This window comes from Anastrepha obliqua, chromosome 2 (assembly GCF_027943255.1).
Source record: "Anastrepha obliqua isolate idAnaObli1 chromosome 2, idAnaObli1_1.0, whole genome shotgun sequence".
Taxonomy (NCBI): Eukaryota; Metazoa; Arthropoda; class Insecta; order Diptera; family Tephritidae; genus Anastrepha; species Anastrepha obliqua.
The window spans coordinates 19,466,403-19,754,760 of NC_072893.1; the positions used below are offsets into that span (position 1 = coordinate 19,466,403).

The window sequence follows — 288,358 nt, forward strand, 5'->3', positions numbered from 1 at the left end:
ATTAGATCGCCCCTTAGGAGTTGACTAGTTTAGATCTGCACCATGGTATCGTCAGAGCCCTGATGAGACTTACACCAAAAACTGAAGGAGCAGGTCTAAAGCTTAATAAGGAGTGCTGAGGGCTATTGTAGGAAATTAGATAATATGAGGGGGAGTCAATAACTGGCTACACCTAATGCCTTTGAGCTGAACAATCCAATGACAATAAGCGAAAAATCCAATCACAAAAATATTTTTCAAACGAATTTTGCGGAATCGATTTAATTTCAAAATATGTTCTTGAATAGAAACTTAAGTTCTTCAAAGAGAAGAATGTTAGCTGAAGCCATGTGGAATTAATAGGGTGGTTTTTTTTCATAGGTGTTGCGGTATTGCGTTACCCTCAAGTGGCCTTCTGAAACCAGGCTGAGTCTGTTTCTCTCCATCACCTCTCGACGGGGGCAACCGTCAAGCATTACTTCGCGGGGGGGAAGGCGATTAGTCGCCCTTGCTGTGTCGCAGTCTTTCCAGACGCCTCATCTCTTTCATAATCTCGGCAACTAAGTCGCATGCCGCATTCCACTGTTCCTTCGTGCGCAGCATGTGATGTACGAATCTTTCCAGCGAAAGAGGTTCTCCAACGGTTCTATAGAGTCTTTCTTTTGCAGAACGGAAGCGCGAGCATGAGAAGAATATGTGGTGAACGTCCTCTAAAAAGTCACTCAAAAACTGGGTCACGTAAAAGTCCACTTCTCTATGTGGCCTCTTTAACCAAAGCTTTAGGTTGGGAATGCATCTGTGCGTCCAACGCCCTTTGGCCGAGTTGTTCCACCTAGTTTGCCACTTGCCGATGCAATTATCTCGTAACGCGACCCAAGTAGACGGAGTTATAGGTCGCTGTGCTCTCGCTACGAGGGGTGCCTTTCATATGTCTGGATTTGGCAACCCTGGTGTTGCAATCTGGCAACTGACAGCTGTATCGCAAAGTTTGACATTTTTTGGCTTTTACGTACTCAGAACGTTTTGAAATACCAGCACTATTTGCGTTGTTTACAGTAACTTAAAAGATTCATCTCTGTCCAAAAATGGAATTAAATCGTGAACATTTTCGTGCGATTATGTTTTACAACTTTCGACGTGGATTAACTCAGCAACATTGCATGGATGAACTTAATTCATTTTTTGGCGATGAAGCTCCATCAAGGACCAGTGTTTATCGATGGTATGGTGAATTCAATCGTGGTCGTAGTTCACTCCAAGACGAATTTCGTGAAGGTCGTCCAAAATCAGTTGTTGTTCCGAAAACCATTGATGCTGTGCGCGAACTGATATTGCAAGATCGTCATGTGACCTATCGTGAGATTGAGACAATCTTAGGCATTAGTGGGACCAGCATACATTCAATATTGCATAAACATTTGACTGTCAAAAAAAATTGTTCGCGTTGGATCCCACACAATTTGTCAATCGCTCAAAAAAAGGCTCGTGTCGAATGGTCGAAGGAAATGCTCAAAAAATACGATCGCGGGGCTTCGAAACACGTCTATGACATCGTGACAGAGGATGAATGATGGATTTACGCGTATGAGCCCGAAAGTAAACAGCAGTCGACTGTATGGGTGTTTCAAGATGAGCCAAATCCAACAAAAGTTGTTCGCGCACGAAGCACTTCCAAGCAAATGGTCGCCTGTTTTTTCGAAAAAACTGGACATGTCGCAACCGTACCACTAGAACAACGCAGAACAGTAAATGCTGAGTGGTACACAACCATTTGTTTGCCAGTTGTCTTCCAAGAAATTAGGAAAACCAATCGCCAAAGACGGATTACTCTTCACCAGTACAATGCGAGGTAGGCTGTAGACCTCGAAAGTATGATACATGATCCGTTTTATTCGCCCAGATTGGAGCACCAGACAAAATATGGCTTTTGATGACATTAGCCAGAAGCGGCGGTTTGCTTTGGTCCTCGTACATCAGCCTCGACAGCGCCGTCGTGGTGATGGATGCTTTTTTGTTGGTGTGCTCGTAGTGTGCTTTGAAAGACCCCCCTTTTGTCTATCATTATTCCCAAGTATTTGATTGCGGGAGTGGTCGTTATGTTGAAGTCTCCGATTCTATAAGAGATCTCTTCTGGCTTTTTTCTGCGTTACCACAACGGCAATGTCGTCGGCAAAGCTAATTATCTTGGTTCTTTCTGGAACCCTGACACGGAGAGCACCGTCGTATATTATATTCCAATTAATAGGGTGGTGGCTTCTGATATTTGTTGTGAACTTGGCCAGAAATTCATTCACCATTATAGCTTTGAGAGATGATACGTTAATGTGGTGCAAAATTCATGAACTTTCTCCTACCTGTCTGGCCTTTTTCGATGAATTTGCTCTCTCAAATGCGGCATAGTGCCTAAATAATATTTTCTTGCACCATCTAATATATATTTTTTTAAATTTAATTTTGACATTCTATTTATATACATATGTACACATTAGGCCGGGTCGATTTGTGGGGAGACAAAAAATCGCCCATTGCTCTGTGAAGATCATATTCTAGGGATCAAAATAAGAAACTTTGCTGAAGGAACCATACCCCTGAAACGAATTCTGACGTCCCCCAATTTGGGTCGAACTTTTAATGTCTTTTGTGGGGAGGCAAAAAAATCGCCCATTGCTCTGTGAAAACCATATTCTAAGGATCAAAATAAGAAACTTTGCCGAAGGAACCATACCTCTAAAACGAATTCTGATGTTCCCCAATTTGGGTCGAACTTTTTGGCTTCTTTTCTCATGTAAAGGCCAAAAATGGTGATATTTTGAAATAATTGTATGGGGAAGCCCCCAGGGGAGTTCCAGGGGGTGTGCCACTGGCACGGGTGGATCGGCCGTCCAAAGTTAGTGGGGGTCGGTCATACATTTGGACTCGATTGGAGCACTCTAAATGGGTCAAAGTGGGATTTTTCGTTCGACCCAAATTGGGGGACATCAGAATTCGTTTTAGAGGTATGATTCCTTCGGCAAAGTTTCTTATTTTGATCCCTAGAATACGATTATCACAGAGCAATGAGCGATTTTTAAATCGACCGGCCCTAGTACACATACTTATATTAATATTAATATCTACTATTTTCACATTTTAGTTTAAAGTTTACACATTTTTTCTTTACTTAAACTGTCAAAATCCATACCGCCCTTAGCTACATTCAATCAAGCAAAAATTCTTCTGCAAGCCACACCCACGCAATTTAGTATTGATTCACAAACTCATTTCACACAAATTTATTTCAATGTAGCACTACAGATTTTGATCCATTCCCAATTTTTCTAATACATATTTATATACCAATACTATTACCCAATCCACATTCTCAACTGTCTCACACCGATTTCATTAAATTAGAAGTCAATCAATGTGTCATTTCGGAGCCAAATCAGCCTTAAATCCAGATAAACAATAAAAACAAATGTCTACATTTCATCAGTTTTATGCGCATAAGATGGATATGTAATTGAGCAGCACACGAAATGACAGAGAGAAGCGAGAAAAACATAAGTAAATAAATGAAAAACTAAAGTATACGAAGGCCAGTGTCAAGTGCAGATAAAGTAGCCACAATCACCAGGTTTGTAAAAACGATAATGCAAAAGCAAAAAGACACTAAATAAGGTGTCAAATAAAAGTGACGAGGGCGTCTGATACGGACAGTTTACGCAGGTTCGCCTATGGCTCATAGAAGTAAGCAAATACGATTAAGGGGCAGTGTGGGAAGAAGTTGAATGAAGAATGAAATGTTGACTGAATGTACACTTACACAAGGTGGCGCAAAAATAATCATCCAATTTTGTTAGTAAATAACCTTTTATTAAGTAAACACAATTACTTGGAGTGATTGAAATCTTTTTCGCGCTTCACAGCAGTCTCCTGGTATGTTAAGATTACCGCGCACTTCATCGACAACCCAAAAATGCCTGCCAAGCGGAGACTCACAGTTCAGAAGCAACAGTGCTCTCATTTCTAGTCGAAGAAGGCATAAGTGGTTAGGGTGTCTTTATTTCGATAATATTTTTGGTTCCTTACAATAAAAATTAATTTTTGGAACATTAAGAAAGGTTGCGCTAGCGCAATCTTTTCAAGCAGGCTGGATTGAAAGGAGGAGAGAGTTTGCGTAGGTTTGGCATAGGTAGCTCTGTTTTCACCAATGAATCCAAGATGATATCTGAAGTTGGAGCGTGGGTTTTCTCTAGAGCAGCCCATATTTCAATCTACTTTAAACTGTCAAAAACTAGTAGTGTTTTTCAAGCACAAGTCTTCGCGATCCTGCAGGCATGCAATGCTTAGGGATAGCTTTTGGGAGGGATACACAAATATGTTTTCCGATAATCAATATGCGATCAACGCCTTGTCGTCGCCATGTTGCAGCTCTCTTCTGGTCAACTCCTGTATGGAGGAGATCAAATGTCTCAAATGTGCAGGAAACATTTCTCTTATCTGAGTTCCATGGCATAGAAGAATAGAAGGAAAAGAAACCGCCGATGAGCTTGCCAGGAAAGGGTCGACAGACCCGGTTTCAGTTGCTCGCATCTCAGAAACTACTCGATTGGTTTCTTAAAAAGCACAATTCAGATGGAGTTCTATCTTATCGTGTGTTATCTCAAAACACTTTGACCTCAGTCTGACAGAAGCAGGACGCTAAGTGCTGGGGATCCCCGAAATTCATTTCCAAGCACTGGATGGCAGTATATTGTTTTTCTTCCTTTATGGTTTGTTATTCTCGCAGGAGGTGGTCTAAATTATGGCATTAAAACGGCACTCTAGTGCTACTTGTAGTATACCTCTGGTACGAACGTACCGAATAGCGGCATTCAGTATTGCCTCAGCTTACCGCACTGTTTAAGACGCAGCAATTTTTGAGATCAGCGAGCAGATACCTTTCGCCCTCATGGTCCGGGAATGAAGATGTCAAACCATGCTGCGGTGGCAAAGCCGATGAGACACTGAACCAAGTTGCAGATGGACGGCGGAATTTATTCCAACAATTGACAAATGAGTCCAAAGGAACTTCGGGAAGTGAACTACTTCTTAACTTAGTTCCTCTCGGGCCGCGGATACTTCCGGAGATACCTATACCGCATAGACAAGGCAAAAGATTCCAAGTGCATATGTTGGGAAGCGCTGAGCGATGACGCTGAACGTACGTTTTTTAGTTGTGACAGATGGCTCGCGGAAAGAAATGCTCTGAGGAAGCAGATTGACGACATCGCGCCGAGCAATATAATCAACAAAAAGCTCGAACTCGAGGGCAGCTGGAACGCGTTAAAGAACTACATCGAGAACGTGCTACGAAAAAAAGATTGACCTCGATACAGTGCAACAAAACGAATAGTCCGGGATCCAAAGGTGATTTTGACCTCATCATTTCATGTCGACTGATTTTAATACTGAAGGCAGACGTCATCCAATGGATGACGAAACCAACCGTCAACTGGTCCAGTAGCGGTGGGTACGTGCGTGGGATGCTGCGAAACGTGTCGAAAAAAAATGTTTAACAACTCATTTAATACCGGCTAAATTTTTTTTGGGTATTGTTGACATTTAGTAGAATAAAAAAAAAAAAGTCAGCTGCGCCGTAGAGGAGGGAAAATACGTCAGCTGAACAGGCGAACTTCAGCCGGTATTAAATGAGTTGTTAAAAATTTTTTTTCGACACGTTTCGTACCTTCCCACAATCACGCCCACCGGGGGTGCGCCATCAGCCGTTCACTTTCGTTATTCATGAAAGCTAATTCACAAGTATGGTCAAGAATTTAACGGTGTAAAAACGCAGTCCAAAATCGACCCTGACTCCCGGACTAGCAGCCGCACAGATGGAGGCACAAGAAGGCGAGCCTTTAGCATGAAAGTTGGCTACAAATATAGTGGACCCAGGCGTGGGTGAATAGAATTAGTATTTTATAGATGCCGTTCTGGGCGCTAGCGAAGTAATATAGAAAGCATTCCGGGGGGGAAAAAAACCTCTGGTATTCTTGCCACCTAACCTACTAACCTACCAACCCAACATTAAATGTTGCCATTTAAGAAATCTTGTCATTTATCACCTTGGAAATTGGAATTTTGTGCTTCGGTTGATCAGAACCGGTTTTGGTCACATTTCGTTATTAGGAAAAACGACTAGTTATAGAAATTTCAAACTGCAACTGGTAATTTATCGGCCAGCGAGCCGGCCACCAACCTTTTTTTATAATTTAAAAATTTTTTTTGTAGTTCCATATTTTTTGAGCTCGAAGAGTCATTGGAAAAGAATATTTTTTTTATTTTTTCACACGCCTGACACGCCTGAAGTGGGATGAAGCACATTTCCTGCACAAGCACATACTTTGTCACAGCGCACAGCGCGGTATTTCAACAATCTACGTGAGAAAAATTACTTAACAAATATGTGCCGAATTTTTGAATTATATATTGTAATCTAATGTAAAAATGAAAATAAACAAAAAAAAAAAATTTTTTTAAATTTGGCATAACTTCTGCTCAAATATGAACGAGACGTTATCAATAAAACGGTCCGCGGATGACATATGGCAAAAATAAATTTTTTGTTTTTTGGTAGGACTGTTATAAGCTTACATGGCAAATTTCAGCGTGATATGTCACATAGTTTGTTTTCTGTGCTACTGTAAACAAGTCAAGCTCGAGTGTGTTCTTCGAATTCTCTTTTATGACTTCAATTGTCTCAAAATGTTTTCCACGGAGCGGCAACTTGAGCTTGGGAAACAGGAAAAAGTCACATGGAGCCATATCAGGCGAATACGGTGCTTGCGGAACGATACTAACATTATTTTTGTTCAAATAATCGCGAACAAGACGTGATGTGTGAGCTGGTGCATTATCATGGTGCAAGAACCATGACTTGTTGTCCCACAATTCCTTCCTTTTAAGACGAATGTTCTCGCGCAAACGCTTTAAAACGTCTAAATAATATTCAGCGTTAACCGATCGGCCTTGCGGAAGGAACTCCGAGTGCACCACACCTTCGTAATCGAAAAAAACAGTCAGCATAACCTTAATTTTTGAGCGACTTTGGCGTGGTTTTTTGGGTTGATGTACGGCCCTCTTTGAACGATTTCTACCACTGGAAAACACGTGCACGCGATAGAGCAGAGTCCCCATAGGTTGTCTGCAAAATTTTTAAGGCGTCTGAAGCCGAAATTGCAAACAAATTCTTTGTTCAACTTGAATTTCCATCGTTAAATTCGAAGAACACACTCGAGCTTGACTTGTTTACAGTAGCACAGAAAACAAACTATGTGACATATCACGCTGAAATTTGCCATGTAAGCTTATAACAGTCCTACCAAAAAACAAAAAATTTATTTTTGCCATATGTCATCCGCGGACCGTTTTATTGATAAAGTCTCGTTCATATTTGAGTAGAAGGTATTAACAGATGAAGTACAATACTGAAAATATTATCGTGAAAAAAAAGTATGGGACTGTTTGCGCAATCTGATTCGGTTTTTGTGTATTCCAATTCTGATGCATGCGATTTTTTGTGGAAGCAGCATGATTAGTGACCAAATATCAACAAATGTGCCATGGGAAGTGAGGTATACAGGGCCCGGCACTTGAAGTGTAACCAACTTCAAACCGCCCCCACAACTGATGCACAGGCTGACTGGCTACTTACTTGCGTAATAACTGTTAAGAAGGTAAATATTTACTCCGATAGCCAAGCGGCAATTAGGGCCCTAGGCTCTATTATGGTGCACTCGAAAATGGTCAGGGAATGCCTGGACTCACTTTCGATTGCATCAGAATTCTTCGACGTATGGATTATCTGGATACCTGGTCATAGTGAGATTGTTGGAAAATGCGAAGCGACGAGCTAGCCAAACAAGAGAGCTGTGAGGCTGTGTGCCCGCGAAGGGAGAGGATCGAGATCCCCTTGACAACCTGTGCTCTACTTCTGGAAGGATTGACCTTGCACCAACTCAGCGAGCGCTAGGCAAGAACACGAACATTTAAGGGCGCGAAATCCTTTTGGCCACGCTTGGATCGGAGGCGTTCGAGGGATATTCTGAGGATGACAAAATCTCATCTCTCAAATTTCGTGGGCATCCCCACGAGACACTGCCCGCGGGCTATACATGCCGTGAGACTCGGAATTACTTCGTATCGCTTTTGCGTCAGCTGTATGGAGGGTGAGGTGGAATCATCTTAACACCTGCTCCTTCGTTGCCCTGCTCTCGCGGGACTAAGATTTAAGCATCTTGGTTCTCCCTTTTTTTCTGCACCTGCTGGCATAGCAGGTCTTGATATCAAAAATCTAATGAACTTCATCAGCAGCATAAAGCGGCTAACACAGCCGCAAATTATTCACCCTTCATAGTCCACAAATACTCAACCCCCCACCCCCTCTTTTTCTTCACCTCTCTTTCCCCCTTACAATGGCAGCACAAAGGATGAATCAAACTTCTTTCGTCGAAGTAGTCCCACTCTCTAAGCAACCATTACAACCTAACCTAACCTAACTTAACGAAAAGCAGTAATTATATTTATCATAACAGCCTAAATTTATTAAAGACGAGGCAGGATTATCATTGAAACGAGCCGAAAGATAATTTTTTCAAAAGGAATTTGACATAAACGACTCACTGTACACTACATTGTGTTCTCTTATCCAACCATTTAATGTCAGCGAATGAATGTTTAGCAAATTTAACTGATGACTGAATGTATGGCTTAGCCTGTCTGACTTCTAACCGACGCATTAGCACGTTTCTCGTCCTACAACTATTATTATTGTGATGCAAGTATCACTTTTTCCTTTGTTTGTGCTTTGCGCTGTGTTGATGAATAAGTTTCAGCGGGCACATGAGGCTGAGCCAATTTCTGAGACACAAAATTCATACAGTGGCCCTCCGTCTTGGCAACAGTCAGTGTTTTGTATATCGCATACATAGTTTTTGGTTTAGTTGCTGACTTCGAGAAAGGAATACGCAGCGAAATTGATCTTTTTCGCCACTCCACATTTGTCATCTGCTCTAACGTGTTTACTCGTATATCCTCATGTGCATGCAGACACAACTAACTGTGCGCTCCTCCTTAGGTCGGCCATAATTGTCCCCATTCTCTGCGACATGAAGGTCATAAACAATGCAGCAGCAAACGCCCACAGCCCATTCTCAATACAATATGGCTTGTCCTGGCCTTGTTTTTAATTCCACATATTACTTGGTAGCGAAAGAAGTATCACGAAAGGATGAAATTGAGTGAAAGCGTCTCATTTTTGTGTTGCCTTTTTTCAGCAGACAATAGTTGGTATTTTGATTAATGATGGCCATTGTATGAGGATGATGTTCGTCAGCACAATTTTAGTGGCCCATATACACATGGACTTTTGCCGTGCACTTTTGTTGTTATGAAACCTTTGCAATATTTTGAAACTATACGAGTAGGACAACAGATAAGTTAGGGATGTACAACATGCAGTGACTTTTTTTTTCAAAAACTTTAAATAACTTGCAATATAAAAATCACTCAAAGAATTATAAATTAGCATCTAGAGATGACTACACCAGCCCCAAAAGCTTTAGACCTATCAGCATGATCAGCATCTTTCATACTGGAAAGTCTCGAACGGTTAGTGGAGTTGCATATGTGTCAGAAGTCGCTGATGGTTCACTCACTCTCTCTATTTCAACATGCCTGTCAAAGCGGAAAATCCTGCGCGTCGGCACTGCAAATTCTTATTGCTAGGGTAGAGCAGGCCTTATGCTATGGGCATATTTTTGGATATAAAGAGGGCTTTTGATAATGCCACTTTCGACAGTATGTGCAGCTCTGCCAGTAGACATGGTGTAGACCGAGTGCTGGTGAATTGGATTCGTTCAATGCTAGCTCAAAGAATCGTCACGGTGCGGGCGGAAGAGGATCCGGGGTTAATAAAGGTGGTGTGCTGTCTCCATTGCTCTGGTGCATGGTGATCGATACTCTTCTGACCACCTTAAATTTTGCTGGAGTCTACAAACAAGCATATGCGGGCGACGTTGCCTGTTTGTTAATGGGGCTTTCGCTTATGAACATCTGTAGAAAAGTGAAGAAAACTCAGGATATATTGAGACTTGGTGCTGTGTGAATGGGCTAACGGTAAACCCTACCAAGGCTAATATTGTCCTCTTTTCTAGAAGACTAGTATTGTCAAGCTTTACTAGCTTGATGGATTCGTTCTGGAGTCACAATCCAGCTATTCAAAGAAATAAAATATCTTGGAGTAATCCTTCATAGTAAACTCCTTTGGAAGTGACACGTTGAAACAAAGACATCTAAAGCACTGACAGCTTGCTGGCAATGCAAGGGTGTCTTTGGGAAAACGTGGGTTTTTTCTCCTAGCAAGGTCTTATGGATCTACACGCCTATAATAAGACCTACTATCACCTATGCGTCAGTGGTCTGGATGAGTAGACTCTCTCTCGTGGGAGTCAGGAGCACCTTATCAAGACTACAACGCCCTGTAGCCATCTATTGCACCGGAGCTTACTTCAGGTCGGGCAATAGATGCTCTGATTAGTCTACCACCACTTGATGTTTTCATCCAAGGAGAGGCCTTGAAGGCCATCTGCAGACTGAAACACAGTGGGAACTGGTACGGCCCTTGTCCGACATTGGAACACAGAGAAGGCATGGACATCGATCCAACGATTCTCTCCATGCCCCTTGACTCCATGCCATCAAGAGTCGTACTTGAAAAGAGATACAGTGTTGTGCTACCAGAGGCTCAGTTGTGGGGAGACTCAGAAAATAAGCCCGGCAAACACTGTTTTCGCATCTTTACGGATGGCTCCAGGACCGAGCATGGCTCCGGCTCTGGGGTCTACGTGGAGTCCAGTGGGACAAAACTGCACTTTACTCTTGGAATTCATGCATCTGTGTTTCAAGCGTAGGTGTATGCTGTTCAAGAAGCGATGAACTTTGTGGAAAAGAGATGGAGAGGCAGATCTATATGTATCTGCAGCGTCAGCAAAACTGCACTCATGGCCTTAGACAGCCTCCAAACACATCAGAGGTAGTCGAGTCCTGTTCGTCCAGTCGGTAAACATATAAGTAATATCTTGATGCAAGCATGGGTCCCGGGACACGCGGGTATCGTGGGTAATGAGACCTCTGACTTCTTAGCAAGGATGGGCTCATAGGCCAACTTCTTTGGCCCGGAGACCGTTCTGCCACTCCATCCACGGCCATCAAAACCACGGTTACCAAATGGTTTACTACAACCCACAAGCGAGCTTGGCAGGCTGAGTGAGGCTGCAGATAGAGGAAACTGATGTTACCTGTCATGTCCGATCGACTGTCGCAAGCCCTTCTGTCATTAAGCAGAAGGGACTGCAGACAGCTGGTTGGACTGATGATGGGACACTTTCTATGGGCGAAGCACATGGATAGGGTAGGCATCTCAGACAGTGTACTCTGCCCAGCTTGTGAAGAAGAGGATGAGACGGCGGACCACGCGTCTGCCCTGCCTTCGCTGGAATCAGCTTTGAGGTCTTTGGCACTGATGTATTAAGAAGCGCCCACCTTGGCTTCTTTTCACCATAAGATCTGCTCAGATTTTTTCGGAGATCGGGTAGATTTAAAGAAATCCAAGTGTAGTACAATGGACTTAATTAATGTCTGAGTGCTGCACTTGCTAGTTGTCCCGACCAAAAAAAAAAAAAGTAGTAAGTAAGTTACTGCTGTCAAGAGTGGTGAGCAAATTTATTTGGTGTACTTGGATTTAAGCTATTTCGCGCTCTTCAAGATCTCCCCATTACCCTAAGTTACATGAATTGCTTCATGTTTCAACTTAAAAAATGATTGCAATAAAAAAAAATAAATAAATAAAAAAAAATTGGGTGGATTTTGAGCTTGGGCACTACCGAATGGTAGTCACGCTAACAAAAGACGCTGTAAAAGCTCCATCCCTAATACTACCACAGCCACAACATTCACACTACCTAAGAGGGAACTAACGTTAGTTTGGCACGATTTTTCTGCATTTCTTCCCCCTTCCAAAATCATTACCACTGTCACTTTTTGTGCTTTATTCGCGATAAAAAATTGCTTTAGTTCCGTTCGGTGTTAGTTAAAAACTGGATGCTGTTGTTACATTTATATACTTGCCTTTTATCTCACCACCCTGCCTGCTCGTCTAGCCCGTTTTGGCCCTCACTTATCATTGCTTGACGATAACTATTCCTACACTTGATTTCGGTGCGCTTGTTTTGTCATCAACAAATGTCATCAATGTTTATGGTCAGTCGTAATGACAACAATAAACGAATTGCAACTATCAGCAGCGGACGAGAAGGAGGGCAAGGGTCAAGAAGAATATAAAAAATTGCGAAAAAATTATAATGGCGGTATAGCGCAGCTGTTAGGTTCACTCATATGGAAGATAATCAAAAGGCAAAAGGAATAAAAGAAATAAAAGAAAGCAAAGCAACCGCAACTGCTGAAAATTGCGTTGAAGGTCAAAATATGTTTTTATCATCAGAAAGGCATCAACCAGCATCAACAATGGCATCAACACCACACAAAAAAAAAAACTTTCATTATCAAGTAGCAGCAACGAACTTGATAAAAAAAATGTTTATTTCTCTCTCTCCGCCCGCATTTGTACACAAGTTTGGTAGTGACCCAGATTTATGCATCCTAACGCCATGTCACATCAAACTTGCGTCCACGCACTAGTGGCGAATTTCTATAGAGAAAACGTATAACGTTTCACAGCGGCATAAGTCAAGCAGTTACTTACAGCAAACAGCCTCTCAGGGATGACCAATACTTGTTAGTGAATTTTTTGTGTATACAAATACAAATACAAATAAGTAAAAAAAAGTTCGGCAAAAGGCAAGTCCCACACTTTATTGCGGCGTTGATAGTTGATAAATTAGACAGGCAGGTCAGTTTACCCGCACAAGCGCCCCCACCGCTGCAGCTTAGCAAATATGTACAATCATTTCGCGCGTCCACCCACAGGTCACATCGATATTGGTCATAATCGTCACTGCCATTGTTATCTCTCACTCGAATCTCTCCTCCCCAGTTACGCCTTGACGCCTTGTCACCTCGCTGACCCTGCCACTAACCATTCGCTGGGGTATCAATTTCACGCTACATAGTTGTCCACACGTGTCGCATGAATTGACACCTTGAGGTTGGCCATCAGTCAGTGAATTGAATGTCAGCGGTGAGGTTTCGGGTCAGAGATAACGGTGCGAAATAAATGGGAAAAAGCTAGTGGGAAAAATTAATGAGCCACGTCAAAATAGATAAATGCAATTGCTTTTTTTCTTTCTTTTATTTATTTATTTATTTTTTTTTTTTGGTTGAATTATTCAGATTGGAAATACATTTATATGATATGAGGATAATGTAATTTATTTGTTTGGGGCTCATTTTTATTACTTCATCGGTCGAAAACTTTATGTTCTTATATGTATGTGCATGCGTATGTATATGTGTGTATGGTATGTAGATATAATATGTTTAAAATAATATATAAAATATTTGTAAGCATAAAAACGAAAACCATGTAATAAAACCTTATGTCGAGCTATCATTTTTTTATCTTAATAGTAAATAACAATAAGGTTTCGACTCTTTACCGACATTATAGTAAAGGCTTTTCCAATAATAGGTGTTTTTTGAATTGCCCGCTATTTCGGTAAATGTCACTTTTGAAGTTGTAATTTTTTGATATTTGACAAGTAGAAACTACACCACTAATAAAAATGGAACGATAAACGATTAAACAACGCATTGAAATTATTAAAATTCACTATAAAAGTGGTGAAAATTTGGCAGAGATGGTTCGTAAAACTCAAACATTTTTGGGTTATCGTGAAGCATCTTGTCGGACCTCAATACAGAAATTGGTGAAAAAATTCGAAAACTCGAGCTGCTGGGGCAAGTTAGTGATGCGAAGAATAAAGCCCGTGCACGTCGCTCAAAAACAGCGGAAAATCGAAACTATTGCTGTTGTAGCCTAAAGTGTTGAAGAAAACCCAGGATTGTCCATTTCTCGTCGTTCTTTGGAATTAGGCATTCCACAAACGTTATTACACCGTATTTTGCATAAAGATTTGGGTCTTAAGGCTTATAAAGTCCAGTTAACACAAGAACTCAGGCCGGCCGATCATCAACAACGTCAAGTCTTTGCTGATTGGGTCATTGAAATGCATGAAAATGATCCGGAATTCCATCGACAAATCGTCTTGGGTGATGAGACCCATTTCCACATCGGTGGCTTCGTCAACAAGCAAAATTGTCGGATCTGCGGCTCAGAAAATCCAAGAGTAAAAGCCTCTCTATCCACAACGTGTGACTGTTTGGTTTGGTTTATGGTCCGGCAGAGTCATTCGACCTTACTTTTTCGAAAATAAAGCTGGAGCAACAGTTACGGTGAATGAATTGCGCTATCGAAGGATGATTAACGATTTTTTATGGCCAGAATTGGAATAACACCTTTTATTGGAAAACCCTTTATCTTATATATAAAATAAAGTCAACTTTTTGTGTGTGTTCGCTAACCGACACGGCCGAATTAAACCAAACTTACACACATTGTTAAATAGGTATTGAAGATGGTTTATGTATAGTTTGGATGCCTATTGGTGGATAGGGCTCGAGATATAGGTCAAAACGTGGACCCGGGTAACCTTTGGTTGTGTATGTACAATATGGATATCAGATGGAAGCTGTTGGTGAATGCTTTAGTTCAGAGTATTTTTCATGCCGCTCCGTGACTAGGGTCTCGAGATAGAGACCAACACGTGGAGCCTAGAATGTGTTTGTACAATATGAATGTCAAATTGAAGCTGTTGGTGAATAATGTTATCGAAGCAACTATTTTAATTGGCAAATTCAAGAACGAAGGCGTTCTAATACCGATAATTCCAATGATTCCACCTGAATTGCCATTTGAATTCAAGCGTTTGCAACTGCCCATTCGTTTAGCATTTGCAATAACTATCAATAGAAAATATGCGGGATGAATTTAGAAGAACCAGTATTAACCCATGGTCAACTATACGTTGGCTGTTCACGTGTTGGGAAGCCAACATCATTATATATTTACTCAAAAACAAATAGAAAAACAAAAAATATTGTTTATGCCAAAGCGCTTGAATAAAGAATAAAGAAATAAATAATATGAAAACCATATCTTTTCTGTTCTAAACCATATCTATTCTATTTTAGTGTGCCCAGCGAAGCGGGCGGGGTTTGCTAGTTTAGTATAAACTACTACCAAAAGCTCAGATACCATCCAATTCCATTGGCTCGGTCGCTGTTGCATACCGTCAATTCGTCACGTCACTGAAGAATTAGCCTTCCAACCTTGTGACGCACATTTGAGGCCCCCATAATACCCTTTACCTACAGCTTCTTGAAGAAGGTTAAGGTTGTTATGCGACGTGACGAATTGACCGTATGCAACAGCGACCGAGCCAATGGATTTGGGTGGTGTCTCAGCCTTTGGTAGTAGTTTTGTTGGATTACTGCTATTTCTGTTGCCACTAATGGAACATTTAGGTCTCGATGGATATTTTCATTGGTTATGTATCACGGCGGCCGCCGTAGCCGAATGGGTTGGTGCGTGATCACCATTCGGAATTCACTGAGAGGTCGTTGGTTCGAATCTCGGTGAAAGCAAATAAAAAAACATTTTTCTAATAGCGGTTGCCCCTCGGCAGGCAATGGCAAACCTCCGAGTGTATTTCTGCCATGAAAAAGCTCCTCATAAAAATATCTGCCGTTCGAAGCCGACTTGAAACTGTAGGTCCCTCCATTTGTGGAACGACATAAAGACGCACGCCACAAATAGGAGGAGGAGCTCGGCCAAACACATAACAAAAATGTACGCGCCAATTATTTATATATTTTAATATTTCTATAGAATCTGTGCTATAGTACACATTTTCCGTTTTGACTCATTTCTGACGTTTAAGTGGAATTTTGAGTCTCGGTGTATCAAGACGCTTATAGTAGAATTTTATGAGAAATATTTACTAAATATTTATTTTATGGTATATTTACCCGTTAAGTTTTTCTGTTACGAGTATTTCTAGCCCTTTGGAAAAAAAGACAAAATGCACCCAACTATTCTGGAGTTTGAGGGTTAATATGTAACCCGTTGTTTTTTACTTAACATGTCCTACAGTCTGACTAGTAGAAGCATGACCGACAAAATTCAAAAATTTAACATAAAAAATTTAATGATCCGATGGCGCTAAAAAGTGACAGATGGGTGTCTTACAGTCCTACCAACGTACGAACAAAATATGGTCCGGTTCCCATGTGCACGATTTGTTTAAATTAAACATTTGCGGTACTATTTGATCATAGGCTATAGAGGCTATATCCAGTCAATGCGGTTTGAGAGCCTTATTAGAGTGTTGACGGCTAAGGCAGACAGTTGTTCGAGACTCTTGAAGAATGGTTTGCCCAGTGTTGTCATTATTTTCTGCCATACGCTAGGGCATTCACACAGGAAATGGAAAATCGTTTCTTTTTTCTCTGGTTGCTTACAACTGTGTGAGGAATACCCATTTTGGCTGTGAGTCTTCAGGTGTCGCGTCGTTTCATGTTTATCAATGTTGACATTTGTTTGTCGGTTTAGGTTGGCCATAACGTTTTGCTAATTTTGCATGTCATCTGATCTCTCCATCTACAATCCGCGAATTGGAGCTATTTTAAGGAAATTGTATTCCTGATTGCAGGCAGTGGTTTCCTACAGAATCGGTATTTATATATAGCAGATCTCCCTCTTACCAGTTCATCTGCTTCTTCGTTACCTGCAATGCTCCGATATCCCGCAAACTATGCACATTTGAAACATTTTATTAAAGCAGTAAAGCGCCCTTCAAGGTCTCAGAGGGCCACAGAAGGTGGTAATCAGCAGTAAATAAGAAACGCAAATAGCAGACCAATTCGATGCATGCATTGGTAAATGCACACATACATACATTCGTATACATATATCGACTCATATAAGTAGACCACGAAAGGGTGAAAGGATGAAATAAGCAAAAATGCGGTGGAAAATACAAAAATCAATCGAAATAATAACATGTCGCGGTTATTGACACGAGCAAAACTAAGTGAAAGAAACGATAATCACTTCTCCCAGCAGCTACTAGTAGACCCAGGTATTCCAATACAAGTACAATAAATAATAGATTCTACCCACTTGTCAGTACTCGCATTTGCATGTATTATTCATTTTTTCGATCCACTCTTACATTGGGTTTCCCCATGGCTGGCCATCACAATTGACGCGCTCACGTGAAAAATCGAATGTGTGTTGACGGTAGCCGTTGGCAAATAATGACAAATTAGCTTTCGTTGGGTTGTCAATTGTCAATCAAAATAAGAATTTGTTTTTTTACTTCAACCTTTACGGCATTTATCGGTATAGGAAAAATATGACGAAAACAATTAGGTGCATATATTTTCAGTAATTCAAGGACACGCGTGTTATGTGCGGTGGATGGCATAACGAAATGTCCAAATACGAAAATAAGTAGGAACACTTATTAATAAAAGTTACCGGTTTGTGCTTACATACAGGGTGGTTCACATAATGACAGCTCTTATATATAAAGGGAGATCAATTATAATAAGTATAAGATTTTAAATTGAAATAATACAACGAAAATTTAACTGAATGGGCAATCTTTATTAATTTTGTGTATAACTATTCATGGCATTCATTTTTTTTGTTTTCAAACGTTGATCGCAACGGCACCGTAAATCTGCCATCCGTAAACACCAATTTTGAATGACTCGCTGGGGGACTTCGGTCGGTATCTCGTGAATAACTTTGGTAACATTTATTTGTCTTCCAAAGTCTCAATCGAAGCTGGTTTATCTACAAAGTATTTAAACTTTTCATACCCGCGCAAATAAAAGTCCAAAGATGTGATATCACACGATCTTGGTGGCCAATCCACTGGCCCGAGACGAGCGATAAACTGCTCTCCGAAACGATAACGCAGTAAATCCATTGTTTCACGGGCTTTATGGCAAGTAGCGTCATTTTGTTGGAACCAAATACTATGGAGACCACGAAATTCAATTTCCGGTATCAAAAAGTCAAAAGGTTTATAATGGCCCAACAGAGTTCGCCATTCACTGTTACATCGGCGCCAGCCTCTTCTTTGATTGATGATTCCTCCAGTCCATAGGCCGTACCAAAGGGATTTTTTCAATGGATGTAATGGCGGCCACCGTAGCCGAATGGGTTGATGCGTGAGTACCATTCGGAATTTACAGAGAGAACGTCGGTTCGAATCTGGGTGAAACACCAAAATTAAGAAAAACATTTTTCTATAGCGGTCGCCCCTCGGCAGGCAATGACGAACCTCCGAGTGTATTTCTGCCATGAAAAATCTCCTCATAAAAAATATCTGCGCTTCGGAGTCGGCTTGAAACTGTAGGTCCCTCCATTTGTGGAACAACATCAAGACGCACACCATCTACATTCCCCACAAATAGGAGGAGGAGCTCGGCCGAATACCCAAAAAAAAGGTGTACGCTTCAATTATATATATATAATGGATGTTCTTGAATGGCTTCGGGTTGCTCTTCAGCACAAACACGGCGATTTTGCTTATTGACGTATCCTTGAACAAAATTCGGGTCCTAAAATGCGAATGAACCCATTTCATAAAGCGTCGATTTTCGTAATAGAATTGTACGATTTGTAAACGTTGATGAGACGTAAGTCTTTCCATGACGAAAAATCAATGAATACTGAAAACATGATGTAAATAATTTAGCAGTAGTCACGCGAGATCTCTCAAAAAACAAAACTATTGGAAAAAGTACCTCCAATATGATCAGCCTTTACATGTCTATAACTGGCTGTTAACCCTTTATTGAGGGGCGTACAGTTTTAAGACGACTCCAAGGGCAGATATTTTTTATGATCAGCTTTTTCATGGCAGAAATACACTCGGAGGTTTACCATTGCCTGGCGGGTAGTGACCTCTATCAGAAAAAAGATGCACGAGAGAGATTCGAATCTGTGCACTTCCACAACAGTAGTCACGCAGCAACCCATGACAGCTCTTACTTGCTTGAAATCTTGATAAAAAGTCTGTAGATGCTTCCACAGAACGAAATTAATCGCTTTAGACTTGAAAGACCTTGGGAAATATTACAAACTTATTTCCCAACTCTTCTCTTATTTTTCTTGATTGGCGCGATAGTAATTTCTTTCTCGTACTAAGCGCCGCCAGTTGGACCAACCAAGTGAATCCAAGTCCTTCTCCTTTCCAATGCTGAAAAGGCCTTCCTCTTCCTCTACTCCCACCAACTGATACCGCATCGAATACTTTCAGAGCTGGAGCTTTTGTATTCATTCGGATGGCATGAGCGAGACAACGAGGATGGTTCCATATGTAGAAATCCACACAAGTGGGGAAAGATCCTGTACGCCAATCACTTGAGAGTTCCCAAGACGTTTCTGCTGCATATGGTCTAAGTTTACAACTTACAACTTTCGGACCTCGCCCAAGTATCCTCTGGGTAACTTTTGAACATTCGTTCGAGAGCGAGCTAATGTGAGAAGGCGAAGTAACCCACGTAAAAATTCCACCCCAATAAAAACGAAATGAAAGCCTTGGATGAGAACTGCCTATTTCCAAGGTCAATATTGTCAAAAAGGCCAAAGGTGCATTTAATTAAATTAAAATTATCTTTTCCGGCGAAGGAAAACTGCCGCATCTGGGAATTGGAACACCCGCACGTCGAGCGGTGCAAGAGAGTGAGAATTTGTTGCGATGAAATCACGGGTCCCCTTTTTTTGAAAATGTACTTGGAAAGGCCATTTCCGTCAACGGTGAACGCTAGGGAACTTTATATGTCATGTGATGCTCTGTAACAAAATTAAGCAAAAATCAAATAATTTTACCCTTAAATATCTAGAACGACTCTCCCGTTAATCCTGTATAATAAAATTATTAATTGTAATCCCAAGTCCTTTTGAAGTTACATCAAATTTTAGAAAAACTGCTCAAATATACCTGCGTCTCGGTTCATCTTAAAGGGGTCTCAGCCAATTCCATCTCTGATACTGTCAATCTTTGTGCTAAATGTTTTTCTTCGAACTTTATTGCAGGTAATACTGATTCTAACTTTGCTCATGAAGATATTCTGATTAATTTAGATACTTCCATCAACTTCGGGAAACTAAATTTGTCTGACGAGAATGTCATTGTAGGCATAAATCAGCTTAAGCCATCCACTAATATTATTTTGGATGGCCTATCGGTTATTCTAATTAAAAGTTTTCCTGCTTTGTCTACATATTCAAAACACATTTTCAATATGTCACTTTCTGCTGGAGTTTTCCTTGTTTTCCTATCTTCAAAATAGTCAATAAAAATAATATTGAAAATCATCGGCCGATTTCTACGCTAACTAAAGTTTCTAAATTATTTGAGTGTAAAGCTAAAGACAAAATATACTTTGCTGTTAAACATTTGTTATACCCCAATCAACATGGGTTTGTACCGGTAAGATCTTCATTAACGAATTTAGCTGCCTTTATGGAGAATTCTTTGGACACTTTTCAAATGGTTGCCATCTATATAGATTTCTCTAAGGCTTTTGATAGGGTACCTCACCCAATATTAATAGCTAAACTTGAGGGTTTCGACTTTCATTCTCAATTTCTTAAGTGGTTCATTTACTATGTATCTTAGTAATAGACACTGTGTCGTTCGACTCGATAATGTATCGTTTTAATCTTTTGTTGCTTCGTCTGGTTTCCCCTAAGGTAGTGTACTAGGTTCGTTACTATTTGCCCTCTTCAATAATGATATTATCTCCTTTTTTTCGACGTGTAATTTTCTTCTATACGCGGATGGTCTGAAAACCTATTATGAAATAAAATATCCAGAAGAATCATCCATTCTCCAAAGCGTGAGTTGAATAACTCATGCGTAATCGTTTGATCCTTAATATTAAAAAATGTCACTATACTTCGTATGCGAAAGTTTTTAATATTATTCTCAAAACTTACTACATCTCAAATTCGCCGTTAAAAACAATTAGTGAATTAAAAGACTAGGGTATTTATTTTGTCTCCTATTTCAACTTCACCACCCACAGAAATTATATTGTTTCCAAATTGTCCGCAATGTTGGGGACTTTATTCCTCGAAATAGTTTTTCGTTTTCTGTTCCCTATGCTCTCAAGCTGTTCTTCTCGTCCTTAGTTCGATCTAAGTTAGAAAAGGCGGTATTCGTTTGGAGACCGTTTCATGTGGGCCATATTAATAGATTATAGCCTGTTCAGAGAACTTTTGTACGCTTTGCTTTGCGCTCGACGAAATTCGCTGATCCATTCCATACTATCGCTCTTGTTTCTTATTAATAAATCCAATGTTCTTAGAGTTTAGGCGTGTTCTGTTGTCGATGTGTTTTGCCTTTGATATTTGTGCGGGCTCAATAAAATGTCTGTATCTGCTCAATAAAATTTAATTTCAATGTTCCCTCACACATTTTCTGTTGCAATGAATTATTTTTTATGGGTATTGCAAAACCGTAAATGCTCCTTAGCTCAATTGAATGTTTATTGCTCTTTCTTAGACTTTGATTTTTCTTACTCTAAGTCTACTTTCAAGAAGCTACTATAAGAGTCTTGTACATACAGGCTTTGCTTGTATCTTTCTATCTATAATAATAGTCTGTAAGCATCCAGTTTGTTGATTAATAAATAAATAAGTTCCTTTATCAGCAGTTTTGGATATAGTCTTATCTGTCTTCAAAATATCTCTGTTAAATTTTCTCCACTTCTGTAATGCTTTGGTCAGATTTGGGGTTTATGGCGTTTTCGATGCACCCATTATGTAGCCCTACGTGAGCAGATAATTCAACAGAAGCAAAATATCTACCTTGTGCGTGACTTTCAACCGATCAATTCACTTGCGACTGAACGGAGCAAATGTGTGACCAAAGCAACATGTCAATCATTGAGTTTAACCGATAAAAGGGTGAGGTGGCAACTAAGTTTATATGTGTATGAATGTGTGTATGTACATATACGAGTATATGTATATATAATATGTATGGTATATATTACAGTAGGGCGCCTCACCAAAAAGAGTTGAAAGTGGTATGTTTATACCCTTAGCTTCTTTATTTAATCTTTCCTGACATTAAAATTGCTGATAAATAGATAGATAATATTATATTTGTGGTCAGCAGTTCATCAACGGAAATCTTTTGTATCCAGGTAATACGTTACCAGCTCTGGCACCCCAAAATAGATGGATTGGTTTTTCTTGCTAACGTTGGCCACACACAAAATACATTAGAGCACCCCATGGTCATCAAAACAAACTGGCCATCGCTATGATGATGATGTATAATTCGTGGACTAGTACTACAAATAGGTTAGGTTAGGTTAGCTAGGTTGGCATTAAGCCACGCATAGACCTTTTAGACCCTAGCGATACCAGATGGAGACCTACCTCTATGAATACTGAAAGTAGACATCGTGGTAGAATGTCAACGCATTTGGTGAATCTAAACAGAGCTGGGAGATCCGCTTTTGAGATGTCATCCAAACCTTCAAACAGTGAGGCTCCCAGGCATTTTAAAGGCGTTTTTAATAATGCCGGATAAACGCACAGAAGGTGTGCTAAAGGTTCCTCAACATCCTCTCTGCATTTCCTGTCTTTGTCCGTGTTAGCAATACCTATTTTGTGAGCATGTAGTAGCTCTGCAGTCCTTTCGTGAGAGCGTAAGCACGAATTGAGTCAGTTTTTTGCACTTTCCGCCACACATGACTTTTGCTGCTTTGCATGTGGTCAGATTAGTCCTCCTAGCTTCCATTCGCTTTTTCATGTAGTCGTCCATTTCGTTGTGTACTGTATTTAGCGGTTTTGGTATTCCGGTCGCTTGCTCAAAAGGTAGTCTAACAGCACTTTTTGAACATCTTTGGACTTAATGCAATATGAGCTTATTGCTGCTTGACTGTCCACGTACATATATATTAATTATTGAGTTCTTTCTTGTTGTTGTGTAGGCTAGCTCCGCGGCTTTCCCCACAGCAAAAACTTCCGCTTGGAAAATACCGCTCTGGTCTGGTAGCTTAATAGGCTGTCTAATCTCCGTCTAAAGTTTTAGAGCCGTCTGTGTAGATGTGAAAAGTCTTATGGAAAGGCTTCATGCCTTTGTGACATCCCTCCTCTTCAATTGTAGTACGAAACCTTCTCTCCCAATTAAAGTACGGAGTCATGTAGTCTGTGCAACCTGAAATCCTCTTTCCTATTCCTATATACCCCAAGTAACGCCTAGCATTCTTATTCATGCGTACAGCGCATTACTGGCCTTTTTCACCCTTTCCTCAACATTGTGCTTCCACACCAATTTACTGTCCAGTATTACTTCGAGGTACCTCGCTTGATCTTTGAGAAGTAGTTCGTTGCTGCCTAGCTTCGGGAGGTTCCACGCCCGGACCTTATACTTCTTGGTAAAAAGTATCATGTCCGTTTTTTCGGCGTTTATCCCCAGCTCTGCGCGAAATGTCCATTGGTGTACAGTTTTAAGTGTGTTGTTCATCGCATTACTAATGATACTACAAATAACTGTGAATAATTAATACTCTTGCGCTTTCTTTTGTCTCTTGAGCTTTGTTTTTAAAGAAGAACTCACAATCGCTGGCATTTAGATGCGTATCCATTGTGCCTCGGAGAGGTATCTCCGTTCTGTGAAACGAAGGATCCAGACTAGCACCTGATTCATATCGCTGACCAAGCGCTCCTCCTAAAATTTCCAAGCCATCTAAATCTCAATCAGACGAAGCATAGCTGTCGTGTAAAACAAAAGAGCTTAGGTCGAGCTCTATGAAATCGGAGCCCTATAAGGATCGTTCTACTGAAGCACGTGCATCTTATACAATTAAAGGAGAAGATTTATTCAGTTTGTTTTTCAGTAAGAGCGCTTAAACTTTTGAACTTTTTTGAATAAAACACAAACGGTTTCACTTTTTTAACTAATTTTTTTTTATTATCGAGTTTGAACATATACATTTAAGTATGAAATTCGATTTCTTTTGCGTGCACGTTTTACGAAGTCCAATCGTTGAACCCAATTTTCGACCACTCTTTTGCATAAATCGGCCGAAATTCCAGCAATTTCGCGTTCAATATTGGCTCTGAGCTCACAAATCGTCGCCGGCTTGTTACTGTAGACCAGTGATTCCCAAAGTGGTCTATATCGACCCCTGGGGGTCTATGACAACCTGCAAGGGGTCTGCGTCAGCCAAAAAAAAATTTGGGGGTCAATGAAATGAAAATGGGGGTCCGCGATAGTGCACCTCAACACATACACTGATAGTACCTATTTACTTACATCATACTATTTTATTTATAATATCAAAATATCTATATATCCATTATTTATAAAAGCACCTATGAAGTAAAAAATTTATTATATATTATAGAATGTAATAAATGACGTTTTAACCATTAAAATATTGCCAACGTCAATTAATGGAAACGTCAAGTGTAAGAACGGATATCAGCAATTCTGGCTGCAAAACAACATATCCGTTACTTATCCCGTATTATGGAATATAGCGAGGAAATTTTTATGTTTTATGTTGATAACACTGTGTGACAAAAAAAAAAAAAATTAAATATACTTTTATGGAGACCTAGCACAACTTGTGGCTATAGAAAAACTAAACACAATGGTATAAGAGAAATTTCCAATACACCCCCAAAATCTCATTTTATGGCCATAAAACCGTTTTTCAGTAGGTTGATGTGAAGAATCACTCCTAACTTCGCCAATTTCCATCCGATTTCGAATTTGTTTTTTTAGTTCAAAAGAACAAAAACAAGCCATTTTGACAGTGTATTGAAATTTTTTCTGGAATGACAACTGACGAGACTGTAGACAGAAGTATTTGGATTTTTTTTATTTTTTCTCTATTTTTTCAACTTTGACATAATTTTTACGATATTATCCGATTTTGAGGATTTCTTTTAGTACCCTACTGTTATAGTAAATTTAATTTTGCGTCAAATGAGCTATATTTGACTGTAATTGAATTAAAATTAATAGAGTTGTGTGAGTTTTAAGATTTTTTCTTTTTTTTTTTACTAATTTGGTATGTAGGCATAACTTACTCTAAACGGGAATAAGGACGTGTTTTGATGCGTTATTATAGATACGTAATATTTATTGGAGTGAGAAATTTCTCCTATACCATTTTTCTTAGTTTTACCATACCTACAAGTTGTACTAGGTCTCCATAAAAGTATAATTTCACTGTCGCACAGTGTAATCTATTATTAAAGCATCAGGCTCATCCTTCTCACTAAAAATATTGACTTATTGCTTATGTTATTTTATTTATAGTTTATTTTCTGTTACGTATATTTTACATAACAGATACAAAATTTTATTTTGAGTAGTTTTAATTTAAATTCAATTAATATTAAATTAATAAATGTATAAATTAACATGTGTTTTTACTTTAAGTTTTTAGCACTAAACTTCACTACAGTTAGAAATTTACAGGAAATCAATATCAGGCAAGTAGGGGGTCTACCCAACACGGAAAAACATGGCAAGGGGTCTACGACACAAAAAAGTTTGGGGAACTTTGCTGTAGACCAATGACTTCACATAACCCCAAAGAAAATAGTCTGGAAGCGTCAAATCACACGAGCGCGGCGGCCATTCGACCGGTCCATTTCTGGAAATAATGCGCTCATCGAACTTACTCTTCAACAAACCAATTGTAGCGTGTGCTGTGTGGCTTGTGGCCCCGTCCTGTTGAAACCACATGTCGTCGCGGTATCGATTTCCATTCACAGTAACGTGGCGATCGTTCTCGTCAACGAAAAAATATGGGCCAATTACGCCGCCGGCATGTAAACCGCACCAAACAATGATTTTTTCGGGATGCAACGGTGCTTCATGGATCACGTGTGGATTGCTTTTTACCCAGTAACGCATATTTTGCTTGTTGACAAAGCCATTGAGCCAAAAGTGAGCTTCATCACTGAAGATGATTTTTTGGAAAAAATCTGGATCATTTTCGAGTTGATCTTCAGCCCAATTTACGAACCGACGACGCTTCAAATGGTCAAACGGCTTCAGTTCTTATGTCAGCTTGATCTTGTAGATGTAGGCCAAGATCTTTTCGTAAAATTCGCCACAATGACCACACAGAAAGGCCCAATTGTTGAGAACGTCGTGTGAGCGACACATTTGCGTCTTCTTGAACTGAAGCCCTGGCGGCAGCAATATTTTCAACACTTCGTGCACTTCTTGCTCTCACTGGCACCGGAACATTATGTAGCGAAAACGTAGATACAAATTTTTTCACTAGACGGTCGATTGTCGAACGGGATGGCTTGTTAAATGGACCATAAAATGGCCGTAATGCTCTTAAAGTAGCAGCAACAGAACGATTATTTTCATACAAAATTTACACGATTTGCAATCGTTGCTCAAGTGTGTAGCGTTCCATGATGAAATGTATACTAATGAAGTTTACAAATGACAAGCGAAAAATAAAAAATATTGCGTCGTTCGCCCTCCCTATCGGAAAAAAGTTGAAGCGCACCTATTGAAAAACGCCTTACAAATGTTATGCAACGCAGTCTTAATATCCTAGCCACATTTCTCTTGAATAAATAAGTCAAAAATGGATGAGCCAATATTTTTTGCATTGCCTGTGAGATGCTTTAGTGTAATCACGAAGTTATGTTGACATTGGTGAGTTGAACTTTGAACTGTACTTAACTGAATTGCTGACAATGTTGACCCCAACGTGCGTGCACTGGACTTAATTTGTCAATAGAGCCAACAAACAAACAAACACAGGCAAACAAACAAATAGACAAATTCGAAAGGTGTTTGTGTGTTTGTAGGTGGGTTGCCATTGCAGACGAGTTGCGCCGGTGTATTAGTGTTTTGGGATAAGCTTCGAAACGTGATGGGAAGCATTGCACGAATATAATTCAGTGTGTGCGAATAGTTTGAGGAATTGTGCCCGCTGTTTACTTTATAAACTTATACGCAAATGCAATTATGCTGATCAAATTAGGGTCAAATTTGTTGCTGATACGCGCATACACAAAAAATTAAAATATTGCAAAAGTTTAGATGGCAGAGCACTTTGTTAGTGTATTAAACTGATAGTTCATTAAATATTTTGGAACAAGCAAATTTAGTAAAGAGTTTTGAAAACTATCAAACTATTTAAGTGGGCATTTAATTACGAACATATAACTGGCACAAATTTTGGAGAATTTTAGTTTTTTTTTGTCGGGACAACTAGCGAGTACTGCATTCAAACAACACTAAACCCATTGTACTGCACTTGGGTTCCCTTTTTAATTTTCTTTAAATCTACTTGACCTAAGAAGAAATCTGAGTAGATCTTATGGTAAAAAGAAGCCAAGGTGGTCGCTTCTTAACACTTCAGTGCCAAAGGCTTCAAGCCCGATTCCAGCGAAGGCCGGGTAGACGCACAGAAAGGGGTCCGCCGTCTCATCCTCCTTTCCAGACGCTGGGTAGAATGCGCTGTCTGAGATGCCTACCTTTTCCATGTGCTTCGCCCATAGAAAATGGGCCGTCATCAGTCCAGCCAACTGTCAACAGTCCCTTCTGCTTAATGACAGGAGGACGACAGCCGGTCGGCCATGACCAGCCTGCCAAGCTCGCTTGAGAGTTCCAGTAACCCGTTTGCTAACCGTGGCTTTGATGGCTGCAGATGGGAGTGGCAGAACGAGATACGGGCCAAAGAAATTGGCCTCAGAGCTCATCCTAGCTGAAAAGTCAGAGGTCTGTTTACCCACGATTACCACGTGTCTCCGGACCCATGTTAGTGTCAAGATATTGAAATTGCAATTAAATTTTGAAAAGGTCGAGTCAAGGAGCACCAGGAGATTTGTTGGCTCCTAAAACACTCAGGCTAAAAGCCCATTGCATTTAGAACTCTGGTAAGAGGGTACATAGGCAAGGAAGGAAGAAGAAAAGTATCAGAGAAAGAGATAGGAAAGAATAGAGACAGAAATATAGATAGTTAGTCTCCTGAGAATTTTTCAGATTCTTTGGCAAATCTGTAAATATCCTCCAGTTTTTGAGAACGAATATTACCCGTTTTCACGACATCGGAACCCAAAACTCGTAGCTGTGCTCTAGCAAAGGCAGAACACTCGCAGAAAAAGTCCTCAGTGTTATCCGCCTCCCCCAAGTACGACAGGCACATTGGGTGCTCAATGATTCCAATGGTGGTCATATGCTGGCTCCATGGGTTGTGTCCGGTAATAATCCTGCGGAACTGATTCCGATTATTGGCTCTGGCCCTTGTGGGGGAACTGCTGATCCACGGTTGGTCAATTCATCGGCAAATTCGTTTCCTTGAACACCGGAGTGGTCTGGAACCCATATAAGTACAAGCCTGTTTTGTCTTGCGACAGAATTAAGCTTCTTCTTACATTCTTGAACAATCTTTGAGGTTTGTTACGCGTTCTCCAGGGCCCTCAGTGCAACCTGACTATCACTGAAAACTCCAATCTGGCTCCCGCTCCGTCTCCTCTCTATTATTCATTCGGTTCGAAAACAGTTGCCATTGCCCCATATCATTAGTCCAGCCAACTGTCTACAGTGCCTTCTGCTTAATGACAGGAGGACCTGCGACAGTCGCTCGCCTATTTCATTCTTGGCGTCAATATATTACTTATATGTTTACCGACATAGTTGAGCCTGGATTTACAGGACTCAACTACCCTTGAAGTGGTTGATCAAACGATGATCGTTTCGCTTCAATTCTTGCACAAACTGTATTTTATAGACACGTAAGCCAAGATAAAATAAATAAATAATTGGTGCGTAAACTTCTGTTAGGTGTTTGGCGTAATGTTGTTCCACAAATAGAGCCAAGAGACTTATATAAAATGTTTCACATAGTCGAAGGGCAAATGCACACGGGCTGAGAATGACGACGAATCGACACTTCGGCGTATTCTTTCATTTTTAGGGGCGGACTTGCCTATCTGAGGGTTAAGTTAACTTCAATACCGCTAATTTTAAAAGCAGCTATTTTTAATGAATTCGAAGTTAATAAGAAAATTAATATTGACCAAAATAATATTTTTTCAATACAAATTTATATTTGGGGGTTTTTTGGTACGAATAATTTATTTTTGATATTTATTTTTTATTAAAATAACCTCATGATAGCCCTACAAGCAAATTGTATTTACATTTTTAATATTTCTTTGACTGTATTTAAATTTGTTTTTTACATGAGATTCACAAAAAAACTTGCAAGAAAACCGAAGACAATTAAATTTCACAATACTTAAAATTTAAGCGGCTCGAAATTGGCATTAGATCCATACTCTGACAGACTTTTTCCTAGAATTTAATTTAGAGCCCGAATCTGCTGGGACGATGTCGAGTAATATACTTAAAATATACGGGCGCCACCGTAGCCGAATGTTTTGGTGCGTGACTATCGTTCAAAGGAGAGTGCGTAGGTTTGAATCTCCGTGCTCCAAATGATATAAATAGTGTTTTCTAATAGCTAATGTATAGCAAATTTGCTTAGTTCAACGCCCCAGAATGCGAGAAAGGCAAATTTGTTATCACATCTTAAGTTCGACGTCTAATTATGAAACCATATAGGCCTGAAAATCCATTCCGAAACCGGATGCTCTTGATTGGAACACAAGACTTGGAGGTCAGGATACTATATGCTCTCGAAACCAAAGGAAAATATTAACCTGGGCACCCTGGTCGGATCAGACTAGCTTTTTCGGCTTTGGACGTGAATTTAACAGACCCTATGATCAGAAAAAAAGGCTCCTCATAAAAAATATCTTCGGTTTGGAGTCGGCTTGAAACTGTAGGTCCCTCCATTTGTGGAACAACATCAAGACGCACACCACAAATAGGAGGAGGAGCTCGGCCAAACACCCAAAAAGGGTGTACGCGCCAATTATATAAGGTTGTCAAAAAAGTCTTGCGGTATTTCCGCAAGCTTGTCTTTGCAAGCGCGTAGTTCTAGTTGTATTCGTCGCATCGGTTCACGCTAGAGCTTTTTGGAAAGCTCTTTTCACGTGCTAACACGTGTTTGATTAATTGTTGTTTGCTTTTAGTCGTTCGTGAGTTACAGCGTCGCAAACATGGAGCAAAATAAAGAGAAAATACGGCATATTTTTCAGTACTACTACGATAAAGGCAAAAATGCATCTCATGCTGCCAATAAAATTTGTGCAGTTTATGGACCCGATACAGTTTCCATTTCCACCGCACAACGATGGTTTCAACGTTTTCGTTCTGGGGCAGAGGTGATCGAAGATGCGCCACGTTCCGGAAGCCCTGTCGTCAAAAATTGCGATAAAATCGCTGAATTGATAGAAAGAGACCGGCATAGTAGCAGCGGTAGCATCGGCCAAGAGCTGGGCATGAGTCATCAAACCGTTATAAACCATTTGAAGAAGCTTGGATTCAAAAAGAAGCTCGATGTATGGGTGCCACACGACTTGACGCAAAAAAAACATTTTTGCCCGTATGGATGCATGCGAATCGCTTCTGAACCGCAACAAAATCGACCCGTTTTTGAAGCGGATGGTGACTGGCGATGAAAAGTGGGTCAATTACGACAACGTGAAGCACAAACGGTCGTGGTCGAAAAGCGGTGAAGCTGCCCAGACGGTGGCCAAGCCTGGATTGACGGCCAGGAAGGTTCTTCTGTGTGTTTGGTGGGATTGCCAGGGAGTCCTCCACTATGAACTGCTCCCCTATGGCCAAACACTCAATTCGGACTTGTACTGCCAACAACTGGACCGCTTGAATGCAGCACTCATGCAGAAGATGACATCTTTGATGAACAAAGGCCGAATTGTCTTCCATCAGGACAACGCCAGGCCACACACATCTTTGGTGACGCGCCAGAAGCTCCGGGAGCTCGGATGGGAGGTTCTTTTGCATCCACCGTATAGTCCGGATCTCGCACCAAGTGATTACCGCCTATTTCTGTCCATGGCGAACGAGCTTGGTAGTCGGAAGTTGTCCTCAAGAGAGTCCTGTGAAAATTGGCTCTCCGAGTTTTTTGACAATAGGGAAGCGAGCTTCTATAAGAGGGGCATTATGAAGTTGACATCTCGTTGGAAACTCGTCATCGAACAAAACGGCGCATATTTGACTTAAATCGCATTATTATAACCAATTTTATGAACAATTGAAAATTCAATAAAAATACCACAAGACTTTTTTGACAACCTTATATATATATATATATTAGGCCGGGTCGATTTGTGGGGAGGCAAAAAAATCGCCCATTGCTATGTGAAAATCATATTCTAGGGAAACTTTGCCGAAGGAACCATACCTCTAAAACGAATTCTGATGTCCCCCAATTTGGGTCGAACTTTTTAGTTTCTTTTCTCATGTAAAGGCCAAAAATGGTGACATTTTGAAATGATTCTATGGGGAACCCCAGGGGGTGTGCCACTGGCATGGGTGGATCGGCCGTCCAAAGTTAGTGGGGGTCGGTCATACATTTGGACTCGATTGGAGCACTCTAAATGGTTGAAAGTGGGATTTTTCGTTCGACCCAAATTGGGGGACATCAGAATTCGTTTTAGACGTATGGTTTCTTCGGCAAAGTTTCTTATTTTGATCCCTAGAATACGATTTTCACAGCGTAATGAGCGATTTTTAAATCGACCTGCCCTTATATATATATATATATATAATCAGAAAGTACCGGGAATGTTTAAATAAAAGAAAACAGAGTTAAATCTCAGGCAAATTTATTTTATCTCTTTCAAAATATGACCCATCTGAAGCAATATACATGTGCCAACGTTTAACCCAATCCTCCGTGCACCCCTGGTAGGCCGACGAAGGGATGGCCTTCAGCTCCCTCGTCGCATACTCTTTGATCTCCTCTATCGACTGTAAGGAGATTTCCATGAAGTGGTACCTTCAACTGGGGAAACAAAAAGAAGTCGCACGGGGCCATATCAGGTGAATCCAAGAACAGCTTGGCCACATTTCCGGCCGTTTGCGACGTACAGCATCGATCAAATGTTTCAAAACGGATAAATAATATTTTTTATTGACGGTCTGGCCCGATGGAAGGTACTCATGGTGCACTACTCCTTGGCAATCGAATAAAACAGTCAACATCACCTTCCCGGTACTTTTTGATCATAGGGTGTTTCTATTAACGCTAATGAGGTATTGCATGCTTATTAAAATTATGGCAGTGTGTGTGCGTCTTAAAGTCATTCCTCAAAAGGAGGGACCTACTGGATTTGTCTGTCGTTTGAACAGCTAATGTCGTCTCAGAACAGCCAATGGATTTTTATGGGATGCTTTTTCATTGCAAAAATCAACTCCAGGGGTTTGCTTTGGTCTGCCTAGGAGTGACCGCTATTAGAAAAACCATTTCCCAACATTTGGTATTTCATGCCCAAAATATGGTTAGAGATCGAAGCTTACCGAATGGTAGTCACACACAAGCCTCTTTCACTACGGCGGCCGCAGTTCGCTATGCTCCCTAAAAAGTCGCAAGTTTTCAAATGAATGAAATAAATTAATTCAAATAAAAATGGGGGCACACGACAATAATTATTACACGAAGATTTGTTTAAAATAAGCAAGCGGAGCCCAGCTTAACAATTAAAATGTGCACTAATTTAATTAATTTAAAAATCTTTTGTTACCCTGTAGTAAAATGATGAGGGTAAAAGACAACAGCACTAACAAAACAAAATGAACTTGTTTAAAAGGAATTAGCGCACACACATAATCCCGAGGGACAAAACCGTCTACCACCTCCTGAGTTGGGTAAAACAAGCATACAGCCAACGACCGTCTCTTTTAATCGTCCTTGCCCCTAACCGCCCCCAGCTAACTGGCATCGCTAATGATGTAACAGGAAATACGACTCACAAAGCTCCGCTGTCAACACCCTCATTGGCTTTGTTGTGCATTTTACCTAAAATGAGAGAATGTGCAGATGTTGTTTTTAGGGTATTGTGCCAGAGACTTTGGAAAATGAAACAATTGTATGCAGGCAGCAGCGACCAACAGGAAGAAGAAGAACAACAAATGAATTTTATTTCACAGACTAACCGAAACTTCGATTGACTAAAATGGGTACGTGTTGAAGGGATCATGTTGGGATGTTTAAGCGGGGATATGTGCATGAACCTGTAATGACTTTTGTTGTACAATAATACGACTCGAGTGATTGAAAAGAACAGGAAGAGAAGGTCAAGGACACAGAAAAGCATTTAGCAATGTACACTTAAGTGCATTTCCGCTTTTTTTAAAATACGATAGAAATAACCCGTCAATCTGGCATTTCAAATGAGAACTATCGATATATTAGGTTTGTTCATGAATCAAATAATTTATAACAATTGTTCTAAATTATCACGTTTTGGTGTTCATGTATCCAAAAAACTTGCAAAGTAGGGGAAAGTGTGAGAGCAAAATGGCATTTCATTTTAAGCGGAAGTTGCAAGTTTTACTGGATACATTTTTACTTATAAGAGCTTGCAACTTAGAAAAACAGCTGATCGCAAATGGTGATCAAAATGGAGAATCTAAGTAAATACAGGGTGGGCCATATAGCGTTAGCTTTTTGAACCACCAATTTTTTTGAGAATGGTAACACAAATGACATGTCAAATGTGTTCATAATTTACTTAAAGGTTTGACATTTACGAAATGGGACGCTATACGCTTGAACAAAATTGGGAAATATTGAAAACCTATTTCTAAAAATTGAAGAGGATGACATGGACGACATTTGGTTTCAACAGGACGGTGCAACTTGTCACACTGCCAAAGTTACACTCGAACTTTTGGCTACCGTTTTTGAAAACCGAATAATCAGCCGAAATGCCGATATCAATTGGCCGCCTCGGAGCTGTGATTTAAGCCCGTTGGACTATTTTTTGTGGGGAGCCGTTAAGGACAAATGCTATGCGAACCATCCAGAGACGATTGATGCTTTAAAACACGAAATCGAAGTTGTCATTCATGAAATTGGATCCCAAACAATCGAAAATGCGCTTAAAAATTGGGTTGATCGAATGGCCCACTGTAAAGCCAGTCGTGGCAGTCATTTGAACGATATTATTTTTCATTCATAAATGACAATGTTCAATCTTCAAAATAAAAAAAAAGTTTGAAAAAATATTGATTAGTTTTTTTTTTATAGCCGATTCAAAAAGAAAATTTTACATAGCCCACCCTAAATGGTTTTGGTAAAATTTATAAAGTTTATTTGAAGTCATATATTAAATAGGAATCGGTCAATGATATAGAGATATGTACTTACTTCTGAGCCACAGCCTCCCGTCACCTTTGCTGCAGTTTCCGAGACACAAGTCCAAAGCATTAAATGTATCTTTATGTTTTATGCTTGTATTTCTAGGTTATTACCTAATTTGACAAGATACATATGCACGGTAGGGGATTTTTATCGGCCGATAACTCTCCTTTCCCCAGTAGTGAAGACTCTTGAAGCCCTTTTACTCCCACTCTACAAGAGCAAGGAGTTCCGCAGGGTGGTGTCCTTTCATCCTTGCTTTTTAACTGCTATATCTCGATACCCTTTTACGCCCCAGAGGGAGTCTCCCTGGTCTGCGACGCCGACGACTGCACGATAATGGCAATGACATTGATACCCGGTGCCCCAAGGTAAACGACTACCTCGCCTGCCTTTCTCGCTTCTTCATTGCGAGGAACCTACAACTTTCTCCCAAGAACCCTCACCCCCACGACGACCCTCTTCACCACCTGAACAAAGGAGGTCTAACTGCAACTTAAGGTAAAAGTCGACGACACACCAATTCCAACTGTCAACAACATATCTTGGGAGTTACCTTCGACAGTTTGCTCTCCTTCTCAGCGCATACAGCCTCTATTGCCACTCATCTAACACCCTTCTCCCTCTGGATCCAACCAGTCGAAACTGCAAGTTTCCTGGACTACCGTTAGATGAGCTACACGAAACACTACACTGACAAGGCAAAGTTACTGCTACAACAACAACAACAGGATGCTACTCAATATTTCTAAAAGCGATTGAACCTAGCTCGACAATGGCAAGCCTTCTAGTACATTTCCGTCAGAAAAATGTTAATGAGAAATACGACGAAGTTGACTACTTTGAAGAAGTCGCTAATAATTTTTCTTTTTCGTCAATAAAGATTGGCTTATCGATGGCTCAAATACATCGTCCCCTTAGTATTAAAATAGCCTATAAATTTTTTGATGTTTTGAGAAAATGAATTTCAAACTTTTTGTCGAAAGTAGCTCTCACTCAAATCTCGTTATGTCTGTAAATATTTATTATTTTTTGACTGACGTTTTGACCCACTTTGTGGAACTAGAATTTGACAAAATTTTGACCACATATAAAATCGACGATGGAGAATCCAAAAATTCAATCAAAAAATAATAGCCTATGAGCACATAGGCTATTGTTATACTAAGGGGACGACATAAGGGAATATGTGATGGGCTCACTTTATGAATGAACTAGCAAACCCGGCCCCCTTCGCTGGGCACACTAAAATAGAATAGATATGGTTTAGAACAGAAAATATATGGTTTTCATATTATTTATTTCTTTATTCTTTATTCAAGCGCTTTGGCATAAACAATATTTTTTGTTTTTCTATTTGTTTTTGAGTAAATATAAAATATAAATTGAAAATCAGAAAAAAAGAAGATTGTTTTTAAATTTCAAATCGACGCATATGAATAAACAATCGTCTTTTTTCCTGATCATCCATGAATTTTTCGTTTCAATTTATATGTTTTATTAAGCATTGGAGCTTTTTTAACCATTATCCATTTATATTTTTCAAAAAAAAAAACGAAAAAAAATTTTTTTTCCACGAACACATAATTTCATTCGGATTTCACATTAAATTCTCAAATTTCGTAAGAAATTATTCACTGTTCCAAAATCCACTCCAAAAAAATTCACAAACAATTTTTACATGTTGCACTTACGTTTTTTCTTTATGGCATCCAAATCAGAAAGAAATATTGACACATTGTAACTCACACTGTCAATTTGACAGTTCAGTTCCGCCCCAAGCGTTAAAAAAGTAAGCGACATTATGGCTGGTTCAAAAGAACGCTGTACCCGTTGCCACTGCTCCGAATTACAACCAAACTTTACGAAACCCATTTTCAATACTTACTTAACAATGTGCGTAAGTTTGGTTTAATTCGGTGCAAAGACACGGCGGGTCCACGTTTTGGCATATATTTCCAGACCCTAGTCATCAATAGGTATGCAAATTACCCCGTATTAAAGCACTTATCAACAGCTTTCATTTGATATCCATATTGTACAACCACATTCTAGGGTCCACGTTTTGGTCTCTATCTCGAGACCCTAGTCATGGAGCGGATGGAAATACTCTGAACTAAAGCATTCACCAACAGCTTTCATTTGATACCCATATTGTACATACACAACCAAAGGTTACCCGGGTCCACGTTTTGACCTATATCTCGAGACCCCAGTCACGGAGGGGCATGAAAAATACTCTGTACTAATGCATTCATCAACAGCTTCAATTTGATATCCATATTGTACATACACATCCGAAGGTTACCCGGGTCCACGTTTTGACCTATATCTCGAGCCCTATTTCCAAAATAAAATATAATCGATGTTACTCGTGGATGATGTAGCTTTCGAATGGTGAAAGAATTTTTAAAATCGGTCCAGTAGTTTTTGAGCCTATTCATTACAAACAAACAAAGTTTTCCTCTTTATAATATTAGTATAGACGAGCTTTGCTTTGAAAGATTTGCACTTTCGTGTATTAATGAAATAGTTTCTGTTGTAGATCATTTTGGAATGTTTGGCACCAACGGGACCATCGATTTTGATTGATTTTGTGCCTCTGAAGGTAGTTTGTTTTTGTACGAACAATATTTGAAATTTCAATTGGTTCTCATCTGTTCACATTTCATTAACATTCTTTGTTAACAGTTTTTCAGTTTAGAGCTCGGCAAAATGTTATTTAACATTTGCGCGCTATCATTTCATTAACATCTCTGTTCTCATTTCATTAACATTCTGTGGTTTATCTAGCACGCCAATTATCATCAACAGAGGTCGCATATTGTTTAGCAAATACACATACCTGCAAAGAGTATACAGGAATACCAAATACTTTATTCCATAAGTAGACATAACTTTGCTGGGAGGTGCCTGTAATTTGGTTTGTACATTTCAGTAAATTTACCATTTATTTCTACCGGAGGTAGTCACCGGCTCAAGTTACCGGAACAACAAGTTCATATCCTGCCTAGAACTGTAACTTCAGCAACATTTGAAAACATTTATTGGAATGTTTTGCTGCTAAAACAGCAGCAATTGGAGAACTTCGTTATTTGGTCACATGATACACCCTATTGTTTGCTTTATCACATATTTCTCTGCTACATTATTGCTAATATTACAATTATGTTTAAATCAACGTTCACTTCAAATATTGCAATTGTAATATTAATAAACATTATTTTTTGTAATAATTTACCTCGAACATTAACGCGTCCTCCAGCATTTGTACATTCATTTCATTCTTTTTTTTGGGGTGATGGAATAATCAGAGAACGTAAGTTCATGAATTTATGTTCTCTGGAATAATGTGAACCGAATGCTAAGTAACTATGTTCCGTTATAACGCCGAAAGCGGATGTCGCCATAGCTATGTACGTACATACATACATATATTAATCAAAATCGAACGGTATTAATAAATTTTCCATTATTTTGAAATTTTCAACACTTGTTTCTATTTTGTATGTTGTAAATATATAAAAACTGTTGCATTTCATAATTAAATAGCCTTCAAATTCACTTTAAACTGCGGTAAAATAGGAGGTACGCGACGCTGCCCGCACTGATAACTAAATATTGACTTGTTTCACTTTATATTTTTATATTATATTCGCTGTATAACTAAAATCAGGCGCAATACCGCCTTTACATTTATAACAAATTTTCTCCTATTTTTACTTCAAGTTGTGCTAAATTCGAGCATTCAAAAATTTACGCGTTTACAATACAAACGTTACACGGAATGAAATAGCGCGAACAAATTTTTAACTATAACAACCTCTTGGCATTTACACGTACACACATACATATGCAACTGGCGATGACTACCGATGTCCTAATTTTTTGCTACATCAGGCACCAGCAACAAAAACTGCACAATAGCAATGTTACAATTTCCAAAAGAACTGATTTTCATATTAACAACCCCTGTTGTCGTGGGCACATGAGTCAGCCTGTACCGTTCAGCAACGTGCTTTGTTTCGCTACAACAATTTAGAAGCATCTTTTGCACCTTTCGACTGGCTAATCTAATACCAATTGTAGAAACTTCCACGAGGACCGTTTAAACTAAATTAATATAGCAAGTAAATAATTTAAAAACCAGCGAAAATGCCAGCCGACACCACAACCAAGGTAGGCACACTTCTTTTGTATAGTACAGGCATTCTTATAACATATTCTTACACGTTTCATTTTGCAGCAAGTTCAGGATTACAAAGACTCGCTAATCAAGAAAGCCGAACAGCTTATTATTCAGGGCTTTCCAGAGAAAATTGTCGAATTAAATGAACTTCTCGCCACGCCTATGTTCAGTGAGCGCAACTTCGATGAGGTGCATCAAGACCTTAACATTCCAACGCCAGATCCTGTTTTAGTAAACAACCACGCCGACTCGGCTGGCGACGGTGGTGACGCGGACCAGCCGGCGGCAAAGCGACCACGTATCGATCACTTTGTGCCTGGCACCAAAGTTATGTGCTTGCCTACCGGTTCGGTACCTTGTAATGAACCACTCTGCGAGATGATCAAAATCGTGAAACCCATCATACGCAAGCTTGTAGAAGATTGTAAGTAATGCCAACGGCAATGAATACCGTTTAGATGAAACTAATGAAAATATTTTGTAATTAATTTTCCACAGCCAACTTATTAAAAATGTGGATCTCATTTTTAATACCAAAAATCGAGGACGGCAACAACTTTGGTGTGTCCGTACAGGAAGATACGCTTGCCGAAATACAAGCAGTGGAATCGGAAGCTGCTGCTTTCTTCGATCAGATTTCGCGCTATTTTCTGTCGCGTGCCAAAGTCGTGTCGAAAGTGGCCAAATATCCACATATTGAAGATTATCGACGTGCTGTGGTGGAGTTAGATGAGAAAGAGTACTTGAGCTTATGGCTGGTTGTATGTGAAGTGCGAAATCGTTATTCATCTTTGCATGACATAGTCATTAAGAATTTAGAGAAACTGAAGAAGCCACGTTCATCCAATGCTGATAGCTTATACTAATAAGAAGCAAACGAAAACAAGATAAACCGTATTACAACCACAACAAAAACAAAACACAAGCATGGAGGCATGCGTAATAGTAAAAGAGTTGCGGTCAGGATTGAAAGTGTGTCACTCTGCGGCAATGGATAATAGAAAATTCAACGAACTGCAACAAATTAGAAGAAAGCAGTTTAGCAGAAAAACAATTAATCAGTGACACCACTTAAGATACCTGGTGAACGTAACCCAAAACAACTCTATAAACAGTTTATAATCTTAATGCTTGAACTTAGTTATGTAAAATATGAAATGAGACGTTAAAATATTAGCAAAACCCGTATATTTTGATTGTACTATACAATTTTTCCCCCCGTTTTTTTTTTTTGTGTAAATTTTGCCGTCATTTTGCATAAACTAAAAATAAGGTACGCGTACCGTACACACAGAAGAAAAGATATGAGTAAATAAAAAAAAATCGAATTTTACCAAATTTGCATTATTAACTCGGTAAATGCTGACTTGCGATTTTTTTTACAACTTGCGATATGTAATTAAAATTTTTGAAGGTTTAAGTAGCTGAGACAGTAATGTATTTCATAATTAAATGAGATTTTAGTTATGAGACAAAAATTATGCTCTTTCATGGCTGTCACTCACTTTAGCAGAGAGCGTAAATTCATAAGAATTTCCGTTCTCTGACTTCAGCAATGTTCGCCAAAACCAGAGAGGATGTTTAATAGAGAGGACTGCGTTTCCACGACAGTCGGTTCTATGTAACCGAAACGGCCCGGATTTATATCCGGCCAAGGACTGTCACTCCAGCAGCATTCACCGTATGTAAGTATGGGGAATGTTTATGCTGATACAACAACAACAGGATGTTTAATGATGTTAACATCGCGGATTTGCACTTGGAAAGTTTACTAATAAAAATACCATGCCGTTACAACAACTGCAACTTCTAACTGTTTCATAAATTATGTGATAACATCTGTACAGGGATTTGCGGAACGCCTTAGGTGAAATGGTTGAAGGGCCAGTCTGGCACTCCTCAAGTAGCACTAAAGCCCCTTAATCGCATATACCGGCTATAGAATGATTCGTGTAACGTATGTAGGTGCGCGGCCGCCGAAGCCGAATGGGATGGTGCGTGACTATCATTCTGAAACCGCGGACATGAAACATCAAATAAATATTAGGAAAGGTTTTTGCTATTATTGAACGCCCCTCGGCAGGCAATGGTAAATATCCGAGTGTATTTCAGTCATGAAAAGGTGGTCTATTCGGAGGCGGCACAAAATTATAAGCGCCTCCATTTGTGGAACACCATCACGACGCACACTACAAATAGGAGTAGGAGCTCGGTGAAACGTTCAGTAAAGCGTGTAAGCACCTAAGCATATAAGATAGGTAAAATTTGTATGCCTGCTGGATCGACTGAAGAGACTGGGTTCCGACTATCGTGGGTTCTACGTTGCCGGAGCGGAGCTCCGACTATCGTGCGTTCTACGTTATCCGGGGAATGTTTATACTGCTACAACAACAATATGATTGACACTTGGTGCTGTGCTAATGGGTTATCGGCAAACCACACCAAAATTGGTATTGTCCTCTTTACCAGAAGGAGGAAGCTTAGTGGACTCATTCTGCCTAAGCTAAAAGGAGTTACAATCCAGCTATCCAAAGAAATCTAACATTTTGGAGTAATCCTCGATAGTAAACTTCCTTGGAGGTCACACATTGAAACAAAGACATCCAAAGCGCTGAAGAGAAAAAAAACGATTTCATTTTGTGCCTTCTACCTTTTGCTGGGCGCTCGGTGCGATATGGAAAAATTTCTTACGCTTTAAGGCGATCGGGTTCACAGCATAAATATAGTAAAAATAGTCTAATTGGCTGATGGGTACGGCGTGTGAACAAAACCATAGTCCAACACGTCTGTGCTTGCTTTTTTTTTGTAATTGAAGGCTGAAGGGATATTTTTTTCTATCATACTTTGAACTTTAAGTACTTAGAATTTACCAGTGAGTGGAATGAAATGTTTTTATGTACTTACATGCGTGTGTAGGAGAATTTTGATTTAAAAAGAGGTACAGTGAGCATGGCCGCACACCGCTTCGACGTGAGAAGTTGTAACTTAAAGGGTTAGGGGTAGTCAGAATTTTCAAAAAAAAAAAAAATTTGATTTTTGAAAAAAATGGATTTTTTTGAGTTTTCTTAAAGTTTAATATCTTTAAAATATTGTGTGAAAAGTTGAAGTGAATCCGACAAATACGTTTTGAGTTATTCAACAATTAACAAATGGCGCTCCGGCGCTCCGGTTCGCTAGCAGAACTTTAAATGCGTTTTTCTCAAAACTATGTTTTTTGAACTGGTGATCATTGTAACTTAAAAACCGTTTGGCAGATTTTAATAAAATTTATACAGCTTTAGAAAAATATAAAAAAACTTGTGTCTGATAGAAGGATTTTATACAAAAAAATTTTTTAAACAATCAACTGTCGGTTTTTTTTTGAAAATCTCAAAAATACGAGGCGTGTTTTTGAAGTAAGTATCGTTTTTAAATTACGCCGCCACAGCGCACAGTGGTCCGACCAGAAGGCGTTGGCGGACAAAATTCAAAAACTCATTTAATTAAGCTGAAAACATATATTTAGGGGTTTTAAGGATCAGTGATGACGAACCTGACCTTAGTTTTAGCAAATTTTAAATTCATTGAATACTATAAATACATTGTTACTTCCGTAATTAGCTGGTGAGTTCATTTTTACATTTTTCACGACCCCAGAGAGTACCACGTGGAGGTTTACGGTAAGGTTATTCTCTCCTCATTTTTTTTTTTTTTGTTTTAGATTTTTTTATTTTTTATTTTTTTTTTTTAATTTTTAAATTTTTTTTTTTAATTTTTAATTTTGTTTTTATTCTTATTTTTAATTTAAAATTTTTTTTTTGTTTTAGTTTTTAAATTTTTTTTGGATATTTAGTTGTTTTTTTGTTTTTCATTTTTAATTTTTTTTTTATGATTCAGAATACTCGGTTTCGGATGAGCTGTTTTCTGAGGCTGGATCATTTTTCAAATTTTTGAAAATGGATTTGGCTTGTTTTTCGGAACCTTAGTTTTTGTAATTATAACTACATCTGATGAACAAAGCAAAGCATTTAATAAATCTGTCATTGTTTTTTTAGTTGTCTCTTAATGCTGATGGGGTCTGTGATGTCTTTTTCTGTCTTTTACACAAAATTGTATAAGCCATATGTAACGTTTTGCCTGTGGGTAAATGCACAAAAGCTACATTATTTTTCATTTGCGCAACTTTGCGCAACAGGTTTCAGTTTGAGATCATAGCTGAAATATGTGGCTACATCACTCATGTTGAGTTCAAGTGGACCGGTGTGGACCACTCGAAAAAATGATCTTTAAAAAAAAAAAATTTCGAAAAATTTTGAAATTTCAAAAAAAAAAATTGGATTTTGTATCACAACTTAAGAGAATTATTACTGTTTCCGTTAATATATTCAATTATCTTTTTTTTTCAATATTTGGTTCACAATCAAATGGTAATATTTATTTGCAGACATGAAAATGGAACTCTTGTATGAAGTACGATTTGCATACAATTTCATGATTAAAGTCAAAAAACTACAATGAAAAATTTTTTAAATTAAGTAATATTTTCAGGAAATCTACCTTGAATATTTAAAAAAACATCTGCATTATCATATTTTTATTTCAAAAATGTTGAAAAATTGAATTTTGTCCGGCCGCCGGACCACTGTGCAGCGCTGCGGTCGCTGTTTAGCGCATGCGCGTCGTGTAGTCACATCTGTTGGGAAGCTACAGACGCCATTACGAAACCATCTACGTCTGTTTGCGTGATTTTAAAATGCCTCCACCTATTGAGAATCCCACCGACTGTGAAGTGCGTGCTGGAATACGGTTTCTCTGTGCTCAAGGCTTCAAATCAGTTGGCATTCATCAGCAAATCAGTGAAGTGTATGGTGAAAACATTATGAGTTATGGAATGGTGCGGAAATGGGTTAGGGCCTTTAAAGATGGCCACACAAAAATTCATGATGAAGAACAACAGTGGGAGACCTTCAGTCATTACCGATGAAAGACAAAGTGAAAACGACTGTGAAGCAGTGGTTGTCTAATCAGGCGGAATCTTCTTTGACGATGGCATACAAAAGCTGGTCCCAAGATACGATCAATGCCTCAATAGTAATGGGAATTATGTAGAAAAGTAGAGTAAAGTATGGTCTTTCAAGTCAATAAATTATTGTTGGAAAAAATTTACCTGTTCTTTTTTATGTCAAAACGATACTTACTTTAAAAACAAGCCTCGTATTTCCTGTGGCCGCCATATTGTTAATTTTGAAAAAAAAAAATAAATCGATCAGGCACAAGATTATCTATTATAAAACTAGTTTCTCTTGCCCAATTGATTTTAGTTGAATCTCAAAGGACTTGTGATGATCACCGCAAGGGACTTCTGGAGAAACGGACTCCACACAAACCGCGATAACTTTTATAGATATATATATATATATTTTTTTTTTTTTAATTTTTTTTGAAGCATGACCCAAATTGGGGGATATCAGAATTCGTTTTAGAGGTATGGTTCCTTCGGCAAAGTTTCTTATTTTAATCCCTAGAATACGATTTTCACAGAGCAATGTGCGATTTTTAAATCGAACCGCCCTAATAAATATATATATATACATATATATAGCCAAACACCCAAAACGGGTGTAAGCGTCAATTAGGAGGACGGCGTGCGTCTTGATGTTGTTCCATGGATGGAGCTACTTTTAAGCCGACTTCGAATAGGAAATGGTTTTTTTTATGAGGAACCCTGGCAGAAATACACTCGAAGATTTGCCATTGCCTGCCGAGGAGTGTCCGCTGTTATAAAAAAACGTTTACTATGATGTTGTTGTTACATGCACGGAGATTCGAACCTACGCACCTTCTAATGGTAGTGAAAGTACAAAATTTGGGTAAAGATTTTGGTAGTTGATCGCACTTAAAGCACTTTTCTGGTCCAGAATTTCGAAAACATCGTTTTTTTTCATGTTATGATAGTTCATACTTTCAAAAATATATTTACTTGCAAATTTTTGTTTTGAAATTCATTGTAATTTAGACGTTACAATTCTTTAAGACTAGACCTGTTTGAAGTACGACGCCCAGGTATAAGCGCGTTAACCGTGTTTTTCTCGAAACTAATTTTCCCGAATTAGCGTTGGTAATTTTTCAGAAGTGCTTAACCGATTGATTTGAATTTTTAATAAGTTATTGAGCAGACTTGTGGAATTATAATTTTATAATCAATTTTTAAATTTTTTTTTAAGAGCGAGAACGTGAAAAAAATCCTTTTTTTTTTTTGTTTTTTCAATAAACAGATGAAATATCAAGAAAAACAATTTTTTGTTTGTAAATCTGCTACCCACCATAGCGACATATCTCCTGATGAATAATCGACCGAACTTTTTTTTCAGACGTACCTGAGCAGCCCAATCAATTACGGCAGTGACATGTGTTACGTCAGGGAAAGCAATTTTTTTTTATTATTGTCATTGCAAAAAATATTTTTTTTTGTAAATAAAGAATTGATCTAATGAATAAAAATTATCTTCAATTGATGCCGATTTTTTTCTTCAATTTTGAACGACTTAAATTTTCACGTCTCTAAACCAGAAAAGTGCCTTAAATTATTACCAAGCAGAAAAATTAATTTTATTTTCATAATATTGCCAAATTTTGTTTTTTCACTCATTTTATATTTACTTTGCCATCAATTAGAAAAAGAAAAATAAAATAGATAAAAAAATTGAAAAAAGTAAAATAAAATAAAATTAAAGTAAAATAAATTTAAAGAAAGTAAATTGCAATAAAAAACTTAAATAAAATAAAATAAAATATAAACAAATAAAAAATATTAAAACAAAATAAACTTAAAAAAAAATCTAATTAATAAATCTATGAATAAGTTCGTGCGGTTTTTTTTCGAAATTTGAATTTCGGATCATTCCCATGGCTTTTAAACGTTTGGAAATGGTTGATTGATCAACTCCCAAAGTTTTTGCAACCTCTTCTTGCGTTTGAGCCGGATCTTGATCGAGCAATTCCTCCAATTCGGTATCCATGAACTTTGGCGGCGCGGCCAAAATCACCACTTTTAAAGCGTGCAAACCACTTCTGGCACGTTCGCTCAGCTAGAGCATGCTCACCATAAACTTCCACCAAGATACGATGACTTTCGGCTGCTTTTTTCTTCATATTAAAATAATGAAGAAGAATTCCCCGCAAAAACACATTATTTGGCACGAAATTCGACATTTTCAAGTGTGGTAAAAATATTGTTGTTTACGCTTCAAATAAAAAACTTATACTGACGTTTGTGCCTTACGACAGTAGCTCTCCAATGAATGTTTGGAAATGTGGATCGATGGAATAATAATCAAGTTACGCCATCTGTTGTAAAACCGCACGAACTTATCCATATTAAAAAAAAAAAACAAAAAAAGAAAAATATAAAATAAAAAAATTAAACAAAAACATTGACATTACTTTATTTACCAACAAATAATTTGAGAAATGTTCTATGTTGTTGCCCTGCGTTAGCTAGAATCCGAATGAAATGCTCGACAATATGAGAAGTTGGAATGTCTCTTGCGGCTTAAGTTTCACGGCTTGCTTAGATTCGCAAAGGACGCAGACTTATTACACGAAATTTATTTACTACAAAGACGCGTTAAGGTACAGCTCATGACAAAAATTAATTTTATTTCCAAAATATTGCCAAATTTTGTTTTTGCCACCACTTTATAAGTATTTACTTGGCTTTGAAATAGAAAACATATTTCAAAATTTCTGTAGAAACTAACCTCTACGAATACCAAAAACCCGCAAACCGCGGGTATCGACAAGCGCGTACTTCTGCAAAAAAAAATTAAAAAAAAAAAATTGAAAAAAAAAAAAATAAAAATCAAAAAAAAAACCATACCCAATCTCCATTAAAGAAATTACATTTTTAGACATATTTACAAATATATATATTTTTTTAGACAAACACATTTCACAACTCTGGTCACAATTTCAATCGCAGTTGTTGAAAAATTTGCATTAAAAAATGTATTACACAAAATAGTAACTAATACAAAATAAATTAGGTGTATCTTAAATAGATTTATAATAATAGTTAAAAATATTTATATGAACTTAAACACAAAATAGAAAAAAATCTGCGCGCACGGCTTACAGTGATTTTCACTTATTACTCATATATTTTCATATATATACATACATAAGGGGTAACTACATACATACATTTTGCTTAATTCATGTACATACAATAATTCTTCACTGCTTCGCTATAAAAAAAGAAAGAAGTTCGAGCTCGGTTTTCCAATTGCTTAAAATATACAGGGTCGCTGGGGCAATTAATGCTAAATATAAATGTTTTATAAATTTACAAATGTTTCACACTCTTCTGTATTTACAATTTGTTGAATATTTTGTTACTTTTCTTCTTCTTTTCCTTTTTTTTTTTTGAATGTTTTATTTAGTCGTTTTTCTACAATTTATCCTTTTATTCTATGCCTATTTCACACATAAATTTGTTAATTAAGCAAATTTGTATGCTTTTAATTTAATTCTTAATTTTATTTCACTGCACAAAGTAAATATTTTCACGGCCCACCTACTTTATATGAAGCGTCATCGTTATCTAGATGTATTTTATAAATACGTATGCATGTATTTGTGTGTGTGTATATATTTAAAATTCGAAACGATGTGTTTTCACTGTGCAGGGGCTTAAACCTAACCTACAAATCGTTGCCTAACTTACTGAAATTCTATATTCAATTCGCTACATCAACTTTTATGCACTTCTAAAACAACAACTGCCCTGCAATGCTGTGAAAACCTTAGCGTCAAGGATGGCATCGTCTATGCGTGCGAGTGCAATAAATAATATGTGCAGTTATTTTGTTGCGTGGAACCACTTCTGACCGTTGCCTACTTTTCGGCAGTGTTTCGTTTTTAATAGCATTACAAGGCAATTGTTGCTTTCGGGAACGGTTATGAGCTCTTAAACTAAAGTAATTCACTCAGGCAATTTACAACAAATACTAGTGAAAATAAATTTGTAGATTGGCAGTTTGTTCATCTATAGTTAACGCTAAACTAAATTAAGAAAATTTGCTTCGTGAGACTCTACTGAAGTTTTTTGTTACCGATTGTATTAACATTTGAGAAAACTTAAGGTTGAAACTAGTGAAGGCAGAACAAAGCAAAAAAAAAAAAATAAAATAAAAATTCAAAAAAATTACACAAACCAAAAAAAAAAATCAAAAAAAATATAAAATATAATAAAAAAGAAATAATTTACAAAGAAAAAATTATAAAATAAAAAGTAAATATAAAATAATAAATAAATGAAGAAAATATAAACAAAAATAAAAAAGACAATATAGGAAAAAAATAAACTAAAAATATAAAAGAAATACATTACAAAAAATAAATTATAAAAAAAAAAAATAGTTTAAAAAATAATAATAAAAATTAAAAAAAAAAATAAATTAAGAAAAAATAATAAAACAAAAAAATTAAAAATAAAAAAAACATATATAAATTGAGAAAATACATATTTTTCCCAACTCTCAAAAAACAACTAATTTAAGTCAAATAATAGTAAAAAATTGAACGAAATAAACAAACAAACAAATATTACAATATTAAGAAAAAAATATAAAAAAAAACTATAAAAAGTAAAATAAAGCAAAAAAAAAAAATTATATAAAAAAATTCTCATTAATTTATTTCCCAATAAATCGTTTGAGAAATTAATAAAAAATTCATAAATATTTTTAGAATTCTCCATAATCAACAAATAAAACTCTAGTGATACTAAATAATGGAACAAAGTAAAAAATAAAAATAATAAAATAATATCAATCAACGAAATGTATAAAAAAAAAAAATAAAATAAAAAAATAACGACCAACTAGTGGCGATTTACGTTTGTGTTAACCGCTTCAAGCTGCTGACGAATTTCACCACATTAGTGATATTTAAGTCCGCAATGTCTGCTGGTGTAGCGAAAAAGTGAGAGCCCAGATGTTTAAACCTTGGCCCGATGAGAGTAGGGCAGCTGAGAAGAAGGTGCTGAGATGATTCCACCTCGTCCTCGTCCAGACAGCTTGTGCAGAAAGGGCTTAATGCAATGCCAAGCCTCAGCGCATGGACACCTAACTGACAGTGTACGGTGAGGATACCTACCAAATTCGATAGCTGTGGCTTTGTTAGACTTAGAAGTCTTCTCTCGAACGCCCCCGATCTACCCGCGTCCAGAAGAACCTCGCGACTTTGTACGTTTGCGCACTAGCCCAGCGCTCGCTGAGTTGACGCAAGGCCCATCTTTCCAGTAGCAGACGACAGGTTCTTAAGGCAACTCCATTCCTCTCATATTGCGATGAAGACCAGTATTGAAGGAAGCCAAGGGTTCCCCGTCTTGCCAACTCATCGGCCCAGCAGTTTTCCTCTACCCCGCTATGACCGGTAACCCAAATGAGCCTAATATCGAAGTATTCCAATGCAATCGAGAGGGAAGTTAGGCATCTTCCGACTAATTTTGAACACCTAAACCTTCTAACTTTTTATGTACAAATGTTTGTATTTAACAAATGATCGCGCATTTTGCGCTAACTGCTCCACTACTCATCTGTTCAAGTTCAGAGTAGCGGTGAGAGCAAAAATGAAAACTGGGAAGTAGCGAAGCAGTTTCAATCAATCTTTTCAAGTAATCTTTTCTTCATATTATCGCGAGTGCACTGTGTGCGAGTGAAGACTACAATGGTTAATTCCAAAGTAAAACCCCTAAACAGACTACAGAGAAGTGTGTCAAGCTCACACATCACAGGTGCTGTGAGACCGACATCTGGTGATGCCCTTAATGCCATTCTGAACTGGCCACCTCCAGATTTTCAAATTCGGAAGGAAGCGATGAAGGCGGCGTACAGGCTCAATTTAAACGGAGTGCCAGATGACAATCGGGTGCCTTTTGTTAGCTTCTGTAGGAAGTATGATGTTTTGATCCCAGATAGGGATCAATGGTTAGGCCCAGAGAGCCTAGTAATGGGATATCAGCACACTTTCTACACCGACGGATCCAAAACCAGTGATAGTAGCGGATCTAGATGGTACTTAGATGAAGACACTAAGTACTCCTATGCCACAGAACAGTTGGACACGGTATTCTTTACGAAAGTCTATTCCATCTTGGATGTGGCGTACTGGATAATTGAGAAAAAGTGCACTGAGACCTTGCTAACCCTGGCTGCTCTTCGAAATTAGTCGGTGAATGTAAGCCAAAACTGAACAGTGTTGTAAAACACAACAAAATTAGTCTTCTTTCGGTGCCTTGGACATTGTGGTACTACAGGGAACCAGTTAGCTGATATATTGGCTAATGAAGGGTCTGCAAGTATGCCATTAGGCTCTAAACCCTTTCTAAGTGTCAATTCCGCATCGATTCAACTACGGATTGACGACTTCATGAGGTCTACCCATAGAGGACGTTGCTCAGGGTTGAACTCGTGTAGGGGAGCCAAGTGCTTTGTGAAAGAATCAAACAGGAAAACAGCGGCCTTTCTCCTAAAACTCAGCAGAAAGGACCTGAGAGTGTAATGGGTGGGTGTAATCACAGGGCAAAACGTCTGTGGTCAGCATATGGCTACCATGGGGGTCGTAGACAGCCCGATATGCCTATCCTGTCTTGAGAATGACGACACTGAGGGAGCATTTTCTCTATAGCTGTCCTGCATTTTACAGAATCAGACTTAGGATATAGGGTTGCGATATACTGAGTATGGGCAAAATTCATACTCTTCCTCTTCCGGATCTCTTAAAATTCATCAATTAATCCAAGAGATTTGTGGAAGAGTGACCTCAAACTAATTTATCCGATTTTACCATTCACTTTTTATCTTTCCTATCTCTATTCTTTCTACTGATATCTATCCGGGTGTAGTACAACGCTCTACTGACTGAGTGCTTGGACTTGTCCAACCCGCCTTGTCCAACCCAAATCTAATCTAATCACTGTGCCCTACATAAAAAGCAAGCCAAAAAAAAAAAAAAACAAAAAATAAAAATAAAAATTAAATAAAAATAAGAAATAGAGTTGCTTAAATTTTCAACTATTCACACCAAGCGAGTCTCAACAAAAACAAATCACCTTCACAGATTCCTACAAATTTACATCTTACGCAAACAAGGCCTTTTTGAAATCTTACAACTAAGTATAAACAATTTTTTTGTTGCGCATTGAATGCCAATTTTACTGCCACTTCCTGCTGCTGGTCCACTTGCCAATCGGTGAAAAGCAGCATTTTTACGTAGTTACTAGTTTTATATTTACTTATAAACCTCCCCTTAAGAGTCCTGCAATGCAATTTATTTTATGCCTACATTAAGTAAAATGGCACAGACATTTACCACCCAAGAAAAAAATATTTTATATGTAAGCGCGACACCTCAATTTGCAGCTTCACCAACTCCGACTTCCGCGCGACGATACCGTCGCAAACCAATCGCGCCTTTTACCAATGCGAACCCCAATCGATGACGGCTGCATCTGTGTGACCGCTACTACTCCAAGTGTGTTTATAGCTTTCACTGCCATAGCCATTTGTGTTGCAGTTGTAGTTGTAGTTGTTGTCGATGGCACTATTGTTATTGTTGCAGTAAATGCTATTGTTGTTGGCAGCAGTGGCGGCGTTCGCAATAATTGCAGGTTCGCTGCTTTGTGTTAGACAGCAAGTCCGTTGCGCTTTAGGCGGCGCCCGCTGCGCGAGATCCCACCCGACAGTCCCCTCTTGTTAGAAGCCACGACCATTACTCGTCGCATCATTGAGGAATGGCTTCTCTTCGCTCTTCTTTACCAAGTTGCCGCTTAGCGTTGGGTCGGGTCGTCGTCGCTTGAAGAAGCCGATGTGCCATAGCACGAGCACGACCACAGCCAACACGATCAGACCACAAATGATGGCAACAATGTAGATCCATATGGATGTGGGTTGCTCGCGTTGCTGATCAAGCAATTCGGGATAGGCGCGTGTCTCCACCTTCAAAAAAAAAAAGCACGAAAATGGTACTTAGAAAATACTTAGAAAAAAAAATGTTAAAAGCACCGCTACTCACCAGTATGTGCGCTTCCGTTTGCTCCACCGAGTACTCGAGCGGGATTTTGACTTGCGCTCTTGACATAATGCGCACCAAATCGGCGCGTGGATACTCTGAAACTAGCGTGGAGTTCCACAGACGCGCTCTTATATGCACGTACGCTTCCGTCTTGGCGGGCATATTGTAGATGTCGCATTGAATTTTTATACAAGTCGCCGTCGCTTTATTGCAGTCCAACTCCACAATGTCCCGCTTGCGATTTGTATGTTCGCCGCCGAGGTCCATGAAACGTTCAGGTCGTATGATACGTTCGAATGTGTTGCGCCGTACGCGATTCAAGTAACGCTCCTGGCTGTCATCATCGTCCTCATCGTCGTGTAGGCCCGACCGCTGTGTGGCTTTTTGCTTTGTGTACATACTTTTTTCATTGTAAGTGCTGTAGCGGCTTATGTATTGCGTCTTGTTGGTGGGTCGCATCATATAGGGTGCTGGTGCCATTAGCAGTGTGTCGAATAGCTCGTTGGATTTGGTTTTTGAGGCGAGCTTGAGCGGATTCACATGTTCGGGTGCGACAAAACATTCGCTCATTTCGACATTCTCTACAATAGGCATGGCTTCGATGTAGAGCAGCCATTTGTCTTTTTTGCTCTTCTCGCTGGTCAACTGATGCGGCCAATATATGGTGAGTACGACCTTGGGCGCCTTCCAGGGACCATCGTTGTAGATCTAGGGAGAGGGGAAATTAATTGAATAACTTTCTAATAAATTTTTTTTATATTCTACTAATATTTTATTTTATTTCACATTTCGCTAATTTTATTTTATGTATTTTCTTAGACTCTTTTTAAATTTGTTTGTTGCATTTTTTTAAATTTAATCTGATTAAATTTATAACATTTTATTTTAATTCTAGTAATGATTTTAATTTTAATTTATTTTAGTTTTATTTTGTATTATCTTTTATTATTTATTATATTATTTTAAATTATTTCACTTTGTTTCGTGCAACAAATTAATACAAAATTCTTTTCCTGGTTTTATTTTATTTTTTGTTTCTAATGTAACTTACATTTTTTATTTCAATTACTTTTTTTTACTTTATTTTACTGTATTTAATTTATTTTTTGTTTTATTATTTCTTGATTTTTTATTTTAATTTAATTTAATTCTATTTTAATTGAAAAAAAGATGAATCATATTGATTTTATTTATTATTTTATTTTACTTTATTTAGTTTGCTTTGTTCTTTTCCTTTCGATTAGTTTATTTTGTCTTATTTTTATTTTGTTTCTGATTTAATTTAATTACATTTTTTTAATTCATTTAAATTTATTTTATTTTACTCTATTTTATTTACTTTTTCTTTTTTTATTTCATAATTTTTTATTTTAAAAGTACATTTATTTTAATTTTATTTTATTTGCAAAAAAAAATGAATCGTATTAATTTTATTTATGGTGTTTTATTTTATTTTACTTTATTTAATTTACTTTGTCCTTTTCCTTTTTTTATTAACTTAATCTTATTTTTATTTTGTCTTTGCAAGAATTATTTCAAAATCCTTTTTCGTTTTTTATTAAATTATTTTATTTTAATATCCATTTTGTTTTTAATTAAAATAAATTTTTTTATTTAATTTAAATTTATTTTACTTTATTTTATTTTACTCTACTTTTTATTTCATAATTTTTTTTATTTTAGTTATAAGTTTAATTTAATTTATTGTAATTTTATTTTATTTTATTTTATTTTATTTTATTTTATTTTAACTGAAAAAAAGTTTAATCGTGTTGATTTTACTTATTATGATTTATATTATTTTATACTATTTTATTTATTTATTTTTTTAAATTTTTATTTCATAATTTTTTTCTTTAATTTTATACTTAATTTAAATTGATTTATTTTATTTTATATTAGTTTACTTCTTTAAATCTAATTCTTTTCCTTTTTGATTTAATTTATTTAATTTAGGTTTTAATTTATATTAAATACATTTTTTATTTTATTTTGTTTTATTTCGATTGAGTTAATTTTTTAATTGAATTTAATTTATTTATTTTCCTTGATTTAATTTTAACTTAATTTAATTTATTGAGTTTTGTTTTATTTTTATAATTTTCACAAAACCCATTTTGAAATTTTTATAACTTCACTTCACTTTGTTTTATTTTACTTTTTCCTTTTTTTTAATTTCATATAATTTTTTAACTTTTTGTATTTCTTATTTATTTTATTATTTATTTATTATTTGAAACTATTTGACTGTATTCTTCTACTTTAATTAAATTAAATGTACCTTATACTTATTTTATTTTTTACTTTAATTTTAATTTAGTTTGATTATATTTTTAATTATGTTTTATTTTATTTAATATTATTATTTTTTTATTTCTTTTTATATTTTTATTTTTTTTTATTTTATATTATTTTACACTATCATATTTATTTTTATATCAAATTTCTGTTTTTAATTTTATATTTAATTTAAATTGAGTTAATTTATTTATTATGTTTTATTTTATTTTATATTATTTTAATTTTTTAATTTAATTTTGTTCTCCTTTTAATTTGTTTTATTTAGTTTTTAATTTACATTAATTACTTTATTTTATTTCATAATTTTTTAATTTTTATTTCGATTGAGTTAATTTTGTAATTGAATTTAATGGATTCAATTTTAACTTAACTTAATTTATTGAGTTTTATTTAATTTTTATAGTTTTTATAAAACTCATTTTAAAATTTTTATAATTTCATTTCATTTTGTTTTATTTCACTTTTTCCTTTTTTTTAATTTAGTATAATTTTAAAATTTTTATTTTATTTTTTACTTTAATTTATTTGAATTTATTTAATTGTATTCTTTTACTTTAATTAAATTAAATGTATTTAATTTTAAGACCGGCAGGCTAATCACCTACCCTATCAGAAACAAAAATGAATTAGCGAAACCAACGCAAAACTGGGTCTTGTCGAGACCCTATGCTTCCGAGAGGAGTGAACGAGGAAAATATTAATAATTATTTTATATTTTAGAGCATTCTACTTTAATTTACTTTATTTAAATTTTCTCTATTTTTTACTTTATTCTTATTCAATTGAATTTTATTTTGAAATTTTTTTTATTTAGGTTAATTTTGTTTTTTATTTTAATTTATTCAATTTCAGTTAATTTTTTTGATTCGTTTAGTTTTCCTTTTAAGTTTTAATTTTAATTTAATTTTGATGTATTTTGTTTAATTTTTTTTGTATTTTGTATTTTGTTTTTTATTTAATTTTATTTTATTTGAGCTTAATCGATCTCGACTATGGCCGGAGATTACACATCCCGGATAAAATTTTCAAGGGATTGTGCTCTGGCGGAGCGTATTTATTTTATTTTATTTAATTTCAGTTAATTTTTTTGATTCGTTTAATTTTTTTTTTATTTTAATTTAATTTCAACGGATTTATTTAATTTTATTAATGTTACTTTAATTAGTTTTATGTTCTGTATTTTTTACTTTAATTTTAATTTAATTTTATTATTATATTTTATTTGAACTTTCTGAATTTAATTTGTTTAATTCATTTATTTTAGTTTATTTTACTTTAATTTATTTTATTTAAATATTCTATGTTTTTTACTTTATTCTTAATTTAATTGAATTTTATTTTATACAATTTTTTTATTTCAGTTAATTTTTTTGATGCGTTTATTTTATTTTATTTTTAATTTTAATTTAATTTCAAATTTAATTTTTTTTTTGTGCTACCTCAAATAGTTTTATTTAAATTTTCTTTATTTTTTTAGTTTAATCTTAATTCAATTTTATTAGTTTATTTTAAATTATTAAATTTAATTTTTTTTAATTCATTTATTTTTACTTCATTTTATTTTAATTTATTTTATTTAATTTAATTTTATTTTAGTCTACTTTACTAATTTTTTGTTTCATATGCAGTTCATTTTATTTCTTATCTTCTTATTTAATTTATTTTTATTTTCATTTATTTTACTTTTATTTCCCTTCATTTTATTTCATTTCGCTTTCTATAATTTAATCCCATTTTCATTTATATAATTTTTAATTTTATTTCTTCCGCCTAATTCTAATTCCCTTACCTGGTACGTGTGCATCAGTGGCGAGCCGACGTCCTCCATTTGCATTACTTTGCTGTCTTTTTTCACCTCGCCACTGTAAAAACTTTGTTCGGGCTTGGCCCAACCTTGCAGACTCAGTTCAGCCCGTTTCACCACGCGCACTTCCAGCTCAGTTTCGGGTTTCACGTCACCAATAAGGCGGGACGTTGTGTTGGCAAAGACATGAAAGCTTAGCTTGCGTTCGTTCACCTCCAAACCGCTGGGATCGAATCGCAGTGAGACATAAACAGCTGAATTTCGGCGCATTGGATTGCCCAGGCTACAGGCGACCACAGTGTCATTGAAGCGATTGCAGATCACAGAGTTCTAGCAGATTTTGTATGTATGAAGAAGAGAAAAATACGAAAAATAGTAAAGTTCATAGGTCAGTCAAATTATTTGGCTTACCGTTTTTTTAGCTGCAATATACGAGACACTCTTCTGATGCACCACAAACAACTGTGTCTCGTATGCTGAATCCGCTTTGTTCAATACATTCACATTGACACGCATCTCATCCTTCTCGCCCAATATCAAAGCGTAATTATCATCTGAATGAATATCAAAAGTATTAAAATATTCTCCTCATCATTCGCCTCTTTCAATCATTTATCGCACTTACCCTCCATATTCAAGTCTAGTTCGGCATTCAATATCAGATTACTTTCGCAAATATCATCATCGCCGCAATCCTTTTGGAATGTCCCTTCGAACTCAACAAACGCCTGTGTTTGATCCAAAATCGGATTTAATAGTTCCAAACCCGAACGCGGCAGTCTTGGCTCCACAATCGTATAATTCAAGCGGAACTTTATCGGACTCTGTATATCTTTGGTGTTCTCCTTGATATACCCGGTCACTTGTTGACACGCCATACGTCCATTGGTGCGCACTGTCACTTCACGCTTCACCACATTGCTACGTTTATTCTCGCGATCGAAAAGCACACGTGAGAACTTCTTATTGCCCGCGAAGGTCTCTGCTTCGACTGTGTACAATAAACGCAAGTCTTTATTCGCAGAAGATGGCTCGTAGGGATCGATGGAACAGCAAGCTTCAAAGGTGAAACAGGTTAAATTCGTTGAGGCATCATGTAGACAACCCGATTTAGCGGGATCAATATTCCTCAGCTCATTGCTGCGCGCCGTGGTTTGTATATTAATGATTGGTCGTGAGAGCAACGCAACCACAGCCGAAGAATTGTATGCGCCAACAACTATATCCGGATACGAGTTACCGTCCAAATCAGTGCCACCACTTATCGAACTACCAAAGGTGAGTAACGGGTGTGGCAGCAAGCCGAGATCGGCGGCTTGTATTCGTTGCGCGGGCTTACTAACCAGACCGGTACGTGAACCCAAATATATATAAACCACACCGTCACCTTCATATGGCGCTCCCACCGCCAGATCCTCGCAGTTATCCTTGTTGATGTCGCCAATGTTGGCGAGCGCAAGTCCGAAATGGCTTTCCACCGTGCCGGTCAGCTTCAGTGTCGGTTTCTCTGGCAACATGTCCTTGTCGTTTTGGTAAATGTACACTGCACCGCCTTCGGATTTGTTGAAATAGAATGGTGCGGCAACAATAAGATCTGGCTTTGAATCGCCATTAATGTCGGCAGTGGTGAGTTCATAGCCAAAACTAGAACCAAATTGTTCGCCTTCGAGTATCATTTTGACGGGTATGGGATTTGTATTGGCTTTGTTAAAGATCACAACTTGTCCGTGTCCGTTAGAACGCGGCGCACCCGAGGCATACGACATATGATCACCAAAGTAACGACCACCGGTAACGGCCATGCCTGTAGAGAATAGTATTTTGAATTGAAGTTAAAAGTTAATATGGGTTAGGTTAACGGTTTAATGATAAACATTTTAGGTACTGAAAAAAGTATAAAGTACATATTTTCAGTAGCTGTTTAACCAAAAAGAACTTTGATATATCAAATTAAATTGAAAATTTGTGGATTGATACAGAAATTAATGCAGTTTCTGACGAGTGTTGTGTTGGCCCTTTGCACACCTGGGTTGTAGTCTTCTTCTCGTCTCCAGAGCTCAAGTTTCCGTATATTTCAGAACGTTTCAGAAGTTTCATATATGACAGAACGCAACTCTCCACTGGCTAAGAACCTAAACTTCCGATCCTCGAATTTTTTTATGTTCACGAAATGGTCGCCCTATAGATATATTCACCGTATCCAGTTCCATAAGGGAACTGCACGCTAGTTAGACCTCCGAAGGCCATCATAAGCGGTACGAAACGAGCCAAATCACTGATCATAGTAGAGATCTCTAGTGGCTACGTATGCTGGATCATGTGGCCGAATGGTAACAGATGCTCCGGATATAAAAGTATTCGATAAGGTACCAGTTGGTGGTAACAGAGGAAGGGAAAGGCCTCCTTTGCGTTAGAAAGATCAGGGGAGAAGGGCTTGGCTTCAATTAGTGTGTCCAACTGGCGCCGGTTAGCACGAGAACGAAACGACTGGCGGCCTTTGTTAAACTCGGCCAAATTCACGCAAGTGATTATCGCGCCAATCAAGAAGAAGAAGAGGTCTCTAGAGATCCATCTCTAAAGCCAGAACAAGTTGTTCATTTAGGATTTTTTTAGGAATGAAGACAATCGAGTCTTCGTTAACTGAAGAAGCTTAAAGGTTAAGCTTACCAATGGAACTGCTTCTATGGCTACAGATGATTTTGTATCGAGCACAAAAGCAATCGATGAAATAGTATAACAGGTTGTTGTTATTGCGGCAGTTTTCTAAAACCTGAGAAGTGCAGCGAAGTCACTGTCAGGTCGATTCTGGATAGGTAGAAGCTTACCTGGACCTCGCGGGTCTCACGACACAGCTGAAACTGCTCGTCTGACCATAAAGGTTGTAAGGGACTCCTAATGAATAGCATTTATTGCGAGTGTAGTCAAGGATAGCGTCAGTCAAGTCATGCAAATGCTCCCTGACGCATCTAGGTGGTGGCCTAGCCCCCAGAAAACGACTGTAGACGCAGTTCCTACAATAGCACTCCAGCAGAAACTGCTTTCTGATCATAATATTGTGTTCCCTAACTGGAAACATAGATACTTTACTATGTAGGTGTTTAATGGGGAAGATCAGGAGACCTCCTTAACCTACATAGTTTAGAACCGGTTGGCCGATTACATTAAATGTCGCCAGTAACTTTTCTCTGTCTTTGTTCTAAGTGCTACCGGCTAACGATTTGGTCCTCAAATTGTTGCGGTTTTCGACTTTAGTGACAATTGGGATTGTATGCGCCGAGAGGGAGTGCAAACTTTCAAAGGTGATTCCTAGTAATTTGGAGCTATTAACAGTCGATATTGTTGTGTCATCGGTTGTGATATTTACTTATAGTTTGACCACCTTCGTCCAGATCGTAAATAGGATCACCAGTGATTTATTGTGGGAAAGTTGTAGGTTCCTTGCAGTGAAGAACACAAGCCAACAATGTTATTGCCGGCGGCCGATTTCGAGAGTGTAATGTCAGCGTATGAGATCGGATAGGTCATCCACCTTTTATGTGGCAATATCAGATAATGACAACGACGGTATACCCAGCACTTGAAGGAAAAGTAAATATGGCAGAACTCGACATTTATCTTACATTATACAGGTAAATTTGGCTCCCTAAGTAATGGTACCAAAAGATAGAGACTGACTTCGTTTGATTAAGTTATTAATTCATTGAAGCCTGATAAAAGGCCTCGAGGTGAACGAGGATAAAACGAAGTAGGTAATTCCTGTCATCAAACAAATAGTAGCCGCATCTGCGTATCGGCACTTTCGTCACTGTTGACAGTGATGATTTTGAGGTTCTAAGAGGCTCGGTTTATTTAAGAACCAGCAATAAACCGATAACAATGCCAGTCTTGAAATCCAACGTAGAATCTCTTTTGCCAACAAGTGTTACTTTGGACTAAGTAGGCAACTGAACAGTAAAGTCCTCTCTCGACGAACAAATCTAACACTCTCATCATGTCCGTCCTATGGTAAGGCGCAGAAGCTTGGATGATGACAACGTCCGACGAGACGTCTCTTGGAGTGTTTGAGAGAAAGATTCTGCGCAAGATTTTTGGATCTTTGCACGTTGGCAACGGCGAATATCGCAGGCGATGGAACGATGAGCTGTATGAACTTGACGACGACATCGACATAACGAAGCGAATAAAGATCTTTCGTTTGCTGGGTCATGTCGTCCGAATGGATACAAACGCTCCGGCTTTGAAAATATTCGATTCTTTACCAACTGGAAAGTACAAGAAAGAAACGACTGGCGCGCTTTGTTAAACTCGACCAGAATCGCTTAAGCGGTTATCGCGCCAATCAAGAAGAAGAAGGCTGAGGATTGATGCACGAAGGTCAAGGTGCAGCTTTCTTTCGGCAAAGAAGACATCAAAAATAGTGATAAAAATATGGTTGTCGGTCAAAGGGACAATAATATTAATATGAGGTATCTGATGTATTTAGTTATTTTAGGCTGACGGTAGAGGTTCGGAAGCTTCTGGTTGAGGGGTCAACTTTTTTCAAATAGAGGTCTTGTTGTTGCTGTTGTTGAAGTGGTTGAGTAGTTTTGCTGAAATAATCCTAATTAGCGACCAGCACCGTTTTCATATCACTGTCCTTCTGTGATGATGTTTTGCTTCTTTTCTTGTCAGATCCTTCTTCTAAGTCAGATCTATTTTGTGAGATTCAAGCATAGCAGCAAATTCTTTATCTCGATGTCTGGGATCTCATTAATTTGCTGTGAGAAAGGCTTACCGAAGAACGAAGTCGTGCCCTAATTACCCCTGGACATTCACATAAGTAGTGGAAAAGATTTTCCTTCACTCCTTCCGCTTGACAGCTTCTGCAGATGGAATAGAGGTCTTACTATCAACTTACTTTAAGGGTAGTAGAGTCCTGTAAATCCAGGATGAACTCTGTCGGTGGACATAATATCCTGATGCTTACATGGGTCTCTGGACAAGGGGTTATCGTGGGTAACGAGATCTCTGACTCTTTAGCTAGCCAAAGAAATTGGCTTCGGAGCCCGTTCTGTCACTCTCATCTGCAGCCATCCAAGTCACGGTTAGCAAACGGGTTACTTCAACTCACAAGCGAGTTTGGCAGACTGAGAGAGGCTCTGTAGACAAAACTGATTTTACCTGTCATGTCCGACCGACTGTCGCAGATCCTCCTGTCATTGAGCAGAAGCGACTGTAGGCAGCTGGTTGGACTGACGACGGGCTACTTTATATAGGCGAAACCCATGGAAAAGTTAGACATCTCATACAGTGCATTCTGCCCAGCATCTGGAAAGGAGGATGAGATGGCGGACCACTTTCGGTGCGTCAGCCCTGCCTTCGCTCGAATCAGGCTTGAGGTCTTTGGCACTGATGTGTTAAGAAGCGACCTTGGCTTATTGGCACCACAAGGTCTACTCACATTTCTTCGGAGATCGGATAGATTTAAAGAAAATTAAAAAAGGAACACGAGTGCAATACAATGGGCTTAGTGTTGTCTGAATACAGTTCTCGCTAGTTGTCCCAAGACAAACAAAAAATCAACTGACTTACTTACTATCTATACCAGAGGTGAAACTGAGATTGTATGTCTCTGTGGGTTGTGCCACTTTTAGCTTCAGAGCTCAGTATTTATAAAATAAACCTGCTCAGAATTAGCGGCACATTATTGGCAAATGAAATACCTACTATAAAATGCACAGTAGACGGTTGGCCAGAGAACAACCATAGATTTTTGAAAATGTTGCAAGCGAATTATGGAATTTTTTTAATTTTTATTAATGTAAAAAAATGTATATGAAATCGACTTATCCTTTTTATCTGCTCGAATTCATCACTCACCTAAGTAACTGTACTTGTCCACCGGCGAGGTATTCTCCAAGTGATCACCGTAATACATTGTCTTATCGCGCTCCAGATATTCACCGCCAATTTCCGTAACGAACACAGTGCCGCGCCAAGTAAAGGGACCAGGTGAGCCCAGCACCATGGTGTTGTCATCCAGTAGGGCGCCTGAAGTGCCCACCTGACAGAAGCCATAGTCTTCGTGTTCTCTGTAAAATGAGAAAAAGAAATATGTATACAGTTAGAGAGGAAAACAAATAGAAGAACAAGAAAAAAAAAGAATTGCATTTAGCCAATTTGAGTCAGGTCATGGAGTTTGGGGTGAAAATGGTGAAGCGAATGAATTAATTTATTACGAGCGCTTACTTAGCCACCCGTATGTACGTGACGGAGGTGGCACCTTTTGTATATAAATGTATGTGTGGATGTGTATATGTATATAAGCGTATATGTGTGTTTGTGTTTGTGCACCACAACACGAACACGCAAAGTCATTTTGGGGTAATAAAAAATCCAGCGGCAGTTGACAATGGATAAGATTGGAGTGGTCATAGACAAAGGGAATTGTGTGGACTAGAAAATTAAAATTTAAAATAATTTAATATGAAAATGAAAAATTGCGCTGGCACATACGAAATTGCTAAGTGCGACCAAACCTAGAAAATGTTAAGAAAAATAAAGCAAAAATTAAAGAAACCTAATAAAAACACGAAAAGCAGGCAGGCAGGCAGACAAACAGACACACAATTTGATGTGTCTGTTGTTTTTTATGGTTATAAATTTAAACAATTCCAGCTTAATGGCCGAAACATCAAAGCCCAATTGAATGGAGTGTTTGCGGCTGCCACAAATTGCGAGTCGGCAAATGCGTTGTTGCAACAACGTCGGATTATTGCTGTTGCGAATAGTTTTGTAATGACTTCATTGCAAATTGAATTGCTTGCTCCAAATTTGTTGCGGCTATGCCACTGGACACCGCCGCTAGCCTGCGCTAGTAAGCGTGGCAGCTATGCAAAATGATTTATGTGGCATATTGTCACAGTTTACCTACTCGGCTAGTTGAGGTGCTGAAATTAATTTTCGCAAATTACACCATACACACAAAATTTCTGACCTCAATGTGCAAATAAATGGCACCAAAACGGAGGAGGCATGGAAAACGTGACATGTTCACAACTTTTTATGCGAGTAGTTTAAGGTGTGTAATGACTTCGTTAAAGTGCTAACTTTAATTATTCGCAGTACGAGTATATTTTGCACTTCTTTTTGCAAAGGACAACGGCAAGTGTTCCCAGCGGGATGCAACGCGACCTTCATTCAATGAGGCGCCACATTATTGTCACGCAAGTGTGCGGGTTTTAATTGCATGCGAATGAAAACAGTTGAAGGTTTACAGCTACTTACGGGTGCGGGATGAGCAAACAAAAGGTCAACGAAAAGCACATTTGTTGAGCAGCACAAGCAAGAAAGGAGATTTAGCGGTTTTGTGGACGTTGCAATGGGTTGGTAGTAGGGATGTTAGTCCCGGAATATAGGGGTCTATTTTATATGCTTCGTAAGAAATTAAAAATCAATTACAAGCACATTTCACATGTTTCGCAGGAAATTAAAAATCCCGAAAATCCCGGGATTTCAGTTTCTTTTTAAGTACCGAAAATTTTGGGGACTATTCCGCTTAAAATGTATTATAAAAGAATTTTCAACGATGAAATATGCGCACTGATTTGCTTTTTCAATTTTTTGGCATCGATCTTTTTTGTTATACCTAAAACTGCTTCATCAGATATGCAGTTCCTTTCGTAGTCTCGAAAAATTCTCGAGAGTTTCAATTTCCTGCGAAACACGTGAAAAGTGAAAAGGGAATACGTGAAAAGTGCTTCCTAAGAAATTACAAATTCCGAAAATTCCGGGATTATAACTTCCTTCTAAGTCCCGAAAATTCCGGGATTTTTGGGATTTGTAACTTCTTACAAAACACGGGAAGAGTACTTCCACAAGCATGACAATCCCGAAAATCCCGGGATTGCACCTCCTTTTTAGGTCCCGAAAATTCTGGGATTTCGGAATTTATAATATTTTCCGGAGCATATTTTACATGTTTCATAGGAAATAAAAAACCCCGAAAATCCCGGTATTAAAGCACTTTTTTAAGGCCCAAAAATTCTGGGCTTTCGGGATTTGTAATTTCTTACGAAAAAAAAAGTGGAGGCAGACAAATTCCCTTTTATAGTAAAAAAAAACATTGACTTTAACTTTTTTGCAAATATATACAAGGTGAAGTCTAAAATAAACAAGACTGGCGTACTAAAAAGGTTTTTGATGCCGCCATATTTTTAATGAATTAGCGCGTTGGAAGTTACGTCCCCAGTTGACTTCCAGTGAAAGCTTGGTCACATTCGGTTCAGTGGAAGCGAAGCTATTGCGTCTAAAGTGTCAGTAGTTTGTGTCATCGGTACAAAATTGAGTTTCGAGCAAAGAGTTAATATAAAATTTTGTTTTAAAATCGGTAAAACCGAAAATTACCGACACATTTGAATTGATGAGAAAAGTTTATGACGATGATTGTCTATCTCGTGCCCGAGTTCATGAGTGGTTTACACGTTTTAGAGATGGTTGTGAGAACATAAATGACAATGAACATGCGGGCCCGGCCGCCCAAAATCAGTAATCACCGATCATTCCATCGAAATTATTCGTAAATTTATCAAAAATGAACCGAAATCATCGTTGAAATCCATGAAATCGGAGTTGAATATCTCCAAAACATCGATTTATCGCATTTTAACTGATCATTTGGACTTACAAAAGGTCTGTGCTCGTTTCATTCTGCACAAGTTGACTGAGGACCAAAAATTGCTCAGAATTCAACATTCGAAGGACCTCATTAGAGGCGAGAAAAGACGAAAACTTCCTTTACAACATTGCAGCTGGTGATGAAACGTGGTGTTTCCAACATGAACCTGAAACTAAGCGTCAAAGTGCCGAATGGAAGGCCTCAGACCTTCCACCTCAGAGAGCCACCATGCAAAAGATCTGGTTTGGAGAAGTCACAAATCAAGTCGATGCTAATTTCTTTTTACGATTCCAAGGCAATTGCCCACAAGGAGTTCGTGCCGATGGGCCAAACCGTCAATGCAATTTTCTATCTTGCCGTTTTGAAGCGTTTGTTGCATCGCATTCGTCGAATTCGCCCTAAATACCGCACCTTCTCATCGATTCACTATTGCGACTGATTTTCTGACTAGAAATCGCATTTTAACCATCAATCACTCACCGTATTCGCCAGATATGGCCCCAAGTGACTTCTACCTATTCCGATAATTGCATTTTTACTTGAAAGGAAAACGTTTTGCGTCCGTAGAGGCCATTCAAAAGGCTTGTACCGACATCCTGAAAAACATTCCGGTCAACGACCTGAAACACTCTTTCGAAAAGCTTTTAGATCGCGCAAAACAGTGTATCGAGGCCAGAGGGGACTATTTTGAATAAGTAAACTCGAAGTTGTCAGAACAAAACTCCTGTCGCTTCTATTTTAGCTCAGTCTTATTTATTTTGGACTTCACCTTGTAGATATGTTTAAATGTTTTTCTTAAAGCAACATATGCCTCTTTTGTAAAATGCTGCTGTTGTTGACTTGATTGATTTTTTATTTTAACAAAAATGAATATGAATTAAAGCTAAATGATTCCTGCTTATTCCGCATATTTGCTTAAAAATAGAAGAACTTCTTTCAACTACAAAATACATTTGTTTACTTTCTTAGTTTTTTGGCATCGATCTTTTTCCATTATACCTTAAATTACTTTTGACACAATTTTTTAAAGATAAGTTGTATCGGTATTGTTATAACGATATCTGGAAAATCATCGGATCATGAAAATCGAAAAATTAGCATCCCCATTTATATTTATTTATTTTTGATTTTTTTATTGTATTAAGCTAATGAATATAACAAATTCTTATAAGCCTAGTAGACATATTTTAAGTTAGGAAAAAAAAAAATTGAAAAATATAATCAAACTATTTATAAAAAATATTCAAAAATTTCACAAGGCGATCTTTTGAAATTTAAAAATCTATCTCAACTAATTTAGAGACTTTTTTATATAAACTCAATTAAGGCGTATTTTGGAGGTAATATGAGCATTTCGAGCATAAAGAGATTTTGAGAGGCATAGAAGAACTCCGAACTACGAAGAGCTCTGGCTGAAATATTAAGGATAGTCTTCTCAGAAGCACCGGACAGCCAACAGCACCATGGAACAAATCAAAAATGAAAGACAATGAGTTAAAGAAAATGCAACAAAAAATCCAATTTTTTTGAAAATTCTGACTATCCCTAACCCTTTAACTAATATGACGTCATAAAACATATTGACGTGCTCATATTCACTTTGAAAGAATTAATGTTGGAACATAAATTTCGTTATGCTTTTATATACATACATACACACATGCATATACACATACATACATACATTCATACATAATTTCCTCTGACCTTCCCACACCCAGTTAACGCGAGACAATAGCAAATAAAATATATTTTCACACCAATTTGATTGTGAAATGAAGACAAATAATACGAAAGGATAAAAAATGTTAGGTTAACTACACCGCGAACAATAGATAATGACCAAAACTCCTTTGCGTAATTAAAATCACATTCATTTATCACAAACGTCATTAAACTGACCCCAAAGGATATCTATGCTCGAACAGCTATTGTGCTTGTATAGGAATCAAAATAAATATGTGCATAAATAGATAAAACTATAATGGGATATGGGAGAGGAGAGAATAAATAAATTTATGCTTAAAAAATGTGTCAAGGCAAAGCAGCGAGGTGCTACGCGCCGCTCAATTATGACTTTGCGGCAGAATTCGTTAGAAAAACCGAATGAAATGGCAGAAAGGAGAAGAAGGGTGTGTTACGATCTCGATTGTCCGTAGATAATATCCAGTGCACGGCTGTGTGCTGCTTTTTGCCTTGTATGATGGGTAATTTTATGCTTACAGCAGTAGCCAACAGCTGACCACACTCACGCACCACGTCTGCTTTCACCGTGCAAAATGAGCCGTTAGTTGTCCTTTTTAATGATCTACGTCATGACATGCCTTTGCAGCCATTACTTTTGCTTATTGTACTACTTCCATAGCATGTCAAATTTACATTTACCTTGAGTCTGTTAATCGTGGCGATGGTGGTGTGAAGAAGGCCGTTCTAGCTAAGTGGATTTGTGGGGGCCACCATTGGGTTGGTCACGGGTTCGAAGCCTACAGTGAAGATGAAATATTAAATGCTGGGCTGGGTTAGGTTAAGTGGCTATCATGAGAAGTGAAGTTGAGAATTTTATTTTCAAAGCATGCATGAGTATCAAAAATTGTCAAATAAATATAAAATAATTACATAGCCCGACGGCCGCCTTAGCCGAATAGGGTGGTGCGTGACTAGCATTCGGAATTGCACAGATTCGAAACTCCCCGCATGAAACAGCAAAATGATAGAAAAAGATTTTTTCTAATAGCGGTTGCCGCTCGTCAGGCAATGGCAAACATCAGAGTGTATTTCGGTCATGAAAAATCTCTTGATGAAACCCCGAAAAACCAACCGTTCGGAGTGAATTTAAGGGGTAGTCTAAAAATTAGGTTTTGTTTTTTTGCATTTTCTTAAAGTATAATATCTGAAAAATATTGTGTGAAAATTTGAAGTGAATCTGACTAATACTTTTCGAGTTATTCAACAAATAACAAAGGGCGCTCGGGTGCTCCGAAGCAGCCAAACTTTAAAAGCGTTTTTCTCAAAACTATGTTTTTTGAACGGGTGATTACTGTAACTTAACAACCGCTTGGTATATTTCAATAAAATGTATACTAATTTTTAAAAACATAAACAACTCGTGCCTGACCGAAGAATTTTTTTTTTCAAAATTTCGATTTTTTTTTAACAATTAATTGTCGGTTTTTCCCGAAAATCTGAAAAATATTGCCTGATGCCGCCATTTTGTTAACGTTGAGAAAAAAGCTACGACCAGTCACAAGATTATCTATTAATAAAACTAATTTCACTTATCCGATGGATTTTAGATGAATCTCCAAGGACTTGTGATGATCACCGCCAGGGACTTCTGGAGAAACGGGCTCCACACAAACAGTGAAAACTTCTACAATTATTAACTTTTTTTGTAAATTTGGCTAAAGTCAAGTCGAAACATGATGTATTAATGTCATGTTTTTATTTTTGTAAAATAAAGCAACTGGCTAGCAAAAAAAAGATATTGAAAATCATAATTTTTTCGGGCCTCTGACTGGCTAGGGTTAGTAAATACTTCGCTTTATAACCTGGTTAGGCTACTTTTCCAAGTAAATAATTTTTATAGTTGTTATAAAGGGTAGTTAAATTTCAAGGGCCGATGTTGAATGGGAACCACACCTAAACGTCAAGTTTTTTCTGCATTTCATTCGACTTTTTTCAATTTCAGACAAACTCAATTTGAACCATGGAAAGATACACAATGGAACAACGCGTTAAGTTATTCAGGCTTATTATGAAAACGGGCGTTCAAATCAAAATGCATATCGCGCACAACCATCTTCAGTGATGAGGCACACTTTCACCTCAGTGGATTTGTCAGTAAGCAGAATTTCCGCATTTGGGCGTATGATAATCCAAGAGTGGGTGCCGAAAAACCAATGCACCCACAAAGAGTGACTATTTGGTGCGGTTTATGGGCCGGCGGCATCATTGGGCCGTATTTTTTCCAAAAATGAGGCCGGTCAGGCAGTTACTGTGAATAGTGTTCGCTATCGTGAGATGATATCGAACTTTTTAAGGCCCGAATTGGAAGATATGGATGTGGACGATATGTGGCTTCAACAGGACGGTGCCACTACTCACATAGCTAACGAAACAATGGCTCTTTTGCGCGAAAAATTTGATGGCTGAATAATCTCACGTCGCGGCGATGTCAACTGGCCGCCAAGATCATATGATTTGACACCGTTCGACTTCTTTCTTTGGAGTTATTTGAAAGAACAGGTGTACGTCGATAAGCCAGCAACAATTCAAGAGCTAAAAGATGAGATAATTCGGCACATTAACGGCATAGAACGTCAATTATGCCTCAGCGTCATCGAAAATTTGGACCATCAGATGGAGGTGTGCCGCCGGGGCCGCGGCTGCCATTTGGCCGATATTTTGTTTCATACGTAATTGAGCCATACTAATATTATCATAATAAAGAGAATAATTTCCTAAAAAATTGTATTTTATTCAAAATCAATACCGGCCCTTGAAACTTAACCACCCTTTAGTTTCAGTTTGCTTTTTAAGGATGGTTAGGCGGGGGGTACTTTTCCCAATGGTATGATGATATATGACACAAGTTAGGTGAGTATTTCCAAGATGATGCAGAAAGAGTAGTAAAGCGTTCGCTTTCCAGGCGAACTGTCTTCCGCTGTTTAGCTCATGTAGCCGAACCTGCTTCAAAAGGCCTGATTAGGCTCATCAAACACATCGGCTGATTCAAGAGAAGCGCTAAAACCCTACCGCAGTATCGCAATTAGCCTGTATTTATTGCTCAAATGCACACTTCTGTTCAGCTACCAACCTAACTGAATTTTTTTATTCCCACTCGATGACTAGACTCATTTACACACTTCACTTTAAATTTGGGGGGACAAAGCATCAAATAACTCAAATTTGACCATAAATTTGATTATTATTTGTAGGCATACAAATTCGGGCGCAACAAATTGAATTTGAACTTGACTTAAAGGGCAATAGAAAAATTAATAACAACCAACCAGAAGAAACATAATTAAAAATAATAATGTACCTTCGGGCACTTAGAAGAATTGTTGGCGTACATGAAAGCCAAAATTATTGTTTATATACATAATTGTTTTTTTTTTTTTCATTCAAACCCAAGGTATTTCTATAGGCTATAAAGAGAAAAAATTAAATAAAATACAATTGCGTTACCCACCTTTGCACGGTGCGACCTTTACACGGCTCGTACACTTCATCATAACTCAACTCATTGGTCAATACGTAGCACAACCCTTGGCCATAACGATTCTCCAGCACTTTGGTGATGTAACGATGTGCGCACACGAGTACCTATTGAACAAACGATAGAGCGTAAATTTGGATGATAAATTTGACAACCAAAGAAGTTGCGTAAGAACAAAAGTGTTTATGTTACAAAATAGAAGAAGAAAAACCGAAAAATGTACGGTTCACACGCACAATCAGTTGTTACTTGGCTGATACCAGAAAAAAAGTTATAAAAAAAATATTAAAAAAAAAAAAAAATTTTTTTAAATATTAAAAGAAAAAATGAAAAAAAAAAATATTAATAAAAATTTGAAGTGTTAAAACATGATTTATCGTCTTCAATGGGGCTAAAGAAAGCAATGTTTACCTAAATTAAGTCATTAACAGTGTTTACGTTAGCCCACTAATACAATGACTGAATTTATGACTTCACGCACATACATACATACATATGTACCGCCTTTTGTTCGGTCAAGTGATTAAGTATTTTAGGGTCATAGAGAAGTTCAATGTTAGGAGTGAATGAATTGAATTTTGAATGCAATAAGTTGCCTATTCCTTACTTTCTATTAAATTTGGGTTTTGTGGTTAACTTAACCGGAACTGTCGATATACTCGTATTTTCTAGGGATATACATTTGAAGTGGATTGGCCACATCATAAGAATGCTCAACGAAATAATTCAAAAAAAGTGTGTTTACTTTGCGTCCAATCGGAAGAAAGAGAAGCCGACCAAGAAAGAGATGGCTTGATGATGTCGATGCAGACTTAAAAGCGGTGAAAATTCGTAATTGGAGAAATGAGGCAAGAGAGAAACTGAATTGGAGGAGAATTGTTAATGAAGCTATGGTCTACCACAGACTGTGAAGCTAAGAGAGAGAGAGAGAGAGAGAGAGAGAGAGAGAGAGAAATAGAGAGACATTTGAAGTACTCTCGAACATTTTCAAAATTACTCTGAGAATTTGTGTAATTTTTTTTAATTCTTTTTTTTATTACTGCTATACAACTAATGATAAAAATAATAATTGACGCTCCTCCTCCTATTTGTGGTTGCGTCGTTCCACAAATGGAACGCTTCGGAGCGGCAGATAACTTTCTCATGTATGAGGAGCTTTTTCCGGACAGAAATATACCCGGAATGTTTGCCTTTGCCTACCGAGAGTGCCAGCTATTGGAAAATGTTTTTTCTGTGTTTTATGTCTAAGATTTCTAGGCCGAACCCTACTAAATGGCAGTCAGGCACCAACCCGGATACGGCAGCCAATATGTGTAATTATGAAAACCTATAATAAAGGGTTTTCCAATAACAAGTGTTATTTTGAATTTCGGTAGATGTCACTTTTCAAGCTATCATTTTTTGATAATTGACAAGTAGAAGCTGCGCCATTAATAAAAATGAAACGATACACGCTTAAACAATGCATTAAACTTATTAAAATTCACTATAAAAATGGTGAAAATTTCACAGAGACGGTTCATAAAACTCGAATATTTTTGGGTCAATGTGAAGCACCTTGTCAGACCGCAATACAGAAACAATTTGAGCTGTTGGGACAAGTTAGTGATGTGAAGAATAAAACCCGTGCACGTCGCTCAAGAACAGCCGAAAATATTGCTGTTGTAGCCGAAAGTGTTGAAGAAAACCCAGGTTTGTCCATTCCTCCACAAACGTCATTACACCGTATTTTGCATTAAGATTTGGGTCTTAAGACCTATAAACTCCAGTTCACACAAGAACTTAAGCCGGCCGATCATCAACAGCGTCGTGTCTTTGCTGATTGGGTCGTTGAAATGCATGAAAATGATCCGGAATTCCATCAGAAAATCATCTTGAGTGATGAGGCCCATTTCCACTTCCACCTCGGTGGCTTCGTCAACAAGCAAAACTGTCGGATCTGGGGCTCAGAAAATCCAAGAGTTATTGTTGAAAAACCTCTCATTCCTCAACGTGTGACTGTTTGGTGCGGGTTATGGTCCGGCGGAGTCATTGAACCTTACTTTTTCGAAAATGAAGCTGGAGCAACAGTTACGGTGGATGGATTGCGCTATCGAGAGATGATTATGAATTTTTTATGGCCGGAATTGGATGGCATTGACCTGGACAACGTTTATTTTCAACAATATGGCGCTATGTGCCACACAAGCAACGAAACCATTGATCTGTTACGAGAATAACACCTCTTATTGGAAAACCCTTTATCTACCGACTAGAAACCTTTGAAATTTGGTGCAATAGAAAAATGATAAGAACAAGCTGGACTGAAAAAATATCAAATGACATAGTGGTAAATGGGATACAAACTTCAAGGAACGTGCTTATGGACATAAAATAAGGAAATTCGTATATTTCATATTTCATAAGCATGTTTCATATAACAAGAGGTAACAAATACGGTATTTTAAAACTGCTAATGCAAGGAAGAATTGAGTGACAAAGAGGATTTGGTAAAAAAAAAACATGATTTGACTTGACAATATCAAAGAGTGGACAAGCATTAAAACAATTGGCGTACCATGAACAACGCTCTTGCAGAATCGTTATTCACACCATTAGGTGCAGTCAAGAGTGCAATTTTTCTAAAATACCTCCGAATCGCGGATTGTAAATGGAGAGACCAGACGACATGCAAAATTACCAGAACATTATAACCTTAAGCAATCGTCAACATTGATAAGCATGAAACGACGGGACGCTTGGAGACTAATGGCAGTCACAACCGACTTTTGGTCTGTGGGGGAACAAGCAGCCAAAATGGGCATCCCTCACAACACATACTGTCACAGCTGCAAACAACCGGAGAAAAAGGAGCCAATCTTCCATTTCCTCTGCGAATGCCCTGCCCCATGGAAAGACAGAATGTTAACCCTGGGTAAACCGCTGTTCGAGAGTCTTGAACAGCTGTCTGGCTTAGATGTCAGTAACCTGATAAGGTTCCTGAACCACAGAGACTGGATATAGTCATGCTGTAAATAACTGGTAAACAAGTTGGTAACGAGTACGTGGCAACAAAATAGTGAGGAAGCGCTAGTTGGATACTGGAAGAATCACTACTTTAACCAACCAACCAACCAGACAGTTAACAAAACCACGAGTCTTTACAGTCCAATGGTCAAATAATACGTCACTTTGATGTGAAGCAATTTGTCAAAGAAGAAAGGATTTGTGGGAAAACAAGTCGTAGAATTTGCACCACGAACGCACCGTCGGACAGTGCCATTATTAACGGCGAATTTTTGATCGAGATCGAACGTATACCAACCAACAGTCATCGAGTTAACTTGACATGGATCGCTGCGATTTTTTTCTGTTTGAAAGAGTCAGAAAACCACTACGGAGTAGGCGTTTTAGCAGCCGAACCAGGCGAAAGGAAGTAATGGTTAACTCGAAGACGGCTCTGAAGGCTCTACCGAAAATAGAGTTCCAGAAATGTTTCAAAAGCTGGATTAAATACTGGCGTCCACTTCATGGGGAGTACTTTAAAGGCGCTAATCTCACTTTTTAAGAATAAAATTTTATTTTGAATTTTCTGAATATATTCCGGGAACTTTTTGATCAAGGTGTTATTCAGTAAAATAAAGGATTTTCCAATAGCAGGTGTTACAGGTGAATGGATTGCGCTATCGAGAGATGATTAACGATTTTTTATGGTCGGAATTGGATGGTATTGATCTGGACAACGTTTATTTTCAACAAGACGGCGCTTCGTGCCACACAAGCAACGAAATCATTGATTTTTTAGGAGAAAAGTGTTATCTCTCGAAGAGGTGATCACAATTGGCCACCGAGATCTTGTGACTTAACACCTTGTGACTTTTTCTTTGGGGCCACGTGAAAGAGAAGTTCTACGCCAACAGCCCAGGGTCGATTCAAGACCTCAAAGATGGAATTCGTGAGGCTATCGAGGACATAGGGCAGCCACTTTGCAATTCGGTTATGGAAATTTTCATGAAAAGGATATTGCCCTGTAAACGTGGTCGTGGTGGTCATTTGACTGATGTTATTTTCCACTATTAACGGCATACCTTCCTGTTTATAATGAAATAAACACCCGATCATTTATATTAAAAAATATAATTTTTTTTGAATATAAAAATAACACCTCTATTAAAAAACCCTTGATTAACTTAAGCAAAAGTTGTACCGCGCGTTGTTGTGTAAAGATTTATAATAAACTAATTATTACTAATAGGTCTATCGATAAGTTCGTGCGGTTTTACAACAGATGGCGTAACTTGATTATTATTCCATCGATCCACATTTCCAAACATTCATTGGAGAGCTACTGTCGTAAGGCACAAACGTCAGTATAAGTTTTTTAATTGAAGCGTAAACAACAATATTTTTACCACACTTGAAAATGTCGAATTTCGTGCCAAATAATGTGTTTTTGCGGGGAATTTTTTAATATGAAGAAAAAAGCAGCCGAAAGTCATCGTATCTTGGTGGAAGTTTATGGTGAGCATGCTCTAGCTGAGCGAACGTGCCAGAAGTGGTTTGCACGCTTTAAAAGTGGTGATTTTGGCTTGGAAGACGAAGAACGCGAGGGTGCGCCGCCAAAGTTCATGGATACCGAATTGGAGGAATTGCTCGATCAAGATCCGGCTCAAACGCAAGAAGAGGTTGCAAAAACTTTGGGAGTTGATCAATCAACCATTTCCAAACGTTTAAAAGCCATGGGAATGATCCGAAAGGTAGGCCATTGGGTGCCGTATGAATTGAAGCCAAGAGACGTTGAACGCCGTTTTATGGCATGCGAACAACTGCTTCAACGGCACAAAAGAAAGGGCTTTTTGCATCGAATTGTGACTGGCGATGAAAAGTGGGTCCATTACGACAATCCAAAACGTCGGGCAACGTATGGATACCCTGGCCATGCTTCAACATCGACGTCGGCGCAGAATATTCATGGCCTGAAGGTTATGCTGTGTATCTGGTGGGACCAGCTGGGTGTTGTGTATTATGAGCTACTGAAACCGAATGAAACGATTACGGGGGATGTCTACCGACGACAATTGATGCGTTTGAGCCGAGCACTGCGAGAAAAACGGCCGCAATACGCCGATAGACACGACAAAGTTATTTTGCAACATGACAATGCTCGGCCACATGTTGCACAAGTGGTCAAAACATACTTAGAAACGCTCAAATGGGATGTCCTACCCCACCCGCCGTATAGTCCAGACCTTGCGCCATCCGATTACTATCTCTTCCGATCGATGCAACATGGCCTGGCTGACCAGCACTTCCGTAATTACGATGAAGTCAAAAAATGGATCGATTCGTGGATTGCGGCAAAACCGACCGAATTTTTCACAAAGGGAATCCGTGAATTGCCAGAAAGATGGGAAAAAGTAGTAGTAAGCGATGGACAATACTTTGAATATTAAATTTGTAACCATTTTACGTCAATAAAGTTTCAAATTTCGAAAAAAAACCGCACGAACTTAAACATAGTCCTATTAGGAAATAATAATTTTAATGCAAAATACTAAATATTTATTAATTTACCTTTCCACCGAGTCCCTGCGATCGCACCGTCACGCCCAGCCATTGACCCTCCTTGATTTCATCGTCGGATGGTTCTTGCAGTTCTTCGATGTCGTCGCTGTCGTATGCTGTTACCAGAAAGCGTGGCGTGAACCAATACAAGTACCACAACAAAAACATGTGCAATAATCACATAAAGTAGCATGAAAAAGATAGACAGTGGAAGAGGGAGAGAGAGAGAAGAGAAAAACAAAAGAAAAATGCAAACGCAAATATTAGTCAAAAATACAACTTTTTTTTCTATAAATATTTAGTATACGAATTTTTGTTTTAATTTTGGTTGCACGGTGATGAATTAATTAAACAACAATAATAACAAACGAAGAAATTCATGACAACAATAACAATAAAAAAACAATAATTAATTGCATTAAAACTATGAGAGATAGAAGAAAATTATTAGGCACAAAAATATTTAGGAAAATATTAAATAACAAAAAAGTTAAAAAAAAGTAAATGTAAAAGTAACAGCAAATTTTTAGAACAAAAACGAAACAAGATTTTGAATACAAATAAGTTCAGAAAATATGCAGCGCTCTTTTATGAAGCCGAAATGCATAAATTCAATGCAGTGAAAAGTTATTAAAAATGAGTTAAAGAGAAATGGGCAGTCGCAACAAAAACAAAATAAACTATGATAACACCAATAAAATAATGTGTTTATTTACAACAAAAAATGGGGAAAAATTGTAAAACAAGTGTAGCAAATTATAAATGGAACGGTGAGCGTAACGTGAATTCGTGAAAGTCGTGTTGGCAACACTGCCATGGTGGCATAGTTGACGGTCGTAAAATATTATTTGATGATGATTGAAAAGAAATGTGGAACAGCAGCAAAGAAAGCCAAGCAATACAAAAGTGATTGTAATACTTTATATTTATCTATAAATTGGGTGATCCAATAAGTGCGATAATCAATTGGCGATTTACGACTTTGAAGTGGAATAGCTCTTGTGAATGGCACAGACCATCTCGTAAAACTACAGAGCTATTCACCGATTCAGTGAAGTGGTCCAAGTATATATTTTTTTTCTAAAAATTGGTTTATTTGTGCGCTTGGGTATCATGAAAAGTAAACCGGAAAACATTTTGAAAAAAATAAATAAACCGGAAAAAATTTTGAAAAAATTTAATAATTTTGAGATTTACGCAATGTTGAATGTTGTTGTTGCTTTTTTTTTAGACATTTTTACAAATTTTATTGTACTTTAATGTTTAAATATAAAATATTCTTAAAAAAAAATGTTTGTTTTGGGAAAATTCTCGCTTTGTTGATCAAGAGAGGGCTTTTTGCTCTTAAAGAAGAGATCCCTAGGCAGACAGGTGGGGTGGCTATCACAATGACACACCTACACCTTTCATAGATCCATTGTGATGCCACTGGAACTTATCCCTACCCTATGGGTTCCTTTTCAAACCATCAGGCAGTTTTAATAAACAAGCAAAGCTTCGTTAGTTTTAGATGCGCTATGTCCGCTACATCAAAAATGCCATGTCAAGAGTGCGGAGCCTCCCTGTAGCTAAACCTTCACACTCACATAAAATGTGCCTGACTGTTTCCTCTCCTTCTGTCCTTAGACAGCTTCTACAGAAATCGAAGTACGGGAGTCCTAACCTTCTAGCGTGGCTGCCTATTAAACAATGACCAGTTAATACCTCTTATAGATTCTTTTAAAACTTAACAAGCTTTTAGATCGACCGCTGTTCCATTTCGGCCATGTCTGTCTGCTTAGTTTGCATGTTGAGAGGTTTTGCCGACTTGTATTTACCTCATTGATGGTTTCCCGATCTATAAGTAATTTACAAGTGGCTATAAGCATAGGTATCAGCGTCTTATCCGGTGGGAGATCGAGCTTTGTACCAATTCGAGCAAGTTCATCTGCCTTGCAGTTCCCTGCTATATTCCTGTGGCCTGGCACCCAAATAAGGGGTACTTTGTAGTGTTTTGATATTGAAAAGATCGGCTAACTCCGAGTTTATCGGAGTAGATCCCTCCACCCACTCTGTTGTCTAGTTTTGAGCGATCTGTATAGATGTTTATATTATTTTCCCTAACAATAAGCCCATTATCCTATTCCTCTTTGCAAGGAAATACTGTGAAAGAGATCCCTAACTACGAGAGAAGCAATACATGGGCTGAAAAGTTCCGGGCCCAACACACAGATGACACTAGTTTTATTGCATTCACCTCTTTTTCAGTTAGTACTAACCTTAAAAAGACAGCTGTTGAAATTTCATGACATTCATTTCATTCATTAGTTCGTGAGTTGTTGTACTAAGAGTGACGCCCCTTTTGTTATTTTCAAAACAGTGGATCAAAAAGAATTTCGTGTTTTAATTTTACACTGCTTCTTGATGGAAACAATAATGTTCAAGCGAAGTAGTGGCTTGAAAAGTGGTATGGGGTCTTCGCCTCATCAGAAACCACAATAAAATTATGATTTGTTGTTGACCTCGTCGTAGGGACACCAATGATCCGATGATGCCCAATCCAGTGGACGTCCACATGCGGCGGTAACACCAGAAAACATCAAAAAATTCCACACAGCATCATTTTGAATGATCGAAAAGTGAAGTTGCGTGAGCTGGTTGACGTCGTAAAGATATCAAAAAAAGGTGTTGGCTTTATCTTCCATGACCATTTGACTATGAGAAAACCCTGTTCAAAGTGGGTGCCGCGTATCGTTTGCTCACTTGTTTGCTCAAAAACAAGACAACGCACCAGAAGTTAATCAAAATCACTTGCCATTAACTACATGAATTGAAGTTCGAATTGCTCCCACATCTATCCTATTCGCCAGATGTGGCTCCCAACGACTACTGGCCGTTCGCAGACCCAAAAAATGTTCGCCGGTAAGAAATTTCACTCGAATGAAGAGGTTATCGCTGTAACTGAGGCCTACTTTGAGGGAAAAGATAAATCGTTCTACAAAAGTGGTATTGAAATTTTAGAGCAGCGCTGGAATGCAGTTGATAAATAAAGCTGATTTTAAACAAAAAAAACTTGTTTTCTTTGTTAGGATCAGGACTTTTCAGCCCATGTGTTAATAAAAAGTAAACTAAGATTAACTCAATGCTGAAATTTTTGATATTGACTTCATTTCATATTTTCTATAGTGACTTCACTCGCTTTTTTCGTTTGCCATTTATAACATATTTTTTTGTAATTTTTTTTTAACTTTTAGGGAAAAATTTTAGAAATTTTTTTTTAACTTTTAGGGGAAAAAATTTATTTTTTTAACTTTTAGCGAAAAAATTTTTTTTAACTTTTAGGGGAAAAAAATTTATTTTTTTTTAACTTTTTGGCAAACATTTCGTTTTTTTAGGAAAAAATTTGTTGGAAAATTTTTGTTTTTGTTTTTAACGTTTGGGAGCAATTTGTTTTTAATTTTTTTTTTTTTTACTTTTAGCGACAACAATTTTTTTAATTTTTTTTTTAACTTTTAGGGAAAAATTGCTTTTTTATTTTTAACTTTTAGAAAAAAAATTTGACTGTTTTTTTTTAACTTTTAGGGAACAATTTTTTTTAATTTGTTTTTTTTTACTTTTAGAAAAAAAATATTTTTGTTACTTTTGAACAACACGTTCATTTGTAAGCAGATACACGATATTTTTCACTGATTTGATGAAAAAACAACAAAAACAATTTTAGAGGTCGGAGGTTATTTAAAAAAACATGTTTTTCTAAACATTTTGAAAAAAAAACTGCAATTTATTTTTCGAAAAAAAGCTCTTCAAAATGAATATATACATATAACCCTAAAGTTTATAAATAATTTTGAGGTTAACTCAATGCTGAAATTTTTGATATTGAGTTTTCTATAGTGAACTTTTTCGCTTCTGTTTGCCATTTATAAAAAAAAAATTATTTTTATTTTTTAACTTTTAGGGAAAATTTTAAGAAACATTTTTTTTAACTTTTAGGGAAAAATTAAAAAAAAAAATTTTATTTGATTTTTATATTTTATGGAAAAATTAAAAAAAAATTTCTGAAGAGCCCCGTGAAAGGGCGACGCTACGCTACGATTGGTGAGATAAAGGCGGCATTGAGGAGGAGCTGAACAAAATAAAATGATTTTTTGAAGAGTTTTGAAGATTGGAAAAAACGTTGGCAAAAGTGCATAATATCTCACGGGGATTTCTTTGAAGAGGACAAAATAGATATTAATGAATAAATAAATAATTTTCGAAAAAACACAAAATTCGCGATACTTTTTGAACACTTCGTACTTGTCTTTGTACCTTAAGCCAATCATTTGTTGCGACTTCTGCAAAATATTCTTATTGAACTAAAGTTGATTTGAAGTTGAGTCCCGTAAAATGTTAAAGCTGGTTGAAGCTTTTTGCTCAAAAATCGCAGAAGCTGCATATTGGAGAAAAAATAAATAAAAAAGGGATACAAAATTGCCTTAAAATTTAATACTAAGTAATTTTCTACAAAGCTTTTCCGCATACCCAATAAATATTTTTATTTACTCAGATGAGTGTGACGTGAAAATGTATTCAGCTGGCACATGGAAAAAGTGATAGATCGAAGGCGTGAAAGCAAGCATTGAATTTATTTTCTGCTTATTTTTTCCTGTTTCCATACTGCAATATCCACACGTGGGTGTATGAGTGGTACAGTCAAAATTTCCATGAGAAAAAAATTGGAAATGTGTCCAAAGCCTCCTTTCACACAGGCCAACAACAGAAGCTGTTTGTAGCGTAACAAGTTTTTATAGAGTGGATCAAAAAATATGAAGTAGGTATGTGCGACAATTTCATAGAAGGTGATTTCGATAAAACAACAACAACAACAATATTTACATGCATTTAGTTTTTGCAATTTGACTTTTGGACACCAACTCGTTGGAATAAAACCTTTTTCCCGCCAGCCATTTTTTCAAATTAGAGAACAAATAGTAGTGAGACGGAGCCGAGGGAGCCAAGATTGGAGAGGAGGGGGGATGTTAAATGAGTTGGAACCTTATTTCCATTAATTTTGCGTGATTTGGTGAGTTGTCGCGATGGAAAAGGAAAATCACTCGACTTCCTCGATTTCAACGAATGCGAAACACAAAGAAATTTAAACCGATCTGGCTGAAACTTGGTGGGTGTTCTTCCAAGAGATGCTGCGAACTAAACATAACTTCGATACGCGCCAATAGTGCGATCTCTCTTACTTTACACGGACATTTCAAACAACCCTCGTACAGTGATTTCGATTGAAAATCTCTGAAAGCAAAAAGTAAGAACTGCTTTTGAATCGATTCTTGCCCATCTACGTGGTACTATGGGCCAGTTAGGAGCCCACTCCAACCTAACCCATTCGCTTTCGCCATATTTTACACCATTTATGAAAATCTAAACACTGGCCGCATTAGCTACCGAATACCTTCATCATTTACAGAAGCTTTCCAGATGCATCAGATCGTCGATCGACGGTCATGAACAGAAATACTAATTAATAATACGGCTGGAGTGGTCCAACTGTTGTGGTGCGGTAAAGGAAAATGAAAGCTGTAGCATCGTAAGAAATGCAAGCAAATAACAGCGAACGAAATCAAATTAAAGCGCGGCACTGAAAAGCGGCCAAAGTGTAGCGAACGAATAAATGAACGAAGCTAAATGATGAATGATTATTTGTTGCAGCGGAACTAATAAAACAATCAAAATTAAATAAATGATTGAAGGAATGTTTATAGGTATAAAATATGGGCGCTGAATGATGCTAATACATACATCTGTATATGAAAGTATTAGCTGGCAACAACAACCAACCACAAAAGCAATTTGTCTTGGAAATTGTGCTTAATACTTTTATGCGTGAATATCGGAAGAGAAATGAGCTGTAATTGGTGCAGTTTAAAAGAACCCTGCAGGAATAATCTAAAGTAGTGGAATAAATTTATGTTTTAAGGCTAGTGGAATTTTTCGATTTAGAGTGAGTAGCTGATGAAGCCACTTATCATTTGAATGCTTAAAGGCAAAAGTAATCTCTGAGTTATCTTAAGACGGCCCAACTCAACTGGCTTACTGTGGGTCATAGGTCCGCAATGAAACAGTTTATAACCAGAGGGGACGAAGAGGTTAGTAGATCTCTTTATACAGGTTGGTCTATCAGGCGTTTGGAATTTGAGGTATGGATGTTTTTGGTTTTGACATTCCTTATGCATCAGAAATTTTATTTTCTGCTAGAGTTTTACAAAATGGGTTGTACTTCGCTTGAACAAGGATGAGAAATAGTGAAATCAAATACCGAAAATCAGAAATGGAATAACCAGCCGAAACTATGTTATCAAGTGTCCGCCAAGAAGCTGCGACTTAAAAAAAAAAAATATTCAATTTTTTCCAAAACAAAAATTTATATTAATTTAATTTTAAAAATAATTAAATTTTTTTGCCAAAAATATGTGTTTTTCCCTAAAAATAAACGAAATTTATTTTAATTTTTTCCAAAACAAAAATTTTATTTAATCTTAAAAATAATTTAATTTTTTCCTCAAAAAAAAAATGTTTTCTCTAAAACCAAAAATTAAATATTTTTCCAAAAAACCAAATTAACAAAAAAATATTAATTTTTTCCAGAACACAAATTTAAATTAGTTTTGAAAATAATTTAATATTTTTCCCAAAAAAATTTTTTTCTAAAAAGAAAAATTTAACGTTTTTCCAACAACCCAATTAAAAAAAAAATATTAAATTTTTTCCAAAACACAAATTAAAAATAATTTTTTTCCCCATTTTTTATCATTTATTTTTTATTATTTTTTAAATTTATTTTTTATTACTTCTTTTATTAATTTTTTTATTTTTGGTTACCTCTAGAATATTCAGATTTATATTTTATTTCTTACAATCAGATGACTTTAAGAATTTTAAATGAAAACACACAAAAAGAGGGAATAAATCTCGAAATTATAAATATTTTTTTATTTTTTCGCCTTATTTCTTATTATACTCCAGCCCACAAAAAAACCAATTTTCAAAAAAATTTCTGACTATGGATCATTTGACATGGGCAAAAATGAATTAAAAAAACGAAAAATTAAAAAACAAAAAAAAAAAATGTTTTCAAAAAACAAAAAACAATAAAAAAATTAAAAAAAAAAAATTGCTTGAGAAAGTGTATTTTGCTCTAAAAACATAAAAAAATTTGAATGTTAAAAAGAACCGAGAATATTTCACTTTAGGTTAGGTTAGTTTAGGTTGACGTGGCTGGCTTAATATTTCACTTTATGAATATTTTTTTTTATTTTTTCACCTTAATTTTCATTATGATCAGCCTACAAATAAACAAATTTAAAAAAAAAACTTAGGCAATGTCCAAAATACTTGGATCACTTGACAGGAAAAAAGTAAACTTCTTTCAAAAAAAAAATTTAAGAAAAAGAAAGAAAACAAATCTCAACGGGTGTTTTCCAAAAATTTAAATTGAGGAAAAGAAAAAAAAATATTTCCTAACAAAAAGAAAAAATTAAATGTTTTCCAAATAAAAAACCACATTAAAAAAAAAAAAACAAAAAAAAAATCCTAAAAACGCTCATTTAAAACAAAAAACAAAAAAAAAAATTTTTCCCCAAAAAATCATTTAAAAATGTGTATATTATTCTAAGATTATAAAAAAACATTAATATTAAAAAGACACGAGAATAGTTAATTTCAGAAAACTACCAAATTTTTCAACATTCAATAAATCTCGATCTTATGAATTTTTTTCACCTTATCTCCTATTATCTATACTCCAGCCTACAAATAAACCAATTTTCAAGAAAGTTTACGACAATGTCCAAAATATTTGAACTAACAATTAAATTTTATCGAAAGAAATTTTTTTTCTTCATTTAATTTTTTTCTAAAACAGATGTTATTTTCTCTAAAAACACGTTTCCCAAAAAAACAATAAAAAATTCCAAAAAATTGTTTGAAAAAAATCCGACACAAACAAAAAAATGTTTTCCAGAAGCAAAAAATATCTTTTCCAAAAAAAAATTAATTTTTTTCCAAAAACAAAAACATTATTTGTATTTATCTTAAAAATATACCAAACTTCAATGCTAAAAAGAAATATATTTCACTTTATATGGAAAATAAAATTAATTCCAAAAAAAAAAAGAATGTTTTCCAAAAAATCAAAAGTTAAAGATTTTGAATTAAATTTTTCCCAAAAAGTCGTTTGACAAAATGTTTTGTATAAATATAAAGAAGTTTTAAATATTAAAAAAAACAATATGTCACTTTAGAAAATTACAAAAATTTTCAACATTGAATAAATCTTGATATTATCAATATTTTTTTTTAATTTTTTCAATTTACTTCTAATTATACTCCAGCCTACAAAGAAACCAATTTTTAGAAAAATCTGCGACAATATTCAAAATGCTTGGCCCACTTGACATGTAGTCGCTCACCAGTGATTTTCCCTGCAGGGCATACGCATTTATTCGCATAAGTCCACATGTACTATATATGTATGAGTGTGTGTGTACCAAGCAAAAGGCTTTGAAATTATTACACTAAAGTATATTTGGGGGCATAATGTTTGTAAATATCTGCTTGTTTATTTCAATGATTTTATGTAGGCGCGACCGGATCATCATTTTGTTGTCGTTGCTCATTTCTTGTGGGTACACTGTTGTTGAAGTTGTTGCTGCAATCTCACCATGCATTTCAAGTGAAAGCGCTGCACAAAATGATTAACATTGTTTGGATTACTTTTTATTTGATAGTCTTTGTTTTCAAGTAACTTTGTCAACTTAAGTCTTTCCTCAGGCCCACACACGCCAATGATGCCTCAACAACAACAACACACACACACACATATGTACGCATGCATTCCCATAGAAATGCAATTGTGAGTGAGCGTAATAAATCTAGAGGCTGCGGCAAAATCAGTTGGCGAAAATAAATAAATAATAGGGATTTTTACAACAGGTTTGACTGATTGGTGCTGTTGCCGCTTGTAAAGTCGTCGTCTACGTTGGCGGCCAAAAGTTTGAACCTCCTGCCTCGTCTTCACATGACAGACAGTGTGAAACATCTTACGGTGCATAGGCGTTAGGGAAATAATGTTTATAAGCTGATCGTGGAGAATATGTTGGGTTGCTGCTTGCGTGTGAAATTGAAAGTGATTTGCTTACATACTAACATACAAATGCGTGAGTGTATCTAAATGAGTGGACGAGTGTGTAGACCAACAAATTTGAGAAAGTGAAATTTTTTCAATAGAATATGAAACTTAAAAAATGAAAAGACGGATTTACGAATTTATACGGATTCTTATGATTATAGAGACAAATTTGTTATATTTACAATGTGTGTGTGTGTATGTATGTATGTATGTGTGTACTTTACTCGTAGCTGGAAATAATGTTTGTTATCCTATCTAATGTTTTTTTCATACAAATGAAACGAGGAAATGTTATTAATTTTGAAAGAAAAATTATTAGTAAAAGCCACTACAATTAGGTTTACAATTTTGTTATGTATATTTTGAATAAATGACTAGGAAAATAAATACATATGTACATATATACACCTTTTGTGAGATAAGTAAAAAAATATTAGTTCTGATTTTTCGCTTTGTTTCTGCAATGGTATAAGCGAGGAGGTTGGTTGTTTTACAAAACTACATTTGTTAAGTACATAATATAATTTCCTTCCCGAAAAATATATTTTGATATTTATTTGAAAATTTTTTAATGCTTTTTTTTTCAATTTTCTCCCCTAAAAATATATTTCGTTATTTATTTAAAACTTTTTTATACGTTTTTCGTTGATTTTTCAACTTTATATCATTTTTATTTAATTTCCTTTTTTATTGAATTTTATTTAAATTTTTCATTTTATTATTTTTTTGTATTATATTATTTTGTGTTTATCAATTTTCTCCCCTAAAAATATATTTTGTTTTTTATTTTAAAGTTTTTAATAAGATTTTTTTTTTAATTTTTAAATTTTATACCATTTTTTTATTAATTATTATTTAATTTTTTTATCAGTTTTCGCACCTAAAAATATATTTGGTTATTTATTTTAAAATTTTGTAATACGTTTTTTGTTAATTTTTAAATTTTACCCCACTTTTTAATTTATTTTTAATAATTTTCTCCCCTATCAAACTAATTTTTAATACGTTTTTGTTTGCTTTTTTAATTTTATAACATTTTTATTTTTTTTAATTTTTATTATTTTATTTTTTTATCAATTTTCGCCCCTAAAACTATATTTTGTTATTTATTTAAAAATTTTTTAATGCGTTTTTATTTTCAATTTGTATACGATTTTTTATTTAGCTTTTTTATCAATTTTCTTCCCTAAAAAAATATCTAATTTAATTTATTTTAAAATTTTTTAGTACTTTCTCATTTTAAATTTTATGCCATTATTATATTTTACTTTTTTTTTTGTTTCAACTTTCTCCCCTAAAATATACTTTGTTATTTATTGTAAAACTGTTTTATACGTTTGTTGTTAATTTTCAAATTTTATAACACGTTTTTATTTTTTTTACAGTATTTTTTTATTAATTTATTTTCCATGAATTTTTTCCCTTAAAAATACTTTACTTTGTTATTTATTTTAAAATTTTTTATTATTTTATTTTTAAATTTTATGCCATTATTTTATTTAGTTTTGTTTTTTCATAAATTTTCTTCACTAAAAATATATTTTTTTGGTGATTTTTAAATTTTATACCATTTTTAATGCCATTTTGTATTACTATTTCATTTTTGTATCAATTTCCTCCCCTAAAAATACCCTTTTTTTATTTATTTTGAGAATTTTAATATATTTTTTGGTGATTTTATTATTTTATACTATTTTTAGTTTAATTTTTGTTTATTATTTTATTTTTTTATCAATTTTCGCCCCTAAAAATATATTTGGTTATTTATTTTAAATTTTTGTAACACGTTTTTTGTTAATTGTGAAATTTTACCACACTTCTTATTTTATTTTTATTAATTTCCACCCCTAAAAATACACTTTGTTATTACTTTCTAAATTTTATAATATTTTCATTTAATTTTATTTTTTATTTTTTTTTTATTAACTTTCCAAAAAATATATTTTAAATAATATTTAATTTTTTTTAATACGTTTTTGTATATTTTAAATTTTATACCATTTTTTATTTTATTTTTTATTATTTTAGTTTTATTAATTATCTCTCCTAAAAATATATTTTGTTATTTATTTAAAAAAAATTTAATTCGTTTTCTGTTAATTTTTAAATTTATACCATTTCTTTATTTCACTTTTTTATGAATTATTTATTTTTAATTTAATTTCATTATTAATTTATTTCTTTACCAATTTTGTCTCCTGAAAATAGATTTGCTTATTTATTTTAAACTTTTTTTATACATTTGTTGCTAATTTTCAAATTTTAAAACATGTAATTTTTCATTTTTTTTACAGTATTTTTTATTAATTTATTTTCCATTAATGGTCTCCCCTAAAAATTCTATACTTTGTTATTTATTTTAAATTTTTTTAATATTTTGTTTTTTTTCATAAATTTTCTTCACTAAAATATATTTTGCCATTTATTTTTAAATTTTTTAATACGTTTTTGTATATATTTTGAAATTTTATACCAATTTTTATTCGAATAAATTTTTGATTTAAAAAAATTTTTGAAACACTTTGTTTTTAATTTAGAAATAAATAAATGCATTTTTTACATTTAACAGTTTTTGAGAGCATATAGTATTTAAAGTTTTAAAAATATTTATAAATTTATATTAATATTAATTTCTTTACATGATCAATAATGCAATTTGAATAATCTCAGATTTTGAATTGCATTTGCATTTTAATTTTTATATCAAAGATGTTCAGGCTAATTAAATTATAAAATCTTAATTAACACGAATATGGACAGAAGCTAACTTTGAACTCTTCACAGCTGCAGCTCAACAATTAATCGCTTTTATTGGCTTAACCGGGCAAACAGTAGCCAGTTGGGCTAATTTAAACAAAGAAAACAAATTGGTTTTGAGCGGGCGCCTATCAATGGAATAAATGCATACAAAAATCTATATGTATGTGTGTGTGTCTACGCCTTCATTACCAATGCATTTTCAGGCAACAATGGACCACCGGCACAGCAAAGAGTCGAAACAAGTGCAAACTAGCGCAACTGGCCAAACCCATTTCCATTATCCAAATGGGCAAATAATACAAATTTGTATTAATGAAAAATTCAAAACTAATAATAATAATAATAATGGCCGCAGTACGAATTGCAGGAATGACAATAATCAACTGCAGTGAATGGAAGCACGAAAATTGACTCGAACTAGTTGGACGTGTGTATGTGTGTATGTGTCAATGTGTTTTCATAAAATACTAACTGGCAAAGCAGCCGCAAATGGCAAACGAGCTTGTTTTAAATTGGTAATAACAAAAACAACTGATGAAATTAAATAAAAATGGCATTTGTTCGGCGAAAAAATGCAAATGCAATTCAACAGTTGTCGCCTGTAGGCAAACAGAGCAGCAAAAGCCAAAAAAACCAGCAACAACTGCAGCGACATTCAACAACTCAGCCGCAATGCATTCTGCGGATCTGGCACTAGCCACCAAGTGCCAACATTTGCTGCGCAACAAACACCTCTGCAATTGCCCACTCATACGCGCAGCAGCTGTGGCAAGTGCATGTGTGTGCGTGTGTGTGAAAAATTTAAATTTGAATTTGAAACTCGTGCGACACATACGGCCGCCGCCGCCGTCTGCTGAGTGTTGTTGACTCGTTCACAAGCCATTGCTCGTTATTTGCTTTTTGGGGGGTTTTATTTCGTGTAGATTCTGAAGGCAGATAGCGCGCAAATGTACGACACGCGTTCGAGTAAATTTCAATCAGCAAGCAGCAACAGTAAAAAAAATTTAAGTTGCAACAGTTGTAGAGGCAAGTTAACGTACAAACACCAAAAACAAAAAACAAAGCCAGCTTGTACACTTGTGTTCAAAATAAGAGTAGCGGTACGAATCATTTTTTTTAATATTTTTTTATTACATTTTTTTCATGTTTTCGTAAAAATATATATTTCAAAGCTCCAAACTTTGTACAAAAAGTTTAGGTAGGTAGGTATAGTGGTTGTCAATTGACACACCTAGGCCTGCTGTAGGGACATGGTGATACCACCGGGGCTATCCCCTCTCCTCACTCTACATCGTCCTCATTGAACCAACCTGTGGCTTTGATAAATAATATCTAACAAGTCTTGTTATTTTTATATTGGCTACGTCTGCCAAATTATGCAGGGAACTTTTTCGTAAAATATTGCACCCTCTTCTATCCAGAGCCATGCACCCGCAAAGAAAGTGTTCTATAGACTCTTCTTCTTCAATGTCGTTACAGCTTCTGCGATAGTCGTTATAAGGTGCTCCCAATCTACTGGCAATCAGACAATGCCCTGTTAGAACCCCAAGAAGAATTCTCATGTCTTCCCTATTCAGTTCCAACAGACGGTTTGTGCGGCTCATGTACCATTCTGGCCACGTAATTCTACTTGTTGCATAGGTCAGAGACTGAGTCCATAGCCTGTTGGCAGTTCTTATAGTGTGTTCGTCTATAAACATCTTACAAGTTGCTAAAGGTATAGATATGCCGGCTTTGTCTAGTTGGATGGGTAATGTGGTGCCCAGTGGCGGATCCAGGATTTCATAAAGGGGGGGGTCCGGGGTATTTTAGACGGGTGTTTTTATTAAAAATCAATTTCGTGAATAAAATATGGCATTATTCGCGCTGCATGTCGTGACTAGCCGATGAAAAAACTAATAGCTCTAGATATCTTGTAAAAAAAATTCTAAAAATAGTAAAGGACTTTGATTCAAAATTACAAGAATAATTGGCGGTTTTTATACATCGTGGGACACCTTCATAAATAATTACGCCTATTTAAGATACAATATATTATAACATGTGTTGGAGCCAACTTGCAATTCAACCATGTATAGTTTAAGTACGAAAAAAATATCAACCCTGTTTGTAACTTCTTTACTTCTTCTTCTTGTATTAATGCTTACTGTGACTCAATTCACTCCAATAAAGTTCTTCAAACGAAACGGTCGTGTTTATATATAATATTATATATTTAATTGCGCTTTTCTCTAACAACATGTGTTGCTATATAACGGCAAGAAAGTTACCATGAAAGAGCCGTTGCAGCTTTTCCTTATCGTAACGGCGACACCCTGTGTACTGTTAACTCGAAATTTTAAATAGCGCGCCAACGAAAGCGCGATGACGGCGCCGAGTGATTTTTCCCTAAGTTTTTTTGGTGAATAACTAGGCTATCTTTAAACACGCATGAACATGCTTCTATTCTTTTGTTTCTTTCAACGAGCAGAATACATTGTGTCGAGCATTTGTTGACAAGTAGTTAATGTGATTGTTAATACGCCTCCTAACATGAAGAGAACATTATTTTCTTATTTCGAGCGCCTTGATCCAGAATCAGAACCAAAAATAAAAAAGAAGGAAAAACAGGTAAAGTTAAAAATTTGTATCCAAGAACAGTCAGTGTACAGTTGGTGCTCAAATTAATAGAATCACTATGAAAAATTCAAGTTTCAGCCATTTAACTGATAATAATCAAAGAATAGTCTATTTTTAATATGTTGCTTATTAAATTTCTATAATACGACAAAAACAATATTCAAACCAGTCTTTTATTAAAAAAATATCGAAAAAAAAAATCAAAAAATCAATATTTTGCGTGAGTACCTCGTGCAGCAATTAAAACCGGAATCCTTTTGGGTATGCTTTCAACGCATTTTAAGCAGTTTGTTTTTATTTGGTCGTCATTTTTCCAAATATTTTGCAGTCTTTCGCTCAGTTGTTCTTTATTTGTAATATTATCTTTCGATATTTCTGTCTTTGTTGACTCTTAAAGGTTCTCAATTGGATTGAGGTCTGGTGAGTTTCCTGGCCAATTAAGAACCTGAATTTTTTGCTCTTACAAAAAGCTGCTCACAAAAAGCCAAATATATCGAACGGTAATTTCGACAAAGCAATGATTGCTACAATGTTTCACATTATACAAAAAAGTAGCATTTCCTAACATTTTTGCAAACTACACGTCATTAAACTCGGCAATTTGTTCCTCTACAGTATGATTCTAATAATTTGAGCACCCACTGTAAGTAAAAAGTTAACGTTTTTTGTACAAGATATTTTACTGTAAACAATCATTCTGTGTATACAAGTGTTTTCACTCCAAATCTTTTTAACTCGTGCATATTTTTATTATAACCCAACATGCAGAGCTTTATTAAGGAAATGTATCACTCTACGTAGTTGGCTTTTTACGTTCTTTACCTCTACGAAATATCATTTTTAGTTTCAAAATTCACAATATAATTTACAATATGAATGAAAGTAAAAATAAACTACAAATTCTGGATTTCTTACTTATTGTCTTAGATTGAAAACACAGAGAAGTCGAACCTTGATGAAAATACAGTAGAACAAACTTTAGAACAATCTGTAGAACAATCTGTAAAACAATCAGCCGAAAAAAATACGTCAATACAAAACGAAATTCCACCCTCGTTCAAAAACGACATAGCTTCAGCCACAACGAAACTCTCGAGTAAAAAAAATGCAAATGAAATTCTAAACATCGTCAATGATTCGTGCGAATTACATTAAATTTTCGAAAGATCGTCCGCCATATTGGATCAGCCATTTTTAATTTAAAAAAACTAACATCAGATTCGTAATCAGCGACACCAATGTCGAACATACATAGTTTTTTAAGCATCTGTTGCGCCATTAAAGAGGGCGTTAAGAAAATGAATTTGCATGTCTAAAAGTCTTAAATTCAAAATAGTATAACTTTTTTTTCATTCATCCTAGAAGTCTTTTAAAAAATGGATTTTAAAGCTACAGAGTATTACTTTGCGATTCCGTTGTGGAAAATAAAAAAAAATTTACCTTACTCAAAAAAAATTCATAAAGATGTCCAAAATCGGCATTTCTTGACTATTTAACCATAAATTGCCAAAAGTCCTGACGTGCTGAAGCATTTTCAAGATCAAATTCGTTTTCAGCACAAAAAAAACTTGAAGAGACACTCATAGCCGTTTTAGAAATTGGACAAAAATGAAATTACGCAGTGTAATTATTCAAAATTTTGAATTGCGTCCGTCGTATTATAATTGTTTTTATTATAAAATAAATTAAAAGTGGAAGAAAAATCTAATAAACTGCTAATGCATATAAAAAAATATTGTTTTTTTTAACTTGACTCATACAGAATTGAACATAAAATTTTAGAGCATGATTCCAATGGGGGGGGGGGGGGGGGGGGTCCGGACCCGAAACCCCCCCCCCCCGTGGATCCGCCACTGGTGGTGCCCAATCTCGCTAGTTCATCTGCTTTGCAGTTGCCTACTATGTCTCTGTGGCCCGGCACCCACAGCAGGTTTATTACAAAGTACTGTGATAGTTCAGTCAAAACATCGATACATTCATTTACTGTCTTCGAGTTAATATTAGGCGATTGTAATGCTTTCAGGGCCGATTGGACATCTGAATATATATTTCTCTTTTGTGATAAGAACACTTTTATTTAGGGCTAACAGGCCTTCACAGTTAGCCAGAATTTCAGCTTGAAATACATTACAGTGATGCGGTAGCCGGAATTAAATGTTGGCACTCATTTCGTTAGAGTGAAGACCTCTACCTACTTCTTCATTTAGCTTGGAACCATCAGTATAGATACTGATTCCATTTCTATTGTCCATCACCCAATCGTCCCAATCTTCTCTCGTTGGGAAAGTTGTTGTAAAGGATAAGATTACATGCAGCTCTACAGAGTTACAAAAGTCTGTGGTTTGATATAGGAAGGGTGAATACTTTCTAGGCGTTTTACTGTTGTTCTTTTCTCAAGTGTTGGCCACCAAACTGAGACACCATATGTCACAAAAAGTTTAACAAATAAAAAAAAAAAATCCAACGTTTTACTGGGAATTTTTCGAAAATTTTAAGATAATCAGTTTTATAACCCATTCAGTACATCAGGATCTATTTAACCTAAACTTTCCCTGCCTCAGGTTGGGAATTGGTTGAAGGCCAAATTACTTCAGTAAATTTTCCGAGTTGTGTACAAATTACAGAATATCTGCAGCAGAAGTATTCTTAATTTCATTCGGACCCATTTGATCTCGTTTAAAGGTGTGCAATCTTCTCCTTTTCCAAAGAAATAAAGTTGCACAAAATATGCTCTGTGGGTTCATCACTCTCCGGATTATCATCCTCCTGTCTCATTCCCAATCTGAACTATTGAGACTTGGCAATTTAAGTAATAGTGACAGTGACCTGCCAGAATACCAACCATTTTCCTGATGTCTACTTTACGCATGTTGTGCAGGTAAAAGGTCTTATTAGCCTTTTGGCTCGACGGAGTTCTTGTGCGAATTCCCAATGGGTAATTCTTTGTGTATTCTTCCAACTATTTACCCTACATTTAGCTTCTGTCCAATTGGTATGTTTCTGGGTTGCGAAAATCTGCTGCCGACCCCGTCTTAGCGAGTTCATTACCTTTTATTACAGAGTGATTCGGAACCCAGTAAAGTATTATACAATACAATATTATTTGTAGCACTAAGTTGGTTTAGGTTGTTAAGGCATTCGTACACTAATTTCCATTCCACAGATTGTGAATTTAGTACTTTTAATGCAGCTTGACTGTTCGAGTATATAGCTATGTGTGCACCCTCTTGTATAGCGCACAAGCTTGGACGATGAGGTGTTACTTAGAGTATTTGAGAGAGATTCTGCGGAAGATTTTTGGATACTTGGCGATGGCGAGTACAGCAGATGATAGAAAAATGAGCTGTATGAGTTTTACGGTGACATATACATAGCGCAGCGAATAAAGATCCACCCCCTCCGGCTCTGAAAGTATTCGATGCGGTTCCAGCTGGTGGTAGCAGAGGTCTTCCTCTGTGTTGGAAAGATCAGGTGGAGAAGGACTTGGATTGACTTGGTGTGTCCAACTGGTACCGGTTAGCACGAGAAAGTAACGACTGGCGCGCTCTGTGGAGCTCTGGCAAAAATCGCTTAACCGGTTAACGCGGAAATCAAGAAGAAAAAGAAGGAAGGAAGGAAGGAAGCCTTTTCTATAGAAGAAACTGTCCCACACCTCAGAAAAAAAATTGTCTAAAATCAAGGCGAACTTCTAACCATCATCATCATCGGTCAGTTTTACAGTTCAGGGTAAGCTTTAGCTTCGTTCACGATTCGTTTACATGCATTTCGATCTTTGGCAACAGTTCTTCAGTTTCTAACACAAATCGCCCTCAGGCCCAATAGAACTTGTTCAAACCATGTTAGTCTCGGACGTCCTCGTACTTTAGGCGCAACGTGGTTGCGTGACACGATTGATTTCTGGAGGCGGCCATCTCTCACGCGCATGCCCTCTCCATTTCATATCTGCAGCATTTTTCGAATACTCTTAGACACGATTCATCTTTAGAAACAGTAAAAAACCTACACACAAAAAAAAAGAATAATTCGAACTTGGAAAGTCATCGCGCTACTATTATCTTGAACACAAGTGTACGTGTGATTGTACACATGCAAATGTGCAAATCAAGTACATAACGATAATTTCAAGAAAAATGGAAAACTAATACGAACGAAAAAACTTCAAATTAACAGCAACTTGAGTGGCCCGTAAATGCTCTGTATGCACACGTCGCACTTCTTCCGCTCCACAGCAAGGAAATTCCACAAAAATTTTGACCATTTTGGGAATTAGTTCAAGTGAATGATGTAGGAATGAATTAAGTTTACACACTCAAAAATTTTGTTGTATGTCCATGGAAGAAACTCGAATTTAATATTCACCTATCCATCCATTTTCTTTTATAATATTTTCAGAACCTTTAAAAACACTGCCTATTCTGACATTCTTCGGAAGCAATACGTGAGCTATAGAAAAACCCTGCCGAACGTCAAACTCAGGTGACTATCAGCTGTTTAGCATGAAACTTTCACTATCGAATGCAGTGGAGACATAGCCTTCGTTTGAAGGATGGGGTATTCACTGATAAGCTGCTGGTAAAAAAAGAAAGTAACGAGAACGTGTTGTACCCCAAAAATGCTTGAGATATTTGCAGTGTGGTCATATGTCGCCTAGCTGGGCTAGCAAAATCGATAGGAATGTGGGAAATGTGGCGACTATGGGCACTTTGCTAAAGACTGCGAAAATAATATCTCCGAAAGAAGACCCACAATAACGCTTAAACCCACCGACCCCAAGATGACTGACAGTCTACTTAATAGTGAAGTTCCATCTTGCATGATCGATGTAGTAACCAGTAACAACTGACTCCGTGGCGAATGTTGCAAATAGTTCAATGTTTAATACCAACTTGTGAGATTTCCATGCCATCAAACCAACGAGATCGAAATGATTTGACGCTAAGCACAAGATGCAGCGGAGCAGAAGGAGACCCTACTGAAATTCCGGTATAGCAGCACTCATAAGTGTTTCCCTTTCAGGCGCGTCAATGCCGAAAAACATAAGATAAAGTAATAATTATTAAAAATTACTGCTAAGAGTTGTTTTACAACTATTATCGATTATTTAAAAAAATTGAATGGTTAGAAAAAAAATTTTTTTTTTCTAATAGTTTTTCTAAGAAATTTTTTTTAAGACGGTGCGAAGTGTTGTTTTACAACTATTTATTAAAAAAAAATGAATGGTTAGAAAAATCTAAGCGTTGGTAAAAACACCACAAATACCAAAAAAAAATTTGTATCCCACGAATTTTCAACAAAAAAATTTTTATCATACAAAAAAAAAATTGTATCATACAAAAAAGAAACTCTTTCATCATATTAAAAGAAAAATGTTTTTCTAATAAAGTTTTTTCCAAAAGTACTATATTTTATCAAACAAAAGAAAAATTTTATCTAGTAAAATGTTTTCTAACAAATTTTTCTTTTTAAGTAGGTATATGGTAAAAAAAATTTTTAACAAATTTCTAACAATTTTTCTTTTTTTAAATTTCAAATTTTTTTTTTAAGCAGGGATATTTTATTTTTCTATCTTCAAGTTTTTTTAACAAATTTCGTTTTTAAGTAGGGCTATTTTGCCATACAAAAAAAATTTTTCGAATAAAAATTTTCTAATAAATTTTTTTAAATAGTTTATTTTATCTTACAAAAACAAATTTTTTTTCGAACAAAATTTTTTCTAACAAATGTTTGTTTTTCACTAGGTATATTTTAGGTTAAACAAATGTTTAACAATTTTGTTTTTTTTAAGTACGTATATTTATCTTACAAAGGAAGAAATATATGAATAAAAAATAACTGAAGATATTTGACTTTATAAAACCATATCAAAATTTTAACAAAAAAAATTTTTTTCTAATAAAATTAAAAATTTGATCATACAAAAAAAAATTTTTTTTCTAACAAATTTCTAAAATTTTTGTTTTTAAGTAGATACAATTTAGGTAAAAAAAAATTCGAACGAATTTCTGATTATTTTGTTTTTTTAAGTAGTTATATTTTATCTTATAAAGGAGGAAAAAAAATTATAAAAAATATAAAAATAAAAATTATTTGACTTTACAAAACCATACAAAAATTTTAACCATTGAATAAATTTCAGAATTATTAAACTTTTTCGATTTACTCTTCATGATACCCAACCCCACAAATAAACCGATTTCAGACAATATCCAAAATACTTGGATCACTTGACATGGATGCGCTCACACTCAACGTGAACAACGTGACCCTCTCTCTAAATGTATCCCATGAACCTGCAATTCCACAATCAGCCCACTACCAGCTATGCCAAAACACAACCAATAGCCTCTGTAAGCTTGGCAAATTTCTTCACTGTACGCCGTCCAAAGAATGTCTCCATTCCACGGGTGATATCTTCCGGTACTCAGGTACTTTGAACATTACAAGCAAATTGTTGTTGGCCTCTACTAAAGTGTTCGTTGATCAAAAAACAAAACAAAATGTTGTCGGCATTTCTATTGTTTCTTTTTGTTGCTGGTGTTTTTGATGTTGTTAATATGAGCTCGTAATTGAATTTAGTGGCGTATTTGTTGTTTTTCTTTTGGTTTTGTATTGCATTCAAATTGGTTGCATTGCTGTGTTGATTACTCTGCTGAAATGTGGAATTGCTTACCACATTTCTGAAGGTTGAATTGCATTCTACGTATTTACATACACAAATACTTATTTGAGTAAATAATAAATAGTAATAAATTTGTGGTAGCGTTAAGTGAAAGGAAATTTTGGAGCGCATTTGCGGAGGCGCTGGTATGGTGCACACGGCTGTGGCATGGAATATCAGAATTATTTGCAATTTGAACCAAAAGAACATTGAGAATAAAGATTTTTTTTTTCAAAGGAGACTTCAGATCCTAATCGTGATGTACTATCTGATGAGTTTTAGTAAAGTTTCTCTAGTGCAGGCAAAGCCAACTGACTTAGAAACTGCAGTGGCACAGAAGATCTTAGAAAATACTCATGAAAGGTGAATCGATACGCACCATCGTTTCGTCGACTTTAAAGTACTTCTCCAGGCCGTTTGATACCAAACATGGTTTCAGACAGAGTGTCTCGCTGTCGTGTGACTTCTTTAACCTGATGCTGGAAATTATCGAACGAGCCACAGAACTTATTCGCTCAGGCACAATTTTTTATAAGAGCGTACAAGATGACATTGACATCATCGGGCTTAACAACCGCGCAGTTAGTTCTGGTTTTTCCAAACCGGATAAAGAGGCAAAACGAATGGGTCTGGTGGTGAACGAGGACAAAACGAAGTACCTCCTGTCTTCAAACAAACAGTCGCACTCGCGAATCAGCGCCCGCGGCACTGTTGACAGTTACGACTTCAAGGTTGTAAGAGCTTCGTTTATTTACGAGCCAGCATTAACACCAAAAACAATGCCAGCCTTGAAATCCAACGTAGAATGTCTCCTGCCAATAAGTATGGACTAAGTAGGCAATTGAGTAGTAGAGGCCTCTCTCGACGAACAAAACTAACACTTTAAAAGTCTCTAATCAAGCGCGTCGTATCGTATGGTGTAGAAGCTTGGACGATGATAATATCCGATCACACATCCCTTATAGTAGTTAGAGAAAGATTCTGCCGAAGAGTTTTAGACCTTTGCGCATTAGCAACGGCGAGTATCGCAGGCGATGGAACAATGAGCTGTATGAGTTTTACAACGACATAGACCTAGGTTAGGTAAGGCTAGGTTTGGCAGCCACATCCCACATAGAGACAACGATGACAGTTAGAGCACGAAATGGATCCATTGTGAGCCGCGGAGGCTGGGCTACATTTCCCTCTCAATATTGAACCATCCTGAGCTTTAGAGAAAGTATAAAAGGTTTTTGGTACCTAAAGTGCATAGATTATCTATATTCGTTAAGAAGTAGGGTTTTAAAAATCGGTTCCCGCTTTTGGCTAGAGTTCGGCATGTGCAAAAAAGGTGTTGACCTGTTTCCAACTCCTCCTCCTTGCATGATTTCCTATGAGACAATGTCCTGTGAGGGCCCCTACTAAGGTCCTGAATTGAAGTCTACACAATTTTATAATACTCTTGGACAGACGTAGATTTAGCCTTGGCCATGTTTGCCTAGCAATTTCACAGGTGTTAACGCTAATTCATCTTTGATTTGGAGAACTGGTTAGTGCGTCCTTAATGAGAAGCTTTTTTTTTTTTTTTTTTTTTTTTTTGTCGGGACAACTAGCAAGTGCAGCACTCAGACATTAATTGAGTCCATTGTACTACACTTGGATTCCCTTTTAATTTTCTTTAAATCTACCCGATTTCCGAAGAAATCTGAGTAGATCTTGTGGTGCCAAGGAGCCAAGATGGTCGCTTCTTAACACATCAGTGCCAAAGACCTCAAACCTGATTCGGGCGAAGGCGGGGCAGACACACAGGAAGTGATCCGCCGTCTCATCCTCCTCTTCACAAGCTGGGCAGAGTACACTGTCTGAGATGCCCAACCTTTCCATGTGCTTTGCCCACAGAAAGTGGCCCGTCATTAGTCCAACCAGCCGTCTGCACTCCCCTCTGCCTAATGACAGAAGGGTTTGCGACAGTCGATCGGACATGACAGGTAATGAGAAGCTTACAAGTTGACATAGACCTAAAAGAAGATGAATAAATGGCACTTTTCACAGGTGGGCATTGTTCAATGAAGAAAGATCCCGCGACTACGTTGGCTGGGCCATGTCGTCCGAATGGATACAAACGCTCCGGCTCTGAAGGTATGGCTTCACTTGGTGTGTTCAACTGGCGCCGGTTAGCATGAAAAAGAAGCGACGGGGGCGCTTTGTTGAACTCGGCCAAAATCGCGTAAGCTGCTATCGCGCTAATCAAGAAGAAGAATGACTCCGCCGGACCATAAACCACACCAAACAGTCACACGTTGAGGATAGAGAGGCTTTTTAGCAATAACTCTTGGGTTTTCTGATCCCCAGATCCGACAATTTTGCTTGTTGACGAAGCCACCGAGGCGGAAAAGCGCCTCATCACTCAAGATGGGTTTTCGATGGAATTCCGAATCATTTTCATGCATTTTCATGACCCAATCAGGAAAGACTAGACGTTGTTGAAGAGCGGCCGGCTTGAGTTCTTGTGTTAACTGGACTTAAGACCCAAATCTTTATGCAAAATACGGTGTAATGACGTTTGTGGAATGCCTAATTCCAGAGAAAGACGAGGAATGGACAAAGCTGGGTTTCCTCAACACTTTCGGCTACAACAGCAATATTTTCGGCTGTTCTTGAGCGACGTGCACGGGTTTTATTGTTCACATCACTAACTTGTCCCAACAGCTGTATTGCGGTCCGTCAAGTTAAGTTGCTTCACGACGACCCAAAAATGTTGCAGTTTTACGAACCGGCTCTGCCAAATTTTCACCATTTTTATAGTGAATTTTAATCATTTCAATGCGTTGTATCGTGTTTTTAATGGCGTTTACCATTTTTATTAAAGGCGTAGTTTCTACTTGTCAAATATTGAAAAATGTCAGCTTCAAAAGTGACATCTACCGAAATAGCGGGCTATTCAAAAAACACCTGTTATTGGAAAACCCTTTAGATAAAGATCAAAATAAAGTCTCTTCCCACAACCATCTTGCTCTCTCTATTATTATGTGTGATGACTCTTGGAAGGTGACCTGAAGAATGAGATATTTCAGTCTACCGTTCAGACCTCTGTAGTAGAATACTCGTACTTATTATAGTCTTACTGTAACCGAAATCCGTAATGTTAAATGGTCTGCTCCCCTCAGTTCAACGCTGACTTCTTTACTGGGATTCAATTTACGCTAATTTTGTCTGTCATAGGTTTGGTATTTTTTCTAGTCTTGCTGTCGGAGAGCGCCTGTGGCGACTTAAGTCTTAATTCAATCTTTTTGATAAATTTCTTTATTGTGACTGTTTATATCGATTTTTCTGTAAAGTACTATTTTTGAAATGAAATGAATTTGTCTTTTCATGACTTCAAATTGCGAACTATAAATATAAAATCCACAAAATTCCAACGCTTCAAATGATATATCAAGATTTAAGAGCCAGCACCAACTCACCATTTAAGAATAGTATCGACATCGATGACGACACCCTGAATGGCGCGCGCACGTGAATTCGAAGAGGATTGGCGAAAATAATGTTTTCGAACGCAAATGCCTATAATTAAATGAGCCATGAATTGGATTAAGCGCGTCAAATATGCAAGAAACACCAGTGCAAGCGAAAAAAATTCAAAATAAATAAATCAAGCAAACCCAAAAGCGCTCGAGCGTATCCCAGCGAAATAAGCGCAATGAAATTGAAAGCGACAACAGACGCCCAAAATCACTGAAACAAAAAAAGAAAAAAAAAACAAATCAGCTCAGAATTGTTGAGTGCTACGCAACAAGAATTAAGAAGATACAAGCAAAGCCCACGAAAAGGTAATAGTTTGTTGGCACTAAAATGGAAGAAGAGACGCGACCCAACCCATAAAAATGGCAGCGTTTAAGTTGCATAGCGAAGTGCTGCGCGGCGACATTAATCCACGCAAAAATCCCGAACAATGTGCTGCGTCTCACAGCCAAAACAACCACTGTAGCTGTAAAGGCTAATAACAACAACAACAACAACAATAGCAGCACCAACACGAATGACACATATCGACATACGAAAAAAACCAAAACCAATGCAAATCCAAAGTATAATCAGGCTTTTGTACTCGCGCTTGATGCGCCAGTAGACACTGACACCAAAATCTCAAAAGCATGGCAAAGAACAGCACATCGAAATTGGGTTGCCACTATGCGTCTGCCCGACTCGCCTTGCGCAAAGATCGCGAGCAGCTCCACGGCCAATACTTGGTGGCAAAAATGTTGTTGTCACATGCGTGGTTGAGTGACTGCGCCGACTGAAGCGCGCATGTGTTGACTGACAAAACGCCTAGGGAGCAGCAGTGCACACACCTACATACATACACAAATAGCAGAGAGGCTGGCGGCTGGCGGCTGGAGGCGTTGCGATGGTGCAGCGTTAGGTGATGAAAGACGGACTGCACGGAGAAGGGCAGACACGTAGCGACAACATAAGTTATTGTGTTTCTAAAATAAGAAGATGATCATTTACGCGAAAACGCCTTGAAAAGTGGCTCAGCAACAATCAAATAAAAGTGCCTTTTCTTTGCTGCGCGCCGGGGGGAGAAGGGGTAATAAGGGAAGTAAGAAAAAATATGGAACCAATGAAACGGCTAATGGGCACTGGAGTACATAAAAATGCGTCTGAAGTGGCGCTGAATCATTTTGCGATCCAGAAAAATGCAAAGGAAAAACAAAAACAAAAAAAAAACGATCAAAATACTGTCTGACTTTTAACGAGTTACCTCGTATATTCGAACAAATGTTAGCATACGCATATACACTTTTATGCTCGTATAATATCGTAGGATGGCACCTAAAAATGAACATTTAAAATTTGCAAGCGACACCCACCCACTGTGGTAGGTAGGTGTCGCGGTCGGCCAAAGATCACTTGGAGTAGGTCGATGTTTCGCGAGGGACGACGCAAAAACAGCAGCCCAGAACCGCGTACGATGGATGAGTCTTGTTGAGGCGCTATGCTCCCGAGCGGAGTGAGCCAGGATATGAAAAGAGGTGGTGAAGTGGTTGACCCTGGCACTCTCCAGGTAGCACTTAAGCGCCGTTTTGATACCATTATGAGACCTCCAACAGGCAGATATCCACAGCCGACGAAAGCCGTTGATGTAATGGAGAAGATTGATGGGGTTAAGGTTGGCGTACCGCCCCAATGCGGTCGAAAAAAGGAGCACCCAGTGACCTTAATCGCCTGGCTGCCAAACCTGGGCATTTACGGAGAAAGTGTTCAACAGTTCCCTTCTCTCAAACGTCTCCACAGCTACTGCATTGCGAGTTACATGGTAAACCTAGCTTTTCCGCGTGTGAGCCGATCGTCCAATCACCGGTAAACACAGCTACGAGTTTGAATATTAACTGGCGTGGAGTTCTCAAGACTTCTGTCTATTGTACTGGGGCCACAGGGTTTTCGAAATAGTTCATAAAGAAATGGAGTCCCATCTTTTCTGCGCTTTGCTGATAAATAAGTTGTGCTACTCCCCTTTAATAACAATCAGGGGGATGCCGTTGACCGGGTAGGAGATCTCTGAGACCATTTCAGTTGACCTCTTCTTGCAAGCTCCTCAACAATTTCGTTTCCCTTTATGTTCCTGTGTTCTGGAACCCAGGTTAGAGAAATTTACCTTCACACCCAAGATATTTGATCTGAGCTGGAGCGGAATCTTGCTGGAAGACCCACGCTCTCTTCCATTCAAGAGAGTACTACTCAACTGGTTCCCCACGCCTTCTAGGACATCCTCCTGGTACTCTTTTGCCCGATCCTTAACCCCTTTTTCGCAGAAATAAAGAGATGTAACGCCTTACAAGACACTCCCCACACAAAACCATTACGGAGGCTGGATGTTGGCCACGCTGAACACGTGTAACAACATTTTCTGTGCCTTTAGAAGTCTTAGCATAGATTTTGTCGTTTGTCCTTCTTTAACAGGAATCATTTTCTGTTCGAAGACGACTTAAAACTGCAGGTCTCTAGGATAGAGGGAGGAGCTCGGCCAAACATCGAACAGAAGTGTACGCATCAATTATTTATTTTTATTGTCGAAAATCATACTCTGGTTTCTCGTAAAATATTTTCGCTTAATTTTCTCGGGCCGTGTAATTGATTATGTACTAAAATTAAGTTTCATGGGAACTGAATAAAAGACACATCTCTTAATAAGTCTTTGTAACAATATTTCACTTCATATTTATGTAGAATTGATGTATTACTCCCAACGAACTTGAAAAGTAACGAAATTATAAAGAAGAGTATTTACAGCAAGGCGAATGCGAAGGTGTTATCGTTAAACCAGTTGATTTGTTTTTTTTTCGCCGTGCCCAACTGGATGCCAGCATAAAATGAAACGACGAAAAGCCGTTCCATTCGCACTACCGTCGTACAGGTATGCTTCTAGCTCCGACTTCATGTCGGTTGTGTAATATGGTTCTTCCTTTTCTTTTTCTTTAATAATTTTTTTTTCGTGCTATTCCAATGTACAAAATGTTGTTGTTGGTGTAGTGCCACCACCTTTCATGAATGCGCCTTGATTTGTAGGATTTGTCACAAGAACTAGTAGATTTTGTATTTTTTGATCAAATAAATATGAAATATGCCTTGAAAATTTGGAAAAATCTTGAACCTTTGAATGAACTTCATATTAACAGATGAAGAAAAATAATATTATTTATTGTTGTATTTACAGTCATGTGGTTTTGAAGTAAATATTCCAACTTTAAAATGTGTAAATAAATGTGCGACAATACAATTAATTGTAATAGAGGATTGAAAATCAATGGCAGATCTTTTCTTTTTCAATGTATCTGAACAAGTCTAATTTTTAAGGATGGTAGAAACATTGACCTGCAGCTATTCTAGTAAATATTGCATAATTTTATAATCGTAACTCGTTTTTCATGAGCATAAATTGTGAACAAAAGATTTACAATTTGTTATGGACCACCCTATCGTACACCCTATATATGTATGTGCTGGTACTTTTTTCTCACTACTATCCCGTCTGTAGTTTGCAGCTGAGAAATGTTAAAGAAGTACATATAAACCTTTCTGGTTTGCAGCAGCATTCACTCACTGCATTGTCAGCCCGCCTTTGGCTGGCTCTCTGCAGCTACAGCCCATCGAAGGAGTGCCAGAATGCGTGTTCTGGAGGTCATACGGTCGCATACATTAAGTGTGAAATTTATGTGTGAGCTATGCCAGAGTAATAAGAATTATATGCACATGTTTGTACCTACATATGTGCCTGAGTGTGGGTATGTATAGTATGTGTGTAAGTCACTGTAAGAGAAGGCGGCATAACAAGATTGTAGTGCGTAAGCAACAAAACGTGTGAAGTTTCATGTGCGGTCATTAATTTATTCCCTATTTTGTAAACATTTATACAGGGACGTAAGAAACAAGAAAACTCTTTGAAATGTGTCTTCTAAAGGAGCGACTATTTTCTGCATTTTATTTAGTGAATCAACGGTCGATTTATATGCTACGTTTTATGGCGAATAATCTCTGTGAAGGCTGAATAAGGCATTGAAAGTGCACGGTCCAGGTCCAATAATGGACACCCAACTGTTTCTGCACTCAAATAATATATGACCTTTTAAGATTTGTTGGATTTCCTTAAATTCTCCTGTTAAGTTGCCGAGCCTCCTTAACGGCAGAGCTCCACAGAGTAGATGATCGAGGTTGCATCTGCACAATTTTTTACAGATTACTAGAAATTGAGGCTAAAGTGGAATGTTGCATGTTTCAAAATTTATTTCGTATGAAGTAAGCCCTGTTAAACCCTCGAAGAAGGCGAAGTAAAGAGTGCACCATTGGCTGATTTCATTTTAAATCACATTTCATTTGGCACTAAATTCAATTACTTCGACGCAGTTCCATTGAAACATCTAATGAAAATGAATGAAATGCATTCTGTCCAAAAATTGCCGGGAATTGTTGAATAACACCCAAAATAATTCTTTAATCATCAAAATTTATTTTGTCGCCTTCAAAATAGGCTCCATTCGAAGCAATACACTTAGGCCAACGATAAGTCCAGTCATCAAAGCACCTTTTAAACGCGTTTGAAGAGATCTTTTCCAGCTGCTTCAGCGAATTCTCCTTAATGGCCCTTATCGACTCAAAGCGGCATCCGCGGATTGGCAATTTAAGTTTTGGGAAAAGTAAAAAGTCACAGCGGGCTAAATCCGGTGAATACGGTGGTTGTTCTATGATATTTGTCGAGTTTTTGGTTAAAAAAGTGTTCACAATATGAGCCCTGTGAGACAGTGCGTTATCGTGGTGCAATACCCCTGAGTTTTCTTTCCACAAACTGTTATGATGGATAATCGTTGGGTCTGAATTCACTTGCTCAAGCATGTCTTCAGCCACCTTTTTCCGATGAATTTTTTGAAAGAAATTCAACTCTCTTGGAACGAGTCGAGCAGCCGCGTATCTCATGCCCAATTGATGGTGTAAAATGTGACGAATTGATTCGTTAGACACGCTAAGGTCACGAGCTACCTCCCTCAAACTTAAATGACGGTTCTCCAGCACCATTTCCTTGACTTTGTCGACGTTTTCATTCGTTGAAGACGTTGATGGGCGACCAGATCAGGGCAAATCTTCCACGACTTCTCGGCCCTCTGCAAAAGTTTTATACCACTCGTAGACCCGTGTTTTTGGATAAAGTACACTCGCCATAATTTTTCTGCAACATTTTCAACGATTCGGCACACGAAATCCGAATTTTAAATGAACAGTTCCCGATATTTTTTTGACAGAATGTACTACTGTGGGCAAAAAGTAAGGTGAATTTATTTGTCAAACTTCGCGGGATTAAAATTTCGCTCTAGTTATTTTTTTCATGAGTTGCCAGCACTGTTAATAACATCTGAGCCAACTTTCATGTGAATGTCATTATCAGTAATATATTTACGCTTGTGTTTACCAAACGACCAAGAGAGCATTTTTCGATTTTTACAATGTCTGATTTGATTGAGCAGAGAAGTGTCATCAAATTTTGTTTGCGGAATGAAATTTCGGCTGCGGAAACATTTAGCATGTTGTAGAAGGTATTTGGTGATTCGACCATGTCGCAGAAAAATGTTTATAAGTGGTACAAAGACTTCAAAGAAGGTCGAGAACGTGTTGATGACTTGGAGTGCTCCGGACGACCATCGACGTCAACAGATGACCAACACGTCAATAAAGTGAAGGAGTTAGTGCTCAAAAATCGTCGGTTGACTGTTAAAGACCTTACTGATACGATTGGAATATCAGAAGGATCTGTGAAAACCATTTTCAAAGACTATTTGAGCCTACGAAAAGTCAAATCTCGTTTGGTAGCGAAAACTCTCAATTTCTTGGAAAAAAGTCGTCGCGTTGATGTGTGTGAAACAATGCTTTCAGACTATCAGGACAAGCTCTAATGCATCATTACGAGAGAGAGACTTGGATTTATACTTACGACCCTGAAACAACAGCTATTAGACCAATCAAGCGAATAACGTGCTAAAGGCGAGGCCAGACCGAAAAAAGCACGTCAAAGTCGTTCAAAAATAAAGGTCATGAGGACAGTTTTTTTCGATTTTCGTGGTGTGGCGCACTATGAATTCCTTCCACCTGGCCAAAATGTTAATAAGGAATACTATTTGAGCGTTATGCTTCGTTTGCGTGAAGCAATTCGTCTAAAAAGACCAGAATTATGGGCCAACAACTCTTGGTTTTTGCATCACGATAATGCACCGTCTCACACTGCACTCGTTCTTCGTGACCATTTCGCCAAAAATTCCACGCATATCGTTCCCCAACCACCATATTCGCCTGATTTGGCTCCGTGTGACTTCTGGCTATTCCCAAAACTCAAGAGACCACTCCGGGGAACGCGTTTCGAGTCGATTGAGGAGATAAAAGCTGAATCGAAGAAGGTGCTGATGGCTATACCGGAAATGGGCTATTTGGCATGTTTCGGGGATGGGAAAAATCGTTGGCATAAGTGTATCTCATTGAGAGGGGATTATTTTGAAGGGGATGAAATTAATTTACAAGAATAAATAAATTAAATAAATTTTTCATTTTACATCCAAATTCACCTTACTTTTTGTCCACAGTATGTTAGGAAATTCACATGGCGTAGAAGCGAAATGAGCACAAGTAAAAAATTTCTTAACGCAACCAATGCTGCAGGAAAGTAACATAGTATATTCTCCGATCGACTGGAATGCTGGACGAAGTAACAAGAAATTCTGTAGAAACTTTTTTTAGCCGCCAAAATTTGTGTGCAAGAAATGTGTAACGCGAAAATATGATCTTAATTAGGCTCCTCTCACTAGTTTGCATGTGCCTCTTGTGTTGTTATATATACAAGTAGATGAACCAACAGTTTTATGCTCCCGGACGGCAGATGGTTTTCGTAGATGACAAAACGCTTCCTTGACAAACTCTATATTAGAGAAGAGTTTATGAAGCTGGCGTGGGCTCGAACACTACATTTCAATAGTAGTTCAAATAAAGAATCTAAGTAAATTGACAAACCCAGTTATGATTGATTCCCAATTCCAGTTCAAATGATTTCACTGGACCCCCTTGTTCAAAATTAATCACACAAAATTTTCTATAAGCAATTTTTCTATTACATATGTATATTCGCCTCTTGGTGAGTGTTGTGCAATTAAAAACCGGTGAATTTGATAAATTATAGAATTCCATACAATACAGCATCGTTAATCAGCAGCGCCGCATGCTTGCATTAGTGAGCTCAGCTAAGGCAAGTGACTCAGTGGGTTAGTGCAGTTTTACTTTCTTCATTACAATAAGGCAGCAATAAATGTGACATGAGTAATATTTTTAAATTGAAGAAATCATTATTTGAGATATTTTTGAGTGTATTTATATTATTGTTATCTTTCAAGGAAGTGCATAATTTTTTATTTGTTATTTACCATATGCAAAGTATTCAGAAATTAGCAGCAGAATTAACAACAAAAAATAAGTGAGCAGTTAAAAGTGAGAACAACAACGAAAGTATGCAATAAAAATTAGAACAAAAAACTTGGTTAGCAACTGGTAAACAAGTAAAGCACCCATACCACTTACTAGGTTCATAAACTCCTTCAGGCGCTACAAAGTAAGCAAGTTTTTTTTCGTTGGAGTTGTTTAAAAAATATAAATATTTTTTTTTTGTTTTTACAGGTTTAGGGAATCCATGGCGTACCGATTATGTGGAAGAAGTATTGTATTTTTTTAATTGATTTTTGTATAAAGGGAAAGAAAATAAAAAAGAGAAAAAATCAAAAAATTATGAATTGCATATTTCGTTTAAAAGGTAGGTAAATAAGGAATAGTAGGGGGGGGGGAGGGCCGTAAAATGTATAAAATAGGGAGAATTAATTTTGTTGCAGGTATATTCAGATTGGTAGATAAATAAATATAATACAATATATAAATTAGGGTTGTTCTTATTTGCAATTTTTAAATGGAAAACTAAGAATTTGTCGCCTTATGCTAGTGAAAAATTAAATGCTCAAAATTTCAGGTAAATCGATTCGCTTTTAATGGGATTGCATGAGGTAAAATTTTACCGCTTTTTAGGTAATTTAAAAAGCCGATTTGTAATTAATTTGTAAGATAAGATAAAAAAATATCTCAATAAATAACTTTTATGAAAGTGTGGATGTGCTAAAATTTTTTTGTTTTGAGATTTTTTTTTTGGTTTTGAGAAACATTTTTTTTCTTTTTTTTAAAAAAAAACAAAAAAATTTAACTTTTTTATTATTTAAAAAAAAATTCAGATTTTCTATTACCGCTTTTTAAGGTAAAGAAATAAATTTGTAAAAAAATCTGAAAAAATAACTTTTATGGAGCTGAAGATGTGCTAAAAAATATTATTTTTTTGTAAAATTTTTAATTTCTTTTTTGAAAAAATGTATTTCGGATTTTTTTAAACAGCTCTTTTAAGTATTTAAAAAAGCCAATTTATAATAAATTTTTTGAGAATAAAATTAGAAAAAAATTTTAATGAATAACTTTTATAAAGCTGTGGAAGTGTTAAATAAAATGTTTTTTTGAATTTTTAAATTTTTTTCTGTAAAATTTTTTATCTTATAATATAATATTAATATTTATAATAAATTTGGGAGAATAAAATTAGATTAAATACGATTTAGAAAAATATCTGAATAAATAACTTTTATGAAGTTGTGGATGAGTTAAAATAACAAATAATAAAATGTTTTCGACAAAATTTTTTTTCGAAGAAAATTATTTTTTTAATATTTTTTGTTATAAAAATTTTTTTTTTTTTTTTATTTTCTTTTCGTTTTTTTAATTTTTTTTCTACAAATGTTTTTTTGTTTTTTGTTTTTTTTTTTAATTTTCAATTTTTTTATACCGCTTTTTTAGGTAATTTAAGAAACCGATTTGTAATAAATTTGTCAGAATGAAATTAGATTAAATAAGATTAAAAAAAGATCTGAATAAATAACTTTTATAAAATTGTGGATGCGTTAAACATTTTTTTTCGACTAAATATTTCTTTGTTTAATAACTTTTTTTTAATTTTTTTCGTTTTTAGAAATTTTTTTTTGTAAAATTTTAAATTTTTTATTGAACATTTTTTTCAGATTTTTTTATACCGCATTTTTAGGTAATTTAAAAAACCGATTTATAATAAATTGGTGAGAATAAAATTAGATTAAATAAGATAAGAAATGCCTGAATAAAAAACTTTTATAAAATTGTGGTTATGCTAAAAATAATTTTATGTTTGTCAAAATTTTTTTGTTTTTTAATTAAAAAAGTATTTTTTTTTTAATTTTTTTTTTGTTTTTAAAAAGTTTTTTTAACAAAGAAAAACATTTCAGATTTTTTTATGCCGCTTTTTTAGGTAATTTAAGAATCCGATTTGGAATAATTTTGTAAGAATAAAATTAGATTAAATAAGATTAAGAAAAATCTGAATAAATAACTTTTATAAAATTGTGTATGGGTTAAACATTTTTTTTCGACTAAATATTTCTTTCTTTAATAACTTTTTTTAATTTTTTTTGTTTTTGCGAAATTTTTTTTGTAAAATTTAAAAATTTTTTATTGAACATTTTTTTCAGATTTTTTTATACCGCCTTTTTAGGTAATTTAAAAAACGGACTTATAATAAATTTGTGAGAATAAAATTAGATTAAATAAGATAAGAAATGCCTGAATAAAAAACTTTTATAAAATTGTGGATGTGGATTTTGTTCGTAAAATTTTTTATTTTTAAATTAAAAAAGTATTTTTTTTTTGTTTTCAAAAGTTTTTTTTAAAAAAGAAAAACATTTCAAATTTTTTTATGCCGCTGTTTGTGGTAATTTAAGAAACCGATTTAAGCAATTTTGTAAGAACAAAATTTGATTAAATAAAATAAAAAATATCTGAATAAATAACTTTTATGAAAGTCTTTTGCTAAACAATATTTTTATTTTTTGAAAAAAAAAAAATTTTTTTAATTAACTTTTTTTAAATTTTTTAAAGATTTTTTTATTTGTTTTATTCGAAGATATTAATAAAGTAAAAATATTATAATTAAATATAAATAAACTATGTATGTTTGTTAAAATTATAGTCATTTTTTAACAATTTTGTCTTTGAAATCAATAAAAACTAATTTCACACAAAAAGTTCTGGTGCTTTGAATAGGTAACACTTCATATCGTTCACCTGGTAAGTAGTCAAAACTTGGAAATATGTCGTGATGCTATTATTTTTCCCGTGAATACACTATAGAGGTGAAAAAAAAAATAATTCTGGGATATATTCAACCAAAATAAGAAAAAAATGCATAAAAAATGTATATCAAAGAAATCCCAACAAATAAGAACATCCCTAATGTATATAGAAATACTTATATAAATGTAAATTTAATAAATTATAATTAAGCACTGCTCCTTCAAATAAGCATAAATATTTTGTATAATACAATGCAAAAATTTTAGTCACAATGTTTAGGTTGTTTACTGTACAAGAAAAAATTTGGAAATATTTTTTAAAGCGCATAAGAAATAAAATTTACACAGTTAAAATTCAAGTAATTGGCAGAAATATTATTTACTGTCAATTAAAAAAAAACAGTTATTTACGAAAATTGGCGTCAAATCAGCTAACTACTTTTTTCTTAATAAGAGACAAAAAACTAACGCAGCACCCTTTGTACGGGGCGGGAGTTAGAATTATTTACAATCGTATAGACTACAGCAAATATTAATTATCGATTTTTTTTTTTAATTAGAAAGTTATAAAAATATTCAACAATTTTGAACTAAATTTTGGAATGAAAAATTTTCGGACAAATAACAAAACATTTCACTATGCGATAGTTCGAAAGAAATACAAAAACCTTCACCAGCTGACAGAATAGTTTTGAACATAAAAGTATTTTCATAACACACAAATAATTAAAAATAACTAAAATTTATCTGCTTAAAATAAACGTAAATTTTCGTTTAATTTTTGTAGTCACAATTAAGAATCAATTTTAATCGAAGAAACTATCTACGAAGCAGTTAAATAATTACGTAATTAAAAAAAAAACGATTTTCCAATATATATTTTTTTCTATTTGAAAAATTTCGTTACTTTTATGGGCCTCAAAACTTACATCTTCTTCCATCGGTTATGATTTGCTCACAATCGTTGAGAGTCTGCGTAATCGGACAGCGATAGAGTGCACCCGTTTGATTTGTACCAGGCTGGAGATTTTTATCCAAAGGAGCACCAACTAATAGCCTGTAAGGAGAAGGAGGAAAATATTATCACAGAGATATAATAAAATTTAATTTTAATTATCTACAGTACAAATTATCTTGAATTTTTGGAATTTGAAAAGTGGAACCAAGAAGCACCGAGAGATTTGGCAACTCCTAAAACACTCAGGCTAAAAGTGAAATTTTTGAAATTTGAAAAGTCGAGCCAAGAAACACCGAGAGATTTGGCAACTCCTAGAAACTCTACTCAGGCTAAAAAGCCCATTGTATTTAAAGTGCATGGAAAGTGAAAGGGTAGATAGTCAAGGAGGAAAGGAGAGAAGTAACAGGAGGAAAAAGATAAGATAGAATAGCGAAACAGAGGTGGCTAGACCTGTGAGAAGTTTCCAGGTTCTTTGGCAAATCTGAAAAAATATCTTCCAGTTTGAGAGAACGAATATTACTCAGTCTCATGACATCGAAATCCAAAATTCGCAGGCTTGCTCTAGCAAATGCAGGGCATGCAGAGAGAAAATGCTCATTGCTATTCGCCTCCTCTAATAATAATACCCCATCAATTTTTACCACGCACCGTCTGTCCGTCAAATATGACTTAGGCCATTAGAATGAAATTTCAAGCAAGCTACTACTGGGTTGCCCATATTCGACGGACCCATGTGTTTTTTTCTAAATCAAAGAAAAACACAATTTTTTTCATGTTGATGATAATAATCATTTTATTTGGTTCAAGTAGATTTGTTGACATCATTTTTTGAATTCTCTCAAATGGCCGCCTTGAGCCTGCACGGCGTATTGTGCCCGTTTTGCAGCATTTTCCATAGCTTTAGCTAACATTTCGGCTGGAATAGTGGATATTTCCTCACGAATGTTGTTCTTGAGCTCTTCTATGGTCTTTGGCTTATTAATATAAACCTTTGATTTTAAATATTCCCACAAGAAGAAGTCAGGTGGCGTTAAATCGGGCGAACGCGGTGGCCAGTCAAAATCGCTATTTTTCGACATCAAACGACGAGGAAACAATTTCTTCAAAAAATCGCGAGCTGGTCTTGTTGAAACCAGAACTGCGAATAATTGGCATCACAAAAGTGGTTATTATATCGCGATAACACTCATTCAATAAGAAATGAGCCTCATCGGACATGATGATTTTGTTCTTCTTGTTGAATGTAAATTTCAACAATTTGGGAGCGCTCGCGTGGCGTGTACTGTTCCATGGTAAAAATCTGCTTGGACTGACGCTTTCAACGCCGTATGTCATTAAGCGATCTCACGTCTCTGTCAAAAGATACAGGGTTGCCAGATGCGTCCGTCGAATATGGGCAACCCTGTATAACCTTTTTACTAGATCCTCGTGCGACACTTTGTCAAATGCCTTAGAGAAGTCAGTGTAAATGTAATCAACTTGGAGTCCTTTGGAAAACGGTGACCTACAGAATTCACTGAAAACAGCAAACTTAATACCATGGCTGTAGAGCGGCCAGTTAAAAAACCATGTTGCCTTGGGTGAATTAAAGACTTCATCTCAAAACAAATTTGTTAAAAATAATCTCAAGAGTGATTACCAACGCTGGACAATTCTCGAGTAGGATAGCTGGAAGACCCTCAGCATCTGTATTTGACGAAGTTTTGAGAGAAAGCATCCACTTGAAAATGTTATCAGATGAGTTGTCCAAAGGGATGAAAGGTCAATGGACGCTTAATCAACTGGCACATAGTTTGACATAAAAATGTCTGCAAATAAGTTAGCTGTTTCGGCAGGTGTACTCGTACTTGCAATTTTCATTCAACATCACCGAAGCTATTATGCTCGAATTGGACTTTTTACCTTTGATAAAATTCCAAAACGACTTTGGATTAGCTCTGATGTTCCGCTCAGTGCTAAGAATATAAATGACTGAAAATAGTTGAAATATTACGAATAAAAATAAAATTCATAATTCATAAAGTTCATATGGCTTCAGTGAGAGGAAAGCATCCAAGAGCCGCCAATAATTGCTTAGTCGATTAAAGCGCCATTTAAGCAGCAGAATTTGGTGAGGGCCTTAACTTAATTAAAAAATAAGCCGAAAAAAAACACTTGAGCCCTTTATTACTAATTTTAATTTATGTTAATTAGTGTTAAATTTCAATACTTGTCAACACCAAGGAGGAATGTGAACAGCGAAACCTTCAAGCCATCAATACCTTTTTATTCGTCTAAGCCGACACAGCCTACTTTATCTAATCATTGAATTTTCATTCTAGAATTTTAATCAAAAACACCACTCGTATCAGGAAACAATAATCAAATTGGTTAATAAAAGATGTTCACTACTGATATCCCACTAAGCTGATTAACCGAAATGTGTTAATGTAGTTTTAATCAAAACATACGAATCTTATGCTTTGCCTGAAACTATTTCTACATGGAGTCCCAGCAGGGAAAACCTAAACATAATTTTTAGAACAAAAATAAGAACTGCTAAAGTGGAATAAGTGATGCAGTAAAAATAGATAAAGAGAAAAAGATATGCAGTAAGGGACAATTGACAGATTCCCTGAAAGTCACAAGATGCTAAAGAGAAGAAATGTGCCATTCCACAAATCTTATTGAACTTACGCTGAATCTAGCTAATCTATACAAAATTACATGCAGAATTACCAAATATTTTAAAAAATTATTGGTTACGTGTAATGACAACGTCTAAGTAAACGACTGCCGTAGCCGAAGGGGTTGATGCGTGACTACCATTCGGGAGTGCATAGGTTCGCATCTCTGAACATGAAACACCAAATCATTCTTATACAATCCATTTTCCTTCCAGAGAGGACTTGGAAAATGGAAACTATGGGCACCAATATAGTATACTTTTGCTTGCCTGATCATTGCGGCTTATTCCAAGCCGAAATATTGAAAATCGCAGAAAGAATTTTAGCTCTAAATAGAGAAATTTTAATTTACTCCGATAGTCAGGCAGCTCTGAAATCGCTCTTACCATGTAAACATCCGTCTAAGACAGTAAAAGATGTGTTACAAATTATTTTTATTTCACATTTTTTCTCTGTAACTCTACTCTGGGTGGCGGGCCGCGGTACCATTGAAGGTGACTAACTATAAGGCAAATGAGTTCCAAACTACTCAGGACAAGGTTGACATACTCATGACCTTGGGAACATGTAAACTTTTAACAGACTTACACACCTGTTGTTACTGTTGCAAATTCCAACTGCAAACAGTCAAAAACCTGCGCTATCAGTAGACAAACGAGGCCCGAGTGGAACATAGGTCGCACTAAGAGTCTATTTAAATTAAGTAGGAAGGACTTAAGAATCGTAGTAGGCGTCCTATCTAATAGGAAGACATGCCAGTAGACTATGGGGGCCATCCAATGACTATTGCAGAAGCTGCCAGGATATATAAGAGGAAGAGAAAGTCGGACACAGGTGGCATCACTAGGGTCACCGTAACTGGTCTAGGTGCGTCGAAAGGCAGTCACTTTACTTAACCTAACCTAATCTAACATCAAATGCGGCCGCCCCTCGACCGGCAATGGCAAATTTCCGAGTGTATTTCTACCATCTAAAAGCTCATTATAAAAAAAAACATCTTCGGAGTCGGCTTCAAACTGTGGGTCTCTCCGTTTATGGAACAGCATCAAGAGGCACTCGTAGTGATTGATAAAGATATCGATAAACTCTAACAAGAATACAAAAGTTGGTTAAATAACGTCAGCTTGGAACTTCTTCTTCTCCTTGATGGACGTGATAACCGCTTTCGAGATTTTGGCCGAGTTTAATAAAGTTCTTTCTTTCGCCTACTAACCGGCTGAAACAGAACTGGTGCTGATCAGTAGGAGTAAGCTGAAAGAAAAGCTGTTGGTGACCACGATATAGAATCCCAGGAGTCTATAAAATAATTTGGCATGTACATTGATTCCAGACTAACATTCACGTAACATCTTACAGTTGATAGTGTGAAGGCGACAGAGCTTAACAACGCACTTATGGGTATGCGACCGAACATAGGAAGACCACAGAGTGCCAGGAGAAAAATTCGTGACGGACTCTATAATGTGGTACCTCTGCAGGTCAGTACAACAAGTGCGTTGAGACCCACATGTGCCCATAGGACGGTGTCAGACAATGCAATCTGCGTCATAACTAGCAAAAGGCCTATAAACATACGGGCAAATGAACAGAAGAGGTTGTACTGCTCGCAAGTTCCCAAGCCGACAGAGGAACTCCAATAAGCAGAACGGTCTACCTCGATGGTTGAATGGCAATCAAAATGCAAGCAGGCACCAAAAAGCCAGTGGACGCATATGTTGATCCTACGGAGTAACGAGTGGATCTGTCGAAAACACAGAGACAATGATTTTTTCCTGATGCAAATTTTAAGCGGACACGGATGCTTGTAAAGATATTTGCATCGCCTAGACTTGGCTGGTAGTCCTTATTGCTTAAAATACTTGGATGAAGAGGAGACGGTCGAACATGTGGCCTTCTATTGTAGCAGATTCGTTAAGGAATGCGATGACCTAGCAAGAGCAACTGGTGTGTTTCTGACGCCCAATAACCTAGTTCCATAAATGCTTGAGTTGAATGGAAAGTGGATGGTGGTGCAAGCTTCTGCAACACGAATTATCGTGGAACTTCGCAACATTGATAGGAGGCGAAGGAATGATGCTAGACGAACGTAGCAGTAAGAACAGCTGTCGTATTGTTAAAATGCAGCAATATGAAAAGAAGACGAATGTAACTGATGATTCAGCCTATTGCTCACTACATCTTACAGACGTAATTACCAAGTCGGTATCTCTATAGGATGAACCGTCAGACTTAAGCGGTTTTTAGTGGTGTTAAGGTCTCACACTGACTAAGGTTTTCGACTGCTTTTACACATCGTAAAAAAAATCGAGAGGCACGCCACAAATATGAGGGGATTTTCGCCCAAATCGAAGTGTACGCGCCAATTACTTATTTTATAATTTATCTAATCAAAGCGAAAGTGGTCTTTTTATAATGTTCCTGCTATGTTGCCTCGAAGCGGTTCCCTCATAATAAATATTACATCAAAGCTGGCTATGATTCGAATTCGAATCTGCACACTCCCACAACCCATTCGGCCCCGGCGGCCGCCGTTTTGATTGCCACTTGAAATGTGATCTCCCTCCGCAAGTGAACCTTTAATGACTTATGATGCAACAGTTTGATACCGGTACATTTTCCTACTGGGATGCAATAAAATCCATGTAAGCGATGCATACCAAAGTTCGAATGCAAACAATATTTAAAATGTATGCTTCGAAATGCCGCATTACCAAAATTAATTAGATTCTTTGCTTCACTAGAATTCAGCACAAAATGTAGTCAAACAAGTTTTCTTACGTCCCTTTGCACTTCAACAAGAAATTTAATCTGATACCCCGATACAGATATCGATGTAGTGACAACAAAGACTATTTGCTCGAGTAGTGGAGTGTAAATAGTTGATTCATTTTACTTTTATCGCGGCAATGTGCCAGGTGAATGAACAGAATAACAGCGGACACCTGATAGTAGTCGTCGAGTTATGTAGATAAATAAATGGGACCGTTTGATAAAATGACTTAAGACGACTTAGCACTTTTCGACTGCCAAGCGCAGTATCGCTGAGGGGAAATGCAATAATTGAGCTTTTAATTATGCTGAGAGTTTCCATAAGAATCTGACTTCATAAGAGGTGATTTGAGTTGAAATTTTGCTTTTTAAAATCAGCATAAATTGACTCTAAAAGGAAGAGTTGCTAAAGTCAGTTAAGTGGTTTGGCCTCAAGTCCATAGATATGCGAGAGTATAGAAAAGTATATGATGGCTTTACATGAAAAACAACAACAGAGTGCGCGCAATCGTGAAACTCTAGCGCACAATCAACTGGTGGCGCACAGTCAACTGCCTCAATCAGGTGTAAAATCGCCAGTTTTCCACTAGGCGTACCCGGTAAGGTAACTTCAAAATATTACTGCGCTGCGCATGCGTGATGTTTTCTGTTTTTTTTTCTCAGTATGCAATGCAACACGCTTTCAACACAAACACATCTGCGAGTAGCTGTTGGTTGTATGCTGATAAGCAGCTGATGCAGTTTTCAATGAAAAGTGTGGTAAAATTTTCTGGCGTACATCAAAAATGACACTTTATGAGCCAAAGCTCAGCAGCTGAGTGGTGGACAAGCCGCATATGATTTTTTTTGTTAGTTTTTTTTTTTTTAATGTTATCGTAAATACAGCTATGCATAACTCGTCGTCTGCCCGTCATTATCTGTCAAGCAGAATTTCGTCATTACTTTTGCCGTGCCACATAAGCGTTGGCTCACAAGTGGCTCCAGTCAATGCCCGATAGGCTGTGCTACATAATTTTTAATGCGTCTGCGTTGAGGCGTCAACGTTTGTTTGCAGTGGAAATTAACATTTTGACTTGACAACAAACTACGAAAGCAAAAAAAACAAAAATGAAAAAAAAAATAGATACATATTTTAAAAGCAATGAAATATAGTTTTTAATAACTTTTATTGCCATTCATTTTCCTTTGAAACGGTATTTACTTACGCAGCTAATTTTGACAGTGGGCTACAGTGAGGGACTTGGCAAGTGATTTCGGTGCAATAAACTCATTCACTACACACACACACATATACATAAATAAATATGCATGAGTAAGTGTACAAAATAAGTAAATATGAAATACTTCATTCACTTGGATATCATTTCCCACCCCGCGCTCTCAATGCCGACCGCAGCACTTTACGCGCTGCTACCGTCGCCATTGCCCAATAAATGAATTTCGTATTCGGATGATTTCAAGTGGCTCGAAAGCCAATTAAAAATTATGAGCCACAATCGTTACAAATTGGTTTTGGGGGTCTCTTAATGAAAACAAAAAAAAAAAAAACAAAGAAAAAAAACAAAATCCACAAAAGTGCAAGAGCTGCACAACGCCGCAGCTTACATTGGCTGCATTCCATCAACCCTTCGATTTGCCCCTTTTTCTTGCAGTACTAGGTGTGGCTATTAAATAACGAGATTGTCTCTGCTATAAGCACCAGCTTAGAGAATGCGGGAGATTGCGCGCAGCGTGGCATTGCCATTTGGCTCTCAATGAATTTGATAGAATCAGCTGTTGTGATGTAGTAAATGCAGATTTTTGGTATGGGAATAAGTTTCTGGCCTCTTAAAAGAGGTGTGGATGATACCTGTAATACTATTTTTGTGTTCGCTCGTTCGCTCTAGTAATATACTGGAAGAGGGATATCGAGAGACGTATGGTGACGTGTGAGATGGTTCTTGAACGACAGAAAAGAAAAGGTTTTCTGCATCGCACCGTCACTGGGAATGAAAAATGGATCTATTATGATAACCCTAGGCATAGAAAATGGTTGAGCCTGCCAGATGAACCAAGTCCATCGGCAACGAAAAAAAAAGTCATGCTTCAAAGGTGATGTTGTCCATCTGGTGGGATTAGTGGAATCAGAAGAGTGTCATCTATTATAAGCTCCTTAAACCATTTGAAACCATCACTGGCGATCATATTGCGTTTAAATCGAATGCGATCAGTCAAAGAAAAGCGGCCGGAATGGGTCGATGGACACGATAAACAGATTTTGCTGCATGACAACGCCAGGCCACACGTTGCTAAATCGGTCCAGAAATATTTAGAGGGACTGAATTGGGAAATATTGCTCCACCCGCTGTATTCCCTAGACATTGCGGCTTCGGATTACCATCTGTTCCGATCAATGCAGTCAGCCCTTATTGGAGAGCGAACTGGTTCAATGAATAGATCAAATCGAAAATCTCGAAATCTCTCAGAGGAATCCGTAAAGTTGGAGTAAAGTTTTAGCTTCCAATAGCGCATACTTCACATAATCTCATGTATTATTTAATTGTTTAAATAATTCGCAACTTTGGCTAAGAAAGGACAGAAACTTATTCCCATACCCATAAAATTTGTTTTTTGATAGATCTCTCAGCTTCTGGGGTTGATTTGTGGAAAACCGCACGGCTGATAGATGGTTCGTCATCCTCGCGGCCGTGTTCCTCAAAGAGTGAAACTTCCGCCTTAGATAGCACCGCGAGGTGGTGTTTGTCCAACTTTCCTGTTTCCTGTCCTTTTGTTGTTGTTGTTTTTTTCTTTTTTATTTGCTTTTATAATCATCTTGTTCTTCCAAAACAAACTCAGCAGCCTTTAGATTTTGTGGAGATCTTAATAGGTCCGCCGCACTAGCGCCACTTGTCGCGGTAAGGTCACCGTTACTCTTCGATTTGGCCCGGAGTTGAAGAGTTAATACGGTGGAATTAACCTCCTAGCTGCAAATCATCCAATGGACACGGTAACGCATAATACCCTGTATTATTAGATGACAGCTCTTGGTCATCATATTCAAATGGCATCAGATATCTGGGTGAGTCATCGCCCTATGTATTTTGAGGCAAAGATAAATCGTTCTATAAAAGTCGTATTGAAATATTAGAGCGGCCCTGTAGTATGGGCGTTGTTCTTGATGGAAATTAAGTTGATGAATAAAGCTAATTTCAAACAAAAAAAGACGTGTTTTCTTTGTTAGGCCCGGGACTTTTCAGCCCATGTGTTAGAAGTTCGAAAACACGTTCAAAGGTAGAGATACTCAAGACGGCATAACTTTTACAAATGTCAAGCAATGTCTATAACATTTTGAGAGGTATCTTGATCACAGATGTGGAAAACTTACAAAACAAAAAAAAAACAGAATTCGAATCATTTGACTTAGAGCGTCACCTGGCGGTTGCTCGGGGTTTTTTATCAAGGTGATTAATGATCAAGGCGATATATCCGCCATGTTCCTATTGACTGCGCACTTCAAAAATTTAATGAGATCTCGAGCTCTATTTCGCCTTTTTTCTGTCAACTTTTTGTTATCAGAGAAGAAATTTTATGAATTTGTAAGCTCTTTTTTTTAATCCACATAATAACTTTTTAATTTAAGCTCAAAGGCCAGTAGCTTTAAGATGTCAGTAAAAACTAGTATTATGTCTTACACTTGAAATAAATGAATTGAAATGAAAATGGCTAAGTCTGAACTCAGAATAAAATATCTTTCAGCAACAGTCTCGTTATTTAATAGCCACCCCTCGCACTCATAGCTTCTAGACTAACATTTCTTTGCTTTACTTGCGCGAGAGGAGCCATTTATGCTCACTTTGTTTTTTCGTGGTTTCTGCAGTCTGTTAAACTGAGAAATGCTGCGCTGCATTTTGTACTTATGGTAATTAGCATAATTCATTGTTCAAGTGCGAAAGTATTTTTGGTTTTTTTCATTTCTCTTTTTCAGACGAAATTAAACTGCTAGTGTTTTACCAGCTGCTTTTTGAAGTTTTATTGCATTTCTGCTTTTATTTCTTTGTACAATAATGAACTTTTCGCTTCGAATGCTTCGCATTATTTTGTCTAAGTGGAAATTATTGCTAATGTAATAACTGTGAGTGACACTTAAGTAGTACTTGGCATTAGCGGGAAAATTCGAGTGCGTAGATAAAGGGCGTTTGTAGTAATTTATATAAATTTAGATGGGAGTCTATTTTCTTCCATTTCAGAAGGGAGATAATTTGTTGAGTACTGAATCGAGAATTGAATTTTATTCAGTTTCATAGCGAAACTGCGAGTGATACGAAAGGAAACTAAAGGCTTTGAGACTTACTTATGTATGCATTTTCTATACATAGTTGTTGTTGTAGCAGTTCATAAAGCCGAGTTAAGCCTGGTGAAGTTAACGGTCTTCGTCGTCTATCACATCTGGTGATAGACCCAAAAAAACAAGCTGATTTGGCAGAAAGGATTCAAATGGAGAGGAGTGTTAATTGAGTGGGCTTAGGAGGTGGGTGCGAGGGTTTAGTTGGTCGTTAGTGCTGTTGAGTTTATCGGGGTCGATTCTAGATAAGTAGGCGTTGAACCTGCTAAAATATTTGGCCAGCACTTGTACCAAGATGACGTGGTTCTCACGGAGCAGCTGAAACTCTACGTCTGCGAAGTGTGCTGGTTGGACCCCAATGACGCCATTCGGGTTTCGGGAGCTTAGGAAAGTGGTAAGAGTCTCTCGATGAATGCCGTTTACTATATATAGCCTAACCTGTTAAAATAGTTTGAATGCAGTTAGTCAAGGTGGATACAAAGGGAAAGAGGCGTTAGACGATTGAGTTTAGGTGGGCACGTGAATGCATCGCTAGTGTTTTGGAGTACATCGAAGTCGATTCTGGATAGGTAAGAGTTAAATATCCTGCTACAATGTCTTGAACGCTGTTATGCCAAGATGACGCAGTTCTCGCGAAGCAGCTGGAGCTCTGCGTCTGCGATGGGAAGTGGTGGTTGGACTTCAAGGAAGGGCGTTCGAGTGGCGTAAGTTTAAGAAGGTCGAAGGTAGTAAGTGTCTGCCGATAAATGCCGCTTATAGCCTGTCTGTAAACTGGTAGATCCAATGAGTGTTGCTCCTTACCTCGGATCATAGTAAGCTCACCGTGGCTGCTCTGATGGCAGTATTTTGGCAGGTTTGCAGCTTCTTCAAATGCATGTCAGTAGCACCAGCTGGCCAGTTGGGCGCTGCTAATTCAGAAGCGACCGGCCGATTGCTTTAAATGTCGCCAGCAACATTTCTTTGTCTTTCCCACAAGTGCTATCGGCTACCGATTTGAGGACCTCATTGCGGTTTTGGGCACTAGAGGCAATTGCGGGAAGAAGAGCATACTATCACATGTGACACCCCGTAATTTGGGGTTGTTAACAGTCGGTATTGTTGTGACTTTTACTTTTAGCTTGATCTTCTTCGCTCAGGTAGTGAATAGCGTCGCCATGGATTCAGTGTGGGAAAATTTGACGTTCCTCGGCGTGAAAAAGTGAGAAAGTTTGGAGAGATGTCACTTCTGAATGCCATTGCCGGCCGCTAATATTGAGCAATCGTCAGTGTGTGAGACCAGTGAAACCCCCTCTAATGGCTGACGAAGCTTCGAGACATAGAAGTTGAAAAGCAAGGGAGAATAAGCACTAGCCTTCTACAGTCCTTGTGTTATTATTCTCTGTTTGGAGAGTTTGGTATCTAAGTAACACGCGTGGTGACCACACAGGAAATTTGCGGACCCCCTCTGCAGTCCCGGCGGGAGAGTTCATTACTTAATATTATCTGGTAGTGTGGAATGACTGACTGTTTCGAAAGCCCTCGATAGGACCTGCAGACTTGAGTTAACAGCTTTGGATAATTTTCTCTGATGTTATCTCAAATAGCGAGGTTGGGTAAATATCCTAAAAATAGTTTTTAAAGCTTTAATAGATAATGTTGGGAGCAAAATTGGCAAGATAGGTTCTCCAATATCTAAATGCCATAGAGGTAATGCTCGAGCTGACACCGTTTCACGTAGTTATTCAGCGATCACTCATGCGCACCCTGTTTAATATGACTAGGGAAAGCTTTGGTAGAGGAAATGTGATCTCATCCAAGAGTTGAACCTTAAAATAAGCTGAAGTACACCTCGTGGAAAGGAAACTTCAAGAACATACCCTACGCTGGTATACAGACGACTCGAAAACACCTGAGAGTAAAAGCGTTGCAATATATGGCCCCCTCACAAAGCGGGGACCTTTTCTTCAGAATCTTCCAAGTAGAAGTGCATGCCATCTGTCTATGCGAGCCATTCTTCTGAGAATGCACAATCGCATCCAGCTCATATGGGTCCCAGAACATAGAGGTATAACTGGGAACAAAGTAGCGGATGCATTGACTTGAGTGGCTGCGGCCTCGTTATTAATAGAACCCATGTCCCATGGCAAGAGCACACACAAAGATGGAGCCTAGAAGCGAAGAGCTAAGGCTAAGATACGTGAGCTGGCACCAAATTATGTGGCTTTGCCAGATGAAGGCCTCACGAGGGGTATAATCAAAGAAGGTTCAGGCAACTTACAACTTTTCCTAAAGACAAACTGGGAATGCTCGCAGACATAGATTGCGTGGACATCTGCATTGGATTCGGATATGGTCCATTGACTCCAGTTGTATCTGTGACCAGACCCCGGAGAGTGCAGGATGTGATGTTATAGCGCGAAGAAGGTTTATTAAAAGAACTGGTGTCAGATGTGGTGCTGTGGCGAGTAGAAGGCACAAAGCACCATGAGGTCAACGGACAAAAAGCTAGACTACCTGCAGGAGAAGTGTAATGATGCAGCAGCTCGAGTTCATCTATGGCTCTCTATGTGGGCAAGAGGTGCACCGACGAAATGCACTTAGGGTAGCATAGAGGACCGTAACAGATGACGCGACTTGCGTCATCGCTGGAAAGCTCCCATTACCTATACTTATGCAGGCAAAAGGACACATTTATGACACATAAGGAGTAAAGCCGACAACTAAAGAGAAAACTGCAGACCATCTGCATTCGTTAGAAAAATGCTTAAGCAGATGGGACTGTTAACGGACGTTGGAGCTATAGATTTATTTCCAAAATTAGCCAATGGGTGATGAGAAGACATGAAGACGTCTTCATGTGAGAGGAACCTGGGACTATCCCCACATACCACTGGTGTGATGGCACAGAAACATTAGAAGACGAGCCTATAGCATGAAGCTGGTTCCAAATATGGTGGACTCAGACGTGGGTAACAGTATTGGCCCATTTCATTTCCATGGACACCGTTCTGGGCTCTACCGAAGTAATACATCCGTAAGGAAGTCTCCCAGAAGAGGAGGAATTATTGTTTTAGTGGCTACGCCATTCGAGGCAGTTGACGATGGTGGCTGTAACAGCGAAGGTATTTTGAACCCTACCACACCCACCAAAAAAAGAAACGCACCATGAGGTCGACGTGTAAACTCATTTTCATTCATTAACTCATAGCCACAGTTTTTGTTATCTTCCTTTGGGTTGTGACCAAGGAGATAGTCAAAATGTCTTTGCATTTCCAGCCTCTCAGTCAGAAGTGACTGCTTCCCATGAGCCTCTATTAATGCTATCATATTTTTCCCGTTGAAAACATAATTACCATTATCACACCCATCAGCATCTGCATTGCAATCATAAGAAAATCAAGTGATTCATAGCACAAATTAAAAGTATTTCGAAACCTCAAATTACAAAAAAAAAACACACACAAATTGCGTTTTTAGCTCTTTTGAGTGATCTCATTCTGTCGGCTTTTCGTAAGCTCTTTCGTAAGCGAACGCCTATCTCACATGTCAGTTTATCTCTCGACTTTATCTACTTTGGTCTAAATATGTGAAGCCATAAACACAACACGTTGATATTTACTGCACAACTTCACCTTAAAGGTCGCGCGTCAGCTGATAATACAGCAACATGAAAAGAAGGCGTCTCCAATGACACAGAGACAGCAGTAGCACGACGACCAACTGAGCGGCGGCAATAAAAGTTTAATTTCAGCGATCGAGATAACCATTTGCGCCAGCAGTAAGAAGCGATTAAGCAGTTTTGGGTGAAAACATATATTTATGGAATTAGTTACAGGCGACTGGTAGTTAAAAAAAAAAAGAAGCAAAAAGTGGGTCACTAGAAATCAAAACAAAAAACGAGCACAATAAAGCGCCGACGAATTACGGACCTATGCTAATTACATAAAACAACAAATGCGTTATAATAGTTAGAAGGAACAACAAAACATAAAGCAAAATAAAGACAGTGGCGTGAAGATGAGCCCAAGAAGGTGGAGTGTTGAGTAGGTGGATGAAATCGAGCGGCTGTGCATTACAAACATACTTACGCGTAGTATTACATAAACCTATGATTACAAGCCCTTGAGCTAACGCAGATGTGAAGTTATGCAGTAGACCGAGGAAAAAGGAAAGTAACATTCATGGCGACGCATAGTGGAGCTGATCTGCGATTGCAGGGTTAAAATTTTAATAAGTAAAAAAATCTTTGGAAATTAATGCTCAAATCGAATTTGAAATTATTTTTTGAAAAACCAAAATGGCCATGCAAGCATAAAATGCAACAAGTAGCCTAAGTTTAATGAAAACTTATTTACTTACTGGGGGTGTTTGAGAGCACAGATTTCGAGTTTGATGGTATTAAAGAAACCAAAAAACCGGGAGGCAACATGCTGAACATGTCATACAAAAATAAATAAATTTTAAATTTTTTAAATTTTTAATAATTTAATTTTTAAAACGTTGTCACTGCGCGGAACTTGATATTACTAATTTCGATTTTGAAATTGGTTTAGTGAAACAGAAAAAAAAATGGCGGACATAAAAAGCAAAACATAAAATATTTTTTATAAAATTATGTACTAAAAACTTTTATGGTTACATAACTCGAATTTCAATAAATTTTTTGGAAACAAATATGAATTCAATTTACATTTTCATGAACATTTTTCCTACTACGGTGTTTTTGAGGCCACTAGTGTCTAATTTGAAAGAATTTTTTGGAAAAAAAAGAAAAAAATCGATAATGAAGTATAAAAATATGATTCGGTTTTCATAAAAATTGTCACTTTGGAGTTTTGAGATGACTGAAATCAAATTTGGTAATACTTGAAAAAAGAGGCTGATCCAATTATGTGAACATAAAGTGCATAAAATATTTTAATATTTGAAATCACTAATTCCGATTTTGAAGTTTGTTTATTGAAAAAGAAAATGGCTGATGTGAGGAGCAAAAACTAATATATGTTTTATAAAATTGTCACTACTATAGTGTTTTTGGTCTATCGGAGAACAAGCCGCCAAAATGGGCATCCCTCACAACACATACTGTCATAGTTGTAAACAACCGGAGAAAAAAGAAACAATCTTCCATTTCCTCTGTGAATGCCCTGCCCTATGGAAGGACAGAATGTTAACCCTGTGCAAACCGCTGTTCGAGAGTCTCGAGCAACTGTCTGGCTTAGACGTCAACAGCCTAATAAGGTTCCTAAACTGCACAGACTGGATATAGTCTCGCTGTAAATAACTGTCAAACAATTTGGTAACGTGGATGTGGCAACAAAATGGTACGGAAGGGCGAGTTGGATTCTGGATGAATCACCACTCTAACCAACCAACCAATCAAATGGTGTTTTTGAGGCGAATAGTTTCTAAGTTAAAATAAATTTATGAAAAAAAAGAAAACGCGAATGGAATGAAGAAAGTCGAAGCCACAGCAATGGAATTTAATAGTATAAAAAAAACAAATGGCGTTTCCACAATGGCGAATATAAAACGCAAAAATTGAAATTTTTCTACGAATTGTTAGTACGTGGATTTCGATTTTAAACTTGGTTTATTGGGAGAGAAAATAAAAAAAGAAGAAATAGTAAAAACAATATTTTTTTTATAAAAACTATTACTAGGAGCTTTTAAGGATATATAATTTTTATTTGAAATAAGTAAAAAAAAAATGATAATGATTAAAAATAGTGAACATAGCGTCTTAAGTCATTTTCAAAAAATGTTTGTAAACAAAAGTTGAAAAAATTTAAATTTTTTAAAATGGGAAAACGGACCTCACTTGAAAAAAGGGAAGACGTTATTCGTCATTATAAAGAGGGCAGAAAGCCAACGAAAAATTGCAGAAAAAAAAATTTAATGATGCAGATAAGAGGTGGACTGTTCGCAAAATTAAAGAAAAACCCAATTTAAGCGCTCCAAAATTAACGAACGAAGTTGAAAAACACTTGGCCAAGATCTGTAACACTGAAACTGTTCGTAGAGTTCTGCGCGAAGAAAATTTTCATGGAAGGACTGCCCGAAATAAGCCATTGATTAATGTTCGTAATAGAAAACAAAGAATAGAGTTTTGCAAACAACATTTGAACAAAGACATTTCGTTCTGGAAGTTCGTTGTTTTTGCGAATGAAAGCAAATTTAACCTTTTCAGGTCTGATGTGACGTCCTGCGTTTGAAGAAAACCAAACACCGCGCTTCAACCATGTGATTTGCGTTCTACAGTTAAACACGGCGTGGGCAGTGGATGGTATGAGGTTGCCTGTCCTATTCAGGCGTCGGAAATTTAACATTAATCGAAGGAAACATGAATAAAGAGATGTGCCTGGGTATGCTAAAAGATGATTTAGCACAAAGTGCGGATAAAATGGATTCGTTTAGGTTTTACCAAAACAACGATCCAAAGCATACGTCTGGTATTGCAAAAACTTGGTTATCTGGAACTGCCCACACGTAGTACACCTGCACAGAGTCCAGATCTGAACGTTATTGAGAATACCCACAATATTTCTAATGCTTCTGATCTGAAACGGGCACTACAGGAAGAATGGGATAAAATTAGTTCCGACTATACAGCAAAACTTGTAGAAGCTATGAAGTCGCGATTAAAAGGGATACCCCACTAAGTAACCATGAAATCGAAATATTAATGTGTTTATGTTTTTTGAATACTTTTAATTCAGTGCAGCATTTAAGTGCAATCATAACTGAAAACAGCTCTAAGAATACCATTACAACTATTTAAACAATAAAATTTATGAAAATAAGTTTTCTTTTTCGCACATTTTTTTTTTTAGGTTTTTTTAGCCACTGTGCGGGTTTGCTTGACAGGCCAGGAAACTCTAGAAAGGACCCGTAAATATTTACATAAAAATTGAAAACCCATTTGCAATAAATGACGCCACATGAGCGGGTAGTTTAGCATGACTTTGAAGTTCACTTTGTCTAACCCGAAAGACGCCGCCACATGACTCGACCCGGCATAGCGTGGGAGTGCTGCGCACGTAAAAAGGATGCAGGAAGGAAGGGGCGTATGAGTAATGTTGAACTATACAGTTTTTTGTTTTTGCATTTAAACAGCTGGGCACTGCTGGCTAAGACAAACCTAATGACGTTTTTGCATGAAATGGTCGAAAGGACAATGGATAGCAGCAGCAGAGGAAGAAGAAGACTGGAGCACGAAATAAAGCAAAAACAGAAAGGGCAGCAGTGGCGGTCACGCGGTGAGCTGCAAAGTACAAATTAGTGCAATAACGTGGGGAGAACGAAGAGGAATGCAGACATGGAGAAAAAAAAAAAAACAAAAAAAAAACAGAAACAATAACAAAAGCGTGGCAAAACAAATAAATAGCGCCGCGCATAGTTGCATTTTTTGACGCCATTAAAGCCCAGCAAAAGCAAGTGGAGAGCCAGTTGGAAGGGGTGCCGGCGGTAATGGGCGCATTCACGTTGCATGGGGTCAAACGCAAAACAAATGCGAAGGCAATAAAGGGCACAGATGGAGTGGAGTAGGGAAGTTGGGCAAAGAAGTAAATTTCAATGCGCTTTAGTTGGAGGGTAGAGAAAGAGAGAGAGGAGGAGAGGGAAAGAAGGTGCAAGTGTAAAAAAGAAGTATAGTTGAGAATTCATAACCAAAATACGAATAGCAATGTTTTAAATCTATTTCGGCAGAAGCAGAAGAATAAGCGCAAACTAACAGCAGTCAACTCTGAATGGAAGGAGGCGGACGTGGCAGCTTATCTTCGCATAGACATTCATGCACACTTACAGTCACATGCAGTAATAAATACACGAAGATATGTACATATGTATGCACACTCACACACATGCAACCTGTGTGCTTGCATTTGCCAGCAGTGAGGCCGTTAACGCTGCTAATAGCCGCTTATTGCCGGCCGGAATGTGCTAAATCATGCAACGAGCCATAGTAATTTCTTACTCTTCTTCTTCTTCCTCCTCTTATTGCTGTTGTTGTTGTTGTTCCAACATTTTGTAGCGTTTAACCTAAAGTGGCAGTAAATCGTGCAACATAGATTAGCATTGCTGTGTTGCATGTTGGCTAAATGCAAGTCTGCTTGGCTGGCCAGCGCCATTACTGGCATATTTTCATTTTTATTTTCGTTTTTCATTTTTGCTATGACTGCAGCTATTGTTATTTTACCGCTCTGCTTGTTATAGCCAATGTTGTTACTGTTTTATGCTCGCCAGTTGCCAGTAGGAAGACACTTAACATTTATTGTCTGCAATATTTGCTTGCGGCTTTATTACCAATAGCGCGCTGACTTCCAGCCAAAGCCGAGCTGAGTAAAAACGCCACAGCCGCTGCCGCCACATTATTTTTGCCCACATAAAAATCGGCGGCCCACAAGCAACGCCTCGATCACACCACCATCCAATGGGCGAGGGAAAAAGAACACAAAAACAAAGGGGAAAACAAATAAATAGCGAAATTAGTAAATACTAGGAATACATAGATACACACACACACACACATACAAATACATACAAAAGATGCTTAGATACATAGATAAAAGCGCCGATCGCTTGCGGCATGAAAGAAATCTTCGTGCTTACTTAATAATAATAACAAAATACATGCAATCAATTGTGCAACGAACAAATAAATATTTGCTTGGCTTAGAGAGTAAAAGTACCCTGCAGGGAAATCAGCTTATGAAGCATTGTTTGTTTAACTAGGGTGGTGATCGCTTTTATTGCTTCTATTCTTCTTCGACTGCCGCAGCCGAATCGGTTGGTGCGTGACTAGCATCCGGAAGTACGCAGGTTCGAATTTCCGTGCATGAAGCCGCAAAATTATAGAAAAGGTTTCTTCTAATAGCAGTCACCGCTCGGCAGTGGGAAATGGGAAGCCTCCGAGTGTATTTCTGCCACGAAAAAGTTCCTCATAAAAAAGCATTTGCCGTTCCGACTGTGGGTCCCTCCATTTGTGGAAAAACATTAAGCTGCACACCACAAATAGAGGGTGGTTAAATTTCAAGGGCCGATGTTGAATGTGAACCACACCTAAGCGTCAACGACACCGTTCGACTTCTTTCTTTGGGGTTATTTGAAAGAAAAGGTGTACGTCGATAAGCCAGCAACAATTCAAGAGCTAAAGGATGAGATAGTTCGTCCCATTAACGGCATATAGTAACCTTAATTATGCCTCAGCGTCATCGAAAATTTGGACCAGCGGATGGAGGTGAGCCGCCGAGGCCGCGGCGGCCATTTGGCCGATATTTTGTTCCATACGTAATTGACCCATACCAATATTATCAAAATAAAGAGAAATGACAATGATTTCCAAAAAAATTGTATTTTATTCAAAATCAACATCGACCCTTAAAACTTAGCCACCCTGGCTTGGCCGAGCTCCTCCCCACAAAAAATCTCTTAAATCAATGAAAAGAAAAATAATTAATGAAAATTTTCTAACCCATCGGCGCTAGGCCGAAAGTCGATATTTCAAGACAAAAATGCTTTTTGAACACCATAAAAAAAGTATTTCTTCTCTGGGAAACTTGCGACATAGAGAACAGAGAAAAAGATACTATTCGAAAAACGCTACTTAATTTTTGGCGAATTTGACAATTGAGTGAAAGCATTACAGAAAATTTAAAAACCTTTGTGTACTAATGCCTGTGCTTGCAGTTGAGTTCAACAAAGCGCGCCAGTCGTTTCTTTCTCTAGCTAACCGGCGCCAGTTGGACACGTCAAGTGAAGCCAAGTCCTTCCCTACCTGATATTCTCTCATTCATTCCTCTTCCTTTGCTACCACTAGCTGATATCGCATCAAATTTGACGTATTGTGAATATCTGGTCGAGGGTGCATTTCCCAGCTTTAAAGCCACGCGGATAAGGTCCAATCAGTTGATTGATGGTGGACTTCAGCCTTTCACACAATACGCTCGCCAGGTGATATTTAGAAGACTAATCCAGCGGTAATTGGCACAGATTACAGGATCACCCTTCTTAGGGATTGGGCAGAGCACACTGAAATTCCAATCGGCACGCATGCTTTCATCCGACCATGTTTTGCATAGAAGCTGATGCATGCATCTTACCAGCTCCTCGCCGCCATGTTTGAATAGCTCAGCCGGCAGTCCGTTCCGCGGCAATCCAGCCGCGGAAGAGGCTTCATTGTTCTTTAGCCGCGTTTTCGCTATTCGCACCTCGCCATGGCCGGGCAGCGGAACGACATTCCCGTCGTCAACGATTGGGATATCGGGATCTTCACATTCTCTGTGGCATGCGAAGTTGTCACTATATAACAAGTTCGAGAAGTGTTTCCTCCAGAATTTAAACACGTTCTAGAAGTCAGTCACAAGAACGCCGTCTTTGATCTTAAAGGAAAACGCCCCGGTCTTGAAACCTCCTGTAAGTCACCGCACTTTCTGTGGAAATTTCGGGCATTGTTGCTGTTGGTTAGCATCTTAAGCTAATTGCACTCACGTATTTGGGCCTCTCGTTTCTTTTCTTTAATTTTACTACTCTCTTCCTTTCACAGCTTGCGGTAGCGTTCCAACATGGCTCGCGTTGCGCCCGTTCGCAGCAGTGCTCTATAGGCACCATCCTTTTTTTGCGTGTCAGCCATTATGTAACTCCAAATTCAGAAATTCATATGTCAAGCCCAACGAACCCGCACATTGACTCGGATGTCAAATATTCATGATGTGAAAGCTGAAAGCTGTTATTGATGGGCTCAGAAAAAAATTGGCAACTACTAGCAAAATTATGAGAGGGCAGATGTTCCGTGAACAATTAATTCGTTTGAAGAACCGACAGAAAACTATTAAAATATACGCTTAGAATCGAGTGTTTCACTTTCTAGCATGGCAATGCTCGCCTCCATGTCGCAACATCGGCTAAAACTGCTATACAAGGTGGCACAAAATTAATCATTCAATTTTGTTTTTGACCAACTCTTTTACTAAATGAAAAAATAATTATTTTGAGTAATGGAAATTTTTATTTTCACCTCACGCGTTGCCTCGCTTGTCTATTTGTGTCAAATATCATTGGCGTACGACACCATTGGCAAAAATTAGAAATGTTCCGATGGTGATCCAAGCAAATTTGATTATACTTCCCAGTATCATTTCTGTAGTCAGTATTCAGTTACTTTCAATGCAAGCAAATGTCTCCTCTCCTATAATCACTAATCAGCTTACTTTGCTCCTACAGGGTACATGCACAGGCATATACATATCTACAGCCATATTTACATAAGTATGCATGCATGTAATTGTTTTTCTTTACAAATTGAAGCGCTTGTCAGCTAAATGCTTCGCCTGTGTTTAGTTAGGTGACAAGATTTATGAGTTTTATCAACTTAAAGCCATGCAGTTTATTCAACCTTTATTCTTGTGGTGGCAAGTAATTGGAAATCATGCTTAGGTCGGTAAACGTCCAAGGTGAAAAAAAGTTAGAAGGGAATGGGAATTAGAAGTTAATTTGTAGATTAACCAGCATAAGACTAATAAATCATCTTTAGATTTTATTGCATGCCGCTTTTTGAGTAATGCCGACTCTATTTTGTCTATTCTCTAAACGGCAGCGTACACGAACGAACAAAATTCCAACGTTTTGAAGTGTATTGAACTATACGAGCGGGGCAGTTTTCGATTCGACGAGATAACTTTAGCTTTCATAAAATAAAATTACCAAATTGCGAGAGGTGGTCACAGCCTAAGGCAGCTTAATGAATGAAGAGTTGGGTATTAAATTTTCTTCAGTGTAGTCACTTCCAGTGAGATATCTATGATAGATATAATATGTCGGGGAGATGAAATCAATGCTGTTTTAAACCATTCAACAAATACTCTTCAGTTTGTTCTGCTAAATGGTTATGAAAGACGCTTTCATTTCAGGATCGACATTTCTACGATACATCCCTTGCGAATCTGTAGTTATGAATTACAGGATTTATATCTGCGGTTGTCCAGTTTCAATTTCTCAGAATTTAAGCATTTTGTTCGTTCGTCCGGGGCGTCATCCAGCCGCGCAGGTCACTCGTTTTCGTTAAAGTACAATAGTAAAAGTAATTTTTTGGTCATCGTATATGACAGTCTAGAATCGTATAGACCGATGACTCCTTTACTTATATTTCATTTTTTAAATTAATTTTTCACAAGGCACTGGCGTGGCTTGCGTTGATATAAGTTCTAAAAATCAGTAAGTTTGTCTAAGAGTTGTTTACGACCTCATATGAAAATTATTTAAATCGAAATTTCAAAATGAAAACAAGTTAATAAAACTGTTTTTTTTCTTTTTAAATCAATATAATTGGAATAAAATATTCGAATCAACTTCTACAATTGGGCTTACAGGGGGAAAATCAAGTTTTGATTTGTCATTGGCTAATGAGTGGTTATCGCTAAAAACTGACTCCCTTTTTTGGTGTCGGAGATTACGATCGAAGCTGTCAGCCATTGACCGAATTGTCGACCATTGGGCATATTACAAATGCTAAGCATCGAGCGCAGGAGCTTCACACACTAAGCGATATTTCTTTACGTGCTGAACTTTCCATATAAAAGAAAGACTCAACTCTTTTCTTATCGTTCTCATACTTTCGATACTTTGTTTTATGATTAACCCTATTAGACGAAATGAGTTTTCTTGTTCATGTAATTTAAAAATATAATATATCCCATTAATGGCTGTCCCATTTATGAAAAAAAATTTTTTTGTTTGTGAGTTTGTGAGTTTGTATGCTTATGACTCAATAACACGAAAGTGACTGAACGGATTTGCATGCAATTTAGCTGACAGATAGCTCATGAGTGGAAAAATCGGCAACTTTTTTAAGAGCGTTGCCACTTGTTAAAATAGGTAAGTCAAATGAAATTAATAAGTTTAATTTAAAATTGCAAGAAAGGTGTTAAATAAAAAAAGGGTAAAGAGAGCTAAATTTTCAAAATAATTTTGAATAGGGCTGCCACCTGTTTGAAAAATTAAGTTCAAATAAAAGTAATACAATAAATGAAATATAACAAATGAGTGTCAAAGGAAAAAGGTTTGAAAAATCTGACTTTCGAAAATGCTTTGAAAATTCACGTAAATGAAATATAACAATATGGGTGTCAAAGGAAAGAGGTTCGAAAATTTTTAATTTCCAATTTGTATTGAGAAGGGTAGCCAACTGTTTAAAAATTAAATTAAATAACTTATATAATTAATAATAAATAACAAATATTTAAAATAACGGAGTATGGGGCTCAAATGCAATAAATTCAAGAAAGCTTTGTTTGGAAAATATTTTTGGAGATGGTTGCCACCTGTTTGAATACTAAATTTCAAGTAATAGTAACCAAAGAAATGAAATATAACAATATGTGTACTAAAATTAAGAGGTTTGAAAAAACTTACTTTCGAATATGCTTTGAGAAGTGTTGCCAACTGTTTAAAAATTAAATTCTATAAATTGAATAATTGATAAAAAATAATTCAGTACGGGGTTAAAAGGAAATAAATTTAACAAAGCATATTTGGGAAAATATTTTTGAAGAGGGCTGCCACCTGTTTCAATAATAAAATTCTAGTAAGAATATTCACATAAATGAAATAAAACATAATGGGTATTAACGGAAAGAGGTTTGAAAAAACTTAATTCCGAAGAGGGTTGCCACCTGTTTGAATAATGAAATTCAAGTAAGAATATTCACATGAAAAATGAAATATAACAATATGGGTATCAACGGGAAGAGGTTTGAAAAAACTGAATTCCGATTTTTTTTTGAGCAGGGTTGCCAACTCTCAACCAAAATAAATAATTAATAAAAACATTAAAATAATTCAAGATTGGTGAGAAATGAAGTAAGTTTAAAATATCTTATTCTGGAATTTAAGATATACCATTTTTAGAGATGGTTGCCACCATTTTGGAAAGGTTTATTCAATTTAATAAGCAAGCTAACTGAAATACTATCATATGAGTGCCAACCCGAAGAAGTACGAAAAAAATATTTATTTTGAATATATTTTTGAACAGGCTTGCCACCTGTTAAAACACTGAAATTAGTAAAATGAGCATACTAATGAAAACTATTCGGAGGTTCATAAAATTACTCAAAGCCTTCCATGTATTTTGAATAAAACAAGGCATTTTAGGATAAAGGACATACATATGTACATATATAGAGCAATTATGAAGTTTTCATATTTTCTAATAGTCATTTACAGAAGGTTGGATTAAACTTGAAAAACCTTTGTTTTTTCTATTACCAATCATTTATAGCTTACACTCGACTTAGTACTTTGGATGAATTGTTCTTCTATGCCCCAAATGGTAAGCCCAACAATTTTATTTATCCGGTGAGTAGCGATAAAAAATGAATAAAAATAATTTTGTTCAATATTTTTCTAATTGATTGCTTTTACTTTATTTGTTTAGGCGAAGTAGCGAAAATCGGGTATTAGCTAGTATTTTATATATTCAAGAAGAGGGTATTAGGAATGAAAATAAGAGGAAATTTCTTGAGATCTATGTACTGACTTAAGAAAATTTTGCACCTGAAAATTTCTTTGTCATGCATGCAGTTTTTTCTTTTTCTAGAGAGCTGCATACTGACCTTTAGTCTATTGAGTACCGAAGTGCATTGTTACTTGAAAAATATATTCCGGTCCCTCGGAAACTATTTTATTTATTTGAATGGACCCATATTTTCTCCAGCCAATTTTTTGTCTTTGAACTTCAGCGACTTCTGACAATTTTATGTTATCGAAAAATTATATTTTTCACTTAATTAAGTCCGGCATTCAATTCATTGCATTTTCGATTTTTTTTGTTTTTTGTTTTTTTTTTTTCTTGCCTTTTGTTTAGTGTTTCTTTTCTTTTCTTTCCCCGATCGCTGTAGTTCAACACGTTTTTTTCAACGCCTACTGTAAAAATTACCAAAATTTAACCCACAATCGTTTGCTGAGTCGTGCGCAGCCGAGGAGGCATCTCACAAGTGTTGTTGTTGCCTCACCGTTTATAGCCAATAATAATTACCGGAATCAAGGCAACCTCTACTGGTTGTGAATGAGGGGCAGGCAAATGTGTTAGCGCAATGTGCAACAAAGCGCAACGAAACAGGCACAGAATCACGCTTCAGGTGTGAGAATTTGACTATAGAATTGCAATAATAACAACGGCAGCAAACGGTAAAAGCGTGCAACATAAGAATAGTAATACAGTAACAAGAGAAACAACTACTTCAAGTACTGCAAACTACAACAAAAACACTTGAATACAAGAGCAGTAGCATCCACAAGCATCAGCATCAACAGAAACAACAACCCACCACCCCCAACATTATTAGTGAGGTTAGAGATATGCCTAAGAAATTTTTGCTTTTATTGCTTAACAATAAAAATTACAATAAAAGACAGCAAAAAACAGTTTTTTTTTTGTTGTAAGCGCAGTGGTGCTACACATAAGTGGCAGCCAAAAAACTATGTTGCACGTAAATGAGAGTCATGTTGTGACAAGAACAACAACAACAACAACACGCATCAAGAAGAAAAGAGGAATGGCAAAATGAGAGGCAAACAACTGATTTACACAGTCGTGACACGAACCAATAGTGTTGCAACACAGAAAAATGTGGCACATACATACATACAGGCATACACTTGAAGGCATATTGCACAAATAAGGAACAGTAGGATGCAGCGGCTGGGGGAGTAAGTGAATTCAAAATCAAATACACATACACATGCACACCCACACACACACATATGCATGCACATACACACATACATGCAATCTATACCAAGAAAATTTACAAGGCTTTGCTCCACCAGTTCAACGCGCTCTTATTAGTGGCAAGAAGTTGGCAAGATGGTAATTTACGCTGATTGTCATGTTGACCTTAAGGGCACAACAACAATGAAGCCTTTTATACCTCAGTACACACAAATACATAGAAACTTATAGGTGCAACATGAATGCGTCTCGAGTGGCACAGCAGCAGCAAACACGATTCTGTCAGAACCAACAAAGAGCAAAGGAGAGCACAACAAAGAGTGGGTAGCGAGGTCATCAAATATTAATGATAAATTCGACGCTACTCAATACGCTGCTGAGTGGCCTCCACTACAAGCACTTCTGCGTTTTTTTTGCTCGTCCACTCTAAGGTGGCTGCTTGAAAGTTTAGTAGTAAAAAAAAAGACGTAGGTTGGTGGCTGTAAAGCATCAAAAAATCCTCGTGTCACAACAAAGTTGCGCGCAGTAGGTGGTGAGGGAGTAAAATAAAAATAAAAACAAAAACAAAAAATAAATAAATAAATTATGTGAAGTTGCATTGAAGTGCAAATATGTAATTGCATTACCGCCACTAGAAAGCGCAATGTGTTGACGGAAAATGATTTTTTGAAATTTAAGCTATCACTCTTGGCCTTACGGCTGAGTCGAAGTTAGCTTTGAAAAGTTTGCAAAGGCAACTACTGACAACTTGGAAGCGCAAATAATGACCGGCGCGCACACAAAACGATTACAAAGTTAGCTTGGCCGTTCAATATAACTGAAATGCTTAATGGACTATTTTGCAGCAGTGTCTCTTCTAGCGAATGCTTATGCCTGTGTGAGTGTATGCGTGCCCATATGTTTGACATTTCGTGTCTGTTCGAGTGTCAGCGCCAATAAACGATTTTTTACGAGCATTTCGTGTTTAGTCAATTTGCGGCGTTGTTAATGAAAATCGCGTGGAAAAGAGCAAGCAAAGTAGAAGAAAAAAAAACAAAAAAAAGCAAAAAAAAAATAAAAACAAAAAAAATCAATAACAGAGAAAAAATCACCAAAAAAGAAGCTAAAGCATGAAAAACTGAAGTGCTTGAAATGGCTAAAATGACACGACATTGACAGTGAAATTGTTGGCAGTTGTCAAGTTTAGCTCAATGCCGCTGCAGGCCATCACTGCCGGTGATAATGGCTAAATTGGCAGAGCATGAAATTACAAGCACCGAAATGTGGATTGGATGCTCAAGGCGTTGAAGCTAATGTGACCACAGCCACTTTTAACCAAAATTTAGTGGCCAATTGGAGAATATCGTTCAAAATTGCGTTATCTCAAGAGAAAAGGAAAATTTTATTAATTTTATAAGTGAAATAAATGAAATGTTGTTATATAAGCCTTAAAAAATAAATAAATAAATATTTAAAACTAGAATTAATAACTTTTGAGGTCTGTATATTCATTAGAAGAAGCCATGATGGAGTTCATAGCGTTTCACCTCTTCCCATTTCTCACCAATTTATTGCATTTCGCAAAAAATCTTCTGATCTGGTGTTAAAGAAGTTGTAAAATTAATTTATAAGGAGCTCTTTGTTATCGAAGGAGCGGAAAAGCTGGTAATCGGTAGGTGCAACGTCCGAAAAATACGACGGATGCTGAAAGACCTCCCATTCGAACTCTTGGGGTGGGGCTTTGACGAATTGTGCAATATAGGGCCTGGTGTTGTCGTGAAGGAGTATGGTTTGACCATGTCGATCAGGTCTTTTCAGTCGAATAATCTCAATCACGCGGTGTAGCTGGGAAAAGTAGAGCTCCTTGTTGACCGTGGCATTCGTTTCAAGCATTTCCTAGTGCACCATACCCTCCCAGTCCCGCCACACACATAAGTTGACCTTCTTTGGATGAAGATCCGGTGTGACTCTCAGCTTTGGTGTATCTCCCTGAGCCGCCCACTCCCTTCTTTGCTTCATACTGATGTATAGGCACCAATTCTCATCTCCCGTGACGATTCGATATAACCGCGTGTTGGTCGATACTTGGAAGCAATTTCAAGGCGACTTTTTCTGTTTTCTTTGTTGAGCTCCTGAGGCACCCAGGCTCCCAATTTTTCGGTGCATCTCATTGAATGAATGTGATTGAGAATCGTTTTAAGATCGCAATTCACAACTGGTTTGCCGACCGTTCGGCTTTAAAAGTAATTTGAGACGTTCTTTATCGAATTCAGAAGACCCTTCGCTGCGGGACGTGTCATCAAGGCCAAAGTCGCTCTTTTTGAACTTTGCAAACCATTTCCGTGCTGTAGACTCGTCCATGACACCTTCTCCATACACGTCGCAGATGTCTCGGGCTGCTACGGCAGCTTTTTAACCTCGATGAAAAGCAAAGAAGAACAGGTGTCGAAAATGTTGATTTTTGCCTCCTCGGTGTTCCATTCCTAAGCCTCGAAACTAATAAAAAATTAAATAACGCAAAAAATCAACTGACATAGTTTTGTTGAGCAAAAAGAGTTGTAACGAAAGAATACTTGACCTTGGCTAAACAGCAAACAAATCGTTGTAAAATGAAGGAAAATATAAAAACGCTATAAACTTATTCCCCAGTCTAATATAATATAAATAAATTTTGTAATTTTTTTTTTTGCTTTTTTTCAAAATAAACTTTTGAGGATTTTTTTATTATATTTAGCATTATTATTACAATTTGTACTGAGAGTCTTTTAAACGATTATTTTTAAAGTAAATTTACACATTCTCTCTTTGAAAAATAAAAAAACAAATATTTGAAGATTTGAAAGAAAAAAAAATATTTGAAGATTTTTTTTTTAATTTTATTTATTTATTTTGTTATATTTTTTTCCTTTTTTACGGGCGGAATGCGTTAGGTGGAATGCGTTGGAAAACCAATAACGGATCTATATAGAAATTTTGTATTTTTTTTTTTTTTTTCAATTATATTTTTGAGAATTTTCTTTATTATTTTTCCTGTTTTTTTATTTTAATTTTTGTAATGTGGCTTTTGCTCAAAATAAATTTTTGAATATATATTCTTTTATTATTTTTCAATAAGTATCATTTTTATGTATTTTTTTTTCTTATTTAAAAAAATTTATCATAAAAGTTTTTTGAACGATTATTTTAAATTCACTAAAATTTTAATAAGTTTAGAAAACCAATAACGAGTATTAAGATTTTTTTCGAAATTGATTTTTGAGAACTTTTTTTTATTATTTTAATGCGTTTTTATTTTTATTTGTTTTGTAGTGCTTATTTCCACTAATGATTTATGAAGATATTTTCATAGTTTTAATTTTTTTTTATGTTTATAATGATTTTCTTTTTAATAAATTTTTGAGAATTTTCTTTTTATTTTAATGGTTTTTTAATTTATTTTTTGAATGTTTTTTTGTTTTCAAAATAAATTTTTGAAGGTTGTTTATTATTTTAAGAAAAAATAAATTTTTATTTAAAAAAAAATATCGTAAAAGTTTTTTAAACGATTATTTTAAATTCACTAAAATTTTTATAAGTTTGGAAAACCATTAACGAATATTCAAAATTTTTTTTTAATACATTTTTGAAGACTTTTTTCATTGTTAATGCTTTTTATTTTGTTTTTTAAATAAATTTTTTTTTTTTTATTATTTTAAATGTTTTTATTTTTATTTTTGCTGCTTTTTTTTAACTAAAATGTTAAAGACTTTTTTATTATATTAAGCATCATTTTTATTTTAATGTATTTATTTTTTATTTAAACAAATGTATCAAACAAGTTTTTAAAACTATTATTTTAAGTTCACTAAAATTTCAATAAGTTAAAAAACCAATAAAAAAGGTTAATTATTAAGATTTTTTTTAATCCTGATTACTAAACAAATTTTTAGAGTTTTTTTAAATTATTTTTTAATACTTTTTTTATCATTTTATGTATAATTTTTCTTTATTTATTTTTATTTAAAACAATTATAATGAATTAATTTTTCAAGTAAATTACTTTTTATTTCTGCGGAAAAAAAGATTTCATGAAATTTTTCTTAATTTTTTTCTTTTTCGCCAGAGTTGTATGTAAAGGAATGCAATCCTTATAACTGAAGGTGAATTGATGAATTAAGGGCACATTAAATGAAGGAAAATGTTGATAAATTTTATGAAGTCGAAATGCCTAAGATTCGCCATATCGTTAATATTAATTTTATTCTTTCATCCCACAAAATTCAAGACAATTCAGAAACAAAAACAGGCGTTAGAGTCCACTCGGTTTATTTGTACTCACATATTTCAAAAAAAGTGCGCTGGAAACTCAATCAGTTATTTAAAATTCATAGCCAGAGACGGCTTAGGGTTGGGCAAAATTAGGTATGTACATATATATGTTTGTATGTAGATATGTATGGACATCTAAAAAATAACAACGCACATTAAAGTGAGCCATAAAATAAAACCTCAAAGAAAGTAAATCAGCTTAACTACAAACCAAACCAAGAACCGTTGGCTGAGTGATCGTAAAAAAGTTTAAAGTGAACAAAACAGAAAATATACGAGGCATAGGAAGCTATGCGCTGCAGATCCCGAACAGCAGTGCCAAGCAATAACAAAAAAAACAAACTCTCAGCATAATAAAATAATATGAAATATAAAAAACCCAACTTTAAGTCAGCTCCTCTATCTGCTTAAACTACAAACAGGCAGCCTAAGAGCCCAAGAGCCGTGTAGCGCAGTTAATGTTCTGAAGTAAAAGAAAAATCAGTTAACCACTAATGCAACGCGTAAGCTTCCTGTTGACGGTTTACCGCCTTTGGCGTGCGCTTGAGGAGGAGCACCCACGTCGTCATCAAAGTCAGGCTGCTTGACTGCCTGAAATTGCTGGCAACGGTCGGGCAGATGTGCATGCAAATACATACATACATAAGTATATTTATATGGCACACATACATACACATTTACTGCATAAGCTTATTTTTGTTACTTTTTTGTTGGGCGACGTATTTCGTAGTCACTATGTTTTAGCTTTTGTTCTGCTTATTTTTGTTGCCCCCAGCGCATTTGACACGTCAGAAACGACATTAACATACATACACACAAACAGCAGTACTGACAGTCAATTTCAGCTGCAGACAGTGGAAAACACTCCTGTAAAATTAGCAAGGAGAGGTGCTCTCATACACATAAACACACACACGCGCGCGCTTATAAAAGATAAACAATAAAAGTTAAAGAAAAGCACCCACACATATGTCGGTATGTATGTAGTTGTGCTTGTACCAGCAAATAAAATAAAATGTCAGAACATAAACAGATGTGCGAAAAAAATTCACAAATTCACATTAAAACTCCTGTAAAAAGGCGTGCGCTGTACAACCGCAAACGCGCCCATCTGTGTAAATGTAAATATTTTTATGACATCATAAGAGAATAAACCTTCACTTGGAATAAGAACGAGCAGTCTTAGTGCATATAGTTTTCTATTTATTGCATATAAATACACACCTACATCCATAAATATTTGATAAGCTCACTTGTAGAAACTATGAAATATATGTAAATGTGCGCTGCACCACTCAAATTATCACAATAATAAATTAACACATTTAAAGCCCATCTCCGGTGGTCACCACTAATAGATAGTTTGCATTTATATGCTTGACTTATCTGCACTTTTCGCTCATCCTTAGCCTTATTCTCTGTTTGTTCAATTTTTATGTTTATTTGTCTTCCTCTTCCGCTTTAACACCCAGGTGCACAACGAAAATGACTGCACTCTACTGCACTCAATTGCTTTCATTTGTGGTATACCACCCAGCGCGAAACCCAGAAGTAATAGAATTTTCATATTCGTGTATTTTTTTATTAATGGGAGTATTGTTTTTCTGCCGTTTTTTGTGCGACCTTTTCATTATGTTTAATACATATAAAGCGTGTGTGGGGTAAACGAAAGTACGCTGCGCTTTCCATGGGTTATTTCAAGGGCTAATTTACCATTTGAGGTTTTCTATTTTGTTGGGGAATAAGTTCATTGCGTAAAATAAAAAGCAAATTTACTTTAGAGAATTGTCGGTTAATATACTCTTATGATTATACAATCAAATTAAAAAAAAAAAAAAACAAATTATGCATAAAATGATAAAAAAAATCATGAAAAAGTAATTTAAAAAAAATTCCAAAATTTGTTTATAGATCAGGATTAAAAAAAAAATTTTATTTGTTACAGCTTTTCTAAACTTGTTAAAATTTTAGTGAATTTAAAATAATCGTTTCCAAAACCTATGATAAACTTTTTTAAATAAATAAATAAAAATAAATAAAAATGATACTTAAATTAATAAAAAAATATATTCAAAAGCTTAATTTGAGAAAAAAAAAATTACAAAAATAAAAATTAAAAAAAATATCAAAATAATAAAATATCTTCAAATAATTTATTGAAAAAACAAAACATTACAAAAATAAAAAGAACATTAAATAATGAAAATATCCTCATAAATCAATTATGAAAAAAGCAATACAAAAATAAAATCAAAAGAAAACATTAAAATAATAAAAAATTTTTTAAAATTTATTTTCAAAAAAATCTTAAATATTCGTTTTTGGTTTTCTAAGCTTAATAAAATTTTAGTGAATTTAAACTAATCTTTTAAAACACCTTATGATAAATTTCAAAATAAATATAAATGATACTTAAAATAATAAAAAAAAAAATATTTAACAATTTATTTAGAGAACACATTACAAAAAAAAAAAAATCAAAGAGAACACTAAAATAATAAAAAGAAGTACTAAAAAATTTATTTTGAAAAAAATCGTAGTATTCGTAATGAAAATTTTTCTGAAATTATATTAAAATTTATGGGGCTTTTAAAATAATAGTTTAAAAAACCTTATGGTGAATTTTTTTAAATAAGAAAAAAATTAATAAAATAATATTTTAAAATAATTAAAAAAAATATATATTAAAACATTTATTTTCAGAAAAAAACACATTACAAAACTAAAAATAAGAAAACCTTAAAATTAAAAAAAAAAATCTCAAAAATTTAATTTGTGAAAAAAAAATACAGAATTTCTATATAGGTCCGTTATTAGTTTTCTAACGCCTTCCACCTAACACATTCCGCCGGTAAAAATTGAAAAACTAAAACAAAATAAATAAATAAAATTAAAAAAAAAGAATCTTCAAATAGTTTTTTTTTAATCTTCAAACATTTTTTTTTTTGCAAAGAGAGTATGCGTAAATTTACTTTAAAAATATTCCTTTACAAAACTCGCTTGACAATTTTAAAAATAATACTTAAAATAAAAAAACGTCTTTAAAAGTTAATTTGAAAAAAAAAAAACAATGACAAACTTCGTTTATATCAGGTTGGGGAATAAGTTCATAGGGTTTTTATATTTGCCTTCATTTTACAACGATTTGTGTGCTGCTTGGCAAAAGGTTAGTATCCATTCGACAGAACTCTTTCTCCTCTAAACTATGTTAATTGTATTTTAGAGTTATTTAATTTGTTATTAGTTTTGAGGCATAGAAATGGAATACCCAGGAGGCAAAAATCAAGATTTTCGACACCTGCTCTTCTTTGCTTTTCATCGAGGGCAAAAAGCTGCCGAAAAACCCCGGCACATTTGCGACTGTAATGGAGAAGCTGTCATAGGCGAGTCCACAGCACGGAAATGGTTTGCAAAGTTCAAAAATGGCGATTTTGACGTCGATGACACGCCCCGCAGCCGCAGAACTTCTGAATTCGATGAAGACCCATACAAATCACTTTTGAAGGAGAACGGAGAATAATAAAATAAATTTGTTTTTGGATAATTTTTTTATTGAAAATTCACTTCACCGAATAATTTTTGTCTAAGTCTGAAAAATAGCCTTGCATTTTTTTGTCTAAGTCTGAAAAATTCAAAATAAAATTAAAAAAAATTGTTCCCAAAAAAAAAACAGTTAAGCTTTTTCTCCCATAATTTTTTTTTTCCTGTTTTAATTTTTCTCGCAAAAAGTGATTTGGAGCCTCAAACTTGCAAAAAAACATTTTTCTTGTTTGAAAAAAAAAAAAAATAAATAAAATAAAATGAAAAAAATTATTGAGAAAAAAAATTTTTTGAAAAACTTTTTTAATTTTATTTGTGAAAGTGCCAAGTGTTTTTGTTTTGAAAGAAATGTTTGGGAAAAATTTGTTTTAATAAAACAAATATTATGAAAAACTCACTAATACGATTTCAGTTTTTTCGTAAATAAGCCCCCGTCATGAAAAAGTTTATATCAGCTGATTCCTTTAAATTCGCTAAGAGCCAGCTAACAGTCCGATATTGGCCACATCATTAAAAGTCTTTCCACTATATCTATGCCAAATGAAAGAAAAGAAACTAAAAAGGGAAATTTATAACCATTAAGTTAGGTGGCGCAAAATTAATCATTCAATGTGGTTTTTGAATACTTTTTTTATTAACAATTTACGTTACCGAATAATAGGATTTATCTAAGCCTGAAAAATAGCCACTCGTTTCTGCAATCACCCCTTCGTTTGAATGAAATCTTTTTCACGCCAGACATTTCTTCAAATTGGCGAACAAATAGTAGTCTGAGGGAGCCAAGTCTAGAGAATGGGAGGGATGTGAAACGAGTTGGAAGCCTATTTTTATTAATTTTGTGACTATAACTGCTAAGCCATGAGCTCGTGCATTGTTTTGATGGAAAAGGAAAATCACTCGACAAAGAAATAAACCGATCTCTCTGAAATTTACTGTGTGTTCTCCCAAGAGATGTTAATAACTAAGTATGACCTCGATACGCGCCAATAGTGCCATCTCTCTGACTTTTCACGGACTATTCAAACCACCCTCGTACTATAGCTGATATATGATGAAAATTGAAGTCATACACATCTGGTTATTTTCTTAACACAGGACTTACTGAATGCTTCCCGACACTTCTACTTAGTGCCAATGCGCCACTCAATTTCGCCTCGCCTAAGATAAGTAGGTGGCGGTGACTTTGTGGAAGGCAATTAGCAAAATGAAGTTGGAGGCAAGGCCATGTCCGCAAAACAAATATGCAAGAATCGAAAAATAATGCCACTACGTTTTTTTATATTATTATTATTTAATGAAAAAGTCCTAGTACTTGGCTCGATATGCTTTTGAGGAATACCTACAAATGTTAACTATCGGACTGCCAATCTTATCGCTTTGCAGTCCCGTCACCACAGTTGTTGATTATACTGTTCCATGTAATTAACCAACCTATGATTTTGCACCGTTTTTTTAATATATTTTGTTTCCTTTGCTTTTGGCATTTTCCTTATCATTTGGCAGTTGCCCTAACACTAGAAAAATGTGTTTGGCTTGGCTCAATTTGTTAACATCATGACTTTTGTCATTGCAAAATTAGCTCCATTTAATCATAAGTGGATGAGCAATTTTTCGTTTTTTCACAAAGACCAACGCGCTCACGGATTCCAAAAAAAAAATGTAAAAAAAAAGTGTGGCATGCAACGGATTGTGCACGAAATGCTGACTGGTTATTTATAGGAAAAATGCATGCACCACATCTTCTATTTTTATGAATATGCAAGACACAAACACACATACATACGTATGCAGAAAAGTTTGCATGTCCTTTTTATAATATTTTACAAATTAGTTTTCCGCATCTGCGCCCATTTATAACGTGCCTTGTTTGCTTGCCTCAGCAAACGTTCAGCTCAGCCATGAGTGCTGGCATTTATTCATTTTGCCAATTGGTGGAGCATTCTAGCGTATGGCCGCGCGTGTGTTGCCGTTTGCCACATTTGCGGCATATACCCCGGTAGTGGAGCCTGCCACCGTGCTTCACAAGTCAACCGCCTGGCTTGTGGCATGTATTTTTGCGGTCCGTTTGCGGCGGCACCTACATACACTAAATGCACATGGAAAGTCTGTGTTGTGCCACATTCTGGCACTTTTGCTGGTGGCATTGCAGGCTGCTACTGCTTTTATTTTACTCCATTTAATTTCATTTCCTTTTTTCCTTTTGCCGCTAATTGAATTAGGCGTCCGCTCCTGAAATTGCGGGCATTTGCCTTTAAATGTAATATTTTTGTTGTTGCAATTTTCGGAAAAAGTGCCACTTCGCGTCTGTTCTCATTGCGCCTACATATATTTTTAATTAGTGGTGAGATGATGAAATTCCAGTGGCTACTACAATTGTGACTCTACTGATGGTTTTTTGGGAGCATTCGGAAAATGAGTTGCATTAAAAAAAGGCGTCTGTTTCCCAACGATTTTTTGTCACTCGAGCAATTGCATGCCACGGGATCAGATTATTTTGTGCATTGTTGTCAATTTTTCTGAAAATTGGCTAATTTGAAGGCACAAAAGAGATGAAACAATTTTTGGAAAACTTTTTTTAATTATATTTGTGAAACTGCCAAGACAATTTTTTTTGAAAAAAAAGGTTTGGAAATTTAATTTTTTATGAAACTAATATTCTGAAAAAAACAAATTATTAATATAATTATATTAATATATATTATAATATTTTGGAACAAAAATATTTAAAAAATTATATATATATTGAAAAAAATTATTGAGAGAAAAAATTTTTGGGAACAATTTTTTAAATTTTCTTTGTGAAAGTGCAAAGTGAATTTTTTTTGTGATGTTATTTCTGTGAGAACCAAAGCGGTTTGAAGACTCAAACTTATAAAAACATTTTTTTTTTCCAAAAAAATAAATTTAAAAAAACAAAAATTTTTCAAAAAAAAATTTTTGGGAGAAAATTCCCTTGGCGAATTTTTTTGAAAAAAAAAATTGGCAAACATTTTTTAATTTTTTATAAAAATAACATTTTGAAAAAAAAACTAATTATATTATTTTGAACAAAAAAACATATTATTTTGAGAAAAAAAAATAATACATATATTGAAAAAAAATTGGTAGAAAAAATTTTAGATTTGTTTTGTTTGGGAATAATTTTTTTGCCAAGTGAATTTTTTTTTTGGAAAAAAATTTTTAATTTCATGTTTGTGAGTACCAAAGTGATTTGGAGCTTCAAACTTGTACCAAAACATTTTTTGCTTTTTGAGAAAAAAAAATTTAAATTAAAAACAAAAAATTATTGGGGGAAAAAATGTTTGAAAAACTTTTCTAATTTTATTAGTGAAAGTGCCGAGTGATTTTTTTTTGATTTGTATACAAATATTGAAACAAAATTGTAATATTTAAAAAAATATATATATGTACAGTTGTGGACAAAATAATAGGTGTAACAAAGTTTTTTTTAATAACATTCAAAAATTTGTAAAGACAAGAGTTTTTTTTATTGTTTTAGTAATGTCTTATTTCATTAAATAAAAATATGTTGAAATTCATTTTATTTTTTACACTCAAATTAATTTAATTATAACAAAAAATACCATTGGTCAAAATAATAGGTGTGAAATATTATATGACAAAAAACAAAACAAAAAGACAGTTCAACTTAAATTTAACCGCTAGTATTTCAATAACCAGTATATCCTTCATGGTTCTGTATAAGTTTGCCTATTCTATTGGACGTGGATTTTATTAATTTTTGGCAGGTTTCTAAAGGGGTAGCATCCCATATTTCCTTGGTTTTCTGCCACGATTGCTTCTTGTTTTGGAATGCAAAGTCTGCCAGTCTCCTCTTCAAATCACTCCACAAGTTCTCAATAGGATTGGGATCAGGGGATTGACTTGGCCATTGTATACAACTTATGTTTGCATTTCTTAGCCTCTCCGACACCAACCTCGACGTATGTTTGGGGTCATTATCTTGCTGATAACACCATCTCAAAGGCATGTTTTCTTCTGCATATGGAAGCATAACATTTTGCAAAATATCCCTATACTCAACCGCGGTCATTGTGTCTTTTATCCAAAATAAAGGACCAACACCATAATGTTTCCGCCTCCATGCTTAATGGTCTTTTTGGTATACTGAGACGCAAATTCTTTGCCTTTAGGGCAGCGTACGCTTCTATTGGAATCATTACCGGATAAATTCATCTTTACTTCGTCACTAAATAAAATATTTCGCCACTTTTTTTCTCCAGTAGGACCACACCAATCACTGTGCTCATTAGCAAATGCTTTTCTTCTCTGTATGTGCACCTTTCGTAGAAGTGGAACTCTTCTAGCTTTTCGTTCTGGTAGATTAGCGTCCACTAAGCGCCGTCGTATTGTCTGCGAGCTTACATTCAATTCCATTTCTGCGGCGATTTGTCGCGAAGACACAAAAGGATCCTTTTTGGTCATAAGAACTATAGTGCGGCGATCCTCTGCCGAGCCCGTCAATCTTCGCCGTCCACGATTTTCTTTCTCTCACTTCTTTTTTAAAGAGTTCGTAACAAAGTTTTCCGACCGTCCCAATGTATTGGCAATGTACCGATAAGTTTTCCCTTCCGCACGAAGTTTCTTCACCAATTGACGCTCTACTTCGGTGCAGTGAGTATTACGACCCATTCTAAATAATTATTGAACCAGTCAAAATAATACAAATTGAACAATTCAGCAAAACATACTTGATAACTCTTCAAATAACAAGGTATTTTCGAAAAAATGCTGATACACCTATTTTTATTGAAAAAAATTATTGAGAGAAAAAATGTTTGTAAACAATTTTTTTAATTTTATTTTGAAAGTGCGGAGTGAATTTTTGTTCGAAAAAAAATTCTTGGGAAAAATATTTTTAATTTTACTTTTGTGAGTACCTAAGTGATTTGTTGGAAACGTCCATGCAAAAATAAAAGCTACTTAATTGTTTGGGGTAAACTATTTTAATTTTTTGGCACAGTCTCCTTTAAGGCTAATACACTTTATCCAACGCTGTTCTAGTTTCTTGATCCGTTCCGAATAATAAAATTTGTCCAAGTCTAAAAAACAGCCATTCATTTCTGCAATCACCTACATATTTGAACAAAATAATTTTACCTCCATCTAGTACTTCACATTGGGAAACAAATAAGTAGTTCAAGGAATCCAAGGGAGCCAAGTCTAGATAGTAGGAGGAATATGAGTTGGAACTGGTGCATGAACTGGTGCATTGCCGTGATGGAGAAGGGAATCACTCGATTTTATCGACTCAAACGAATGCCAAACACAAAGAAATAGACGGAACTGGCTGAAACTTGGTTTGAGTTCTTCCAAGAGACGCTGCTAACTAAACATAATCTCCACGAACTTTCCAAACGACCCTCGTAAGAAACTTGTGAGTAGATTAGATAGACAGTTTACCAGGAGACCACTGCATAAGGCGTAATATGTGAAATGAAAATTTAATCGAGGAAAGTTTTAATGGATACCAAATCAATTCTGCGGTACTGACACTTATAGCAGGCAACCTTCATCTTAGTGGTCAGCGGCACTGAATTTACTTTCAACTCTCTGTAAATTGAATAAAAACTGCCTACTTTATTAAGGGGGGAGCCTGCTTTAGAGGCTTCAAAAAATCGATTTTTTCTTTTGCATAAATTTATTCCCAAACTATCCAAGAATCTGCCCTCAAAATTTCAGAAGCAAATCCAAAATATTTTCGGAGTTACAGAAGAAATTGTGAGCAAGCGTCGAGCAGGTATACGAGCGGACGGATCGCTCGAAGTGCGATTTCTCGGCTTTTTAATTTTACGATTTTTCCTAATTGGCGGGAAAGATAGGGAAAAAGTTAAACATCCTATCGTCCTATTAAAAATCATTAAAAAAGTTATGATTAACCCACTTTTTAAACAATTTAAAGTGAATTTGTTTTTCCAAAAAAATGATTTTTTTTTTAATTAGCGAAAAATTGTTGAATTTCTCACTTTTCGTTTAATTTTCTTGGTTTAACTAGAAGCTATTCTATACTAAAATAAAAATTTTTTGGGGTTTTTGGTTTCAGATGAAAACTGCGACCTGCATCTTTCCCACCGCACGACACATGCACACTCGAGGCACCTCGGCAAAATGCTTGTACCAGGCATAATATGACATATATTTGAATGAAAAAATTTGAGTAGACTGTTGAAATATATAACAATAAAACCTGAAAGTTTCGTTTCACTCAAATATTTCTTTCCTTCCCAAAAACTCCACGAAAAAATCGATTTTTTGAAGCCTCTAAAGCAGGCTCTTCCCTTAAAACCGGCACTACTTTTCTTACGAAAAATATTCTCTCTGTAGGTAATCTGATATTCACTTTGCTCAAAGCTTCGCCGAACCGCATTTACCCAACAGTCACGTAATTAATTTGGAAGTTCAGACTCCCCGCTAAAAAACACTTCCAATATTGGCTTTTGAAACCACATTTAAATTTGTACTTACACACAAAAACATGCGCTTATCAACAACTAATATGTAGACCAATTTAGTGGAACACTAATTTAGATTCAAACAAATTACAGTAGCCGGTAATCGAATACCCCAGCGGTGCGGTTGCCGCTACCCAGCGACGATGCAACCATTCGAACGTGAAGTCGCAACCAAACGATGCATAATGGCAAATTGCGACAAATAGCTAGCAAAAACTAGCACAAAAACAACAAAGAGTATGCGTATGCCTACATATTTATTTACATTCTACGGTAGGCAGTGCAGCGGAAAAAAAAACGCCACTGCATAATTTGCAATTCGATACTGATAATAAAAATTTCAATGCAACTATAATTTAAAAAAAAAAAAAAAACTATTTGAATAGCAGATCAATAAAATGTTAATTTCACGAGCACTTAAATAAACAGAAACAAATTCTACATCGAACCGCAAAGTGAAGAAAAATAAACTGCAGCTTAAGCGTGCGAGGCAGACGAAGTATTTGTAGCCTTCTGAACGCCTGCATTGCATTCCACTTCATTCACTATTACATAATAAGATTGAGTTATGTTGTAGTTGGAATACTACGTAAATTATATTATAAACAAAGCAAGAAAAAAAAATTAAAAAATAGTAAAAAAAATATATTATTATGTGGTGCACGATCACGGTGGCAGCTGCAGTGGCAGACAACGCGGAGCCGCAGCCACCGCCACAGCCACGCAATATTGCAAAAAACTCAATAAAAAATACAGAAGTGTGTATCAAAACGAGCAACAAATAGTATAAGGAAAAAAAAGAACAAATTGCGGCACATATGGACAATCAAGTAGGCAGCCAGCGCGCAAACCCACCATCCCCATGAATGAACGATTGAATGCGGCGTTGACAAGCGAGAAAATGTCACTCCGACGCGTGTGCGAACAGTGGGACTGGGATTAATTAATATTAGAGTAGGAGGAAAAAAACTCTAACATTTGTGTAGAAATGAAATATATAATAATTGATTAAATTTGGAGTCGAAATGAAACGAATATACTTAAGTCCGCCATAAATTCTGTTACAAGTTGGGTACGTTATAGATATGAAATTGTAATAAGGGATGGTTGAATTTCAAGGGCCAATGTTGAATGTGAACCACACCTAAACGTCAACGACACCATTGGACTTCTTTCTTTGAGGTTATTTGAAAGAAAAGGTGTACGTCGATAAGCCAGCAACAATTCAAGAGCTAAAGGATGAGATAATTCGAGGTCACGGCGACCATTTGGCCGATATTTTGTTCCATACGTAATTGAGCCATACCAATATTATCATAATAAAGAGAAATGCCAATAATTTCCTAAAAAAATTGTATTTTATTCAAAATCAACACCGGTCCTAGAAACTTAACCACTCTTTACATACTTTTTTTAATGAAGTTTGTTTTATTTAAACATGTAAATATTAGAAACAAATAATTTAAATTTTCTTTCAAAATGGCCACCATTTCTCTGATCTGGGTTCCAGGACATAGGAACATAAAGGGAAATGAAATTGCTGATGAGTTTGCCAGGAAGGGGACTGAATTGGCCTCAGAGACCTCCTACCCGGACATCGGCATCCCCCTAACAGTTGTTAAAGGGGAACTGCACAAATTATTTCTCAGGAAAGCGCAGAAAAGATGGAGCTCTATTTCTTCGTGTGCTGTTTCGAAAACCCTTGGCCCCAGCACAATATACGGAGGACTCAGAAAGTGCTTTAGACTCCTCGCCATTCAATTTCCAAACGATCGTCACACACGCGGAAAAGCTAGGGTTAACCTCCATTTCAGAAGCTGTGGGGACATTTCAGAGAAGGAGACTGTTGAGCATTTTCTCTGTAAAAATGTATTTGGCAGTTGGACGATTAAGGTCACTGGGTGCTCCTTCCTTCGACAGCCTGGGGCAATGCGCTAACCTAAATCCCAACAATCGTCTCCATTATATCAACAGCTCGGGTTGGCTGTAGATATCTGCCTGTTGGACGTCTCATAATGGTATCAAAACGGCACTTGAGGAGTGCCAGACTGGCATTTCAACCATTCCACCTACCTACCTACCTACCTACCTGGCCACTATTTGCTTTTACTCAAGCTTTAAACGATTAAACCATTCAGCTGCTGCAGCACGCACGGTTTCCATGGATGTGACGTCGCTGCTCGAGCCAAAGATTATTTGAGCCTCTCCAAATTTCTGTGAAGCCTTCGACAGTCCATGCTCTCTGATTGTGACCACAAACTGTAGTACATAGAATGTAAATCTTTACTCATACAAGTAATATAGATATTGACAAAAGGTAGCGGCTTCGACCTGGAACACTTTTGTGATTTGTCTTCTTCACAGTACCTCACAGCACTTCATCCAGACCCAATTTTCTCATAAAATTTAAGGGGCTTTTTGGTGGTGATGGACTATGAACTCTTTGGCTATTTTAAACTTTCTTTCTTCTTCTCGAGATGGTTTCACATTTGAGAAGCAGATGTATTGATATTTCTCAGTCCGAGTTGCAAAACCAACTTGAGTCATTCGAGCACATCCCGAGCCTATGCAAAGTACTTCATATTTCATATTTATGATAAAAACTGAATGGCCTATCTAAGGCTAATCGGCTTTGGTGGAATCCAAATAGTGAAAATCTTTAGACATACAAGCAGACATTGATGAGTGGTACCCGCTTTGAACTGGAAATCTATTGTGCTCTCTCCTCTTGAACTCTTCCTTTAGCCATTCTGAATCACTGTGTTTTCTTTTTCTTAGCGAGTTGGTATCGCAACCGGGCTGCGAATGCGTTAGTGTCTCTTGGGACGAATCACAAAATCAACATTGGTCATTCGATCATATCCCAAGTCTATGTAGAGGACTTCGTATTCTGAAATGACTGCTGATGACGTCTGTAACAACACTTAGTTTATTCTCTGGAAGTTTATAAGGTGTTTAAAACTTTTTCAGGTTGCACTCTCCCAGTAAGGAGTTTGTCTGGCCTGTACCTATAGTGCCCTGCAAATGTGGGTTTCGTGTGGAAATCTGTAAAACTACCTTTTAGTTCAAGAGGATTCCCCACTTGCCTATCTTTTGATCTAAAAATGAAGAAATTAGTGATAGAAAAGAAATATTTGAAATGCTAAAATCCAGCTGTTTCCTACCAAATTTCAATTGCTTGGTAGGGGTTCCGGTACTCAGTAGGCGGAAGAAAGAAAATTTCCTGCGGTACAGTTTGGAAATCGACATCTAAACCTAACACATCTACTTAGCGATGAGCTTAACGTTTAAAAAATAAAATAAATAATTAGCGCGTACACTTCTGTTAAGTGTTTGGCGCAGCTCCTCATCTTATTTATGGTGTGCGTCTTGATGTTGTTTGGCAAATGGAAGGAGCTACACTTTTAAGACGACTTCGTAGGGCAAATATCTTTTATGAGGAGCTTCTTCATAGCAGAAATGAAGGATCAAGCACTCAAAGTGTAACCAACTTCAGACCCCTCGTGCAGCTGATGCACGGGCATCAGCTATCTGTTAGTTGGCTAAATGACAGTCCAGAGCATTGTTTACAAACGCGCGGAAGAACTTTGCCAAGAGTAAACGCGAAAAAGAAAATCTGTGATGGAGTTCAAACGTAAAAGTGCGATTGCATTATATTTGGGTGAAAAATCACAACCAGCGATTGTTCGTGAGCTTGAGCACCTTAAAATAAATAAAGTTTTTGTTTATCGCACCATTACTCGTTACAATGAACATGGTAGCATCGCGAACCGTCATGGCGGTGGTCATCAAAAGACTGTAACGTCATGTGGAATGGTTCAAAAAGTGAAGAAGCGAATTGAGCGAAATCCACGACGAAATGCCACTCAAATGGCGAAAGAACTGAAAATATCTAACCGTAGCATCCGCCGCATACTGAAAAATGATCTCAAAATCAAGCCTTACAAGATCCAAAAGACGCATGATCTCACACCAAAGCAGCAACAAGTCAGACTTAAGAGAGCGAAGAAGTTGTTTCGCTTGGCCGAAAGTGGTCCATATCCGAACATTGTGTTTTCCGACGAGACAATTTTTCAAAATGAGCAATTTGTAAACTCCCAAAACGATAAAGTTCGATTTGATGACAATTTGAGCTATCGATTGGTCACCAGGAAGCAGCACCCGCCACAGGTAATGGATTGGGCTGCTGTAACCACAGATGGGTGCTCTCCAATCATTTTCATCGATCCTGGCGAAAATATTCTAGAGGTTACTTTGAAGCCGTGGGCAGACAAACATTTCGGTGGCAGACCATGGACGTTTCAACAGGACTCGGCACCGTCTCACAAAGCTCGAGTGAACCAAGAATAGCTAAAAAACCACGTTCCGAACTTCATAACGTCCAGCCAATGGCTCTGAATTTCACCAGACGCGAAACCGATGGATTATTCTCTTTATGACATTTTGAAGAGCAAAGTCCGAGCTAAAAGATTCACCAGTCTCTAGGCGCTGAATAAAGCCAGTGTCCGCGAGGGGGCCAAAATATTTGCAAGTCACATTCGGGCAGCTTGCGATTCGTTCCTGGACCGTCTCAAGGTCACATTCAAGGCAAAAATTATTGAAATTTACTTTTGAAGAACTTTCTAAACCTAATCATTTTCCCCCCGAAATTTCGTCACTGCTTCTCCACTGTGGCAATACGTTTTACTTTGATTTCTCCATGCCACACAAACTAAGCCACCAAGTCTAGGCTCCAAGACAGAGTTGTCGCTTGGCTTACACGACGCCATATATGGCAGGATGTCTGGTGTAAATCCAAGTCGTTACTACTGGAGCACGTAAAAACAAATACAAAACAAACAAACACAAACACACAGCATTTCATAAAAATGGTGGGGGCCAAGCTACCTGTGCTGAGAGTGCAACGATAGTATAGTATTTTTTTATATTTTTATTTTTATTTTTATTTTTGTTGTTGTTTTTTTAACTATTGCTGTTAGTGTTGTGCTTCTTGCATCCGTAATGAAGTCAAAAGCAGCATTTAACTGTGCATTTGTCAGTCATTCATTGATGGACTGACTCTGTGCAGCGGCTTCAGTGGGTTTGACTGGGGTTGAGCATTGCCACGTACTTTGATAGACTTTGCTGACGGTTTTGCGGTGTGTGTCTGTATGTATATTTAGTGTTTCTCTTCCTTGCCACTGCATGATTTTGAATTATTGCCTCTGATTAAGATTGCAATTGGTGATAATAAAATTATTTAAAATTGATTTTTTACGATTGTTTAAATTACGAGAACATAAAAAATAGATTGGGAAAGGAAGTAAAAAATTAAGTTGTGTGCATAGGCAATTTTATATGTATTTATGCTGGTTTTTCAGCGCATATTCCAATGTCTGTTTGTCATTTTAGATTTAGTGCAAACTTTTCGAGTTTTTAGCTGTTTTGAAAAATACACGTAAAATGTGTAAGCACATTAGGGTGGCACTTAAATGAGAGAAGACATTTTTTTACAGCAGATTTACTAAACCTCAACCTTTACGTCGATGCAACTACAGTCTAAGATAGCCCACATAACTTTTGGTCCTGTTTGGAGACGGTTTCAGATTTCTCTATGGAGACTGAAAACAGTAAAATGAAGTGAAAATAAAGAAAATTTAGTAAAATATTAAATAGATCAGAACTAAAGTCGACTATAATAGTATCAATTTTGCGCATAAGCTTAAAAAATGTTTGTTAATTTTTTTTAGTTTTCATAGGGTACCTGTACCACTGTACCTTAATCGTTTCCAATGGGAACCAAAATTTATATGTAATATACTCGGGTATTTTAATACACATTTTATGTATTAGATTAAAAAAAATAAAAAAAATAATAATTTTTTTTTATTTTCATAGGGTAGCCTAAGCCTTGACCACACCTTAATCGTTTCCAATTGGGACCAAAACTGATATGTAATTTAATCGGGTATTTTAATATAATATATATTTTACGCATGAGATTAAAAAAAATTTTTAATTTTTTTAATTTTCATAGAGTAGCCCGAACTTTGACCACTGTGCAAGACACCTTGGCCGTTTCCAATCAGGAACTAAATTTATAAGTAATATTTTCAAGTATTGCAGTAACGATTTTACGTATTAGATTAAAAAAAAATTGTTAATTTTTTTTAGTTTTCGTAAGGTGTTCTGAATCTTGACCACCTGTGCAACGCACCTTAGTCTTTTCCAATCGGGACCAAATTTAATATGTAATTTATTTGAGTGTTTTAGTATATATTTTACATATTTATTAGATTAAAAAATATTTAAATTTTTTCTTAATTTTCATAGGGTAGCCTAAACCTTGGCCACTGTGCAACACACCTTAATCGTTTTCAATCGGAACCAAAATTTTTACACATTTTACGTATTAGATTAAAAAAAAAATGTGTTAATTTTTTTTATTTTTCATAAGGTGTTCTGAATCTTGACCACTGTGCAACACCCCTTAATCGTTTCCAATCGGGACCAAAATTTATATATAATATGTTCGAGTAATGTAGTATATATTTTACGTATTTATTAGATTAAAAAAATACATATATAATTTTTTAGGCTTCATGGAGTAGCCTGACCCTTGACCCCTGTGGGAAACCCCTTAACCATCTCCAATTGGGACCAATATTTATATGTGATATCTTTGATCGTGTTATTACCTGTTAAGGGAGTGAGACTGGAAAAAAATCGTTCTTTTTCTTTAAAGACCTCCCTAATATTGTAAATACATAAAAGTATATTAGGGTGACCAGGTGCGGAAAGGCGACTATAAAATCTGTGTGCCAAATAAAACTTAGTATTGTTGATCAGAAACACTCCCGCTGAAAATTGGCTACGTAGACCTATTTACATTTTCTTTTGTCTAATAAAATGCACAAGAAAACCGGGTACCGAAGGTTGATTCCGAGCTTCCCATTTAAATATTATATTTCCATTTTCACTTAAAAATTATAGCGAATATTGCCAGGTTCTATGATAAGGTACTTATAAATAGGCTCGAGCAAAGTAGAGTGGCATCGAGACAAAGTGGAGTGGTACCCGCTGGTAAAAACAAATTTTTACGGACTCATAATTTTGATGATTTCTGCCGTGAAAAGTCTCCTTATAATAAAGCATCTACCATTCGGAGGCGGCATAAAACTGTAGGTCCCTTCATTTGTAAAAAGGGACAAAATGTATACCACAAATAGAAGGAAGAGCTCGGCTGAGCACCCGACAATGTCTGTAAGCTACACCACTTTGATTTTCGCTCAAGATATTAAGGCTATTCCTGCTTTATTTCACCAGTTCAGAGGTTGTTGTAGACGAATCCAGTGCCTAGATTGCAGCTTAGCTATCCGAAAGAATAGTGGCAATGCCCTTAAAAGAGAGATCCACGATTAGTAACCTCCAAGCTTGCTCAATTGCCAGTACTTTCGCCTGAAAGACACCGCAAGTATTAGGAAGACGCACAGATTTTTCAATTCAGAGTTAATGATAATAGAGTGGAGTGAAGCCACAATTAAGTTAGGCACATAGAGCTATGTGAATGAAATTTATAATCATCTATAACTTTGATGCCACACGACTCCTGCGTCTCTTATTTCGGCATAAACATCTCTACAAAGGTCCGAACAGTTTCACCAAAAGATTGAGAATATTGAGATGGTTTAGAAAGATGAAGCGAAAGTATGGATCAAATTTTTGGGACTGCGTGGCTCATTATTTTATGAGCTTATCACCTAACCTAAGCTTACCTTCATTCTAGAAAGTACCAAAGACGACGTAGATGCTTAAGCTTGAAATAATCAGGGCACAAGCTGCTAATGTACTATTCCAGTAAAATGTTGAGTGAGGTGCTTCATGGCATTAGATTAGATTGAAAGTACTCGAGAAAACTAGATAATGACACCAGGCTGAATACTGAGTATTTAAGCTCAATAAAGCTTCGGCAATATTTTTCTATCTCCATATATCATCAGGGATGAAAAGCTAGCATTCAAGACACCTAGTGTACACTTCAACATTCCAATTTTATTGAAAATGTCGGCTTACTTTCTGATGAACTGGCTAGACAGGGAACCCTGGAAACGGTTTTATCGCAAATCGAGGGGCTTGAGGTTCCCTTGATAACATGCGGTCTACTCTTAGAAAAATGGGACTCCTATCAACTCAGCGACTGCTGGGCTGATGCGCAAACAAGCAAAGTCGCGATATCCTTTTGATCACAGATAGATCGTGGGCGTTCGAGGCAACTTCTAAGGCCACAAAAGACGCAGCTCTAAAATTTGGTAGGTATCCTTACCGGACATTGCCCGTTAGGTGTCCATGCGGTGAGACTTAGTATTGCTTCAAGTCCTTTCTATAGAAGCTGTTTGGAGGATGAGGTGAAATCATCTCAGTACCACCTTCGCTCTCGTCGGGAAAAGATTTCGACATCTGGGCTCCCATTTTTTTTGCTACATCAGCGGTTATTATAGGTTTATATATCACACATCTGGTGATAATCATCAGTAGCTTGAAGCGGTTATACGAAAGCAATTAGCCACTGTTAGTCGTCAATCTCTAATTTAAAGGCTTTTCTTCCTTTTTCCACCTGTTTGATTCTTTTCCTCCTGTCTCCTCCCTAAAAACTTCTCGGCCTCGCTATTAAAGACTGCAGTGTTTAGTAAAATAATTATTTTATTTTTCCACATAATCTCCCTTGACTTCAACACACTTGGTCCAGTGTTTCTTCAACATGAGCTGCTCCGGAAGTGAGAACCTGGAAAGCTGTAAAACTTTTCTACATTTACAACCAACTCAACTTCTTCATTACAAGCCAAGCGTTTCCCACAAACAAAGTTCTTCAAGTTTGAGAACTGATGGTCAACTAATGGTGCCAAATCTGGAGAATAGGGAGGATGACCGACAAAATTGTACCTCAAATCGTGCAGTTTTACCATTGCCATGGCACCTTTGTGTGCAGGGGTTTGTTTGTCCGGCGGACGGATGATTTTTTTCTTCTTTAAGCCAGGTATTTTCTAGCGAATTTCGATATCTAGAAGGGAGTAATATTTATCTGTAATCAATTAACTGGTCCTGGCTTCGAAAAATTCTCGAACTATTCAGGCCAAATATTACCTCGAATGCTGACTTATGGACTAGAACCCAGCAGAAGCCAATACTAGCCAATATAAAATAGAGATCTGAAAGAGAAAATGCGGCTGGATTGGCCACGCAGAGCAAATGGTGGCTTAGCAAGGACCGCCATTGACTGGAACCCCCAAGAAACCGCAGACGTAGAAGACCAGCGAATGCCTGGAGCTGACTACTGGAGTTAGATACCCGCGCCCTGTAGCTTAGCTGGAATGAATTAAGTTGAGAGTTTAAGTTAATTGGCGCAATACAGACCCGAATAGAAGAAGAATTCGTTTCGGCTCTATGTTCCACACTGGAACTCTGAGCATTTATGGTGGACACCTTTTACATCCCAAAAAACACTGGCCTAATATCTCCGACAGAAACGACATACTTTCCTTTCTTTGGCGTTAAGCCACCGGCTTCCACCGGCAGGGGCTTTGACACGCAAGTCGCCTACTTCAAAAATTTTTTGTAAACCATCTATTTGTGGGAACAAATTGAAACTTGTCGCGTGAACTAAAAACACGCGTACCAAATCTGTATTATACGAGTATATATATAATTGGCGCGTACACTCTTTTTGGGTATTTGGCCGAGCTCCTCCTCCTATTTGTGGTGTGCGTCTTGATGTTGTTCCACAAATGGAAGGACCTACAGTTTCAAGCCGACTCCGAGCGGCAGATATTTTTATGAGGAGCTTTTTCATGGCGGAAATACACTCGGATGTTTGCCATTGTCTGCCGAGGGGCGACCGCTATTAGAAAGACCCATGCTTTATCACTTTACCCTCGTAGTACAAGTAGACCTTATTGTTCGTGGCTAAGCCTCGCACCACCGCCATCAAACTTCTTTGGCTGCGACTATTGGGGACACTACGCCGGTGGTGGTCATGTTCAAGGCGACTGTGCCGACTGTTTATCAATCGAAGTGGAAGTGCCACCAACCAACGGATAAAAGGAAGGAAAATATAATTAAATTTATGCTTTTTATTTATTTCCTTCGTGGAATTTAATAAATTTACTGCCACTTCCGAATAGCCTACCTCCACAAAACGTTTCAGCAATCATAATTTTCAAGTTTTTCTTCTTTTTTATTTTCAAGTATTCACTTTTTGTTTTAATTTGCCCCACAATAAAACTCTACGGCGGCAAGTTGAGTATCACTAAGAAACCAGCTTACGTAATTACCACTAACTATGTAATTTCATATGGAGAGTAGGTACTTGTGGCATGCCACAAAATTTAGTGCATCATTTAAGTCTTCGGAAGGCACTTAAAGCACAAAGTCGTTTAATTAGTGCTAGAAGCCAGTCGAGTTAATGTGTTGAGTGCCCTCAAGTCAACCAAATCCGCCTCTCATTTGCGAAGAGCTTCTAGCTTTTTATGTGGACCAACTGTTTAGTGCTCTGGCTGGTGTGTCTGTTTGTGTGTGACTGGTGCGTAATATTATCACTTGTTGCACCACATAAGAGAAATATGTGGCCGTTAGTTAGATAACAGAAATGTGTGCACTTAATTTTGCTTTGAATTTGCTTCAACTTAAATGCTCTCGCCTACTTAGCGAATGGCGGAAGTGCAATGCTGAAATGCCTGGAAAGGACGAACTGGTCAGCGAAGTTAATTGAAGGTGTTGTGCCCAATGTGTGCTAATGTGTTGCTAGATTAGTGAAATAAAAGCCTGCACTCAAGGTGCTGTGGCTGCTAGCTGGTACAGTTGTAGGGCGTTGACGGTGGTAGCGGCGGCGGTAGCTCAGTAAATGGCGCTGTCTACCAGCAACTTCACGTGCACTGAGAGAAAAATCAATGGCGCAACAAAAGCCAGTGGTACAAAATGGTAAGTAAATGAATGGGAGGAGAAATTAATGCGAAATTTTATGGGTGATAAATAATTAAAAATAAAATAAAAACAAGTCGACAAGGCTAGATTCCATACTGTTCATTAGGGTGTCCCTTATATGAAAAAAAAAATTAATTTCTAATTTCATACCCTCTATATTTTGTTACTAATGCTAGAAGATGCTCAAATATAGAATTTCGTTTTTTTGGCATAACTGCAACTAGTGCTGAGCGAGCTTCAAAGTTTAGTAGAAATCGTGTTTTGTTCTGATATTTCCGTCTGCTAAAAAATCACTACAAATGCAATAAATTAAGTGAATAAAAGTAAAAATTAAACGATAAAGTAATAACAATCAGTCAGGGTAACTTTTTTTAGAGTAGTTTTTTTACAGTCCGAATACAAATTTCTATGTTCCTGGACACAGCGCAGCAACAACTGTTTTGGTTCTTCTTCAGCCGTGACAAGTCCGCTGAAATCTTGCATCAATTTAACAGCCCTTTCAGCAGTATCATTCACAACTCTCAAATGACTTATTCTTGCCTTATTTTCCTCTTCTTTTAGCTTTCAGAAATGCAGCATTATTATCCCAAGAAGATGGATCTTCCTTTAGAAAACTGACGTCGATCTGCAGTCGTGATAGAAATTGTTTGCTCTTCTCCGATAAGAAATCAATCAACGGCGTCTCTAATGCTTAACAGGCATAGATCTAAAGCTTCAACTAGTTTAGGTGTTATGCGAATCTCTATACCTCTTTTTGAACTTTGTTCATGGTAGGTCTGAATCCTCTACACTTTCTATTTGTGATGATAAGGGGGTTTCCAATAACAGGTGTTAGGTCTTAAACAGGAGAGATGATTAACGATTTTTTATGGTCGGAATTGGATGGTATTGATCTGCACAACGTTTATTTTCAACAAGACGGCGTTACGTGGCACACAAGCAACGAAACCATTGATCTTTTACAGAAAAAGTTTCCGGACGTGTTGTCTCTCGAAGAGGTGATCACAGTTGGCCACCGAGATCTTGTGATTAAACACCTTGTGACTTTTTTCTTTGGGATCACGTGAAAGAGAAGGTCTACGCCAAAAGCTCAGGGTCGATTCACGACCTCAAAGATGGAATTCCTGAGGCTATCGAGGACATAGGGTAGCCACTTTGCAATTCGGTTATGGAAAAATTCATGAGAAGGATATTGTCCCGTAAGCGTGGTCGTCGTGGTCATTTGCCTGATGTTATTTTCCACTATTAATGGCATACCTTCCCCTTTATAATGAAATAAACATCCGATCGTTTATTTATATTAAAAAATAGAATTTTTCTTTGAATATCAAAATAACACCTCTTATTGGAAACCCCTTTAGTAGATGCAACAGCCAGTGCCTTACAATCCTTTCCTTTTCTTCTAGTCGTCGTCGTCATCTTCTAGATCTTTCTTCTTTTTCCGCCAATTTTTTGTCTACATCACTTAAGTATCCCGGGCGACCTGGTTCTCTCTGTTTCGTGAAAAATAATGTATCTTCCCCTATTTTCATTCTCTCAAAAAAATCAGCATGTGCACCATCAAACAAATTATCAAGGGCAGTTTTGAAATTGTTCTCACAGCTCTTCACTGTAACTTGAGTTTTCTTACAATTTTTTTGTAACTCTTTCCAAACATGATAAAAATCAACAAGCTTCTTACGCAGTTAGGAAATTCCGTTTCCCATTCGCTCCAAATACTTGCGAAAGGACGCGAGCCCGGACAAAAACTGTGTGATGTGATAGTTAACGTCACTGTGCTTTCCTTCCACCCATTTTTTTAAATAAGCCTCGCTGTCCGTCTAATGAACTGTTCAGAGTTCTATCTTGTTCGCGCCAAAGAGTGAGCATTTGAATTCTGATGTCGGAGAAGCATCGTCCTGGAGTTTCTGAGACTTGCGCCTCCCAACTCCGTTTGCGCTCTTATATTAAAAGATCTAAAGGGATGGTTCCACTGATAAATAAAACCGCTACTTCTAATACTGTTCTGTATGACGAAGCCACTCTGTGAGCGCAGGTGCGTTACACATATTGCAAAGTTTTACGCACTAGTTAGCTGTAGATTAGTGTTGCTCAAAGCCTCTACTCACACGCTCGTTTTTTGTGAAATTATTGCTCACTTATAAGAAATTATAGGCGCTTTCGACTTGCCACTTCTCTGCTCGCTATGTTTGGGCTCTGCCCGCTTGACGAAAAATTTGCATGTGGAAGCAACCACAAAGTTATCCTGCAAGGCTCGGCCCAAGTGTGTATGATTACACCTCATAAAACTGGTATAAGTTACTATTTTCATCACCCCAAATACATTTTTTTCTGATATTAGGTAAGACTCATTAGACTGCGTTCACACAGAGCAGGATTTTGTTGTTTCGAATTTGCGAATCCTGGTAGATTTGTTATTTTCCGATTTCTATGTTGACAAAACAAATGCGTGCCGTCATTGGAATGGCGAACGATATCGATCGATTGTGATGAAGTATGTTGGTGATAGACTGCGTGCGAACATTTCTTATACCAGCGCATATGGCAAGCGACTGCTTTTCTGCGATCGTTTGTTTGTCAACAAAAACGAAGGCAGGTTTTTCACGAACGTTCCTGTGTTCAAGCATTTATTGCGATCATACAACATTTTTCGCACATATTTTAGAAGCGATCGGCATTATTCACGATCGAATTTATCCACAACACCTTTTCTGTTTTTCTATTCCGGTTCGCCCCTCTAATTTACTCGCTTAGATCTTTTCAATTGTTGACGGTAGAGAACAGAATCGTATTTCAATTGAACTCTCTTACGGCGACCGCGTACGAGTTGGTGCGTGTCTCCCATTCGGGAGTACGTAGATTCGAGTCTGAGTGCATGAAACACCAAAATGAAGAAAACGTTATTTCTAAAGCGGTCGTTCTCGGCATGCATTGCAAACCTTAGGACAATTAACCTTACATTCAGTGTTTTTCTTTATCCACTGATTAATAATAGTCGCAAAGAACTAGATTTGAAGATATATTGCACGAGGGATGCTTTTTACAGGTGAAAGTGAACAATATTTTGAGAAAGACTTTAATATTGCGTCGAAAGAGCTTGGCTTTAGCTGAATCTAATGAAAATTTACAAACTTGTGTTAATTTTTGAGACCTGCTTCTAGTGATAGGGCTCCATAAAATTGCTTACAAGATTTTGTTTTTTATCAGATTATTTTTTTAACTCCTCTTAGCTTTACTTACTATTTTTCATATAATCGGGCATATTAAAAATATTACAGCACTCACCTGAAAAGAGAAGAGAAAATTATATTTAATATAATAAATTAATTTATATTTGATTACAAATATCTAAATATACCAAAGTATAAAATATTGTAATATACAGGCAATAAAAGAAACACCCAATTTCTTGTCCCATGTAACGGGGAAGCTAACCGTCAACTCCACAGCTCCATATCTAGACAGTGGCTCCACATTCTTTCAGTGTATTTATGCACACCTCAGTGTATTGAGCAATTTCAAGAACATACTCCATGTACTTAGCTGACTAATATGCAGGTGTATGGCGAGGCCTTTACTCGTTTAGCAATTAAAATGACATAAATTGTTAAACTGCATAACTTGAAAGGCAGACGATGATTAATAATTTACTAATTGAGTTTTATTAAGTCACTTTTAAAGATATTAAAGCGAAATTAGGCATTTATTTATTTATAATAGTAATGGATGTGACCGAAGGAGAGTAATAAAAAAAATTATCTATAGGCAGATTATATATGTTATGTATGTGAGTTAAGCAGGAATAACTGCTGTTCGTCTACGTACACGAACATGCTCTCTTATGTTCAACTAGCGAACTCTAACGACTCTACAGCAACCCATGCAGCTACTCGTACAATGTAAGTGTGAGTCGGCTGTTGTGAGAGCCAGTGCAGTTAACAGCGAACGTCATAAGCATCGCTTGCAGTTGCTATGCAAGTGTGAGTCGGCTGCTGTGAGAGCCAGTGCAGTTAACAGCGAACATCATACGCTTCCCATGCAGTTACAATGCAAATGTGAGTCGGCTGCTGTGAGAGCGACCAGAGGAGTTAACAGCAAAGAGGAATTAAGTGTGAAGTTCACATTCATCCAATCAGAATTGGTTAATGGCACTTCTGTTGAAAATGGAGATCATTACTGTTGCTAGCTTTCCTAAGCTTTACTAAGTATACAATATTTTTGTAAATTCTTATTGTTAATAAATAAATATTTTATAATTTATATGGAATAGCTGTATGATGGACAGAACCTATGACTATTGCATATGTAATAGCTTTAGCCGTCTTCAATTCGTTAGTTTTCTGATATGCATTTGCCAGTGATACTGAGCTTTATTAGTGGAGCCGCTAAGTTATTACAAACTTTGAAGTGTATTATAACTCTCTTTGTATTCTCGCCTGTCGCCTTACAGAGATGAATTTGCTAATTCCGAAATTGCTGGTTTCCAAAGGCTGAACTCAAAATTATTTAATGTGGTTAACTATTTTTAAAGCGGGTGATGTCGGTAAACAAAACCAAATGTTATTTTACTTAACTGCACCACATTTTATATCTAACTTACATCCTTAAAGGCCACTTAACCTAGCTTTTAAATACATGAGGGAAGATGCTAGAGAGTTTGACAAGCTTTTGAGAGAACGGAAGTATTTTTTATAGTTTTGATAAAGTGAGCTGTACTGTTAGAGTTAAATAAAAATAAAAAAAGTTAGAGTTAAATAAAAATAAAACAAAGTGGCTGACAGTAAGAGTTAGGTAGAGAATTTAGCCAATAAATTTTATTAATTGTTTTGTAGAAAACTTCTCCACCTCCAAAATGCTTACAGTACATATGTACTTCTCAACAGAGAAGAGAAGTACCAAAATCATTGAAGTCAACATACTATGCGTCATTGCTCAAACTCAGCTGTATGTACATATGCTCAGAGTCATTGGAAATTGGTTATCTCGGATCTGTATCATCATGTGAAGCTCCAGTGGACATTTGAACGATGCCATAGTGAAATATTGGGTTGGCGGGAAAGTTCTGTCGTATTTTAAATAGGCAGGCAATTTTTCTTGTAAATAAAAACACATTTGGCTAGTGAGTCATTGGACCTTTTTTTTGTTTTTGTTTTTTTACCTGACGCATAATATAAAAGGAGTCCTTTTTTACCGTTGATCATTTACTTGCGATATTTAAAGTGAAAAGCAGGTCAGTACATTAAGCGCTTTTGTATGAATGATGTGCGGCATTTGGAAAAGATATCGTAAATGTTCGTACTTGTCAAAGATGGTTTAGCAAATTTCGTTCCGGGGATGTGAGCTTCCAAGAAAGTGGTGATTTGTGATCCACGTGGAAAAATAGTATCCATTTAACAAGTCGAGAAATTGCAGAAGAGTTTGATATTCATCATACAACTGTTAGAGATCACATTAAATCTCTTGGATTTGTGCTATCATAAAACAAAGTGTTTGGGTTCCATATGAATTAATGGAAAAGAATTTGTCTGATCGTGTAAAGATGTGTTTATCACACATGATTAGACAAGCTGACATTTTCTTTAACATCAAAAATGCCTGCGCGGAATCGACGAAATCAAAATTGTACGTAATTAACTGTTACAGTATCGGCACCAATCACATTTTCACATTTATTACAATTTCAACGGCTGGCTTGTATTTTCGTGTTTATCAAAGAGAAACTGTAAAATGTACAGCATTTTATCTTCACTGACTTTCACTGTTAACACTCTGTACAGAATTCTCTTTATTGACTTCCACTGTTAACACTCTGTAACTCACAACTGAATAAAGTAAACAGAAAAGAGCTAATGAATTTTTTAGTGTGAAATGCCACCTTGACAATCAGTATAAACTTTAGATTATTTGATACTGTGCGAGCAAGACGTGACGTCATGTTTGCCCCGTTGTGCAGTGTTGACAACTATTTGCTCTTCACAATAAATTCAGTGCCTTTTTATACCCAAAATGCGAAAATCTTTAAGTTTGGCGTTTGTTTCTTTTTGTTTTTAATTTAAAGCTACCGAAACTATAAGTTAAGAAAAAAACTGTATTATTAAGCAAAAGAGAGTTAAAAAAGGTCACTCTGAGAAGATTTTAGTGCTAATGCAAGTTTGCTGATTCTTATAAAGTTTGATATTTTGAAAGTGCAAATTTAATTTTTTGCTCCTTTTAAGTTATTGCAAGAATATTAAATGTTCTTCTCTCAACTCTTCTTAAGATTGAAAACCTTTTTACGCATTTTAAAAAGCGTTTGAATTTACTGAGTGCGAATTAAAACCATAGAAGTGTAATCGTTTCTTTCGGTCATCAATCCTTAGTGGGACATAGGGCATCAAGAGGTGTATTCATAGCGAAAAGCAACAAAATACCAGAAAATACTGAAGAAACTATAACGACATTTTTACAAAAGGAGTAACTTATCTTGTTCCATAACCTCAAATATAACAAATAAGACGTTCACTCAACAAAAGAGTCTCGCTTAACAAAAAAAAGGAGCTTGCGGTGGGCGCCTTCCTCGACATCGAGGGGGCTTTTAACAACGTCCTCCCGGAGGCAATCACTCGGTCTCTGGGTAAACTGGGGGTCGAAACCGACCTGATCAGATTTATCTATAAAATGCTCAGCGACAGAACTGTCGCGGCAGAATGGGGCGGCATCTCCATTCACCGGCAGGTGAGTAGGGGCACTCCGCAAGGTGGTGTTCTCTCGCCCTTCCTCTGGGTCGCTGTTGTAAATGACTTGCTGGAGGAGCTGGTGAAAGGGGGCTGCAGGGTGGTTGCCTACGCGGATGACGTCGCATTAATCGTCAGAGGAAAATTTGTGGATACTCTGTACAACCTGATGCAGGGATATCTTAACGTAGTTGTTAGATGGGCAACGGACTGCGGCCTGTCGGTGAATCCTCTTAAGACGGAGCTCGTCTTATTTACGAGAAAACATAAAATACCTAGAGCTCAACTTCCCTCACTAGGGGGCGCTCCGCTGATGCTTTCTGACAAGGTTAAGTACCTAGGTATTATCCTTGACAGCAAGCTCACGTGGAAGCCCAATATTGAGGAAAGAGTGAGGAAAGCAACAATCGCCTTGTATGGATGCAAGGGCGCTATTGGTAAAAGATGGGGCCTCTCGCCTAGAGTTGTTTTCTGGCTATACAATACTATTGTAAAGCCTATCTTGTTATATGGAGTCATAGTCTGGTGGAACTCACTAGAGAAGACGACATTGGTGAAGAAGCTGGAGAGAGTCCAGAGGTCGGCACTCATTGGAATCAGTGGGGCGCTTCGAACGACTCCTACTCTGGCGCTCAACGCAATGTTAAATGTGGTACCCGTAGACATTGCAGGCAGAATTGTCGCCTCGCGTACCGCAATCAGACTGAGGGGGTGGAACTATAAGCTTAACCTCACTTATGGGCACTCAAGCATTCTCAGAAACTTCGAGTTCATCCCTCTGTCAACGGATCAGTGTACACCCTCGTATAGTCCTACCGGAAGCTTCTCCACTCATATTCCGTCAAGGGAAGAGTGGAGAGAGGGCTACACTTGGGGACAGGGCATGGTGAACTTGTTCACGGATGGATCGAAGTTGGAAGGAAAGGTTGGCGGAGGAGTCTTTTGCGAGGAGCTCCCCACCAGACTCAAATTCAGGCTACCGGACCACTGCAGTGTGTTCCAGGCAGAGGTAGCCGCAATCAAGGAGGCAGCCGATTGGCTGCTCAAATGCGTATTAACGGTCAAGGAAGTAAATATCTACTCCGACAGCCAAGCGGCAATAAGGGCCCTCGGGTCTACGACGGTGCATTCGGAATTGGTCAAGGAATGCTTGACCTCGCTTTCGACTGCGTCCGAATTCTTTAACATCAGCCTCATCTGGGTTCCTGGTCACAGCGACATTGCTGGAAACTGTGAGGCAGATGAGCTGGCCAGACAAGGGACATGCGAGGTGATTTCCCCGTGAAGGGAGGGAATTGGGATCCCCCTGACTACCTGCGGTCTGCCTCTGGAAAGATGGGCATCGCACCAACTCAGCGAGCGCTGGGCAAGTACACGAACGTGTAAGGTCGCGAAATCCTTCTGGCCACGTGTGGACCGAAGGCGCTCGGGCGAGCTTCTGAGGCTGACAAAATTTCAGCTCTCTAATCTCGTGGGTTTTCTCACAGGACACAATGCGCGAGGAATGCATGCTGTGAGACTTGGAATCATCTCGAGTCCCTTTTGCGCTGGATGTATGGAGGATGAGGTGGAATCATCTCAGCACCTTCTCCTTAGCTGCCCTGCTCTGGCGGGGCTAAGATCTAGGCATCTTGGCTCCTACTTCTTTGTCACGCCTGCTGATATAGCTGGCGTTGACATTAAAAATCTGATGAATTTCATCAGCAGCATAAAGCGGTTGACGCAAACATAGTCATCGTTCGTAATCGTAATCCGCACGCTCCCAACTATCCCAGCACCACCTCTCCCCGCCCTCTCCCTGTATCCCGCCTCACCCCTCCATAATGGCATCACAAAGGACGAATCCTTCTTCGTCCAAGTGTGCCTATTCCCTGGGCAACCATATCAACCTAACCTAACCTAACAAAAAAAAAACTCATAAATTAAATTGTACATAAGCATAACACATTTATTTAAAAAAACGCACATTTTAAAGACAATTTTCACGCATACAAAGTTCTGTAAGTAGTTCAATAAAAATTTGGCATTTTATTTTCTTTAAATGGACATTTTAGTGCGTTTTTATATCCAAGCTAGGCAACACTGCAGTAGCGAGAGAGAGAGAAAGCAGAAGAACACCAAGAACAACTGCAATCGCGGGCAATGCTACCAGATATTAAAAAAATTAAAGCTCAATAAAACTGAGTGACTTATTGAACTAATTTAAAAAAATGTATATTTTACAAAATTATAAACATTACTTTCAATTAGAACAGGCTAGAAAAATGTCATGAAGAAAGAACTAAAACTGCGGGTCTAAATAACAAAAAAACAAAATACTAAATCAAGTTACGAAAATGGTAATCTGGCCATACTGGTGCTAAAACCACGTAACTCATTGTCAAATTCGCTGAGCGCAAAGTAACGGTACCACGATAGGCGCCATCTCATTATTCTTTCCATCATGCTGTGCGAGGTATCGATCACTACAGCCATCTACTGAGGAAATAATGTAATTATTTTTCCCCAAACTAGTATGTATGTCTGTCTCCCTTGCAACTCTCTCAGAACTACTTGGCGCGTCCAAATTCCTTTTATGAATGGCAGCTACATTTCAATTCATAGAGATTTCATTTAAAGATATAAATTTTTGGATCAATTAATTTTTAATATATTTTTACTCTATTAGGTGACTTTATCATTTTCACTGTCTGGTAAAGCAATTAATAACTTACGTTCAACCGCAACAAATTAAAATTTAAATCTTAAGTGTCAATCGCTTTTTGATTTATGTCCACATTTTGTTGCCGTTGCCGTTGCAACATTTTTAACAAAGTCCAGTTTTGTTTATCACTTGTCAACGCCAGCCGAAAAAGCGTAGTTTTGCAAAATTAAATTAAATTAAAATGTTCGCTTGCCATTTGCGATCAAAAGCAGCACTGAAGAAAACCAAGCAAACTTTGCTAGTTGGCGCCAAGTAGTATGCGGCGCGCTGCGGTTGGAGGCTGACGATTTGCTTGTGCCGTCAACGAGTTGCACAATCTTCATTAGCCAGTAAGCAACATTTTGTGCCGAAAACCCGACCCGAGCACAGGCAGAAGCATAAACATAGGCGTGCTGCCCAATTATTTTTGACATATCACACAAATGCAACGAGGCGAACACAGCCACTCTCACACTCACAGACACACACACACACACACCCATGCATGCATGCATGCATTCATACGTGATTTTTCAGCAGTGGAGCGCCACTCGGTTGTGTGTAAAATGTCAAAAGTTGCGCGTGTTGGTTGTTGCGCTGCTGTAACTGTTTATGCATCATTGGGCATTAAATTGCACATTAAAGTGAACATTAAGTTTATCTGCTTCCAGAGAGGTGAGGTAGCACAAGCGCAAGTAGGCAAGCGGAGCAGAGGAAAAACTCAAGTAAACTAATGACGCTTCAGTTTAGACCAAGTTAATGGAGGCAAACGAGCCGCGAGATATAACCCTCAAAAACAATGTGGCAGTTGCAACATTAAGTTGAGTACACATTAATGTTGCACTTAATTGCTTACCACACATCGGCCATTTGGCCCGCATGCGAGGAAGTAACAAGCAACCAAATCGGAGGTTAATTGAAAATAAACAAAAAATAGTGGTAGACCTTTTTTTGCTTGCTTGCTGCCACCTTAATTACGCCAAATGCACCAAATGCACCAAATGTTGCTGCAAATGAGGAAAAGGATGTCAGTGACGCGTGTCGTCCTCACGCAGAAAGGGCGGAGTAGTTAGAAGCGACAAAAAAAAAATAAGTAAAAAAAAGGACAACAAATAAAAAAATAAAAAAATGAACAAAAACAGTAAAATACCAGCCGAAGAGTAACCCACGAAAAAATACTCTATTCCATGCCACACTACTGACCCAGCGCTAATGTTGCATCGCATTCCACGCGGCGGTTGTCGTCATTGGCGGCTAAAAAATGTGCCACTAATGAGCTGCTGGCACGTTTTTCCGATACCACTAACAAAATGGACAAGAAAGCAATCACCAGCAAGCGACAACAAAGTAAGGAAAATTCGAACTTAACAACAACAACAACAGCTGTCGCTCAGTTATTTTCGACGTAGCTGTGACACTGGTTACAAAAAAAAAAACGAAAAAAAAATTAAAAAAAAAAAAAATTAAAAAAAAAAATTAAAAAAAACATAAAAATAAAAAATATAAAAAAAGAATAACACTGAGCGTAACAGCCGCACTTCCACCAGCAACATTTTCCGCCACCACCACCACAGCCAAAGTCACCACCACGACTCCAACTTGAAGTCAAATGCTCATGTCCATTGCCCATTTTTGGTTCTGTGTATTTATTCACTTTTAATTGAACGTGCCACAAATTTTTCCAAAAGTCAGCGACGCAAAAATGCGGCAAAACAAGTGAATTGAAAAATTTCAGTGGTACTTCGCCAACACCATTTTTGGCCATATAGGCGGTTGTAGTGCGCGGCAACAACAAATATTGATTGTCAACATTTTGATTAATTAAGACTTTAGGCGAATTAGGCGAAGCGACTGCATCAGCAATTAAAGATCTACGGCGCCACTCAATGAAGTTGACAGCTAACAACTCGTATGGCTGTAGGGGAATGGGAGTAGGAAATTCATGTGAACTTTCTAAAATTTTACTTAGTAATTTAGTCAATAAGTTTTGACAGATTGTGAAGAAAAGAAAGCATTTTTTTCGTGAGCAGCGTACGGAGTATTAAGACTTAACAGTATTATATTCAATAAATATTTAAGTTTCTTCAGTGGAAATTGATTACGAAGCGCCAGAATCCAGGAGTCAAGTTTCTAAAAAGTATTCGCACAACAGAGAGAAAAAACTTGACCCTGTAAAATATTTTCTAATGGCCTTGAGCAATGACGCTCCTCTATGATTTCTCTATTTTAAAAGCAAGCATTTTAGCTCTTGTGCACTTCTAATTAATTCGGTTAGAATTGCGAAGTTGCTGCAAAAGTAGTTTTTTAAGAAATATATTTGAAAACAAATTAAATTCTCTCAAATTCTCTAGAAATCGGAGCAGGAAAGACTGGAAGGAGGGAAGAGTCGGCACGGATATAGGTACCTCTTTAAAGCGTTTTTCAAGCAGAGGTCTTCGCGATCCTGTAGGTATGCAAAATGCTTCGGGATTGCTGTTGGGAGGGAGGCATTCATATTTTTTCCGATAGTCAAGCTGCGATCAAGGCACTGTCGTCGCCGTATTGCAGCTCTCTTCTGGTGAGCTCCTGCAAGGACGAACTGAAACATCTCGATCGAGCAGGAAACATCTCCCTTATCTGGGTTCCTGGGCACAGAAATATAGAGGGAAATGAAATTGCCGGCGAGCTTGCCAGGAAGGGGTCGACAGAACCGGTTTCAGCTGCCCCCCTCGCAGACATCGGTGTCCCTTTGTCCGTTGTTAAAGGGAAACTACACAATTTTTTTTTGAAGAAAAGCGCAAGACAGATGGAGAGGTCTCATCGTGCGCTATTTCGAAAACACTATGGCCCCAAAACGATAGAAACAGAACGCTTAAGGTGATGGGAATCCCCCGCCATTCAATTTCCAAACTCATTGCGGTGTTCACTGGTCACTGGGTGATCGGTACTCATGCGGAGAAGCTTGGAATTTCGTAAAACCCCTATTGCAGAAGCTGTGGGGATCCTACAGAGAAAGAGACTGTTGAACATTTTCTCTGCAAATGTCCGGGTCTGCTGGCTAGGCACTTGAGATTCCTTAGCGTGCCCTTTGGAGATGACTTGAAGAATTTCTCCCGCCTAGATCCCTTTTCTCTCCTCCACTACATCAACAGCACTGGATGGCTGTAGAAGGTTTTCTCTTCCCAATAATTTTTCTTTACACAGGTAATGGTCCACATAACGACACGTAAGTGCTGCTTGAAGTGTGCCTGTGGCACTCTTGCCATTTTACCTACCTACCTATGTACCTAGAAATCGGAGAAAATATGTTAATTTTTAATTAATTCAATTAATTTTCTCGAGTAGCGATGGGGAGTCAATGGCCCCACTTATAAAATCGAAAACGAAAGTGAGGGAGAGAAGAGTCCTTCTAAGATCCAGTTTTTTAGATTAATGAGCAAGCACCCACTTTTATAGGATGGAATTCGAACAGTTAAATTCAAAGAAGGCAAAGCATAAAAAGCTTTCTGGACGCCATCAAGTCTACTAATATGACAAACATAATGGGATATCGAAATAAAGACATATGCCGTCCTGCTTCGAACACAGCAAAGAGGTACTTATAAAACATCAGTCATGGAGTATATGGATCACCAAAGTCTGAAGATCCGAAACGACGAATAAAGGCAAGTACAGAATATAACTTTGCAATTTGAGCCTTTTTTAATTGCCGGTTATCATTCGCTTAAAAAATGAGACGACTTCCCAAACAATCGCAGAATTCAACTCAGTTCAAAAAACCTTTTTGTGGTATCTATATATTGAGCTGATTCTTTAAACCTGCCTGGTGCAAGTGTTTCGTATGATCTACTAGCTAAAAGTACGTTCACATATGCATTAATTACCAATAAATCCACAAAATTAATCTACTCGATCACATATGGCAGATTACCTGGAAAATTGACAATCAAATGTCAATACTGTTGTGAAAGGTTTTTCTTCATAGAAATTATTTTGGTGGAATATTACGGTGTTTTTGGTTTGTTTAATTATTATTAACGATATGAAGAAAGGCAAGAAGAAGGAAATTTCTAATTTAATTACCCAATTGATTAAATATATGGTTATTATATTCTCAAATTTTGGGAGAGAAATTTTGTATGAGAAATCTCGCTTTTTAATTACGGATTGGGAGTTAAGCACGAAAAAGTAGATCATCTTATATGTGAACGTATTATAATCTTCAGTTCTTGGAAAATGATATTAGTGCACACCTGACGATCCGATTCCACGATTTCTACTTATGTATGTACATATATATTTTTATCGGCATTTCGATTCGTTCGGTCTATAAGAGCGTGAGTCTTCATCGACGTCCACATTCTCCGAACTGAGCTGTTAGAACCACCATCATACTATAGCGTTTGTAGCTGGACTTACATACATAAGTATATTAGACCCACAAACAAAATTGGTGGAGCTCGAAAAAACATGTATTTATTTATTATACGTTAAGCAGAAATAACTGCTCGTCATCTACATAAACGAACACGTTCTCCGATGTCTAACTAGCGAACTCTAACGACTCTACAGCATCACACGCAGTTATATTGTAAGCATGAGTCGGCTGCTGTAAGAGCCAGTGCAGTTAACAGCGAACATCATAAGCATCCCATGCAGTTACAATGCAAATGTGAGTCGACTGCTGTGAGAGCGGCCAGAGTTCTGGCAGTTCTGTTGCAAATGGACTCATTTGGAGATCACTACGGTTGTTAAAGCTAGTTTTACTAAGTACCTACATAATATTATATTTTTGTAAATTTTTATTGTCAATAAATAAATGTTTTATAATTTATAAACCAGCCCAGAGAAGGTTTTTCGTAAGCACTCCGTACGAATTGCATTCATAGCAATAACAATTAATACGCACACCACGAATTGAAGAAAGAATTCAGCCGAAATTTGTCAGGGTTGTATGCGTCATACCCTCATTATTATCAAACTGAAGTGGAAAAGCAAGCCAGCTGTAGCGCAGCGGAAAATAAAAATCAACTTGAAGGAATATCTGCAAGTATCTACCCATACTTATGCATTATGATATTTACATCAATAAATAATCGAACTTACATATTTATAATATTTTTCTTTTTTTTTTGTTACACTTACAAGCACAATATTTACATATATAAATAATGGCAGCTATAACTTCTCCATTCCTTTTTTATATTATATGTAACAACCAGTTTGCCTTGGACGTATAGACGCATTAATACCAATAAGTTCCGTGACTGTGCTATTTTGCATCATACATACATACATACGCATACATATTTATATCTGTTTAAGGATTCAGGCGCCACAGTGACACCTAAGGTGGGCGGCTTATCGACTTATCGGCAACGTCGCATTGACCAGTTGGAAAATGAGTGTTTTTAATACACGAAATGGAACAGCCTGATAAGTTGGATGGGTAAACTGATAAGTGGTTTGACAGCTGAGGGGACGGCTGTACGGCGCATTGGAAAGTAGACTACGATAGCTGGTGTGCTGGTATTTATGCTGAGTATCAGTTCCTCAACTTTCAATATTTAATTTGGAGGCAAATGCAGGAGTAACAAAGCGGAAGCCAAGAAAACTTCACATTAAAGTTACCCCTGAATGTTGGCATAGATTGTCCGCTAAAGAGGCATGAACGAATGAACCACTCGATTGTGGCTCTGCAGGCAGGTTTAGTAACTGGAAGAAAAACCTTAAAAAATTGTCGATTTCATTTACAGCTATGGGTATAAAAATTTGGATTATAAGGCCTAGAAATTATAAAAATCAGCAGGCAAACTACTTAGCGCAAATACTTACGATAAACGGCCTTCTAAAGCATAAATATTTTGTGCTTTAAGGCACGTTTTTTGCACACTTAGATTTAGAAAATAAAACATTTTGTTTCAAAAAATTTTGAAAATATTTCTTTTTCTTCTTCCTCCTTAGCGCGATGACCCTTTGCGCGATTTTAGCAGAGTTTAACAAAGCGCGCCAGTCGTTTCTTTCTCGTGCTAATCGCCGCTAGTTGGAAACACCAAGTGAAGCCAAGTCCTGCTGATGTTTCCAACGCCGCCTTCCTCTTCCTCTGCTATCTGCAGCTGGTACCTCATCGAATACTTTCAGAGCTGGAGCGTTTGTATCCCTCGGGCAACATGACCCACCCAATGAAGGCGCTGGATCTTTATTCGCTGCGCTATGTCTATATCGTCGTAAAGCTTATACAGCCCGTCGTTCCATCGCCTGCGATATTCGCCGTTGCCAACGTGCAAAGGTCCATAAATCTTACGCAGAATCTTTCTCTCAAACACCCTAAGGGACGCTTAATCGGATGTTGTCATCGTCCAAGCTTCTGCACTATACGATAAGACGGGTGATGAGAGCCTTATGAAGTCTTAGTTTTGTTCGTTGAGAGAGAGAGCTGGTTTAACGCGAATAAGAAAGAGACACATCTATTGGTTGAATGCTTGAGCGCCACGTCTTTTTAAAATGTAAAATTAAGCTCTTTGTAAACAAAGGCCTTGTTTCTTATGAGGATTGTATTATATTGTGGAAGGGGCTCCCAGTTTTCGAGAGCTCGATGATGGTACACTCGAAACTGGTTGGGGAATGTCTGACTTCACATTCGATTGCATCCGAATTCTTCGATATTAAGTTCATCTGGACACCTGCTCATAGTAACCTCGCAGGAAACTGTGAGTCAGATGAGTTGGCTGGACAAGGGACCTGTGAGATAATTACCCCAAAGGATTGGGATACCGTTGGATACATGCGGACGGCTCCTGGTGGGCCTCGTGTCAACTTTGCGAGCGCCCAATTTTGTAAGGTCCCGAACTTGGCATACTTCGAGTATTTTTTGCATCAGTTGCATGGAGGAAGAGAAGCGGGTAACACCACCGTAAATCAGTCACCGTTCGGTTGTCTTCACCAAATACACATGCCGCTCCTCTTTCCTTTCTTCTCGATCGGCTTCACACGACAGTCGACTCTATTGTAAAAGAACCAACCGGATTTATATTTAAACATTCCTGATATGTTACATCAACAAAAGGCTCTAATAAATCCTCTGCCGACGGAGCTGGTCCTATTCACGAAGAAATATAAAATACCTACAGTCTTTCTACCCTCAACAGCAGGCGCTCCGTCGGTGCTATCTGACAGGGTGACGTACCAGGGACTTATCTTTGATAGAAGGCTAACATGGAAGCCCAACATTAAGTAGAGAATTAGAAAAGCAACAGTCGCCTTGTATGGCTGTAGGGGCACTTTCGGCCAGCAAATGGGGCCTCTCGCCTAATGTTACGTTCTGGCTTTGTAACACAATCATAAAGCTAATTTTGTTGCACGGAGTCCTTGTGTGGTGGAACTCGTTGGAAAGGGTGGCATCAGTTAAGAAGCTGGAGAGTGTCTAAAGTTCTGCCCTCATTGGAATCAGTGGGCGCTTCGGACCAATCCTACCCTATCGCTCATGTGCTGAATGTGGCACCTGTGGACTGTGCAGAAAAAAATGCCGGTGCACGCGCCGCAATCGGATTGAGTTGTTCGGTCCATAAGCTAAACTTAAGCTACGGATAATCTAGTATTCTTAAAACCTTTGAGTTCATCTCCATGATTCCGGATCATTGCACAGCCTCGCTAGGCTCGAGCGGAACTTTTTCCATTCATATTCCCTCAAGGGTGGAGTAGGCAGTATTGCAAGATTTGGAGACTTGGCATCGTAAACAAGTTTACGGAAAGCTCCAAGTTGGACGGCAGAGTTGGTGGGTGAGTATACTGCGAGGAGCTCTCTATCAAGCACAAATTTTGGCTCTCGGACCAAGCGGACCCCTCCTCCCGCTGTACGGTGTCACAACGGACGAGTTTTGAATATTTGTCCAACTGGGCCCCTCGCAAAGGCAGCCATTTATCCTAACCTAACGTATCCAATTACTTTTCTTTGCCAAGAATGGCTGAGCATGGTTTGAGAGTTCTTTGGTTTCAGTAGAACTACGTCATGCAGCATAATTCCCATTAAACCAAGGACTTATTGAAGGAAGTGTTCGATTTTAAGGCCTTCTTCAATCAACCCGACACCACTGCTCTTCAAGATTACACTGTTGGACCCCTTCGGAATAATTTTCCTTGGTTATTCAAAGACATTGCTCAGCTCGAGCGCTCGTGTCCCCTACGTGACATACAGACCGCCAAAAGCTAGAAAAATTGCGTGCCTCAAAATACCAAAACAAGTAGGATAGATGAAGTAAACATTTGAATGAGACGCCAGGAAACTTGGCGATGCGCCAATTCTTTACTTAAAAAATACTAAAAATATTTGTTGCCGGAAAATTGGTGGCGTCACGGCAACAGCGCTAAAATTTGTTATTTTATCGTAGTCACTTGAGCCTAAGAACTTAGTGGTGAATGAACACAGCCGAAGAAATGGGGGGCAGAGAAGCTTGCGTACGCTTGATGCGCCAAAATAGCGATACAAACAAATCAGGTCAACAAACGATTTATGCCCGCCAAATATTGCGCATAGAAAGAATCATGGCGAATAGATGTTGGTTGGTAAGCAGGCAGGCAGGCAGACAGACATGTCAGCGAGACGGTGCCAAAACCAATAAAACAAGGCATAAAATAGTGATACAAAAACAACGCAAGGAAATGGACAAATCGATAAGTATGTATGTATGTGTGCAGGTCTGGCCGACAAAGCGTCGAACGCGTGTCCAGACATAAACAACAGCAACACTAACAACAACAACAGTAGTGAGGGAGAAATCAAAACTCGAACGGTAATGGAAGGAAAATCTGAAATTGGCACAGAGGAAGCACTCACGCAAGAAAATGTTGATGGACGCAAAAGACAATTTGTTATATATTTAGAATTTGATTTTAAGATACGAAATATGAGCGCGCGTGGGCAATTGAAATGATTTCGGATTTGCCAATTTTAGTTGTGGCGAAAAAATGGAGATTAATTGCGTTGCGCATCAATGAAATATGGCAAAGCGGCGAAGGCATTAGAGGCTAGTGGGAGTGATGTAAAAAGTAAGAAATTATAGCAAAGTACACGAAATAACATAAATCAATTGAATTGAGTGGAAGGAAAGTGAAAAGTGAGAATCGCTTGAAGATTTTTGCCAAAAACCGATAAAAGTTGTAAGAATCAGTTTGAGAGCAAAAGAGTAGGAGAATCTAGAACAGTTTCGTCATACGAAACCTAAAACTGAATATGAGTTATTCAAAATAAAAGTGACTTAAATACAAAAGCATCACGAACAAGGCACTGGACTGGAACCCGCAAGTGAGCTGAAGTCGACCAAAAAACACTTGGTGAAGGTCGATGCTGCGCGAACTAGAAAATGCCGACAACTCATGGGACGGTGCAAAAACAACATCATAGAACCTCGTACAATGCAAGAGTCTCTTCGAGGTCCTATGCTGCCATGAGGAGTGAACAAAAAAAAATTAATTTTACTTAATTTACTTAGGTCGTTAATTCCTTCAACACATTGAATCAGATTAGAAATAATTTGAGACATTTTTAAAACATTTTAAGCTTTAGAAATGTGAGGTGCAAGCATTTCTTAGTATTTAGAAAAATTCGCGATTACTGACACCAAAGCGGGGGTTGCTTTTTATATTTTGCGTCTTTCCAAAACTCCGTCTGATGAACTGTAGTTCGGTATTTATCTAAAAAATTTCGTATTTCTTAGCATAAACTTAACCTTCCGTTGGGCACGCCGGTCTGGCCGGATCTTTTTCGTCTTTGGCCGTGAATTTAACATATTTTTATTATAAAATGGGAGCCCACTAAACACCATCTTAAGTGGGCTAATGGGAACGCGAATATCTATGCCTCCCAACTGTCACCCTCACTTTCCCGTCCTCCTGTTTAAAACGAACGAGGCTCTGCCGGCCGAGTATAGGCGATATAACTGAAAAAAACAGCGAGGAAGAAATTCCCTTAAGTTTTTCGACGAAGCTTTTCGCCCCCTTGTAAACAAAGACTGCAATGTCTCTTCGCCGTGAGTGTATTGGCTCCAGTTGGTTGGTTTTCTCCAATATTGCCAGGGATAGGTGAGGCTGGAATGAGCACACATGGACGAAAATAAACGGATTCGTCCTTTGTGATACAATTATGAAGGTGGGGTGAAAGAAAAAAACCGATGGGGTGCAAGGAGAGGGCGGAGAGAGGTGGTAGTGGGATGGTTAAGAGGTTGGGTTTAGAGTGTATGGATTATGAACGATGACTGTACTGCGTTTGTGTTAACCGCTTTATGCTGCTGATGATAGGATAATCCACACAATTCATCAGATTTTTAATGTCAACACCAGCTATATCAGCAGGAGTAGCAAAGAAGTAAGAACCAAGTTGCATGGATCTTAACCCCGCCAGAGCTGGGCAGCTAAGGAGAAGGTGCTGAGATGATTCCACCTCATCCTCTATACACCCAGCGCAAAAAGGACTCGAGGTAATTCCAAGTCTCACAGCATGCATTCCTCGCGCATAGTGTCATGTGAAAAAACCCACGAGATTCGAGAGCTGATATTTTGTCAACCTCAGAAGCTCGCCCGAGCGCCTCCGATCAACACGTGACCAGAAGGATTTCCCCTTACAAGTTTGTGTACTTGCCAAGGCTCGCTGAGTTGGCGCGAAGCTCATCTTCCAGGAGCAGACCGCAGGTAGTCAGGGTGATCCCAATTCTCTCCCTTCGCGGGGAAATCACCTCACATGCCCCTTGTCTAGCCAGCTCATCCGTCTCACAGTTTTCAGCAATGTCGCTATGACCAGGAACCCAGATGAGGCTTATGTCAAAGAATTCGGATGCAGTCGAAAGTGAGGTCAGGTATTCCATGATCAGTTTTGAATGCACCGTTACTGACCCGAGAGCCCTTATTGCCGCTTGGATGTAGTAGTAAATATTTACTTTCTGGACTGTTACTACACATGTGAGCAGCTAATCACCTGCTTCCTTGATTGCGGCTACCTCTGCCTGGAACACACTGCAGTCGTCCGTTAACCTCAATTCGAGTCTGATGGGGAGCTCCTCGCAAAAATCTCCACCCCCAACCTTTCCTTCCAACTTCGATCGATCCGCAAACAAGTTCACCAGACCCTGTCCCCAAGTGTTGCCCTTCGTCCACTCTTCCCTTGATGGAATATGAGTGGAGAAAGTTCCAGTTGGACTAAGCGAGAGTATACATTGATCCGTTGACAGAAGGATGAACTTCAAGTTTCTAAGGATGCTTGAGTGTCCATCAGCGAGGTTGAGCCTACAGCCCGAACTCTTCAGACTGATTGCGATACGTGCAGCGGCAATTCTTGCTGTGATGTCTACGGATATCACATTTAACATTGCGTTGAGCGCCAGAGTAGGAGTCCCAGGGATAATAGGGATTAAAAGTGATTCCATAACCAAACGAGTATTGAATTGAGAAACAACGTCTGAATCATTCAAACGATTTTCCTCTCATATCAATTTTTCTGAGCCTATCAACTTCCTTCCATTGTCAATGCCATGACATCCAAGATGTTGCAAAATAAACCAAAGATCCATCGACTTGTTGGCAGCTTCGATGTGAAATGTGTCTGGTCAGATCCGGGTGCCAACCAAAGCTTTTAATCTCTCCCAAAGGATGCATTTAATTAAACTGAAAATTTTCGTGCAATGATTTATTACGATTATCTAGACGAGGAAGTTGTCTAGACGAGAAAGAGGAAGAGACGATCCCGTACCGTCTGTGTCACTGTCCTGCCCAATCCAGACGTAGACTCGCCATTGTGGGCGGACATTTCTTTAACGAATTAGAAGATCTCGGCTCTGTCGAAATGAAGGATCTTACGAAATTTTTGAAAAGTACAGGAGGGATAAGGACTCATTCCCCACGCGGCATCACAATGGATTATGAGCCTGAATGTGTGCTACAATGGACAACCGCTTCAATCTAACCTAACCTAACCTACTATGTTTCAATTATTGGGCGCAAAATTAGTTGTGTCGCAATGTGGAAGAGAAAGGGGCTATACAATACCTTTTTTTTGTTTATTTGTTTTGATGTGTTAGGTAGGGTTCCTTCGCACTTACAGCGACCGTTGTCAACTGCGTCGAATGGGGTAGCCACTAAAACAGTCAGTCCTCCTCTTCTGGAAGACTCCCTTCGCGGAACTACTTTGAATTACTTCGGGAAGGTCCAGAACGGTGTCCATTAAATGGACCAATACTATTCACCCCCGTCTGGGTCCACCATATTTGTAGCCAGCTTTCATGCTCGTCTTCTAATGTCTCTGTGGTGTTGTATCACCTTCTCCGTCCCGATTCGGCACTATCCAGGCGAAGGAACCAAGCGCACGGTAAACACTTCTTTCAGCAACTTGAGGACCTCAGATCCACGAATCGTAGGAGTCTAACCAATATAATTTTGAGCACAAATTGTTTCTATGGGATAAGAGTTGTTAGCACTACTTATGGGATACAAAGGATCAGGAGTCTACCCGTGTTTCACTAGAGATGATCGCCGAAGCCAACGATAATTCATCATTCAATTTTGTTTTTGAATAAATTGTTTAACTAAATAAAAATTATGATTTTTAGTGATGACATTCTTTATTTTGCCGTTTGCGAGCTCCAATATTTTTGTTTGAATACTCCGGCTGCCTAGTTCTTTTTCATCTTGATTGGTAAAGTAACCGCTTACGCCATTTTGGCCCAATTTAACAAAGCACGCCAGTTGTTTCTTTCTCATGCTAACCGGCACCAGTTGGGCACACCAAGTGAAGCCAAGTCCGTCTCCACCTGATCTTTTGAACGCAGAGGAGGCCTTCTTCTTTCTCTGTTACCACCAGCGGCTACCGCATCGAATACTTTCAAAGCCGGAGCGTTCGTATCCATTCGGATGACACGACCCAGCCAACGTAGCCGCTGGATATTTATTCGCTGTGCCATGTTTATGTCGTCGTAAAGCTCATACAGCTCATTGTTCCTTTGCCTGCGATATTCGTCAACAATACTTGCCGTCCCCAACGTGCAACAGTTCAAAAATCTTCGGCAGAATCTATCTTTCAAACACTCCAAGTGACGCCTCACCGTCCAAGCTTCTGCGCCATACGATAGGACGGGTATGGTGAGAGCTTTATAAAGGGTAAGTTTTGTTCGTCGAGAAAGGACTTTACTACTCAATTGCCTACTGTTTAGTTCAAGCGTGTCAAATGTGATTGAGGTGCGACACCATTTGCAAATACAATAAATCCTTCAATGGGATGATTAATTTTGCGCCCTCTTGTACAGCATATAGCATATTTAAAATAATTAGTGGCAGACTCAACAACAAACACGAAACCTTGCCATTTACAATTGGCACAGGCTGGCACACCAATACACAAGCAAATGCGCTTCAACTAATGAGCTGAAGCGACTGACACAATGCCTGAATGACACCGACATAAAGCTGACATGAAATCAGAAGCCGCAGCAACAGTCGTGGAACAGCACAAAAGTAAAAAGGCAGCATAACCACAAACAACAACAACAATTACATTAAAATAATTACACAGCCGTATCAGTGTCCGGATCAGCAACATCAGCTGCCAACATCAGCAACATAAACTGACGATTTAACTGTAGTCAATGACTGTTGTTGCCGCAAAAGTTGTTGCAGCACTCGCTGCATGTTGTACTCGAGTGTTTCTTCGCGTTGCAGCAATCGCTGTTGCACACGCCCAAAAAAAAATAACACACAAATGATCGCACATTCGATGCCAGTGTTTTCAAGTAAATGTCAAAATGTTGAAGTAATCAAAGTGTAGGTGTCTGATTTATTGCCAGTCCTCTTGTTGTTGCTGCAGCCAGTCGGTCGATCGGTCTCGTATTGCTGCAGCTGCAGTTGCTGCGTAGCGCTGACAGAAAAGTTGAAAAAGCAAATGCTTGATTTCAGCTTCAACTTTAACTTTAAACCGCATTTAACACGATCATTTTCATTTTAATCGAGGTTCCTTATTTTGTTTAAATTTCGTTTTTTTTTTTCATTTACTTTTATTTACTCGACTTGCACTGAGCATTAGACTTTCACAGAAATTAGTTGCTGCAGAGAGAAATCTTAGTGCTGTTGGCTACACCCACACGACGAGTGATATTTTTCCCATATAAATGCTTTTCTAATTCCATTCGCTTTTATTGCTGTTGCATACGCGCTTGCAACATTTGATTGTGCTGCCACGCGCTTTGCAATAACTGCCTGCATGTGCCTATGTATCGCACCCTAATGCTGTCGTTTGCTGATTTTTTCTCGGCGGCCTATAAAGAGCGTCGATGAAATCATGTCAAAGTAGTTTACTAAACAGGAAATGTTGCTGTTACAGGCACTGAGCTGTCAGTAAGAGGAGTGACTACATAATTATTGCAGAGAGAAACTAAGTTATTGTAGGAGTTAAATAGAGCAAGCAAATACCAGATTATGTCAGATTATGAGATCTGCAGCGACAGCCAAGCTGCGCTCAGGGATAGTCGAGTCCTGTAAAACAGGCTGAACTGTGTCGGTAGACATAATATCCTGATGCTTACATGGGTCTCGCGACATGGGGGTATAGCAGGTAACGAGATATCTGACTCTTTAGCTAGGATGGGCTCCGAAGCCAATTTCTTTGCCCCGGAGCCTGTTCTGCCACTCCCTTCTGCAGCCATCAAAGCAACGATTAGCAAACGGGTTACTTCAACTCACAAGCGAGCTTGGCAGGCTGATAGAGGCTTCAGATGGACAAAAGTGACCGACTGTCGCAGATCCTCCAGTCAATAAGAAGAAGGGACTGTAGGCAGTAGGTTGGACTGATGACGGGCTACTTTCTATGTGTGAAGCACAAGGAAAAGGTAGGCATCTCAGACAGTGAACTCTACCCAGCGTGTCGAGAGGAGGATGAGACGGCGGACCACTTTCTGTGCGTCTGCCCGGTCTTCACTCGAATCAGGCTTGAGGTCTTTGGCACTGATGTGTTAAGAAGCGACCACCTTAGCTCCTTGGCACCAAAAGGTCTACTTAGATTTCTTCGAAGGTCGAGTTGATTTACAGAAAATTAAAAAAGGAGTCCGAGTGCAGTAAAATGAAATGAATTGTGTCTGAGTGCTGGATTTGCTAGTCTGTCCCGACCGAAAAAAAAAATTACATCATTTCGGGGGGCTTCAAAGCAACTGCTTCTATCTTAGGACACTCGCAGAGAGATCGCAGGGTAAAGTTTATTCCAATGGGCGCAAATTAATACATGGCACCACAGAGTGGAGTCCGGCATCATGGGAATTTATCTCTGTGAAAGCCGCGCCGTAGGCTACCGAGCGAGGCACATGATGCGGATAGTGAAATGCCTCTATATACAGAGGCTAGCTGCGAATAAGTTAGAAATAACAAATAAGCAGTCCCGTACAGGCAGCAGATGATGTACTAGTCTGTAGAGTTGTAAATACTACAAAGACGAAGTCACCATCGGCAAGGCGTGTAGATGCCGCCTTTAAATAAAGACCAAGCCCAAGCCTTGCAGCGTCAGTCTTATAGTAAGCGGCTTAATTAGAAATGCTGCTCTCTCCAGCTAAATCAAAGTTGAGAGCCCCATCGTTAGATTGGGACCTTAGGCAAACAAGCTATTGCTCCTGAAAGGTATGCATGCTGTGAGACTCGGCATCACTTCGAGCCCTTTTTGCGTCAGGTGTCTGGAGGAGAAGGTTGAATCATCTCATCTCATCTGAGATGACGTATCACGCATACAGCAGAACTTTGTCCGTTTTGCGCCTAGATCTTTGAAGTTAGAGGACTCAAATGCCTTCTTATAACGGTGTATAGGTGCTTACTAATTAATTTAAAGTCATTACATAGTACGGCGGCCGGCGTAGCCGAATGTCTTGGCGCGTGACTATCATTCCGGATTCAGAGAGAATGTAGGTTCGAATCTCGGTGAAAGACCAAAATGAAGAAAAAATTGTTACTAATAGCGGTCGCCCCTCGGCAGGCAATGGCAAACCTTCGAGTGTATTTCTGCCATGAAAAAGCTTCTCATCAAAAATATCTGCCGTTCGGAGTCGGCTTGAAAATGTAGGTCCCTCCACTTGTGGAACAACATCAAGACGCACACCACAAATAGGAGGAGAGGCTCGGCCAAACACCCAAAATGGATGTACGCGCCAATTATAGACGGATTATTTTTTTACTTTTCCTTTTAAGTGCAGTAATTGGCTCACCTTTCCTTCAAGAATGCGTATTTGCTTTCATAAACCATTCTCAAATTCCTCGCGCGCAAATTTTTTCATCTTCCAAGCCTGGATTTAAATAACTCTAACACTCCTTCCTCCCACCGGCTTCCTTTCTCCTCGGTCTTCCTCCACCTTACTTCCTTCGTAATGGTATCACAAAGGATGCATTTGATTTCTTCGTCCAAAAGTGCCAACTTTTTGGGCAACCATTTTAACCTAACCTTATCTACCTTACACACATCTACCTTACTTCTACAGGGTCCGGCACTCGAAGTGTAACCAGACCATTAAATTTTTGGAGGTCTTGGAGGTGGTCATCAAAAGACTGCAAAGTCACGTGAAATGGTGAATGGTTCAAAAAGTGAAGAAGCAGCTTGAGCGAAATCCCCGATGAAATGCCAATCAGATGGCGAAAGAACTGAAAATATCTGACCGTAGTATCCGTCGCATACTGAAAAATGATCTCAAAGTCAAGCCTTACAAGATCCTAAAGGCGCATGATTTCACACCAAAGCGTCAGGCTTGAGGGAGCGAAGGAGTTGCTTCACTTGACTGAAAGCGGTAAATTTTCGAAAATTGTGTTTTCTGACGAGAACATTTTTCAAATTGAGCAATTCGTTAACTCCCAAACCGATAGGGTTTATTTGACCGACCATTCATACGATAATTTGGATCATCGGCGGACCACCAGGAGGCAGCACACGCCCAATGATTTGGGCCGCTGTAACCGCAGATAGGCGCTCTCCAATCGTATTCTGAAGCCGTGGGCAGACAAACATTTCAGTGGCAGACCAAGGCCGTTTCAATAGGGCTCGTCACCGTATCACAAAGCTCGAGTTAACCAAGAAAAAACAACGCTCTGAACTTCATAATGTCCACACAATGGCTCTCAAATTCAGCAGACGCGAATCCAATGGATTATTCTCTTCGGCCTATTTTGGAGAGCAAAGTTCGAACTAAAAGATTCATCAGCCTCGAGGTGCTGAAAATAGCCATTGTCCGCGAGTGGGCCAAAATACCTGCAAGTCACATTCGCGCAGCTGGCGATTCGTTTCTGGACCTTCTCAAGGCAAAATGTGATCGTATCGAGCAAAAAGCAAATTGATTCTTAATTTTGTATTATTTTCACACATTTTTTACTTTTAATTGAATAAAACTAATTTTCCAAACTAAATGTATGGCCTTTTTAATTAGTTACACTTCGAGTGCTGGACCGTATAGTTGCCTACAGCAATAGGCGGCACTGACTACTTTACAGCCTAGCTACTAGGAAGCTACTGGAAGTAAGTTTCAGTTATCATTTTTTTCTGCCGATATTCTCTTCCAACAAATTAAGTAAATATTCCTTTTGAAACAGACCATACTAATGGCCTTATAATGAGTTTTGTGTCTCAAGTGCCTGATCACTTTCGCGCCATGACCATTCTTGTCTTCTTATGAAATTTTGTGATGGCTTGGGTTCACACGTAAAAGTAAAAATAGTTATATGTAAGAGATGAGAAGGAAAGGACGAAAAAGAAGGAATCTTGTGTAACTTTTTTTCCACGTCCTAGACTCCCTTGAGACTCTTAAGCAGTAAAAAATGTGAACCTCTTCTTTCAAAGGTCTGGCTCCCATAATTTACCATCAAAAGCGGCAAGCAACTAGTCTGTAGGACTATTATGGTCCATTTTTACATGAAAATATTTTGTATTTACCGAAAACAGGATTTGAGGCACACACACACACGTATCTATAAAAACATATGTAAGTAGTTGTACTTCCATGCAGTCACACACTGGCAGTAAATCAGCGATTGGCGCTAAATTTACAAGCGTAGATTTATCGGAAGTCAGATAAGTCGACTTGACAGAAACACGAAACTGTATCTATGTTTCTGCGGTGGGCAGAAAGAAAAGCAAAGGCAGGATTAGTCTGCATGTGTGCGGTGGCAATCAGCTTAAGTTACCCGGCAGGAAGTTGAGCTGGTATGAGACTAGCGCTGAACCAGCTTCTTCTTACAGGCTGATGCTGGATCTCGCCTAATCTCACGCAGTGCCTTAAAGCGGCAACTTTCTGCGTGGCAAAGTTCTGTAAAGTGGTGATGTCAGCTTATGCGGAATTAGCAAAGGTCAGACTGGTTTTATTTGGTTACTTTTTTAACAGTGAGTGTACTTACAGTTCAGGAGGTATCTTTTCTTATAATATTTTTTTATTCAATGCATCTAAATTCTATTTGTAATTCTTTAAAATTCCAAAAATACAAAGGCTTCTAATAAAAATAATTTACATGATGGCCACAAAGGATCACCGCAATTTCCAGAAAAGACTTTGCAGCCTTTATCCCTACATATTCGTAAACTATCTCCTTAAACTATCATAATTAGCTTCGTCAGAGAGACTGTGCCGGAAATGTCCAGATTGTCGAAGAAGTGGTTTCCTAGAGATGCATTCCCCGAGGCGTATTCCTACAGGATATGATAATGGATTTCATCCTCATCTCTACAGCTCTCATAGACATAGATATTGCGATGCTCCGAGCCCGGTGAGCATATTAGATATGAAATCTTCATGTTCCGCTTTATTTATTCAGTGTTTTTTTAAACCAAAATATACGCGAAAACTAACACTTTGTAAGGCTCTTTTTATGGCCGTCCTATGGTGTAAAAGCTTAGATGATGACAATATTCGAGGCGTCACTTGGAATGTTTGAGAGAAAGATTCCGCTTACCTCGGGAGTGAGACAGTTTGAGAGCTTTAGTGCCCACCGAGGACTCAGTGACTTCCGTGGGTTTTACTTCCGCCGACCGATGTCTTTTAGAAGACACATACACAGAAGGGCCGGCAGAGCCACATAAGGATTTCTCTTCCATGAGCTTCGCCAACCGCTTTCTCCTTTCCCTCCCTGCCCTACTTTTCGATAACTCGCCTTCCTTCGGAGGACGTGCCGCCACCGAAGTGACTTCACAACACAAGCCCTCCGAAACAGAAGAACGACTCTCTATTTCTGAATAAGAGGAGATTGCGCTAGCAACCCCCGTCTCCTCCAGGATGCAGTCTCGCTCATAAAAGTGATAGACCTTGGTAATGGTTAGGTCCTCCAGACTCCCTGTCCCTGCCACCGAAGCGGGTGGATTGCCACTTGTGTGGGAATCTAGAATAAAAATTCTATTGCTGTCCATCACCTTCAGAAGGTTCTAACTCGGGACACCTCCTTAGCTAGTTTGGTTCCCGGCTGGCCATGGATGGATGATTCTATGCCAACTTAGAGTCATTACACGAGTATTAAAACCTAACCCAACTAGGAAGACCCCTCGTGTGATTCCAAGGCTTCCCCATCCAGCACCCGGGGCGTGCCCGAAGTGAGTGCAGACAACGCCTCACGGGGCTGTAGACATTGTGCAGCGAATAAAGATCCAGCGGCTACGTTGGCTCGGTCATGTCGTTCGAATGGATACAAACGCTCCGGCTCTGAAAGAATTTGATGCGGTAGCAGCTGGTGGTACCATATGCAAAAGAAGGCTTAGTTTGTCCAACTGGTGCTGGTTAGCACGAGAAAGAAACGGGGAGCGCGCTTTGTTAAACTGGGTCAAAATCTCGCCAGTCAAGAAGAAGAATGCGCTGTATTGCACATATTCAGAATAGTCCCCCTGCCATTAGTAAATCCTATAGCCTTCACCCCAACTTTGAAAAAAGCAAACCCAGTCGGTCTGAGGCTATAGTGGGCACAAAGCCCATTGCGATGACCAGAAAATATTTCACGCGATCTTTGCGTATTGTTCTTTAAACTCTCCTAATTTTTCGGCAGCATGGATTCTGTTTGAATTGTTCTCGAAAAAGTAATTCTAAGAAATCTGGAATGCTTTCTTCGAATTGATGAATGGTTACTGAATTTTTTCAGAATGTAATTTGAAAATCAGGCTTGTGTTCTCAGGACTCAAAGTGTATGCGATCAGTCCTCAATTCAACTTCTGTAAGCAGCAACCCTAGTCGGTTTTATATACTTTAGACCTAATGCGAGAGAAGCTTACAGTCGTTGTGATAAATCTCATTATGTGGCTTCTTTTAGCCGGAGTGATAGTCACAATATGAGTACGAGTTGTAGAGTCGGCGTTGGTGTGGAGATGTTACCTGTCATGTCCGACCGACTGTCGCAGATCCTCCTGTCCTATTAAGCAGAAGGGACTGCAGGCAGCTAGTTGGACTGATGATGGGCCACTTTCTATATGCGCAAATGGAAAAGGTAGTCATCTCAGACAGTGCACTCTGCCTACCATATGGAGAGAAGGATGAGACGGTGAACCACTTTCTGTGCTTTTGCCCGGCCTTCGCTCGAACCAGGCTTGAAGTCTTTGGTACTGGCGTGTTAAGAAGCGACCAACTTGGCTCTTTGGCTCCTTGGATTTCTTCGGAAGTCGGGTAGATTTAAAAATAATTAAAAAGGGAACCCGAGTGCAGTACAATGGACTTAATGTTGTCTGAGTGCTGTACTTGCTAGTCCGTCCCGACAAAAAAACAAGAGACAGCCAAATCCAGGACTAACCGTCCCACTTTGCAGCTGTTTTGGACTAGTTACCCACTAGTTACATAGTATACAGTGTGAATCTAGTTTTTGGAAAACTGCCCCAAGCTTTAAAGCGGGATTATCTTTACATACACATACATATTTAAATACATACAAAGCAAGTATATGGAAATTAAGACAAGTTAGTTACATATGTTAGCACTTAATCTAAGTCTTATGTGGCAGTCTTCCGTCTCTGGAAAGCCAAAAGCTGTTCCACGAAATACGATAATTTCGACCACAAAACCACGTCGAGTGCGGTTGAAAAACTAGAGCTAAAGAAAAAGCCTGGGAAGCTCCGCGCGCGCATTTACATTTTCAATATATTTATTCACTCACTGTTGTTGTTGTTGCTGCTAATGTCGCTGCGGCATGTTGGTATGCAATTTTCACTGCCAGACCACATTGAGTGATCTTCTTTCGCTGTCTCATGTGAATCAATAAATCAATGCAATTGCAGCACTACAACGAAAAGCCTCAAGCGCTAGCAAAATGCAGCTAACGAATACGAGCCGTAAGAGCTGGCTGGCTTGGCTTTCAAACGCTCAGCAGGCGCAGTTTGGTTGGTTGCGAAAAATTGCCATTGGTGTCTAATGACAAATTGCCTGTAGGCTAAGTGAAAATTAACATACAGGCCGGAGTGAGAAGAAGTGGAAAAAGAAAACAGAAACAGCGCGAAAAGTGAGAAACCCAAGCTGAACCACAGGAAGCATCTCTTCCGCGCAGACATTAGTTTTAGTATACAAATACATTTGTGGGATTGTGTGAGTGCGCGGTGCGTAAAACGATGCTGCAACATGCGTAAATGGAAACCACAATGCCTCGATCAGCAACGCGATCACAGCAATCGCACGGCCGAAATAAATGTAGTGCCCGCGCGTCCATTGAATCCCATCGCAATTTTAGAGTACTCATACATTTACTGCCTCGATTGCTCGAATTGGCTACGCTCCTGCAAATCGATGTGCAAAGATGAAACTACTGATTACATTCAAATGATCATGGAAATATAAGCAGTGGGTTATGGTGGACGATTCTTGATTATATAAATTATTTCAAAAAATTTTAGTACTATTTATTTATTTATTTTTTGTTGGAGAAATTTTGATTGGATCATCATCATATTGGCCTTACAATCCGGTGTGGACCAGTGCTCGTCTAGAATACGTCTCCATGCTTCTCGATAGCCCGCTTGCGCTCCATATTGTGAGATTTGTATCTTACGTACGTCGTCTTCTACGTCTTGCAACCATCGTCGCCTTGGCCGGCCTCTCCTTTTTGCTTCTTCAGGATTTGCTTTAACAACTTTTTTAGTTGCTCTTTCGCTGCTCATTCTTAGGACGTTTCCATACCACCATAATCTTTGCAATTTTTGTCCCTCGACTAAATCACTGAGCTCGTGGTTATACTGTATACGGTACGTACCGTCTTCCTAATGCGGAAGCCCGAATATTTTTCTGAGAATTTTTTTTTGAAATCGCATCAGTAAACTCACGTCATTAACTTTAAGGACCCATGTTTCACAGCCATAGGTGAGAACTGGTTTTATTATAGTTTGGAACATCTGGAGCTTTTGCGCCTTTGATATCAATGAAGACTTCATAAGTTTCACTGGATAAATAATTCCAAAAATGGAAAGAGACTATCAGCTGAGGCAGTGTAAATGGCAGAGACTTAGGAAAGACTGAAAGACCTTTGAAAATGTAGTACGGATGATGAACATTTAAGCATCTCAACTCGTTTTAATCTGAAACTCAATTAGCTTTAATCATAAACCAAGAGTTGCGAAGAAATTTTTTAGTACCATAATTGGTAAAGAAACTGACCTTGAAGGTCTTGGCAATCAAAAAAGTTGGCACAGAATCAAGACAATCAAACGAGCCGCCTAAATTAGACAACCTAATTACTAGCCTAGGTTAGGTTAGGTTAGCCCGATTGCTTGTCTAAAACAAGACACTCCATGGCCCGAGTAGTCCCATTGTGATATGCGCATCTGATGTCCATCTCCTAAGTCGCTTAAGTCACTTAGAGCTTTTTAAGAAGGTAACCAAGTTCTCCAGTGAGAAAATTTGCAAATTCCCCAGGTCTTCAAAGAAATATTCGCCAAGATATTTGGCACGGCTTCTTAGAAGTGCGGAACATTCACAGAGGAGGTGTTGTACCGGCTTTATTTCTTCTTCATCTCCACAACTCATGCAGAAGTCAATGTGAGGGGCATCCATTCTACTGGCTAGGCTGCCAATAGTGCAGCGACTCGTTATAATACCTCTTAGGACGCTGGTATCCGTTGAATCCAACCAAATATTATTTAAGATTTAATTTTGGTTAAAGAGTTTTGCAGCTGCAGGGTTTGCAGTAGTCAGATACCATCTTCTATTAGTTTCCGCGATTACGCTCAAGTTTCATTTAGTGGAATGCTTATGTCCGTTTGAAATTGAAATACGCGAACGAGAGTGGAAATGGATAGGCCATACAATCCGTAAACCTGCGACTGACATCAGCAGAATGTCCCTAGAGTGGAAACCGTAAGGCTCTCGTCGAAGAGGACGGCCGAAAGGAACATGGCGACTTTGAGTCTGTATGACGGGTTCACGGCATCTGTCGACTCGCTCACTTTGCCGCAGATAAAGTCAAAAGCTGCAAATCGCCCCTAATGGAATTTATTTGTAGCGGCTCTTTGCACTCCCAGCCAGCACGATAACAAAAAATAATAATAATAATGTCCACTCGCTGAAGGCCCACCTCGAAGCCTCTTCTTGCACATTCATCCGCTCTTTCATTTCCCTCCACTCCAGGGTGGCCGGGAACCCAACAAAGTGTGGTGTTGTGTTGTTGGACAAGCGAGGGCGACCTCCTGCCTTCCTTAACACAGCTTGAATTGATGTGCGCTGAGCCCAGTGCCTTCATCTCATAGCCTATTTCAACCTAGAATCGCTGGCGTATTTTCGATATTTTACACTAATCGACGGGAAGGTTAAGAATATTTATGAAGAAAAGACTTAAGAAACCTATCGATATCTTGTTGAGAAAAAAGTCCCACCCTTTTTTTGTCATAAAACTAATTCCTCTCACTACTACGCAGATACTAATTTTTTACTCAATAAAGCCTGCTTTTTGGCAATTTTTCTGGAACGAAGTGGCAATGAAGGAAATGGGAGGGTTGACGAGCTTTTTAAGGCAGACACTCGCTTCCCTAAGATGAGCATTTCGAACTTACATCCCTCCCTCTCAGTTTTGGAGACGGAGCTGGACGAGGAAGTAACTTGGGAAGTCTAGTCTATATGGGAAGCCTCGACCTCCCACAGGATTGCCAAAATAATGCTACGAAGTTGCAACATGAAAACAATCAACTTTATTTTATCACTTTCAAGCAATGAATGTGAAATACTGGTTGGAGTACTGACGGGATATTGTCTCATTTGATATCACGCAGCTCAAATGGGATTGGTCCAGAACGACGCGTGTAACTTTTGCGAAGAAGAAAGGCGTACGCTAGAACACCTCCTTTGCCACTGTGCTACTCTAAGCAGAACTCGTTACAGCTTTCTGGGATCGGTATACTTTTCATGTCTAAAGAATATTGGGGACATGAACTGGTTATTAAAACTCGCCAAGAGATATGTCCCAAACTATTTTTAACAGGACTCTAACAGCACTATGGACCCTTTTCGTCTAAGTGAGATCTATTCAGATCAGTAGTTAGTTATACCTGCCTGAGGCCAACTTCATTCGACCGAAGCCCGTTCTCCCACTCCGTTCTGCAGCCGTCAAAGCCACGATTAGCAAACGGTTTACTTCAACCCGCAAGCGAGCTTGGCAGGCTGAGAGAGGCTGCATATGAACAAACTGAAGTTACCTGCCAAGTCCGACCGACTACCGCAGATTTTCCTGTCATTAGGCAGGAAGGACTGCAGGCAGCTGGTTGGACTGCTGACGGGCTACTTTCTATGGGTGAAGCACATGGAAAAGGTGGGCGTCTTAGACAAAGCACTCTGCTCAGCGTTTGGAGAGGAGGATGAGACGGCGGACAACTTTCATGTGTCTGCTCGACCTTGGCTCGAATCAGGTTTGAGGTCTTTGACACTGATGTGTTAAGAAGCGACCACCTTGGCTCCTTGGCACCAATTCAGATTTCTTCGGAGGTCGGGTAGATTTAAAGAAAATTAAAAAGGGAACCCGCATGCAGTACAATGGGCTTAGTGTTGTCTGAGTGTTGTACTTGCTATTTGTCCCGAAAAAAAAAACAAATACTGAATCAAAACTTTCAGAGCTGCAGCGCTTGAATCCATTCGTAAGGCCCAATTTCGACAGCGGATCCTCTGCATTATACTTTATTGCACTATGCCTATGTCGTTTAAAGCTCACACCTCTCTTCGTTCTATCCTCTGCAATATTCGTGATCAAAAATGCGTAAAAAAAGTCCTCTTGGCTGGAGAATTTTTTATTGAAAGAATCTAAGGTCGGATCCATTGTACAGGGTTTGATTGAAAAGTAATGAGCCTTTCCGCGCGGAGCGTCTGTCCAGCGATCAACCGAATCGGCTGGTGAGGGAAAATGATCGTTGGACCTTCCCCTTCCACTAGAAACCGGTCCCAGTTCGCTGGCAACAGCGGTGCAGTCAACATCGCTCCGCGCGTGGAAGCTGTTTTAAAAGTGTATTAGGATTTTGCAGTGGCGAAAATGCAGCAATCGTTGGAGCAACGTTACTCGATCAAATTATGCGTAAAGCTAAACAAAACGAGTACCGAAACCATTGGGCTACTCAAGGATTCTTACGGGGACCAATCTCTGTCCAGTACCCAAGTAAAACGGTAGCACAAGTCGTTCAAGGAAGGCCGAGAGGACGTCGAAGACGAACAGCGATCTGTTCATCACGACAATTCGCCGGCGCACACCACCTTCCTCTACACCTCTGCATTGGCCAAGATAGTGGTTCCGGTGCTTCCCCACCCTCCCTACAGTCCAGACATGTCCCCTCCGGACTTCTTCTTGTTACCGAGCCTGAAAAGAAAGCTGAAGGGGAGGGGTTTCGACTCCATCGAGGCGATCCAAAAAACTGTGACAGCCGAATTGAACGCGATTCCGGCGGATGAGTTTAAAAAAGGAAGGACCGCTACCAGCGGTGTATTGACGCTCGGGTCCTATTTCTAAGAATATTAGTTGTATAAGCCAAAAGGTTTAATAAAACTGCTTAAAAAAATAAGGCTCATTACTTTTCAATTAAACCCAGTAGGCTGTCATTTCTCGAAACCTCTACGTTATACAATAAATATTTGATAATAAGAGACTTATAGAGTCCGGGTTTTGTTCGTCGGGGGATGACTTTACTGCTCAATTGCCACCTTATTTCAAAGTAAGTCTTGGGAGAAAAAATGTCTCAACGCTGGATTTCAAGTTTTAATGTAAAAAATATAAGCAAAAATTGTGTAAATATCAAAGAACTGAGTATTCAATAATATCTAGATTTTGCTTGATTGCTCGCACTATCTGCCGACTCCTCGCCACTGTGCGTCATAATGGGGAAATGCAGAAACGCATGTACGTTGCCAGAAGCAAACCACTAAAACCACTGTCGAACATTAAAAGACTCAGCAATGCAGCAACAGAATACAACACTAGTCTGATCGCTGGCCAGTGTTGGTGGGCCTTCGAGTGAAGTGAGATTTATGGAGCAACTTTTTAGCGTTGCAGGCAAACCACATCGAACAGCAAACAACCAATGCAATACACCAATTTAATGCCGCGGCAAGTTTTTCCGCACACATCACAGCGATGATCAGAGATGATCTTCTGCAAATCGGGGAAAAAGATGAAATTCGCAATTTAAAAATGCGGACCGGCGGAAAGATGTGCGTGGAAAGGAAAAATCTAATTTCGCACACTGAAAACGGCAGCGCTCCTCTCCTCCAGTTGTTGTTTCCCTTGTAGCTTCTGCAAGTACTATGCGCTAGATGCGGGGTAGAGTGACGTAGGAAAATAAATAAAACTGCAAGGCTTTCAGGCGAAAAAAATTGCTTAAAACTCATAACTTTATTACAACTTTATAAACAAGCAGACGCCTGCAACTACGCGCGAAATCAGTGGTGAAAACTACGCAAACTGTGGGAGTGATGTGAAGACGAAGTGTGGGGGGAAGTGAAGATCAAAATGATAGCGATTTGATGTTGGATATCAAATGTTTGGCAGAGCGTTGCTGTGCGGAGGCTAGGGATACACTCACACTCGCGCATAAGTAGGTAGGAGGCCCCTGTGCTGGGATGGGCGTTCAACAGATTTTCTTTATTTATTTATTTATGCAGCGAGTGTTGTTTTCCCTTCAATTTCTAATCGCTTCTCTATATACGAATTTCCTGCTCTTGTAACTTGGCTGCGCTCATATTTTGTTAACAACAGACTGGCTTATTAACATATTTTTGCAGTCACTACATCAACTCAGCCAGCTGTGATCGAGTTTATTAGCCTCAAAATGCCAGTGGTGGGGATGTGCACTTTTTTACTTTTATTTTGCTATTTTTTATGTTACTCCAGATTCTGATATTTATATTTTTGCTCTACTTTTTGGTTTTATTTCTTCCATTTAAAGTCCCTCTTCGTGCTACCGAAACTTCAAAACTACCAGTAGAAGAAACTGTAGAGCAACAAATATGCACTTAAGTTCAAGATTTTCAGTTGTTGTAATAATCAATTACTCGGCTGCCGTAGCCGAAGGTGTTTGTGCGTGACCACCGTTCGGTAGAGCCTGAGTTCGGTATCCACAACGGACGCGAAATACCAAATAATAGAAAATGGTTGTTAGGTGGTTTGGACTTCTGAGGAAGGTGATTTTAAGCACCTGAGGATTCGATAACCTCAATTCCTAGTCCCACCTCTACGTGTTATACCTGGGTGGTTGAGCAACCATCCCTGACGACGAGGTGTCTGATCCGCGTGGGAGACATGACCACGAGAAAGGAAGCTTCGGAAGCTACTTTGACATACCCTAAGATCTTAAAATATCTTGAATGTTTAAATAAAACAAAACAGAGCTCAATTTCAGGCAAATTTATTTTAGCTCCTTCAAAATATAACCCATCTGAAGCAACACAAATGTGTCAACGTTTAACCCAGTCCTCCATGCACCCTTGGTAGGCCGACGAAGGGATGGCCTTCAGCTCCTTCGTCGTATTCTCTTTGATCTCCTCTATCGACTGAAATCTCTTTCCACGAAGTAGTAACTTCAACTTGGGAAACAAAAGGAAGTCGAACGGGACCATATCAGGTGAATACGTTGGTATTTACTTGATATTTGGTCAAATAATCTAGGGCAATTTGGGCTCGGTGCCATGGCGCGTTATCATCGTGCAAAATCCAAGAGTTTCTCACATTTCCGGCAGTTTGCGACGTTCAGCATCTCTCAAACGCTTCAAAACGGATAAATAATATTTTTTATTGATGGAAGGTACTCATGCTGCACTACGCCTTAGCAATCGAAGAAAACAGTCAACATCACTTTCCCGCATTGTCTGTCTCGGAACGAGCGGCTGCAAATGGCATATATTCTTCAGTTTAGAAGCGGCCTCATGCTATTGAGCACTTGATCATCTTATCCGTGGGGGTTACCAGATCTACCTTACATCTGTAACTTTGAATGTACTTCAAGTTTTTTGAGCCACAGACACAAAAACATGAATTTAAATACGCCCGGAATACAGCCTCCAAGGAAACATTTCTCGTATATGGGTCAGGGCATAAGAGCATGAAGAGAAATGAAATTGCCGATGTGCTCGCCAGGAAGGGCTCGATAGAATCGGTTTCAGTTGTCCCCATCTCAGACATCGGTGTTCCCTCGACCGTTATTAAAGGGAAACTGCACCGTTTCTTTCTTAAAACAAGCGCAGACAGTTGGAGTTGTGACTCATCTTGTGCTATCTCAAAAACACTTTGACCTCAGTACGACAGAAGCAGGATGCTTAAAGTACTGACGATACCATGCCATTCAATTTGCAAACTAATAGCGGTATTCACCGGGTGATCGAAGCTAATGCGGAGAAGCTTAGACTTCCGTACAACTCCCATTGCAGAAGCTGCGGGTATCCTCCAGAGAAAGAGACTATTAAACACTTTCTTTTCAAATGTCCGGGTTCGGCGGCTCAGCGCTTAGGGTTCCTTAGTGTACCTTTTGGGGATATGCTGATGCAGTTTTCCAGCCTAGATCCTTATTTTCTCCTCCACTACATCAACCGTGATACTCTTGTCTTCCATCCTGCCTACTTACGGTCTCCAAGTGGTACCCTCAGAAATGTGAAAAATCCAACTGCAACGGCAGCATGCATGTCGGATTTGGTAGTGCAGAATTCGGGTTTATATGCAAGTAGTTCTACAACTGAAACCTTTGGAGGCTCTATGTCCCATTAGTCACAAGAGAAGTTGAGGATGATAGTCGTCCCTCAGCTGGCAATGGCAAACATCCCACATTTCTGCCATGAAAAAGAAAGAAAAGAACCAAAACAACGTGGAAATAGGAAGAAGTGCCTTTGGATTAGTGGATGACGACCAATACTGGCTAATCTCGTTCGTATTACCCTCTTCAAGCTACTGATGAACTTGTTCTGGTGCGTGATATATTAACCCGCAATATCTGCAGTGTAGAAAAAAAGCCACAGCCGAGATGTTTAAATCTTTTGCCCTACGAGAGCAGAGTAGCTGTGAAGAAGGTGCTGAGTTGATTTCAGAAAGGACTTCAAACAATGCCAAGTACAACGCGTGTATACCTAGCGGACACTCTCCGGTAAGGATGCTACCAAATTTGAGAGCTGCGGCTTTGTTAGCCTTAGAGGTTCTTTCCTGGAAAATTCACAATCGGCCAGATATTCGCAATACACCAAGTCTTGGAAAGGATTAATGAAAGGGGAATGGACACCCACCATCCTTTTGTCGTTTCCAAAGCTACATTCGACATCCGAAATGTCTGAATTTTGTAATCCCACAAAACTAATACGGCTTTGCAAGATGACGTTGCTCAACACCAGCAGCGCCGTCAGAATTGGAAATGACCTCTCCGAGCCGCTTGATACCAAACGAGGTTTCAGATAGGGTGATTCGCTGTCGTGTGACTTCTTTAACCTGATGCTGGAAAAGATCGAACGAGCCGCCAAACTTAATCGCTCAGGTACAGTTTTTTCTACGAGCGTACAATTGTTGGCGTATGCCGATGATATTAGCATCTTCGGTGCTGTTAGTTCTGGTTTTTCAAACTGGATAAAGAAGCAAAGTGAATGGGTCTAGTGATGAACGAGGACAAAACAAAGTACATCCTGTCTTCAAACAAGCAGTCGGCGCACTCGTGTACCAGCACCCACGTCACTGTTGAGAGTTATGATTTCGAGGTTGTAAAAGACTTCGTTCATTTGGGAACCAGCATTAACACCGACAACAATGTCAGTCTTGAAATCAGGACCAGAACCAGACTCTCATCATGCCCGTTCTAACGTATGGCGCAGAAGCGTGGACGATGTCAATATCCGATTATCCGTCCCTTGAAGTGTGTGAAAGAAAGATTCTGCCGAAGATTTTTGGACTTTTGGTCATTGGCGACGGCGAGTATCATAGGCTTTGGAACAATGAGCTGCATGAGCTTTACGACGACACAGACACAGTGCAATGAAGAAAGATAGAGCGGCTATGCTGGCTGCGTCATGTCGTCCGAATGGATACAAACGCTTCGACTCTGAAAGTATTCGATGCGGTATCAGCTGGTGGTAGCAGAGGAAAAGAAAGGCATTCTCTGCGTTGGAAAGGTCAGATGAAGAAGGACTTGGCTTCACTTGGTGTGACCCACTGGTGCCGACTGGCGCGCTTTGTTACACTCGGCCAAAATCGTGAACGATTATCGCGCCAATTAAGAAGAAGAAAACGTCCTTTTTCCAGCCACTACAGAGCGAGTTTCTAGAAAACTTTTCACCAACCTTTTAATCGTGGGATTAATTTGGACGATCATTTCCACAAAAGAAAAACAATCACGAGTTTCGCGATATGTTTTTCTTAAAGATCGACCATTTTCGTAATAAGTTTCAGTAATTTGAACACGTTGTGCTATCGTGTAAAATCGTAGATCTGTCTACTCAGCAAATGTCAGAGATGACATGAAATAATGTACGGTCTAGGAGTTATTCCCTAATGGCATCTAGACGTCACTTTTGAAAGACCCACCTTTTATTTACAATATTGCAATTATTTTACACAAACAGCGCAACAATTTTCGACGCAAAACTAAAAAATTATTCTTTCGACCAGGTAAAATTTGGCAACATTCACAAAAGCCACAATAACTGGCAATCAATGCAATTTCGTATGCTCGAAGTGCGCTTCTGCCTTCTCTTTTATTATGAACTGGCAAATGCACCGCCTCATTGAAATAATAAATAATGAAAATGGCCATATTGCAGTGTATTTATTTATGCCTTTCAGGTCACATCCCACTACCAAAGAGTGCAGCTAAAAACCAAAGCAGCTCCATACTTTCCACACATCCGCATATAATTTACGCAAATGTTGCACGCTGCACGCTGCACGTTGCACGTTGCACATGGCGCATTGCGTAGGTGTCGCGCTATTCATAAACAAACGTGACTTCTCACCTCAGCCGTTGCCATCGTCGCAAAGTTAGCGCAAAGTTGATTGTGCGAAGGCGGAAAAAGGAAACTTCATAAAGACAGCAAAACAAAAAACAAAAAAAAAAAAACAAAAATCATAAACTCATAAAACCATAAAACCATAAGTCAGAAAAATATATAAAAAAATAATAATACAGAAAAAAAACTGAAGAGATTTAATTGCAAAATCACAAAAAAAAACAAAAAAAAAACTTTAAATGCGTTGCAAATAAACCAAAGTACCAACTAAAGCAGCGAAAGGAAAATAAAATGGACAAATTTTCCGATTCAGATGGCAACGAAAAATAAATAATAATAAGCGCAAACAGCAACAAAAGTTCCAAATGTTACTTGTCTGTGTGTATCTTTCTGCAAGCGGTGGAAGTCCAGGGAAGCGTTAGCGCTCATCAAGATTCTATACCTTTTTGCGCTTTGCGCGTAAAACAATCTTACCACCAAATGTTGCACACTTCATGCTTCATTGGCTGCAAAGCGCGTCTGTGACCAATGCACCGTAACTGAGCCAGGTAATGAAGGTGCACTCATACAAACACACACACACACATATACATATATAAATAAGCATACAGTTAATCTCTTTATTCAACTTGTTGCTGTTGTTCCATCGTAATTTTGTATTTAAGAAAAATCAAAATGCTCAAACTGTCGCATAAAAATCTCTCTTGGCTTGGGCGCGTGGGAGCCACAACCCAGAGCGATCGAGTCTCAGTATCGCAAGTTCTTTGCTAACTTTTTTATGGCAGCGTTGCGCATGCGCACAAGCACAATCAAATATTGGCACGGTGTGACTATTGCAATTTATGGCTATGTGTGGCATGTTGCAAGCTGTGCGTGGTAGCTGTCTTGGGATTGGTGATAAGCTTGTAAATATATTTATAAAAAAGTATAGAATCGTCTAAGCTTGGGCGAAAACGAACTTTAATATATATAAATGTATCCGCTGCATGCCGGACGGACTGAAATAACCAATTTTCGGCGTGACTTTTTCAGTTTTCAGCAGCGTTCAAAATCATGCTCCATAAAGTACTACCACATCTCTACTGGTAATAGATACACATAAAAACAAGCGCTACAAGCAGCGCGATGAGACTCAGAGACATAGAACAGCTCACTGCTCAAAAACAAATCAGACAATCCCCAACCTTAACTTCAAGAAAGACTTTACGCTACGTTTTCCACCGAGAGTCGAACGGCGACATCGAAATCTAAGGTACACTGACAGTTCTTAGTTGAACTGTGCTGTGGGCGCTGGCCTCTATTCGGAGTCGCTCAACTTCAGCCAAATCAATTTGAACTCCTGACTATGCCAGCGTATTCCAGGCAGAACTATAAGCAATCAGGGAAGCTTGGAAATCACTAAAACACTACAAAGAAATTGGTGCAAAGGGAGCTATCTTCTCAGACAGACAGGCAGCTATCAACGCCATAGATTCCAATTGCACTTCATCCAAACTTAGTCTACTGTGTAGAGAGGAACTAGAGTTGGCTTTGGTCATTAGCTTCAAATTACTCTGATGTGGGTGCCCGGTCATAGAAATATAGAGGGTAATGAGATAGCGGAGTAGCTAATAAGAAAAGGTTCGGCACTAGACATAACAGATGCGCTGGCAGTTGCTGCACCATGCAACGAATAAAAACATCTATTGCTTCACACTTCTTTGCTTTAGCCGAAAGAAAGTGGAAGCAATTAACTACTTCCACTTCTTCTTAATTGGCGCCGCGATAAACACTTACGCCACTTTGTTTGCGCCGAGTTTAACCAAGCGCGCCAGTCGTTTGTTTCTCGTAATCACCGGCGCCAGTTGGACAACACAAGTCCTCCTCCACCTGATCTCTCCAACCTAGAGGAAGTCTTCCTCTTCCTATGCTACCACCAGGTGGTACCGCATCGAACACTTTCAGAGCCGGAGCGTTCGTATCTATTCGGATGACATGACCCAGCCAACGTAGCCGCTGCGCTTTGTCTATGGCGTAGTAAAGCTCATATAGCTCATTGTTCTACCGTGTACGATACCTGCCGTCGCCAACGTGCAAAGGTCCAAAAATCTTACCCAGAATCTTTCCCTCAAACACTCCAAGGTTCGCCCTATCGGCTGTTGTCATCGTCCAAGCTTCTGCGCCATACTCTTATAAAAATTGTGCCCGAGCATTTCAGTTCTGCGGTTCTCGTACGATACTCTCCAGCATCCGGTTAAAGAAGTCACACAACAGCGAGTCACTCTGTCTGAAACCTCGTTTGGTGTTAAACGGCTCGTACCGAGCTTCCCAATTCTGATGACGCTGCAAGTATTGAGCAGCGTCATTTTGCATAGCCATATATTCGGACATCTCGGCTTATAGGCAACTTCTTTTCGTACTGTCGAATGCAGCTTTGAAGTCGACAAGAATGCGGTATGTGTCGATTCTCCTTTCATGGGTCTATTGCAACACTTGGTTTATTGTGAATATCTGGTCGATTGTGAATTTTCCAGGTCTAAAGCCACATTGATAAGGGCCAATCAGTTGGTTGATGGTGGGCTTCAGCCTTTCACACAATACGATCGCTAGTACCTCATAACCGATATTTAGAAGACTAATCCCGCGGTGATTAGCACAAATTGCAGGATCACCCTTCTTATGGATTGAGCAGGGCACACTTCGATTCCCATCGGCAGGCATGCTTTCATCCGACCGACTGAAAAAAATATCGGATGTAGAATATTATACCTCCCCAGACAGAACTGATTTAAGGGACTCGGGTTAGAAAAATGTGCATTGGGGCGGGTCGATTTAAAAATGGCTCATTGCTCTGTGAAAATCGTATTCTAGGGATCAAAATAAGAAACTTTGCCGAGGGACCATACCTCTAAAACGAATTCTGATGTCCCCCAATTTGGGTCGAACGAAAAATCCCACTTTGACCCATTCGAAGTGCTCCAATCGAGTCCAAATGTATGACCGACCCCCATTAACTTTGGACGGCCGATCCACCCATGCCAGTGGCACACCCTCTGGAACTCCCCTGGGGGGTTCCCCATACAATCATTTCAAAATATCACCATTTTTGGCCTTTACATGAGAAAAGAAACTAAAAAGTTCGACCCAAATTGTGGGACATCAGAATTCGTTTTAGAGGTATGGTTCCTTCGGCAAAGTTTTTTATTTTGATCCCTAGAATATGATTTTCACAGAGCAATGGGCGATTCTTTTGCCTCCCCACAAATCGACCCGGCATAATGTGCATGCATCTCAGCACCAACGCAGTCAAATTCCATGACAGACAGATGTGACCTCTGAGTGAGGGTGTGACATTTTTGTTGTACACGCTCTCCCAACCTTACCTAACTTGATGTCTCTCGAACTCCAACGTATTCGTAAACGGCCATCATTCAAATGGGCACGAAAACGTTAAACTAAAAACTGAAATCCAATGTTTGTTTTTCTAATCGAAGCTAACAACCAAAAAAATTGTCTCTTGTCTCCGAAAAAGTTAAAAAAATTTCTGCCGAATTTTGTTTTGGTTTTGCTCCATTGAAGCGCATCAAATTAATTGTGTCGCACTAATCGCTATTCGAGCGGCAGACAGGCGGTTTGTAGGCGATGAAGAGTGAATTTGTTGTTGCTGCACATTTTTTCTGATCGCTGACGTGATTTGCATATTTCCAAAACATTCCTTCATGAAAATCGAAAAAAAAAAATTAAATCGATTGATAGTCGACTACTTCGCATGAAAATTGTCAATCCCTTTGTTTTGGTTCGTTAACTGTGTGTGGGCGTGCACACCGCGCCGCCTGCCTCATTTAGGCAGCCCACCTTTGGCACAGCCTTTGTATGCTGGTTTAATTGGAAAAAAAAAAACGAATAATTAATTACTCGCTTACTTAGGCTAATGCGCTTTGTTGCAGACAAATCATTAAGTGTTTTATTGGATTTACAGTGTTTTTAGTTTTCAAGTGGTTTTATGTAAAATATTTATATTTTTTTGAATTTTTAGTTGGTTGTTGTTTTTTTTTTTTGACAACTTTCACTGCTTTACCGTTGCAACAGGTTTGCCGCCTCGTTCTTCAGATGGCTGTCATGTCATGCGTTGTTTTTGACAATTTTGCTGCAGGCTGTTGCGCGCTGTAGTTGTAATGCAACCCACGCGCGGTGGCGTAGTAAAGTGACAGTTTTAAAATACCATTAAATAATTTCGGAAAAATCGTGTGGCGATTTTTAATTACATTTTAAATTTATGGGTTTTAGCTGGGAAATTTGTTTGAGTGATTTAAGGTGTATGTGGAAAAACAGAGAGTTCCATGAGGTGACGTTGAGTGGACGCAAGAAAAAAAAAAAAAAAAAAAAACAATTAGTGATTTAATAGCTTTTCAATGTTCTCAAATATTTGGTCAATCAAAGGAATAATCAAGTTGATTTACATGTTCGAGAAAAGTCGGCGGCTTTGTTGTCGCCACCGAGCCTACACGTACGTGGCAGTTCGAAGGGTTTGGAATAAAACTCTACTTTAACAAAAAAGTGTTAGAAAAAGTCCGTGACAAAATCGGAGCGCATCAACATTTTTACCAATTCTTTTTCATTTTTTTTTTTTTCATTTTTTCTTCGGGTTTTTTAATGCTCATTCTTTTTACATCAAAGTGTAGCTCATTGTCTAATAAAAACTCCATACATCGAGTTTGAAAATGGTATGCAAAAATTAGAAAAATTCAGCAAACTCTTCGCCATAAATACAGGATTTTAATTGAAATTTCTAGAAAAAATGTTTACACGCAATTTTATAGGTATCTCCATTTGTGTAACAACATCAAGACACACAGCACGAATAGGAGGAAGAGCTCGGTCAAAAACCTAACAGAAGAGTAGGCGACAATTATTATTATTACTTTTTTTTTAATTTTCTCCGTATAAATACACTTTTTTTATATGGAAAAATGCGGGTATAAAAGTTCATGTGCTACCATTTTGTCACAGGGTGTATGTAGGTTGTTTCATAAGTTGTGAGATTTGGTAACACCAGAGTAAATATGTTCATTCTTAAACTCATAACGAGTAGTATTTTTGGTTATTTTCAAGTACTACAGGGTGGGCCAAATAAGATCTACTAATGTTAAGCACAAATAACTTTTTTATTTTTTGACATATTTATTTTTCTCTTTTTGTAGGTTATAACTGAATTGTTGGAAATTTATTATGGAACCCTACCGCAAGACCACCAACAACGACTACAATACGCTATTCGTTTTACACAATTAGCCACACAAAGTGATTTATTAAATAATGTTTTGATGTCGGATGAAGCGCATTTCCATTTAAATGGTTATGTCAACAAACAAAACTGTAGATTGTGGGGCTCTGAAAATCCTCGGGCAACACACCAACATCAGTTGCACCCGTCTAAATGTACTGTTTGGCGCGGTGTTATGGCCACTAGAGTTATCGGTCCATATTTTTTCGAAAATGAGGATGAAACGCCGGAATCGATTTCAGGAGCTTCTTACAGAATTTGTGGTTTCAACAAGATGGAGCAACTGCGTATACTGCTAGGCAAACTATGGACCTGCCACGTCAAATTTTGGCGAACGTCTGATTTCCAAAAATTCAGATTTCCCTTGGCCACCTCGTTCGTCAGATTTCTTTTTATTGGAGGTATTTAAAAGACAAAGTGTATCTTGATAAACCAGAGACTATTAGACAGCTGAAGCAAAATATTCGAGACAAAATACTGAGCCTTCAACCAGAAACATTATGTGGTGTAATGGAAAACGCGTTAAAAAGAGCCAATCTTTGTATCGAGAAAAATGGAAGGCATTTGTCTGATGTAATATTTCATACATAATTTCCATAAAATATATTCAATGTATAAAAACAATTATCCAAAATAAATGATTATTGCAAAAGTTATTCGTGTTTAACATTACTAGGTCTTATTTCGCCCACACTGAACCTAACCGTTTCTGGCAAGGGAAAGTTCAAACAAGAACAAAATGTCTGAGCATATTTTATTTCATTGGGCGCAGAATTATTTTAAAATATGTCATGCAAAATAATATTTTTTTCTTCAAATACCTCAATAACAAAATTTATCGATAACAAAATTTATCGAAAACGAAGTTTATTGAACACAAAATTTATCGAACACAAAATTAGTCAACAAAATCTATAGTAGAAAAAATTTATCAATAACAAAATTTATCGTACAAAGAATGTATCAATAACAAAATTTATGCATGACAAAATTTATCGATAACAAAATGTATCGAACACAAAATTTATCAACAAAATCTATTGTACAAAAATGTATCAATAACAAAATTTATCCAGAACAAATTTTTTCGATAACAAGATGTATCAAACACAAAAATTATCGAACAAAAAATTCATCGATACCAAAATATATCTATAAAAAAAGTTAATTGAACACAAAATTTATCAACAAAATCTATCAAACAAAAAATTTTTCGTACACAAAATTTATCCATAACAAAATTTGTCAATAACAAATTGATCGTACAAAGAATGTATCAATAACAAAATTTATCGTGCACAAAATTTATCGATAAAAAATTTAACCAACTTCAAGTTGAGCGATAACAAAATTTAATGATAGCAAAATGTATCGATAACTACATTTATCGATAACTAAATTTATCGATTACACAATGTATACGTATATTTATCAAAATTTTGACTTTCTTTACTGGCACGTATATACATATATATTTACATATATATTTTATTATCAATCAATATAAGTATATATTTTTTCAAATCACAGCCTAATATCTAATTATGTTGGAAACTGATCTCGATCCAATAAATCGCGTCACTAGGGGCTTTCAAGTTTTACTGAATCTTTTTCATGCTATATTTTTCATGATTGCCTTAACATCGACATTTTTGAAGCTACTAAACCAATTCTTACAAGTTGAGATTTACAGACTATAAATTCGCCTTATGAGACTCAGTGAACATTGATTGATCTTTGATTCCTTGAAATGAAAGTAAAAAGTTTTATTTTTTATCAAAGCTTTGCTAGGTTAACCCGGCTCCCACTAAGCCACGCATAGACCTTTTTGGTAGCTAGCGATACCAGGTGGAGACTGACCTTTATTCAGATTTAAGGTAGGTATCAACGCTTTTAGCAAACCTAAGCAGCGCAGGAAGATCTATTTTTGATATATCCTCTGGGTTAAGGGAGGAGGATAGCTAGGTTAACTATTATCCTCCTTTGCTAGGTGAACTATTATTATTTTTTAGTTCATCTCATGACTCAATGCGCATGAATATGCAGATGAAAAAGTTTAATTTCAGAAAAGTTGGGATTTTTCGGATTCTCAAAGTTCCGAAAAAGCGTTAAAGCAATATAGAAAGCTTTAAAAAGTTGTTTTGGAGAAAATCTTAATTCACGACTATTTGCTCTAAACTTTTACTTAGGATCAGGGTCGAGTGCCAGTTTAATTGTGGTGAATTTTCTAATCTGAATTTATGCCTTCGAAATTTGGTGTATAAACTTTGTTAAACTGAAAAACTGTCGCTTTGAGGTCACAAGCACACTCCACTTGGCAAAAGAACTGTCAGATATGAAAGTCTTGGACAAGAGAAACCTTTGAAAACCATAAGCTAACGTTACTGCACCATCAAATAATAGAAAACAAATTTTCTAATAGCGGTTGACCATCGGCAAGCAATGGCAAACCTCCGACGGTATTTCTGCCATGAAAAAGTTTCTCATAAAAAATATCTGGCGTTCGGAGCTGGCTTAAAACTGTACGTTCTTCTATTTGTGGAACAACAGCAAGACAGGCGTCACAAATAGGATGAAGAGTTCGGCCAAACACTGATCAGAAGTGCACGCACCAACTATTTTTTTTTGTAATTTTATTGCTATTTTTCGAGTAATTACATGGAAATTATTTTCTTTTATGTGTCTTATAAGCTTTCAAGCGCAAGCTTAATCGAACGCAGATTTGTTTATTTAGTTTGAAAAAATAAAAAAAAACAGACAACTACAAATTTCTATCACCGAATTTAGATCCTCTTTACATTTTGCGCTTAATTATTTAGCGATCACGGCGCTACGCCCCCAATTGAAACACATCGCCTTTGGATGCCTCATTCACTAAGCCCCCCCATTTTATTTAGCTAAGCTTAGCAGGCGGAATGAATAGTTAAGCATTTCAGCAAAATAAACTAAAAAGCTTAGTGAAATAGTTTATTTTAGTTATTTTTTTATCGTTGTTTTTGTTTTTTTTTTGTTTTATATGGCACGTTTGTGAATTTATTTAGTTCGCATTCATTCATTGCTCTACAAACTCTCAATTCAATTAACCTTTTATGGTGAATCTGGGCGTCACGCGGCACGCACGCATTGTAAACTAAATAAAGAGGCAAAAAAAGCGGCATGCACAGTTGTGGACAACGAAATAGGGAGCAATAGAAATATAAAAGAATTGCTTTCAAGGCAAAAACTGGCACGGAAAACATGGTATTCTGTCGTCGTCATGCAAAGATGTAGCCAAAATCAAACCGTTACTTGGCGCTCAGCGAATTCCAAGGAATGAGCTGATTTGCTCAGCGAATTCGAAGGGATCAGCTGATTTGCTCAGCTAACAGGAGATGTGACAGCAGTTTGTGAGAGCGAAATAATTGTAATTGTGTTGCGGATATAAGAAAAAATATTATGCTTATGTTACTTAGTTGCCATCTGAACAACAACTGATTGGAAGAGCGTAGGAATACGGGGGAAATGAGAGGGTAGAATTCTGCTGTCCGATGACGTGAAAAGCCAAGTTAATCTTAAAATTTCGTTTTTCATCATAGCGGATGGCCAAGCCTGATAATCTATCATCCCGGCTATTCAGTCGCTTTTCGTGACGGCGCCAAAATGCCTAAACCTTAGCCCTGCGAGAGCAAGGCAGCTAAGGAAAAATTCCTAGACGCGGCCATCTCATCCACTAAACAGATGTCCCGAAACGGATTCAAAGTAATTCTGATTCTCGCAGCCTGCATAACTCGCGGACAAGGTCCGGCAAGAGCGACCACAAAATTCGCGAAGTGTGGCATCGTTAACCCTCGGATGGCCAAATTATGAAATCTATCATTCTTGAAGCATTCCACGGAACGAAGAGTGTGTACAGGTCTGCGAAATTTCCGCCGCATGACTCTTACTGATATCCTCCAATTGGTTGAGTTTATGCTGATGTTGTTCCACAAAAGGAGGGATGAAGAGTTGGTTTCGAGCTTGGGTCGTCGCACACGAACTGATTCAACTGTGGACGCCGCTACTTTTTGATATTAATATAATAAAATATGAAACGAAATCGCAATTTTAATATTGAATCGAACAATCTGACGTCGTTTAATGGTAGCAAAACTTTTTCGGAGCGCTAAAGTGGCCGACTGGCAAAACACGCAAAAAGGGTGTACGCGCCAATTATATATGTATATACGAGATGTGTTCAGAAAGTATCGCGAATTTTATGTTTTTTCAAAAAATATTTATTTATTCATTAATATCTATTTTGTCCCCTTCAAAGTAATCCCCATGAGATATTATGCATTTGTGCCAACGTTTCTTCCAATCTTCGAAGCACTTCAAAAAATCATTTTTTTTATCTTGTTCAGCTCCTCCCTCGATGCCGTCTTTATCTCGTCAATCGTAGCGTAGCGTAGTCCTTTCATGGGCCTCTTCAGTTTCGGGAATAAGAAAAAGTCACAGTGGGCCAGATCTGGGAATACGGTAGCTGTGGCATCATTAGTGTGTTGTTTTGGCCAAAAAGTCGCGTACAAGCAACGATGTGTAAGCAGGGGCGTTATCGTGAGGCAAGAGCCAATTTTTGTTCTTCCACAAATCCCGGCGTTTCTGCCGGATTGCGGATTGCTTCGCGCAATTTGCGAATAACTTGCAGGTAATATTCCTTATTGATCGTTTTACCCTGTGGCAAGAACTCATGATGCACAACGCCCCTGCAATCGAAGAAAACGCTAAGCAAAACTTTTACATTCGACCGAACTTGGCACGCTTCTTTCGGTCTTGGTTCGTGCGGCAGCTTCCATTGAGATGATTGAGCTTTGGTTTCCACGTCATAACCATAGACCATAAAACCACGATTCGTCACCGGTTATGACCCTCTGGAGCAAATTTGGGTCGTCGTCCAACATCTCATTAGCAATGTTCATGCTATGCTGCTTTTGGTCGAAATTGAGTAATTTTGGTGCGACCCGTCAGTTTTGCGGCGACACCATTGAAAAAAATTGTACGGCAATCGATATGTCTAGGTCCTCAACAACTTCTCCAATGGTGATTCGACGATTGGCCAATACCATTTTCTTCACTTCATCAATTTTTTTGTCTGTTGTTGAAGTGCTCGGGCACGCTTTTCGTCGTTTACATCTTTTCGGCCCACTGAGAACTTTTGTACCACCGATAAATGTTACTTTGCTCCAAAGTAGCTTCTCCGTATGACACAGTCAACATTTGGAATGCATCCGCGCACTTAATTTCGTTTTTCACACAAAATTTGACACAGGTTCTTTGATCCATTTTTTTCAATAGGTAAAAATCGAAGACGAGCCGAAACACGTGAAAGCAAAGCAGCTGTCAACAATTAACTGAACATTCGAAATAGCCGAACTCGTCGGCATGAGTGAGAGACATGAGTACCAATATATCGCCACAAAAAAATCGAAGTTCGAATATACGTAACCTGCGAAAATTCAAAATTCGCGATACTTTTTGAACACACCTCGTATATATAGGGTCCGCCATATAACTTTACGGAATTAAAAATGCTATAAAAAAGAAAGAACAATCCTTCCGGTTAATGATGGAGCACAACTTTATTCATATGGCTGCCTCGGCTAGCCATGCACCGTCCCAAACGATCGGTCCAATTTTTCAACACATTTTCGATTGTATGCGGCTGTATTTCAGCTATGACATCGCGTATGTTGGTCTTCAGTGCATCAATTGTTGCTGGTTTGTTGGCATAATACTGGTCTTTGACGGCACCCCAAAGATAATAATCCAACGGCGTCAAATCGCAGCTCCGAGGCGGCCAAACGATATCAGAATTTCGGCGCAAAAGATTGATCGTAGCATTCGCTGTGTGGCAAGTAGCGCCATCTTGTTGGAAGCAAATGCCACCAATATCCTCCTCTTTGAGCGTATACGCAACCATTTTCGTTCAGCGAAAGAATGAAACTAATTTTCTGTCAAGTCAGATGACAGCTAAGTGTTACCAGCGGGCCCTGTATAAAGTGGGCGTCAACTTCAGCGCAGCGGAGAAGCGAACCACGCTAACAAATAGAAAAACTGGAAGTTTTTGATCGGTGGAGATAAATGTAAGACAAAATACAGCAACACAAAATCCACATGAAGCCTTGGCTCTCTTTAATTGTTCACAGCTGTTTGTCGTCACAAACACACACACATATCTATACAGCAAACAAAAAAAAAAAAAAAAAACTCAAAGGCCTGCGTAAGCCGGCATTTTTTATAATGAAATTAACATTTTTTTGCGCTTCTATTTTTTGCTTCCAGTTTTTGGCTATTTTTTTTTTGCGCGAATTTTTTTTATTGCCATTGAATACATTGTTCGCTGTTGCATTGTTGACTGCACCCATTAAATTGCTTTGCTTTACATTGTTATTGCTTTTTATTTTCGTTATTTTTTGCTGCTCCTTTTGTCGCACGGAAATCGTTTGCTAATTTATTGAGCAATTTTTATCAATTTTCTGTGCGAATTTGTCAAGCGCTTTTGAATTAATTTGACATAATTTATTCAGTGAGGAATTTTGCGATGTAAAAGAAAAAAAAAAAAATAATGAGCATGATATAAAAAATATATATTTAAGTATGTATATATACATACATACATATGTTTATATAATTAAATTGAATTAATGATGGTTTGAGTTTCTAGCGTCAACGAAATTTTTATTTGGTAATGGAAGTTTTTTGAAAGGCTTAACGAAACTATTCGAAAACTCAATTTTCGATTTTAGCACTGCAATGAATATGAAAGCAAATCTAATAGGTTTAGTGGTGAAGACGATGCGACACTGAATGAATCGAGTGATAGATAGACGGCGAAACAGATTCCTACAATGGGCAAATGTTCGGGGAAGTTCAAGGGAACTTCGGCGAAGTAAATTACTTTTCAACTCAGTTCCTCTCGTTCCACGGATACTTCCGGAAATACCTACACCGCTTGGATGAGGTAAGTGACCCCAGGAGCATGCACTGCGAAGTACCAAGCGATGACGCCCAGCACACGTTTTTTCTGTTGCGTCAGATGGCTCGTAGAAAGCGACGCTCTGAGGAAGTAGATTCCGGACATAGCGCTGAACAATGTGATCGGCAAGATGCTTGAACGTGAGCGTATCTGGAATGCGTTCAAAAGATACGTTGAAGGGGTATTAAGGAGAAAGAATATAGACCTCGACGAAGTACAGCTAAGCGAAGCCCCACAGACAGAGACATAAGAGAAGACGAGCCTGCGAGATAGCCTGAAGCTGAGTCTCTTCGTATGTTTTTGGGCCAATGATGTCTCTGCTAAGAAAACCATACCAAACAGTGCATTTTAGATCGGTAGTGTATTAGTTCCCTATGGTTTAGTACTGCTTCAGGTGTAGTAATTTTCATTTTAACAGAAACTAATTTTGTCCGTAAAGTCAGGCTAGAAACTTTAGGTAGCTTTCCTTTAGCTCACAAGTGTTACTTTGAGTTGCCTTTGCTATCTAAGGTAAGCCCCTCTAAAAGAAAGTTTTTACCCCTAAGAGAACGCAATGTCAATATGGGCCCTAGTCTGCCCATAAGAGCGAAATACCTGTAGGGTATGCCAAAGAGCGCGCACTACACTCTATAAGTCTCTCATTATGTTAACTTGCTCTTCAGCTTAGAAAAGGGCAACATGCAATGGGACGTTCTTTGCTTCTTCTTTTTATAGAAAATTTGGGTGTACAGATTTTTGAAAAATAATTTTCACCAAGCAATGTTTTTCCAAAAAATGCAATCACAATACATTTTTTTCCATAGTTTCATTTATTATGAAAGGTTTTTGAACAAGAGTTGGCCGCCGTGGAACAACAAAGCAGTGTGTGAGGCATTAACGTTATTCGTTCTGTTAACTTTGAGAACATCGGTTGTTTGCGCCCATTTCAGTCGGACAGCTGCATCGAGATTTGCTTGCTTAAGTTGCTTCCAACAACAATTATAGGCGCTTTACGAGTGTTATTCAGATTAATCTCACTGTTATTCGATGCCGAATTCAAACCAGCAGAGGCAGCGACGTCAGCATAAGCAGTAGAGCGAAGAATCACCTACAGCAATATTCTTTGTACTTCCAACATTACCAACAGCTGTGTTAGCAGCCTACGCTGACGTTGACGTCGTCTCTGCTCGCGCTATTGCATTATTGGAGCCATCAGCATTAGAGCTTAACATAGTAAGAACAGTGGGATTCTCATTGGGCGATACGATGATAGGCGAAGGTGGAGATAAACTAACCAAGAGAAGTTGTTTGTTACCTTTGTTGGTGTATTTGTTTTTTGCGATTCGCTGCTTATTGATGATGCAGTCAAATTCTTTCTATTATCTCTCAGAGCTGCACTGGGATTGGTTGTACTTTTGCATAGTTAGCAACAACATTGCGTATGCTTGTAATTGCCGAAGGTAACGAAGAGATGACTTATTGCGTACAGAGAACGAAGTTCAGCAAACATAACAACAAACACAAACTCTTTTCCAATAACTGAGAATTAAAACACATAACTTCACTAATTTTCGAGATAAATAGCAGCCGTAAATGGGATGCAAACATTTTAAAGGCAATGGGTAAGATCTGTTGGAGAAAAACTTGGCTTCACTTGGTTAAATTTAGCCAAAATCGAAAATGTATCTGCGCCTTAGAACGCAATCTGATTTTCTTCATATACATATTTTAGTCAACTAAAGTGTGTCATTAAAATAAACTTGTCTCGTTAAAAACAAGTGTCATTGACTTTTAAACTGTAGATGTTAATCAAATTAAAAAAAAAAACTGAAATAAATAAATGCACAAACACACATGGACACATAGACCACTTCACTCTACTTTAAACACATTTGCATGCATTTATGCAAAATAGCTCCAATTACTTGTACTCGCATGTAACTTAATTTCCACAGGTACGAGCGTATTTTCCAGTCCAGTGTTACCAATTATCAGGTGCACAAATGTATAAGGATACAAACATATTTATATGGCACGCCGCACTTCCAGCAGCACCTGCACGAAGCAAATCAACCGACGTCACTTGCGCAAGCACGTGAGTTCAACAAATAAATAGAAACGAGTTCAGTAAATATTCAAATAGACATCCATATCTGCCATATTTATCTCAGCGCTTTTGTGTATTTGCACCCACTAGGGATGGACATTTTTTAGATTTTTATGACTCCGCGATTTTCGAGATTACTTTATTACAATCCCGGGACTTAGATATTCATTATTATTCAATGCCACAGAAGGTGGACAAAGAAGAAGGTCCTCATTTAGACAGCTTCGGTAGAAGTTAAGTATCTACACACCCAACCCCTAGGTGGGACTGCCTATTAAGAAAGCAGTGTGCTAAGACTGTGCTTATTTTGTCTTAGCCGAGATTCTGTGCATTTAGCATTGAGAGTCGGCCACAGTTGTTCGACGATTCTGCTTGTCGTATCATTATGCCATCTTTCATTCACTCCTCCTTCAATTTCCTGAAAGATAAAGCATAGATTTTGTTAGGGTATGCCTATGTCGTTGTATGTGTACTGATCGGTCAATTTGGAGCCGAGTCTCGCTAGTTCATCGGCTCTGCAGTTACTCTCAATGTCGCGATGACCAGGAACCCATGCAACTTTCAGGTGAAATGACTCAGCCATCTCGTTAAGAGATGTGCAACATTTCATGGCTACCTTGGAGGTTGTCGACTGTGCCCTGAGGAATTTTACGGCCGCCTGTCTATCAGTAAAAATGTAGATATCACCTCCAGGTATCGCATCACACCGTACCAGTGTCAGCGCTCTCATTATTACCATCAGTTCAGCCTCAAAGGCACTACAGTAGTCCGGTGACCGAAAATTGAAGGAGAACCTTCGCCCACCCTTCCTTCGAGCTTTGAGTCACCTGTGCGTACGTGGAGGAACTCGCCTTGTTTCACATTGTCCCGTTCCCACTCCTCGCTTGAGGGGACGAGGGTTATGAGCATTGTAATGGTAATTGTAGGCGAGAGTACTTAGTCCATCAGCCCGGGAAGCTCTGAAATACCAGTTAGTATCTTATCGTGGCCGTAGTCCATGTTTAACCACTTATTCAAGGTGTTCAACTCTATTGCCACACTGCTAGCGATTAATTTTGACTGCAGATTGGGTGGAGGTAGGTTAGTGTCACTTTCGATGGCGGTGGTTGACATTGCACCGGTTTTGTGAACAAATGCGGGTCTTTGAAACTTGTCAACCTTTTCAGTGCTCACACCCTTGTCAAAAGCATTCGATCATACCACAATACCATAGTAGAGAATTGATCAGAGGTAGTTACTCTGTGCGATGAAGAATGGTGGTGATGGATATGTCACACGCTTAAAAAACCAACAGATCGCACCACAAGAATGACACTGGACTAGAACCCACAAGTTAGCAGAGGTCGCGGTCGGCCAAAGATTACGTGGGGAAAGTCGATGTCGCGCGAGATAGTAGATGCCGAAATGACTTGGGATGAGTCTTGTCGAGGCCCTATGCTCCCGAGTGAAGTGAATAAGGAAAGAAACCGCTGTGTTTTATTTTTCCTCAATTTTTTTTTTATTAACCTTCTGCAGGAGTACAATGCCGTCATTGTTTTGCATACTCTATATTCAACTGCGGGAACCCCAATTTAGCTTCTCATGCAGTATAAGGCCTTTATTATTAGCCCTTACTGCTACTATAAGGCTTATCCTCCTAGGAATATTTGCTTAAGAACAGGTGTCTTATGTCTCCCGCTAAGAAGTATTAGATCCGTTTTTTCCGGAGTTACTCCTAGTCCTCGATTACTAAACCAACCAAACTGAGAGCAGACATTAGTTTACTTAATACCAGGTTTGCTATTTAGCTATGGTGAAAAAGAAAATAGCGAGGGTAGCTTTGATTGCCACGTCAATTGTGGATTCGGCAGACGAATTCCGCACGATCATTTAAAATTTCACGCGCTCAATCAGTCTTTGCTCAGACGGCAGCGAAGCGTCATTGATTAAGTTTTTTCATATATCACTAACACAATCTCAGTTTTTTCGTAAACAAACTGCTTGGTGACCACAAGTGACGTCCGCCCAACAACTGATTCTGTCACATTCGCTCAGAGCAGAGTAACGCAGAACTTAGTTATACTTTAGGTCATACATATCTGATCAAGTCACTTAGTGACTTGGGATTTTAAGTAAATAATCATGAGATATCAAATAAATAATCCCTGGATTTTCAAGACGTAAAAAATTCGAAATCCCGAAATTTCGGAACTGACATCCCTAGTATTCATCAGCTTCAAATATTGGAATATAAGCGCAAAATTAGCATTGAAATGTTGTAACTTTATTTGGTGTTTGCAATGTTTAATAAAAGCATTTTCCAATTTAGCAACTGAAGTGTGACTGGCTAAATTATTGACTAAAATTGCACTTCGGGTGAGTATATCTACATATTTATACGTATATGCATGTATTGGTGTGAATGTTTCAATTACTCAATCTATCGCATAAGCTGCTCTATTCCTATCAATATTATTGAGCAACTGCGATTTCTTTTCTTTTTTGGAAATTTTACTAACACACAGCAGACCCAATTTTGGGTAAACTTACTAAAAGGTGAGAAGCAAAGTTCATAAAAACCAATTTTAGTTAAAAGGAGGCCCCCCAACTACTTCAGGTCTCCCCGATGGGAACATATTAGGACCACTTCTTTTTGACATTTTTGTCTTCTTGGATGATTTAAAAATCTTCTCATCTGTTAAGCAGTCAGTGGTCGCTCAGAAACTTCAACTCGACTTGAACCAGCTTCACCGCCTTTGTCTTTGAACATAAAGAAATGTTTTTATTTAACATTTTCGAGGTGTCAACACATTTTTGAACACATCGTACACCATTTCTAAAACTGTAAACAGAGTTTAAGGATCTTGGAGTGGTATCCGATACGATATCTTCCCTCACAGGTCACATTAATTTTATTCTTTGAAAATCGTGCTCGATCCCAGGCTTTATTCGTCACAATGCATCTGAAGTTTCTGATCTGTATTCCTATAAACTGCAGTTTACGGCTTTTGTTCGTTCTCATTCAGTGTATACTGGCCTTACATGTGGAGTATGGAGGTCTTACATCCAACTTTCGATGAATAAAATAGAGCGCATTCAAAAAATATTAACAGGCATTATACTTCCTACGATTTGAGGCCCCTATTCCACCCTATAATTCTCGGATAAAGCTATTTAATTAAGAATCTCTAGAAAAGGGAAGGACAGTCCGTTCACTTTCGTTTATTTTCAGTGTTGTTAATGGCATCGTCTGGCTTCGTCTGTCTAGTTCTACTTGAGTAGGTAAGCTTCAGTGTTCCACAAAGAAATCTTCGCAATTGTTACCCTTTTTATGGGAAAACTTGAAGACTAAATTTGTGAGTAATTCATCCATTGCTCGCGCGCTTAATGACTATAATTCATCATCCAGTTCCAGCCGGCTCTTGGAAAAATCAAGTAGACTGTAGTGTGATTGTATCGGCTGGTTTCAAAAGAGTGCAACTCATTTCTCCCCTTTATTCTATCCATGGCTTCATCTCGACATTGTGTATGTTCCTTAATATCTGATTTCGGCATCATCTAACCATCTCTTTCATGAGCGAGCTCTTTTTCTTCCTCCGAAGGGGTGTTAACGCGTGATTAGTATGTCCGCCTTCGTTTGCATGTCAGTGAGTTTGAGAGAGAGGAGACAAATGTAATCGGTGAAGTCCGTATCCTCAAGATGCCCCTCTATTTGAACAGGGCCAATTGCCTCATAACGTGGCGAAGAGAAGGAGCGACAGGGGACAACCTTCTCTGGTAGTGCGAAGTTTTCGTTAAGGCTCTGATGAGGCGGAGAATCATGGCGGGAACTCTTTTTCTACGCAACGCCAGTCATACCGAGTTTCGTTTGATTGTGTCGAATGCTTTCTTAAACTAACTTAATTTTACTTCAGCGTTATTGACAAATTTCTGGAACTTGCCACACCTCACTTAATGACTCAAATGCGATCTTGTTTTTCTGGAAAGACTTTCAAGTGAAGTCTCAAAGTCATCAGTTACGTAGGCCTTTTGCATTTCCAAGTGAATAATATGAAGTACTTTCATTTATAGATAAAATATTTATTCTGTGTGATGTTGAGTCAGGCTTATCGCGTCAAAATTATTCCTAAATATTTGTGCATACCCGAGTGCTTGACGGATTTTTCATGAATCACATTTTTCTGCTGAAATGCTTGCATATGCCTTAGTATCTTCCAAACCGCAAGTCAATTTACATAAGCACATCTATTAGGGTGTTCCTTAAATTTCAAGTTCAATATTCTTTTACCTATACCTTTTTGACTAAGAACAGATCATGAACAAAGCTCAAAAAAGGTGGAAAGAATCTCATAACACCAAAATTATTTGCAGCTTTAGATCGATGCCAGTTAAGCATTAGATACTTCGTTTACCACTTATTGCGGTGGTAGAAACGCTTGATCTGAGTAGCGATGATTTCCCTGTTAACGAATCTTCGATTCAGCGAATTCTTTAAAAATATGTTTACTTCAGTCACAATGCAGAATGACTGCGAAGGACAAAAAGGTTCTACGAGATATTTGCATATTTGTCGTGATGTTAAAGCTTGGCTCGAACACACAGTGGCGACCAAAGCATCTAACCAAGACTTGCACTTCTTGAAGATGTTAAAAAGAGTACGAAAAAGTTGGCGCAACAATTTCTAAATCTTCTGTAAGCAAGTTTAGTTGTTGTTGTTGTTGTTGTAGCTGTAACTTTGCCCTGTCAGTGTTATGTAAATCACCAGTTGTCTTCGTCTAGCTCATCTAACTGTAGGCCGAGGAAGTTCAGGAATTTTGGTGTTTCGACAGGTTGGGTCTAGAGGGAGAGGGGTGTTAGATGAGTGGTTTTGATGGGGCATATGAAAAGGTAGTTAGTATCGTGCGGGGTGTCTTCACATACTGCATATATGTTGGGTATGTCGGGGTCGATTCTGCATAGGTAGAAGTTCCAAGGTTACACGGAAGTCACGGGGAAGTTGGAGCTCCTCGTCTGCAATGGGATGTGGTTGGACTCCGATGGCGGCATTCGAAAGTCGAGAACTCAAGAAGGTGGTAAGAGTCTCCCGATGAATGTTGTTAATTGTCTGTCTGTACACTGTCCGATCCAGTAGTTGTCGGCCTGTTTTGTCCTGGATCTCGGCCGCGTAATTGAGGAGGTGCCCCCTGATATGCCTGGGAGGCGGTTCAGGTTCAAGCAGGTGTTTGCGTGAGTGGGGCCTGCGGTAACACACAAACAGGAACTGCTTGCTCAGCAGTTCATTATGCTCATATGGGCCTCGTCGTGTAAATGTTGTATTCGAAACATCAGAAGACATCCTTTCGCAGTCCTAATGGCAGTGTTTTGACAAGTTTGTAGCTACGTCCACTGCGAATCACTGGTTGCAGGTGACCAGACAGGCGCAGCATAGTTTAAAACCGGCCGGCCTATTACCTTAAATACCGATAGCAACATTTCTTTGCCTTTGCGGACCTTGTTGCGATTTTGGACTTTAGTGGGAATAGCGGTTGTATGCGCTGAGAAGGAGAGCAAACTATCGAAGGTAACTCCCAAGACATTGGGAATTGGTGTGTCGTCGACTTTAACCGTAAGTTGCAGTTTGGCCTCCTTCGTCTAGGTAGTGAAGAGGCTCGTCGTAGACTTCGTGGGATACATTCCCATGTCAGCCGGTTCTACGTTACCGGAATAATTCGGGTTTTTGGTGACTAAGAGCTGCCGCCCCAGTAAACTGGTGCTGTCTAATGTACCGTACCTCACCTCAAGCAAGTTTAGTCATCACAGGCGGTATTTATATGAAGTGCCAGTCATTCTATAAAAAGAAAATGCTTGCGAACTTCAAAAGAAGCAAAACCTCAGATTTTGGCAAACGCTATGACCCGTCGAAGGAAGAACTGAGTCAAAAGTAGTTTGGTAAGTTAAATTGACTTATTGTGATATTTAAAAAAATTTTTTTTTTCTTTGTTATTCAACTTATTTCTTTTTTTGCAGGCAAAACACTGAATGATTTCGTATCGGAGAAGAGCAAATAATTTCTATGTGGGCTGCAGATCGATGGCAGCTTTCTAAAGCAAGATACATCGAAGTTACACGCAAGTTTGAAAAGGCGTTTCAGAGCGCTTGAAAGTACAACACCGAAGCGGCAGCGCGTTTTTCTCAAAATGGTGTTTTCAAAGTTGGTGACCAACATTACTCAGAAACGGCTAAACCGATTAGTCTCAAATAGTACAATAACATGAGCTTTTTAAATATATTTTTTAGTAATTAATCGAAAATTTTTCCTCACCGATAAATATTTTTTTTTTTTTGTAAACAATTTAAGGCCGAAATTTTGGTCAAAATTTATTCGTTCTACTAGATTTAACATAACTTTAACAAAATCGGTTTGGTTTCCTAATTTCAGAGGATCCAGCTTAGAGATATAGGGGCCACCGCAAACATCTTTTTTGACAGGACCTCCCTGAGATCAGCTGTAGCTCCTTTCCAAATAAATATTTTTACCAAAACTAAGTCTTAAATACATTTAAAAGATAACATAATACTGCAAACACATTTTTAGATCTATAAATTTAAAAATTTTCTCAGAATTTTTTTTTGAAAATTCGCTTTCTTTCGGCCTTCTATCTGAATATAACCCCTTAACGAACTCCTCACGGCTGAAGTAGAACAAAAACAGTTTTTGCTGTCCAGAAACATAGAAAATTGTATCCGGACTGTAAAAAAACTCCCTAAAAAGAAATTACCCTGACTGATTGTTAGTACTTTATGTTTTTAATTTTAATAAATTTAAATTAATTAGTAAAAAATGTAGACGGTATGCATTTGGAAATTAGAAATTAAAAGCTTTTTTTGCCATATAAGTGGCACCCTAACATCCATCTATACAAATTACTTTATACCAAATTCTACACGCATTCGTAATTTACATATGTAGCAAAATTTTCGCATGCAAGTGCGAGAAAGCAACAAGAAAAAATCAATAAAAATTTTGAAATTTACAATTCTATGCGCGCCGCTTTACAGCCAACACCTGTGGCATACAAAAAATTAACGAGATACCAACGACACGCTAATGGCACACTCAGGCATTACGTAATACAAATACAAATACACAGCTTGAAAAGAGCCAAACAAAGCAACAAATAATACCCCAATATCGGTAGTAATAATAGCAATAACAACAATGCCGATTGCAGTGCCGCTAACAAGTGTTTGCAACCCAAAATTAGCAGCAAATGAAATTTTACATGTAAAAATAAATAAGCGAGTATTAAAATAGCGTAAAGAGCTATAATTTCACAGGCATATAAAGGTGTGCACATAAATATGGGTATGTTTGTAATTATAGGCATGGAAATGGTCAAGCAATGGCTGGTGGTCTGTGGCCCCAAAAACGGCGTTGGAAATGTCATTCAAATTGCAGGCACGTCGCAGGAAAGCAATTGGCGCGACGCCAGGTGCCCTATATAGATTATCTTCATAGGACTTTAAGGTGATGTGTAATTACAGGGAATAGGCAGAAAATATTTATGTAATTTATGTACTTTTCGAAAATTTCTTTTTGACATACAAAAATACGCTTATAATAAAATATTCTTTGTACTTACTAAAGACGCGGAGCTATGTGCGTTTTATGAAGGGGATTCTTACAGCATTTTTGGTGCGCATGCGTATTAAAAAGACACTCACCTGCAAGGAAAAAGGAAAACGGAAAAAGAAATTAATTTTTAATGCGAAAAGTTGACTGCTAAAACTGTTTATATAGCTTAACACTGTAGAAGGAGAGTCATTTTATATAAAATTCGTAATAAGAAAAATGTATCAGGGCAGTCCATAAGTTTGTGCGTTTTTTAAAGGTGGTTTTAAAATTAATAAAAAAGATGTTTAAAGTAGGTACTTATTAATCAATAATATTGGGTAGTCGAAAAAGTCTTTTCGTATTTTGTCAATAGATGTCGTTGGAGTCATCTATCTCCAGTGCTACCAATCACATTGTGTCATATCATATGGAGTTAGAAAGGTGACATTTTAAGCTTCATTTAACTAAAAAAAAATTCAATTCGGAGAAGTTGAAAAAAAGTCATAGCTGTTCAAAAATGAGTGAAAATAATGAAAAAATTCGCTATATTTTGAAATTTTTTTATAAAAAAAGGAAGAATGCCACGCAAGCCGTCAATGAAATTTGTGAAGTTTACAGAGACGATGCTGTATCAGTTCGTGTAGCAAAACAATGGTTAACTCGCTTCCGTTCTGAAAATTTCGATGTGAAAGACGCACCTCGCTCCGGTCGACCTATCGTCGAAAAAGTCGATGAAATTATGGAAAAGATTGACCAGGACCGTCACATAAGCTGCCATGACATCACCAAGGCACTAAACATTCATCATCAAACGGTTTTGAACCATTTAAAAAAGGCTGGTTACAAAAAGAAGCTCGATGTTTGGGTACCACATGAATTGTCTGTGAAAAATTTAATGCACCGAATTATCATCTGCGATTCTTTGCTGAAACGAAATGAAATCGAACCATTTCTGAAGCGAATGGTAACAGGAGACGAAAAGTGGATCAAATACGACAATAATGTGCGAAAAAGATCATGGTGCAAGGGTGGTGAAGCTCAGCAAATGGTCGCAAAGCCAGGATTGACGCCTCGAAAGGTTCTGCTGTGTGTTTGGTGGGATTGGAAAGGAATCCATCCGCTATGAGCTGCTCCAGCCTGCTCGAACGATTGATTCTACTCTTTACTGTCAACAACTGATGAGATTGAAGCAAGCAATCGAAAAAAAAAAACGGCCAGAACTGATCAGCAGAAAGGGCGTCGTCTTCCATCAGGACAACGCTAGGCCACACACATCTTTAATGAATCTGCAAAAACTGGGAGAGCTTGGCTGGGAAGTTTTGATGCATCCACCATATAGCCCTGACCTTGCACCATCGGACTACCATTTGTTTCGGTCAATGCAGAACTCCCTTAATGGAGTAAAGTTGGCTTCAAGAGAAGCCTGTGAAAATTACTTGTCGCAGTTTTTCGCCGAGAAACCACAAAAGTTTTACACTGATGGAATAATGTCTCTGGAAGAAAAATGGCAAAAGGTGGTCGACCAAAATGGTACATATTTGGTTTAATAAAGTTCGTTATAAATATAAAAAAAATGAGTTGAAGTTTGATTAGAAATACGAAAAGACTTTTTCGACTACCCAATATATTTTCCTTCATTATTTACAATGTCTTTCCAACGTTTAGGCAAATTTTTAATTCTCTGCTCCAAAATTTGTTTGTCCTTGGAGCCAAAATACGCTTCGATATCCCTTTTTATAGCTTCTTTTGAGGAGTAGTTCTTGTTACTCATATGGGATTGAAGTCCACGGAAAAGGAGATAATCACAAGGTGCAATATGCGCAGAGTATGGTGGATGCGGCATTAGCTCCCATCCGAGCTCGTTCAGCTTGCCTATTGTTTGCCTTGTGGTATGAGGTCTTAGGTTGTCGTGGTGAAACAAAACTTTGCGTCTATTCACTAAAGACGGTCGATTTTTTTTAACTGCCTCATTCAGGTTTGATAGCTGCTAGGAATAATAATCAGCAGTTATCGTCCGAAGTTCATAATAAACTATACCGGCCAGCCATATCCCACCAAATAGACAGGAGAATCTTCTTGGGGGGAAGGCCATCTGTAGGGGTCGGTTCTGGTGTCTCTTCTTTATCTAACCATTGGCGTTTGCGAACAGGATTATTGTAAAGGACCCATTTTTTATCACCAGTAACGATACGGTTAAAAAAACTTTCATTTTCAAGCCGTTGCAGCAGCTGAGAACACACATTTACTCTCTGCTGAAGGTTGGCGACGGAAAGTCTATGCGGAACCCATTTCCCCAGCTTTGAAGCCTTTCCCAACTGAACCAGGTGCCTGTGAACTGTTCCATGCGATGAATTTAACCTCTGAGCTATCATATCGACTATCAAATTTGGCTCAGCTCCCGCGAGTTCGAGCAAGGCGTCGGAGTTAAAGACTTCAGGACGACCAGCGCGCGGAATCCTCCACGTCGCAGTTACCACTTCGGAATTTCGAAAACCACTTTTGCGCAATCCTTACACTCACGGTATCCTCTCCGTGAACAGTGTTTATTTCTGCAGCAGCAGTGGTTGCATTTTTACCACTTTTATAAAAAAAATACAAAATATGCTTCTTATACGCGTTCGAAGATTTCATTTTATTTTTTAACAACACGTGCTTCTATCCGCGATTAAAATCACGTGTTTAATGCACAATATATCAAAGAAAATATAAATAAATATAACGATTTCTTCGGGAGTAAGTGCTCCTCCGTGCAGGACATAGATGAAGGCAGTCTGTGGTAGTTGTGGTGTGCGTTAAGTTGCAAATAGAGAGAGGCAATAAATTTTTATTTCACCTATTAACGGCAATTGGTTCTATGAGATGTTCGCCATTTTGAGAAAAAAATTGTACTCTCAGTTGATTTTCCATTTCACAATGGATATCGAAAACAGGTATAAGCGAAACAGGCCACGCATGGTTCAAATCGGCTACGGCGATCACTAATCTTCTTAGGTACCACAAATTTTATACTTACTACATATAAACAAATTTGCAAAGATAAATTTGCTCATTCAGATATTTAATTGAGCAATTCTGCCATTTATTGACCGAAAAATTGTAATTATTGCTTAATTACCCCATATTTAGCGGGAATTTCAGCAACTTAGCTGCGGTAATTTTGAATAATAAATCAAATAGTTTTTTTTTTTGCGAAGTGTTTTAAGTGGCGTTCTCTTGTTTTTTGTTTCTTTTTTTTTTTTTTTTTTTACTTTTGTTTTTGCTTTTTTTCTTTCTTTTTTTTTGCTTGTATAAAATTCGATAATACTCAAGACATTTGAAAATTTGGAGTTTTACATTAACGCCAGCTTCACCTGGTGCCACAAATTACTACCCACACACCAGTCAAGCCACATTTTTTAGATCTTGCCAGCGTCTGCAGCTACGTAACAGTGCCCGAAATTCGTGATTAGGAAAAAATTCAGTTTTTATGGTGACTTTAAATATTTAATTGAGAACTTCAAATTGATACTTAAAATTTATCGTTAAACCACAAACTCGAGCGGTTGGATAATTTTAAATAATTAGAAACACATGAAAGTTTTAGGAGCATTTATCGATGGTGGTTTGCTGCAAGTGGAAAATAGCAACTTTTACAATTTAAATATTTAAGTTTGTTTTTGTAATTTATTTTTAATTACTTTTTAAATTTTATTTTTTACTTTTTATTTGGTTTATATTTTTAATCTTTTTTAACTAACTTTCATTAAATTTTATTCTATTTATTGTAGTTTTTGTATTTTTACTTATTTTGTGAGCTCGAGCCAATTCTTTAGGTCATTAAAGCAGTTTCAATTAAAACAGTTTTAAATTTTATTTAATGATAATTATTTCTTAATTTTAATTTTTAATTTAATTTAATTTTTTTTAATATATATTTTTTTTATTTAATCCCCTTTTATTTCTCTATGTTTTATATCATTCTCATTTGCACTTTTGTTATTATTTTATTTATTATTTAATTTATTTTTATATTTTGTACACAGTTTTGTATTTGCTTAATTTTTCAATTTTTATTTTATTTTATTTTCTATTATTACTTCATTTGGTTTATTTAGGTTCTTATTTAATTTTTTTAAATTTATTTAATATTTTTTGTATTTTCTAATTTTTGTTTTTTTTTTAATTTTTTTTATTATTTCCTAATTTTTTTTTCAATTTTATTTGATTTGGATTACTTTGTTAAATCTATTTTTTTATACTTTATTTAACCTTTTTAATTTGATCTTTTTATACTTTTTTTTTTATTATACTTTCTATTATTTTTTTTTAATTTGATTTGGTTTATTTATTATTTAATTTATTCTTTATATTTTATATGCATATACTTTTTTCCTTTTTTGTTTTTTGATCTTTATTTTGTTATAATTTCTGATTTTTCTTATTTGAGTTGGTTAATTTTTTTATTATAAATGAAATATTTTTTTTATGTTGTTTAGTATTTTTTATTTGTTTTATTTTTTCTTCTTTTATTTTATTCTATTTTGTTTTATTTTCTTTCAGTTGTTTTTTGTTTATTTCTAAAATTTTTAAAGTTAAATTTTTTTATATTTTCTGATTTTATTTTATTTTAATTTGATAAATAAATCTCTCTCATTTTTACTAGATTTAGTTTAGTGTTATTTAATTTATTTTTTACTTGGTTTCTTTTCATTCTGAATTATTGTATTTTATTCTTCTTTGTGTTATTAATTTTCTTTCATTTTTCCTATGATTTGGTTTATTTATTTATTCTTATTTAATTTAAATATTTTTATAATTTTTTTAAATATTTTTTTTTTATTTTGTTTTCTTAATTATTCTTTTTTATGTTTATTTTTCTCATTTAATTTTATTTTATTCAAATTCTTGTATTTGATTTGTTTTCATTTTTCTTCATTTTATTTTATATTTTATATACAGTTTTTTGTTTGTTTTTTTTCAGATTTTATTTTATTTTGTTTTCTTTCTTTATTGGTTCTTAGTTTTTATTCTTCAATAATTTCGGACTTTCTTTATTTGATATGGTTTATTTAATTTTTTTTAACACTTTGATTTGTTTTATTTTTTTCTTTCATTTTTTTCTTTAATATTTATTTTTTTATTTTTATTTTTATTTTGATTTTTTATCGCTTCTTTTTTATATTTTTGCTTTGGTTGGTTGGTTTAAGGGTGACCCCGCATCGGAGTGCCACATAGACCGCAAGTTGGGTCCGTTGTGTTGCCCTAGAGCTCATTATGTTATATGATTTCCCCACCTAACCGAGATTTTTATTGTAGATTTTGGTCAAAGATATTAATTCGTTTCGAGAATTTGATGAGAGATTCGATTTTCAGGTTCGAGAGTACTGAAAGATTGTCAGTTGTTGGAGAGCCTAGAAGAGCGAGTCGACTTCTGGCTAGACCCGGACAACTGCACAGCAAATGTCTGCTCGATACTTCCTCATCTTCGTCCTCGCAGTATCTGCACAGGTCGTTTTGAGGAACCCCGAGCCGACGTGCGTGAGTGCCCAAAAGGCAGTGGCCGGTGATAAGAGATGTTATATGCCTTAGTTCGTGTTTCGAAAGACTTATAAGGGATTTTGTCTGTTTCAGATTGTAGGATGGCCAGATTTGTCTGGTCGTAACGCAAGTAGTTTCCACTCGCCACCTCCGATCAGCAACGCTGTGAAATTCTCGATCAATGAGTAATTTACATGTTGAGAGCGGAATGTGGATTGTGGGTAAGTTACTGACATATGATTGCGCAGCTCCAGCTCTTGCGAGCTCATCAGCTTTGCAGCTACCTTCGAGTCCACTGTGGCCCGGTATCCAGATAACTTGGACAGAATTCTCTCGTTAAGAGATAAGAGACAGGATCGAGCCACATCTGAGTGGGTATAAGAGGAGCTGAGTGCTCGAACGGCCTTTTAACTGTCAGTGAAAAAGCGGATATCCTCAAGTGATATTCTTTTTTTTAAGATAGTTTTCGCAGCATACCAGATAGCGCATACTTCTGCTTGGAATACTTGGAATATTTTTGCTTTAATATTTATTTTTTTAATTTTTATTTTTCGATTTCGATTCTTTTTGTATTTTTATTTATATTAATTTCATTTATTTTTTTTTTTAATTATGTTTTTTTAGATGCTTATTTCTTTATTTGAGTTTACTTTGATAATATTTTTCTATTTCAATTCTTTTTTGTAGTTTTTGTTTATTTTGTATTATTTTTCCATCTATTATTATTAATTTTTTGTTATTATTATTATTTAACTTGACTTTTTTTAAATTTAAATTAATCTAAATAAAACGTTGTTTTGTTTGTTTTATTTTTCTTGTCGTATTCTCACCTTTTTTTTAATTATTGTTTCGTTAGTGTTTATGTTTTTATTTATTATTTATATATTATAATTTTTGTTTTTAATTTCTTTATATTTTTTTATATTTGTATAGATTTGATTTATGTAGTTTTTTTATTTGGCTTTACTGTATGCAAATTTTATTATTTGTATGTTTTTTTGTTTTTTTTTTTTGTTTGTTTTGTTCATCTTAATATATTTACTTTTATTATTGGTTTTTGTTTACTTTTTATTTCTAATTTATTTTTATTTCTATTTTTATTTTATTTGTTTTTATTCTATCAATTTATTAAACATTTTTATTTATAAATTTCTTTTGGTTTGTTTTCTTCTCATTTTACTTTATTTTATTTTTTTTCTGCTATTAGTAATTTATTATTATTTAGTTAATGGAGGGGTTTATTTATTACTTTTTTTTTTTAATATTTTCTTTTTTTTAATTATTTTTTTTTTATTTTTATTTTTTTATTTTTCTAATATATTAACGCTTTTTCAATTTTTACCTCTTGCGCAGTTGGCAAATCTCCACACTTATACTTACATATAAGTAAGTATATCTATGCATGTATTTATTTCTATTTTTCCTCATTGTGCTCATATTTTTCACACTCTTTCGCCCGCATTCACCGCATGGGCATCACAATTTTTCAGTTTATGCTAATTTGATTGAAGCACTTATTGTACTTGTAGACAATGTTTCGCGAGTGCATAGCTCAAAGCTTCGACACAAACACGCGCATGCGCAAGCAAACGGCGTAGCAACTCCACCAGCAGCGGCGGCAGCAGCAACCACTGTTGGCACTTAGTAGCAGCCAGAAGCGTCGCCCGCAGGAAAAGCGCTACAGAACTTAACACGACTCGCCATGTCGATTGCATTGTTGCTGCTGCTATTGTGAAGTTCGACCATTTCGGTCACCTCCACTCACCACTCATTCCGCATTCGTTGGTTTTCATGGCAATTTGCATTGTGATTGTTGTTGTGGTTGTTGTAACATTATTCCAGAAAATTGCGAACAAATGAAAATGACACTGATTGCTGCCCGGGGCAATAGCAACATCAGCTGCTGCAGGAACACAAATGCAGCAATTGCCTATTGATGTGCAACAAAATGTTGCACACACACGGCACTACTCTACGGTGTCATTAAGTCAGCGAACATTGAACTTGTAGCTGCTTCTACATGACATACACACATATATACATACATACATACATACATACATGTGGAGATGTGTGAAACTTCGGTTTTTTTTGGTTTTTTTTGTTGCAAAATCTCACCAGCCACTGCTGATTTGCAGAGTTTATGCTTAATTTGCATGCAACACCGGCGAAAAAGCGACGCGCATGCCATGGCAAACCATATCTGTTGCTGAACGGCTTTTATTTGCTGCGAGCAGCATCCGCAAGGATTCACGACTTTAGCAGAGTGTTTTTTTTTTTGTTTTTTTTTCTGCTGCAAATAGTTTGCTTCTTATCTTCCGAGTTTTTATTTTTAGTTTTATTCCTCTTCTATTTTTATTTTTATTTTGCATTGCCGCTATGCGCCGTCATGGCAGTTGCAGATATCAATGCCTTGATAGCGTCCAAATGAGTGCTTGCTTGTTTTGTTGTCATTATTATAGCTGTTGTTGTTGTTGTTGTTACTATTGTATGGCCAATACGCTAATTGCATAAATTACACAGCGAAGGGAAGCAATAAATTCCAATAAAATTGCCCGCCAGACAAACAGTGCGACAAACGATGAAGCGAACGTGAAACAAAAGACTAAATTGAAGAATGGCGAAGCTGAAGGTTGCTGACCACCAAAATACCCCAAACAGCATGGAAAAAGTATGAAATGTTTTTAAAGTGAAATATTGAAAATATTAAGACACAACTTTTTCTTTCAAAACGATGGGAGGAAGACAATACAATTCACTGATGACATAAAAATGGCATTTGGAATGGGTTCAACAGCTTTTGCCCTCAGCGGTGCTCCTTGAGTGAAATTTCATGTGTGGTTTCATGTGCCAGCATAATGACAGTGAAGTGAGCGGCCAACGACTACTCTAGAAGTTCAAGCAAGTGGGGAAAGTTACTGATCGCCATTCACTTGGGAGTGGCTAGGACGATTCTTCTGCATATGGTTCAAGCAGCTCAAAACGTCCGGGATTAGCCCACTTATCATCTGGGTAGGTTCCGAACACCCGTTCGGGAGTGAGCTAACGTGAGAAGACGAAGCATTCCTGGATAGCTGGTTGTGCGCTGGGTTTGGGACTCGCCACTTAAAAATCCCCCCCAATGGAAAGATTTACAAAGCCTCGGATGAAAACTACCTTTACTGACTCGGCCAAAATAGCGTAAGCGGTTATCCCGCCAATTAAGAAGAAGAAGACCTGGAATTAAGTAAGCACACGAAAGCACTACTTCGCACTATTGAAAGACTCTAGGTTAAATTAACCCGGTTGCTTGGCTAAGACACGACACTCGGTGACCCTAACGCCCATTGTGATATCTGCATTTGATTTCCATCCCCTAACTAAGTAGCTTAAACCACTTAGATCATTCTCAGAAGCCAACTAGTGCCTCTAGTGAGACATTTTGAACATTTCCCAGGTCAGAGAAATATTTAGCACAGCCTCTTTGAAGTGCAGGATATTGACAGAGGTTTACATTATACCTCCTCAATTTCTTCTTCATCTCCACAAGTCTTGCAGAAGTCATTGTGAGGTACACCCATTCTACTGGCTAGGGTACCAATAGTGCAGTGACTTGCAGGTAATTCCATTAGTCTTATAGTTTTTGCTGCTTTGTCTTTAGCGTAGATCTCAACTTGGAAGACACTACAGCGGTTTGGAAGTCTAAGGAAGCAATTCAAAGATAATTGTTCCGAGTAAACTCCCGATCCAGTGCCATTGCTCATCTTTGAGCAGTGACCACTATCAACTGATTTCACTGTGGTCTCTCAATCCTTTCCGTCGGGTATTTGTATTAGATTAGGTTTGATTGTTGGTGAACGCCGCCATAAATGACCTTTCAATGAGTCTACGGGGTATCCCTCAGCCTAGTTAGCTTATTGTACGGCTAGTGGAACGAGAGCGCTTGATTCTTTCATCTTTCCTTAAAATTTAAACATTGAGTGCCAAGACTTATGCTGGCAGGGTGCTGTACAACACTCTCTATTTCCCACTCGTCCTTGCAGCTACGACGGAAATCGTGGAATGAGAAGCCCATCCAGCAAAAGTCTATATCCATCAGATGATCTTTAGCTCTTATCGAGGAATGATAAATATTAACAAGGTAGTATTTATGATAGCCCATCCTATCGTATGGCGCAGAACCTTGAACGATTCCAACATCCGATGAGGCGTCCCTTGGGGTGTTTGAGAGAAAGATTCTGCGGAAGATTTTTGGATCTTTGCACGTTGGAAAAGGCGAGTATCGCAGGCGATGCAACAATGAGCTCTATTAGCTTTACGACGACATAGACATAGCGCAGTGAATAAAGCTCCAGCAGCTTCGTACCACTCGCATGGACACGATCCGATATCTGAAGACAAGATAATCGAGCGCGAACGTACGATAGCAGAGTGGCAAAATAGATGGGATCACTCCTAAAAAGTCCGATGCACATATAAATTGATCCCCAAACTAGATGAATCGAAAAACATAGAAAACACGGCGAACAGATTACTATCTAACAAAGATTCTCAGCGGATATTGTGGCTTTCTTGCGTACCTCCACCGTTTTAATTCAGCAGAGAATTCGTCCTGCCGTGAATGCCATAGCGAAGATGAGAGTGCGGAACACTTTGCACTGCCCCAGATTTTATGAAGAGCATTTCGAGCTCGCAAATGTCCTCGTCGTCGTCCCCAAACCAGTTAACCTTGTAACTCAAATGTTGAACTCGAAAGAGAAATGGAAGCAGTAAAAAAGTTTGTAGCTAGAATAGTAATAAAACTCCAAAACTTGGAATAGTAGCGCAAAGTGGAAGCAAAAGGAATGCGACCGATCTCGAACACCCAACAGATGCGTCATGCAAAAACATCATTCTGAAACAGATCTCATGTGGGGGTGACTGTATTTACGAACAGACGACAAGTACGAATGCGTGGGGAAATGTCTCAAGACGAACCCAAACAGACAACAAGTCGATATCGAGTAACGCTAATGCAACTTTCCGACCATGGAAAGCCATGGAGGCTATCGATAGCGTATAACCCCAATACGCAATTAAAAGAGGAACCTGTACGCAGATATCTGGTGTCTCTAAAAGGCATAAACACAGCTGTCAGGGTGGAATCAGCCGAGAGGGGAGGAATGTTATGTGGTTAGTGGGGGCACGCCCCACACACCACTGGTGGAACGGCACCTTTCATGATGTTTCTGACATTCTCGATTTTAATCTCATCTGGAAATAAACGACTCGTAAAGTATTGGATGCGGTACCAGCTGGTGGTAGCAGAGGAAGAGGAAGGTCCCAATGCGTTGGAAAGATCAGGTGGAGAAGACTTGGCTTCACTTGGTGTGTCCAACTGGCGCCGGTTAGCACGAAAAAGAAAAGACTGGCGCGCTTGAACTCGGCCAACACCGTTTAAGCGGTTATCGCACCAATCAAGAAGAAGAAGAAAAAGTATATTTGATACAGTTGATGGAGGAATGATAAGGATGTATGTATGGGGTGATGCGTCTATTATTAAATTTATTTGTTATTAAATTTTATTTCTTTTTTTAATTGGTAATATTTGGTTTATTATTAATTTTATTTAAATATTAAAAAAAAATTAATTTTTTCTTTATTAAAATGTTAAAAAAAAATTTGTTTTATTATTAAGTTTTATTTAAATTTAAAAAAATTAAGACTTTTTATTTGGTTTTTTTTTATTAAAAGTGGTAATCCTTGATTTTTTTATAAAATTTTATTTAAATGAAAAAACAGTTCAATTTTTTTTTTGCTTTTTTATTAACGATGGTAATCGTTATTTCATTATTAAATTTTAATAAAATTTTAATTTTTTTAGTTTTTTTATTAAAATTGGTAATTTGGTTTTATTAAATTATTTTTTTATTTTATTTTAATTAAATTTTTCTTTGTTTTTTTTTACTCAAATTAGTAATCTTTGTTTTAGAATAAAATTTGATTTAAATTAAAAATTGTTGTTTTGTTTTTTATTAAAATTGGTAATCTTTGTGTTATTATTAAATTTTATTTAAAGAGCGAAACATTAAACAAAAATTTTTATTAAAATTGATAATTTTTGTTTTATTACAAAATTTTATTCAGACTTTTTTTTTTGTTTATTTATTATAATTAAAATTGGTAGTCTTTGATTTTTTATTAAATTTTATTTAAATGAAAAAACAGTTAAATTTTTTTTTGGTTTTTTATTAAAATTGGTAATCGTTATTTTATTATTAAATTTTAAAAAAATTTTAATTTTTTTAGTTTTTTTATTAAAATTGGTAATAAAACCAAAATATTATTAAATTTTAATTAAACTTTTCTTTGGTGTTTTTTTTACTCAAATTAGTAATCTTTGTTTTAGAATAAAATTTGATTTAAAGAGCGAAAAATTAAAAAAAAAAATTTTATTCAAATTGATAATCTTTGTTTTATTACAAAATTTTATTTTTTATTACTTTTTTTGTTTATTTTTAATTACAATTGGTAATCTTTGATTTTTTATTAAATTTTGTTTAAATTTAAAAAAATCGTTTTTTTATTAAAAGTGGTAATCCTTGATTTTTTATTAAATTCTTTTTAAATGAAAAAAAGTTAAATATTTTTTTTGCTTTTTTATTGAGATTTGTAATTTTTGTTTTATTATTAAATTTTATTTAACTTTTTTTTGTTTATTTATTAAAATTAGTAATTATTATTGTTGTAATATTAAATTTCATTTAAATTTAAATAAAATAAATTTTTTTTGTTTTTATTAAAATTAGTAGTCTTTGTTTTATTATCAAATTTTATTTACACTTAAAAAAATTTAAAATTTGTTTGTCTTCTTAAAATTTTGTTTTATAAAAATTTCGTTTTATTAAATTTTTTGTTTTATTATATTAAACATTTTTTTCTTTTTATTAAAATTGGTAATCTTTGTTTTGTTATTAAATTTTATTTAAATTACTTCCTAGGCTGGTTTCACAGTAATCAGATTTTTCAAAACATTTCTGCGGGTTTCGGTGCTGGCCTCACCAATAGCAACCTCCATCTCATGTTTCAACTCTTGATTGGCCACTGAACGATTCGTGCAACATTTATTCTCAATGGCGCCCCACAAAAAATAGTCTAGTGGATTATAATCACAGCTTCTAGGCGACCCATCGACATCAAGGGTTCGACTGATTATTTGATATTCGAAGACTTTCAAATGTTTTTAATATTTCCAACTCTATACGAGAGCAAAGCGAATCGTTTTCTAAATGCCTCATTACAAATTAAATTTATGATACATCATTCAGAATTTAACTGTGAAAGTAAAAAAATTCAATGTTAATATTATAAACGCCGGAGGGGCCACCCAGTATTAATGGGCTCAGCACTCTCTCTCTACCGAGCTGAGTTGAGATTTTACTTACATCCTCGCCGGAGCCTGTTAACCCTAGAGGGCGCGTCCCCAGCTGGCGAATAGGGCAATGCCTCCCAGATATTGGTGGTAGGGGATAAATGAAATATCTCCTGCAGCCCACTTAGGTCAGAGATGTAAAAAAACTAACTTTAAACTTAAACTTTGTTAAAGAACTAACTTTCCTCGATGTCTGATTCATCATGTGGGATGCGCTCGAAAGCGCGTGTGGTACTTGGAGCAAGCGGCTTGCTATAAAAAATGTTATATGACAGGTCGAACTGGATGCCTTAAGATGTATGCACCAGCGCGTTTCCTGCTAACGTACGTTGGGTTAATAGCCCAGCTGTAAAACCAAAATACCCAAGAAACACAGACTCTTCGCCCTATGTTTCGACTTGGGACGGCACTGAAATGTAACGAGAAATTAATTTCTTTTTTTAAATTCAATTAATTGTCAAGAAAATAAAAAAAAATGGAAATAGGATCTAAGAAAGTGTCTAATGTTTTTATGAGAATCATCCAACCCTTCCAGAAACCAAACTACCCAAGAAACGGCGACTCTTCGCCCTATGTTTTGACTAGGAACGGCACTAAATTGTAACGAGGAATTAATTTCTTTTTTAATTCAATTTATTGGCAAGGAAATAAAAATAGCCCACCTGAAAGGATCTAAGAAAGTGTCTAATATTTTTATGAGAAACATCAGCTAAAAATCATCAGATGGCTTCAAATTTTCGGTTCCTCAGTTTGTAGCAGCAAATCAAGACGCTCGGTACAAATTGGAAGAAAATCTTGGTGAAACGCCTAAACTAGGGTGTGTGTGAAACATCAAAATGAAGAAAAAGTTGTTTCTAATTGTGGCCGCCGCTCGGCAGGCAATGACAAGCCTCCGAGTGTACTTCGGCCATGAAAAAGCTCCTCATAAAAACCCAAAAAACCAGCGGCGGTTCGGAATGGGCTTTAAACTGTAGCTCCTTCCATCTGTGGAACAACATCAAGACGTATACCACAAATTGGAGGAGGAAGAGCTCGGCCGAGCAGCTAACAGAAGTATACGCGCCAATTATTTATAATTTTTTTTATTTTTAATTATATTCCTGGTACACTGTGAAACACAATTCAACGCACCATCCAACTCAAATCATCTATTTCCCATGAAGGGTATAAGGTAAGGTTAGGTTAACCTGGTTGGCAACAAGCCACGCATACACCTTTTGGTCCCTAGCGATACCAGATGGAGAACGACCTCTATGAATACCGAAAGTAGACATCATGGTAGGATGTCAGCACTTTTGGCGAATCTAAGCAGAGCTGGGAGAACCGCTTTTGAAACGTCCTCAAACAATGGGGCTCCCAGGCATTTTAAACGCGTTTTTAATAACGCCAGACAAACGCACAGAAGGTGTTCTAAAGTTTCCTCAACATCCTCTCTGCATTATGAGTGATGATGAAGGGTATATATTTCCATACAACAATTCGCCAATAAATTTTGCGCTCTTGGTTTGTTTTGCAATTTTTTCTTATTGCTTTTATTCCCTGGTCCATTTTTGTGACACGAAAATTGCATATTTTATGGTTTAACAAATTTGCGAAAAACCAAAAAGAAGTATTCCAAAAAAAAAGCATATAAGAAACCAAACACGAATTCTTGCATTGTATAAGTATTGGTAAGGTAAACATGCCACTTGAATGCATACACTACAAATAAGTGTGCCACTTTTTTTGCAACACAATTTGTGGCACGCATGGCCTCCGGTGAAAAGTAACAGTTGAATGAAATTATAATTGCGAAAAGTGGACAGGAATGAAACCGATTTACAAACAGCATGCAAGGAAAGCGATGTATCGACAACAACAAGAAAAACAACAACAACAACAACAAAAACCTACAACAACAACAAGGCAGCTGATTGTGAATCATTCATATCGAGTAGAGGATGGAAATGCCGTATAAAGCAAACATTTGACAGATGAAATCAATCGGCAAGTGCTGCGCGTGCAACGGCAAAAATCTTACAAATGTTGTCTACTTTAACTCAATTCACGCTCAACGAGGTATCAGCGCTGCACCGACAGACAGACAAACAAGCAGGCCAACAGGCCTGAAAAACAGCAGCAGCAGCAATAAAACTAACAATCAATGATTGCATTGAAATTTTTTAAACAGCTATTAATATGAGAAGAGAGAACAATAATAACAAACACAGCTGTACGTACATCCGCTGTTGCAGCATCAAAGCATGCAAGCCGACCGCCGCTCACCTGGACCCGCATAGTTGTGTGTGTGTGTGCGCTAGCAGCTTCTGCGCATGCGTGGCGGTTGCAGTGGCTGTTGCCTCCACCAGTGCTGGTGCACCTGTTGTGCCAGTTCCATGCGTAATTTTTCTTTGTTTTCACTGCGTTTTATATTATAAATTCTTCATTTTCGTGTATTTCTTTTATTGTTTCATTGCAAACATTTTTACCCTTGCCTTAACAGCGCAAAGCTGCGTTCAACGAAGCAAAAATTCAAATAAAATAAAGCAAGCAGCAAAAAATGCATTTCGTGCACAGCCAACAACAGCAAAAACAATACACAGCAGGCACGTCAACTGTCAGCAATTAGTTGTGATCAATTTATTAAAATCAGTTACCAGTCGCCACAGTCGTGTGGCCGCCGCTATTGCGCCGTTCAACTTGGCCCAGCTGTTGCATACGAAATGCGCCACCTATTCGCCGCTTGTTGTATTATTTTATTTTTCTTGTTTTTTTTTCTCTTCTTTGCTTACAACCTGCCTCGCTCATCTCTTCAAAGGGGGTATAATGCATCACTGTCACTACCAACACTGGGTGATATGCAGTTGATGGCTACTACCTTTTAGCTATACGGGCTCTGCGCTTCCCCTCAAGGCGTTCAGTGCAGATATGACTCGACGGTTTTAACCAAACTTTGTAAATATTGCTGACTGCTCGTCTGTAGTTTGTTTGTTCTTTGGAGTTTGCGTGCGGTTCGGTGTTTGCTGTTGGCTGAGTTGAGAGCCAGCAAAACCTTGACTTATTACAGGTGAAGGACAAATGTTGTTGGCATGCGTTGCAGGCAAATTACTAGGTACACTGCAGCAGGTACCTGCATTAAAATAATTGCAGATTTTCGCAAGCAAGTGCTGCAGTAGTTGCCTATGGGGAAGACAAAAACATGTTTCAGAAAGGCAAATGAACTGAGGAGCTCACGAGTCATATTCACACTTTAATTACCTTCGAGTTGAATGATCACGGGGATGCCATGTCTAAGAGGGTTGCAAGGATTTGTGTAGACTAGAAAAATAAAGGTAATTGCAGTTTTATAGATAATTGAATTTTGGTGCAATAAAGTGCAAGTTTCAAGTGGTTCAAAAGTCGCGTGCTACTGGCTACGGTGTCAATAGTACATTCATCCGTTATAACACGTGTGAGGACGCTGGTAGCTGATCCGTTGAATCCAACCATACATTTTGTGCTTTTAAGATTAAGGTTTGGCCAGAGCGATTTGGGGACTTTGCAGTTAGTAGTCAGAAACCAACTTCTATTAGTTTCCGCGACTACGCTCAAGTCAATCCCACTATACAGTTTGTTTAGAGGAATGTTTATTTCCTCTACCACTCGCTGAAAGTCAAGCTTAGGGCCTTTCCTTGCACCCTCATCCGCTATTTCATTTCCCTCCACTCCAGAGTGACCGGGGACCCAACAAAGTATGGTGTTGTGTTGCTGGAGAAGCGAAAGCGACATCCTGCATTCTTAAACGCATCTTGAATTGCGTTGATGCCAGTGTCTTGATCGCTGCCTGACTATCAACAAAAGTGGTAAGGTTTTCCGGCGGTAAATCTTATTAGTTTGTTATTAATCTTAACGTTTTTGCTGCTTTGATTATAGCGCAGATTTCAGGTTGGAAGACACTACTCCGGTCAGGGAGTCTAAAGGAGAAATTTAAGCATAATTGTTCCGAGTACACAACCGATCCAGGACCATTGTCCATCGTTGAGTTGTGATTATGAATATGGTGAGCACTACAGGGTTCGATTGAAAAGTAATGAGCCTTATTTTTTTAAGCAGTTTTATTAAACCTTTTGGCCTATACAACTAATATTCTTCAAAATAGGACCCTTAAGCGTCAATACACCGCTGGTAACGGTCCTTCCACTGCAGGAAACATTTTTTAATCTCATCCGACGGAATCGCGTTCAATTCGGCTGTCACAGTTTTTTGGATCGCCTCGATGGAGTCGAAACGCCTCCCCTTCAGCTTTCTTTTCAGACGCGGGAACAAGAAGAAGTCCGGGGGGACAGGTCTGGGCTGTAGGGAGGGTAGGGAAGCACCGGAAACCCCATCTTGGCCAATGCAGAGGTGCAGAGGAAGGCGGTGTGCGCCGGCGCATTGTCGTGATGAAGGATCCAATTGTTGACGAGTTCGGGCCGAACCCGAGCGACGCGGTTTTTCAGCCGAAGGAGCACTTTTTTGTAAAATGCCGCGTTTACAGTGCTTCCTGGAGGTAAAAACTCCTTGTGGACGATGCCTCGAGAGTCGAAAAAGATGGTTTTGACTGTGGATTTCGAAATGCGCCTCCCGGCCTTTCTTGAACGACTTGTGCCACCGTTTTACCTGGGCACTGGACAGAGATTGGTCCCCGTAAGCCTCCTTGAGTAGCCCAATGATTTCAGTACTCGTTTTGTTTAGCTTTACGCAAAATTTGATCGAGTAACGTTGCTCCAACGATCGCTGCATTTTCGCCACTGCAAAATCCTAACACACTTTTAAAACAGCTTTCACGCGCGTAGCGATGTTGACTACACCGCTGTTGCCAGCGAACTGGGACCGGTTTCTCGTGGAAGGGGAAGGTCCAACGATCATTTTCCCCCACCAGCCGATTCGGTTGATCGCTTGGCAGACGCTCCGCGCGGGAAGGCTCATTACTTTTCAATCAAACCCTGTATAATATAATATGACTCTGGTCTGTCAATCCTTTCTGCCGGGTTTTCGTATTTTTTAGTCATTGTTCAGATCTATCTTGGGAACCTGATTTCGATACGTTTTCGTTATGTAATGAAATAAACGCAACAAAAGAATTAATCTGCTGTAGCCGAATTAGTTAGTGCATGACTACCATTCCGCAGGACTCGGATTCGAGACCCTCCGTGGCAATGAAAGATCAAATGAAACGTTTTTTTAAAAAGCGTTCGCTCCTTAGTAGGAAATGGCAAACCTCTGAGTATATTTCTGCCATGAAAAGGATCTTCCCAAAACAAAACCATTTGCCGTTCGGAGGCGACATCTAAATATAGCTTCCTCCATTTCTACAAAAAAAAAAAAACCTGTTGTACCTGTCAATACCTGAAAACGGATATGCGCTCCATATAGGATATATGAATATACAATTCATTGTCTACTTTTTGACTTACAAAGGTACATTAGGGTAAATCACTCTCCATACAAACAAGAATGGGCTCTGTTTTTTCAGCGGAATTACAAAATTTGCTATATTTTAAGACATCTATCAAAATATTTCGGAAACATATTGAGATTTACGTGAGCTGGTCCGATTTGAAAATGACTCCAAAAATCTCATTATTTTTTCCCGTTAATGACAGTTTCAAAAACTTATAAGCATACTTAAACTCTTTTATCAACTGAGGTAATTATTTCAAAAAATTATTTTTTAAAAACTAAGTTTGACCCTCTGTTGGGCGTCCGGGCCAGACTTTTTCGACTTTGATCGTGAATTTCACATATTTCTATCGTAGCCGACTTGAGCTTCCAGGTGACTTCCTGAAATCAATTTTCCATCGATTTACGGATATTACCATTTAAATACGACCCTCGAATAGGGCGAAAAAAGGCCAGACCCAGGTGTTTAACTGAAGGTTTTAAAAAAGGTGTCGAATGGAGAGTTAATTATATAATAAAAACCCGTTTTTTCTTGAGGTAGTTTTAAATCGGTCCAGCTCACGCCTTAACATTTGTCTGATATATTTTTGAAAAGCCATAAAAAATTGTAAATTTTACAATTCCGTTGACAAAACAAGGTAGAAGGTCTAAACTTTTTGAGTAGTAAATGATATTTTCCAAATTTTAGAACAAAGCTATAGTGCGGCGCAGCTCAATCTATTATTTCCGTGAAACAGAGTTTCGCAGTTTTTGTTATTTCAAACTTTATATTACTTAGGTGCGTGTAAAAATTGTTGTTAGACTATTTCTGAAAGGTAGTAGCATACGGAGATGACGTGGTCCTAATGGTATCGGGACCATTCCCTCAGTCATGGCTGAGATTTTGGAAAGGTCATTGGCTCTGCTCAGTCGCTGGGCTGCCAGTGGCGGCCTCTGACAAAAACGGAGTTTATGCAAGTTACAAGAAAATGTAAACCTCTACACTTTAGACTAATCAAATTAAACAACCACGCCCTTCCGCTTAGGTATCTTGGAGTGATACTTAATTCCAAACCGCATTGGAAGTTACACCTTGAAAAGATGGCCAGTATAGCTTTCTACTCCTGCAAATCCATGTTAGGCAAAAAATAAGGACTCAAGCCACAGGTCATGCTGCGGATGTGCAACGCAGTAATTCTGCACATTTTAACGTACGGTTGCGTGATTTGGTGAGAAGCTTTTCGGAAGGGCTATAATAAAAGTAAAATGGGGAGGGTGCAAAGGACTGCATGCATAGGCATCACTGAATCATGCAGAACTTGCCTCAGTATTGCCTGGATCTCGTTTTGCACTTACTTCCCATCCATTTTTACTTTATTTCCATCCCTGCTCAAAGAGCAATCAGGTTAAACGAGGTTGGCCTATGGAGGCAATCTTTTAAGGGACATGGTAGCATTTTTAGGCAGTTCACACCAGTGTTTTGCTGAATTTATTTGAACTTGGTACAGATCTCTCTATAGGCAAACTGGCATTTGTGGGTCGTGTCAGGGCAATCTTTTCAAGTAGGCAGGATTGGAGTGAGGAGAAAATTTGCACCGCAGCTGGTATCTCTCTCTTTACTGACGGCTCCAAGACGGAAGAGGGAGTTTTCTCTAAATCAGCAAATAGTCAACGAAAACGAGGTGTAATGCCGCTCTCCATTCGACTAACTGCTCAACACCTATTCTTAACGTGTTGATTTGGTTGAAACAAGAACGGTGTGGCCCCGCTTGTTACCTGCGCATTGCGGTGTCGGGCTGCTTGTTTTTGCGGTCCAGAAATACTCTTATAAAAACTTTCAAGGAAATAGATAGCAATATAATTCCCCTATGGTTTCGGCACTCACTGAGGCCCCTCTTTTATGGCACAGTAACTAAGACTCCCTCTGAGTCGGAGCAGGGGTTTTCTCTAAATCAGCCAATTTATCTATCTCCTTTAAACTGCCGAATACTGCTAGTGTTTTTCAAGCAGAAATATTTGCGATCCTGCAGGCATGCAAAACTGCTTAGGGAACGTGGGAGCGAGGGAGATATTAAAATTTTTTCTGATAGCAAATCTGCGATCAAGGCTCCGTAGACGCCATGGCGCACAATCAAACTAATTAACTCCTGTGAGGAGGAGATCAAATCTCTTGGGTGTGCAGGTAACATTTCTCTGATCTGGGTTTCAAGACATAGGAACATAGAAGGAAACGAAATTGCTGATGAGTTTGCCCGGAAGGCGACTGAATTGGTGTTAGAGACCTCCTAACCGGTCATCGGCATCCCCCTAACTGTAGTTAAATAGAAATTACACAACTTATATCTCAGGAAAGCGCAGAAAAGATGGAGCTTCATTTCTTCGTGTGCTATTTCGAGAACCCGTTGGTCCCAGTGCTATACACAGAGGACTCAGAAAGCCCTGTGGACTCCACGTTATTCAATTGCCACACTCATAGCTGTATTTGCTGGTCATTGGACGATCGACTAATGCGCAGAAGATATAGGTTTACCATTTAACACCCATTGCAAAAGCTGTGGGGACTTTCAGAGAGGGATAGTGCTCAGCACGTTCTCTGTAAATGTGCGGGCGTGGCAGCTATACGATTACAGTCACTGAGTGCTAATTTCTTCGACAGGCTAGGGCAGTGCGCCAACTTAAATCTCAAACTTCTCCTTTACATCAACGGCTTTGGCTGGCTGTAGATATCTGCCTGTTGGAGGTCTCATAATGGTATCAAAACGGCGCTTTAGTGCTACAATGGTACTTCAACCATTTGACCTACCTACCTATCATTTTTGATAACAATATTATTGTGAATTGTCTATAGTAGAATTTCACAGGAATTATTTTCGTGTAGCATTTTAACTACCTAACTTTCGTTTTACGGGTCAATTTGACGCATTTCTGTACGAAAAGTTCAAAAACTACTTTTAGGTAGGGCATTTGAGGGCTGAATTGTTCTAGGAAAATATTTGTGAGAAAATTTCAGTGGGGTTAGTGAAGACACAAAAGCCGTTAACATAAGCGTTTATTCGTAATTAAATGAAGTAATCGTCTTTCATGATTATAGGGTCGCATTTTTATACCATAAATGCTGTTGTAATGGTTGCCGTTTTTACTAGTATCGAATTTCTGCTGAGAAACTATGTTCCCTTCTTATATTTTTTACTATTTTTTTTTATTTAAAATTTTTAATTTTTAAAACTCACAGACGCCTGATTTTCCTGCTATCGCGAGTAATTGATAACATTTTTCAGAGATGACTCAGCCGAACAAGTGGTTCGATACCGCACAGCAAAAATGCTTGTAAGCTTCTGTTTTACTCCACACTTTCATTTAATTTATGGCAATGAAATTGCAACCACTTCAACATTGATGCACTTGCCACACACAACCGCACATTTCAATGCTTATCGCGCCGTACACTGTGACACTGACTCGGAAATGTGACTGTACACACACGCACACACACAGAGATATACAGTCTCACTCGGTGCACAGCTAATGAATGCATTTATTTGTTTGCCAAGGCAAAATAATTAAAAAATGCCAGCACAATAATCAAGCAGCATCACCAGGCAGCAGGCAATGCATCCACGGTGAGTGGAGCGCAAGGGAAAAGAATATGAAACAAAAGGCCCAAACAAGTAAAGACAAAAGCCAAGAGCCAATAACAAAAATAGCAGCAGTCAGCACATTTTTGCAGAAACAATAAGCAAATAAGCAAGAATAAAACTAATGAAAGAAATATTAAAGTTGAGCAATACAGACTTGCCACTTGCAACAGCATCAGCAAACAGCGGGCACGTAAGTTACTCGCCAGCGCGGACGTGTGGCTGAGATCTGAACGGTGCGCGCCTGTGGACTGACTGCAGATGCCAATTGAGGGTGCCGGCAATGCCAGACAGTTAGACAGCCAACAACTGCAGCAGCGCATGAAACCAAAAGCAGAAAAAAAAAAAACAAAAAACAAACAAGAAACTGAAAAAACTTTTGACAGAAGTTGAGATGAGTGATTGAGTGGCTGCTGTGTGACCGCCGCAGGCAGCTGCTGATGAACTCAACAAGCAACGAAACATATTGGAATGTTAGCTGGAAATTTGAATGCGTTGTTGCTTTGTTGTTATTTTTTTTTTTTTTTTTTTTTTCTTTTCCTGTCGCTGCTGTTGGCACTTCACAATAAAAACGCATTTCAATTAAAACGTGGCAACAAACTAACTTTTACTGCAAAATTTCAAATGAGCAGCGCGCAAATTCCAATCCAAGCTACTTAAGGAATTCGCAGCAGAGCTAAGAAAACAATTTGAAAATAAGAACAACAAAAAGTTACGCGCCTGCACATGCGCAACTGCACCGAAACTAATGAGGAAGCGCTGAAAATTGCTGACTCAATGACTGGCTGAGTAACTGACAAAATTGAAAAGTTCATTGCTTTCTGCAGTGCAAAAGCCATAAAATGCAGAACAAACAAAGAAAGGAAAAGAAAAGCAGAAAAGCAGAAACAACAACAGCAACAACAAAAATGGTGAAATCATTATTGAAATGACTACAAAATAAACAAAGTGCATAGTTTGTGGTGGAGCGTTTGGCTGGTTATTTCAAATTTTGGAGGGCCGTGGGCAGACGGAGGAGAAGAAGAAGAAAAAGAAGTTGAAGAAGGCACAGTTGTTGGCATAAGTATGCGTATGAATATTTGAGTTGTATGCGTCGAGAGAAATTAAAAATGCAAACCACTTGAATTTTAAATTGATGGCAATTTTACGAGCGCGCACGCATACACACACACACATACCTATACGCAGAACACACAATACACCAGCATAGAAATGAAAAAAAAATAAGCCCGTTCTTGAAGAGGCGTTACGCGAACGTATGCCTCTATTTAATTTACGGGGATTGCTGCGCGGCTGCATCAGTAAAATATCCACAAACGTGAACAGAAGTGGCGTTAGTTTCATAGCGACAATGGGGAGTGGCGGGTGGTGTGTGGTTTTGTATTAAAAAGTATGACAGCAGAATGTAAAAGCATTCCTAGCTGATGCATTGCACAGTGTGACATTTAAAAAAAAGTTCTTATTGGGTATGAGAATAAGTTTTTGTCCTTTCTTAGCCTAAGTTAGGAATTATTTAAACAATTAAATAATACATGAGACTCCGAGAAGTATGTGCCATTGGAAGCTACAACTTTACTCTATCTTTCAGGCAGGATACGGACTCATCTGACGAAAAATTGGAGCTCTTTTGACTTTATCCACTCATTGAGCCAGTTTGCGATGCTCTCGTAAGAAGTGAACCGCTCTCCAATAAAGGCTGACTGCATTGATCGGAACAGATGGTAATCCGTAGATGCAATGTCTGGAGAATACGGAGGAGGGGCAAGATTTCACAATTCAGTTCCTTTCAATATTTTCTGAACGATTTAGCAACGTGTGGCCAGGCGTGGTCATGCAGTGCAATCAGTTTGTCATGTCTACCGTCCCATTCCGGGCGCTTTTCTTTGAGAGCTCGAATGGATGCAGTCGGTAACGATCACCAGTGTTGTTTTCAGATGGTTTAAGGAGTTCATAATAGATGACTCTCTTCTGATCCCACCAGATGCACAACATAACCTTTGCAGCATGAATAGTTTTTTCGCAGTCGATGGACGTGGTTCAACTTTGTCGACGCTTAAGGTTATCATAAAAGATCCATTTTACATCGCCAGTGACCTCTTCTTTTCTGCCGATCAAGAAGTCACAAAACGTCTCTCGATGTCCGTTCTCCTTCAATTGATGTGTCACCCAGTTACCTGCTTTCTGGACCATTCGTATCGCGTGTAAACGTTTACCGATCTGTTGATCTATCAACATCCAGTTCTTTAGAGTTCCAGCATCAAGGGTTCGACATGCGTCTTCATAAAATAATTTTCATAGTTGAGTTATTTCGAATTTTTTCGGTGCCCCTTCGCTCGTTCGATCTTTATCACTCACGTCGAAATTGCCACTTTGGAAGCGTCGGAATTTTTACAAGTTGTGTATGGTGGAGCGTGATTACCATAAATATTAATCAATACACGACACGTTTCAGCTGCACTTTTCTTTATAAGGTAATAATGAAACATGACTTCCCGCAAATGCTGTGTTTTCGGGACGAACGTAGACATTTTGACGTCAGATAAAAAAGGATTTTTACGCTTCAAAGAATGTCAACTACTGCTATCGAGATCTCACATATACCCCTTCAGATCACCAGTATTCCCATACCCAATAATAAAACTTAAATCTCAAAAAATCGAGAACTGAGTATTTTGCTTGTTTTTTTTTTTTGTTTTCCTGGAATTCCTGAGATTTTTCCCTGCCATCTCCGTTTGCGGTCTTCTTCTTCTATAGATTTAATACCGCTGCTTCTGATACTGTGATGAAGAAGTCTTCTTAGAGAAGAGTATCAGAAGCAGCCACTCTTAGAGCGCAGCTGCATTGCACAGATTGTAAAGTTTTTCGCCGACATTTCACGCTTAGCGAATCTGGCCACATTTCACATCCGTATAGAAGAATCGAGTTTGTCGCGTCCACTAAAAGTTTTCGCTTGCTTTGAGTTGGACCTCCAAGGTTTGTCATGGGTTTGAAATTTAATGAAAATGGTAATGAAATTTAAAAAGTCGAGCCAAGAAGCACAGAGATATGGTAACTCCCAAAACACTCAGGCTGAAAAGCCCATTGTTTTTAAAACTCTGGAAAGTGAAAGGAGGAAAGGAGAGAAGTAACGGAAGGAAAAATAAGGGATAGAATAGAGAAATAGAGGTAGTTAGACAGAATTTTCCAGATTCTTGCCATGAACTGTCTGTTGGTTAGAACGATTAGCTTTGTTTTCTCTGTCAGTTTTAATCCGTGCGCTCCTGCTCCCCAAGACTGTATGGTTTACTCCATTGATGTCTAAAAATGCAGGTTAATAGGCCCACCCCGGACCAGCAGCCACAGGCACGAGACAGCAATTGATAAAGGTCTTTGTAACAGTGGTCACCTCTCGACAGGCAATAACACACATCCGAGTGTATTTCTGCATTTTATGTGCATGAAAAAGCTCCTCATAAAAACCCATCTGCCGTTCGGAGGCGGCTTAAAACTGTAGGTCCATTTGTGTTCAAAAAACATCCAGATGCACACCACAAATTGCAGGAGGAGCTCGACCAAACTACAAGGCTGAGGTCAAAGAGAGCCTATAATACCAAATCAGATTAGCTTTTCAAAAACCTGATGGGAATTGCAGATCTTAGGGCATGCTAATGAAGTGAGAATTCATAATGACCCTCTCTAAATAAAACATTTTAAGCCTTACCGCGCCAATTTGATCGCTGCGCGATCACAGCACGCAGTAGGTGAAGCTTAAGAGCCGCCAAAATACCGGTCGAGGCCTGCTGGTGCTCTTAACTTCAACAATATAGCGAGGCGTGCATGCCTCCAGTTAAGTGGTCCAAAAATTTGCCGAGTAAGTAAGCAGTTTACCCAGTGATAGTAGATCCACCCAGTAGGAACCAAACCAGAAATCAAATCTTGAAAATCAAACTGTCACTTAAACATGTCGAAAGCACACTCTTGGAACACACTGGCTTGATTCCAACGGACGGTACGAGGGTTACTTTTTATATTATATTTACTCAACAGCTTCTTCAGGCGTTGAAAAACGTTCAGCTGGCATCTTATTTTTGATGTTTGGGAACAAAGAGAAATAATTAGGTGTCAAATTAGGGCACGGGGGTGAATAAGCCTTCTTTTGTGTGCTCAAAAACTCGCTTGTGTGAGACGATACGTGAGAGCTCGCATAGTCTGTGTGAAGGATGATTCGTCGTGAGCGGTTAGTTTGCCTCAATTCCCCGAAGACTTCTGGCAAACAAATGGTTGTGTGCCACTTTAGAATTAACTGTTTTAAGTTTCTCTAGTGGTACAGTTGCGACAAGAAGAGATTTTCCAAAAAAAAAAAAAAACATGTGACCATTGGCTTTGTCGTGCTTCTTCCGCGAACTCGTCTCGGGAAACTAATATTTGGCAGCTGTTACGATGCCATAGATGTGCTTTGAACCACAACGTTAAATTAAGTTTTGGCTAAAATATGCCAAAATTTTCAATAAAAATGTCGACGCGTTGCAAAGGCTCAAAATATACGGGGTGTGCTTTACTTGCACGTTTCGGCTCGCCTTCGATTTTTACCTATTGAAAAAAATGGATCAAAGAACCTGTACCAAATTTTGTGTGAAAAACGAAATTAAGTGCGCGGATGCATTCCAAATGTTGACTGTGTCATACGGAGAAGCTACTTTGGACCAAAGCAACATTTATCGGTGGTAGAAAATGTTCTCAGAAGGCCGAGAAGATGTGAACGACGAAAAGCGTGCCCGAGCACTTCAACAACAGACAAAAAAATTGTTGAAGTGAAGAAAATGGTATTGGCCGTCGTCGAATCACCGTTAGAGAAGTTGCTGAGGACCTAGACATATCGATTGGCTCGTGCCATACGATTTTTTTCAATGATTTGGGCATGAGACCGGTCGCCGCAAAATTCGTACCAAAACTGCTCCATTTCGACCAAAAGCAGCATCGCATAAACATTGCTAATAAGACGTTGGACTCTGTCCGCGACGTCCCAAATTTGCTCCAGAGGATCATAACTGGTGACGAATCGTGGGTTTATGGTTATGATGTGGAAACCAAAGCCCAATCATCTCAATGGAAGCTGCCGCACGCACCAAGACCGAAAAAAGCGCGCCTAGTTCGGTCGAATGGAAAAGTTTTGCTTACCGTTTTCTTCGATTGCAGGGTCTTTGTGCATTATGAGTTCTTGCCACAGGGTAAAACGGTCAATAAGGAATACTAACTGTAAGTTATGCGCAATTTGCGCGAAGCAATCCGCAACCCGCCAGAAACGCCCGGATTTGTGGAAGAACAAAAATTGGCTCTTGCATCACGATAACGCCCCTGCTCGCACATCGTTGCTTGTGCGCGACTTTTTGGCCAAAACAACACACTAATGACGCCACAGCCACCGTATGCCCCAGATCTGGCCCACTGTGACTTTTTCTTGAGCGCGAAACTGAAGAGGCCCATGAAAGGACAACGCAGCGCTACGATTGACGAGATAAAGACGACATGGAAGGAGGAGCTGAACAAGAAAAAAAAATTGATTTTTGGAGGTGCTTCGAAGATTGGAAAAAACGTTGGCACAAGTGCATAATATCTCATGGGGATTACTTTGAAGGGGATAAATAGATATTAATGAATAAATAAATAATTTTTGGAAAAACACAAAATTTGCGTTACTTTTTTAAGATACCTCGTAAAAGGCAACACTTGCATATGGGTAGGCAGAAAGTGGCATTCACTGGGATTCCATTACCAGGGCAGGCAGAAAAATTGCGTTAAAAATCCTCAAGTTGTGCCAGATATCTTCACAATGAAGATTTTCTGTTTGGAGTTTATTTTGTTTTTATTATTTCATATTAAGACTCTCTCTCTCTGATTATTTATTAATCTTCTTTTGGCAGCACTACCCATCGCATCCAGTTTTTACAAACTCTCGTCTCTTGAATGCGACCCTGACACGAATGTAGAATCAGAGGCCAATCAGCACTTATTTCAGACGAAGAGCTACAGCTGTTTCATAGGACCCGTGATGGATGTTGGTGATCAAATTCACTGAGGGTAGAATAGTGATACGAGATCGGTTCCACCTTTGTTTTCTGTATATCATAGGGCAAACCACGTAGACCGAGCTTGAAAACTGCTACAACAACAACAATCTAATTACAACTTATTAGTCAAAATTAGAGCTTAGTGTCTCAAGAGGTGGCAGCTCGTAGAGAATTGGTAGGAATTTTTTACATAACAGCTGACACCTTGAATTAATTATTTCATAAGCCGCTTGAGAAGTGCTGACATCTGCACTAGGCGGTTGAAATGATAGTTACATCGCGTAATCCGCCTGAAAAATAAGTACAAGGCCATTTTATTTATTTTTTTTATTTACTTCTGCATTACAACAAAACTGATTCATTTCGCTAATAAAAGACGGCATTGTTGTACTAAATTAAACACTGTATTGTTGTGCATAACTTTGTTGCTTTTATGACAAGTGCGCAAAGCACTCAATACTCAAGCCGGCCTAGGCAATAGCGATGCGCTCGACCCGTCGCCATCGCCACAAAGTACTCCACTAAGTGCTGAGCGTGTGCGCAATTCGATTTAATAGCACAACAACAGCAACAGGCAGGCAATAGTAAGAGGTATTTGAATTAGAAAACATTTTCTATGATATATCATTTTATTGAAGTTGCTGCACAAATGGCGCTTACCACGCCGCGCGCCACTTTAACTGCCACAAAGCTGTCAGCTACCGGTGGAGCGATGCTCTGGCTGCTGTTCGGTAGTAGTGTTGGTGATAACGACCACCACTCGCACCACACTCCATTGCACACTTAAGCTCATCTTGTTCTTCTTAAATTCATACTGCAAATAATAAAAAAAATGCTACAGCCTGCATTGAGCGGAACGGAGATGAATATGCAGCAAATGCTAATGGGGATATTACGTGTTAGAATAATATACGAGGGTATGTCAATAAGTCTCGCAGAACTGTCTCATAAGCCTTTCATTCTATTCAACTAGATAGCAGGTCTTCAATTTTAACATATGCCGCTTCTATCTCCGTAATTATTTTTTACGAAACATTCTTCTATTTTTCACTTTTTTGTTTCAAAGAAATGCGGTGTCCAAAGAACCTTACAGTAGATGTTTTTTATCCATGACGTCTTCATTCGACCAAAATCTCTTATGCAACGCAAAACAGTTTTTCATATATTTTTAAACCGAAAATAGCCGCAAAGGACTACAGTTAAAGAATATTTTTCCTGGGGAGAGGATTAGGTGAAGGAGAACAATATATTGAGAAAGAATTTAAATTTTATGTTTTTTGAAATTTGAAAGGTGGAGCCAAGAGGCACCGAGAGATTTGGTAACTCCTAAAACACTCAGGCTAAAAAGCCCATTGTATTTACAACTCTGGAAAGTGAAAGGGTAGGTAGTCGAGGAGGAAAGGAGAAAAGTAACAGATGGAAAAAGATAGGATATAATAAAAACATAGAGGTAGTTAGACTTGTGAGAGTTTTCCATATACTTAGGCAAATCTGAAAATATCCTCCAGTTTTAGAGAACGAATATTACTCATTCTCATGGCATCGGAAACCAAAATTCGTAGCCTGTCTCTAGCAAAGGCAAGACACTCACAGAGAAAATGCTCAGTGCCGTCCGCCTCTTCTAAGGCAGCCAAGAAAATCGGGTCCTCAATGATTGCAATGACCCCATGGATTGTGTCCTGTAATAAAAAATACCGACGACCAACCGAATGTCCTTTCTTCCAAGATTTAGAACAAAGTTCGACAGTTTTCTATTCGGATTTGTCACAGAACACTTAGCAGTTCTGCCGTATTCTACAATGGACCATCGCTTGTCAATAGCAGATTCACTGCTCTTGATGATTCCTGCAGAACTGATTCCGGTTATTAAATCTGGTCCCTGTGGAGTAACCGCTGATCTACAGTTGACCAGTACATCGGCAATTTTACTTCGTCGAAGACCGCGATGTCCTGAAACCCGGTCTTACAACGGAATCAAGCTTCTTCTTACATTCTTGAACAAACTTTGTGATTGGCTTTGCATTCTCCAGAGCCTTAAGTGCAGCCTGACTGTCACTAAATACTCAAATCCGTTTCCGGTTCCATCCCCTCTCAATTATCCATTCTGTCACTTTCAGAATGACGAAAATTTCCGTTTGGAAAACAATTGACACTCCTCCCATATCGTAATGATACTTATTACTATTGTTTAAGTACCGTACGACTCCAGAACCATTCTTGGACCCATCGGTAAAGAAAATATCCGTCAAACCTCTTTGAATACACTCTGGATAACTCCATTGCCCGCGCATGAAAATTCCTTCTAAATGAAACTATGGGTATCAGGCCGTCTTTAGGTGCCAAAAAGAGAGGATACTGCTCAGATAACATCTTACAGATTTCTCTGTGCCCCGAAGTTCCGTCTTCGTGCCAGAAACCATATTTATGGAGTCTACACATTGCTTTTATTGCTTCCTGTTGTATCTTTAGATCCAGGCGGAGCACATCAAGCATAGTATTTAGGGCATCACGAGAGGTTGTACTCATGGCACCCGTGATGCATAAACAATACACTTACATACAAATATAAACATACACTTCTTTGTAGCCTGTATAGTTCTCGAAGTGTGGACTTAACCATAGTCCGTCGCCACCGAACCACAGAGGCATAAGTGACTGTTGGAAATATAAGTGCTGTTTATATCCACCAGACCACAGCAAGTTTCAGACTCCAGGTTTTGCCAAAGGCTCTACGACATTGTTGAAAGATCCTTAATGCGCGATCCACTTTCAGCGAAACATTTGCCCTCCAAGTCACACTACTCATAGATATTTTACTTTCCCAGAGAGACTGAGTGTCACACCTTTGACTGCTGGAAGACTAAATCCAGCCAATTTCAGTTTTCAGAACAAGACTCAAGTAGTTTTGCACGGGTTAACGGAAGGACCTTGTCTCTTGCACCTGCCATCGATTTAGTCCTGAATTCTCTGCTTTTTCATGCAAAGCCTTTTCAGGGATTTATCCGATGTTAGCGCACAGACATCGTCCGCGTGTGCTTGGACATGAAATCCGAGTTCCTGCACCTCCGTTAGCAGGGAGACTATGACGAAGCACCACAACAGCGGAGAAAGAACACACCCTTGGGAGCAACCTTGTACTTAGTTCGAGAAAGAATTTAATATCGTGTTGAATGAGCTTTGATTTTAGATGAATCTAATGAAAATTTACAAATTTGTGTTAATGCTAAAACCTGCTTCTAGTGATAGGTCTCCATAAAAGTGCTTACAAGATTTTGTTTTGTATCAGAATATTTTTTTAACTTCTCTTAGCTTTACTTACTATTTTTCATGCAATCAGACATTTTAAAAATATTACAGCACTCACCTGAAAAGAGAAGAGAAAATTATATTTAGTATAATATAATTAATTAATCAATATTTCAATACAAGTGAGTCTAAATATACCAAAGTATAAAATACTGCAATAGACAGGCACTAAAAGAAACTCCAAATTTCTCCACATCTAGAAGTGATGCTATTAGAAAAATAGTGGATAAGTTGTTTCCCAAACACTCTATGCTGCGCGGGGACCGAGACCCCTAAGGTGACGAGAGGCTTCCACCCTTCACTGAGGTGCTGAGAGCTTAGAATCGCGGCAAGAATCCTGAAAAGAAACAAAGCTTCAGGCCCAGGCGCCATCCCTGGTGAAGCTCTTAAGCTTGTGGCTGAAAGCTGACGCAACGTGATGCTTGAGGTTTACAATGCATGCATTGCGCAAAGCATCTTTCCCAAGTTGAGGAAAATACAGAAACTGGCGCTTATCAGTAAGGGTAAAGGCGACCCAGCGCAACCGTCAGCGTGGCGTCCGCTTTGCATGCTGAACAGCGCCGAGAAATTGGTTGAGAAATTCATCAAGCGCAGGCTTGCAGAGTCTGCTGAGAGTGCAGGAGGACTGCCAGCAAGGTAATACGGTTTCCAACGCGATAAATCAAATCTTGGCGCAATAGAGGAAATGGTAAGCGCAGGCCGTGCTTAACGCAGTCATCACTACCCGAACCGCATCACCATCTTGGCAACGCTTAATGTACAAAACGCCTTTAACAGCTTACGATGGATAGACATTATAAAGCCACTACGAGAAAGGTTTCAAATACCTCCATACCTGCTAAGGATTCTCTAGAGCTACCTGAGTGAACTTGAACTGCAGTACGACACACCAGATGGCCAATAAACAAAAGCATTAACGCCTAGTGCCATTCAATGATCTATTCTCGGTCCCGATGTCTGGAATCTGAGCTACAACGAGATCTGGAGCATAGAAATGCGAGAAGATACATATCTAGTCGGATACGCGAATGATATAGCGGCAGTCATACCAGGCCGGGATACTGAGGACCGCAGGAAGAAGCTGAACCTTGTTATGATAAGAACGCAAATATGGCTTGAGAACCAAGGCCTGAAACTCGCCAAACATAAGGTCGAAGTCATCCTTATGACACGAGGTTACATGCCATTCGAGGTCAGCATGCAAATATAGGCGACATGTCCCTAGTGACCCAAAAAGTAGTGAAATACCTAAGTAGAGTTACTTGACTGCAGGCCTACTTTCTGAGCCCAAATACGGCATGCGGCTACTAAAGCAGCAAGGGGCACCGGAGTGCTAAGAAGATTAATGGCAGGCATCGGTGGGCCAAGACAGAGCAAAAGAAGGCCAATTACGGCAGCCACAAACTCAATTCTCCCGAACGAATGGTTGTGTGGGACTTCAATTTTTTTTATATACTACATACTTGATTAAGCTCAGCAGTAGTATGAAGGGTTAATTTTTTCTTCTTCTTGATTGGCACTTGATCGAATCGAATTGGCGCATTGAATCCATTCGAAGCAGTTAACAAGTCCAAGTCCTGGCTCTGTGATATTTTGTGATGAAATCATGACTGAAGCGACATTCAGCAAAACACCGGTGGATGATTCCAGCTGATGGTGAAACTTTGTCATATTTCTTTTTAGAAGGAAGACAAATTTACCTGGGCTGCTCTTTAAGTATGATGAAAAAGACAATTGTGAGGGGAGCTTCGGCTGCCACGTAACTCGAGAGATTCAACCGAGTTCGATCAAATATGGTGGGATTTTTTCTTTTAAAATACCCGTTTTGACAGACAAACTGGTGGACTAAAGTTTGCTCATCTAAACGAAGTAGCAGCCTCCTATTCACATGCCAACTTAAACCCACTCAGCTAACACCCTGCTCCCTATTTCCTGGACCTACCGTTGAGGTGAAACGGGCAATGATGATCGGTAACTATCTGATCTCTCTCACATAGAGCCGTCTTGATCTACGGTGCAGAAATTTGAAGCATGAATATTACAGACGAGGAGCGCCTAAGAAGATTTTAAAGTATTTGGCCCAATACGCAAAGAAGATGGCGAGTACAGGATCAGGCAAAATAAGGAGATGCAAAGTCGGAGCAATGACGAAGATATTTCAAGATTTATTAAGTCGCAACACATCAGATGGGCAGGTCACATCATCCCTATGGATTATGACAGATTACAAAAACACCTGCTGGACTGCAATGCTTTGTGCTCCAGACCCTGTGCCAGACCAAAAACAACTTGGCTGCATAACGTCACCGAGAAGCTGAAAAAATTAGGCGTCAAAAATTGGAAATCTCCAACGCTGGATCGCGTTGAATGGAGGAAGATTGCTGAGGCAGCTAAAGCCCACCCCGGCCTGTAATGCTAATAGTGCGGTACAGTGGATTTAATTGTGTCTGAGTGCTACACTTGCTAGTCTGTCCCGACAAAAAAAAAAAAATATCCTAAGAGATGATAGAGATGACGATGATGAACGCTAACTACACCATACTGGCAGTGTTTGATGAATTGCCACAACAACAACAACAACTAACATAGAGTTTGCACCGCTCCATTTTCTAATTTTCAACGCCTCATCGGCCCACCCTCGTATATTTACATGCAGACATGAAAAGTTATGTATGTTTGTTTATTATTTGTTGCAACACGTTTTTGTTGGCTTAAATGCAGTTGTTGTTGTTTGCCCATCTACTTAAAGTATTACCACTGCTTTCGTTTGATGCTGCTGCTGCTGCTTGCAGTTACGCGCCATCCTCCTCCTCCTCTCTCACGATTGATATAGGCTTTGTTTGTGTCTTTGTTGCTGCCACTGCGCATGACATAGTTTTCAACAGTCGAAAAACAACAACGCACTCACCTGTTTGTTTTAATTGTTACATTGTTGTTGTAGCAAGTGTGCTACACTCATCATCAATGTTTAGACCAACCGACAGACAGCGGCAGTGGCAGTGGCCATGGCACCAGTACCAGCAGTACCAGCAGTTCCAGCAGTGGCGGCTGCATGTTGCGCCAACCATTTAAATCACCTGTGTCGCAGCATCTGATTGCGCCGCTTGCAGTCATTTCTTATTGTTTTTGTAGATGTTACCATGTTTAATGTTGTTTTTTTATTAAAAACAAAAATACAAAGAAGCAGATTTGTTGTTGTTGCTTTGACACTATTTAATACTGCTGTCGCGTTGCGTATTTGGGCTCGCGCTTCCATCCATGCCTTTGGACGCTCAACGCGCCTGACTGTTTGTGTTTATTTATGGACTACTCGCCACTCACATCAACGATAGCAGCGGCAGCAACAGCTTTTGGAGTTCAATGCCTAACACTTTGCGACAATAGACAGTCATACCAGTTGCCCAGCCGGCCAGCCAGTTATAGGCTGTCATGTTGCACTCGTTGCCAAGCAACTCTTTAGCGGTGTTCGTAGTCAACTGGGTAGTTCGGTTGCTTCTTGTCGCCCGTCAAATGTTCCACTTAATCCAGTTGAGGCTGCGAATGCAACTCGCATTTCTTCGCCTACTTTTGTTTGATTTTCATTTTAATAGCCGGTTGGAATGGATGAAACTCGTTTGATTGTATTTTTTGTAGGTGCCAACACACACACATACATGGACTTTATAGCCACTTTTATGTGTTTTGTTGCATTTCAGCAGCTGATTTTCAGTTCCAAATCAGCTGTGCAGACATTAAATAGGCGACCCGACTTGGCAACAGGAAAGCATTTAAAGGTGTAAAAAGTATAACATCTCTGGGATGCTGGGCAAACAAAAACCTTACAACCTTCTATTGAACCTTTTTTGAAATATCTGTGCCCACAAGGCGTAACAGCTAAAGTCGAGTTAGTTGAGTTGAGTTTTTACTACCATTGCAATTTTTGCATTCGAATGCACCATCACTCAAAATTGTTGCTCAAAAAAGTAAATTTTATTCCTATAAAACTTAACAGCTTAAGTTGTCATTTTGCTTTCTTGATTTCGGAATAACAACCCAACTCAATTTGCTTCAATATTTTTTCAAAAACAAATTCTGAAATAGATTACGATTTCATTCCAAAATGAGTCTTGATTCAGAGTGAATTTTCTGCTCCTATTTTCTCTCCTACCCTCGTGGGAAGAGTGAGAACGGGACGTGGTAAGACAGGGCGAGTCCATCCATGTATACACAGATGGCTCAAAGCTCGCGGACAGGGTGGGCGGAGGTGTATATTCCGTGCATCTGGGGACCTCCTTCAGCTTTCGGCTTCCCGACTACTGTAGTGTCTTTCAGGTTGAACTGATGGCAATAATGAAAGCCGTGACACTGGTACAGTGTGATGCGACACCTGGAGATGGTATCTACGTTGTCACTGATATCCAGGCGTCGATAAAATCCCTCACATAACAGTCGACAACCTCCAAGGTAGGCATGAAATGCGGCGCATTTCTTAACGAGATGGCTGAGTTATTTCACCTGAAGGTGGCATGGGTTCCTGGCCATTGCGACATTGAGGGGAACTGCAGAGCCGATGAACTAGCGAAAATCGGTACGAAATTGACTGATCAGTGCATAGACAATGGTATAAGTATATCCTTGCAAACATGTAGACTACCTAACCGCGAGGAAATTGTAAGAGTAGCGAATGAAAGGTGGCGTAATGAAGCCACTTGTAAAATAGCCCGACAGATGTGGCCGACTCTCAATGCTAAACGCACGGAACTTCTACTAAGAAGAGATAAGCTCCGTCTTAACACTCTGATTTCAGTTATTACGGGGCAATGCCTAATCGGTAGGCAGGCCCAGAGACTAGGTGTACAAACACGTGACTTCTGCAAAAGTTGTCTAGACGAGGAGGAGGAAGAAACGATCCCGCACCCTCTGTGTCACTGTCCTGTTCAATCCAGGCGTAGACTCGCCATTGTGGGCGGACATTTCTTTAACAAATTAGAAGATCTCGGCTCTGTCGAAATTAAGGATATTGCGAAATTTTTGAATAGTACACAGGAGGGATAAGGGCTAGTTCCTCACGCGGCATCACAATGGGCCATACGCCTGAGTGTGTCCTACAATGGACAACCGCTTCAACCTAACCTAATCTAACCTAAGTAGCCTAATTGGGAGAGGATTTCAAGACAAAATCTTTCCACAAGGAAAAGTCCACAGCTAAAGGCGACGAGATAGAATTAAGAAAAAAGGAGAAAAAACTAACTGCTCACATTGTTTAGTGCTCTTAAGTTAACTATTTTAATTAAAATATTAAAAAAAAAATCTAATATCGAGCGAACAAATATTTGCTTTATCGAAATTGCTCGATTTTAGGCAACGATTTAAATTTATAAGTGCTTTGTTGAGCACCTGCCGAAAAAGAGTTTAACTGCGAGTACAGAAATAACGGAATATAACTCTTCAACAACTAGGATTCCAAGCCAATAAAGTTACAAGGTGAAGTCCAAAATAAACAAGTCTGAGCTCAAATAGAAACGACAGGAGCTTTGTTCTGATAACTTCGAGTTTATTTATTCAAAATAGTCTCCTCTGGCCTCGATTCACTGTTTTGCGCGATCTAAAAGCTTTTCGAAAGAGTGTCTCAGATCGTTGACCGGAATGTCCTTCGGGATGTCGGTACAAGCCTTTTGGATGGTCTCTACGGACACAAAACCTTTTCCTTTCATCTCCAAATGCAATTTTTCGAATAGGTAGAAGGCACAGGGAGCCATATCAGGCGAATACGGTGAGTGATTGATGGTTAAAATGCGATTTATAGTTAAAAATGAGTTGCAAGAGTGGATCGATGAGATGGTGCAATAACATACAATAAGCGCCAGCTTCCTCCTTTGCGGTATTCAGGGCGAATTCGACGAATGCGATGCAACAAACACTTCAAAACGCCAAGATTGACGGTTTGGCCCGTTGGCACGAACTCCTTGTGGACAATTCTCTTGGAATCGTAAAAACAAATGAGCATCGACTTGATTTTTGACTTCTTCAGCCGCGATTTTTTGGGTGGTGGCTCGTCTGGGGTCTTCCATTCGGCGCTTTGACGCTTAGTTTCAGGTTCATGTAGGAAATACCACATTTCATCATCAGCTACAATGTTGTAAAGGAAGTTCTTGTCTTCTCTCGCCTCTTTAATGAGGTCTTTTGAATGTTGAATTCTCATCAATTTTTGGTCTTCAGTTAATTTGTGCGGAATGAAACATGCACAGACCTTTCGTAAGCCAAATTATCAGTTAAGATGCGATAAATCGATGTTTTGGAGACATTCAACTCCGATTCCATGAATTTCAACGCCGATTTCGGTTCATTTTTGAAAAATTTTAGATTTTTTCTGATAAATTTTGATGGAATTTTCGGTGATTACTGATTTTGCGCGGCCCGTATGTTCATTGTCATTTATGTCCTCACAACCATCTCTGAAACGTGTAAACCAGTCATGAATTCTGGCGCGAGATAAACAATCACAGCCATAAACTTTTTTCACCAAATCAAATGTTTCGATTTTAAAATAAAATTTGATATTAGCTTTTTGTTCAAAACTCATTTTTGTACCGATGACTCAAACAAACTGACACTTTAGACGCAACAACTTCGCTCCCACTGAACCGAATGTGACCAAGTTTTCACTCGAAGTCAGCTAGGGATGGAACTTCCAACGCACTAAATCATTAAAAAGATGGTGCCATCAAACACATTTTTATGACGACAGTCTCGTTTATAGTTAATGAAACCCTCACTGATAGGCATAACCTTAAAATAGGTTCGAGTCTCAGCTCGTACTTATCAAGAATTAGATGATGGAAGGAAGGATAGAAGGAACTTTTTTTCTGACGGTGCTGGTTCGAGGTATAAAAACCTATGAAATTTCTGCAGTTTCAATGGATATGCAGAACAAACATGCTTGCAAAGGCCATATTAAACATTCGTTGGGCACCTGGGTCGGACCAGACTGGCTATTTCGACTTTGTACGTGAATTTAACGTCTTTCTATTATAGCTATCGACTTGAGCTTCCAGGTAACTTATATTATAACCTTTTAAAAAGGATACTCGAACAGGATGAAAAAAGTCAAAGCGCAGTTGCCCTACCAAAGGATTTAAAAAAGGTGTCCAACGGATTGCTAAAATTAAATAACTGATGCGAAATTCTTATTTGGCTGAGTAAATACCAAAAAATTCGACATGGTTTATAAGATTTGGCCTATCAAAGAATACAAAAACTTATGGTCAGAGTTGATTAAAAAAACTTGCTATTAAAAGGTATTAAAAGTTTAGTAATTTTGATTATAAGATTTGAAACAAATTCTTTTCAGATCCTCGTATTAGACTTAAAAGAGTTTAATTTTGTTGGCCAGTTATTCTCGTTAAATTTGATAGTTTCTTGTTTTCGGTTTTAAGGTGCACCTTCAAAAAGACATAACTTTTGAATGCTTCGAAATTTATTTTTTTGTTTTTTAATATATTTTTTCTTTATAATTATTTTCGCCCAGAAGAAATGGCCATTTGACCTACTGTGCAACGATCACCTTTCATTGGCCAGGCCATGGAGAGTATTTCTATAAAGAAAAAAATCATAAACTACCATTCAAGTGGAATAAATAATGACAACTACTGAATTATGAATCCTGCTAGTGGGCAATCTGCTGCTCGCTGCTACTTATAATTTCAATCTGGAATCTGGGCAATTTATGTCTAAATCTTCCCATAGCTAAGTGCAATTGACTACAATTACTTTTAACGAAATTCTAAGCATAAAGGCATCAAGATCAAGAATTACTTGTGATAAAGCGCAATTTCTCAAGAAAGATTCAATAACAATGGAAATTAATTCGTTCGAGATTTTCCCGAAAATGAAATGTTTGCTCTCTGCAAATCATATTTAATCTCTCACACATGAATACCTACACGTTTTAAGATTATCTACCAGCATCGCTGGTCCATCTTAGAGCCAAATATAATCTTTAGCACGAATCAGCGCCCTTTCACTGAACGGAACGCCAGTCTGGCTACCTTCCTTTCACCGCCACGGCGATCCTTTCACCGAAACGGTAGCACCTAAATTCACTTACGCTCCTTGCCTGCCTGCCTGCCACACTAACATTGCAGTGCACGCGCGTCACTCAGTTCGAATTGCATCATCATTAGCATTCGCTTAAGTGTAGCATTGGCATGCAGAGCACGATTTCACTGATTGCGCGCCCAGCACTTTGCTGTCACTCTGCCTCGCTCATGCGGCGATGTGGGTATGTACGTATGTATGTATGTATGGAACATATCCTCTTAATAATGTGTAATAATATTGAAATTGTTGTCTGCATATATGTGTATGTGCATGTGCGTGTGCATGTATTGAGGGGAAATGTGTAGGTATGCCAATGTGGTCTCGAGTGACAGGCGCTACAATTTATTTATTCGGATTTCACTTCAAAAGACATTTCACTTCACTTTGCGTGGACAAAAAGTTAGCGGTTATTTTGCTTTGATTTTTTTCTTCTCTTCAAGCGCAGCTTTGGCTTATTTCTTTATTTTTCATAAATCTCTTAGCGAGTATGTAAACAACCGCAGGCAGAAGTGCAGGTATGCAAAGAAGCGAGTTGCATGTTGTTTGTTGCTGTCGCAAAGGAAATGTCGCACCTACTTTTTCCACCTTTTTGTCGTACTGTTTGTTGCAGACGACGCCTTGTTGTATCATTTATTTGTACACCTTTTTGGTCTCGTTTGTTGATTTTGCCCTTTTTTTCTTCAAAGTGTCGTCTTGCATCCACAGCTTCCCTTTGCAAGGAACATTCGTTTGTTCTACCTGCCAGTTTTCGTAATATCGAATGGAAAAGGGCGTCGTTTTCAATATTAACACATCTTGCTGTACATTTTGTGCGCATATTTTTTGCTCTATTTCCCCTTTTGCACACTAATGTACTTTATGCATTTCACGTGCACTCTGAGCACTCAGTTATGTGCTACTACTCTTGAACATAACTGCATAGGTGTACTGTACAAATACAACCACATTTGCGCTCTTGATGATCTGATTTGATTCTCAACGTAAGGGCTTGGGCGTTTTGTATACCCGATCAGTTGGTTTTGTTTTTATATACATACATTTTTTGTTTTTCTCAATCTCATTTTTTCGTAGGTTCTCATAATTATAATTCCCCTCTTGGTGGATATAATGAAATTTTGATATGCGAGCTCACAGAGGCGTTCATAAGGATCACATTACTACACAATGCGAGGCTCTCATTAAATGGCAAGATATGCAAAAACAAAAAACAAAACAAAAAAACATAAATGCAGATTTTTATCTTGATTTTTTTTTCTTCTGCTGAGTGCTCGAGATTCAAATATGCAGAACATTCAGTATCTGTGAAGAGAATATCAGTATGTCGAGATGCTGCTTCCGCCTGCTTTATATGTGTACGAGTATGTTTGTATTTATGCTTAAATATGCGAATATGAATACATATATATGTACGATTAATTCTGAAGTTTTGTGATTTGGTCTAATTGGGTCAGGACGTATGAAAATCACAATCAGAAGTGGTCCAAAGAAGACTGAAAATTGAACTAAAAATGTAGCCACGAACGAAGCAATCGCATGAATGTAAGAGAGATCCATAAAAGGATTTCTATATTCATATTGAACGAAAAAACAAAAAAAGAGATACCCGAGAAAAAATTTAAAACACAGAACAATTATTATTAAGATGTGTTGCATGCCTTCAATAAAAAAGCATCTTGAAATTTTTATTTTATTGAAGTAATTCGTGAATTTTTTAGTACATTTTCATGTGACTGAATTTAAAAATTATTATTTTTTTTTTTTTGTTAAAATTTATAGAAAAATCTCAACTCTACAGTTAAAATTTTCCAATATGAATTCTTGCCTTAAAACTCAGAAATTTAGTGCTTGGTAGGTAAAAAAGTGTTTAGTTTATTTAAATAGTTTTATTAAGGAGATATAATAATATTTATGTCAAAAACAGGTAAAACTGGGCAATTGATAGCTTTTCCCCTTTCAAATGTCCAGATATCGATGGTATCATGCCAGTAATGCCTCAGAAGACTAAAACCTTAGTAGCTCCCATTCTTCAAAAGATCTGTTTGGCTTGCATTTCGATAAACCACGTTCCTGCTCCCTGGAAGAAAACCAAGATGGAAGGAGCCACGTCTTGGCCAAGGACTTCAGACCCATAAGTCTTACCTCCTTTATTCTGAAGGTGTTCGATAGAGTGATCGACTATCACATTTGAGAGCACTTTGGAACCAGACAACTCTAGCTCAACACGATTACCTGAAAGGGAAATCTACCGAGACAGCCTTAGATGAGGTAGTAGGGACTGTAGAGAAATCTTTAGAGGGAAAACAATTAACTTTGGCGGCCTTTATAAACATATAGGGCGCCTTTAATAATGCTACGGCTGAGTCTATTGTCACTGCTCTAAATAGGCTAGGGGTAGAAAGACTTATCTGTGTCTGGATCTCGTCCTTGCTTGGTGGTAGGGAAATAAATGCTGTGGCAGCCCCTCCTGTTACTAGAATTACTAGGTTCGTACACAGGGGTACGCCACAGGGCGGCGTCCTCTCGCCTCTCCATTGGCTACTAGCTATTGACGAAGCTTCAACTCGCTTAAACAGGGGTGGGGTAAAAATGATAGCATATGCCAATGACTTGGTCCTGATGGTATCGGGAGCATTTCCCTCACTCATCGCTGAGATTTTGGAAAGGTTGTAATTAGTCGCTGGACTGCCACTTGCGGTCTCAGAGTCAACTCTGACAAAACGGATTTGATGTTATTCACCAGGAAATACAAACCTCCTCCTTCTAAGCTTCTAAGACTAAACAACCAGTGTCTTACACTCTCATCAGAAGTCAAGTATCTTGGTGTAATACTTGACCCCAAGCTCCATTGGAAGCTGCGCATAGAAAATTGAATTAAGAAGGCCAGTAAAGCCTTCTACGCCTGTATATCTATGTTCGGCAAAAAATTGGGTCTCAAGCCACGTGCCGTACTTTAGATGTACAACTTAGTGGTTCTGCCAATTTTGACATATGGTTACCTAGGTTGGTGAGTAGCTCTTCAGAAAGGCTACAACATCACTAAATTAGAGAAAGGGCAGAGAACTGCATGTGTGGGCACCACTGGTGCACGTAAAACATATCCCACTGCTGCGCTCAACGTCATTCTGCACTTACGTCCTGTGGATCTGCAGGTTAAATCCATTGCTGCTCAGAGCGCTATTAGGTTGAAGAAGATTGGCCTTTGGAGGCAACTTCCTGTAGGGCATAGTAGCATCTTGCAGCACATCTCCCCTTCCTTCCCTGTTCTTCGCACTGATCTCTCCATCCGCAATCTGGGTTTTGAGGGTTGTGCTAGGGCTATCTTACCGAGCAGGCAAGATTGGAAAGAGGGGAGAGTCGGCACAGATATAGACACCTCGGTTTTCACTGAGGGATCCAAGATGGAATCTGTAGTGGGAGCGGGGTTTTTTTTAAATCAGCGAGCATTTTAGTCTGCTTTAAACTGCCGGAAACGAGCAGCGTTTTTCAAACAGAGGTCTTCGCGATCCTGCAGGCATGCAAAATGCTTCAAGATCGCTGGTGGGAGGGAGACATTAATATTTTTTCCGATAGTCAAGCTGCGATCAAGACCCTGTCGTCGCCGTATTGTGGTTCTCTTCTGGTGAACTCCTGTAAGGAGGAACTCAAATATTTCCATCGAGCAGGAGACATCTCCCTCATCTGGGTTCCTAGGCACAGGAATATAGAAGGAAATGAAATTGCCGATGAGCTGGCCAGGAAGGGGTCGACAGAACCGGTTTCAGCTGTCCCCCTCGCAGACATCGGTGTCCCTTCGTCCGTTGTTAAAGGGAAACTACACAATTTTTTTTTTTTTAAGAAAAGCGCAAGACAGATGGAGGTCTGTCCCATCGTGTGCTATTTCGAAAACACTATGGCCCCAATACGATAGAAACAGAACGCTTAAGATGATGGGAACTCCCCGCCTTTCAATTTCCGAACTCATTGCGGTATTCACTGGTCACTGGGTGGTCAGTACGCATGCGGAGAAGCTTGGAATTCCGTATAATCTCTATTGTAGAAGCTCTGGAGATCCTGCAGAGAAAGAGACTGTTGAGCACTTTCTCTGCAAATGTCCGGCTCTGGCGGCCAGGTGCTTCTGATTCCTTAACGTGCCCTTTGGGGATGGCTTAAGGAAATTCTCCAGCCTAGTTCCTTTTTTCTCCTGCACTACACCAACAGAACTCGATGGCTGTAGATGGTTTTCTCTTCCCTAAACTTTTTCGCAGGTAGTGGTCCACATTTTGGTATCAAAACGGTATATAAATGCTACTTGAAGCGTACCTGGGGTACTCTTGCCATCTAGGTAGATAGACTACCTAAAAAAGTAATTAGAATCTACTCTAAATAAAACAAACCTAATATCATAAAAAAAAAATTTCCTACTGCTGCAATTTATGCCCAAGAATCGCAGCGAGAGATATTTTTCGCTCAAATCTCAATAAAATTTTTATGCTAAAACAATGTTTTTTCAATAAAAAGAAAATAAGAATACAAATTACGGTTAATTGGGAAATTGCATTGCAAAGAACTACTGATCACTGCAAAAAAGTACTGATCTGTAAAAAATTCAAGAGGAAGGCAACGAAGAAAGTGCCAGTAAAACTCTCTCATCTGCAAGTTGTGCCAATATTTGTGCGAATATATGAGGATCAGACGGGGATAGAAAAATGGAATTTAATTGTTACTTTTAACAAAGAAATGTAACTTTAGCATGGGAATATGTACACATGTGTGTACGTAAAAATGTGCTGATGTATGTGTTAACTATTTGCAAAGGTGTGAATGGGCTTAGGTGAGTAACCACGCTTTTAGCAAAAAAAATGAATTTGAGTGAAGTTCTAAAGGAAGTAATAATAAAAAAAATAATACAAAAAAAAATTATAAAAATAAATCATTTTTCGATTTATTTTTTCGTTGAAGAAAAAAATTTTCTTTCTTTCTTTCTTTTTTTTTTTTGAAGTAAAAATAACTCTAATTGGCTTTCATACAAAAATTTGCAGCTGCATAAATAGCTCTGCAAAAATTAGGGGCCGCAAACCAGAGAGATAACATTTTTTTCTGCTCTTTTTTCTTCCTATGCAAATATTTATATGCACTACATATTTCAACGCCCATAAATATGCTACCACATGGCGTCAAGCATATGCCAGTTCGATTAATATAAAGCAAAAACAAGTCGAGCAGCAAAAACAATTTCGATATCAGTGCGCTGAGAGACCGACCATTCATCAATACCTACATGCGTAGTTGTTGTTATTATTGTATTTTGTATAACACTGCCGCATTATACAACTACATTTATACCCTGGAGATAAGCGCCAGCTGGTCAATCGACAATAACAACACCACCAACAACAAGACGACGATTGTGCCTGTCACACACGTTGGCGCGATAAACTGACCTAATTGTTAGCGTTATCGTTTTTATGCTGTTGTTGTACTTGCTTGTGATTAACAACAAATGCGCACATTTTGTTACAATTCCATCTACACACACACACACACATACATACAAGCGTATGCGCACAAATATCCTGGCGAACTGTTGAATTTTGCCGCACAATTATTTTTATTACTTTTATTTGCCATTTGTTGCTTTTGTTATTGTGTTTTGTCAAAGCAAATGCTGGCTTATTTTCTTTGGAGTTCTAATGTTCTTTTATAGTCATTTATTGTGTTTATTTAAGCCAATTAACACACGCTCGAAAGGGCTGCAAATACCCGAAAGGCTTTGTTTTTAAAATCCATATCAAATTACACATACGAATTGACACTTGTGTACATACATGCGTGTGTGCCCGCATCCTTTGTGTGACCTAAGTGACCTCGTGCTATGAAAAATGATGCACTCGAATGTACCCGTGCAGCACTTCGTCTCCCTGCTTTCACTGTTACATTTGTAAGATTATCCTTTATGGAATTGTTTCAAGCAGCTGTGAGCAGCTGCCACTTAGGTTTTCAATGCACACACACGCACACACGCACACCGCGACATATGGCTGTTGAGCCAACTGTGAATTGCGCTTTTGTCTCCCAATTTGCTCAACAGCTGATAAGTAATTTTTTTTTTATAATTTTTTCATAGCTGTGTTGTTGAAAATCCTGTCGCTATTTGGCACGGATCAGTAGTGGCTGCTGTTTTGAGACCTCCTCACGCCTCATTTCTTTCTTGTGGCATAATCGTCTTGCCGCCTTGCTTTGTTCCGTAGTTGCTACTCTCAAGTGCTGTTGTTCCATGCTGCCTTTTTGACTTTTTTTTCATGAGCACAGATTTATTTTTTGTTTATTTGTAGGCAGGCTCAAGTGGTGGCCTCTCCAGTTGTGCGGCTGATTTTGTAGGCAATAATGCCAGTCCTTTGTGTTCACAGAAGGCATTGACGTCAAGATGTGGTTTTTGAAAGGCAGATACTTTAATGCGAATTATTTTATGCCGCCACTCAGATAAGTCAAAACGAAACTATAAAAAAGTAATTGATTACTGATCAAATTTTGCAAATTGTTGCATGGCTTCAACTCAAGAGAAATAACCTTGACTCGCGTTGAGAAAGTTTGCAATGTAATTAAGAATCAAAGCAAAGAAAAAACCTAAACCGGGTTTAACGCTTTAAGAGAGTATTTCAAATAAAATTATCCGCCTGAGTCTTAAATGTTGCACCATTTCAGCTTAGAGGTAATATTTTCTAGCCATCCAAGACGTTTATGTCTTTCAGAGACACTTTGGAAGTTATCTCATTCAACTTTGCGAGGAGATCCAGAGGGAAATAAAACTACCAGTAGACCAGTTCCCACGACTGTCAGTTCACCGTTACCGGAACGACTTAAATTTATATACAGCCAAGGATATAAAAGCTGCCGTTCCAGCATTCTTAAAGTTTTATATCCAGCCAAAGACATAAATCTTGTTATTTCAGCATTCCTAGAGTTTTAAGCCGACTCCGAATGAGCAGCTTTTTCATGGCAGAAATACCATCGGAGGTTTGCCATTGCCTACCGAGGGGCGACCGCTATTGGAAAAAACTTTACCTTCATTTTTTTGTTTCACGGAGATTCGAATCTACGTTCTCCGCATTGGTAGTCACGCCCCAACCCATTTTCCTACGACGGTATAAGACGGTATTATCGCAACATATTCCGATGTCTCTGTTTTGCTTCAGAAGCAAAAGAAGCTATCAATAGCGCATAACCTCCAAAGGTCCATGTGCGAAGAACCTAGGAGCATGCCCCACATATCACGAGGGTGACAACAAAAAGATATTAAAAGACGAGTCTATAGCAGAAAGCTGGCTACAAACATGGTGGACCCAGACGTGGGTGAATAGTATTGGTCCATTTCATATACCTCCCGTAGTAATTCATAAAGGAGTTTTAGGAAGGGAGTCTCCCCAGAATAGGAGGAAAGACTGTTTCAATGGTCCCATCATTCGAATCAGTTGGCGACGCTCTCTGCAAGCGCGAAGGCATTTGAAACTTTACCTCACCCATCAGGCAAAGAAAGAAAAAGAAAAACAGACCCGCGTAACTTCATCATACCATTAAATGTTAGACCTGCCACGAAGGACATTCACTGAGAGTCTATTTCCACCCTAAGAAACTCGCGTTTCCCGAACGCCGTTATCGGAGACCAATCAAAACCTACTACAGACTTAAAGTCTCAGTTGTCTCGTGAGATCCGTAACATTTAAGGTACCGAAGACGTAATTTAATGTTCAAGCTTTTATTGGAAAGATCTTTCCTGTAATTGAAGAAAGCTTCCCTCGTAGCTTCAATCCAACAGTACATTTCTCTGCCATTTCGCTCTCTCTGGGTTTCGCTAAACCAACATCCTAGGCACTTAAGTCGTGATACTCATTGGATCCGATTTTCACATACATAAATGTTTGAATTGGTGAGTTGTTGAGCGTTTTTTGAAACAATCATGAATTTGGTTTTTTGGGTCTTAATGCTTAGGCCGTATTGCAGACTTCTTTAACGAGATTTTGCATTTCATTAATTTTGTCAGTCAATATTGGGGTGCTATCGGCAAATCGCATATTATTTATTATTATATGTATTTCGGCGATGACTTTTATGCTCAAGTTGACTGAAGCCTAAGTTTATTCAAAGATTATTTATGTTCCGAGTATAAATGTAGAGCATTGGTTATAAAAAACATCGTCGGCGAACCCCCCTCTTAATTGCAACATCACTCGTCATATCATTTTGTAGTCTCACGTTCACATTGGGGCTCCTACACAAGCTGGAAATGCATCCTACTTAATTTTCATCAATGTCCATTTGTCTTAAAATGTCAAATAGTTTTGTGCCAGACAAAATAAAAATTTGGAAAGGCTGCCTAGTCTAAAGCTCCTGGTACTGGCGACTGGCCAATCATAACTAGTATATTACAAAACCTAAGATATCCAACGTCTGTTGAATAAAAACGACAATAGTCAGAGAAATGCTGAAGTTAAACCGTTTAAGGATACGAAAATTCAAATATTTTATGGAATGAAATATTAATTAATCTTGAGCGAGGTCTTGAAAGGAATAAGATATAAAAAACTAATATATTTTCTCAAAAAGAAGAAGACCACTCAGAAGACTAAGTGAGAAGCGTTCCCACGGCCGTCGATTCTAGTTACCGGCAAGGCCCGAATTTATATCCGGTCAAGAACTGGCAGTCTAGCAGCATTCTCCGTACATGTATGAGGAATCTTTATACTTCAACAACAACAACAACAACTAAGTGATAGGAAGTCAGTAAAATAACGCATACTTGGAAAGATACTAAATGAAGATTTTATAAGGCAGCGTTGGCTGCACTTTTATTGAAAGCGAGATCTCAATGAGCTCATGAAGTCATGCTTCATGTTTTTCAAATTTTTAGCTGTTTTTTAAACACAGTTTCCTGAGAGTAATCTTAATGCGAGAATTCTGAGTTCAGTTCCTGAGAGTAATTTTAATATGAGAACTCTAAATAGGGAAGATCGGCGGGAGAAGTCTCACTTTTCACCACGAACCTTAAGAGGTTTACCCCATTACACGGAGGTTTGCTAAACTCGCAGTCATATAATTAAAATTTTGTATTCTGTAGCTTAACTAGTCGTTCGGGCTGCTTTGCTGTCATGGAGGCTATGGCGTTACTCAATACCATAAGAGATATTTTCATATTTAGCGATAACCTGCCGAATCAGAACTCTGGGCTCATTCATATGCAATCCTAAGCCCGCGTTCGACGATTTCTACGGGGATGGTTTAACAAAATCGAGGCCCCAGTAGAACACCAGCTCGTAGAGACGTAGAGGAAAACTGCGTAGTAGACAAGACAATGCACAATAAAGCAAACTCTCTCTGGAAAAGAATGCCCTAGGCAAATTTTATACCCCTTACAAATATCTTTTTAGAGAATTTACTATCATAAAAGCTGGTGAAGAACGAGATACTCGCTGTTGCTAACGTGCAATGATCCAAAAATCTGCCATATCATCTTTCTCTCAAACACTCCAAGGGACGCTTCATCGGATGCTGCCAGCGTCCAAGCTAGTGCGCAATACCATAAAACGGGCTTTATGAGAGCCTTGTAGAGTGTTAGTTTGGTTCGTCGAGAGAGGACTTCACTACTCAGTTGCCTACTTAGTCCAAAGTGGCACTTGTTGGCAAGAGAGATTCTAGGCTGGATCTCAAGGCTGAAACTTGAGCTTTACTACAACAAAATTTAATGAGATCTGAAACTGCGATCTGAAAATTACAATAAAACTCAGAAATTTATTATATGGTAATTATTGATCGCAAATTTGAAAACCTGAAAATACTGATTAAATAATGCCGATGAGTAGGCTTGCTTGAAGCGGCATCTCAAGCTCCGTCTTGCCTATAAATCCTCGAGTGGCGCCAATGCCGAAGCTAAAAGGCTTGATCCCTTATAATATCTATATAAAGACACTCAACCATCTACCCGCGCAGCAATTTTTAGTATTTAAATACGAAAATACACAAGCCATGCATTTCCACATTAAAATAGTCGCTCGCCTTAAATGCAACTACTGCTTAAAAAATTGTTTTTTCTCAAAAAACGCAAGCCTTCATTAAAATTCCTTGCATATAAATTCCACAATTCAAATATGTAGTCCGAATATGTACGCAGGCATGACTTCCAACTAAGCCCTAAGTTATGCGCTCAAGTTTTGCCACCAAACACCCAACACGACTGCCCATATCACAGACTCAGACGCAACCTACCAACCAACAGACCACATTTGGTATGCCAAACTTCAACAGCCAATTAGGCGAAAATTCCTAATTAACCGTAAATACCGCAGGCAAAGATGTGCACACAGGAAGGCGTCCTACAAACCCATACATACAGGCAAACACGCATACATACGAAGCATTTCATCAATGACACTTTTAAAGCTTCATTAAAAGTCCACAATCGAACAACCTTAACTGGCTGGTTACGATTTGATAGGTAGCCATGGGCTGTGGCTGTGGGCTGAAGGTAGATAGGCGGTTTGTGGGTTGCTGTATGCGGTGGATGAAGGCGCTTCGGGGATAGTCGTCGTCACCTTATTTGGATGAGTTACGCGATTGAAGTGCGACGATCGATGCGCGATCAGTCAGCGGGCCAGCGAGCCAGCAAGTTGTACCGGGAGGAGTGGGCTGAGTGATGTATTGTGTGTAAATAACAATGTTTTTATAAATATATTTATAAACACACCAACAGGAGGTGGTATAAAGCAAGAGCGGTTCAGTAGAGATGTATTTGTTTCAATACTTGGGTATTTACAGAATAGTGGAAGTTTCAGCTTTCAGATAAAACTTTTTAAATGAAATGCGCCCATGGACTGGTACATGAAACTGCGAGCTGTATAAAAGTTGCAGCAGATGTTTGCTGGGCTTTCGTAGGACAACAATTGATCTTCTCCTCCTTGATTGGCGATAACCGCTTAAGCGATTTTGGTCGAGTTTAACAAAGTGCGTCAGTCGTTTCTTTCGTTTCGCCATTTGGAAACACCAAGTGAAACCAAGTCTTTCCCCACCTGATCCTTCCAATACAGAGAGCAATCCTCCTTCTCTGCTACCACCAGCTGGTACCGCATGGAATACTTTCGGGGCTGCAGTGTTTGTTTCCATTCGGATGACAAGACCCAGCCAACGAAGCCGCTAGATATTTATTCGCTGCGCTATGTCTATGTCGTCGTATGGCTCGTTGTTCTATCGTCTACGATCGCCAACGTGCAAAGGTCCAAAAATCCTCCGCAGAATCTTTCTCTCAAACACTCCAAGTGACGCCTCATCGGATGTTGTTAACGTCCAAGCTTCTGCGCCATTCATTAGGACGGGCATGATGAGAGCCCTACATGCCCACTCCTAATGAATGGCGCAGAAGCTTGCCCTCAATTGCCCACTTAGTCCAAAGTAGCACTTGTTGGTAATAGAGATTCTACGTTGGATTTCAAGGCTGACATTGTTATCGGTGTTAATGCTGATTCTTAAATGAAAGAAGCTGCTTACTACCTCGAAATCATAACTGTTTTCCGAGGACATCACATTCAGACTCCGCGGAAAGATGGTGTTTGTCGTTTCTCCCCTCAAGGGCTTTTTCCAAGACTTGACGTATTGTAAATATCTGGTCGGTTGTAGATTTTCCAGGTCTAAAGCCACGCTGATAATCAGTTGGTTGATGGTGGGCTTCAGCCTTGGCTTCGTGGAGGATGGTTTCATAAGTAGAAGTTCACGCAAGTAATACAATTCACTGTTTGTCATTCACCTGGGAGTTGCGAGGATGATTCTTCTGCATATGGGCCAAACAGCTCACAACTTCCGGACTTAGCCCAAGTATCTTCTACGTAGCTTCTGAACACCCGTTCGCAGGCGAACTAAAGCGAGAAAGTGAAGCAACCCAGGTTAGCTGGTTGTGCGCTGGGCTTTGGAGCCGCCACGTAAACATCCCGCCCAATGAAAACGAAATCGTTGGACTTGCGCTTCGAACTTTTGGGCAAAAATAAAAACTAAGTGACATTTTCTGCGGCTCGTCTCTCATAATTCGCCCACTGTGCACGATTTCTCGCGTGAAGGCACTTAAAAATTCATGCTTAACGAGCAATCGATCAGCGAATAGCGAACAACGAGATGGAACTTCAAATGTGACAACAATAACAAAAAAAGGACAACAGTGATAAAAATATCCAATCAGCGCGGAAAGCATAAACATAAAAGGAGTTAGGAAAGGAAGTAAAAATATAAGATGAAGAATTTCATTTAAGCGCAAAAGAATGCGCTAACGAGGCCAATACTTAACGAGGCAGCGAGAATATACGCGATGGACTGACTATTCGATCAAAACCAACAGCAACAACCAACACAGCGGGATAAGGCGCCGCAAATGCTTGAAAGAAAAGAAAACCCTTTAGCATAGAAGCTGAGCTAAATGAGTATACAAAACAAGCAACTAAACAAAGAAAAAAAAAAAATAAAACCGTAAAATTATTAAAAGTGTATAAGATTCATATTCGATACCCACACAAGTGACAAAACGAGAATCAGCTGGAGCAGAGAGAACAAAAAGTAAGCCCCCAAACTAGTAAAACCGCTGACTCTGAAAGTTTACAGATTTCCGTGGCACTCACAAGCAGCAGGAAGTCAACTCCAAGCGGCCGCTGTGATGAGTGGAAAAGTGAAAAATCCAAAGCGTTTGCCGCAAATTGAAAACTTTCTATGTGCCTGCGGTCACAGCTGAAACAAATCGAAGTAACCGCAGACGGGCCATTAAAAATGCAAGTTCCAGCAAATGCCATTATTTTTGTTTACTTTTATTCTCACAGCCGGTCATTGGTGCTTTTAAAATTGTGCGCGATTAATTGGCAAAAAATACCAAATATGGAGTGCAAACAAATCGCTACCGGCGAATAGCGACTAATGAGACAAAACAAAGAAGACACGGCAAGCGAGACGAACGAAGAAGCTGTATCTCTGTATGTAACTAAACAGTCGGCAAGATATCCAGGCGTTGTGTGGCGAGAGATCGGCGGAAGAGGGAGGGCGTATGGCTGTCGCCACCGGACGTTGCATGACATTGACAACTGGTAGGAGAGCATGCTTCGATCGAAGCTCCCACACCGACTCTGTTGCATGAGTGCTATAGTTTGTGCTTACAGTGTGTCAAATAAATATTGCACAGGGGTATAAATACCTAATTGACAAGTTTCGTCTATTTATTTGCGTCTTATTAAATCCGAATAATTTTTTGGTGTAAAAATAGTGCATTTTTCTAAAAACAAAACCATGTAAATCCACGCTTCAAACTTTGTGAAAACTAAAAAAAAAACTAAAAAAATTTCAAAAAAATTTACTAAGAATTTTTACAAAAATTTTAAGTACGCAGTTTTATTGCCCATTGAATTTCGGTAGGGAAAGTTCGTGGAGTTCAGGATATCTTTTGGAGTCAAACAAGGAGACTCCTTGCCATCGACAGTTTTCAACTTTCTACTAAATGATGGAATAGATAAACTTGTCTATGGAGAATCAATTTTCAACAACGCCCACTTTCTTACTGTTCGCTGGAGCTGATAACTGAAGAAAAGCTAATCGCCCTTGAAGTTAACGTGGATAAGACAAAATACCTTGTTAGGTCTTTAAAAGCCATATGCAATGGCAGCCTGGAGGTCGGCCCATATATTTTTCACAAAGTGGAGAGTTTTAAATACCTTTATGTACCCCTTATCGGTGTGAATGAACCTACCAAAAGAAGTTATTTTGCTCACCTGAAGCTTCTCAAAAAGAAATTCTCGATAGTTACGAGGGGTGCCTTTTATATGTCGTGATTAGAGAACAAAAACAAATTTTAATCATCGAAATTCACTTTATTGTTTTTCAAAATATTCTCCATGAAGATCTATACACTTTTGCATGCGTTTGAACCAATTGTCGAAGCACTTTTGCCACTCTGAATGGGGTACCTCCAAAACATGCATTCTGAATGCCACAACCACTTCTTCAGGTGTCGAAAAACGTTGACCTCTCAGCTTGTTTTTTACGTACGGGAATAAAAATAAGTCATTCGGTGCCAAGTCAGGACTATACGGCGGATGACCCATTAATTCGATGTTTTGGGTGCTCAAAAATGCAGTTGTTTGAGCCGATGTGTGAGAGCCCGCATTGTCCTGGTGAAGAGTGATCCGTCTTTGGCGATTGGTTTTCCTAATTTCTTGGAAGACAACTGGCAAACAAATGGTTGTGTACCACTCAGAATTTACTGCTCTGCGTTGTTCTAGCGGTACGGTTGCGACATATCCAGTTTTTCCGAAAAAACAGGCGACCATTTGCTTGGAAGTGCTTCGTGCGCGAACAACTTTTGTTGGATTTGGCTCATCTTGAAACACCCATACAGTCGACTGATGTTTACTTTCGGGCTCATACGCGTAAATCCATGATTCGTCACCTGTCACGATGTCATAGACGTGTTTCGAAGCCCCGCGATCGTATTTTTGGAGCATTTCCTTCGACTAATCGACACGAGCCTTTTTTTGAGCGATTGACAAATTGTATGGGATCCAACGCGAACAAATTTTTGCAATGTGTCAAATGTTTATGCAATATTGAATGTATGCTGGTCCCATTAATGCCTAAGATTGTCTCAATCTCACGATAGGTCACATGACGATCTTGCAATATCAGTTCGCGCACAGCATCAATGGTTTTCGGAACAACAACTGATTTTGGACGACCTTCACGAAATTCGTCTTGGAGTGAACTACGACCACGATTGAATTCACCATACCATCGATAAACACTGGTCCTTGATGGAGCTTCATCGCCAAAAAATGAATTAAGTTCATCCATGCAATGTTGCTGAGTTAATCCACGTCGAAAGTTGTAAAAAATAATCGCACGAAAATGTTCACGATTTAATTCCATTTTTGGACCGAGATGAATCTTTTAAGTTACTGTGAACAACAAAAATAGCGCTGGTATTTCAAAACGTTCTGAGTACGTAAAAGCCAAAAAATGTCAAACTTTGCGATACAGCTGTCAGTTGCCAGATTGCAACACCAGGGTTGCCAAATCCCGAAATATAAAAGGCACCCCTCGTACATCAGACCGCCAGAAACAAAAAGTTAAAAAATTAATGCGATTTTTGAGTCTCTCAATACTTTCACTTGATTAGAACAAAATGTAATGCGCCATAAAATTGCGTACCTAAAATTTTTCTAGAAACTCTGTTTAAAAAGAAGAAGAAAATATTTAAAATTTTTTTTTAATTTACACAAAGTTTACAACTTGGATTTATATGGTTTTCGTAGAAGAATAAACAATATTTTCATTAAAAAACAATTTTACAAAAAAGAAATATATTGCCAAATTTCTCAATAAGTCCTAGCGCCATACTTATTTAACGCACTGCATGCAGAATTCAGTATAAACTGATAAATCGGCAGCAAACATGTTACAACAAACGTGCAACGTACAACATACAATAAAAAAAAATTCCCGCTCACATCCACATACGTCCCGCATGTACAGTCCCACATCGCAAGCAGCTGCTGCTTAAGTGGAGCACATCTAGTCCAGTTAGTGGTGCATCATCTTCGACATTGTCGTTTGTTGTCGCGTTGAAGCGTATGAACAGCAGATTTGCTGTCACTGTGTTTGTGGCAACGTCATAGTTGCGCATTATCGTTTGCGTTGGGTTTCCATTTTCAGCACAGCGCACGCATTGCCATGGTCACATGCCACGAAGCTTGGACTTGAAATTGCGCCATTGCGGCATTACAGGCAGTCGCTTTTGCCAAAGTCACACCAGCCAACCAGCCAGCCAGCGAGCCGCAGGAAAAGCGCAATTAGTGCGTTAACATGGTCATGTTGCATTGGCTCCATGGCTGCTATGACTGCCGCGATGACTTCACTCTACCACTTTTTCTATTCTATTTACTCTTTCTTTTTCATCTTTCCCCCGTCTCCACACTTGTCTTTAGCTGTATTATGTGTTTTCTTTTTTTAATTGCCACAAGAATCTAGGTTTTGGTTCTGTGCAACAAAATTCTTGTTAATGCATAGAAGAGTCACTTTTGGTAACCGTTTCCATATGCACGTCCACACGCATCGTCACTTTTGCGTCAAATAGCCGCTGCGCGCGAAAAGCGTTAGTGACGTTTTTGTGTCACAGCTCGACACAACTTTTCTAGCCGCTATCTCGAAGCCATAATTTCTCGCAGCTCCATTACAAACTGGTTGAATTTTCTCTAGAAGCTGGTGGATATTTGAAAAATCCTGTTTGTTGCGGTATCGCTTTCACAGCATTGCTGGTTTATGACTGGTAAAATGAAACAATTTTAAGAAAATTAGCTTAGTGCATCGTTAGCTTATAAATGAAGGCCGTTGAGTTGGCGAATTTGAGCAAAAAAATTGCTGGTAAAAAGTAATTAAATTTTTTTCTTTTTCGGCTAACTGTTATATTATTCGCTCCATTTAACGTAAGAGTGCAGGTTTTAGAACTACTCTTATTAGTAAATAATTGCGAGAATCCAGCCAAACTCTCCAAGCTGCTCAGCAGTGCCATTCGAAAACTAAATGTCTGGCGAGAGACATTCGGCACTTTCTATTGCTTTCGCATCCCTATTAATGCTGCCTACTTTGAAATTAAAATTTGAATAGGTCGAGCCAAGGAGACCAAGAGATTTGGTGGCTCATAAAACACTCAGGCTAAAAAGCCATAAAATTTCAACTGAATTGCTCCTAGAACTCTACTGATATAGCGAAACTTTCGGCTAAATGTTCGCCATGCAGGACTGGCGCAATAAACTGTAAAAAGTTGCATTTTACAAATGTTCCACGCTACAGAGTGCTACTGGTTTTTCTACTGCTTAAGGGGTTACGGGTAGTCAGAATTTTCAAAATTTTTTTTTTTTTTGCATTTTCCTTTTGTAAAATATCTTAAAACTGTTGTGTGAAAATTTGATGTGAATCCGATAAATACTTTTCGAGTTATTCAACAATTAACAAAGGCCGCTCGGGCACTCCGGAGCGTTCGAGAGGAAGCAGGAAAACTTTAAATGCGTTTTTCTCAAAACTAAGTTTTTTGAACCTGTGATCACTGTAACTTAAAAACCGCTTGATAGATTTCAATAAAATGTATACTGCTTTTGAAAAACATATTATTATTTAATTCAATTGATTCAATTAAATTCAAATTAAAAAAAAAATTATAAAAGATCCTATAATTTGTTTGCTTTTGAAGTGGTGCCCTCAAGCAAATATTTATTAGAAATGATCTCAAAAGTAATATATAAGAAATTTGTAGGGGTAACTTTTAAATATTTTTTAATTTTTATAACACCCAAAACACGCGAAATTCCTCATATTCCTCGTATTCGATGTTAGCTTTTATCCACCGAAATTGTTAAGCGTTTACGAACCCCTACACACTTAAATCTCTGTTGTTGGTTTTGGTTTTTTTTTTTTTGATGTTGTTGTATCAGCTTACTAACCCCCGTCCGTGCAATGTAGATCACCGGCCGTCTTTATCTACCTCGCCTAACGGTAGACCCAGGAAGCGTGCTGTTTTGACAGGTTGTGTCCAGAGGGAGAAGGGTGAGTCGGTATAATAAGGCATGTGAAAAGATGGTTAGTATCGCGCGGTGTGCCTTCACATGCTGGGCATATGTTGGGTATGTGGGCGTCGATTCTGGATAGGCAGGAGTTTAAGTTGGTACAATATCCCGAATACAATTAGGCCAAAGTATTTCGCGTATCTCGCGAAGAAGCTGAAGCTTTTCGTTTGCGATAAGTGGTAATTGGATTCCGATTATGGCATTCGGAGGTCGGGAGCTTAGGAAGGTGATAAGGGTCTCCCACCAGAAGGAGGAAGCTTGATGGATTCATTCTGCCTAAGCTAAAAAGAGTCACAATCCAGCTATCCAAAGAAATTAAATACCTCGAAGTTATCTTCGATAGTAAACTCCTCTGGAAATCACGCGTGGAAACAAAGACATCCAACGCACTAACAGCCTTCTGTCTTTCTCCTAGCAAGGTCTTATGGATCTACACGGCTATGATAAGACCTATTATTACCTATGCATCAGTGGTCTGGATGAGTAGACTCCCTCTCGTGAGAGTCAGGAGGACCTTATCGAGACTACAATGCACTGTGGCCATCTGTTACGACGGAGCTTTTCCGACTACCTCAGGCCCCGCATTAGATGCTCTGATTAGTCTACCACCACTTCATGTTTTCATCCAAGTAGAGGCCTTGAAGGCCATCTGCAGGCTGAAACACAATGGGAGTTGGTATGGCTCCTCTCCGGCATTGGACAACAGAGTAGGCATGAATTTCGATCCAACGCTCCTTGCCATGCCCCTTGACTCCATGGCATCCAGAGTCGTGCTTGACAAGAGATACAGTGTGGAGCTGCCAGAGCATCAACTGTGATCAAACTCAGAAAATGAGCCTGGCAAACATTGTTTTCGCATTTTTACGTATAGCTCCAGGACCAAGCAGGGAAAATAGATAGGGAGGCAGATCTATATGTGTCTGCAGCGACAGCCAAGCGAGCTCATAACTGGCCCTATTGGCTGCCCTTCTCTTATAGAAAAGATCGCTTTTAATATATCAAGAACTTAACTAAAACAAAAAATAATTGGCGTGTACATCCTCTGTTAGGTGTTTGGCCGAGCTCCTCCTACCATTTGTGGTGTGCGTCATGATGTTGTTCCACAATTTCTCATAGCGATCATCTCTCGGCAGGCAATGGCAAACCTCCGAGCGTATTTTCGCCATGAAAAAGTTTCTTTAATAAAAATCATTCGCCATTTGGAGCCGACTTAAAACTGTGGGTCCCTCCATTTGTGGGTCGAGAACTTGTGCTGAACTAAACTTAGTCTTCAAAGTTTTACATTTTGATTTCACGCAATCTTTAGCTAAATATTTACGCCACATCACTAGTATTTCATCTTAGGTCGGACATTTTATTTTTTTCCTAATTTTAAGATTGATCTACATTTAGATTGATGTTAGTCTGTAAGAATTTTGTAAATAAATAAAGACTTGAATAAAGTAAATATTATAACAAATTTCATTGTTACATTAACATTTTCCACCATGGAAAAATGACTGTATGCACTTAAGCATACAATGAGAAAATCCACATTCACTCTCCCTAAATTGCACTCCCCGTATTAACTTTTTCACGCGCCTTATACCACAAAGAGAAATCAAGCCATTTCCAGCTCCACCGCATGCGCACCTTTTTTTTTTTGTGTATAAATAGCCCAGATAAAAGTTTAGTTACGCTATAAAAACAAATACAGTGTGAACGCCACTAAAATATACACTTTCAAAGTGTAAATTATGTGTATTGAAAGTTTTTTTTTTAATTGAAAATTTACTACGGTGAGAGTTACGATGGGGCAATTAACGCAAAAAATAGCAATTTTGTCGTGGTTATCAAATTTTTGTAGCTAAAGCAGCAATTACCACAATCAATGGAAATATTCACCAACAAGATTTGGAGCAAACATTTATTTGTTGCCACGCTGCAGGCGAGTGATGGAAATTGACGCATAAAACGAAATTAGCGGCAGCAAAAAATTATGCCAAAGGATAAAATGCAATAATGTTGCAAGCGATTGTTTAATAACTCAATAAACAGCGGCAAGCTGCAATTTGGTGAGCAGAAAATAATAACCGTTAGCAGCGTGAACGTTTTGCTGTTGTGGGCAGTGCTTACCGCATTTAGCGTTTTGATTAGCAGTCGTATCACAGGAGGCAGCGCCGCTTAAAGTAATTGAGGCATGCGGCGGATAGGCGTGGGTAAAGTCGCAGCAAAATGTGCAAACAATGTAGTGGAGCATGAAAGTATCTAATTAAAAGTGGAAAAGCATGACATTTCAAAAAAAATTGCTATTTTAATAGTCAATGTGTAAATTGTGATGGGCTTCCTAAATGGAGTTGACTCGTCGTTAAGCGAATTCACATGAAAAAAGCTTGCGAATGCAGGGTGGCACAAAATTAATCATCCAATTCTGTTTTTGAATACCTTTTTTAGTCGCTTTGCAAATTCACATGAAAGCTTGCGCATGCAGGGTGGCACAAAATTAATCATCCAATTTTGTTTCTTGAATAACTTTTTTTTAGTCCTTTAGCGAACTCCCATGAGAGCTTGCGAATGTAAAGTGGCGCAAAATTAATCACCAATTTTTTTTCTTTTAGAACTGTTTTAAGTCGCTTAGTGAATTCATATGAAAGCTTGCGAATGCAAAGTGGCGGAAAATTAATCATCCATTTGTTTTATTAATTTCTTTTAGTCGCTTAACGAATTCATATGGAAGCTTGCGAATGCAGGGTGGCGCTAAATTAATCATCCAATTTTGTTTCTTGAATAACTTTTTTTAGTCGCTTAGTGAATTTACACGAAAGCTTGCGAATGCAGATTAATGAAATGCAGATAAATGCAAATTAATCATCCAACTTTTTTTTTGAATAACTTTTTTTATAATCAAAAAGAAATATTTTAAGTGATGAAAACTTTTATTTTGATCTTTCTCCTAACAATCGCCTGACAGTTGAAGTGCCGGAACTACGGAGCACCTGCGGGCTCTTCCAGGTAATGCACCCGCTGAAATTGAACTTCATAGAAAAATCATTAGCTATGCAGAAGTAGCAAGTGGGAAAATTTCAGACGCACTGCAGTATTTGGCGAAAATTATCGGCCTAGAACCGCCGAGGTGCACCTACTTGATTACTCAAAGAGTTAAGTTAAAAATTTATTATTTTCATTTATTTAAACAAATTTCAGCTATCTCGATTTTGATCTTCTGTAATTTTTCCGATGGAGCGGTTATCCCACTAGGGCGCACTTTGAGTTAACACTTTTTCACGCACATTTCACAGGCCTCTACTCAACTCAACTTTACATCACACAGCCTCGCCCTGTATTGTGTGGCAGGGCATAGAGACGTCACGGCAAACTACGAAGCAAACGAGTGCGCGAGGGAAGATTGTGTGACGAGGCTTTGAGAAACGCCTCTGAGTGTTTTGTTTTCACCAGTTGAGGTGAATTATGCTGCTGGCAGCAGGTGCCGTAATGTGGAGTTCTAGCCGCAGGTGATTAGATAACGCCAGACGTACGAAGAAGACGGAGACCGATACTTAGACACTCAAAAATGAGCACATAATTTCTTATGAGAATTGAATTAGGGCGCTGGTCTATTGGTCACCAACTTCGAAGCTCTGCATAAATATGTATTTATGGCGGAGCTATAATAATGCGCAAGTGGTATAACCTTTTCAACCGCACCTGCACCAAAGTCCTTCACTTCGACGATTGCGTTTAAGAGTTCTACTGAAACACTTCTTCGAGGCCCTAGTCAGGTTAGGCAGGCACAATCTCGTTGGAGGAGCTTGTTGGATGTGCGAAAATATATTTAGATATAAGAGGAAGAAAGTCCCTCTCGGACATCGTAATAGTCGAACACTTCGACCACCGGGTGAAGGTTTTTCCGAAAACAGCTCATATAACCAAACATTTACATTTACAAACATTACATAATCTACCAAACATGCAGTTGTTGTTGTTGTAGTAGCTTACTAAACCCCGTCAGTGCAGGTATGCCCAGGAAACTTGCTATTTCAACAGGTTGGGTGCAGAGAGAGGGGGTTTAGGTGAGTCGGTTTAATAGAGCATGTGAAAGGGCGGTTAGTATCGTGCGGAGTGCCTTCAATTGCTGGACATATGTTTGGTATGTCGGTGTCAATTATGGTTAGGTAGGAGTTTAGTCTGCTACAGTATTCAATACATAATTGTCCCAAGGTTACGCGGATCTCTCAGAGTAGCCTGAGCTCTTCATCTACTGTGGGTGGTAGTTGAACTACATTTACGGCATTCGGGGATCGGTAGCTTAAGAAGGTGTTAAGTGTCTCTCAATGAATGTCGTTAAGTGTGTGTCTAAACACTGTCCGGTTCAATAGTTGTCCGTTTTGTTTTGTCCTGGATCTCGTCGAAGTAGTTGAAGAGGCGTGCCTGGGAGGCGGCTCTGATGCTAGCAGGTGTCTACATGGGTGAAGCCTGTGGTAGCACTCTAGTAGAAACAGCTTGCTGAGCAGTTCGTTGTAGTTCTTTAGAGGAAGAGTCTGTGCCTCATTATGTAGATGGTGTTGAGGGAATATCAGGAGGAATCCCATCGCTGTCCTAATAGCAGGGTTTTGGCACGTCTGAAGCTTTGTACACTGCGAATCACTAGTTCCAGGCGGCCAGATAGGCGCAGCGTAATTTAGATTCGGCCGCCCAATTGATTTAAATGTCATCAACAACATTTCTTTGCCTCTGCCCCAAGTACTTCTGGCTAGCGATTTGAGGACCTTGCTGCGATTTTGGACTTTAGTAGTAATTGCGGTTGTGTGCACAGAGAAGGAGACCAAACCTTACCAAATACGCAGTCTACCTTTTTGGTGTCAATAGACCAGATTTCATGATTTTTTTTTTTTGCTTTAGCCGAATGGGATAGTGTGTGACTATAAGAAAAAGTTTTTCCTCCTCTTTCTTAAAAAACCATATTGCGTTCGGGTGCGGCATAAAACTGTTAAGTCATATGGCAACCTGCAGTTCATGTGTCGTTTCGTATTCAATCATCCCATTTTACTATATTCGCATACATCGCAAATCTTTTCGGCAACCTGTGCCGCATTTCTTCCCTTTTGTAGTTTGTCCAATTTATTTTTTAATTTGAATGCATAAAATTTCTTTTCACGCTATTTTGTTGCCACTTGTGATGTTTATTGCGCGAGGTTTTCGAATGTAAAGCCATCAATCGGGACTTTTTTATCGAACTTTCAAATTCGTAATCAGCGGTACTTTGAACTTGCATCAATAACAGTTAGACATCAGTTTCCTACTTTTGAATGGAAGTTGCATTTTCTCTTTTTAAATTGCAATGCTTTGCATGAACATATTTTACATGCACACATACATTCATGAATTTCCTACTGGAATAGTAAAGGGTATTTCTTAGAGGAACAGAAATTTGCTTTAAAAAAATTTAATTTAATTCACTAACTGGTTTTATTGTTAATTTTATTAGCTTGCAATCTTCTCTCAATAACTGATCGTTCGGTCCCGCAATCATCAATCACCGATCAGTTGATGTCACTGGCCGGCATAACCGGCCTTATCTCACTAATAAATCACTAAATATTGGCTTTCAGATCATCAATCACAGCTGGATTATCTGCGTGTACCAGTGACATGAAGTGGCTCCAATGGAAGCAGACAAAAAATTGTTTATCAATGATCTAGACAGCCAATTGGCATACGCATTTTTTGAGTTTTTTCGGTTTCAGAAGCAAAAAGACATCGGTATGTCGGTATATTAGGAGTTCATCCTTTACACTCTTGAGTCTTTTTAGAACCAGCCGGTGGATTTAATGACTCGCAAATGGACTATGACCAAAGTGAACATTGAAGCACCTTTGGATGCTAATTCCACGCCGCACATTAGTGATGACGCTGGCTCCCTTGCAAGTGTCATGAGCGCCAAAAGCTGCGACACATCGGTGCCCCGTGCTCAAGCCAACATTAGACAACAGAAATCGCAGATCTCAGATAAACCTGCTTCCGTAAGAGAAGAAGATAAACCAGAGCCAGGCGAAACTGATAAGCAGAGCCGGAAGCTGATAATATCAGACAATCCCGAAAGGCGCTGAGACAAGCAGTCATCGCTAGTAAGAAGGCATTAATTGGAGGAACTTCAAAGCGATTGAATTAGCAACCCTTGTGGACTGGGCTACATAATTGTAACGGGGAAACTAAACGGCAACTCCACAGGTATGTTCTGGGTCTTCCCGATGTAATGCAGAAAGTATTCCCGGAAAGGGTCTCTCAAGAAGGCGAGAAAGGATTGTTTTAGTGGTCACACTACTCGACGCAGTATATGAGGGTTGCTGTAAATGGGAAGGATTTGGAACTCTACCTCGCCCACCAAAAAAACAAAACATCTGGTAATAATTTGCACGTACCTAAGGTAATCGGTATTAGAACATTAACTGGGTTTAGTGCTGTTCCTTTGCTTGCGAGCTCATCTGCTCCACATAATAATTTGTGGCATTCAACTACTGTTTTTGACTAGTGCTTTACCGACAGTAACGATTTTAGAGCTGCTTGACTATGCAAGTAAACCTACACTTCCCTCGCAGTTTTGGAGTTTCTTCTATAAGAGCAATAAGCCTTCTCTTATGGCGAAAACTTTTCAGAGTAAGCTCCCAGGACTCTATTTTCATCATCTACTGTACTGTCCCAGTCCTCCTTAGAAGGGAATATTGAGGTAAAGAGTTTATTTCAATGAAGCTCTTCACTGTTACAGGAATCTGAAGTAGCTGGAATAGTGGAAAATATTACTAATGATCTCAAGATCTCGAATCATTTGCTTAAATCACACACTTTCGATATTAACTTCGGCTCCTTTTTTGTTATAAAAAAACTACATACATAACAATGATGCCTCTGACAAGCAAGCCATATTAAACATCGCCTTTTCTAAGATGAAATGAAGGCTCGAGAGCATCGCGAGTATTTTTCACTCTACAAATATAACAGTTTAGATTATACACGAACTCTATAGAACTTATCGACATGGCTAAAAATTATTGCACTTCAAAAATC

General features: G+C 38.0%; 2 protein-coding genes across 2 annotated transcripts; one reads left to right on the forward strand and one right to left on the reverse strand.

Annotated features, from left to right (window-relative positions):
- Positions 1-38,331: 38,331 nt before the first annotated feature.
- LOC129239186 (proteasome activator complex subunit 3) lies at positions 38,332-39,874 on the forward strand. The gene is made up of 3 exons (XM_054874522.1): positions 38,332-38,526; positions 38,594-38,960; positions 39,035-39,874. The coding sequence occupies exons 1-3, from the start codon at positions 38,503-38,505 to the stop codon at positions 39,400-39,402; spliced, it is 759 nt and encodes a 252-aa protein (XP_054730497.1). The 5' UTR covers positions 38,332-38,502; the 3' UTR covers positions 39,403-39,874.
- An 11,075-nt stretch (positions 39,875-50,949) lies between these two features.
- LOC129237157 (integrin alpha-PS1) lies at positions 50,950-192,267 on the reverse strand. The gene is given in 11 exon segments (XM_054871658.1): positions 50,950-51,516; positions 51,593-52,300; positions 55,683-56,027; positions 56,109-56,251; positions 56,323-57,501; positions 61,557-61,768; positions 69,548-69,681; positions 75,128-75,234; positions 110,942-111,069; positions 172,623-172,999; positions 192,175-192,267. Coding segments are annotated over 11 exon segments (3,948 nt in total). The 3' UTR covers positions 50,950-50,994.
- Positions 192,268-288,358: the final 96,091 nt, after the last annotated feature.

Excerpts from the sequence above, each read along its gene's own strand:
- LOC129239186 (XM_054874522.1), top strand. The coding sequence starts at position 38,503 with ATGCCAGCCGACACCACAACCAAG. Across the intron at positions 38,527-38,593 it reads CAGCCGACACCACAACCAAG|CAAGTTCAGGATTACAAAGA; the intron begins GTAGGCACACTT and ends TTCATTTTGCAG. Across the intron at positions 38,961-39,034 it reads ACGCAAGCTTGTAGAAGATT|CCAACTTATTAAAAATGTGG; the intron begins GTAAGTAATGCC and ends AATTTTCCACAG.